This window comes from Schistocerca piceifrons, chromosome 2, assembly GCF_021461385.2.
Source record: "Schistocerca piceifrons isolate TAMUIC-IGC-003096 chromosome 2, iqSchPice1.1, whole genome shotgun sequence".
Lineage (NCBI taxonomy): Eukaryota > Metazoa > Arthropoda > Insecta > Orthoptera > Acrididae > Schistocerca > Schistocerca piceifrons.
Window position 1 is genome coordinate 756,459,613 of NC_060139.1, and position 288,358 is coordinate 756,747,970.

The 288,358-nt window shown below is 42.2% G+C and overlaps 2 protein-coding genes across 2 annotated transcripts; both read right to left on the bottom strand.

The window, feature by feature from the left end:
• Positions 1 to 20,480: 20,480 nt before the first annotated feature.
• On the bottom strand, positions 20,481 to 202,696 carry LOC124777747 (calcium and integrin-binding family member 2). The gene is made up of 5 exons (XM_047253249.1): positions 202,636 to 202,696; positions 93,886 to 93,920; positions 93,578 to 93,695; positions 26,472 to 26,619; positions 20,481 to 20,743 (listed from the first exon to the last, which is right to left on the bottom strand). The coding sequence occupies exons 1-5, from the start codon at positions 202,684 to 202,686 to the stop codon at positions 20,526 to 20,528; spliced, it is 570 nt and encodes a 189-aa protein (XP_047109205.1). The 5' UTR covers positions 202,687 to 202,696; the 3' UTR covers positions 20,481 to 20,525.
• Positions 202,697 to 225,215: 22,519 nt separating this feature from the next.
• Positions 225,216 to 225,671, bottom strand: LOC124775829. The gene has a single exon (XM_047250663.1). The coding sequence runs from the start codon at positions 225,669 to 225,671 to the stop codon at positions 225,216 to 225,218; it is 456 nt and encodes a 151-aa protein (XP_047106619.1).
• Between the last annotated feature and the right edge of the window lie 62,687 nt (positions 225,672 to 288,358).

Genomic DNA, 288,358 nt, shown 5'->3' on the forward strand with positions numbered 1-288,358 from the left:
GTGTCGTGGGGACAAAGGTGGACCTCGCCATGGACTTCGGGAGTGAAGTGGCGCATCATGCAGCCTATTGCTAACAGTTTGAGTCGTAACACGAAGTCCCATGGCTGCACGAAAAGCATTATTCAACATGGTGGCGTCACTGTCAGGGTTCCTCCGAGCCATAATCCTTAGATAGCGGTCATCCATTGCAATAGTAGACCTTGGGCGGCCTGAGCGAGGCATGTCATCGACAGTTCCTGTCTGCCTGTATCTCCTCCGTGTCCGAACAACATCGCTTTGGTTCACTCCGAGACGCCTGGACACTTCCCTTGTTGAGAGCCCTTTCTGGCACAAAGTAACAATGCGGACTCGATCGAACCGCGGTATTGACTGTCTAGGCATGGTTGAACTACAGACAACACGAGCCGTGTACCTCATTCCTGGTGGAATGACTGGAACTGATCGGCTGTCGGACCCCCTCCGTCTATTACGCGCTGCTCATGCGTGGTTGTTTACATCTTTGGGCGGATTTAGTGACATCTCTGAACAGTCAGAGGGAGTGTATCTGTGATACAATATCCACAGTCAAAGGCTGTCTTCAGGAGTTCTGGGAACCGGGGTGATGCAAAACTTTTTTTTTTATATGTGTATATTCTCATCGACCGCACTTGTCTGTTCATAATTTCGCTCGTGCCGTGAATCCTGTATCAGGAGGTTCGGAACAGACAAGAGGAATTTGCGCGAGCAGCGGAGAAGAAATCCTGCATCGGCATTGTTATAATCAGGACTACGCATAATAGAATTAACGTGAAGAAGTACGTAACTTAAATGATGAATATTGATCTTAAATGTATTGACATTGAAGGTCTGTTGAGGTTAGTACCAGTTAAAGTACACCCAGGATATGTGTACCTTCCAATTTCTTTCAATTATTCATTCTAATTAATTTTTTAATTATTCAGACAGCAGTTATAAATTAGTTTCCATTATTTATTCGCCCTCCTAAATGCCAATATTCAACATATAATAAAAATATTTAATAACAATATTTATAGGATTTTCACTTCTGTCCTTAAGGCAGTATGTCTCGTCTGTGCGCTGTTGAATCCTTCCAAACCCATGTTCTGGAGATACCAACACCAGAATGGAAAACATGTTTCTAGAATTAGTGCAAACCCATACAAAGAATATAGATTTTAAAATGAAGTATCCTAAAAGAGATAAAAATATTCGTAGCAAAAAATATTTTCTTTTCATTGTTTCTGGAAAATCGTACAAGGGTGTTCTCGTGTGGTTGCTTAAACTTAAGAAAATAACCACACGACCGCTTTCCACCCTACCGAAATACTTGTTAGTTCAACATACTTTCGAAGTCGTGTTACTAAAATTTGCGTTGAGATTTTCTAACTTATTTTTGATTCCGCGCTGAAATTAGCCTCTCCGTTTTCGTTCTGGGGTTTGAAATTCAGACGAAAAATTAATCATATTCTGTAACGAATGCAAGCAGACACTTGAAAGATTAGCCATTCCATTACAACGTCATTGACGTCGGCTGTTATGAAACGAAACGGGCAGAGCTCTGCCACTGGACAGGCCGACATTTTCTGTGTAGCAAATGATTGCGTGTCATATTGAACCCATATTCAGTTATAGCAAAGGGTTGACTGGAAGTATCTTGCTAATCACACAGTGCAAGCTTTCGCTGTCCCTGTCGGTATCAGTTTTCCGGGCATTAGGCCATGGCCATCAACTACATTTTTTGGGCCTAGCGTTTCGTCTAATACTGCGTGAGACATCCTCACAGATAATGAATATTTACGCTATTGGCCATTGCAAGTTCAACACCATGAAGGCGACATGCAACAAGCGTCAAACCGTCACGAAGTGTACTACATGCTAGGATACGCAAGTTTCAAATAAATCGCACAAAGTAGATAGAAATAACGCCATCTAGCGTCTATGTACAGGGTGATTCCGTGGCGATGTTATAAACTTCCCGGGGTGAGAGATGAGGGTAAATGTATCAATCTGAAGTAAGGGATCCTGGTCCGGAAACACCAGTGTCGTAAGTTATAGGCAAAAATTGTTCTGATACCTCTGACAGTGGAATACGTGTACCGGTACAGCCGTTGCTAAGACTGAAGAGTAGGCAACTTTCAGAGGTTGTAGTTCAGATCAAAATAAGAAAAAAATGTCTAATAAAAATGAGCTCCAAAGTCCATACCTTAAGAGCTATGAGCACGTGTTCATTTTCGCTATAGTGAAACACATCTCTTCCATTAAATAAGTGCCAATGGCGCTTAAGGTATGTATTTTAGAGCCCGTATTTATTAGGCCCTTTTTTTCTTCTTTCGATCACCCTCAAACTATGTCTGAACTGACGTCAGAAGACCCCGACGGTACTGCCTGATCACAAGTGTCATCCTCAGCTGGCAGGCGTCACTGGCTGCAGACATGGAGTGGCAAGTGGTCAGCACACCGCTCTCACAACTATTGTCAGCTTTCACGACCGGAGCTGCTGCTTCTCAGTCAAGTAGCTGCTCAATTGGCTTCACAAAGGCTGAGTGCGTCCCCCATACCAACAGCATTGGTCAGACCTGGACGGTCACCAATCCAAGTGCTAGCCAAGCACAACAACCCTCAACCTGGTCTGACGGGTACCGTTGTTACTAACGCGGCAAGGCCGTTGGCGTTTGGTTCATAATGCCTCCACCAAAGACAGATTAGATTAGTACTTGTTCCATAGATCATGAATACGACATTTCGCAATGATGTGGAACGTGTCAGGTTAATAAAAGGTGTCTGTAAAAGATATTGCACTACACAAAATATTACATGACACTTAATTTTTTTTTTTTTGTTACGGTGGCGGGTGGGGAAAATACCCACTTACTATATCCAAAAATTCATCTAATGAGTAGAAGGAGCTGCCATTCAGAAATTCTTTTAATTTCTTTTTAAATGCTATATGACTATCTGTCAGACTTTTCATGCTATTAGATAAGTGACCAAAGACTTTTGTGGCAGCATAATTTACCCCCTCCTGAGCCAAGGTTAGATTTAACCTTGAGTTTTGAAGATCATCCTTTCTTCTAGTGTTGTAGCCATTCACACTTCTATTACTTTTGAAGTCGTTCGGATTGTTAATAACCAATTTCATAAGTGAATATATATATTGAGAGGCTACAGTGAAGGTCCCTAGCTCTTTAAATAAGTGTCTGCAGGATGATCTTGGATGAACTCCAGTAATTATTCTGATTAAACGCTTTTGTGCAATGAACACTCTTTTACTCAATGATGAGTTACCCCAGAATATGATGCCATACGAAAGCAGAGAATGAAAACAGGCGTGGTAAGCTATTTTACTGAGATGTACGAGTATATCGCCAAAATTTGCAATGACCCTAATAGCATAAGTAGCTAAACTCAAAGGTTTCAGCAGATCTTCAGTGTGTTTTTTCCACTTCAACGTCAATGCATACACCTAGAAGTTTTGAATATTCTACCTTAGCTACCGATTTCTGATAGAAGTCTATATTTATTAATGGCCGTGTTTTGTCAAAGTTTAATGAGAGCCCATTTGCAGAGAACCACTTAATGATTTTCTGAAAAACATCGTTTACAATTTCATTAGTTAATTCTTGTCTGTTGGGTGTAATAGCTATACTTGTATCATCGGCAAAAAGTACCAGCTTTGCATCTTCGTGAATATAGAATGGCAAGTCATTAATATATATTAAGAACAGCGGAGGATCTAAGACCGAATCTTGCGGCACCCCATTCTTGATTGTTTCCCGGTTTGGGAAATCACCAGTTTTTTGCATATTGTGTGAACTGCTTATTTCAACTTTCTGCACTCTTCCAGTTAGGTATGATTTAAACCATTTTAGCGCTGTCCCATTCATACCATAGTACTTGAGCTTATCTAGAAGTATTCCATGCTTTACACTATTAAAAGCCTTTGAAAGATCACAAAAAATCCCAATGGGTGACTTCCGGTTACTCATAGCATTTAATATTTCATTAGTAAAGTATATATAGCATTTTCCGTTGAAAAAACTTTCTGGAAACCACACTCACATTTTGTTAACACTTTATTTTTACAAAGGTGTGAACCTACTGTATAATACATTACTTTTTCAAGAATTGAAAATGAAAACCAAAGAGCTTGCTGTAGAACAGATGTCTTTCACAGTATCCAAGATGACCAAGTGCCCATAGCTCTTAAGGTATGCACTGTAGAGCCCATGTTTACTAGACATTTTTTTTCTTGTTTTGATGCATACTACCACCTCTGAAAGTTGCCTACCCATCAGTCTCAGCAACAGCAGTACCAGTATACGTATTCCACTGTCAGAGATATAAGAAAAATGTTCACCATTAACTTTCGACATGTACTTTCCAAAGCTGACTCCCTTACCTCAGATTGATACATTTAGCTTTCTCCATAATCCGTGAAACTATGTTACATGAGCATGGATTCACCCTGTATAAGGAAAGATTACACAACAGATTTCTCGTTAAGAAATTACATTTGAATGCTGCTTGATCGTGAGAACATCGTGTTATGCTATGTATAAGAAGGACAATCGTCAATCACCACAATAACTGTCAGGATCGTGGCTTATTGACAACAGGTTTATCAACGTACGGTTTTGCTGCTCGTGTCAGTCGTGATCACATGACTATAATTCGAATATGAAGTCGATGGGTTTAGGGCGGCTACTCTCAGTGCCGTTTTAGATCTCAATGGCCCCATGCAAGTACCGAGCAAGAGGACAGACACTATTGTTCGCTAAGGCGCATAGGATTGTGCAGCAACATCATGTACTTTGCATCAAGATATGGACTTGTTTGGAGCAGGACGAGTATCCGCACAGACATTATGACGAGGTCTGGAGCACCGAGGGCTGTCAGCATAGCGACTATTGATGCAGCTTCACTTCAAGCGACAGCAGAGAGAGGCACCACTACAACTGTGAACATACGAGTAGGAGTGGCGCCCCATCCAGTTTTTGCATACAGTTTCAAGATCGACGTATCTGTTTCTGGAGGCTCCGAGGAAAACTGATGTTGTCAGACTGCATCCATCATTGTTGCATGGACCCAGTATCAGGCAGTAGTGGTGCAGAGTGGGTCCTGGCGCAGTGGAGGCATTATTCTCCTGATGTAAACAAGTCAGCCACTTGGCCTGGCATCTTTAAGTAAACAAACTGCTTCTATCTTAATGATGCTAATGTAAACAAGCCATTCATTTGGCTGTGACCTTCAAAACGTCCACTAGTTGCTTTTAGCCAAATGTAAACAGACTGCTCACTTTTGCTATTAATTATGTTTATGCAAATCTAATTTGTGGCCAAATGCTTTTAATTTCATCTCTGTTATCATAATTTGTTGTACAAAATGGATGCTTCCCTTCTCCCACTCCTCTAATGCAATCCTGTTAGTGTAATTTGAGTCCCCACTTCCACCAACCACCATTCTTCGAGATACAGTAGTCATGAGATGCACTCAGCATTCCTGCTCTGTACTTTAGTCAATCAACTCTAGCAGCAGCAGAAAATTCAAGTGATATCTGAGATTTAGTCTTCGCAGTTGGCAGCAGAGTATCATGCCCAGTAGTATTTTCTGCAAGTTTGCCAACATATAACGCTATTTACTGTTTTGCATTAATTTGTTGCTACTTTACTGATTTTCTACTACTTTTCAAGATCATTATTCTAAGACATGTGTAAATGCAAGACTTTAAATATTAAACAATTGGCACAGTGCGACATTTTACCTAATATAACGACACCCCGCAGTAAATAATTTCCACAGTGCCTTATTTAACAACAAATATACGCCTACTATGTATCCTCTGTAAGCACACCAACATATTACCTTGCTATTTATAGTGTTGGGACAGTTGTATCCATTTTCTCCCAATATTCCAGATAACTGCTTTCAGCTCCAAAGACACCCACACAAGTATGAGACTTCAATTGCTTAACGATTACGATAATGTGGTGTTTAAAAAACTGCACCTATATCCCAACTAAAGAATTCCTCAATGCATTATTTAACAGGGGTCTGATTACCTCAGGAGTTAAGTCCCATAGTGCTCGGAGCATTATTTAACAAGGAGTATATTCTTCCTACATATCAAGTCTATATTTCATTGTAAGTAACATATTCCTGAGTTATTAGTTACTAAAAACGATGGCCAACACAACCTGTCTGTCTAAGAAGAGTCTGACACTATAGGATTAGAATAGTGTAGTTATACCATCATGTCCAGTCGCCTTGCCTCTGTTGAGCAATTTATCTTGATTTTTTATCTTGTGATTACGTATTTCAATTTTTGTCATTCTGGCGTTCGTGTGACGGTTGAAGGAAGGAACCCCAATACGAAATCTTGTGCAAAACAATGTTGGAAGAAAGAATTTATTGTTTTGGTTGTCCCTTTGCCAAACTTGGTTCCAATGCCATTTCAATTGCTGAGCACCTGGACAGATGGATCTCTTGCTGATTTAAAATAAAACCAAAATTTCTTTGATTTTCCTTTCGGATCGGTAGATAGAATTGTACTTTAGCACTCATTGAACGCTTCACGGTTGTCTCTTCTTACACTAATTTTGAGCTACTTCCACTTTTCGTTTATCTGTATGGCTGTCGAACCACGTCAAATACTTCCAATTCCTTACAGTTTTGCTCAGGAAATACAGGGTGTTTCAAAAATGACCGGTATATTTGAAACGGCAATAAAAACTAAACGAGCAGCGATAGAAATACACCGTTTGTTGCAATATGCTTGGGACAACAGTACATTTTCAGGCGGACAAACTTTCGAAATTACAGTAGTTACAATTTTCAACAACAGATGGCGCTGCAAGTGATGTGAAAGATATAGAAGACAACGCAGTCTGTGGGTGCGCCATTCTGTACGTCGTCTTTCTGCTGTAAGCGTGTGCTGTTCACAACGTGCAAGTGTGCTGTAGACAACATGGTTTATTCCTTAGAACAGAGGATTTTTCTGGTGTTGGAATTCCACCGCCTAGAACACAGTCTTGTTGCAACAAGACGAAGTTTTCAACGGAGGTTTAATGTAACCAAAGGACCGAATAGCGATACAATAAAGGATCTGTTTGAAAAATTTCAACAGACTGGGAACGTAACCGATGAATGTGCTGGAAAGGTAGGGCGACCGCGTACGGCAACCACGGAGGGCAACGCGCAGCTAGTGCAGCAGGTGATCCAACAGCGGCCTCGGGTTTCCGTTCGCCGTGTTGCAGCTGCGGTCCAAATGACGCCAACGTCCACGTATCGTCTCATGCGCCAGAGTTTACACCTCTATCCATACAAAATTCAAACGTGGCAACCCCTCAGCGCCGCTACCACTGCTGCATGAGAGACATTCGCTAACGATATAGTGCACAGGACTGATGACGGCGATATGCAAGTGGGCAGCATTTGGTTTACTGACGAAGCTTATTTTTACCTGGACGGCTTCGTCAATAAACAGAACTGGCGCATATGGGGAACCGAAAAGCCCCATGTTGCAGTCCCATCGTCCCTGCATCCTCAAAAAGTACTGGTCTGGGCCGCCATTTCTTCCAAAGGAATCATTGGCCCATTTTTCAGATCCGAAACGACTACTGCATCACGCTATTTGGACATTCTTCGTGAATTTGTGGCGGTACAAACTGCCTTAGACGACACTGCGAACACCTCGTGGTTTATGCAAGATGGTGCCTGGCCACATCGCACGGCCGACGTCTTTAATTTCCTGAATGAATATTTCGATGATCGTGTGATTGCTTTGGGCTATCCGAAACATACAGGAGGCGGCGTGGATTGGCCTCCCTATTCGCCAGACATGAACCCCTGTGACTTCTTTCTGTGGGGACACTTGAAAGACCAGGTGTACCGCCAGAATCCAGAAACAATTGAACATCTGAAGTAGTACATCTCATCTGCATGTGAAGCCATTCCGCCAGACACGTTGTCGAAGGTTTCGGGTAATTTCTTTCAGAGACTACGCCATATTATTGCTACGCATGGTAGATATGTGGAAAATATCGTACTATAGAGTTTCCCAGACCGCAGCGCCATCTGTTGTTGAAAATTGTAACTACTGTAATTTCGAAAGTTTGTCTGCCTGAAAATGTACTGTTGTCCCAAGCATATTGCAACAAACGGTGTATTTCTATCGCTGCTCGTTTAGTTTTTATTGCCGTTTCAAATATACCGGTCATTTTTGAAACACCCTGTACAAGTGTAACATGGGGAAAATTTCCAGCGAGAGCAAATTAACAAGAAAGAGTAAACGATACTGTGTCGCAAATGAGTCGCGTGAGATGGGCTAAGCGCAAATTGAGGTGCATATAGAATGTGTGAAGTGACAGGAAAGCAGAAGCTAGCCAGGTATGCCTTGTGAGGGAAGAGTTCACGTCGTTCGAAAAACATCGGGATGGATGTAGGCCTGCCTTTGTCAGCAGTACATTACAGTAAATTAAATATATCAAATCACTTGGCAGTCTTTCATGATACTGAGACTTTCGAAATAATACCGACCAAATTCTTCATTTGTGTAGCCTGTTGTGCAAGTATAGTCCGATCCACGAACGACAGCGGATCGCGCATATTGAGGCACGGACGGGGATTGCGTTGCTGCCGATTCCAAGCGAAAGTTATGCGCATGCGCTTGTTTTCCGCTTGGAGAAAGTGTGTTGTTGTTGTGGTCTTCAGTCCAAACACTGATTTGATGCAGCTCTCCAGGCTACTCTATCCTGTGCAAGTCTCTTCACCTCCGAGTAACTACTGTAGTCTACATCCCTCTGAATCTACGTACTTTTTTTACCCGCCCAAGCATTCCTCCAGTACTAAATTGATGATCCGTTTATGCCTGAGAATGTGTCCTACCAACCGATCCCTTCTTCTAGTCAGGTTGCACCACATATTTCTCCTCTCTCCAGCTCTATTCCGTACCTCCTCATTAGTTACATGATTTACCCCTCCAATCTTCAACATTCTTCTGTAGCATCACATTTTAAAAGCTTCTATTCCTCTCTTGTCTAAACAGCTGCACTCCACAAAAATACTTTCAGAAAGAACTTCCTGACACTTAAATCTGTACTCGATGTTAACAAATTTCTCTTCTTCAGTAAGACTTTTCTTGCCACTGCCAGTCTATATTTTATATCGTCCCTACTTCGGCCATTATCTGCTATTTTGCTTTCCAAACAGCAAAACTCATTTACTACTTTAGGTGTCTCATTTCCTAATCTATTCCCTCAGCATCACTTGGTTTAATTCGATTATATTCCATTATCGTCATTTTGCTTTTGCTGACGTTCATCTTATATCCTCCATTCTAGATACTGTCCATTCCGTTCAGCTGCTCTTCCAAGTCCTTTGCTATCTCTGACAGAATTACAATGTCATCAAAGTGTTTATCTCTAGTCCCTGGACTTTAATTCCTACTCCAAATTTGTCTTTTGTTTCCTATACTGCTTGCTCAATATACAGATTGAATAACATCGGGGCTAGGCTACAACCCTGTCTCACTCCCTTCTCAATCACTGCTTCTCTTTCATGCCCCTCGACTCTTATAAATGCCGTTTTTTCTGTACATATTGTTAATTTCGTTCCAATCCCTGTATTTTACCCATGCTACTTTTAGAATTCGAAAGAGAGTATTTAAATCAACATTGTCAAAAGCTTTCTCTATGCTAGGAACGTAGGTTTGCCTTTCCTTGACCTCTCTTCTATGAGAAATTGTAGGGTCAGTATTGCCTCGCATGTCCCTACATTTCTCCAGAGTCCAAACTAATCTTCACCGAGGTCGGCTTCTACCGGTTTTTCCATTCTTCTGTAAAGGATTCGTATTAGTATTTTGCAACCGTGACTTATTAAACTGATAGTTAGGTAATTTTCACACCTCTTAGCATTTGTTTTCTTTGGAATTGGGACTATTATCTTCTCCTTGAAGTCTGGGGATATTTCGCCTGTCTCATGCATCTTGCTCACCAGATGGAAGAGTTTTGTTATGGCTGGCTCTCCCATGGATATCAGTAGCTGTAATGGAATGTTGTCTTCTCCTGGGGCATTGTTTCGAGTTATGTCTTTCAGTTCTTTGCCAAGTTCTTGACGCAGTATCATATCTCCCTTCTCGTCTTTCCCTACGTCCTTTTCCATTTCCATCATATTGCCCTCAAGTACATCTCCCTTGTATAGACACTCCTTCCACCTTTCTACTTTCCTTTCTTTGCTTAGGACTGGTTTTTCGTCTGACCTCTTGATATTCATACAGGTGGTTCTCTTTTCTCCAAAGATTTCTTTAATTTACCTGTAGGTGTTATCTATCCCATCCCTAGTGATATATGCTTCTACGTCATTACATTTGTCCTCTAGCCATTCCTGCTTAGTCATTTTGCACCTCCTGTACATCTCATCTTTTAGACGTTTGTATCCCCCTTCGTCTGCTTCATTTATTGCATTTTTATATTTTCTCCTTTCATCAATTAAATTCAATATCCTTTGTATTGCCCAAGGATTTCTACTAGCCTGTATATGCTGCAAATTATGTCTCTCGCTTCCTTATGCAGAATTTATCACTTATCCCCACAATCAGCGATGATCAGCGATGACAACTCGCAGAAAATGGAATCGAAATTCACTAAACAACTCGCTACGATCACGCTTTATGCTCACATTAGCTTCAACATTCACAGCAGAGCGCTCAAGACATTACTGAACGCTCATTGGCTGTCAGAGAATACGTGACGTGGGTGCGCAGAACAAGCCTAACTCGACCGCCATCGTTCATGACTCCAACTATAGTTTATTAATGCTGATGCCGTGTATGCAACCACTCGTCATGTCGCACAAATTAAAACATTGCCAATCGTGGGATTGGGGTCCCTCGAATGTTTCTACTTTACAGTGAAAATGTCATGTCCTCATGCATGTTGTATAAAGTCTCTTATTACATCCAAATCCAAATAATCGCAGTAACACTTAGATACTCTAGATCTTGGGCTCTTTTCACCAGGAGCACAAAGGGAGATCAAATGTGGAAATTCCAACTTTTAGAATTTTCCTAATATATCGTACAGATTCGCCAACATAATAGGCAGCATATATATAACCTTATTTCACTATATGTTTAAGATTTCTTGCCTTGCTTCTTGATCACATGTTTTTATACCATTCCTTACTATTTCACAACCCTCACGATGAATAGTCTGTCCCTTCTTCTGATCTAAAGACATTGTGGCAGCAGAAGGTATAATCTCAGTGGCCAATGGCTCACCAGTCGTTGAACTACGCATTGTTTTTGAAGAAAGAAAACAAAACAGCGACACTACACTGAGATGACCTCCTAATCCCGCATCGGATCTCATTTCGCCCAGCGTAGTGCAGTAAATGGACGTGGCATGGACTCAACAAGTCCTTGGAAGTCCCCTGCAGAAACGCTGTGTCATGCTGCCTCTGTAGCTGTCTGTAATTGCTCAAATGTTGCCAGTGTAGGGTTTTGTGCACGAACTGGCCTCTCGATTATATCCCATAAATGTTCGATGAGACTCATGTCGGGCGATCTGGGTGGCCAAATCGTTCGCTCGAGTTGTCCAGAATGTTCTTCAAACCAATAATGAACAATTGTGGCTGGGTGACATGGCGCATTTTCATCCATAAAAATTCCATCGTTGTTTCGTAACATGAAGTCATTAATGGCTGCAAACTGTCTCCAAGTAGCGGAACATAACTATTTCCAATCAATGATCGGTCCAGTAGGACCAGAGGACCCAGTCCATTCCGTATAAACACAGCCCACACCATTATGGGGCCACCGCCAGATGACACAGTTTTTTGTTGACAACTTGGATCCATGGCTTCATGGGATGTGCAACACACTCGAACCCTATCGTCAGCTCTTACCGACTGAAATCGGGACCCATCTGACTAGGCCAAGATTTTCCAGTAGTGTAGGGTCCAATCGATGTGGCCACAAGCGCACGAGAGGCGCTGCAGGCCACGTCACACTTTTAGCAAAGGCACTCGCGTCGTTTGTCTGCTGCCATAGCCCATTAACGCCTGACTTCGCCGCACTGTCCTAACGTCGTACGCCTCACATTGATTTCTGCGGTTGCGTCTCGTTGTGTTGCTTGTTTGTTAGCACTGACAACTCTGAAACTTCCTGGCAGATTAAAACTGTGTGCCCGACCGAGACTCATATCAGCGCACACTCCGCCGCAGAGTGAAAATCTCATTCTGGAGACTGACAACTCTACGCAAACGCCACGGTTCTCGGTCGTTACGTGAAGACCGTAGGGCACTGCGTTGTCCTTGGTGAGGGGTAATGCCTAAAGTTCTGTACTCCCGACACACTCTTGACACTGTGGCTCTTGGAATATGGAATTCCCTAATAATTTCCGAAACTGAATGTCTCATGCGTATGGCTCCAACAATCGTTCCACGTTCAAAGTCTGTTAATTCCCACCGTGTGACCGTAATCACATCGAAAATCTTTTCACGTGTATCACCTGAGTACAAACATCTGAAGTCATCAGTCCCCTAGACTTAGAACTACTTAAACGTAACTAACCTAAGTACATCACACACATCCATGCCCGAGGCAGGATTCGAACCTGCGACCGTAGCAGCAGTGCGGTTCAGGACTGAAGCGCCTAGAACCGCTCGGCCACAGCGGCCGGCTGTGTACAAATGACAGCTCCGCCAATGCACTGCTCTTTTATGCCCTGTATACGCGATACCACCGCCAACCCATGATTTTTGTCACCTCAATGTATACAGATACCACTGAAAAATGTTATGTACTAGCGAAAATCGGTAGAGAGCTTGAAGGGCGAACAGTAAAGTTCGGTAGTAAGGCAATGTTTTTCGGACTGGCAATACTACCATTGCCCATAAATACGGTGTGGAAGGGAGCGTATGGGAGGACTTTTCCTGCTTGCCGCCTCGGCTCTCCCACAGTGGCGCGTGACGCGAGAGAACTGCGCCACGACCACAACGCCATGCGGCCGGGCGCAGGCGCGAGTCACGTCACCACCGCGTCGCGTCCCAATTTGCGCGATCCCACTTGAACCCGTTGTCAGAAAAATGCGCGCTGCGCTGCGCCGCGCCACATGCGCTATGCCCCTCCCAATTTGCGCCTAGCGTAAGCTGCGTCGCCGGTGCTGATGGAAATTCCGCACTCGGGCTGCCTCAGACGCTGGAAATGCTTTACTCTGCTCCCGGGACTGGACACACGCAGTTAGCTGCACAGTTTACATGCAGGGTTGCACAACATATAGTCAGTGTGTTAGTGCCTCATAGGATTCGAGAGCAGTTTCCCATCCTACATAATTGTAGTGTCTCAGTTATTCATCAGAGTTTGTCGTCTGTTTCCCATCGAGTTTCCTCATTTTCAAATATTGCCAACTTTTAATCTCAGACACCACGTCTACGAATTGGGCGAGCCACTTCACAGCTGGGAACAGCGTCAGCCCCATCTTGATCCGCTCGCAGGACACTACAGACGCGAGAACTGGTAGCATTCTTTTGTATCTCCATCAGCATCCGTGTCGTTCTGTGAAATAATATCATGAACTGTGGAACCGGCGGACAAAAACCAGAAACCCACGATTCTCTGATAAGTGAAAACACAATAGTGCTTACAAACGAATAATGTAAGAAACAAAAAAATGTGCGGTGCGTACTCAAGTTCCTGTAAACGAAAAACGTTACTTAAGCTTGTGATGTTCATTTATGTCGCATAGTCTTAAGTTTTTTCCCTTTTTAGTTTCTAGGAATAAGATAATATTTTTGCCTAAGTGCAAGGAAAAGTGGAAGCTCTTAACAACTGTCTTTTTTAGGGACATGAAAGCTGTACTTACATACTTAATGTACGATGGTTAGTCACATAGTCTTAATTAACATCTCGAAAAATTCACGCTACAACCATGAAACTCGCTGTTAGTCTTTATTTATTTATTTGCCTTTAATGCAACAAATGTTTGCCAAAGATGGATGACGTGGCAGAGATTTTGGTTCGCCGTCCAGGAAACTTTATACCCCCAAAATGCTTGCCATGAAATGATTTTTGCATCCGAAGAAACAGCGTGCCATGCCAGGAGAATACGGTGTGAAGCAAAATTTGACAGCCCAAAGAAGCTGCAAGCGTTACTATGTCCTTTCCACAATGTTGTGGCGCGTTGTCGTGGAGCTTTCAGTCAGTTTGGTCTTGACAGCCTCCTGTAACCTATTCAGGAGATTCCTACAGTATGCTCCCTAAGAATGTAACCGGTTAGCACAACAGCGTAGCAGTCCCAAAAATCAAACAGTATCATCTTGCCAGATGTTAATTGGGTCTTCGCCTTTTTCGGTAGTCATTTTGAGATAACTGGGTGTTGTGTGATGTCCTTAGGTTAGTTAGGTTTAAGTAGTTCTAAGTTCTAGGGGACTGATCACCATAGATGTTAAGTCCCATAGTGCTCAGAGCCATTTGAACCATTTGAGCCATTTTGAGATATGCATGTCATCTTGGCTATTACGGAATTGTTAACTTGTTACTTCTATGCATTGATATGCACATATCTAAGAACAAGTCATGTTGATCCGCAATCTTTGGTTGTGTTGTTACGCCGTCTCTGCCTGAGGGTTCTCAGAGAGACGTTTTAAGGTGTTTGGGAACCAATTGTGCAACTGAATGGTCAGAAAAATTTTTCTGGAATTCAGCGGCTAAATAATGATTACAGATTTGCTGGAAATAAATGTATATGATGATGATGAGAGTATTTATGGATTTTGAAGAGATTTTTGTGAAGATTTGTGACTAAAGGTAATTTCACAGTTTTCCATATTTGCCCATTCTGTTTAAAATTAATTGTCGTATCGAGGTTTGGTTGAAGCATTTGTCTCATGGACTGCTCGCAGCTAGAAAAGTTATTTCTCCTCACCCGTGTAAACCTTTTTAAAAAAATACCATTTTGGGTAGGTTAATCTTTTGTGCAAAGTAAATTTTTGAATAATCAATCAGTTAGAACTGTTTTCAAAAACAATCATTTTTGTATGGTGTCAGTATTGTTCAAGATCCTGCAAGTGAAGTTATAAAGTGATTCTTTGCTATAAGATTGTTTTAGAAAATTCGTTTGTAGAACATTAGTACTCAAAATTATTCCGAAACTTTGTTGCTTGTGTCCTCAGTGCAAGTGGCGGTACACACCCTTTTGAATAACGACTATCATTTTTAGCTTACCGTTTTAATTTAGCTTTGCTGCAGCGCTGCTCACTGTCCTCCACTTACGAGAGAAAAAATATGTACTGCGCCAAGGTAAATGAAAGAGTACTTCAGCGCCATAGTTACTACATTATACATACTGAACAGAGTCATTACATAGTTAATCAGTGATTATGGTAGATAGGTTACATTCAGTCTGGAAGTTATTTTCTTGTTATACAAAGTACATTTCAGTGAACAGTGTAATGTACGCGTTTGTGGAACATTTATCGTATTCTAAGTTTTTTCGCAAATTAGCTACGTAAATCAGCAATGAATTTTTATTAAAGGAATTGTTGGATAATTTATTCAGACAAAAATTTAGTAGTTCATTTTGTAAGGTTGATGCATTAATTTGTTCTGAAAACGGTGCTGATATTCAAGACAATAAAAGCGGGTTAAAAGCTGTGAGCTATCTGGGGAAGTTAACCTTGCAATTTTATGGGTATTTTTATTGCTTTCATTTTGGCGTATTTTTGAGAATTTCAAAATTGTTCACTGTGACGTTAGGTAACACACCACTATTCACTCGACTGCACAGTACATGGTCAAAGAAATCACGTTTTTCATTAATTAGTTTTATGCACTTACATTCTACACTACACACCCAAATACAGAAAGGCAACTAAAATCATGAATCCATGTATTTTCACTGCTTAATTTGCTCCTTTGGGGACCATAGTGATGCACACAGCTCTCGTCCAAGCTGATTTTTTCCTTGTCATCAGTCATATGACTTGTTTGTTGCGGTCCACCACGGATTCCTCTCTTGTGCCAACATCTTCATCTCAGAGTAGCACTTGCAGAGTACACCCTCAATTATTTGTTGGATTATTCCAATCTCTGTTTTTCTCTACAGGTTTTACCCTCTACAGCTCCATTTAGTATCATAGAGGTTATCCTCTGAAGTCTTAACACGCGTCCTATAATACTGTCCCTTTTTCTTGTAACTGTTTGCCACACGTTCCTTTCTTCGCGGATTCTTCGGAGAAAATCCTGCCTTTATAGCCCCTGCTAATTTTCAACTGTCTTCCGTAACACCGCATCTCGAGTGCTTCTATTCTCTTCCCTTCCAGTTTTCTCATTGTCCATAATTCATTACCATACAAGGCTGCATTCCAAACGTACATTTTCAGCATTTTCTTCCTCAAATTAAGGACTATTTTTTTATACTAGTGGGCTTCTTTTGGCCAGGAACGCCCTCTTCTCTTGTGCTAGTTTGCTCCACCTTGCTCCGTTCGTCATGGGTTATTTATCTTCCAAGTTGGCAGAATTTCTTAACTTCGTCTACTTTGTGATCACTAACCTATATGTTAAGTATCTTGCTATTTTCATTTCTGTTATTTTACTTTACTGTCGTCTTTCTTCGTTTCACTCTCAACTCATGTTCTGTACTCTTAGACTGTCCACTCCATACAACAGAGTTTGTAATTCTTCTTGGCATTCATTGACGTTAGAAATGTCATCACCGAATCTTATCACTGATATTCTTTCACCCTGAGTTTTAATCCCAGTCTTGAACCTTTCTTTTATTACCATCTTTTTTCTTCGATGTATACCGTGTGATCAAAAAGTCAGTATAAATTTGAAAACTTAATAAACCACGGAATAATGTAGACAGAGAGGTAAAAATTGACACACATGCTTGGAATGACATGGGGATTTATTAGAACAAAAAAAAAAAAACACCCCATACTGCTAGACGCGCCAAAGATCTCTTGCGCGCGTCGTTTGGTGATGATCGTGTGCTCAGCCGCCACTTTCGTCATGCTTGGCCTCCCAGGTCCCCAGACCTCAGTCAGTGCGATTATTGGCTTTGGGGTTACCTGAAGTCGCAAGTGTATCGCGATCGACAGCCATCTCTAGAGATGCTGAAAGACAACATCCGACGCCAATGTCTCACCATAACTCCGGACATGCTTTACAGCGTTGTTCACAACATTATTCCTCGACTACAGCGATTGTTGAGGAATGATGGTGGACATATTGAGCATGACACCAACCTGAATAATCGTTCGGTTGCTACTTCCCCCAATGATTTCAGAACTCCCGATGCAATCTTATCTATCCCTTCCGCCTTAATTAATCCCAAGTCTTTCAGAGCTCTTTTAAATTCTGACTCCAATACAGAATCCTCTATCTCCTCTATATCGAGTCCAACTTCTTCTATCACGTCGTTAGACAATTCCTCCCCCTCATATAGGCTTCCTATGCACACTTTCCACGTATCCGCTCCCTCCTCTGCGTTTATCAGTAGAATTCCCTTTGCGCTCTTAATGTTGCTAATCTCGGTCTTTATTTCACCGATAGTTTTTTTTGTTACTTTTCTATATACTGAATCAGTCCTTCCGACTTCATTTCTTTTTCGATTGCTTCCTATTTTTTCTACAGCCACTTCGCCTTGGTTCCCCAGTTCTTTCTACTTATTTCGTTCCTGAGTGATGTACTTCATTGTATTCCTGTTTTTCCCTGAACTTTTTTGTACTTCCTCCTTTTGTCGATCAGTTGAAGTATTTCTTCTGTTACCAAAGTTTTTTGGCAGCTACCTCCCTAGTACGTATGTTTGTCTTTCCAACATCTGTGGTTGCACTTTTTAGAGATGTCCAATCCTCTGCAACTGAACTGCGTACCGTGGTATTCCTTATCGCACCATCCACATCTTCAACGAACCACAAGGGCGCCTCATTGTTCCTCGATACTGCAGTATCACACTTACTTGCACAGTGATTCTTCCATACGATTCTCTTAAGCTTCAGTCTACTCTTCATCGTTAGTGATCCTCAGTAGACTTACAATCAAGATCTGATTCCGGAATCCCTTTCTGACCGTCATCCAATTGAATTGTCTTCCCATGTCTCCAGGCCTGTTCCACGTATACCTTCTCCTCTTATGATTCTTGTACTGAGTATTCAATATTACTACCCAAAATTTACTGAAAAACTCAATTAATCTTTGATTTCTCTCATTCCAGCTACAGAGACCATATTCTCCCGTGACTGTTTCTTCTGTTCTTTTCTCTACTACTGCATTCGGATCCCACATGATTATTAGAATTTCATTTCCCTTTACAAACTGAATTACCCGTTCAAAACCCTCATACACATTCTCTACCTCTTCATCTTTTGCTTGTGACGTTGGCTTCCTATTCATAAAGAATCCTACTGACGTTATACCATTTTCTATTGCTATTGGTATTATCCTATATTCGTCTGAACTGATACAGTTTCCTTCTTGCCATTTCACTTAACTGGCCCCCACTAACCTAGATTAAACCTAGATTAGTGCTGAGGAAGACAGAACAAGGCAGCTGGTACCCCACTTTTCAGTCAGAGTCTTCTATAAACAGGAGCATATTAGTATATTTTGTGCCCATATGGGTCTACGTAATTGCCTGTTTCTTCTTAATAATTTCAGTCTTTGCAATGCATGCACATTTGTTCACTAAATGCTGCTGTAGATATGATCCGCACCTATTTTAATAACACAGTACTCATCTCACAAGCAGGCCTATTTTAATAGTACTTCACTTAACTCACAAGTGCATCTAGTTAAGAGGCTTTTATTTTTTGTAACGTCTGAAGCTGGCCAGTGTTGCTGAAAATGGTGATGTCTGTTTCATGAAAAAGTGATTGTATTAACAAATAAACAAAAATTACGGATAATTGTCACTAAATTAATGGTTAGCAATTTGTTTTGCCGACCCGTTCAATTGGAAGCAAACCAAGAGTCATTTGAGGAAAGAATGCAGGGAAGAGATGGAGGGCAAGAAGAAGACTGGAAATGTTGCGTGACATTAAAAACGTGACGAAGTCAGTAGCAGATTGGGGAAGGGACATAAAACAGAGGAAAGTGGAAAGCATTCAGTTGGTAACCTGTCGTAAGATACGAAAGAATAAGATCTGCACTGACAGAAATGGAAAGCCTTACACCATAAAGCACCATTTCGATATTTATTTACTTTATGGTGATGCTCATGGCATCACAGGTATTAAACAATTAAACTTTCATTCCATTCGGAACAGATGTCCATAATCAACTTCAGTAGCTCCCATGGTCGTAAATTCGTTGTGAGATGGAAGCCAACAGTCCCCGAACGAAATCACGAGGAATTTTGTTGCAATGCCTGAAGTACACGCTGTATCAGTTCATGAAGATTGCCAGTTGGAGGCAAGCTCAGACATGCTAATCGGGGAACAAATCAGGGGACTATGAAGGCCAGTCAAGGATCGACACATTCCTCGAGGCGTTTGTGACGTGAACTGCAGGGTGACGTCTTGCATTGTCTTGCTGGAATATGCTGTTTGATGCCCTCGTCATACCGGCGAGCATGCGGAATCACTTCAGTAATTACCGAATAAATCCCGTTTTCATATCCAACAGCTCCTCACACTATGATGACAAGAATTGGAGCGGTAATCGTTTCGAAAATCACTGCTTCCTTTTACTCTTCACCAGGACATAGACGGACCCGTTGACGTCGACCTGACCTCCACAGACACAAGCGAGACTCCTCGCTGAACACTACACAATGCCACTCAGTCTCCCAGTTGATTCGATCTCTACATCATGTGAGTCTCAGCCGTCTGTGGTTTGGTGTCAGGGGTAAAAGACACATAGCAATTCGAGATTCAACCCAGCTTCCTGTAACCTTTTCGCCCTGGATCCTTGCGATACTCTGTTGGTAGCCTCTGTTGTCATTCATCTGTTCGTCAGAGTCTGCCGAACAATCCTACGGTCTTCTCGTGATGTAGTCCTTTTGGAGGGCCCCTCACTCACTTACCCTCCTTGCCACTGTATTGTCCTGAGCCACGTCGTCACAACTCCCTCTGCAGTCATTGCACTACAGTCAGATGTGCGTGCGATCTATCGGTAAGACGTTTCCACGTCACTCATGCCACTGACTCGAATTTCCCTAAAGACTAAAAACCACAGATAAGCTGTACATGTAATACTCTGGGCGTGCATTGTTATGATCTCCAGCTGAAAGGGTCAGTAAAGCTCGACACACCCAATAACCATCACACATCCATACCATTCTTCATCTGTAGGAATGGCTTGTTTCTATACTGAAAATAAGATGGCATAGTGATGAAATTCTCATAAACATATCCAATAGGTATGGAAATGCTGGAGTGCCACTTTGATAGCGTTCAGTCAAGGTGATCGTGGTGTAGCACTTTCCATTTTAGTCAGTGCGTAATGACTATAACCATTTATATTTATTTTGCCAAGGCTGTTAAACGACACATGAAACATTTTGTCTGTTCCAAGCTTGTGCGGCAGCTCAGATGCGGATGTGGAAGGTGGAAAGGAAGTCGGGCGCGCGCGTGATGACGTGCTCGAACTCCATGAAGGAGAGCCGGCCGTCACCGTCCACGTCCGACTCCTCGACGACCTTCTCGCACACCTGGCCCACCTCCTCGGCCGTCAGCTCGTCGCGCGTCAGCAGCCGCAGGGCGCGCTGCAGGTCGGACGGCCCGATGTGCTGGTCGCCGTCGAAGTCTACAAAACGGAACGTCTCTGTCGTCACGCGGCGCTTTCTGGGACAATGTTAACACGAATAACCTAGCACAATGCAGGGAAGCCAAAGGAAACAATGCCGGTGAAGCAAAATTTTTAGTTATTCGGGAATAACAAGAATTGACTTCCACAGGTTTCGGTTTTAGTGCCACACCAGCTCCTTACACAGCGTATTTGACTATTATAGACACAAACCAAAGTGGTGAGTAGAGGACAAGGAGACAAGCATATAATACCAATAAACGTAAGTCCCGAAACTAATGGTATCCCCCATATGACGTATGCACATGTGCCTTAATTCCAGTGTTACAACACTGTCAGTTTCTAAGGCTACATTCATTCCTAAGGCATGTTACATCTATTCCCAAACGCCGCCACGTCATTCTCAAATTACAGAATGATAATCTGTCCTCGTTTATTTTGTCATCATTCCGCATATCTAAGTACCCGTAAATAGCTTTTTCACAACGAGAGTATCGGTCATGCCTCGCCAATACCACGGCTTCCCAGGTCCTCCGACTTGAAGACGTTGGAGTTTTTGTGTGAGTTATTGAAAAGTTTGGGTCTATTCCAGTCGTGATGATAGTGTCGATCAGCTCTGGGAACGCGTTGTCGATGGTCGTCAGTGCGTTCAAAATACGCCTGGAATTTTTGAAAGCGTAAGGGCATCAATCAAGAGAAGTGCTGAAGCCTCTCTTTACGTGAACCGGCGACGATGCGAAACAGTTCTTGTATTGGTTTGTCTTCAAGTGATCATCTGTAGTTTGGATTCTTGGGGACTCCTCAGTCGTAATAAGTCGTATCAGGGGAACCATCAGTTTCCGAACCTACGTTTGTTAAATGGTTCAAATGGCTCTGAGCACTATGCGACTTAACTTCTGAGGTCATCAGTAGCCTAGAACTTAGAACTACTTAAACCTAACTAACCTAAGGACATCACACACCCATGCCCGAGGCAGGATTCGAACATGCGACCGTAGCGGTCGCTCGGCTCCAGACTGTAGCGCCTAGAACCGCACGGCCACTCAGGCCGGCTACGTTTGTTAGAATTATTTGCTTGTCTCATTATCACACAGTCGCCCCTCCCACTTGTAGGCTACTTGTCAAACACTTCGTATATACTTGTATGGAAGCAAAACTTGGCTAACAAAAAACGATGCATTAAGAATCCAGAATACGGAAATGAGACTTCTCAGACAGGCAGCAGGATACAAAAGACAAGATCGCAAGATAGATACAGAAAGACGATCAGAATTAGGATTAATATCTCTAAATGAGAAATAGATGAACACAGAAGGAAAAGCGAAGACCACATCAATAGACTGAAGGATAACAGACTGCCAAAAATATTGTGCAAATACAAACCAACAGTATGAAGGAAGTCAAGGAGGCTCAAAGCGAGATGGACTAACTAATCTTTGTAAGTGGGCTAACAGACAAAGCCTAATTCGTAGAGGAGAAGAAGAAAAAGAAGACGAAGCACAAGATGATGATGGTTTTCCAGCTACCTGAATCAGATAATCAGCGTATCTTTGGACGAGAGGTAGAAATTTAAAATCTAGATTCACAAAACACACAAGAAGCTGGCAGTATGAAACCAGTTCCACATTTGCTGAACACCTAATGAAGCATAAGCATTAACCATCTAAGATGAAACGAGATATAAAAATTATTAGAATGAAAAACTACAAGAGAAAACTCATAATATTTTACAGGGCAGCATTCACACGTAAAGAGCCATTGCAATAAATGAGAAAGTGTTAAATGACCAAATCAGTATAAGCAACAACTTAATGATCATGTTAGACAGTAACACAATAACAAACAGAGATGTAGAACTTAACAAGACTAAATAATAACTTGATCTCCCATGACAGACATTTAAGAAAATATTTGCGATTTCCTCCATTCGAAATTCTCTTTTTCTCGATGCAGGCCTCACCATAAGCAATAACACGCGTTCATACGTAACTGCAAATGAATATCAAACTGCCTATAAACACCGCAATACAAACAAAAGCCGAACGAAGAACACACAGCGACAACTGGCTACATTGTATATAGTAAACACAAACGACCAACAGAGATTGAAGAGCAAGTGTTAAACTGACATGTCTTTGAAAAAGCCGAAAATCGGACATTCTGGTGCATGCAGGCTAACTAACCAAAACTCCAGGGCGACACACATGGAATAATAGATCACAAAATCGTAAGTTCAACCAAATAGTAATTTGATCTTACGAAATTTGCACTCCAAAAGCGTTTCTTACCTAAAAATAAGAGAATAACAAAATAATGTTATACAGTAACATATCTAGAATCATTACATATCGCAGTTATTATAAACATAGAACAAAGATGTTACTGACCACTGAAGGTACTTCATAAATACAAAGAAGTAAAACGTGTATGGCACAAAAAACAGCCTTTCATGTAGTAGCATAGATGCACCACATTTCCAAGAAGATAATTTATGTTGACTTTATTTCGTGGTGGCCATAGTAGCTTTCCTTTTACTCACCTACTGAGACAGTGAAATAAAATTAAAACTCAATAATAAAATCCGCCTTCTTTTATTTACAGGGTTTCTCATGTGCCACTCAATATTTCGAAGGTGCAACTTCACTATGAGGGGTTCAGTTGCTATGCAAGGACGAGTAGTAACGAGTTATTATTGCTAATGAGCTTACGCACACTTTAAATATCGAACTAAAACTACACCATTTCTCCTCAAATGCGAGCCAGAAATTGCACTAAAATTACACCATTTCTCTTCGAATGTGATCCGGAAATCGCACCAAAATTACCCCATTTCTCTTCGAATGCTTGCTAGTATGTGAATAAAGTGAACTAAGACATGTTTTGTAGCGCCCTCTGTACAACTACTAGAAACCAATGTTGACTGCTGAAATGATGGTCAGCCGCACTACGATTACCTCAGCCAAAGGATATTGCTGTCTGTTTTCGACTGCGCACGCTCACATGTGACGTCATCCTTTTCGGCGTTATGAGTGCTACGTTGCTCCCAGCACCAGGTCAGTATTTTTCTTTGAAATTACGTGTAACATACTGTGCAAGCGTAGCAGATGAGGGATTGTTGTGGAATTCTTGCCATAACCGCACTGTGGCTGAGTGGCTAATTGCTCAGACTGGTAATTTGTGGACCCTGTCGAGATTTCTGCTGTTACCAACCTTTTCTTCATTTTATTTTATTCCCCACAGTATTAAAGTACCGAATATAATATTTAAATATATTTAAACCGTTCAGTTTATGTATGTACAGTTAATATATTCAATTTAGTTACGATTACTACCCTTGGAAATCAAAAGGCTAGAGGCCACCACATTGTAGCACATTGGTAAAATTATGCGTGAGCCGCCAATGAGACTGACCTTCAACACGACAGAAACGCTTATTGATCTTGTTGTTGATTTCTTTTGTATATGACATCACAGTGAAGCAACTGCCAAATGTTTACCATACACAGTTTTCAAAGAATATACCAAAGTTATGGGTGTTTACTGAGGCTCTCATATGGCTAAGTACAGTAACATCTGTTCTGCGTACAGCTGCGAATTCAGGACATGGACAAATCAACATATTAATACGTTTTGCATATTTCTACTCACTATTGTCTTATGCCATGAGGTTCTGGGATAACCCATTATTTAGGAAGACATAATTGATTACACAAAAGTGAGCAGTGAGAAAATTTGTGGTATTCATCAACATTTAATTTGTAGGCGTCACTTCAAGCTATATAGTAAGTAATAGATTATAGTGAAGTAATAGATTATCACGTTTAAAAAGAGTAGCAGTACCCACAGCTAAAATGATACAAGAAAAAATTATATTCATTATTAAAGACGCCAGTCGCTCATAACATTGTGTAATATTTGATCTCAAAAATATTTTATGATTTACCAGTAATATAAAATGTGTGACACAGTAGAAAACTTACAATGTAAAGTGAAACTGTTAGTTCTGAATAACACCTACTCTATAAATAAATCACTAGTATTTACTGTTATTGCCAAATTTAAGAATTTTTCACTGGTAAAAATACTAACACACTTGTTTTATTACATTTAAGCCACTGTGATGTTACATGATCTGTAAATTATCTGCGCATAACCATACTCACAAACAAATCAAGTACGCTATCTGGACACTTATTTGTGGACATTAAAGTGAGATGTGTCCACCATTTGTCTTTATGTTGACTTGAACTCTGCTGGGGACACTTCAGTAAGGTGTCTGACTGTCTGTGGAGGGATGACAGCTTATTCTTTCCCAAAGCCGAAACCCGATGAGGTAGTGGTGTTGAATGCTGTGACCTGGAGCAAAGTCGACATTTTAACTCATGCCTAGGATGCTCCACTGGGTTAAGGTCGGGACCGTGGGGAGGTCAGTCCATTTCAGGAACGTCACTGTCCACAAACTATTGCCTCATAGATGCTGCCTTATGACAGGGTGCATTATCACGCTGATATAAATAATCATCTCTTTCGAACTCTCCCTGTACACAATGCTGTAAAATTAGTTCATATCATTTCGCATTTAGAGCTTTCTTAAGCACAAGAAGGGGATCAGACTCTTAACCACGAAAAATACTCCCGTAGCGTAACGCAACCTCCTCCGTACTTCACTGTTGGCACTACAAGCGACGGCAGGTAACTTTCGCCAGACGTCCGTCAAACCCTAATCTTTCCATTGGAGTACCACAGGGTACAGCGTGGTTCGTCACTCCAAATCAATCGTTGCTTCTCTAAAGTTACGCGTGGTAAGGCGTAATATGCAGGTCAAAACCAGAGAACTTAACAAAGTTCTAAAAAGGCAACTGAGCAGCTTTTCATTATTCATATATCTGATCGCCAATGTGTGAAGCACTAATATGTGTAAAGAGTGGGTAGATGTGCTTCCTCCCCTCGTTTCTATATGTGGTGTCATGGCCAATTCTGTGTCTTTACTAGTACAGATTTTACTTATGTGAAGGCCGTGAAAGAACTTGTTGGCCTTGGTGTGTAATTTGTCGGCCTTGAGTTTTGCCCCATGGCGGCATCCTCACACCACGTGTGGGCCAACAACGGCCACTCGCTTGGCGAAAACCACTCGCAGTAACGCCTGAAGCTACCTGCTGCCAATTTGAGAGTCAGCTTACTTCGTGACACTCATATTCCACCAATAGTAGGGGTCGAAGTGTTATCTGCCGGTTAAAAGCTACCTCCTCGATCGCTAGCTATATTGTTCGACGACTGGTTCCTCTCCCCTGGATTTCAGTTTGCTCCGACCGGTTGGCCAGCATTCCTGCTATCTGTCACACATTTTCCTTAATAAATCTGTACTGTTCTCAAAATTCCAAATATTTCCTCATTTAACAGAGTAATATTCGATGAGTACTTCCTTACCTTATACTTACGACCCGAAGAAAAAAAAAAAATTGAAGCAACGCGGGATTAGCCGAGCGGTCTAGGGCGCTGCAGTCGTGGACTGTGCGGCTGGTCCCGGCGGAGGTTCGAGTCCTCCCTCGGGTATGGATGTGTGTGTTTGTCCTTAGGATAATTTAGGTTAAGTAGTGTGTAAGTTTAGGGACTGATGACCTTAGCAGTTAAGTCCCATAAGATTTCACACACATTTGAACATTTTGAACAAAAAATTGAAAATAATTTGCAGATGAAAACGACATCTTTACCATCTACTTTAACGTACCGTAGATCTTGAAAGCATAGAAGACCTTAATATCTCTTGGCGCCTGCTCACTGAACACGGAAAGCATGTCCAGGAAGTCCTCGAACGTCAGGTTTCCTTTCCCGTCTCGAGAGAAGACCTCGCAGATTCGTTTGCGGAACGGGTTTTCCTGTAAAGAACATTTTTCAGTTTTTTAAATTTGCTATTTAGATGTAAATACCACATAGGCTTCTATAAATTGCGGGATTATTTAAATAATTATAAGACTCGCTGTAAACCGTAATACATCAAGTTTTGTTTCCATAAAAATACATTTACACATTTAGATACCATAGTACAAAATTGTGCTATTAACAAGAAACATTGGACCAACTATCAGACTCCTTCAACTGAATATCGAAAGCATTAGCAGGGCAAAGTGTGACTACCTGTCAAAATTTTTGCTGGACAACAATATCGATGTCGTCGCCATTCAAGAAACTCGTGTTTCCAGCGAAGAAATATTCCGAAGCCGAGGTCGAATTCCTGGATATTCTGCACTTGGTGTAACTTACCACGAGGTGTATGGAATTGCTACGTATGTCCGTAACAACATAAACGAAGCTTCGCTGATTTCTGTAAGTGTGGAGGCAGATATACATACCGTTGTCATACAATTGCACGGCATTACTATTACAAATGTTTACAAACCACCCAAAACAACATGTCCCGATTTTGTCCTACACACAGCAGAACATCCTGCAATTTACATAGGAGACTTCAATAGTCACCATGAACTTTGGAAGTACTCTCAAAATGATGAAAATAGGAGCATGCTTGCAGAATGGATCGAAGAGAATAATCTTCATCTAGTGTTTGATGCCAAAGATCAAGGCACTTTCAGGTCAGCTGCTTGGGACAAGGATTCAAATCCTGACTTATGCTTTGTTAGCTGCAACGAAACTGGCTTTCCCATCAACACCACAAGGAAAGTGATAGATGCCTTTCCTCACAGCCAACACAGACCTGTAATAATACAAATTGGCTGCACTGTTCCTGTCATACGATCAACTCCGCATGCTCGATGGAATTTCCAGAAAGCCGACTGGATGAAGTTTTCAACGGAACTGGATAAGACCATTCGATGGATACCTCCATCACATAATACCTATCAACGCTTCATTGGTGCAGTAACAGCAACAGCTAAAAAGTGTATGCCAAGAGGATACCGAAAAGAATATGTTCCAGGATGGAATGAGGAAAGTGAAACACTGTACCAATACTTCCAGCAAAGTGGTGACCCAGAGATAGCTACGGAACTATTGTCCAGCTTGGACATGTCTCGGAGGCAGAAATGGGCAGAAACAGTCAAAACTATGGACTTTACCCAGTCGAGCAGGAAAGCATGGAGTCTTCTGAGAAAACTGAGAGGAAGTGCACCAGCATGCAGAAAAAATTCTGAAGTAACACCAGACCAAATTGCTTCCCACATCATTACCACCTCAAGAGTACCTCCTGACAAGAAACATACAAGACATATCAGACGACAGCTTCGTATCCTTAAAAAGAAGGCATCTCCCTCATCTGAGTATACCCATCCCTTCACAGTTTCAGACATTGACTCTGGACTGAAGGACCTCAAACCTCTTAAGGCACCTGGATTCGATGGTATCCACCCAGAATTCCTGATCCATATGGGAGGAAAAGCTAAGAAATGGCTGGCAGAATTCTTCACTGACATCCTGCTGACTGGTCAACTTCCATCTGAGTTTAAAAAGGTGAAGATAATATCTGTTCTGAAACCTGGCAAACCCAGCAACAGGGTAGAAAACTATCGCCCCATTTCCCTACTCAGCTGCTGCTACAAGCTTTTTGAAAGGCTAATATATAACAGAATAAGTAGCGCTATCTTAGAGAACGTTCCAGTTGATCAGGCAGGCTTCAGACCAGGGCGTTGCTGCTGCGACCAAGTATTGCCTCTTACATCCTTCATAGAGTCAGGATACCAAATGAAGCAGAAAACATCTGTGGCATTTGTTGATCTAACTACCGCCTTCGACACTGTGTGGAGGGAAGGCCTTATCTACAAATTTCTCCGCATCATACCCTGCAGAACAATGGCTCGACTGATTAACAGCATGCTAAGTGATTGGAAGTTCCAGGTAATCACTGGAAGCAACATAAGTAAGGAGAGGAAGCTGAACAACGGATTGCCTCAAGGATCAGTTCTCTCACCCTTACTGTTCAACCTATATCTATCTGATCTACCTGACACTTCGTCCAGAAAATACTGCTATGCCGATGACCTGGCTCTAGCCGTCAAACACCAGGAAATGAAGACAACAGAAGAGATTTTAGCCAATGACCTGTCTGTATTAGACAATTACTTCAAAATCTGGAGATTCCAACCCATTGTGAGTAAAACAGAAGTGTGTTGCTTCCATCTAAATAACCAGTTGGCGAACGTAAAACTGGAGGTAAGTTTCAGAGACAGAATTCTTCGTCACAACTGGAACCCAAAATATCTTGGTGTCATCCTGGATCGTACACTATGCTTCAAACAACACCTTCTTAACTTAGCTCAAAAGCTGAGGACTCGAAACAACATCCTCCATAAGCTATGCGGAACTACCCTGCGAACTTCAGCTCTGGGCTTGGTATACTCAAGTGCTGAGTATTGTGCACCTGTTTGGATGAATAGTCATCATACAAGGCTTGTTGATACCCAGCTGAATACGACAATGCGCATAATATCTGGCACGATCAGATCTACTCCAGTTTATTGGCTTCCACTGTTAACCGGTATAATGCCTCCTGATCTACGCAGATGTACTGCCCTTATGGGAGAATTCCACAAGATCTCCAGGAATTCTAACCTACCCGTGCATAGCGACCTGCCACTTTTAAATCGCAAGAGACTGAAATCACGTCATCCAACTCTGTGCGATGCTGCTGACATGGTTGCTAAGAATTTCAAACCTCTTGAAGAATGGAAAGGTCGGTGGGAAGCAATGACAGATGTGCACCTGCATAACATCTTCTCAGGTGCTAAACTTCCAAGTGGACTCGACTTACCACGCAAGACATGGTCTACTCTCAACAGAATCCGCACCAGCCATGGGCGATGCAGGGATGCTCTCTTTAAGTGGAAGAAGCTGCCTGATCCAGCTTGTGACTGCGGGGCTCCATACCAGACTGTTCACCACATTGTCAGTGAATGCAGGATTCGAGCCTATCACGGCGCCAAAGAGGACTTCCTGCTAGCAACTCCAGATGCAGTGCGCTGGATTGAAGGACTGGATATTCAGTTATAAAGACAAACTTAAGTTTCTTGTGTGTCAATATGTACATATGTATATGTAATTTCATGATATGTCTATATTAGCCATACGCCAAATAATAAAATAAATGTGCTAATAGTTAGTCGACAGTTGTTAACAGCTGTTCTCCGGAAGGACTAATCATTTTAGGTATGAATACGGGCCGCAAATGGGAAAATCCACCCACATTATCGACTTTGGTGTATATGAGCAGACTGAAACGACGAATGAAAATTTCTAACGAGGCAAGGATTCGAACCCAGGTGTCCTGTTGACTAGGCAGATTTCTAACCACGACACCACCTTGGCACAACTGCTTTGAACAACTGCACAGTCTACCCTTGAACGCTTCCCTCCTCAATTCAAATTCCTGTTCGCACCTCAGCCTGGGAGTTTGGGTTGGGTTGTTTTGGAGGAGGAGACCAGACAGCGAGGTCATCGGTCTCATCGGATTAGGGAAGGATGGGGAAGGAAGTCGGCCGTGCCCTTTCAAAGGAACCATCCTGGCATTTGCCTGGAGCGATTTAGGGAAATCACGGAAAACCTACATCGGGATGGCCGGACGCGGGATTGAACTGTCGTCCTCCCGAATGCGAGTCCAGTGTGCTAGTCACTGCGCCACCTCTCTCGGTGGGAATTTGGACTGAGGCGGGAGGTGTCCTCTGGTAGTCCATACAGCTGTGCAAAGCCATTGTGCCAGGGTGACGTAGTGGTTAGTGCATCTGCCTAGCGAGCAGTAAACCCGGCTAGATTCCTGGTCTTGGTAAAAAAAAAATTATTTTCTCGCTTGAGTCTGCGTACATACATCAGAGACGTATGAGACTTGAAAAGCTCTCTGCAAATATATAGTTTCGTTGATAAGAGACTTTGATTAAGGGCAATTTGTTACGGTCTGGCACCTGTGAATGAACATCTCAGAAACAGCGAAGTTGGTCAGCATCTCGCGTACCACAGTCGTGAGCATCTATGGAAAACAGTTGAAGGACAGAGTAAGCGACAAGGTGTTGAACATCCATGCCCCATCACAGAGCGTAGAGGTCAGAGGCTTCCTCTCTCTGTGAAGAAGAATACGCAGCGATCTGTGTCAGATTTGACAGAGTACACCGATGCAGGCACAAGTATTTCGGTGCACACTGTTCAGAACACAGGGTTCAACATGGGGCGCTGCAGCCGGTGATCCATTTGCGTAAATTACAGTGAGCGCAGGATAATCGAGATTGGACCATGGACCAACGAAAACGTGTCGCCTGTTCCGGAGAATCAGGTTTCTTATAATAGGTCAGTGGTCGGGTCCATATACGCCGTCATACAGGTGAATGACTGCTCGGAAAATGAACTGCACCACAGATGCAGGTCCTGTGAGAGATATTCACCTTTCTTTGGGACCTGTGGTGGTACTCGATGACGCCATATGTGGCGTTTTCGGTATCTGGCGGACCTGTGTTTGCTTCGGAACGGCGCGTCTGCTACGGTCGCAGGTTCGAATCCTGCCTCGAGCATGGATGTGTGTGATGTCCCTAGGTTAGTTAGGTTTAAGTAGTTCTAAGTTCTGGGGGGCTGATGACCTAAGATGTTAAGTCCCATAGTTCTCAGAGCCATTTGAACCATTTTTGTGTTTGCTTCGGGAGTAGTTGTTATGTCCACTGCCAGATCTACTTGAAATCCGAAGCTTCTGGCTGTAATTATCACCTCAGGGAGAATCCACACAGCCAAGTGCTAAACTTCCAAAATATAATCCCCTGCGCATAAACGATCGTCTGCTAATCGTGAACAGGCCCTGACCAACTCTGACAATTCAGAAGAAGTCGAGTTTAATTTCTTACTATTTTAACCACACGTAAGGAGAAATTCAGAAAAGTCGAGGAATGATTCAGTTTCTCAGAATACAACAAACACAATTCGTAAATTGTTCACTAATTCATTTATCGTGGGTCAGTTAATTAGAATCAGCAGTGAAAAACATATCACGCAGCTCACACAGTCACATCAGTATGATGTTAACTACTAAATCATGTTCAAAGGCAATTCACACTAAAACAGTTATATACCAACAGTTATATACAACTAGGCCGTCAAACGCTAACTACTCTCAAATTAGGGTAAAAAATTATTGGATTGAAAAATTTCGAACGAAAAAAACTGAACAAATATTCGATATATTTCGTAAACCAACGAACACATACATAATTATCCACAACCAATCAAGCCACCCGAGGGCACACAAGATCGCACATTTTCATTCTATGATGCATAATTGATCAACTTATCACTGGAAAAAGAGAAAATTGAGAAAGAACTAGATCCTCTATAAATGTGGCTATAAATAATAGCTATTCTAAAAACTTAGTAGATGCATTATTCAAAAACAAAACGAATCTAACGCATACCAGTCTCATAGATGAAATAACTTTAAACAAAGACACAGACGAAACACAGAACAATAAAGTTCTTTTATGGCCATATCTAGGTATCATTTTCGACAAAATTACTCGATGTTTCAAGAATACAAAATCATACACGAACTACAGGACCACGGAAATCTGAGAAATTTTCGCAATCATGAACTGTGAAGAATGCTCAAAGTTTCATATTCGACAAACATGAAGGAAAGCTAGCACATGAATTAAAGAAAACAAGGCAGTAAGTGACAATAACCCATAAACAATTGCTGCACACTTAAAAGACACCATCCTCAAAATACCTAATATAGAAGGATCACTTCAAATAAGCTAACAATAAGGAAAAATAATGGATGTAATTGAAGAAATTGAAATTTACATCCATCTAAAAGACCAGTCAGACAGAGTTTTAAATAAGCAAATAGAACTGTGAAGTGGGAAATTCGCAGAAAACTTTTTACCAGATCTACAATGAAGCATTGCAGGACCATAAAATGTAAAACTATCGCTACACTCGTTCATAAATATAACTGTAATGCAAAACATCACGCAACTGTAAAGCAGTTTTTACTCGACTCCAGTAGTGGAGCAAAGCGAGCATGGCCCCACTCTCCATTGTTGCCAAATTTATTTAAGATGGCGGATCCAAGATGACAGTGATAGATATAGCAACATCATAACGACGTCATGGTGGGAAGTTCAAATTTTGACTGGAAAACAGGTCCATTGGGTTACCTCCACTAACCAAACCCCATCCCCCTCCCTTCCCTCCCCCAGAAAATGGCGGGAAGTACAAATTCCAGCAGGACAATGCAACAGACAACGGCTGCCTCCACTAACCTAAGAAAATGGCGGGAAGAAATGTCACTTGGGCTACCTCCACTAACCTAAGTCGTCCAACCGCCACCTCTTCCTAGGAATTGGGGGGGAAAGGACTCAACCTCTGCTGGATAGGATGGACATAAGTCTTTATTTTGCATGCAGTGTTTATTTAAACAATTTTGAGGCAGTAGCTCCATCCAGAGTGTGTTGACTATGAGGTCTGGAGCCCAACTGACCTAATACACAGTACTGTCACAAGAGGGCACCTTGACCCCTCCTATGATGTAATCCAAGATGGCGGTCTGAGGTGGGGAGCAGGAAAAGGACTCAGCATATGCTGGATAGGATGGATGTAAGTCTTTATTTTGCAGGCAGTCTTTGTTTAAACAGTTAGAGGCAGTACCTCCATCCAGTGTATCCACCATGAGGTCTGAAGTCCAACTAACCTAGTACACAGTACTGCCACCAGAGGGCGCTGTCATCCCTTCTGTGACAGAATCCATGAATGTGGTCTGGGGGGAAAATGGAGCGAAATGGACTCAGCCTGTGCTGGGCTGCTGGAGAGAGGAAGGAGTGTACTTTATTTATTTTGGAACAATTTATTTAGGGATGGATTTGAGATAAAATGTTTATTACAGTGATACAAAACACTCGCTCTGATGTGCTTCGGGTCACACTAAACAGCATACAGAGCTTCAAACTACTTGTGACTCACCGAAATAATACAGTACACTGCTGTAAAGACATGCAAACAACTTGTAAATTACCAAAATAATGCATTGCACACCCTACAGTGCTGCATATTACTCGTATATCACCGAAATAATGCCTGTATAAAGCTCTGCAGAGATGCTGACTAATTGTAAACTGTCAAAATAATGCATAGCACACTCTACAGACCTGCAAACTACTTGTAGATCACCGACATAATGCAGTATATTGATGTGCAGAGAGGCAAACAACTCGTAAATTGTCAAAATAATGCATCTAAAAGACTGTGCAAACATGCCATCTAATTGTCAACTGTCAAAAAATCATGCACTGCACACCTGTTCACAAAATAATGCAACAGACACCAAAATAACTCGTAAACTGACAAAATATAATGCATGTGTAACACTCATATTGCTGAAACAGCTGAAAATAATCCAGTGCACGTAAAAACCGCTTTCAAACTATCATCAACCACAACTATCAGAGGCTCCAACACACGCCCGCGCTTTGCAGGGGCAGCTGGACGTCAGCCAGCGCTGGAGCACTAGCCATTTGCTCTCGCACTGTTGCCAACAGCATGTGAAAGTCGTGTTTACCACTCCTGCCGTCAACCCTCTCTCTACCTGCAGTCCAACAAAGACCTAATTGCCAAGCGACTCACCCTAGCAGATGCTGCATAAATCTGTTCCATTGCTTCCCCGCCTGCTTTCTCCCTAGTGAACCTAATGGACATGTGAGCTATGTCTAACCATGCATGCATGCTTACCTGCCAAGCATGGATGATGCATCGCCATGAAATATGCACGTGGTTAACTCACAATCTAAAAAGTTCAGTGTTATACTGATGTCACATGGCTATGTAAAATAAGAGGCAGGTAGACCTCTCAGAAATTGTATGGTGTCATCAGAAATAGTTAATGGCAGCTTTTGTAGGAGCTTTCATGATGTCTCAGCTTGTCTGCATGAAAATTCTTCCCCTAACAGAAACTGTTTATGAAAAAATAGCGCAGAATAACGCCAAATGCATTTTTCCTCATGGTCCTAACGTGGCACCCTGTCCATCACATGTTACCCTTCCTACTGTCAACATACACAAACGTTCTCAGTGTTATGAAGAGACTCCTATGTCGTGGCGCAAAGGATGTCTTCTGAATGGAGCTTTATGATTGGTTCTTATTGAATTTACCCACCGAATTACTGATGCCGCCGGTGTGGAAGAATCATCCTCCTTTTTCCTTTCTGCAGACGAGACTTTCAGAGGCAAAAAAAACTATTTTGTACAGATTACCATATTGTACCGACAATTAAACCCCGCAAAGTGGCCTACAGACCACCAAATATGGAAAGACTCTTATTCAATTACACTGCTTTGCCACTGAGGGCTGGAGCTTGAATATTAGAGCATGAAACCGATCTCCAACCTAGCAATATATCACTGCCTACTGTGTCGATGTAGTTAACATGCAATTCGTATCCTGCGCCATACAAAAATCTCCGCTTTTACATCATTTGTATAGTTATCGGCCGCCAGATACTCTTACATATACTGCGAAGACAGACAGCATAAGCACATGCACCATAGGTACACTCGTCGTTGCACTAGATATTTCCCCGTGAGATCGGGTGGGCATCTACTCCTGATGCATGACCAGAGGACCCTCAGTGGACTAAAGTCACTCTCAAAACTGTTGTGCAAAGACGGGCTCATTTCCCCTCAGCACAAAAGCATTACTGTTTCTGGTCCGTTCCTGTTTGCTTGCCTGTTTTCTACACACATCTCCAGACTCTGGGTTTACAAGAACGTACATATTTTCACACGGTTTGCCAGATTATCGCGGTACTTGTCGATTTCACGCATAGCAATATCACTTGCATAGCAGTATTGCTCGCACAACATAACTTCGAAGATATAGATTGGAAATTATTTCTCTAGAAGCCCGAAACTTCAGTGAGGTGGAGCATGCAACTAGAGTAACTAGAAACTTATCCGATTTGCGAAGAGCTTCAGGCGAAAACTCGAATAAAAATAGAGGAAACTGATATTACCACTCATGAATACCGATGTCGGTGATATAACAGATTCCAAATCGTCCCTATATTTTACGAAGTCAACTAAGGTCTTTCTCATGTCTAGAGAACCATCAAACGTGTCTTTGACCTGCTAGATGCAAACACCACAATCGATGTTCTCTCAACCAAATAAAGGCGCGAAATGTGAAGAAACAGTCAACCGGACAATTACATGGGCGGGAATAATGGTCTGGTTCAAACACATGTCCATATTGAATCTTCTCAACTTTCCATGAGATCACGAAAGCTTCCCAACACATACTAAGTATTAGTTTGCTATACGCCTGTCTAGAGGACGACACAGTTAAGTCAGTACATTCCTACACTCCAACAGGCCTTTCAATTCGGACGGCTCCTGCCATTAATGGGAAACGTGAATCATTGCTGCCACTGCACACCAAGCACGCATAGACATAATCATCATCCTAGGAAAACTGGTCATATATAGATTTGATCGCCATATTACAATTAAATGTTACAATTGCAGTCTCAGTTCAACCACATATGACAATGTGCAAAGTGTCAGAAATAAACCCCCCTGCTAATGGCTGTGACTCTGTGGAGAGAAATACCTATACCATTCTTATGACTTGACATACTCTTGCCTTTGTTATCACAATATTCCACATCAAATCCATACCTTCCTTACGACTGGACATAGTCATTTCCTTTGCACATGTCAGAACAAAAACACACACATTATAATCCTGATGCTCAAGGCAAACCAGCCACGTGGAATAGCTGTGGGGTCTAAGGTGCCTTGTCATGGTCCATGCAGCTCTCTCTTTGGAGGTTTGAGTCCTCCCTCGGACATAAGTGTGTGTGTTGTCCATACCGAAAATTATTTTAAGTTAGATTAAGTAATGTGCAGGCTTAGGGATTGATGACATTAACAGTTTGGTCCCATAAGATCCTACTACAAATTTACAAATTTCCAAGGGGAACCTATCACACATCCCCTACTACTAAGTATAATACTTCGTCAATAACTGATTGCTGGCAGTACGAAATAATGCTGAGAGAAGATTAGCGATGGGTGGACATGTCTCATAAGTTTTTCTTGTGAGTGCTACCACCGTGTCTTAGAAAGAGAGGTGTAACCGTCTACTATCACAAGCAGTCTTGGTTCTACAGGTGTCCCTCAGGGCCCATTCACATCTATCAGCCCAACATGCTATCTTCATTATTCTGAAAAATTACAAACTAAAAAGCTCCACTAACTTCACCTGATAGAGAACTTAATAAGATTTTTACCACATCTCTCTCCTCCTATATACCGAAAACACGTTTGTGTGTGTGCCGGCATCGAGCACATGTGACAATCCTATTAAATATACAGGTATTCAAATGGCTCTGAGCACTATGGGACTCAACTTCTGAGGTCATTAGTCTCCTAGAACTTATAACTAGTTAAACCTAACTAACCTAAGGACATCACACACATCCATGCCCGAGGCAGGATTCGAACCAGCGACCGTAGCGGTCTCGCAGTTCCAGACTGCAGCGCCTAGAACCGCATGGCCACTTCGGCCGGCTATATAGGTATTGATCCACTGCACAGACCAGTTTAAAGTTTCATCACATGTACTGTAGGAGGATGACTGGATCCCACAAACTATGCTATACATCGAAGAGACCCTCTCTGTGATCCTGTATCGTTGTTTGAAACATTGTTTTTTCTTTCTGCTGTAACACACTTTGTACCCTGCCATACATTTTGTTTTTTCTGTGACGACTTCGAGGTCCGTGTCAGGTTCTAACCTGACATTAACATGTTCTGATCCATTGCTTCTCACAGGAAACTTGATGTTGCGTGGTATAAGTCTTGTTACTGCTGCTACCATAACACACCACTCGCACTGGATGATTTTAAATAAAAAGACAGTTACAACTTAAGGAAACTGGAAGAGTTTGGCAGCATTGTGGAGAGATTCCAAACTCCAGTCGGAAGGTGATTGACGACATCTACATTTAAACGCGTCTGTCACAGTGACGGAATAGTTGATGACTCTGCATTCTGTTTCAACTGATTCCTCATATTACAGTCATGTATGCGATTACTGTTTCAGTGCTAGCAATCCCCAGAAGTTGTTGCCCACTCCATCAAAACTCTTTCTCCAACTCAAACAAGCGATGTCAGTCAATCATTATATGGTAACCAACAGCATACCAGTGGACAGATGGGATGTAAAAGGCACCATCGATGTACTGTAATAATAAACATCACAGTTGCTAGTGTGAACAATTTTAGCAATTTTACAGTAATTTCAACACCAGCCAATGATGTGACACCATGTTTCCCCAATTTCAGTGCCCCTTCTCTGCTTTGCTAGTATCATTGTGAATGTAGATAGATGACTGTGCAGTATGTCCATTCGTTGTTAATTCTCGAACATACACATCATCAAAGTTGTTAATTCTTGAACATACACATCATCAAAGTATACAACAATGCTCTATATATTTCTAGCACCCAGAGCACGGTGCTTAATTTATGATCTATCTCTATGTGGATAGGAGTCACAGAGTATTCTCACAGTCTTCGGATAGAATTAGAGAATGAAAGACCCTCACACTGTCACTGACCAACCAGCCCTGCAGCACCATTACCGATTTAATCTGCAGCTGATCAGAAGTAGATTGGTACATTTCATATCTTGTGAATGAATGGAGCTTGCCGAGTCCTCACCCATCCAAGTGCAGAAGATTTCTCCAGATGCACCCATGTCGAGGAGGTTAGCACTCCTTATCGATGTATAGTAACAGATTTTAAAGTGTTGTGCTGTAATAGCAGACAGTTAAGAAGAACAAGAAATGGGTGATTTTTCGGCATGATGGAGCTCCATATGGATGGAGTTCGAAACATTTTACGTAAATCAACTACACTCTCAATTTCAAAGTTTTGTTGTAGCGTCTGGGATCAGTACCAGGAGGGTATTGGTAAGAGAGAACATAAACACACATTCCTGAGACTACATGGTTCTCCACTTAAAACAGGCTATAATGTTAGATCACTTGAGTTTCCAACCTATCAGTCATGTGGAATGCAGCACTGTTAATATTTCAATGCAAGAAACATATTTCCAGCGCATGACATACATCTTTCTTGCTGGTTTCTCTACGATAAACTATGGTGACAAACTGTAAAACGAAAAAACTATTTCCTTGAAACAGTGGCTCTGTGTGATACATGCATAATATAGCTTTCCAGAGATGTATAGTGTCCACTGTTCACATCTGATCATGGTTCAGAAATTATAGTATGCCCACATCAGTCGTGTATAAAATGATCATTAGTAACAGAGAATACCTCTTACAAGGAAACAGATAAACACATAGCAGCAGCATCCGACATGTGAAATTACAAGTCATGCCACCACTAACTGTGTAAACAGCACATCTGTCAATCTGATGTATACAAGGGGACTGCAGTGTCTCACAAACACCTATCACTAACTTAGTTGTGAAACTGAAGTATCGATTTTACACCCAAGATGCGACAGGGGCATGGAGTACATTACATAAATCTTCATTTGATTAGAGGAATGTGTCATGTTCCATCGCACATGAGATGGAAGTCCTCTGATGACCCAGCAGTTTACTGTTAATGATCGCAAGTAGACACTGCTCTAAGCCCCATACAGAACACACAGTTGTATACAAGTCGAATGTAGGCTATGTCACACAACTAATGCATCCTGACAGAACAACAGGAAAAAATGGTCAAATGACCTGTAACAACTTCGCCCTCTTTCTCTCTTTCCAGAATGCATCATCAGTCTTTGGAATCTGTTATACCACCAAAATCAGTTTTCAGGAGTGGAAATATCAGTTTGCTCTATTTTTTTCGAGTTTTCGCGTAAAGGTCTTCGCAAATGGAATAAATTTCTAGTTACTCTGTGGTTTACAGAATGCTCCACCTCGCTAAAGTCTCGGGTTTCAAGAGAGATAATTTCCAATCTATATATTCGGAATTATGTTGTGTGAGTGATACTGCTATGGAAACGATATTGGTATGCATGATATCGAGAAGTACCGCGAAAATGGCAGGATATTCTCGCAAACCATGCAAAATTGCTTATGTTCTTGTAATCCCAGAGTATGGAGATGTGTGTGTGTAGGAAACAGGTGAGCAAGCAGGAATGGACCAGAAACAGTAATGCATTTGTGCTGAGGGTAAACGAGCCTGTCTTTGCACAACAGAACTGAGAGTGACTTCAGTCCACTGAGGGCGCTCTGGTCATGCATCAGGAGTGGAAGACCACCAGACCTCGCTGGGAAATATCTAGTGCAGCGAGGAGTATACCAACAACGCATGTGCTTATGCTCTCTGTCTTCGCGGTATATGTAAGAGTGTCTGGTGGCCAATAACTATACGAAATATGAAAAATCGGTAATTTTTGTATGCTGCAGGCTACAAATTGAATGTTTACTACATCGACACAGTACGCAGTGATATATCGCTGGGTTGGAGATCAGTTTCATGTTCTAATATCCAAGCTCCAGCCCTTGGTGGCAGAGCGGTGTAATTGAGTAAGGGTTTTTCCATATTTGACGATATGTAGGCCACTTTGCAGGGTAATTGTCCATCAAATATGATGATCTGTGCAAAATAGTTTTTTTTGCCGCTGAAAGTTTCGTCTACAGAAAGAAAAAAAGGTGGTCGGTGCTACCACACCAGCAGCATCAGCAATTTGGTGGGTAAATTCAGTGAGAACCGAACATAATGCTCCATTCATTCACAAGACATCCTTTTTTTGGAGGGACATAGGAGACTCTACACAGTGGTGAGAATGTTTGAGTGTCTGACAGCAGGAAAGATAACACATGATGGACAGGGTATCACATTAGGACCATGAGGAAGAATGCATTTGGCGTTATTCTGCACTATTTTTTCGTAAACAGGTTCTGTTAGGGCAAGAATTTCCTTGCAGACAAGCAGAGACATCACGAAAGCCACTACAAAAGCGACTGTTAACTATTTATGGAACAGTGTACAATTTCTGAGAGGCCGACTTGGCTCTTATTTTACATAGCCATGTGACATCAGTTTAACACTGAGAACCTTTTAGATGCTGAGTCACTACGCGAGCATTTTGCAGGAATGCATCAGCCGGGCAGATAAGCACGCGTGCATGGCTAGAGACAGCTCGCATGTCCCATTAGTATTGCTAGGGAGAAAGCAGCGTGTGCTATTCTGGGAAGCAGTGGAACAGATTTATGCAGCGTCTTCGATGGTGAGTCGCTCCACAATTAGGTCTTCGCTGGACCGCAGGTAGAGAAAGGGATCACACAAGCAGTGGTGCACGTGTGTGCACGGTCATGAGGGTGATTTGGGGCTTATTTACAGAGAGAAAAACTCTAACTGCAGATTTGACTTTAACATGCTGTCAGCAGCAATGCGAGTGCAAATGGCTGACACTCCGGCACTGGCTTGCATCTGGCTGGCCCTGCAAAGCGTGTGCAGGCGTTGGAGCCTCTGATAGTTGCGGTAGATGATAGTTCAAACGCGTTTTTTATGTGCACAGAGTTATTGTGCACTGTATTATTTTCGGATGTTTAAGAATTGCGAGCATTACACATGCATTATCTCTTGACAATTACGAGTTGTTTTGGTGACTGTTGCATTATTTTGTGAACAGGTGTGCAGTTCATGATTTCGACAGTTGACGATAAGCAAACATGTTTGCAGACTCTTTTAGATGCATTATTTTGACAATTTACGAGTTGTTTGCCTCTCTGCACATCAACGTACTGCATTATTTCGGTGATTTAGGAGTATTTTACAGTTCCATAGGTTGTGCAGTGCATTATTTTGACAGGTTAGACTTAGCAAGCGTGTCTGCAGAGCGTTTTACATGCATTACTTCAGTGATCTACGAGTAGTTTGCAGGTCTGTAGGGTGTGCTATACATTATTTCGACAGTTTACAATGAGTGAGCGTTTTTGCAGAGCATTCTACATTCGTTTTTTAGTGATCTACGAGTAGTTTGTAGCTATGTAGGGTGTGCAATGCATTATTTCGGTGTTTACGAGTTGTTTGCGTGTCTGTACATCAGTGTACTGCATTATTTCGGTGAGTCACAAGTAGTTTGAAGCTGTGTGTGCTGTGTAGTGTGATCCCAAGCATGTCAGAGAGAGTGTTTTGTATCAGTGTAATAAATATACTATTTCAAATCCATCCCTAAATAAATTGTTCCAAAATAAGTAAAGTACACTCCTTCATCTCTCCACCAGCCCAGCACAGGCTGACTGATTTCCCGCCATTCTCTCCCAGACTGCCATCTTGGATTACATCAGAGAAGGGACATCAGCACCCTCTGGTGGCAGCACTGTGTACTAGGTCAGTTGGACTCCGGACCTTATAGTGAACACACTGGATGGAGCTGCTGCCTCAAATTGTGTAAATAAAGACTGCATGCAAAATAAAGACTTACGTCCATCCTATCCAGCAGAGGTTGAGTCCTTTTCCCGCCAATTCCTAGGAAGAGGTGGCGATCGGATGACTTAGTTTAGTGGAGGTAGCCCAAACTTATAGTTCCCACATGATGTCATTGCAATGTTTCATATCTATCGCCGCCATCTTGAATAAATTTGGCACAAAGGTCTTTGCTCCGCTACTGACTCTCATAATTTTCAGAGGATATCACTGGAATACTATGATCAATTTTGTATACAAAATCTTTGTAACATCTGTTCAAAAATGACCTGCTCCCACAATAAGAGAACAAATATTTACAAGTTACTGAAAAGAAATTACATACAGTCATACTTACATCAATGGAGAACAATAACTAAATATAATTGAGAACAAAAGCGTGTGAAGGTTATCAAATTTCTGTAAAATAACTATAAACCTCTTAGAGTTAAGTACGTTAAACATGGACCTTACATATAAGAACTTTGCAACAGCTACTCGAAAGTAATGTGCTCGTAAAATGGCGTAAAAGCTGTCTAATTTATGTTATGAGCATAATATACAGTCATAGGAGCAAGGGCGTAGATGGTATAATTTACTACTACATTATCTTCCATAAAGTACGTTATGATGGATCTAATATATCTACAGATGTGACTTGTTCCTAATACAAGCGCGACTAATGTATCCAATGTATAACACCTCTGTTCTAGACACTTGAAAATGGCCTAAGGCCGAAATTGTACAATCATACATCGAATAAAGAGAATGGCAGCTGAAGGCGTCACGAAATCATTAAAAAAAAAAACACTCTAAAATCCATTAACACCAATGAAAGTTCAGATAAAGAAAACTCATTACTGTTCGATTATTACATCCATACGAAGTAACTGAGCTGTCTCTAAGTTTTTGATGTTTTTATATTCATTTTGAGCGGCGGCTGTAGATAATTTTTCACTCTGGCGTCAGCAGCATCCTGGACCAGCCGTCGGTTATACGCCGCCAGCGGCCAGGCATTCAGTCTCCTGGTCCTGGCTGACAGCGTTGCCCACAAGTATTCAATCACTCTGTAACGTATTTCATCACATTAGCACATAGAAATTCTCCCTCTTGGACCCTATCTGTATCCTCGGCTGCCCGTTTGCACTCATCTCATTGAACCGACCTCACGACAAGGATGTTACATGAAACATATTATCATCTTGGCAGTAGGCGGACCCTTACACATGAGAACTGTGGACTGCCGGAACATTTTTGCGGATCACCTGCGGATCATCCTTCAAGCTAGATGTCTTTCCCGACGGCATATTCCAATGTGTTAACTGTATGTGTCACAAGGCCCGAATTGTGATACAAAGGTTTGAAGAGCATGATAGTGAACTCACACTGATGTTTTGGCCAACAAATCCGCCTGATCCGAATGCAACATAACTTAACTGGGATGTTACTGGATGGCGTCTCCTCTCCCACAAAACACCGGTCCGTAATTTACGCAAATTGCCTGAACTGTGCATGAAATTCTGGTGCTGCATACTTAGAGAAACCCATCCAGGACTTGTCGAATACAGGCCACGAAGAGTCGCTGTTGTATTGCTTTTCAAAGGTTGTCTACTATAAGCAAGTGGTCGTAGCGTTTTTAGTGGGCAGTGTTGACCTTTTGTTTCCTCTGAATGAAGTTAAACAAGATTTAAAGGGGACATCGCTTACAAATTCCAGTAAAATATTCCTCTTATAACTTTCAGTTTATTCCACTTTCTGTCCCACTACAGTGATGCTCCTTTTTTTGTGATTGTGTAAGCCACAGCCACAGCCAAGAACCGAATCTAGGACTTCCGCAACTGTCTATGCCAGTCGCAGTCGTTGACCTGCGAATGCAGCAGAAGCGAGGCACCTCCTTGACGTCGGACTACTGTGAGTCAAGAGCGTGGGACGCTGACGAAGCTTCAGGAAGTTTCTGTGGTCCGACCCACCACTACGTGACGCTACCCACACCTAGAAAATTGGCCGCTGTTTGCGATGTTCCTGCGCGACAGAGAAACGTGGTTTCCGAACGTTCAGCGAAGAGAAGCGTTATTTAAACCCCCAGGATCACCGTTTCACCATTCTGGACAGCTGGGCAATTTTGCTGCGCCCAGTCCGTGTTGAGCGGTGCTATGGACTCTATGACAGTGGTGATGCAGTTGCTACCTCTAACATAAGGCTACAAACCGCCGACTGCTGCCTGTTTGCCGGGACTCCTCGGTAGCCAATAAGCCGCTGTGTCCAGAAATCCGCTCAGTGACCTACCTGCTGCCGTCCCGTAGTCTGAGTCATGAGCGGACTACTACCGCAGCTTAGTGACGTTGGGGAACCGCTGCCGCCTGTTGCTGCGCTGCCTTAGCGGCACTGCTCGTCGCGACACTAGGACACCGCCGGCTACATCATAAGGATGCCTTCACTGCCTTTTTACTGTTGGGTGCCTGTTCCGAGCTGAGGTCCGCGATTGCCACCACTGAGGATGTGCCCAGCGTGCCACCAATGCTAATCTCAGCACGCCACCTCCCAGGCAACGTGTTTGCTACACCTTCCTCGCCATCGTGCCGGGAGGAAGAATACCCTAAGACAAAAAAAAAAAGACCCATCAGGAAGGAATTATCTAAAGGAATGGAAATCGGTAGATGGAATGTACATGTACAGACAAAAAAAGTATTACACTTCCAGAAAAACTAATGCTTAATTCAAGCCAAAGAACTTCACAAATTGAGAAAGTCAGTAACACGCCGGTCCACCTCTGGCCATTATGCAAGAAGTTCTTAGCATCAATTGATAGTTGTGGATGTCCTCCTGAGAGATATCGTGCCAAATTCTGTCCAACTGGCGCGTTACATCCTCAAAATCCCTGGATGGTTCGAGGGCCTACCCATAACACTCCAAACGTTTTCTACTGTGGAGAGATTGGGAGATCTTATTGATCAAAGCAGGGTTTGGCAAGCACGAAGACAAGCAGCAGAAACTCTCGCCATGTGCAGGTGGGCATTATCTTGCTGAAATGTAAGCCCAAGTTGGCTTGCCGTGAACAGTAACAAATTTGGGGTGTATGATATCATGGACGTGGATGACAAGCGAAGGGGTCCTGCCATGCAATGAAATGGCACCACAGACCATCACTCCTAGTTGTCAGGCCATATGGCGGGCGATAGTCAGGTTAGTATCCCACAGCTGTCTCGGGAGTCTCCAGGAGCTTCTTCGCTGGTCATCAGGTCTCAACTCGATGTTGGACTCATCACTGAAGGAAATTCTACTCCAGTCAACGAGATTCCAGGCCAAAGAGGTATCTGGAGACGCCCTGGAGAGCGGTGGGATGTCAACCTGACCGTCCCTCCTCCCCCCCCCCATAAGGCCCGACAACCAGGAATGGTGGTCTGGGGTGGCATTCCTTTTCAAGCAGAATGTCTTTGGTTGTCATCCGTAGCCCCCTTATAACACAACAATACATCGACGATCGTCTCCGCCCCGTTTTGTTGCCATTCGTGGTATCCTGAGCTTACATTTCAATATAATATTCGCCTACGCACGGTGAGAGTTTCTATTGCTTGTCTTCGCACTTGCCAAAGCCTAAGTTGCCAGCAAGGTCGTCGGATCTCACCGCAAATGACAACATTTAGAGCTTAATGGGCAGGGCAGGGCCCTCCAATCAGCTCGGGATTTTAACGACCTAATGCGTCAATTGGACAGAATTCGGGACGATATCCCTCAGGAGAACATCTACAACTTTATCAATCGAGGCCAAGCCGAATAACTGCTTGCCAGAGGTGGCCCAATGCATTATAGACTTGCTCTGTTTGTGAAGCTCTTTTTCCCAAATAAATCATACAATTTTACTGAAACAGAAATCTTTTTTTTGGCTGTATATGTACATCATATCTACCGATTCCCAACCCATTCGGACAATTCCTTTGTGGTTCGTCCTTTTTTTTTGCCTTACAGTGTATTACTAGGCACCAAGTCGTGCCTAAGACGAGGGCACACACAAATAAATTTCCGATGTAAAGAGAATGAGAAAGAACTGCTTTGTTCATCGGTTGTTTCTCTGCAGCCTGCTACAATGCTCTCCTGTTTTCCTCGCCATCACATTATCCCAGGACAGCTCAGGTGGGAGTGCAGCGTACCATGACACACACTAAGACAACTCCCACCACCAGTAGCGTGTATAGTTCCCCTGACTCGCTACATTTTCAATGATGCTATTGCTAATATTGATTTCAATGCGGAACAGTTTGAAATAACATGTCTATTGAATGTTTATTACCTGTTTCTGGCAGCCTATCCACATGCTACTTGAATATTATTACTATGTGGCCGCTTACCCACATAAACCACATGAACTACACACGCTTACAATATGTACTTTATCTCCACTTCTTACTTGATACACGAAATAAGTTAGTTGCTCTCTGCGTTATTGTGGGTGTTCTCAGAGATTGAAGGTTAACTGTCATCCGAGTAAATAAAAATTCCGTACTTCACAATTTTCTTCCGTACATTACTGCTCCTCGAATGGCATATGACTCCACTCACAAGACAGACTGTTCTTTAGAGAGAGGTAGAAGAAGTAGGAGTTGTAGATGCCAACCAGCATATCGACAAAAAAAGTGCATCTTAAATTGCTTCCATTATGAGATTTTACTCTATTAGTGTAAAGCTTTTAGTAGTCATAATACTCCTGTTGAATAATGTATCATATCAGCAGATTTTTATGGCTAGTGCTCTTCCTAACGTCATATAATTACAATCAACCTGGATATTATCGATGGGAGCTTATATCGGTACATCACACACAGGTGCGTAGATTGTGTGTTGTCTACCATTTACCGAGATGACAAAAGTCATGGGATACCTCTTAATTCTGTGTCGGACTCCTTTTGTTCAGCATAGTATAACAGCTCGAAATGGCATGGACTCAACAAGTCATTCGAAGTCCTCTGCATAAATATTGATCCATGCTGCCTCTATAGACGTCCATAATTGTGAAGGTGTTGCCGGTGCAGGATTTTGTGCTCAAAGGGACCTCTCAATTATGTCCCATAAATGTTCGATGGGATTCATATCCGGCGATCAGGGCGGCCAAACCATACGCTAGAATTGTCCAGAATGTTCTCAAACCAGTTGTGAACAAATGTGGCCCGGTGACATGGCACATTGTCATCCATAAAAATTCCATCGTTGTTTTGGAACATGAAGTCACTGAATATCTGCAAATGGTATCCAAGAAGGCGAGCATAACAATTTCCACTCAATCATCAGTTTAGTTGGACCAGAGGACCCAGTCCATCCCATGAAAACACAGCCCACACCGTTATGGACTCACCACCAGCTCGCACAGCGCCTTTTTGACAACTTATGTCCACGGCTTCATGGGGTCTGCACCACATACGAACCCTACCATCACCATCAGCTCTTACCAATTGAAATAGTGACTCATCTGACCAGGCCACGGATTTCCAGTCGTCTAGGATCCAATCGATATGGTCACAAGCCCAGGAGAGGCGCCGTAGGCGTGGTCGTGCTGTTAGCAAAGGCATTCGCATCGGTCGTCTGCTGCCATAGCCCGTTAATTGATTTCTGCGGCTATTTCAAGCAATGTTGCTTGTCTGTTAGCACTGACACCTCTTCGCAAACGCCGCTGCTCTCGTTCGCTAAATGAAGACCGTCGGCCACTGTGTTTCTCGTGGTGAGAGGTAATGCCTGAAATTTGGTATTCTCGCCACACACTTGACACTATGGATCTCGGAATATTGAATTCCCTAAGGATTTTCGAAATGGAAATGTCCCATGCGTTTAGCTCCGTGTACCATTCCACTTTGAAAGTCTGTTAATTCCAGTTGTGCAACCATAATCAGGCCGAAAATCTTTTGACGTCAGCCACCAGAGTACAAACCACGACTCCGTGAATGCACTGGCCCTTTACACCTTGTGCACGCGATACTATTGCCATCTGTGTATGTGCATGTCGCTGTTCCATGACTTCTGTCACCTCAATATGTATCACAGTGGTATGTAACATGTGTGCACAGCTGTCGTTTAACGGTGATGGTAACTGTGAGTATTGTATTACGTATCGTCTTGTCAATGCTTTTGACAAGCTGCAAGAGAGGATGCTTGTGGATATCTATTCCACTAACATGAAAGCTCTATTAACAGCTTTACTGTCGCCTCTAATGGTGACATATTAGCTGGTAAGTCTTTGCACCGAGGCATGTGCAAGTATCTACGACTGAGGTCTCTATTGTAGGATATGCTACCATACTCTATTTCAGTGTGTACTGTGATGTTAAAAGCAGTAGGGTTTACCCATAAATATGTCAAAGAACGGAATGTTTAACTGAGCCATATGTTATTGTAAGGTCGCGGCCAGACAGTTAAGCAAGATACAAATGCCATTATGTAGGAGAATAATAAAGAACTGTTTTGTTCATCGATTGTTTCTCTGCAGCCTGTTACAACGTCCTCCTGTCTCCCTGGTCATCGTACAAACCCAGGATATTTTAGGTGAGAGTTGAGCGTATCCAGATACACACGAAGACGGTTGCCATCACCGAGTAGCGGGCATTGCTCCCCTGACCCGCTACATTTTGAATGATGCTATTGATAATATTGATTTCAATTCGAGACGGTAATGAGAGCTGCCGCGTGGCTATGGACGCTGAGTAGCGTGGCAAGAGCCTGACTATGTCAAAAAACCAAGGCATTGAAATCACTTCTGGAAGAGCTGCAGAAAATGTAATGACAACTTTGAAATTGCAATTAAGAGACCAGTTCAGTAAAATTATTACCATATTTGTACAGTAGATATTGACTAAGTTTTTGACTTTTGAATGTGAAGTTATTTACAACAGCTTTAACGAAAGCTACAGAAACGTTACAGCTACGGACGGCATACTATCTGACAGCAATTGAAATCAGCAATAACATAAGTATATTTGTTACAGTAAGAACAGACTACGTAATTATTATAAATAAATTACCAAGTAAGTTTTGTCCTCAAGCCGAAACAACGAGTTCTCCGTTTTGACACAAAACATTAACGGCAGCATGACCAATTTACCTTGCTATTCAAATTTATTTATACATATTTAATACGGAAGTTGGTAATTTGATGTTGTAAGAAGGTCAGTTGATTAGAACTGTACGGTAGAGGCACGAATAATGAAGATGCGAACTTTACTAAGTTCCTGCGATTGCCATTTGTAGTGTAAAATAAGTATCTAAAAATATAATATCAGCTATGAATAAAATTAATCTGTGCAATAATGTTATGCAGATGAACTACAAAGGTACGGCGTTTGGGAAAAAATATGGAAACTCAGCGAGGGCAATACATACTTGAATAAAAATGCAGATGCTAGCCAAGCCTGGAGATTGCGACATTGTAGCGTATTTGACCACGCACGTCACCTGTGCAATCACCTCAAAATGTAGCAAGTGTCATTCGTCGGCAGAAGAGTGTTCTATGTAGTTGTGTTTGCGTTGCGTCGTAGCTAACTGAATTCGAATGTGGGTTAATTGTTCTTGGGCTTGTGGTGGGTGCTCACGTTACGAAGGTAACAGATGTGTTGGATGATTCAAGAGGCGCAGATTTGTACCGCATACAAGGAAAGCGGAAAAAAAACATCATGTGCTAAGTCACAACGCGGACGTGTGTGTGTGTTGAGTATCGTGACAGACGGTTATTGAAGAGGATTATGACGAAAAATAAGAAGCCGACAGCTACAAAAGTCGCTGCAGAGCTGAATGTCGCACTCGCCAACGCTGTCAGCAACAAAGCAATACGAAGAGAGCAGCAGCCCTATAAGCGCGGAATTTTAGAGCGAGCTGGAATTCCAAAATCACTCATCAGTCATGCAAATGTTCGGAGCAGGGAAACTAAGTACCGAAGCCATAAAACCTAGACTATGGAACATTGTAAGTGTAGTGTCCTGCGGGCGGCAGGAAAGAACTAACGATCCTAACGATCGAGTTTGAACACACTAAAACGCGTTCTTGGAGAGCTCTAATTTCCAAACGCAAGAACAACAAGAAGCACAACAATTCTTGTGGAGGCAAGAACCTGATAAGAGTACACGGCAATGAAAAGAAAATAATAACCAAAATAATACTCTTCACCGTCACAAAGATACAACTTTCTACTGAAGGCTATGGCGAGTGTCTACTACGCTAGAGCCGGTGTAGGTATTGACCGGAGCTGTCCTAGCTATAGGTACACACTACCGGTCTGACTCTGCTGGCATGCTTATAACGCCGATTCGGCGGAGAGCTACACGTAGTCACATTAGTTCCAATTGGAGGATCTCTGTCACATGGCTTTTTACGAAGTAATGCTGTGTTTATGTGGAAAGTGTGTGGATGTTTACATCCACTGGCGATGTTTTGATCTGAGCTCTTGAAGGGAGGTTGGCAGCCCATCTTCCTTGTCTGTTGCGTGGGCCCTCTAACTGATAAGAGGCCACTACGACAATAAGGATTTAATTTGGTCAGACGAGTCTTATTTCACAGTGTCTCCAACTTCCGGCAGAGTTTATGTTCAGAGAGTGAAACATGGCAGGGGTTTGGCTATTATTTGGGCATCCTTATCGTGGTGTTCCATGTATCTCATAGTTACTCTGCAAGGTCACATTATTGCCTAGGATATGTGGCCATTTTATCTATTTTTTTTCCCCAACAGTGATGTTGTGTTCTAAGGCGACAGGGCTCCTGTTCACACAGCTCACAAGTACAGAACTGGTTTTATGAGCATGAGGATAAAATGTTGAATCTCCTCTGGCCACTGTTTTTTGGGCATCCTTATCGTGGTGTTCCATGTATCTCATAGTTACTCTGCAAGGTCACATTATTGCCTAGGATATGTGGCCGTTTTATCTATTTTTTTCCCCAACAGTGATGTTGTGTTCTAAGGCGACAGGGCTCCTGTTCATACAGCTCACATGTCCAGGACTGGTTTTTGTTGAATCTCCTCTGGCCACTGGTTTTCGGGCATCCTTATCGTGGTGTTCCATGTATCTCATAGTTACTCTGAAAGGTCACATTATTGCCTAGGATATGTGGCCGTTTTATCAATTTTTTACCCCAACAGTGATGTTGTGTTCTAAGGCGACAGGGCTCCTGTTCACACAGTTCACATGTCCAGGACTGGTTTTATGAGCATGAGGATAAAATGTTGAATCTCCTCTGGCCACTGTAGTCACCAGATCTCTATATGATTGAGCCTTTGTGTTCTAACTGAGAGAGAAGGTTCCTTGTTCGCTATCTGCCTCCATCATCGCTTCCTGAACCTGACATTATTCTGCAGGAAGAATGGTATAAGAGTCCCTTAAAAACTATACAGGACCTGTACTGTCCGAGAAGACTGGAAGCTATTTTGAGTGCCAGCAGTTTCCCTACACCGTATTAGGCATGGTAATGTATTGCGTTTTTGGTGTTTACATATTTCTGTCCACAGCCTGTATATTTTATTTGTTTAAAAATGGAATATGTTAACAATTTTGTAAATATATTGGAATGGTAGTCTAGGAATTGAGAACTGACATGACTACAATAGTAATCATGTGGCAGAGTTGAGAAAGGAGCAGGAAGAGGTAGTGTAAGGGTCTTTTGATGTTCTTGGCTTATTGGATAAGGGAGAGGCTAGCTTCACCCCAGTAACACTTCATGATGTCAGTATGATGTGTACGTGCCCAGTTTCAACCGCCAGGAAAGTCTATCGACTTTTGTCGTCATATCCATGCAAGGTTTTTGGTCAGAATCAGGTGAAACCCGTATAGGGCCTTCTGGTAACACGGCCTCGGTTCGCTGTCGGCCACTTGAGCGCTGCATGTTTACCAGTCCTAGAGAGCCTATATACAGCATAGGCTCTAAACTGGTCCATTATCTCGATTTCTTATTGGGTAATTTTTAGTCTTCCATATTTGTTTTCGCTTCGTAATTAACGGAAGTTGGTTTCGTCACATTGTGCTTCTAATTACTACTTCTCGTGTCTATTGCACTCTTTGAATTGTATGTAAATATATTGCTCGTATTCTGATTGCGTGCTTCTTGCATCCATAATACTGGGTGGGGTAAATTATACCAGATTTAGTCTTGTATGTCCATTTTTTAGCGATGGTTGCGGGACTCGGCTGTTCGGTAGAGGATGTCAAGTTAAACACTTTTCAGCCGTCAATTTTCAACCTTATCTTATAGGGCAACCAGTTTCAGCGTTTTACTACGCCATCTTCAGGCCCCTCACAGACATGTAGGAATAATCTACCTCGCTTGTGATCAAAACAGTGGCCAGCAATACTGGCATTAGTAGATATTTCTTACAGTGACTACTTCAACCATCACCTGCCGACAGTTGACAGCTGGGCTACTGATATTCTGAGTGCTGACAAGTAGAAAGATTACTTAAAAGATGCTGGCACCATTATATGAGGTTTTCTTAGGCCAGTTCAACAATTTAATGCTGAAAAAGATCTCTCTCTCTCTCTCTCTCTCTCTCTGTCTGTCTCTTTCTCTGTCCAATGAATGTGACCTCAGCAGCACAGACGAGTTTCTCTCTTTAACCTCCACTTCCAGTTTCTTTACATTATCCAATCCTGGCAGTTCTTATTGAGCCATGCTGGCCCCAGCTTATGCACTGGTTTAAACCTTGACTGTTACTCTGCGTTTGGTTTCCCGTGGTTGTTGCAGTTACGCCATGGTTCTTCCTCTTTCTACATGTGGCAACAACGGTGTGTATCAATATTCGCACCTTGTATTATCTTTGGTCTGGTGCCTACAGTTTTTGGCTAGCTGGTGTGCGACAGTCGGTCGGTTGGTGTGAATCAGCCAGAAAATCTCCGCGCGGCTCGCTGTAATCTCAACAGAACTTGTTGGATAGCTCCAAATGATCCTCAAACAAACGACTATAGACAACCAAGTCTTGCAATTAATTATTGACACAGACTAACTTTAAGTCACCAAGGATATCATCCAACAAACTACTAAGCACCGCCGCTCCGATTGCTAGCCCAAAAGGAACTCTGTTAAACTTGAACAAGTTCCAATCAGTACAAAATACAGTAACAAGGTTACATTCCTCAGCCAAGAGATTCTGATAATATGCCTGATTCAAATCAAGAACTGTAAACCAGTTAGCGCCGGCAAACCAAGTAAAAGAATTATGCAGATCCAGCAGAGGTACTGATTCAAGTACAACCTTGGCGTTCAAACGGCGGTAGTCAGCCACAGGTCTGAAATCGTGCCCCTGATCTTTACGTACAAGAAACACCGGGGAAGCATAAGCGGAAGTAGAGGGCCTAATCACTCCTTGCTGGAGCATCTGAGATCTCTTAGCCTTGAGTATCTTCACGTTCGGGGGTGAGAGTCAGTATGGAGATTGCCTTGCCGGAATATCATCGGACAGACGGATATGATATTCGAGACGCTAGTGACACCCAGGTTATCACTAAGGAGGTGGGGAAATCTGTGCAATAAATCACGCAACTGAGAAGCCTGATGGGGCAAGAGATGGGCCAAGTCGAATTCATTAGCTGCAGCCTCAATGGGCAAGGCTCCGGCAGTTTGCCATACACTAGGTTCAGCACACTCACAAAGGCCAAACTTCTCGCTAGGAGTAAACTCAAAGGAAAAGGTGTGTCCGGAATAATCCAAGATCAACTCGCTTTTATTGATGAAATCACATCCCAAAATTAGACTAACAAGTAGTTCCTTAACCAAGGCTAAAGACATAGGCCAGGAAAAATCACCGACAGATATACTCCCCCAGACCCAACCCTGCACAGGTAACACCTGGCCATTGGCCAAATGAAGTCTCTGCACCGGCGAAGGAAATGAACGAAGTTTCATAAGACGCCCGAATTCCAAAAACCACTCAAAACTTAATAATGAAAAGGAACTACCAGAATCCAAGAGAACATAAACGGGCTCGACACCTACCCGAGAACAAATATAAGGCAAAAGGGGCGATGAGGGAGCACCCACCCGAGTACGCCAAGGCCTAAAAGTTCGCACACGGATTCGCGAGGCAACCCAGTGTCATGTATTGGCCCTAGGAGCATGAGGCTGAACACAAGAGTGTACCAAATGAGCCGTACTGCCGGATCTGAAACAACGTCGGGGTTACCTTTTGATAACAACGGACGTAGATAATTCGGAATCGGCGCCGACGTCGTGCCCCTTAAGCTCCTGACGGACATGGTTATCAAGGGGTAATGCGGATGCGGCTATGACCACATCACAGGGCTCTCCTCAGGTTGTAGGCTGCTTATGGAAAACAAAATGCGACTTATCGGGCACACGCATTCCCTTAAGAACGATAGAGGCTAATTCTTGTTCAGGTAAATCAATCAAGAAGGCCAACGAGGCTGTCGGGACTCTATCGACATACTGACGTAACTGCTCCTCATCCCGCTGCACTTCCCAAATAAAACGACACCCAAGATGTTTACTAACTGCGGTGGTTAACCTTTGCCTAATTACAAGCTCCCTTAATTGTTGCGAGGAGAACTCTTCCGCCATGGCTCGCGAGAGGAGGTTCTGCAACTCGCCTCTAGCTAGCGGGTACAACAACGACAGAATTACTTAGTGTGGAACGTGAAAGGCGGTCAAGCGTTGTTCTAGGCGAACCAGTAACCACAATAATTTCTCCACTTGATCAAGCTGTTCTACAACCAATTCAGTAATACCTCGGAAGAAATAGGCCAGAGGATTAGACAACTTGCCAAGCACAGCATCTAACTTGACAGCCGATGGAACAGTGCCACTTCCGGGCTGGCTCTCATGCTCTCGCTGATAGCACGAGTCGTTAGCTTCAAATTTCCTCCCATCTAACTCCAAACAAGTAAGCTTAAACTGTAATGTGCTCACGAAAGTTCCCAACTCAACAGTTAACTTTTTGTGATGATCCCCCCAAATCTAACATACTTAAATCGGCTACCTGATTAGTTAAATGCATCAACTGTGCCTGCACCCGAGCCAGCTGACTGTCACTAGGTTGGGTTCCCTCTAGAAGACAAATAGTGTCCTCAAGGCCTTTAAAAGCCTCAAACAAAAACTGAATTGCCGCTCCTGTCTCATCGACCAGCGCTGGCGTGACGTCAACCGGCTGCAGAATGGCAGCAGCAAACGGGCTACCAATTCCAGAACACTTCCTTCAATCGCTTGATGCCTTATTGCCAACTCGTATACAAGGTGGTCTTACCGGAGCAGGCCGATCCCCGGACACTGTCTGATTGCCATTTTGACAAGCACCTGAAACAAGTCACACCCAAAGCAATACCACCAGACACAAACAGAAACAAGAGTGAAACTGACAGCAGCTAGAATGGCAAGCATAAGCGTAACCATGCTCTGTTGCCAGTGAAACGCCTGGTTAAAACCTCAGGACAGAACAGGTAGTTTCAATTGCGGAAAGGAGCCAAAAATGAGCGGCTGTCAGTTACACTCGGAAACATATAAATTTTTGTAGTTGCCCAAATATTACAGCGCAAATTTCCGAGCTTACCTATCGATTGAATATGTCACACAATCTTATGGCTTAAGTGCACAACCTCTTTAATTTTTAAAATTGCTGAAGGCCCAAGATTTAAAAACACAACTACAATAAATTTTCAAATGCAAAAGACCCAAAGCTTTATCCTTAAATAATTTTAAAAAAGGAGGCTGAAGGCTCAAACAATCTAAGCCTTAACCATAAGGAATTTTACTTTTCAAACGGCTGAAGGCCCATGATTCAGAACATAGCTTCAAAAAATTTTTACAAGGCAGAAAGCCCAAGGCATTATCCAGATAAAAATATTTTAAATGAGGCTGATGGCCCAAACAATGCAAGACTTGTCAAGTAAGGAACTTTCAATTTTAAAACGGCTGAAGGCCCATTATTTAAAACCCAACAAAAAGCATACAAATTCAAGCCATCAGCTATGAGCCATTAAAATACACACCTGAACACCCATAAGAAAAGACAGTACAGCCAGCGATGCTCATAAGTTTCCAGGGTTGCTCTGGACTTGATATATTAACGTTCGCTTAGGGGAGACAGGTAATCGACCCAACCATAGCCGATCCGCCGGAAACCCAACCAAAAGACAGTCAACGGACCCACCGACAAGACAACTTGCTTTCCATCCGACTAGTACACAAGGAACTCCAAAGCTAAAATGTAAAACGCGTAGCCACCCACAACCAAGTACGCATAAGCAGTCTAAACTTGACACATGTGCTGGACAGCGACAACACGGTGAGGAAAGGACACTGCCTGAATTTTACGTCAGCGGCGAGGGCAGGTACCCGGAACGCTAAAGGCCACAAGACAGAAAATTCCGCTGGTGCACTTGGACTTTAACTAACCAAAATACAGTTAAACTCCACTGGATGGTAGTCAAACTTTCGCCAACTCGAACACTCGCTGTTGCTCATGGGAATACCCCCAACAGCCAACCATGAAAACCGACAGCACAATGTGAACAGACTGGCTTCGGTAATTAAATCACCACTCAACTTAGATGTTCTGGGTCGATGAGCTACAGACCTCCTAGCAATCGGAACAGCTCCCACACACTCTGACACTCGTTTGTTTGAGGATCATTTGGAGCTATCCAACAAGTTCTGTTGAGATTACAGCGAGCCGGTCTAACTGTTAAGCCAAGTAAAATCACCCTAGCTAAGCAGGAGGTATCTTTTTTAGGCCATATAGTGTTTGGCCAAAGTATTCGCATTGACCAAGAGCGGACTAAGGCCTTGTGGGTTATTGCCTCCCCCTACTGATAAACGGGGAATTGCTAAATTTATAGGCATGGCAAATTGCTTTATGCGTTTTGTTCCCAATTTTGCTCCGTTGGCGGCACCCTTAAATCAGTTACGCCGAAAGGGCATGCGTTTTGAATGGGGACTCGTCCAGAAGGCTGCCTGTGAACACATTAAGACAGCAATAGCCAACACGCCGGTTCTTTGGATACCCGACTTGTTCAATCTGACGCTTCTAATGTGGGTATTTCAGTTGTTCACCTCCAGGAGTTTGAGGGGCAGGACAGCCATTAGCTTATGCGTCTCGTCGGTTAACTGATGCCGAGCTTGAGTACTCTGTCTACTAGTGTAAGGCCTTGGCCATTTTATTTGACTTAGAGAAGTACCGCTTCTACCTTCAATATCGGATTTTCCAATTTTAAACCGACAATCAAGCTTTGAGCTGGGTGTTGGCTAGGCCGCATAAAACTGGCTGTATTACTAAGTGGGCAGTACGTATTTCGACATTTCAGTTTGAAGTCAAACATGTGAAGGGCTCTGAAAATGTCCTTGCGGATGTCCTCAGCCGGATGTTCACCGACGCTACATCTAGTGAGAGAAGGCAGTAGGTAGAGGGCGGCAACCTTAATTGTATGGTTGTTGTTGTTGTGGTCTTCAGTCCTGAGACTGGTTTGATGCAGCTCTCCATGCTACTCTATCCTGTGCAAGCTTCTTCATCTCCCAGTACCTACTGCAACCTACATCCTTCTGAATCTGCTTAGTGTATTGATCTCTTGGTCTCCCTCTACGATTTTTACCCTCCACGCTGCCCTCCAATGCTAAATTTGTGATCCCTTGATGCCTCAAAACCTGTCCTACCAACCGATCCCTTCTTCTAGTCAAGTTGTGCCACAAACTTCTCTTCTCCCCAATCCTATTCAATACCTCCTCATTAGTTACGTGATCTACCCACCTTATCTTCAGCATTCTTCTGTAGCACCACATTTCGAAAGCTTCTATTCTCTTCTTGTCCAAACTGGTTATCGTCCATGTTTCACTTCCATACATGGCTACACTCCATACAAATACTTTCAGAAACGACTTCCTGACACTTAAATCTATACTCGATATTAACAAATATCTCTTCTTCAGAAATATGTATGGTGTTGGGCGAAATTCCCCTTTGTTCGAAGACGTTGCTTAGCATCAGGATCAGGACCCTGTTTGGGCCGGTATTAAGCAACGTGTGGCAGGAGAGCTCTCGGATGAGTATGTTGTTAAGAGCGGTATTCTTTGCAGGAAGGTGGGCAATGCTAAGCAGTCTAAGATCTGTTTGCCTGCAGCCTTGGTACGCCCGGTCTTTCGTTATTTTCATGATTCGTTGGTGGGTGGCCATTTAGGGGCCTAAAAGACATTCCAAGAATTCAAGGAACATTTAACTGGATCCTCCATGGACCGGGATGTGAGACAAATGATATCCCAATGCCGCTTGAGTAATGTAGCCAAACCTAGGAATGCTCTTCAACAAGGTTGGTTGAGTTCTGAACGAGAGTCCTGTGCAATGCACAAGCTCTATATTGATTATTTGGGGCCTTTGCCTCGTACTAGAAGGGATCATTGGTATGTACTAGTTGTGATTCATGCGTTCTACAGATTTACTTGGCTCCTTCACAGCCTTAACGTTACCACTCCCACCACTATTAATCATTTAACTAGTGTCTTCAGTGTTGGACATCCGGGGTGGCCGAGCGGTTCTAGGCACTTCGGTCTGGAACCGCGCGACCGCTACGGTCGCAGGTTCGAATCCTGCTTCGGGCATGGATGTGTGTGATGTCCGTAGGTTAGTTAGGTTTAAGCAGTTTTAAGTTCCAGGGGAATGATGACCTCAGATGTTTAGTCCCATAGTGCTCAGAGCCATTAGAACCATTTTTTTCTTCAGTGTTTTTGGACCACCCAAGCAGCTAATTAGCGATAACGCTCCTGCCTTTCTTTTCGCCCCTTTCAAGGCCTTCTGTTTTTAGAACGGTGTCAAGCAAGTCACCACCACCTGGTATTATGCCCAGGGGTCCTTTGCGGAGAGAGTTAATCGCAATCTTAAGTCCACTTTGATTATTTATCGTCAGAAAACCCCCAGTAAATGGGACTCCAATCTTCCTTGGCTTAGTTTAGCCTTTAATACCGCCAGTCATGAAGCCTTGCGAGCTATGCCTGCATCCTTGATCTTTTCCTATCCTGTTAATTCCCCTCTTTCTAACTTAAGGGGAATTCAAGATTTTATTCTAGCCGATATTAATCTGCATGTTATCAAGGAAAACTGGAACTAGGCCAGGCATAATATACTAGGAGCCCATAATAAACAAGCGGAGCATTATAATCGTAATCAAGAAACCTTTAAGGGCAGGCCGGGGAACCAAGTTTATGTCCGCAATTTCCAGGGGAGGCAAGTGCACGGTGGGAATCAGTAAATTTACTTCTCATTTTTTGGGGCCTGGCACTATCATGTGTATATTGGGCCCGGTAAATCTGTTGGTCAAGGAGAACACCTCAGGTAAGCAATATCGGGTTCACCTTAGTCAAGTTGAGTTCAAGTAGCTCAGGGTTTAGACTGCCCCCTCCCTGGCTTAAGTTTGAGGGGGGGGGGGGGGGGGGGAGGTTGAGCCGTGCTGGCCCTGGCTTATGCGTTGGTTTAAACCTTGACTGTTACTCTGCGTTTGGTTTCCTGTGGTTATTGCAGTTATGCCTCTTCTACGTGTGGCAGCAGTGATGTGTATCGATATTCACACCTTACATTATCTCTGGTCTGGCGCCTATAGTTTCCAGCTAGCCGGTGTGTGGCAGTCGGTCGGTTGGTGTGCAACAGCCAGAAAATCTCTGCGCGGCGCAGTGGGCCGGGCCCGCAGGCAGTCTCTACGCAGTGTCGGAGTGTGTGGGAGCTGATCCGATTGCTACGAGGTTCGTGGCTCACCGACCCAGGACATCAAAGTTAATTGGTGATGTAATTACCAAAGCCAGTCTCTTTGCGTTGTGCCATTGGTTTTCATGGTTAGCTATTGGAGGTATTCCCGTGAGCAACAGCGAGTGTTCGAGTTGGCGAAAGTTTGACCACCATCTGGCGTAGTTTAACTGTATATTGGTTACTTAAAGTCCAAGTGCCACAGCGGAATTTTCTGCCTTGTGGCCGTAAGCGTTCCAGTTACCTGCCCTCGGCGCTGTCGTAAAATTCAGGCTGTGTCCTTTCCTGACCGCGTTGTCGCTGTGCAAAACGGGTGTGTGGTTTAGACAGCTTATGCATACTTGGTTGTGGGCGGCTACGCCTTTTACGTTTTAGTTTTGGAGTTCCTTGTGTACTAGTCGGGTGGCAATCAAGTAATCTTGTCGGTGGGTCGGTTGACTGTCTCTTGGTTGGGTTTCCGGCGGATCAGATATAGTTGCGCCAACTACCTGTCTCCCCTAAGCGAAAGTTAATATTTCAAGTCCAGAGCGACCCCCGGAAACTTCTGAGTGTCGCTGGCTGTACTGCCTTTTCTTATTGGTGTTCAATTATGTATTTTAATGGCTCATAGCCGATAGTTTGAATTTGTATGCTTTTAGTTGGGTTTTAAACAATTGTCCTTCAGCCATTTTAAAATTGAAAGTTCCTTACTTGTCAAGTCTTGCATTGTTTGGGACTTCAGCCTCATTTATAATATTTTTCTTTCTGGCTAAAGCTTTGGGCCTTCTGCCTTTTGAAAATTTATTGTAGTTGTGTTTTTCAATCATGGGCCTTCAGCCGTCTTAAAAATTAATTTCCTTACTTGTTAAATCTTACATTTTTTGGATCTTGAGCCTCATTTAAAAAAATTACTTAAAGTTAAAGCTTTAGGTTTCCTGCCTTGTAAAAATGTATTGTAGTTGTGTTCTGAATCATGGGCCTTCAGCCATTTGAAAAGTAAAATTCCTTATTGTTAAGTCTTAGATTGTTTGAGTCTTCAGCCTCCTTTTTTAAAATTGTTTAAGGATACAGCTTTGGGTGTTTTGCCTTTGAAAATTTATTGTTATTTTGTTTTTAAATCACGCACGAGTGGCTGCTACATATTCGAAGATCAACGATGTTCGGCAGCGGCCAGCAAATGATATGTCGGCAGTCGTGCCGTTCTCCTAGCTTGAGAATATATTTAAAGTTCAACTGCCTGTTGCAAAATCATTCGAGGGAGCGATCATTAAGAGAGAGCTATCGACAAGAGCGGAGACATCAAAAGAGAGCGGGCTTAGGAGACAGAGTTATCGAGAGAGAGCGATCCAGATGCCCCTCGTGTTCATATACAAGTAGACAACTGAAGGCAACTTTACCGTCATATTTCCTGTCTCTTCCTGTTCTGGAAGCCCCTTGCGTGGAGAAATGTTTGACAGACTTTGCTGCGCTCCTTTCCGGCTCGGCTGATCGTATAAAATTTTATTGTTGACGCCGCTTGAGCTGCGTCTGATGCATTATTTGCCAATTAAAAATATAATTGCTGTCTTTCGCTAATTTTAACATCTGTATTCTCTCTCATATTTAAGAATTAATTACAATTTTACATTTTAAGACAATTGAAAGACAATATACGGGATAAATACAAAAATATAGCGTTTCTTACGTAGGTTTATAAATTATTTTAATTTGGGGATTTATTTACGTAGACGTAAAATATAAATCACCGTGTTATAGGACACACTGGTCGCTCTGGGGCGCTGTAGATGGCCCGAAACTGGTAGCGGCAGCCATGTTGCCCTCCATTGCTGTCGTAAGTTAATGCAGTATGTGCCAGTCGGTTGTGTGAAATCAGTGCAGAAAGATAGGTTGACTTGGAGACGTAACTGAATGGCATGAGGGACTCGAGTCCAAGACCACAATGTGTACAAAGCTGTGTGCTTTGTTGTTGTATCAATGCAAACTGTCCACCGTGTCTGCAATGAATGTTGTGTCACACACAGTCATGTAAAACGCCGTAAGAACAGTGGTTGCAAAAAGACTCTAACCGAGATGAGTGCAACGCCTTAACAGTGACAACTGGTTTTCAAACACGACAGAAATAACTGCTGTCAATGAATGCAGGTGCACCTAAACGTGTTTCTGAGCGAACATTACTAAGGTAACTGCTTGCAGTGAGCATTTGGAGTCAGGTACTTCGCAAAAGGACAACGACCTCAGCGGCATCTAAAATTGCAACAGTCCAAATAATACAGAAACTGACTTGAGGGGTGTTGCGTGGCCCAATGAGTCGCGATTTTGTCTCTTTTAAAAAGATGCAAGGCGTCGAATACAGCGAAGGTCCAACACGAGGGTTAACTCTCAGAATGTGGAGGATGTAATTCAGGCTGGATGGTGGTTCTGTCTTTTTTTTATGGTTCTTTTTGTACTGTGACTTGCGCCCACTTATTCAGGTTACCAAGAGCGTGAACCATGGTGTTTACTTCAGTATTTTTGGTGGTCAGATTTTATCTTTTCGTCTACATCTTCGTGGTGAGTATGCTGTGGATACACATCCGTCTTTCCCTTATCCATTACCCATGTTCACAAGGTTCACTAATACGTTCCTGGTCTCAGGTACCCTACCTCACCTCAGCTGGCTCCCTAAACCACCCAATCCTAATCCTGTGGAAAATGTCTATCACTATTTGGAACAGTGGGTGAAACATAGCAAACAACAGCCCCACAATTTGGTAACTCTACACGGTGTTAGCGTGATGTCTCCAGGGGGTGACTCACTTTTTGTCCAGCGTGCTTATGTTTTTCATGTTTTTACTATGGACAACATCCTAAATGCTGTCGGCCTACCGATGACAACAAAGAATTATCGTTGTAGTGACTTTACTACGATAACTTAATGATACACGCATGAATTCTCGATATGTAAGTAATTTCATCACGAATCCTTGTGATATCTCTCAAACATACCTCACCATCAATATATTGCTGCTACTACTACTAATACTATTATTACTATTATTATTATTGATAATTCCCATTTAAAGAGAGCGTTTGAACTTGAATTCCTTTATGATGATTGTTTATGTTTTTTCTGAGCCCAAATTTTCTTCATGTGTTCACTGTGTTGTTTCTTTCGCTGCGCTGTCCATTTGCCTCCTGGTCTCTTCTGTGTTGTGGTGTCAAATTTATGTTTTTTGGTGATGTTCCTGAATTCAGTTCTACTTTCTGCATCGTTTAGTGTTATGTGTGCTTGTCTGAGGTCCTTCAAAAAATGGCTCTGAGCACTATGGGACTTAACATCTTACGTCATCAGTCCCCTAGAACTTAGAACTACTTAAACCTAACTAACCTAAGGACATCACACACATCCATGCCCGAGGCAGGATTCGGACCTGCGACCGTAGCAGTCCCGCGGTTCCGGACTGCAGCGCCTAGAACCGCACGACCACCGCGGCCGGCGTGTCAGAGGTCCTCTTCAACTTCTTTTATCCATTTTGTTTTCCCCCTGCCTGACTTGATGACTTTAAGAATTCGCTTTGGAATTCTATTTTCATTCATCCTGTGGATATGTCCGTAGAACTGCATTCGTCTTTTCCTTATTGTATCCGTAATCTTGTCTGTGTATTTATAAAATTCTGATGTTGGTATGTTCTTCTAGATTCCTTGCTCTTGTATCGGGTCAACAATTTTCCTGAGAATTTTCCGTTCTTGTTTCTCTATTTCTTTGATTTTAATTTTCCCACTTATTTTTGTTGTTCCAGAAGCATACAGTGCCTCCGGAAGTACGACAGTGTTGTAGTGCCTCAGTTTTGCGTTAATGGATATGGACTTTTTGTTATAATAGTTCCACGTTAGTTTCATCTACATCTACATTTATACTCCGCAAGCCACCCAACGGTGTGTGGCGGAGGGCACTTTACGTGCCACTGTCATTACCTCCCTTTTCTGTTCCAGTCGCGTATGGTTCGCGGGAAGAACGACTGTCTGAAAACCTCCGTGCGCCCTCGAATCTCTCTAATTTTACATTCGTGATCTCCTCGGGAGGTATAAGTAGGGGGAAGCAATATATTCGATACCTCATCCAGAAACGCACCCTCTCGAAACCTGGCGAGCAAGCTTCAACGCGATGCAGAGCGCCTCTCTTGCAGAGTCTGCCACTTGAGTTTTTAAACATCTCCGTAACGCTATCACGGTTACCAAATAACCCTGTGACGAAACGCGCCGCTCTTCTTTGGATCTTCTCTATCTCCTCCGTCAACCCGATCTGGTACGGATTCCACACTGATGAGCAATACTCAAGTATAGGTCGAACGAGTGTTTTGTAAGCCACCTCTTTTGTTGATGGACTACATTTTCTAAGGACTCTCTCAATGAATCTCAACCTGGTACCCGCCTTACCAACATTTGATTTTATGTGATCATTCCACTTCAAATCGTTCCGCACGCATACTTCCAGATATTTTACAGAAGTGACTGCTACCAGTGTTTGTTCCGCTATCATATAATCATACAATAAAGGATCCTTCTTTCTATGTATTCGCAATACATTACATTTATCTATGTTAAGGGTCAGTTGCCACTCCCTGCACCAAGTGCCTGTCCGCTGCAGATCTTTCTGCATTTCGCTAGAATTTTCTAATGCTGCAACTTCTCTGTATACTACAGCATCATCCGCGAAAAGCCGCATGGAACTTCAGACACTATCTACTAGGTCATTTATATATATTGTGAAAAGCAATGGTCCCTTAACACTCCCCTGTGGCACGCCAGAGGTTACCTTAACGTCTGTAGACGTCTCTCCATTGATAACAACATGCTGTGTTCTGTTTGCTAAAAACTCTTCAATCCAGCCACACAGCTGGTCTGATATTCCGTAGGCTCTTACTTTATCAGGCGACAGTGCGGAACTGTATCGAATGCCTTCCGGAAGTCAAGGAAAATAGCATCTACCTGGGAGCCTGTATCTAATATTTTCTGGGTCTCATGAACAAATAAAGCGAGTTGGGTCTCACACGATCGCTGTTTCCGGAATCCATGTTGATTACTACAGAGTAGATTCTGGGTTTCCAAAAACGACATGATACGCGAGCAAAAAACATGTTCTAAAATTCTACAACAGATCGACGTCAGAGATATAGGTCTATAGTTTTGTGCATCTGCTCGACGACCCTTCTTGACGACTGGGACTACCTGTGCTCTTTTCCAATCATTTGGAACCTTCCGTTCCTCTAGAGACTTTCGGTACACGGCTGTTAGAAGGGGGGCAAGTTCTTTTGCGTACTCTGTGTAGAATCGAATTCGTATCCCGTCAGGTCCAGTGGACTTTCCTCTGTTGAGTGATTCCAGTTGCTTTTCTATTCCTTGGACACTTATTTCGATGTCAGCCATTTTTTCGTTTGTGCGAGGATTTAGAGAAGGAACTGCCTTGCGGTCTTCCTCTGTGAAACAGCTTTGGAAAAAGGTGTTTAGTATTTCAGCTTTACGCGTGTCATTCTCCGTTTCAATGCCATCATCGTCCCGGAGTGTCTGGATATGTTGTTTCGAGCCACTTACTGATTAAACGTAAGACCAGAGCTTCCTAGGATTTTCTGTCAAGTCGGTACATAGAATTTTACTTTCGAATTCACTGAACGCTTCACGCATAGCCCTCCTTACGCTAACTTTGACATCGTTTAGCTTCTGTTTGTCTGAGAGGTTTTGGCTGTGTTTAAACTTGGAGTGAAGCTCTCTTTGCTTTCGCAGTAGTTTCCTAACTTTGTTGTTGAACCACGGTGGGTTTTTCCAGTCCCTCACAGTTTTACTCGGCACGTACCTGTCTAAAACGCATTTTACGATTGCCTTGAACTTTTTCCATAAACACTCAACATTGTCAGTGTCGGAACAGAAATTTTCGTTTTGATCTGTTAGGTAGTCTGAAATCTGCCTTCTATTACTCTTGCTAAACAGATAAACCTTCCTCCCTTTTTTTATATTCCTATTAACTTCCATATTCAGGGATGCTGCAACGGCTGCAAGTTGGATGCTCATCTAACTCCAGTGCCAGAAACTACAAGGGATGCTTTACTTATCACAGTGTAGCTTATATGCTTTCTGGTGTTTTTTTTTATTCTTTCCTCATTGGCCTTTAGGTTGATCCCTGTTGGCTGGATGATTTCTCCCAGGTACTTAAAATGTGGTACTTGCACGATTTTCCCATGGGTTGTCACAATAGGCAATTTGTCTTGTGGCACTCTTTGTATGTACTGGGTTATCTCATACGAGATTTGCAGGCCAGTTCTTTGTGCAATTTCGTGTAACTTCTCTAAGGCGTTAGAGGCTTCTTTTCTATTATTTGTGAAGATTGCAAGGTCATCTGCAAAAGCTAAACACTTCATATTGAATCTATTATCTTTTCTAAAGCCAATTTGGATTACTTTGACTTCTTTTTCCCATGTCCTGATAATTTTTTCAAGAATGATATTAAAGAGTAATGGTGAAAGTCCGTCATTCTGTCGCACTCCAGTTTGGATTTCAAATGGTTCAGAGATATCCCCCATAAATTTAACCTAGGAGACTGTGTCAGTTAATGTTTGCCGAATGATTGCTCTTGTCTTTCTGTGAATTCTGAATTCTTCCGGCGTGTTGCAGAGCGCTACTCTTGTCTATTGATTCGTAGGCCTTATTATTATTATTATTATTATTATTATTTATAGCAATTTAAATGTTTGGTGAAAGAGCAGAAAAAAGAGGGATCTACGAGACGTCTAGTCCGTCGCCTTAATCGGTTGCGCTAACGCTGCTGTTAGATGGCTAACACTTTCGTATGCTGTTCATCAGGCTCGAAAAGCCTCGATTTCTTCAAAACGCTTGAGACGTACATGGCACAAAAGCAGAATTTCTTATACCTAGGTGTGTATTACAATAGTACAAAATATGAGCGAAATCAATGACCCATTGGGCGTACATTTCCTATTGTGAAGCGTTTGTAGTTTCTGGACGGTGGAAGTTAAAGCAGAGCAAGCGTTTCACCAATCCAATTCGCAGCCGACGGCCTGGAACATTCACGCAGACATATCCACACCTGTTGCAGTGATCCAACGGTGGCTAACAATGTACATAAATCTGTACAATACATTACGGCCGTACAAATAAGTTGTTACCAATGTTTCCTGACGACTGATTATATATGCACTTTGGTTGTAGTAACATGTCCTTTATGCGTCAATATACTGGCTCATGCTTCCATTTTTCCGCTAAACTTTGAAATTTGTGCAGAGTGTGAGCCAAGGCGTGACACTGACATTTCAAGTAACACAAGAGAAGTAGCAACGTGAATAATTTTGGCGAAATGCAGGAAAACATGCAGACGTTCCATGCTTGGCGCAGGGATTGGCTTTTGAATCTCAACGTAAACAAATGTATCATATAGAGTGAAAATAGGAAGGATGATTAATGATTCTATGATTAAACAACTACCAAACAATCACAGAAACCTGCCACGTCCATTAAATATCTGCCAGTACCGCGTACAGAGCTATTTAAAGTAGGACGAGCCCACAAAACGAGCGTAGGAAAGGCAGGTGGCAGGCAGGGATTAACTGAAAGAATCGTTAAGAGTAGTCCATTCATTAAACAGGTAACTAACAAAACCCTCATTCGACCGATAGCTAGGTACTGCTTATCAGTCTATGACCCTTACCGGATACTGATAGAGAAAACAGAGAAGGCGCAAAGGAGATTAGCGCGTTTCGTTACAGGTTCATTTAGTAACCGCGAAAGCGCACCGGAGATGCTCATCTAACTCCAGTGGCAGAAACTACAAGGGAGGCTTTACTTATCACAGTATAGCTTACTATTAAATTCTGAGCGTGTACGTTCCAGACGAGTCAGCTAACATGTTGCTTCCTCCACGTTTTTCTCGCGAGGAGGCCGCAGAGGCAAAATAAGAGAGATTCCAGCTCGCAAGGAGACTAAGCAGCAACCGTTCTTCCAGCGTGCCATTCGCAACTGGTACAGGAAAAGGGGGGAGTAACAGTGATACACAATGTACCCCCTGCTACACATCATAACGTGACCTGCAGAGATGCAGAGGGCACACCTGGACCTACATGTACTCTATCGCCCTGAGATATGAAGCAGCTACAGGTCGTGTGCTGTTCTAAAGATCTTCACATACTGTCAGATCACAAAACAGGTCGTTCTGGTTGAATCCATCGACTTCTGGGCTAAGAATCAACATATGTAGATTACTGTAGTATTACGTGTAATGACAGATAATCAAATCGGTTTAAAATACTTTCAACACGACTGGTATGTATCACAGAATGATTAAACGTTGGAGTCACCAGATTTTATTATTCCAGTGTAGCAGTTGTTGAGTGGGCGGTTGCTCTCTTCTCGTGTGTTACGTGACCAGCTATCTGTTCACTGAAGCAGAAAATGGTGCTCATCAAATGGACACTCCACAGCTGATCATCTCCAGTTTAGTATTGCCATGAAAAATGGTCCTTTTTGTGATGATGCGTCTTCCTTACTATCAATACAGCTATAAACAGAATGAAGAATGTCTTTCGCAGCTCTATCTTATGGCCTATCAATGTAGACATTTACCTGGCAGCTCATATGTATTTCTTACGTCAATGGTACATGATATTTGTTATTTCTCCGTAATGTCCGCACGCACTATACATTAAGCACAGCTTTTTTCTTTAAATGCTGCCCATATGCCATAATTATCCTTTTTGTTGCGCCTAGACTACTTGTATTTTATCTACAACTGGGCGCAGTGCACGTATTGATGATTTATCGCTTTCTTTATTTTCTAACTACACCTCATCACAACGTCTGAATAATTTATGAGCTGTGAGCTTGCGACAAATGTTACAACGAAACTACATTTCGCATGTACTTGTTTTGGAGCGAATAGCTGACTTTCAGTGTGCACGGGTCTCATGAGCGGAAGAGAACGAAATCAATAATGCCGCGCTTGCGTACTCTGTCTGGCTCCACCCAACACACACACTCACTCACGCGCACACACACATACACACATTTCCTGCAAGGGCTATAATACAACGTACAGTGCTCTGTCAGGTGTTAATAAATATTGTGAGTTTGTTCCGCGTAACGCGATTTTAGGGATGAACTGATAACAAACTCGTTACGAATATTTTTTCCTGCCTCACTTTTTTCACATGATCATTGCCGTCAACTGGCTTCCCATCTATATGCATACTTAACTTCTAACGTTAAAGTAATATGCACTGCTAAGAGGGCAGTCCTTGCATCCAAACTCAAAATTGTTCATTTGTTCAGTTATGAAAGTGTGTTTGGGCAAGCTATAATTGTTATAGTCACTTTAACCATTTATTTCTCGGAAAGGTGGCGCCCAGTTACGTCTCCTCTGTATTTTCTTAGAATTTTTATTTTTTTGTTTACTTATTCGTCTCTTAGCCACATGGCTATGGAGCCACTTGCAGTATTATCGTAAATAGTGAACATATGGCAAAATTATTTTCGGTATCAAAACTCAGAATATAAGCCAACTCACGCCAGATATAAATAGAACCCTAACAAGTACCAGTTCGAATTAACAAGTGTTTAAAAGCGTGGTCGTTTCTTTACAGAAATAACTAAACAACGACGGTAATGATTTACTTACAGGGTATTAAAAAAGAAAGAACAGATTTCAGTTTTTTATTACAGACAAACTGTGAAAGATAGAAACACTTTGCGCGTGTTACTGGGATAGAGGAAGATTCAAAGTTTTATGTTCGCATAGACATATCTTACGCTCAATAGGAGCACCATACGTTGCTCGAGAAACATCGAAACGATACAGTAAACCATTTCATTCCATACTCAAAACAACAGCTTCCTGTTTATTGAATCGACAGCTTCAACATCTCGATTTCTCAGATATTGACGAGCACCATCATAGAGGGCAGTACCAGTCAAAAATCTGGTTGTGAGGAGGCGGCTTCTTGCTGAATCGACGGCGGAATGCACGTTGCACTTGAACCATGGATTGACTTCGCGCAAATTCCAACACACAAAATTATTTCTGTTCTGTTGCAGTCGCCTTGTTGCTACAAACAAACAACAACGCAGCTGTGTCAAAACTTTGAACCTTCCTGTGTCAAGTGACATGGGCAATGTGTTTCTATCTCTCATAATTTTCTATAATAATACTAACCTTTTATTGAATGTGTGTACTACTTTCAAATAATAATAATAATATGGAATGGGTTTTGAGCGCATCGTATCTGCAGTGCACTACGTACAATTGTAGCGATGGGATGGGATGTATTAAATCACAATCATAGAATCCGGAATTTTTTGTTTTCGGCTTACTGCCAAATGGATAAATTCCATTATTCAAATGCTTTTTTAAAATTAATGTTGCCACTGGATTGTAAAGTATGGAGTCATGGGAGACATATTATCAGCTTGGGTACAACAGTAAAAATGACATTTTTCGTCGCTATTTATTACCTATTCGGTATATTCATTTTATAGAGATCTTTTCTTTATCATAATTAGGAACTAGGAGCGGGACTTATCTGTTCATGACAGTTTAATGACAAGTCTGTCAACCTCCTCATTAAATTATGATTAACAGTAAATCTGAATGCACAAAATGTTTACTGTTTTTGTCCTCGTAAAGTATTCTTCCGTCTCTTGAACAACATTTATAGTTATCGACTTTTGTCGTTGATTCAGCCACAATTCTGGAGCGCTTCAAGTATACTTGTGAGTCCGTCACACTCCAAATTTCTGACACAGTGGGGCTTTCGCGTACTGCAGTGTCTTAACAACAGCAAAAGATTTGAAGTGTATGTTATGAAGAATTTTGGCGCCGTTGGTGTAGTTATGATTTACTGAACTAAATCTTCTGAGCACTTTTTGTATCAATCTATTATATTTTAAAATATAATATGTCAATTTGAAGCAGATTCTGTATAGTTTTAGATACACTTTGAAGTAATAAAATTCAGCTTCTTCTGTGTGATTTATTGAAACATACAAACCCTCACAGTCGTATATTGTTGGCTTGTGAAATACATTATTTTCATCATTCTGGTAACCACAGCCCACAGATTCAATATTTCGTCAGTGTTGACGGAAACTAATATTTTATGGCCTGTGTTAAACTTAGCTGGCCTCGCGTGGAACTTGTACCACAACTGAATAGATATGATGCAAGTGATGCTGTTTCATTGCGCTCATTATTTCATCTCGGTGGAGTTTCACTAACTATTATTGTAATAGTATTTTCTGCAATCAACAATAATTAATAATCAATAATCGAAATCATTCAAAATTTCCGAACAGAGAGCCAGTTTTTTCCACTGATATTAGTCGATGAAACATGGCAGATAATTAGATTTACTCAGAACTGAAAGCTAAGAAAAAATGATAGACAAAATATAGCGTAGATAATGATATCCAATATGGCTACTGTTTCTCTTTATGTACTTAACATGTAGCGTGGTTTAGGTAAAAGAAATTAAATATGCTAACTCAGTGAAATGTGCGACTTTATTTTTAACAGAAGTAGCACGCTTCATTCACAACAAATAAGATAGCTACCTAAGTGGGTCAGAATGTACACAACGGAGATCTGAGCTAGGCAACGCCCAGTAGCTCGCAGCGGCCCTGTTCGCTGTGATGACGCCAGCAGACACCTGTATCGATCGTCCGAGAGGGATGATAGCGGCCGGATTAGTGGTCCTGTTGCAGCCCACAATCGTACAGTATTGTGTCCTGCTGGTAAGATGTATCCGCTTTCGTATGTGCTTTTCGATGGTACTGACTTGTACCAACATTTTTCACGACCATTCCTTTTTCGTATACTTCGAACTTCTATTGTTTGTGTTCATGGGGTCGTCGTAACTCCTTTGCTTGTGACTTGCAATTAGCAGAGTTATACCTGTATAACGATCGATACCTTCTGTATCCCACAAACGAGAACGTGTTTTGGACGACAATTCTGAGTGGCACGCAGCCCTTTGGCTGTGTCGCAATCACTTTCCAGAAGGCCGAGATAACCGACGGCGTATCCGTTACCCAAGTTGCTATCTAATAGGTCTTCATTTTCAAATGGCATCAGCCCGGTTCGCAATCGGGTGCGTAATTTTGTGTTTTAATTTGCTTACGGACCTCTATTTCTACATTACATTTTGATCGTTGCTCTCTTGTGCATTTTATATCACTTTTCTACTGGCGCTATTGTACGACCGTTGGTTGTTTAGTGCTTGCCATTATAGATTTTTCTTTTAAGTACGTCTGTTTGTTACAATTCTCACAGTGTTATAAATTGAAGACTCAAAGAAACTGGTACACCTGCCTAATAGCGTGTAGGGCCCGCGCGAGCACGCATAAATGCCTCAACACGACGTGGCACGGACTCGACTAATGTCTGAAGTAGTGTTGGAGGGAACTGACGCCATCGCTCGTGCGCCGCCTAGAACACCACGTTCAAACTCACTTAAATCTTGGTAACCTGCCGTTGTAGCTGCTCTAACCGATCTAACAACTGCCCAGATACTTGTCTTATATAGGTGTTGCCGACCGCAGCGCCGTATTCTTCCTGTTTACATGTCTCTGTATTTGAATACGCATGCCTATACCAGTTTCTTTGGGGCTTCAGTGTATATTATTTGCAATTCTACTCTTCAGCCAGTGTTGTGCTTACTATATGATGTACGGTGTTTCACATGTAATGTCTTGCCTTTTATATGAGAGGTACTGTTTGTAATTCTGCTCGAATGTCATTGTCATCACTGCCGTCGGCTGTCCCTTGTCTGTCTAACTGCGCTTTTATTTTAATTTTAGAGTGTATTTACGTGCTAACTTCGTAATTTAGTGTTACTCTGTTTATGTTTCTTTGGCACTTTATAACCGTTGTCGTTCTTGTAACCCTAAGCCAAAATAAAGAATTTAAAAAAAGTTGTTAACCACATTACCTGACTGTGGTGACATGTTTTTGTTTAAATGGATGTAATTACAGCAGAATCTGCACAGTGTGATTCGGGAAAAGCCCCCTGCGCGCACGACTCCGAAGATCGAATACGTCCTGCAAATAGCATCGAACAGTTCTGCAACTTCTGGATTGAAATAATGCCAGAGTTTGGAGATGGAATTGTGAAAAAGTTGACTGACTATTCCTGTTTTCATTCACTAGTGTCCATTCGGAGAACACTCTCCATTGAGAAAGGAAGTGCTTGTTGCACAGTAGTACCCTCTTGTAGATACTCTTTAAACTCACAGGAGGCGGTGCCTCACAGCTCTTATATATTTGAAAAAATGACGTATTACAGCCTTCAGCTGCTCATAAAATACTTTATTTATACACCAGTTTAAGTCGTGTGACCATCATCAAGTTCATAAAAGTAAATATGATGTTATGTATGCTATTCTGAACCTGATGATGGTCAGACGACTGAAACTGGATGCGTAAATAAATTTTACCAGCAGCTGAAGGTGGTAATATGGTTCCTTTCCATCTCTTTAAATGTTTAGGCATACAGACAAGTCTCACGGTACATCTACTTCCTTAGGAAGTTCGTTGACAACAATCACACTTATACAATATTACTAAAATTCATAAATATAATAATAGAAAAAGAAATTAGTTTCATACTTCATTACTCGGCCTTAGCACAGAAAGGAGTGAGATATACAGTTATAAAAATCTTCCAGTCAATCATCTGAAGATGGACCTGAAAAGGTACGAAAACCGGTTCATGGAATAATAAATAACTATTCAAAAAAAGTGACTGGTTGCAGTTTTATGTATTTACAACTTTCCCAGTGATGTAAAGAAGCTGCTTGACAATTCCCTCTACTCAACAACAAAAATTCTGAATGTTTTATAGTATTCACATTCAGAAATTTTTTGTGGTGTAGAAAGAGCTGTCAAACAGTTTACATTGAAAGTTAATAATTTGTCTATTAGATTCTTTACATCACTGGGAAAACTGTCAAAGTTTTTTTTATTTTTTTAACTGTACGTCTCACTTCTTCCTGTCGTACGGCCGAGTGACGTAGTGTGTGTGTGTGTGTGTGTGTGTGTGTGTGTGTGTGTGTGTAAGAGAGAGAGAGAGAGAGAGAGAGAGTCTTACTCATTCCGCATAACTGAGACTGAGAATGACACATCGGTACAAAGTCTGACACCGTCTAGACTACGTATCGTGCGGAACTATTTTACTTTTCCTGGGTCAACGGGCCTGACTTTGCAACATGAGGATCGCATTTAATTCTAGGCTGGTGTACAAAACTTAAGGCCGAAAGTAACTTTCGCGTAATATTTCTCTGCCACTGCTTGATGAAATGTGGACCATCAGTAGAAAGAACTGCTACAGTATGGTACAGTACATTACATAAGGGAATATGCAATGAGACGAATAGAAATGACTAATTAGAAAACAGTAATTACACTGAACTCTCTGCGATTTATTATATTTCCTTGGTCATTATAGAAGCTGCAAATGCCTCTTAACAGGGTATGCAGTCACCACTCGTGGCAATGCATTTTCGGCAACGTGTTCTCATGCTGCCACAGGGTTGGTAAAGTGTTCCTGTGGTGGCAGGTTCCACCATCACCGCGGTTGACAACGGCTGCACAGAAGATGTTGCACGTGGAAGTGCTGCAATACTTCTCCCCAACGCATCTCACACGCTCTCGATGGAATTTAAATCGGGGGAAACGGGCTGACAGTCCATTTGCCGAATATCCTCTCGCTCGAAGAACATCTCCACATGCGCTGTTCGATACGGCCGCGCATTGTCATCCATAGAAAGAAAGCCTGGGGCGAATGCGTCGCTGAAAAGACGCATATGGGGAAGGAGAACCGTGGCACAGTTACGTTGACCAGTGACTGTACAGTGGTCAGAGATTTGGAGGTCATGCAACACTGTGCCTCCTCAGACCATAACACTTGGGCCAGAAAAACGTTCAACTTCCGACAATGTTTCCGGGTGCATAAAGGGAGTTACAACGAAAAAAAAATTTTCTTCACATTTTCAGATTTTTATCTCATTATAAAATTTGCAATTTTCCGAATAAAATTATATATATATCACTTATAAACTCACATGGGAAGTATTTTATTTTATTTTTTTAAATATAATCTACACGGTAGAAAATGTTAAAATTTTTACGTGCATTACTTCAAGATCTAATAAAATCGGTAATTTTTCGTATAGAGGGCTGTGGACTGCTGTGTTATAAAGGTTAACTGTGTTGGTTATGTCCAGAAGAGGATGGGCACCAGGTTGAGGAAGCTGAAACAAAGTTTGAGAGACAAGAAACTTTCTGATGGTAAAACCATAAGAGGCAGGCTGACAGACAAAATGATTGTTGAACTACAGCAGTATTGTGGGATGGCCATTAGAAATAATATTGAGGATTTGTTGAAAATGAAGCAGGCAGTATGAGCTACCTTCTTCCACAGACTGTCAACTGACGGAAAACCAGTACACCAACTTTGCCCTCCTGCACCTGATTCGTGGTGTAATTACAGCAGCGCCCAGTACTCAAACAATTCGTACAGCCATAAACATTCCATACCAGCAGCAGTCAGGGATATCATAAAACCTATTTACAGAGACCTGGCAGATCCCGAATTACTGAAGTAGTGTTTGCATGGCCAGACTCCAAACCCCAATGAGTTGTTCAATAATCTTATGTTTTTGTTGGAATGAAGACACTAAAGTGAGGGGTCAATGATGCTGTTATTGATTTTAAAGATGGCAACATTGGTAGGGTGAAAGTGCTGCAGCATATGGGAATTAATCCTGGAGCAAACTACATCAGAGAACTTGAACGGATGGTCAAGGTCCGCATCGATAAAGCAGAGTATGCAGCACAGTTGGCCACTAAGGAGTTCAGAAAGAAGAAAGGAAGAAAAACTTAGAAAAAGATCAAGAGGATTATGTATAGTATGGTGCAGGGTGCTTCTGAGTGACTGAAAATAGAAAAATAAGCATATATTAAGTGAGTTACACTGAAAATTTACATTTTCTCTTACATTTTTCCCTAAATCTCAGCTGTGCGGGGTAGCCGTGCGGCCTTGGGTGCCTTGCCGCGGTTCGCGCGGCTCTCCCCGTCGGAGTGTCGAGTCCTCCCTTGAGCTTGGGAGTGTGTGTGTGTGTGTGTGTGTGTGTGTGTGTGTGTGTGTGTGTAAGTTAGTTTAATTAGATTAAGTAGTGCGTAAGCCTAGGGACCGATGACTGAGCAGTTTGGTCCCATAGAACTTACCACAAATTCCCAAATTCATAAATTTCAGAAACCACTTCGAGTAGAGCATTCAAATTTTCAGGGAGTTATAACATACATATCCTGAGTCTACTGAACTAAAAGAAGAACATAATGTTATGTATAACTAAAATTATTTAGGATAACGTACAAAAAAGTCCACAAAATTTTAACTGTGTAATTAAAAAATTGTATTTACGAAAGCAGTGGCTGAAATGCAATTATTGTAATTCAGTAGACTCAGGACATACATATTAATGTCCTGTAAAAGTTTCATGTCAGTGGTTCCTGAAGTACAGGGAAAGCAATTCACTAAATTTAAAATTGTCGAGATAGGGCGTTCCAACTCCTCTTAAGTGTTCCCACCTCTAGTAACATGAGGGTACCTCCAGAATCCCTACAAAGACAGAATCTGCTCTCATCCAAGAAGAGCACGAGACCCCGCTCCTCGTTGGTACTACCCCTATGCTCTGGGCATCATCGCAAACGGAGCCGACGACGGGCTGATGTCAACGTAACATAACGTGCAGGTCGCTGGGCAAAGAGACCACTCGCATGAAGTCGCCGTGTCACTGTGAAGCGTCAGATCGCTTGCCTTTCAGTGCTATTAAACAATGTTACAGTTTCACTCGTTGACTGATACGGGCCTCTTCTTGACTGTTGTACTATCTAGCACAAAGAAGCTCCCATGTTTGGATGCGATCCTGATCACGCCGGGAGAAGCTGCTTGTTTTGTTTTTGTGTCAAAGCGGTCCGGCCAACGTGTCTACAAGGAAGGATGTACCACTCGCAGTCATATACCATGGACAAAGAACAGTTGTCGTCAACACATGCTAACCGAAAGGAGCTGGAAACGAACGCCACGCATAGTCAACGGCAGTCGGTTTAAATCAAACAGGAATTGCTGCTGTCAGTGAACGCAATCCATCTCAGCCAGACGTGTTTTTCATGGAGGGGGCTTGCACCCCTTGTTGGTTTGCGTGGCACTATCACAATACAGGCCTACATTGATGTTTTAAGCACTGTCTTGCTTCCCACTGTTAAAGAGCAATTCGAGGATCAAAAGTATCCGGACACCTGGCTGAAAATGACTTACAAGTTCGTGGCGCCCTCCATCGGTAATGCTGGAATTCAATATTATGTTAGCCCACACTTAGCCTTGATGACAGCTTTCACTCTCGCAGGCATACGTTCAATCAGGTTCTGGAAGGTTTCTTGGAGAGTGGCAGCCCATTCTTCACGGAGTGCTGCACAGAGGAGAGGTGTCGATGTCGGTCGGTGAGGCCTGGCACGAAGTCGGCGTTCCAAAACATTCCAAAGGTGTTCTATAGGATTCAGGTCAGGACTTTGTGCAGGCCAGAGGCCAGCCCATTACAAGGATGTTACAGTCGTGTAACCACTCCGCCACAAGCCGTGAATTATGAACAGGTGCTCGATCGTGTTGAAAGACGCAGTCGCCATCCTCGAATTGTTCAACAGTTGGAAGCAAGACGGTGCTTAAAACATCAATGTAGGCCTGTCATGTGATAGTGCCACGCATAACAAGGGGGGGGGGGGGGGGGGCGGCAAGCCCCCTCCATGAAAAACTCGACCACACCATAACAACACCGCCTCCGAATTTTACTGTTGGCACTAAACACACTGGCAGATGACGTTCACCAGGCATTCGCCATACCCATACCCTGCCATCGGATCGCCACATTGTGTACCGTGATTCGTCACTCCGCACAACGTTTTTCCACTGTTCAGTCGTCCAATGTTTAGGCTCCTTACACCAAACGAGGAGTCGTTTGGCATTTACCGGCGTGATGTGTGGCTTATGAGCAGCCGCTCGACCATGAAATCCAAATTTTCTCACCTCTCGCCTAACTGTCATAGTACTTGCAGTGGATTCTGATGCAGTTTGGAATTCCTGTGTGATGGTTTGGATAGATGTCTGCCTATTACACATTACGACCCTCTTCAACTGTCGGCGGTCTCTGTCAGTCAACAGACGAGGTCGGCCTGTACCCTGTTGTGCTGTACGTGTCCCTTCACGTTCCCACTTCACTATCACTTCGGAAACGGTGGGCCTAGGGACATTTAGGAGTATGGAAATCTCACGTACAGCCATATGGCACAAGTGACACCCAATCACCTGACGTTCGAAGTCCTTGAGTTCCACAGGGCGCCCCATTATGCTCTCTCACCATGTCTACTGACTACTGAGGTCACTGATATGGAGTACCTGGCCGTAGGTGGCAGCACAATGCACCTAATATGAAAATCGTGAGAGCTGCATCAAACCAGTCTCAGGACTGAAGACAACAACAACATGAAAAGCGTATTTTTGGGGATCTCCGCGTACTTTTGATCACATAGTGTAGCTACGCGAATTCCATGCAACGGACGTATACCGTCGGGCATCTCGCAAAAGGACGTTGCTTACGGCGTCACATAAAGCTATACGTCTACAACGGGTCGAACAATAAAGATACTGGACAATAGCTGACTGGAGGCGTGATTTGCCGAGTCAAGATTTTGTCCCTTTTCAAATGATACAAAGTGTCGAGAATATTGACGGCCGTATGAGGCTGTAGTTCAGGCTGGAAACGGTTCTCTGGTGTTTTTGGGGTGTTTTTCGTATCATGACTTGGGCCAGCTCATGCAGGTTACGTGAATACGAGACAGGATGTTCTATCCACATCCTCGGCGATCAAGTGTTGCCCTTTCCTGGATGTGTTGATGATCTGGAGAGTAAGGCTACAAAATTAGGTTTAGTTAAGAAAACGAAGGGAAGAGGAATGCTGTGCATGAAATTTACAAAGGGAGGATGTCCATAGAGAATTTCATAAATATCATCAACTACGAAGATCACCAGACAAATTCTTCGAATACATGTGAGTGAGCAGAGGAGCATTCGGCTATCTCAGCAATAAATTAAAGATGAATGTTTTTTATGTGATCAAGAAGTTTTATCAGCCAATAGATGCGGAAGACTGACTGACTACATGACTGACTACCCTAAATATAAAGATAAATGCACAGATTGATGACAGCAGAAAACAGCTAGTCGTGGTGTAGCGATGGCGTTACAGTTCGTGATAACGGCTTCGAAATGGTCCTGGGTTCTGTCCCAGGGTATTATTATATTTTAACTGACTCAGTTACAGTTCTGTATACTAAGTTTTATGTATATTGTTTACACTGCATCACTAAGTATATTTTTAAGTTCTGGCCAAAGAACTTGATCTTTTAAGTGCATATACACCGATCCCAGTATATCACACACATTAAATTCCTAATAAATTACAACGAATCATGAAATTTTACAGATATTTGATGTTGCGAACGTAATTCATCAGTAGTCAGTGTTAAGGCCAAGCGTTTCAATTGATCTAAATAGTCTGTAAAAGTAAAGCATACAAAATTTTTGAAAAGAAAGTCACACCTTTTGTGTAATGATTTGTCTAAAAGTATGAAATAAAAAGTATTAGGGGAAACGTTCGGTGCACCTCATTTTCTGTTCGTGATTTCGAACATCATTCAAAGGTACATAGAACGATTCTCTGAACTACTTATTTCTTTTACACAAATCATTTCATAAAATATTTGACCGATTTCTTTCATTTTTTATTTTGACTCCTCGTTTGCCTTCCTAACGTTTTCTGTTCTTGAAAATCCTAACTTTGGTACTTGATTCGAAGCAAGCTTTTTTGACATTTAAATACCGCACCGATGTATCTTTTTATGTGCAAAATAGCTAGGACTTGAATAAACGAGATTTTTGACACTTCATTTTAGATAGCTTGGTAGCCGCTTTTCATGAAAATTTTCAATTTTTCCTCGCCTCATTAATTAAGTTTTCGTTAATTAGCCTGATTACTTTCAAGCAGTAAAATATTTTCATGCAAAACTAGACCTCTCGCTGGTCAATTTGATACCCCGTTTACCTGTTTCTGCCGGCCGGAGTGGCTGAGCGGTTCTAGGCGCTTCAGTCTGGAACCGCGCGACCGCTACGGTCGCAGGTTCGAATCCTGCCTCGGGCATGGATGTGTGTGATGTCCTTAGGTTAGTTAGGTTTAAGTAGTTCTAAGTTCTAGGGGACTGATGACCTCAGCAGTTAAGTCCCATCGTGCTCAGAGCCATTTGAACCATTTTTTACCTGTTTCTCTCTCTTTGTTTGGCTATGAAAATTCGGAGTTTATGGTGTAACTTATAGGGGACCTTGTTTTCGCTCTGCTCACGAGTTTACAAAAACGTATCGAATGTTAATCATACGATAAAATAGTCCTTTCTGTGTGTTATCATTTCCAAAAATTGTCGTTTCGATATCTTGAACCGTTTGAGATACGATTTTTACGACCACTTGATTCCCGAAGTGCAGGAAAGGTTCGGACGCGCCGCGAGCTACCCGTCCACGGATACAACAACCAGTATCTCAAGAATGAAAAGAGATATAATTTCGGTCTCAACTTTAAATACAATTTAGATGTATTGGTTATATTTCATACGCTATAATGTATGGCCTTAAATGAACTGTACGGAAAGTCTACGCAATGTGATTTTACCTCTGCAAATTCTTAAAAATTTCGCGCACCCATGTACTCAATTTCGTGCGGCACAGTAATTATGACGAATAACGAAAACAAATTCAGACCTTTACCGAGCAAAGATAAAATGAAATGTCGTGTGGCTAATGCCCCCCATCGGGTAGACCGAGCAAAGATATCAAGCTATAAGATGCGGAAGAATCAAATTTTTACCCCGAATACGTTTCTTAAAATCGGATGATAAGTATTTCATAGCTGCCGTCGCGTCCGCTCCACGGCTTTGCCGAGAATTCACGTGACCGTCGCTCTCTGTCGCGCGTGCTGCAGCGACAAGATTCAAACTGGTTTGAATTCAAACGTCGCCAGTTGCAGCGGAAGAAAGGCAGCGACACAGATGTCGCTCACGTCGGACACTTCCGTAACTATACCTGCGGTTGTGTTTTGTCGCCCGAAGCTGTCCCGCTCTGTCGGTCGCTTCTGCCGCTTACGTAGGACGCGGCCTAGTGTAACTTGCGGACTCTCTTCCCAGGTGAAACCATGATAAAAGGCCAGAGGCGATGATTCACGCTATTAAGGTAATATCTTCTGGGGGGCGGCGGGTTTTTACTATACGACAAAACGCAACTGACCCTATAGCCGCCATGGTAGATGTACGTATAAGACACTTAGAGCAGTTGGTCTACATGACCTGCCTACGCCAAATTGTATCCTTACCTCAACAGTGGAGAAAAGGGTTTAGTGTTGAGTCAACGATGTCGAGATTGGACCATGGATGGGGAAATCAATTCCAGTTCACTTTGTAGAGCTATTCTCATCTCACATTAACTGAACAACTCTGCAGTGCTGAGCATGTAATTTCCATTGGCCATTCTATAATTACGACAAAGTTCAGAGACAGGTTACAGTGTGTAGGTGCAGAGGCTGTCTGCTCACGATAGGTCGATATTCTTAGGAAGCATTAAAAGACAAGAGAAAGCGTTCCTCTGAACATGACATGATCATTTCTATATGGGGTACAACTGGACACGCCCAGAACAGTTCATAAGGCAGCAAGCTAATCTTGGCAAGGCTGAAAGGTTATCACCTTACGCACATAGCAATGCAGCTGGCAGCCAACACATGATCGATTATCCTCATCAGGTACAAAGTGGGCAGATTCTTGATCAGCATTTGAGCAAACGACCTCTTCTGAGACTACGATACTTTGATAGCACGTAGGTAAAGTTAAGTCGTATAGCATGAAAGGACGAGAGAGCCCTCAACGTCGGATTCAGTCACCTCAATTGGAAGAGTGTTTTCTATCCTTCGTAGCCATAGACATCTTTCCTTCGTAAAGCGTGAGCGTTGTGGGTTGTTGAAGTGTAACTCTTACACTAATGAGCTAAAACATTATGACCACCTGCTTAATAGCTTGTTTGTTTGTCTTTGAAACGAAATACATCACTAATTCTGCGAATCAGGAATCTGACGGTTTGTTGGTAGATTCGTGGGGGTATGTGGCATTAGATATCGAACCAGAGGTCATGTAATTCGCGTACGACAACGTTCAAATACAGGCCACAGTGTGAAGATTCAGAGGGCGTCTGGTCTGATTTGCGTACGTGGTGATGGCGCCCGATAGCGACACAGATCGGTTCCATAGGATTTACATCAGACGAATTTGGTCGCCGAGACATCAACGTGAGTTCACTATACTGTTACTCCACTATACTGTTCCTCCAACCACAGTAGCACGGTTCTGGCTCCGAGGCACTGATGGTTATACCGCTGGAAGATGACACCGCCGTCTGGAAAGACATCAAGCATGAAAGGATGCAGGTAGTCCCCAGCTGTCAGTGTGTCTTCGATTACTATCAGAGGTCCCATGCAAGTGCAGAAGAATGTCTCCCACAGCATGATACTACTCCCACCAGCCTGCGTCCATGGCGCGCTTCACTTTTCGAGCTACCACTCACCTTGATGGCGGCGGTTGTGGAGACGACCGTCAACCTAGTGTAGCAAAAATGTGATGCACCCGAAGAGCCGACACGTTTCCATCGATCAAAGGTCGAATTCTGATGGTCCCGTGTCCACTGCAATCGTAATTGACGAAGTCGTTTGGTCAACATGTGAACACTTAGGGGTTGTCTGCTGTGTAGTTCCATGCTCAACAATGTGCAATGAACGATGTGCTCCGAAACAGTTGTGCATGCACCAGCGTTGTGCTCTTTCGGCAAAGATGCCACAGATCACCATCTATCCTACTGTACAGAGCAGACAAGTATCCAAAACCCACTGCCTGTGAAGAGTCATGGGCGTCCACCCATTCAGCACCCAGTGGTGTCTCACTGTCGTTCTACCTCTTTCTGTAGATGCTCAGACAGTAGCAGGTGAACATTCGACCAGATTTGCCATTTTCGAGATACTCATTCAAACGCTCTTCGCAATAATAATCTGCCTTTTGTCAAAGTCGCTTACCTCAATCGATTACCCCATTTGCAGCCCATACCTCCGCTAGGATGACCCCGCCAGTGTCTGCTCCGATTACATATTTCTGTTACCGCGTCACATCGCTGAGGGCAGTGGCTATAATGTTTTCGGCTCATTATTGTAGGCGTAGGTGACTGTAAAGGTGTGTGGGTACTGTGGTGTCATGGCTGTGTTGGATGATAAGGGAGAAGGTACAGAGTGAAACCCAGTGCCAGCACATAGCCCTCTCGTCTCGAAGAGCATCAAGTGGCCTGTCTCATGCAAGTGCTTGAATTTGTGAGTGCGATGATCTGACTGGCTAACTTCGATGTTAAATAACCTGGAAACGCCGCAACGTGTCAATTTTTTTAAAGAATTGTTACTCATCACAACCACCCTTGCAACACCCCCTACAAGTTCTCCAAGCTGTTTTCGACCATCCCGTAAATTAAATACAGCTGACAAAGCTAAGTCAGTACACAGTCACATTTTCCCCATGTCTGGAGATCTCGCTAAGGTCGTAACTACACTGACACTCTCTAGTAGTCTACCTGATCCACTTCGCCCTTTTAAGGTAATGTAGTTTACCAATGACGTTTGTGAAGCATATAGAGATTGCAGCATGGCTGTGGAATTCGGTAAGGTCCTATGGTTAGTCGCATACGTCGACATGATAATATATTGTAGGCCACAATAGATCGTTTAGTGGATAATCATAGTACTGGAGGAAGGCGTAGAAATATCCAGGTCAACTTATGAAACATTTACTTTGTTGGATCTGTAAAAAAAGGAAAACAATGACGCAAAACAGAACAAAATGGAAAAGTAAACTTTTGTGTAATTAGTCTAGTCAGTTGGTGTCAAAACGGCTGTTTTCGTAACAAAATTGTGGAAGCTTTTCCTCAGCAGCAGTATATGTATTTTGGAAGCTTAATCCGAATTTCATGTTTACTACCTTGTAGAAGGTCGGCTTCACAACGAAAAAGCAAAAAAAAACCTCAACATTTTCGCACTTTTTTCAGTTTTTCTTTTTACATCTCGTAAACTAAGCGTTTTCCGAAAACGACAAACCTGTACAAAATTAAAGAAAACGAGCGTGACTTTATGGCCCTCTAGCAAAAACGTCAAAGACACCCATTCCCATGCGATACATGTACATGTTCTCAACAAAGACCACCAACACCATGTGAATATACGTTAGATTTCCTACAAATTCGATATTACAGGTGTCTCGTGTAGGAAATCTGACGTACTTTCACGTAGGATTGGGGGTGTTGAGAACATGAATATTTACCTAGCTGTTTGGCGTAGGAGTGGGTGTATGTGACGTTTTTATTGGAGGGCCATAAAGTCACGCCGACATCGCCCGTTAGAAAATCAAACCTGACTAGTTTAATAGGTTGAAAATTCTGTCTACTTCAATTTTGTAGACAGTGGTCCCATATTGAAAAAGTATAATTTTCGAGATATATATGAAAGACTGAGGAAACTGGGAAAATTTTGAGATTTTTTGCATTTTCGTTGTGAAGCAAACCTTTTACAAGGCAGCAAACATGAAATCCGGATTCAGCATCTCAAATAAGATATAGAGCCTCTGAGAAACATTCTTCTGAAATTTTGTCACGGGAAAACTACCATTTGACTGGGCTATGTGAGGATTGAAGAGTACAGAGCAAAAAGAAGAACCCTCCGTTTGGGGAATGTTAACTTATAATTGAATCGTAAGACATACATGCAAACAATACAGTCGCATACCTCTGGCCCATTATTGTTGCTAATTGTTCACTCCTAGCAGTTATGTTACAGCATAGAATAATGAGTTGAAAATTAGAAAATTTTATTAAAACTTATTCACCTTGCTACGAGCGAAGTGTGGTTACGCCAGAGGCAGAGACAGAATCAAAAAATAAGCGATATATCCCAAGAGGGTCAGGTGTCAGCACGTTACAACACCGCCCCGAGAGAGAGGAGGACGAGCTCAGCAGAAAGGAGTAAGGGGCAGAAAACCAAAGGAAACGTGACACGCATATTCGTCAGCTCGTATGAGATGTTGAAAGAAACTTTACCCACTTCATAAGAACCAGTATCAGAGAACCTACACAGCAGTTAAAAGCCTGTTAAGCGAAGGTAGCAGAATAAGAAGGACACGTACGGTCGTTACGACCAGACCATAAAGTCCCTTTAAATACTCGAGCTCTCCAGCTCTCAAAGAGTTGATCACTGGGATCGATGGCGCTCACAGTAATAGCACTCGATTCCACGATTACGGTACTATAGCGAATCTGTGTCCTAGATACCCCAGAAAAATCTACAAACCAGCCGAAGATGTATTGTAACACCCCCACCCATTGCTTGTCTGGATTTTGCGTGTGTTCGCCCCTGACAAACAACTTACAGAGAAATTGGGAGTGGAACTGTACGCAAAAATGGATAACGCTAGATTTAAATGTGGCCCTGTCACCCCTAATTAACCTGCGGTGGTAGTGTTGACGATAAATCACACCTATTTTTACTTCCAAACATGAACGATCACGAACACTTAGGGTGTTCAATGACATCAAACACATACAAAAAAAAAAGCATAAGCGTGAATTCAGGCTCTATTGAATCACAATAATTTTATTATAACCTTCAGATCAATGCTGAGTAAGACACAATGAATAATTTGCAAACTACCCTCCTAAATGGCATTGGCAGTGAACTGTGTTAAAATCGGTCCAAAACGCGATCTCTTATAACTTGGCTGACCGACTGACATCGACACAAAACGTAAAATACGAAGAACTACTACATCCCAAAGTATCGTGAAACCTCTGTGTAAACAGCAGTTGCACGTGTTCCAACTATTTAACGTTACTCCTAACACAGGCCGAAGTGGGAGCGATCTCACCGTAATATTCCTGTTGCAGCAGCGGTCTGCGACGGCGACGGCGCAGCTGTGCGGTCAGCGTGTAGCGTCTCGAGAAGTACACTCCTACAATACTCGGACAACAGACCGCTGTCCGTAAACTTCTCTAATTGCAACAGTCTTCCCGGCAGCAAAGAGCTGGTGTGGCTAACGTCCTCTCAGAACGAAAGACCAAGACGGGAGACGACTTGGCTAACGTCCTCTCAGTACGAAAGCCCAGAACGGAAGGACCTCTATAGAAAGTCGAGCAAGATCGCTTTTCACCTCTGTTTTCCCACCTCAACTTTTACCGAGCGAATCACATCACTAAAAGCTCTCAAAATGCCCAGTTTGCAATGCCGACCAATGTACGGCCTGGGAATAGAACTCTTTTCCACAATTCTTCCCTTTCTACAAAATTTCACAAGTAAACTCCGCCCACTCTGGCTGGGAAGAACCACAGCTGTGGGCAATAACGCCTTTACTGGAATTTTTCTCCTAAGAGACCACTCGAGATTTGCCCGGCAAGCCGGCCGGTGTGGCCCGTGCGGTTCTAGGCGCTTCAGTCTGGAATCGCGTGACCTCTACGGTCACAGGTTCGAATCCTCCCTCGGGCATGGATGTGTGTGATGTCCTTAGGTTAGTTAGGTTTAAGTAGTTCTAAGTTCTAGGGAACTGATGACCTCAGCATTTAAGTCCCATAGTGCTCACAGCCATTTGAACCATTTCAACAGAATTTCCCCAGGTCACCATTCATGCCGTTAGGCTGTGGCCTTCGGTGGCTAGCCGGGGAGGTAGCCGAGCTCTGTCTTGCGTATTGCATCTCTGCAAAATCTTATAATTACAAAATCGCGTAATTCTCGCTGTATTGCCTAGCCAGCGTGCCGATGCATTTCCACATAGATTGCCTACATCGTAATTTAGAGTATTACTCCAACATACAACAACTACTTATCTACAAAGCGATTGCACCGCTGTCAGTCGTTTTTATTGATCTAAAGTGCTCGCAAAGTGATTACAGTCACGTTAAATGGACTCATGTAAGGTGCAAGACCGTTGCCACCTTACAGTATTTGTGATTATGGTCTTCGCCTGATGAACTTCATACTGTTCGCCGCCTACCACTGCTGATGGAGAAGCTCACTGTCTTCCGACAACACTGAACTCAGTGTGGAAACCATCAGCAAGGCCTCGGGGAGTCCACGTTCCTGTTCAGCACTTAGGCGCCTCCAGATGCTGAAACCTACCTAGCCGATAGGAAGGAGGTGGACCGACCATACGACTTCCGACAACACCACATCGTGGACGGGTTATCAAGGGTCAACATAGAATTGGGAGTGGGGTGGAACACACTCCAGCAGCTAGCGCGAGACTATTCGTGCTGGGCCCACAGCCACGCCGGCAGCGCTCCGCCGCGCCTGGTCACTCACTCTTCGCCTGGACCTGCAGACGAGGAGCTCACTCGGCAGCCGTCAGTGGTAATCCAGCACACAGCTGAATGAGGCGTCGGCTACAAAGCCGTGTGGAACAAGACGACTGTATACATGGTTAATAAATAATTGAACTTTGACAATGTTTTACTAGCGACATAGACGCTTCACAGGTACCCAACTGCTGTCTTGACTTCATGCAGAGGAATCTCCGCTCAGCCCCACTGTAGTTGTATTATGCGTCACAACGTCATGTCTAGGAATGATGTCTTGTGTATCGTCGCTGACAACTAACTGGTAAATCAACATGCTGGATTTCAGAGTCTATGAAACAATTTGTTATTTCCGTCACAAATTTGATGTCGTATGACTCCCAGCGAGGTGCAAGCGTTCAATTAGACGCCGCTTTGGTGGCTTCAAATTTGCATTTGTTTACTCTCAGTGCTTGTTAACACATACTGTATAAGTGTTAACGATTGGTCACACTTGAGAATTATCTGGAGATGTAGTGGACTAGCTGTGGCACAGCTCAAGCCGTCGTTATTACGTATTCTATGCTTATAGAAATAATTGAGTGATTCGTAGTAACTGTTTGCAGATATTTTCTTTTGTTTTCTGCAAAACGTGGATGAATAACGCACTTCTTATGTGCCAGTAGATCTGATGCGCTCACAGTAAAGTCACTGGATGTTATGCATCGATTTGTGACTAAGACACTTTTAGTGCCGGAAATTTGCCTATTGTGACAGGAATTGTATGTGATGGAAACAATAAAACATGCAATTCCAAATTTTTAGCATGTATAGCTCGAGTGAACTGTCGAGTAATAGCTGCTAGAGTACGGCATCCATGGTTGGTGGACTATAGACAAGGGTCAAGGTACAAACCACTCAATCTAGATCCATATTAAATTTCATCGAGCGAGGAGGCAGAGTGGTTAGCACACAGGACTAGCATTCGGGAGGATGATGGTTCAAATCCGCATTCCGGTATCCAGATTTCCCGCGATTTCTCCAAGTCTCTCCAGGCAAACGTCGGGATGGTTCCTTTGAAAGAGCATGGTCCGTTTCCTTCGCCGTGGTTGACACAGTTCGAAACTGTTTTCCGCCTCTAATGACCTCCATGTCGACTGGGCGTTGATCCTAATCTTAGTTGCTCCCTTCCATATTAAATTTGACCACGAGAATAACAATATCCGTAGTTAAACCTACCAACGCATGCAACAGGTCCATAAAAGTCCAGCGAACCGGTAAAACGAGAAACTTGGTTCGTCACTCCACTTTTCATTTATTCTGGTGTGCACAGGTGATGTATTTCGGAATGCTGAAATGGACGACAAGCATTTCATTCAGCAATCTTTGACTTTGTTGCATCCTGCGTTTGGAATGCAAGTGCAATAATCTCTCGGCAAATGGGCCGAGTAATTACATCACCCCCAAGTACAAACTGAAAGTGTGTGAACATAGCGTGACACCGACGTTTTCCTCATCGCAAAAGTACTTGCGTTCAACTTCTGCGGAAGGTTATGAATAACTGCCTTCCAAACGGAAGCCCTTTCTGATTCTCTAATGTGGCCCAATAAAACCCTGTCTTAAATTACAACCTGTGAAGAACATCAACCCCCTTCCACTCCATTACCGATATCCAGTTACGTGAATAATTTTATTTGCTGAGGGAGACTCTTAAAGTTGCGTCGCTTTTCTAGTATTACAAACGCTAGTCATCAAATTATAATACCTCGAAATTGCAATGGGTGCTCGGTAAGGAATGCAACACATTTTTTTTTCTGAAAGTAGGTTGGTTTTATTCAGGAATCAAATACACCATATTGTTCCCCACTCTTTTACCTACAAAACCCTATTTTCCTCTGTTCAATGCGATGCCCTTCCATCACCTTATTGGAACTACTTGTATGCCCGTATGGTACAACTCTACTGGTCGACGTCGGAGCCAATGTCTTGCTCCGTCAATAACCTCCCTCGTAGTGCGCAGGCAATTCCGCACAGATAATCCTTCGTTGCTCTTCATGGTCTTCTATTAGGCGGCGAGGAACCCAGCGGACACGTTTCTTTGGGTACCTCAACTGGTGTAAAGGTGCGTCAGTGCTGTCAACAGAGACGTGGAGTTGTGCAGCGAGGTGTTTGATTGTGATCCGTCGATCATCTCTAATAAAGCCCGCACGTTCCAACAGTGCAGGCGTCACAGCTGCCTGCGGTCGGCCGGTACGCGGAAGATCGGACACGTTTGGGCGACCTTGTTCCAATGATGGCACACGCCTCGCCCAACGACTCATCACGCTTTTGTTCACTGCCAAGTTTCCGTAGACATTCTGCAAGCTCCTATAAATATCTTTGAGGCTCTGGTTTTACTCATAAAAAAAAAACTCATTGACAGCTCTCTACTTGGACCGCACTTCCGTTACAGGCGCCATTTTGAAGGCTTCGTATAGCGCAGCCACCTAGCAGAACTTTTCAACCTAAATTGGCTGAGAAAAAAAGCGTTCATTACACATTGAATGCTCCTCGTATAAAGTTGCGTAATTAATTTTTTGGTTCTATTTAGATACATGTCAGGAGGCCTGGCATATATTGACAATCTCGCGCTACAGTGCCGTAGCACGCCACTAAAAGAGACAAAACAGCACTGTGCATCCCACTAATAATTTGGAGTATTGTGCAGTAATTCTGTTTCTGCAGTTGAAGAGAAACGAGGCAGCTTTAGTTAATGCTAAGTTGGTGCAAGTGTACGGCGACAATGCACTGTCATACGAGACAGTGGTTAGGTGGCATATACTCTTCCATTGTGATCAAACTAGTCTAATAGAGGAAGACTGTATTGGCAGACCATCTGTCTGCGAAGAACCTAGAATCGCATGGGAAGTGGAGACACCTGTCCTCGAAGACTGCTGTACCACAAACGAGGCGACAATGGAAGAAGTGAAAATCTATAGTTGACCAGTTTCCAACATTTGCACGACAATTTAATTTCATCATGACAAAGGTCGCCGTACGCTGGTTTCCGAGACTGCTCACACCCATTCGAAAAACCTGCTGAACCGAGGCAGCAGCGGAAAGGTTACAGCTGTGTCAGGCCCATCCAGATGACGTATTTAGCCGCCTCATCTCCATGGACAACTGTTGGGAGAACCACATTGACCCCAAGACAATGAACAAAGCAAGCAGTGGAACATGTGGATTCAACAGCGTCAAAAAAGGCGAAGACCCAACCATCACTGGTTTGTGGGCTGTCAAAGTGTGGTGCTAAAAGGTTGTGTTCGTAATGGGGAAAATCTTCACAGCACCACACAACCAACATCTGACGTATTTATGGAAGGCTGCCAAGACGAAGAGCCGCACAGAGCCGTCCAAGGTACAGTTTTCCTCCACGACAACGCCCCGGCTCATTCTGCTAAGGGCAGGGTGACACATGTTGCACCTTCGGACTGTCAGATTTTGTCTCACAACTACCCTGCTTCCCCCGTATTCTTCTGACACTGGACATGGCACACAGTCACTCCTTCCTTCCTCTGACATACTGAGAGGTATTTCTAGATTGATGATAAAATTGTTTTGGAGCTTGAACGCTTTATGAAAAGCCCAAATGGAATCTGCAACCAAGATCTCCACCAGGTCATTGATCGTTGAGAAAAGTATGTTGCATTAAAGGAATAAAAACGTTTAAAAGGACTAACCACAGTCACCAAGTTCCATGGTCGCAACTTGAATTGCCAAGGGATAATTAAAACTTTACGACTGCGCCTCGTACTTTCCCTATTGCATACCACGCCTTTTTACAACATGACACGTTCTACAACGCAAAAAAATTCTGTGAAAACTGTCTCTGACAGCTAAGACATAGAGCCTATATCTGTTGGATTGGCCACTTCCCTTCCATTGTATGAGTGGCAGCAGACTTCATCGACAAAAACTCTACGACGTGCTCAGTAGTGGTAAAAGAGCTCGTGGCACCCACCTCATGCGCCACAAGAATCAACCCAAAAAGATCTTGAAGAGCGCAAACATAAAAACAGATTATTTACTGGAGGCTATGATCTACAGCTCTCAAATACTTGCCAAAAATCAAGATTTGCCACGATAGCTGTAGTCTTTTCTTTATTGAGAAACTACCAGTTCGGTTAGAATATATTCAGACATTACGAACGACATTAATCACGGTCATGTGTCCAGACATAATCGTTTGCAAATGATCATGTTTAGATGCATGTCTTAATGCTCGAGGATAGCCTTTGTTTGGCCGCATGACTTACGATTAATGTACTTAACGCCTAAAGATGCTTTGTTATTTCGTTGAAACTGGCCCTGTTTCAGTAAAGAAGTGACCTAAAGCCACTGCGTCGGATCGTGACGTTTGAAAAGAATTACAGACAGCTATTTGGGATACTTTCACAGAAGAACGTAAGCTCAGGCGCCCAAGCAACTCGGCTGGAGTTCACCTGTTCGAGCAAGAGCGAAGACAGAAGAAGCTTGAGAAAGGCTGTAACTTCGGCAAATCCAACCATGTCCCCCATTCCCACACATATCCTTAGATACAGCGTAAGTAAACGCATGTTTTACGAGCGGATTTATCTCTTAAGCAACACCGATTCGACAACATTTTTCCACACGAGTGACATACCATTTGTCACCCACCACACCACTTTCTCCCATGGACTTTACTTGCTTTTGCTTGGACTCTGGTAAGCTCAGTAAAAAATAAATTTAAAGCTAGTTACCGTGGAAACAGATTCTTTTTCTTCCTCTGTAGTAATACTACAGTGCTGAATACTGAAAGAAGAAATATTTCCTCTAACTTTATTCATCAAATATTTAAAATCGTTTTGTGATAACAGAAAAAACTGCACTTATTGTATTATTCCAATTTCAATAAAAATATGCTGTCTGTTAGACTAGGTGGAAGGAATAAAATTGTAATGTTGCTCTTTTTTGTTTGATAACAGAATTATTTAACTCTATAATTTACAAATTTTTTTATTTCCTTCGGAAAAGGTGGAGCAGAAATACAATAATTCGATCTAATTTGATAATAACTTGTTAAACATTAGGCACTGTTTACCGGCGGAAATTGTATTTTATATGTGAAGAAAACTCACCAAAGAGTAAGTCTTTAAAAAATTTGCCATGAAAATAGTTGATAAAAACAAATATTCTCAAAATTTTTATTTATAAAACTGGAGAAGAAAACAAAAAGCTATTTTTGAAACGAAAGAAAAATATTGTATTAGTAAAGTCATGTACAATTCCTACAGTAAACTATCGAGTATATGTGTAATCATTGTTGAGGTTGGAGAACTGGAGTAGCGAATTATACATTCTTGTCAAGATTTTCGGGGTCATCATCGGGTGTTTGAAATAATTTGTAACTTACTACAGAGAAGAACCCAGCAATGCTTTGAAATGTGGGAACGGCACGTGGAACGTATCCACAGGTAAGGGTGCGCAGCAAACTCATGCGTGTAGCGTGCTGAAGCAGTTTCAAATACTTTTGCATTCACTCACTAGAACAGTAACCCAAACTTAAGGCAGTGGTAGTCGTAACAACACATTCAGAATCATCTCACAACCAGCTCGTTCGCTGACCCCTGTTCACTACAACTATTTTAGTTCTCTTATCGCATACCTTCACACGTGTCAGCTTTTACTACTTATTATGACACATAGTGTGTACGAACTTTGTTCTTGAGCGTCCTCAAGTCACTAGTACGATATGCTCAAGCACTATCTATAAGCAGTGTCCACGAGAAACTTCGGGAGTGAAACATGTGTTGGACGAAGAGAGACGGCTGCTGCCTACCGCAAATTGTATCGTTAACGATTATACTTTCATGAACTGGTAATTGATTCATATTCTAATCTTAATGAACAACAGAGGATACGACTTCGCGCCGGATCACCAGCGTCCCAGCGTTACTAGTTCTCCGCATATCTCTTCCTAAAGAATGAGCAACCGTTCCTCATTTACTCCTTTGACCTTTAGTACACTAGCGTGGTCGATACCTGTCATAAATTCATATTACACATGAAGCGGACACAGGGGAAAACCACAGCTACAATTTTACGTGGCTATCAGTATAGTTCTTGATCACTAGTAACTGCTATTTCAGTTCCACAGTCAAGTAGACATACGACGAAGGATTTAACCTGTGAAGCACGGGTACTTACTCTCAGCTCCGGCAACTTCTCCATCTTCTCCAAAGGTACTTTTATTGTGACAGGTTCGTCTCCCGTCATACTCTTCGGCACCAGTTCAGGGCTGACCTCTCGGAAGCGTTTGTGCACTCTGGAACGTGAAGACGCACACAGAACGATTGAACTAATACGTCTGACGAGATCCTTTTGTAACATTTTATTTTTCAAAGCTATTACTGTGACGCAAGCAGGTGATACTATCGCAGATGCTGCAGACAGCATCTACAAGTAACTTGAATGCTGCGCTCTGCTGTAGCAGCATATATCTGTGGAATATTTACCTGAGAATTTCCTTCCGAGTAAAAAATGTGCAGTCCTGAAACATCAGAAGACATTTTTGTATAGAAACAAGTTGATATGAACAGTTTTTAAAGATAATTTGTGTATTTATGTTTGTGGTTATTTTCTTATCATACATATTCCATACAAATTGATTGCACAAAACAATGGCAACACAACTCATGAAAGATAATGAAGATGACATTTATGGGCACATTTCAGTAACCCATAACGTCAGACTAGCGAGGTACGGATGGGTTCTTCCGCGTGTGCTTCGGTACACTTTTCAGTACTTGTTAATACTCTCTGCCATATTTTAGGTGATGTTACAGATTAAATTATATTTTCACTCTAAATCTATTTTTTCTATTAGTAACTTAATATTGCGGTGATGTCACTCAAACCGCAGATGTTTTAACTCGCTCTGATTCTTCTCGTGCACATACATTGAAGCGCCAAAGAAACTGGTATATGCATGCGTATTGAAATACAGACATATGTAAACAGGCAGAATACGACGTTTCGTTCGGCAACGCCTACGTAAGACAAGAGTATGGCGCAGTGAGTTCGAACGTGGTGTTATAGTCGTAGCACGAGGATGGGACACAGCATCTCCGAGGTAGCGATGAAGTGGGGATTTTCCCGTATAACCATTTCACGAGTGTACCGTGAGTACCAGGAATCCAGTAAAATATCAAATCTCCAACAAATCTCCAACATCGCCGCGGCCGGAAAAAGATCCTACAAGAACGCAACCAACGACGACTGAAGAGAATCGTTCAGCGCGACAGAAGCGCAACCCTTCCGCAAGTTGGTGCAGATTTCAATGCTGGGCCATCAACAAGTGTCAGCGTGCGAACCATTCAACGAAACATCGATATGGGCCTTCAGAGCCGAAGGCCCACTCGTTTACCCTTGATGACTGCACGACAAAAAGCTTGTCGCCTCGCCTGGACACGTCAGCACCGACACTGGACTGTTGATGACTGGAAACATGTTGCCTGTTCGGACGAGTCTCGTTTCAAATTGTATCGGGTACGGAGACAACCTCATAATCCATGGACCCTGCATGTCAGTAGGGGACTGTTCAAGCTGATGAAGGCTCTATAATAGTGTGGGGCGTGTGCAGTTGGAGGCATATGGCACCCGTGATACGTCTAGATACGACTCTTATAGGTGACACGTAAGTAAGCATCCTATTTGATCACCTGCATCCATTCATGTCCATTAGCATTCGGACGGACTTGGGCAATTCCAGCAGGACAATGCGACTCCCCACACTACCAGAACTGCTACAGAGTGGCTCTAAGAACACTCTTCAGAGTTTAAACACTTCCGATGTCCACCAAACTCCCCAGTCATGAACAAATCTGAGCATATCTGGGATGCCTTGCAACGTGCTGTTGAGAAGAGATCCCCACCCCCTCGTACCCCTATGGATCTATGGTCTGCCCTGCAGGATTCATGGTGTCAGTTCCCTCCAGAATTATTTCAGACATTAGTCGAGTCCATGCCACGTCTGGGTGATCACGGGGGCCCTACACGATATTAGGCAGGTGTACCAGTTTCTTTGGCTCTTCAGTGTAAAATGTGTTGAATTCATGCGATCGGTAAATCTGTTAGAATCTCGCATCAGCCAAGGATGTGGGTTTTAAAAGGGCTATTACTGCCAGTAATTGGCAGAAAGTAATGAACAAATGCTCATAACTGAATGTTAAATGTACCCTACTGATGCAAGCGCAAAACAACTGTGTGTGAGAAACACAAATAAGATGGATACGATTACAAACTGTGATAAGATGGCCATACCATATAAGTTGTCAATTACTACTTTTTTAATAAAAAACTTTAAGTATTTCTTCTCTGCAGATGAAGTTGTTCGAACTCGTATGAGCTGTCGGTTTCCATACAAAAGTCGTCAACATAGGACTTGTCAAGAAATTAAGTGTCTATTTTGTAGAAAAACATACTTTATGAGCAGGTTCTGTATGGTAGCTCATTGCTGGTACATTTAACATATTTTGTGAGTACTTTGTTGACTGATATAATGCATTAATCTGATGCTAACAATTGAATATGTTCTTCATTGTTTACAGGGTAAATGAGCATGTGGAAGAGAAGAATGCTATTGTGAGGTGAAGGCTACAAAGGTCGTCAGACGATGAGATTTCATTGCAAATGTCATCACGATAGTCCCACTCAGAAAACAATCTGCACATTGGTAAACAAGCTCAGGCGCACAGGATCGCTGGCAAGTGAGCCCGGAAAATGACGTCTGCCAACCTCCAGTGAAAGGATTAAAGCCATCAGGACGTCCATTGAAAGGAGACCGAAATCGGTGAAGCCTCTGTCAGTGGAATTGAACATTCCACGTTCGACGGTACACAAGGTGTTGCTAAAGAAGAACCTGCAGGTTCCCCATCATCTGCATGAAGAAGATTTTGCAGAAAGCGTAGCCCTGTGGATCGATTTGTTCGTTGCGCATGAATGAAGCGTCCTTCCACATTTGTGGAAGGTTAACAGGCAAAACTGCGTTGTCTGGGCTCACATAGGACCAGTGGACCATGTTGAAGTTATATGAGCTCATCCCAAGGTTATTGTTTGTATGAGCATCACGTACAACAAGGTTCACGGACCGTTTTTCTTTGCTGAAAGAACCATAAATGGTGTAAGATACCTAGACATGCTCACGAATTTTGTTGCCACAGCTTATCCAGGGTGGGCGTCGGGATGTTGTTTACTTTCAGCAAGATGGGGCACCATGTCATTATGCCTTAGATGCTCGCACGTTCTTGAATTCACAGTTCCCTGGGAGACGGGTTGGACGTGCGGGCTCCTCTGTGCAGCACGTTCCCCCGACCTCACGCAGACGGACATTTTTGTGCGGGGCTTTATCAAAGGACGTGTGTTCACCCGAGGTATTACCACATTGCAGGAGCTCAGGAACCGCATTACACAAGCTGCTATTGTCATAACACCAGTAATGCTTCAGAATACCGCTGAGAAATTGGATGTGTATCGTGATATTGATGGTGAACATGTTGAAATCAATCACTAATAAAAAAATGGCTCTGAGCACTATGGGACTTAACTGCTGAGGTCATAAGTCCCCTAGAACTTAGAACTACTTAAACCTAACTAACCTAAGGACATCACACACATCCATGCCCGAGGCAGGATTCGAACCTGCGACCGTAGCGGTCGCGCGGTTCCAGACTGTAGCGCCGAGAACCTCAATCACTAATAAACCGACACTATAGCAAACATTGCAAGTACCATAACTATTTCTGCAAAATAGGTACTTAATTTTTGCACATCCCGTACACTCTCACTGGCATTATAAACAGCAGATTTGATGAACACAGAGAGTGCAACCGGAAAAAACAGCAGAGGATTCTGAGTTAGCTTCTACCATAGTATGGTGCACTGCCAGTAAAACCAGGAGAATAGCAGACAGACATCGAAATGGGAGTATTTTCTGTCACCCGTCAAGAAAACAGGAGCCATTTAGCAACGTCAAAAACGCCCTCTGACTACGCGAAGCCGTAATACGTCTTTAGTGCTAACGCGCCTTGACGTATTGTAGTTGTAAAGATTTGTCTGTATCGGCCGTTTGTAAACCTGTTTTATTTCGCGCGCCAAGTAATAAGACTAGGAAGATGTAAACAAAACTGTTGCCGAGTGGCAGAATCAAGTTACAAGTGGGGCATTAACCGGGTACTAATTATTTTGAAAGCTGTTATAGAAAGAATAATTGGCCGACACACACGTACTCTGCAGCGCTAGGGAAAGATTTACCTGGCCATATCAGCGTGTGCTAACTGCCACAAGCGGACGTGCGTCTGACATTTCGCGTCGTTTTTGTGAAGACACGATTAGATTAATTACAGCACGCACAAAGGCATTTAAACAATCATTCTTTCCGGGCTCCATTCGTGAACAGAATGGGAACAGCCCTAAAAATCGGTACAGTGGAACGTACCTTCTGCCATAGACTTCACAGTGGTTCGCAGACTGTAGACGTAGATGCGGTGACAGCAAGGCGATAATACGAGGTGTGGCTAGAAAAAAACCGGACTAGTACTGGTGAAACAATAAAACGAATGCAATAAGGCTGAAAGTCGCGTGGCCTGTCACGTGACTCTCGCTCCGCCTACTGCTCGAGTTTCATCTGCCTCCTGCACTCAGTCTGCCCGTGGCGTCTGTTTTAAGTAGTTGACGTTTTGTTTGTGCGTCGGAAAATGTTGAGTGTACAGAAAGAACAGCGTGTTAACATCAAATTTTGTTTCAAACTAGGAAAATCTGCAAGTGAAACGTTTGTAATGTTACAACAAGTGTACGGCGATGATTGTTTATCGCGAACACAAGTGTTTGAGTGGTTTAAACGATTTAAAGATGGCCGCGAAGACACCAGTGATGACACTCGCACTGGCAGACCATTGTCAGCGAAAACTGATGCAAACGTTGAAAAAATCGGTAAACTTGTTCGACAAGATCGCCGTTTAACAATCAGAGCAGTGTCTGAGTTAACAGGAGTTGACAAGGAAAGTGTTAGGCAGATTCTTCATGAAAGTTTCAACATGAACAAAGTGTCTTCAAAAATGGTTCCAAAGTGTCTCACAATTGAACAGAAGGAACGCCGAAGAATGATTTGTTCTGGCATCCTGGAAAACATTGAAAGTGATCCCACCTTCTTACAAAATGTTATTACTTGCGATGAATCGTGGTTTTTTACTTACGATCCCGAAACTAAACGCCAATCGATGCATTGGAAAACTCCTGGTTCTCCACGACAAAAAAAAGCAAGAATGTCAAAATCGAAATTCAAGGCAATGATGATTGTTTTTTTTTTTTTGACATCAAAGGGATTGTGCACATTGATTGGGTACCAGAGGGACAAACAGTGAATCAGCATTACTACATTAGCGTCCTGGCTACCCTACGTGAGCGAGTACGGAGAAAACGGAACGATTTGTGGAGAAAAAAGTCATGGATCCTTCACCACCAAGACAATGCCCCAGCTCACAGTGCGTTGTCAGTGAAGACGTTTTTGGCTAAACACAACATTCCCATCTTAGATCATCCACCCTACTCACCTGATTTGGCCCCCTGTGACTTTTTTCTTTTCCCTAAAGTCAAGTCAGCTTTGAAAGGAACTAGATTTGAGACTGTTGAAGCAGTAAAAGAAAAAGCGACGGAAGTAATGTGTGGACTTACCGAAAATGATCTGCAGCATTGCTATGAACAGTGGAAAATTCGTATGGAGCGGTGTAGAGACCGAGGAGGAGAGTACATTGAAGGAGATAACACGAAATTGTAAATAATTGTAAATAAATGTTTTTTCCAGCATCAGTCCGGTTTTTTTCTAGCCGCACCTCGTAGACCGGCCGCCCCGGAGCGTCGGAACGCCATTGCATTTATTCGAGAAATGATAAAAAAATGTTGTAACCGTCAGTCGTATTGCATAACTAGCTGACTGACGTAATGTTTGCTTGTTGCGCCACCTCAGAACTTTAAATGAACTGAATGTTAATTGAATGGAATAATTAAAGGTAATCAGAGAAAACAAAGAGTATTATGTGTATACAGGGTGTAAGAAAACTGTACGGCACAAATTGCAGGACAGATTCCTCACACCTAGACGAAGTAATTGAGTTACACGAACACGGGACCGGAAACGCTTTTTTTTTCCGTGTTACAACTCATTTCCTCCAGTTCATTAATAAAAGGGAACACACACGAACGGAACGCAGCAGCATACACATGCAACTTTTCCTCACAGAAGGTGTTCAGTATATGCCCTGCGTGGGCACTGATACATGCATCAACCAGCCCTTACAGTGAATCTCGGATGCGCTGATGCATCACTGGAGTACTGCGTATGGTTTCGCAGCCTTCCATAATATGGGCACGGGGACTCTGAATGTCTTGTACTGCGGTTCTATACACAAGAGCTTTAAAAAGCCCCCACAAATAAAAGACCAGTAGGTTTGGGCCCGGAAAGAGTGGAGGCCATGCAATTGATCCAATTTTACCTATCCATCCGTCACCGTATCTTTTATTTGGAAGCCGACGGACATTAAAACTAAAATAACGAAGTACCCAATCGTGCATGAAGTACATGTTTTGTCGCACAGTTAAAGACGCTTCTGCTAACAGATCAGGTAGAATATTCTCTACAACGTTATGATAGCTTCGTCCGTTGAGCCTGCGTGAAAGGAAGTGAGGACCTACCAAACAGTCACCAATAATGCTGGACCAAACATTGAAAGAAAATTTTTGTTGATGACTTTCTTCAGTAGTTGCGTGAGGATTGACGTCTGCCGATACATGATGAGTGTGAAAATTTGCAGTTTGGTCTCATTGAAACGACACCTCATCTGTGAACAGCACGGATGCTCTAGAATTAGGGCTGATAGTTTGCAGGAAAATCAGCTGCTGATAGTGCCTGCACACTCTGTAAATAGTATGGATATTGCTGGTGCTCGTGTAACACTCGCCAGACAATCATGTGGTCAACATTTATTGTTGCAGCTACATGTCTTGTGCTGATACTAGAGTCGTCGTGAACTGCATGGAGAATTGCCACCTCCCGTTGCGGTGTCCTCGTCCTTCTAGGCCTCTCCCGGCCGCGAGTATCACTGATAAATGCCCCAAGTCCCCTAAGACGACGTTCAGTGGCTTCAAACGTTTTCATGTCGGGGCAGCATCGTTCTGGAAATCTCTCCCGGGACAGACGTTGAGCGCAAGCGCCACTGCCGTCAGCTAATCAATACAGCGAATGAGTAGCTGCCATCTCTGCATCTGTGTGCACTGCCCTTGCACGGGTCGACTCTGTGCTTAACTCTACGTAGTATCGCATGTGCTTGCAGCGTTCGTACTGATCGCTGGAACATTTGATGTTACCTGTAAACAACTAATGACGTACGCTGCATGGCAACAGGGACATGTAGAACAAAACACTGGCGGTGTACAACATAACCAGACATAACCAAGACTGCATGTTCCCCGTGATTCTAACGTTCTGTTCATGTGCGTTTCCCATGATTAATGAGTTGGAGAAAATGAGTTGCAACAAGGAAACGAAGTGTTTCCAGACCCATGTTCATGTAACATAATTTCTTCGTCTAGGTGTGAGGAATGGGGTCTAGTGAAGCAGGGGATACAACCCGTCAGCTTTGACCAATGACGTCATACATTATTCGTACATAATAATATCTTCACTTTCAGCCATAGATAATAAAACAGATCTGTGTTCCGGATAAGCGCTATCATTGTACATTAAAATAATTGAATGTGAATTTAAAAGAGATCGCCTCCGCTACCAATAATAGTCTGTTCTTACATAGATAGTAGTACTACCGATGGAGAAGGAGCTATGTACATAATATTTGTATCCCATACTTCTGTTGACCTGTATACATGTACACTGCTAACGAAAACGTGGAAATGGACGTACGTTACATTTGCAACCTGCACCTTAGTTGAACTACGCGAAGAGGCAATAAGGCAACACATATACAATTTGTATCCCGTACTTCACAATGGAGTACAGTTTTTTTCCGCCTTCGATGCTAATAGTATCGACTGAAAGTTACAGTTTTGATCAGAGCAGTGACAATAGTATCCCATTCTTTAATTGAGCTATATAGCTACGCACAACATTTGTATCCTGCTCTCCAGTTGACATATATAGGTAAATCTCATCAATGTTACATATGTCGTTCTTTTCGAATAGGTAGTGTCAGTGTAAAGGTCAACTGAAGGACGGGATACAAATTTTAGTTGTGTCGGGCGTTTCGCCTTTAATATTGCTAGTACAGATTCGAATCTTGGATACGCTTTAAACAAGTGGTCAACAGGTTTCTTGGCAACTGAAAAGAGCTTGATTACGAGAATCAGTAAGAAACGTGCTGAGACACTACAAAGTATTGGATGCCTCAATGGGCTTAAACCTACACTCTCTAGACTTGTTTCTAGAAAATCTGTGTGCTGTGAGTGAGGAATAGGGAGAAAGTTCCATCAAAACATTAAACAAATGGAACGAGAGTACTAGAACTGATGAGGTTGTCTGCATGATTGCTGACTACTCCTACGTGCTGCATAGAGAAAAAAGGGCAGCAGAGATTGGAGTGGGAGAAGAAGAGACATTAAGAATTACGCCTCTTTATTACACCCAAAGAACACAATGATTCATTATAGTATTAAGAGTGCCTTGCTTTGTTATGTTGAATGTGTGTGTTTTGTATGAATTTTCTGGTTCTTGATCGTTACTTTGTTAAAAACATTATGTGATAGAGAGAAACAATTAGAAATTTTTATCCTATCGTATTAAAAAACCCTAGAATCACCTAAAATGATAAAGAAAAGATTACTAACAAGGGAACCTCCCCATCGCACCCCCCTCAGGTTTAGTTATAAGTTGGCAGAGGGATAGGCCTTGAAAAACTGAACACAGATCAATCGAGAAAACAGGAAGAAGTTGTGTGGAACTTGAAAAAAATAAGCAAAATATACAAACTGAGTAGTCCATGCGCAAGGTAGGCAACAACAAGGAGAATATGAGCTTACGAGCGCCGTGGTCCCGTGGTTAGCGTGAGCAGCTCCGGAACGAGAGGTCGTTGGTTCAAGTCTTCTCTCGAGTGAAAAGTTTAATTTTTTGTTTTCAGACAATTATCAAAGTTCAGGCACTCACACACAATCAACTTCGCTCTCCAAAATTCCAGGACATGTTCAGATTTGCTTGGACATATGCAAGAGTTGACGGTCTACACACGGAAACATTTGAAAACGTAAAAAACATATGTTTTGACAGAGCTCAGGGGAAACTGTGCGACTGTGAAACTGTTGCATTCATTTGTTGCAGTTTATGTGACAAATTCTTATGTTTTCATCACTTTTTGGGAGTGATTATCACATCCACAAGGAAACCTAAATCGGGCAAGGTAGAAGAATCTTTTTACCCATTCGCCAGGTGTGCAAGTTAGGTGGGTCGGCAACATATTCCTGTTATGTGACGCACTTGCCGTCACCAGTGTCGTATAGAATATATCAGACGTGTATTCCTGTGAAGGAACCGGTTGATCTATGGCCTTGCGATCAAATGTTTTCGGTTTCTATTGGAGAGGCACGTCCTTTCGTCTACTAATCGCACGGTTTTGGGGTCGGTCGCAAAACACAGACACTAAACTTATTACAGTGAACAGAGACGAAAAATGAATGGACGGATCGTAACTTTGCGAACATAAAGAGAGTAAAATTTTCACTCGAGGGAAGATTCGAACCAAGAACCTCTCGTTCGGCAGCTGCTCACTCTAACCACAGGACCACGGCATTCCTCATCTCATAATGTCCTTGATGTTGCCTATCTTGTGCATGGACTACTCAGTTTGCATATTTTGCTTATTTTTTCATAGTTCCACACAACTTCTTCCTGTTTTCTCGATTGATCTGTGTTCAGTTTTTCAAGGCCTACCCACTGTGTCAATTTATAACTAAATCTGAGGGGGGTGCGATGGGGTGGTTCCCTTGTAAGTACACATTTGTAGACTTGTGCAATTAACAGACAGCGTAAGTTTTATTTAATGTGGAGAACTATTACTAGAATATTTATTCTTTGGAATCAATATAAACTCTTAGGACTATGAACGTTAGTTTGGTGTGAGGAAGAACTTTATTCAGTACGCAAATGATAAAACAGACTGTTTCAAATAAATATATGTTGCGCACATTCGGGGTGTAAATATTAGACCCCTGTTGGCGGGTGTTTCACGTCAATCGGAGTTGGTTCATTATGTGGGCGCTCAGCGACGGGAGTGTGGGAACAGACAGACAGTTAATTAATTCCAGCTCTCCAAATAGCAGAAGCGCCCCGTAGGCCTGACGGTGCTCACGTGTGACGACCGCAACTGCAAACACGAATGGCGCAGTCCGTCCCCTACCAGCCGAGCGAGGCAGCATTTGCAGAGTATTGTGGCTCGTCGTCTCACCGTTTTATTGAATGAATCAGAAAGTTGAGACACTAATACGAAATATGGGGACTGTGCCAGGAAATAACCTGTCTAGACACGAGTAAGGATGAAGTTAATAAAGAGCGACTGCTGTTACAACTTTAACAAAGCCTAGGAAGCCACAATTAGATTAATTAAAAGGCGAAAACAGCTGCAACAAAACGGTGCGGCCAGACTGACACTGCGTCGTGTGTTAAGACTCGACCGGGAGAGAGAGCCTCGGACGAGGAAAAAACGGACTTCAGAAGGCGTATGGAAGGCAGCGTGAAGGTGAGAACCATCGATGGTGAGTAGTGATTACGTCAACGCTCAGATTGAAAGGAGTCCGTGGCTCGTGGTCTTGGGGTAGCGTTCTCGTTTCCCGCGCACGGGGTCCCGGGTTCGATTCCCGGCGGGGTTAGCGATTTTCTCTGCCTCGATGTGACTGGGTGTTGTGTGTCCTTCATCATCATATCATTCTCATTCGCTTGCAAGTCGCCGTAGTGTCGTTAAAGAGCTTTTGGATCGGCGGCCGAACCGCCCCGCGAGGTGTGTCCCGGCCACGAACAGTTTCCTCCTTTCAGTCTTTCTTACTCTCACGCACCACCTATAATAAACTAGCTCTAAAATTGCACAATATAATGCTTCCTAGCGTATTGCTCAATCGAAAAAAATAGGTTTAATAATTCGCTAAAATAGTAATGTCCTTCTTCTTTTGTCATGGATTGTTTAATGTGTTAAGATAGTTTTTCATGAGTGTTTCCTCTTTGGATTCCACTTTACTCATCAAACAAGAGCTGACAACTGATACACTCGTTAATATTTCTATCAAACTGATTTTATGCCTAGTGCATGTCCCACTAAGGTCTCGTTTTTCAAGACCCAACGTAAAATGTCTCCCCCTTGTTTTCTAACACAAGATTTAATAAGAAGATAGTAATAACTCAACATTATTTTAAAATGAATAGAGCACATCCACAACTCAAAATATCTACAAAAATAATAACAATAATAATACCATAACTAGTAATAAGTAAAATTCCATAAAATAACTTCTTTCTTATATACTAATTATTCTCTGTAAATAACTAGATCGTACAAGCAATGCATATTCCAAATTCACTCTGCCATACGTACAAATGTAGCGTACAAAGACTCATAAAGCTAAATTGCTAAACTACAACAATAAACGGTGCAAGAAACAACTAAAAAACTCTGACTGACAGACTCTCGAAAAATACTAAAAAAAAGACACCAAATGAAATAATTACCTGGACAGTACAGTAACAGAAAAATAAAAGCAAAGAACGGATTGTCTCGTCTTTACAAGTAAAATGTAAACTGTATTTGTAAAACGAAATTGTTATTTTGTAAATAAAAGTCTCTATACGTTAAAAAAAATGCCATACGCTCATTATTATTATTATGGTGAAGGGAACTCGGGTCGAATATTGAGATCTGGCCACAACGACCGAGAATTATTTCCTCATCATCAACGCCCGGAGGATCTGAAGAAACGAACCATAGTCCTCTCTGTAGCATTCCAAAACAGCCAATTTTTCAGAAATGTTTTTTGTGTCGGTAGCACGCCTCTGGAACGGTCTTCACCAAAATCTCAAACGTTCGTGCGTCTCCCCATCACAACAATAATTCCCACCAAAATCTCAGAAACGTTCTTCCGTCTCCCCATCACAACAATTATTCCTTAAGTTCCTGTGGTCCTAGTTCACTCCACTTCAACTACCCTCAGTCCTCCTGCTAAGAGAACTCTCTTTTGAAATAGTCTGTCTTACCGTTCTTAGTAATTACTTTCATTGTCATTTCAGCTTTCTCCACGTCGTGATTTCCTCACGATTAATATATTGATTGCTGTGTGGCTGCCGGCAATCTCGTGGCAGTCAACGTGTTAAGGGAATACTAACACAGCTTCAAAAACAATGAGATGGTTAAGATATTTACGAATGTTTGCTATCAACAGATCATATTATTATTACTAGGCTATTATCACCACCGTACAATATGCATCAGATGAGTATGTGCCAAGCAAGATCGTAAGAGATGGAAAAGAGTCACCGTGGTACAACAACCGACTTAGAAAACTGCTACGGAAGCAAAGGGAACTTCACAGCAAACATAAACATAGCCAAAGCCTTGCAGACAAACAAAAACTACACGAAGCGAAATGTAGTATGAGGAGGGCCATGCGAAAGGCGTTCAATGAATTCGAAAGTAAAGTTCTATGTACTGACTTGGCAGAAAATCCTAAGAAATTCTGGTCTTATGTCAAAGCGGTAGGTGGATCAAAACATAATGTCCAGACGCTCTGTGACCAAAATGGTACTGAAACAGAGGATGACAGACTAAAGGCCGAAACACTAAATGTCTTTTTCCAAAGCTGTTTCACAGAAGAAGACTGCACTGTAGTTCCTTCTCTCGATTGTCGCACAGATGACAAAATGGTAGATATCGAAATAGATGACAGAGAGATATAAAAACAATTAAAATTGCTCAAAACAGGAAAGGCCCTGGACCTGATGGGATACCAGTTCGATTTTTCACAGAGTACGCGAAGGAACTTGCCCCCCTTTTTGCAGCGGTGTACCGTAGGTCTCTAGAAGAGCGTAGCGTTCCAAAGGATTGGAAAAGGACACAGGCCATCCCCGTTTTCAAGAAGGGACGTCGAAAAGATGTGCAGAACTATAGACCTATATCTCTAACGTCGATCAGTTGTAGAATTTTGGAACACGTATTATGTTCGAGTATAATGACTTTTCTGGAGACTAGAAATCTACTCTGTAGGAATCAGCATGGGTTTCGAAAAAGACAATCGTGTGAAACCCAGCTCGAGCTATTCGTCCACGAGACTCAGAGGGCCAGAGACACGAAAGATGATGCCGTGTTTCTTGACTTCCGCAAGGCGTTCGATACAGTTCCCCACAGTCGTTTAATGAACAAAGTAAGAGCATATGGACTATCAGACCAATTGTGTGATTGGATTGAAGAGTTCCTAGATAACAGAACGCAGCATGTCATTCTCAATGGAGAGAAGTCTTCCGAAGTAAGAGCGATTTCAGGTGTGCCGCAGGGGAGTGTCGTAGGACCGTTGCTATTCACAATATACATAAATGACCTTGTGGATGACATCGGAAGTTCACTGAGGCTTTTTGCGGATGATGCTGTGGTATATCGAGAGGTTGTAACGATGGAAAATTGTACTGTAATGCAGGAGGATCTGCAACGAATTGACGCATGGTGCAGGGAATGGCAATTGAATCTCAATGTAGACAAGTGTAATGTGCTGCGGATACATAGAAAGAGAGATTCTTTATCATTTAGCTACAATATAGCAGGTCAGCAACTGGAAGCAGTTAATTCCATAAATTATCTGGGAGTAGGCATTAGGAGTGATTTAAAATGGAATGACCACATAAAATTAATCGTCGGTAAAGCAGATGCCAGACTGAGATTCATTGGAAGAATCCTAAGGAAAGGCAATCCGAAAACAAAGGAAGTAGGTTACAGTACACTTGTTCGCCCACTGCTTGAATACTGCTCACCGATGTGGGATCCGCACCAGATACGGTTGATAGAAGAGATAGAGAAGATCCAACGGAGAGCAGCGCGCTTTGTTACAGGACCATACAGTAATCGCCAAAGCGTCACGGAGACGACAGATAAACTCCAGTGGAAGACTCTGCAAGAGAGACGCTCAGTAGCTCGGTACGGGCTTTTGTTGAAGTTTCGAGAACATACCTTCACCGAGGAGTCAAGCAGTATATTGCTCCCTCCTACGTATATCTCGCGAAGAGATTATGTGGATAAAAACAGAGAGATTAGAGACCACACAGAGGCATATCGACAATCTTTCTTTCCACGAACAATACGAGACTGGAATAGAGGGGAGAACCGATAGAGGTACTCAAAGTACCCTCGGCCACACACCGTCAGGTGGCTTGCGGAGTATGGATGTAGATGTAGATGACACATATTGTTAACTGTAAATATGGTAGCAATTCATACCATAATTAAACACAAGGGAGTATAAATACCTACAAATACGAGTAAACTGTATTTTCCAAAAGATTGGGTACGTATAATTTCTAGTACTGTCCCAGGAAAGTTAAACCGGTTATTGTGATGGGGATTCGACCAGCTGTCGGGAACGACTCAATGCAAATCAGCTGAGGCTGAACCGATAGGCCTGGCGCCATCAACAGCGGATCATCGAGCGCGAACAGAAACACAAACGAGGGAATGGACACGTGGAGATGCCACTACAGATAAACCCAAGTCCAACAAGTTATACGAATAGAGAAAACTTGAGACAATAGAGAAAGTGGAGATCAAAAAACATCGGCGCATTACGATAACGAGAGGATACTAAAGCCAATACACCACTGAGTCGAACGTTTTTTTTTTTCCTTATTATTACTTCATCCAACAAGTCCCATACAGGCGGGGCGGGAGTGGGGTGGGGGGGGGGGGGGGTGGAGGTGGACTGTCAGTGGTACGATTCTCCACTCTTCAACCAAGCGAATTTAAAAAATTATAATGAGAAATGGAAACAAAATTTCGTACTGTTTTCTATTTTAAATTAAAAATCAAAGACAGACATTAAAAAAACGATAGTATACACATTTGCAAAACATATCGCAGGAAGGTGAAATTCTTCTGATATAAACGCTGAAGCTCTGCATTTTCACTTAAAATCTGAAAGTATTGCTGGAGGAGGCAGTATTTTCCAGAGGGTTGAGGGGTGTGGATAGAAAGATAGGGGGTCTGTTAGGTAGGAAAACTATGGAGATGGTTGGTAGAAGTTGAGAATAGTAGGAAATCCATCGGTGGGAAAGACCTAGAGCAAGGATTAGTTTTTTGTATGGGTACGGCAGTGGTTGAAAGGGATGCAGGTGGACAGAGGCGGACAAGGAGAGAGAGGAACCCTAATGTGGATTGGGATAGGTGAGGAAGAGTTAGAGTTTGTAGGGTGGATAAATATCGGAGCAGACCTAATTGTCTGTGAGAGGGTGTTGGTTGAAGTTGCGTTGGGATACGAATGGTGTGTGTGTGTGTGTGTGTGTGTGTGTGTGTGTGTGTGTGTGTGTGTGTTTGTAGGGACGGAAGGATTTTTTCTGTGAAGGTGCGGCAGCAGACGAGAGTTGGTGATCAGAGAAGAGACAGTGGGATGATAGGAATCTAGTTTGCTGATAATATAGGAGATGTGGACATTTTCGATGCGGGTGAGGAAGGGTGGGAATTTGATGAGATGGTGGAGGATCCAGGTGGGGAATGTTAACGAATTTGGAAAGCAAGGGGGAGTGTATGACGTTCGAGGATTTGAAAGGACTTACAGAACTTTGGTGGGGCGGAGATACGTGCAACATTTGCGTAACAGAGGATGGATCGGATCAGCGTTTTGTAGGTGTGGAGAATAGTGGATGGGTGTAAAGCCCAAGTTCGGCCTGTTAGTAGATTTAGTCTATTGTGGGCTTTCTGTTGGATGGTTGGTAAGTGAGGTTTCCACGTTAGTTGCCGGTCGAACGTCCAAGATATTTTAGTGTGATAGTTAACTGGATAGCACGGTTGTAAATGGTAAGGTAGGAGCCATGGAAGCGGAAGGTGCAGATGGTTAGTCCTATAATTATTGCCTGAGTTTTGGAGCGTTGATCTTGAGGAGCCGTTGGTTACACCAGGAGGTAAACTGATTGAGTTGGATTAGGAGGGATCGTTGAGATTTCTGGAGTGTAGGGTAGAAGGCGAGGAAAGTAGTGTCATCAGCTTACTGAAGGAGGTGGACTGGTGGTGGTGGTTTTGGCATATCATCAGTTTAGAGGTAGAGTGGTGTGTCGCTGCGCGGTGGAACTTATAGGGCTGCCGCGAATTGTAATTGGCTGGCAGAAAGGTGTGTGGCACCGCGACCAGCAACGCTAGTACTCGTGGACGTAACTAATTCGCCTAGCGGCCGAGATCCGCTTCCATGTTCTTCGGCGGGCTCTCACAGTCGCCAGTCCGGGATAGTATACTGATCATGTTATACCAGCAAACTACTAATTAAAATATTCACAAGATATAAAACGTCCTAACATATTAAAACTAAATGCCACTTCACTTCAATTCAGATAGTTGCCTTCCTCGAGCGATGCTCCTACATCTTGCTAGACCAGCATCCTTCGGAGAACAGATATCGCACAGACTGTCTTAGGAACAGTCCATTATTAGTTTCCACAACAAATGTGTCATTTTGTAACACAATGCGCTGCGTCATGAAATTCCTTCACAGATTAAAAGTATGCATCAGAGCGGGACTCAAAGCTGGTCCTATACAACTATCTGTCGACTGAACCATACAGGGTGTTACAAAAAGGCACGGCCAAACTTTCAGGAAACATTCCTCACGCACAAAGAAAGAAAATGTTATGTGGACATGTGTCCGGAAACGCTTAATTTGCATGTTAGAGCTCATTTTATTACTTCTCTTCAAATCACATTAATCATGAAATGGAAACACACAGCAACAGAACGTACCAGCGTGACTTCAAACACTTTTGTTACAGGAAATGTTCAAAATCTCCTCCGTTAGCGAGGATACATGCATCCACCCTCCGTCGCATGGAATCCCTGATGCGCTGATGCAGCCCTGGAGAATGGCGTATTGTATCACAGCCGTCCACAATACGAGCACGAAGAGTCTCTACATTTGGTACTGGGGTTGCGTAGACAAGAGCTTTCAAATGCCCCCATAAATGAAAGTCAAGAGGGTTGAGGTCAAGAGAGCGTGGAGGCCATGGAATTGGTCCGCCTGTACCTATCCATCGGTCACCAAATCTGTTGTTGAGAAGCGTACGAACACTTCGACTGAAATGTGCAGGAGCTCCATCGTGCATGAACCACATGTTGTGTCGTACTTGTAAAGGCACATGTTGTAGCAGCACAGGTAGAGTATCCCGTGTGAAATCATGATAACGTGCTCCACTGAGCGTAGGTGGAAGAACATGGGGCCCAATCAAGACATCACCAACAATGCCTGCCCAAACGTTCACAGAAAATCTGTGTTGATGACGTGATTGCACAATTGCGTGCGGATTCTCGTCAGCCCACACATGTTTATTGTGAAAATTTACAATTTGATCACGTTGGAATGAAGCCTCATCCGTAAAGAGATTATTTGCACTGAAATGAGGATTGACACATTGTTGGATGAACCATTCGCAGAAGTGTACCCGTGGAGGCCAATCAGCTGCTGATAGTGCCTGCACACGCTGTACATGGTACGGAAACAACTGGTTCTCCCGTAGCACTCTCCATACAGTGACGTGGTCAACGTTACCTTATACAGCAGCAACTTCTCTGACGCTGACATTAGGGTTATCGTCAACTGCACGAAGAATTGCCTCGTCCATTGCAGGTGTCCTCGTCGTTCTGGGTCTTCCCCAGTCGCGAGTCATAGGCTGGAATGTTCCGTGCTCCCTAAGACGCCGATCAATTGCTTCGAACGTCTTCCTGTTGGAACACGTTCGTTCTGGAAATCTGTCTCGATACAAACGTACCGCGCCACGGCTATTGCCCCGTGCTAATCCATACATCAAATGGGCATCTGCCAACTCCGCATTTGTAAACATTGCACTGACTGCAGAACCACGTTCGTGATGAACACTAACCTGTTGATGCTACGTACTGATGTGCTTGATGCTAGTACTGTAGAGCAATGACTCGCATGTCAACACAAGCACCGAAGTCAACATTACCTTCCTTCAATTGGGCCAACTGGCGGTGAATCGAGGAAGTACAGTACATACTGACGAAACTAAAATGAGCTCCAACATGGAAACTCAGCGTTTCCGGACACATGTCCACATAACATCTTTTCTTTATTTGTGAGTGAGTAATGTTTCCTGAAAGTTTGGCCGTACCTTTTTGTAACACCCTGTAGATGCATGCCTGTTCGCCCAGATCAAAAAACTTCACTCCATTAGTGACATTCCTAGGGACAAATATTCTTGAGATAGAGATGGTCGAAGATATGGAGCACAAATAGAAAAAAATCAAAAGCATCGTTCAATATGCCTTAGACAAGTATGTTCCGAGCAAGGCCTTAAGGGATGGGAAAGACATGCCGTGGTTTAATAGGCGCGTTAGAAAACTTCTCCGTAAACAATGAGAGCTGCATCTCACATTCAAGAGAAGTCAAAACCTACCTGACAAACAAAAGGTGAACGAAGCGAAGATGAGCGTAAGGAGAGCTATGAGAGAAGCGTTCAACGACTTTGACAGTAAAATTTTGTCATCCGATCTGAGTAAAAACACTAAGAGGTTCGATATCATCTATTCATTCAGTCAGAGACTATACTGGCACCGAAAAGAAATGTGACAGAGAGAAGGCAGAAACATTGAAATGCGAGTGGCAGAGTATATATATATATATATAGTAGAGAAACCAGAGACGCACGCAGTAAAATCCTGGAGTATACATCTTCCGTATAAAACATCAGTACTCACGTCATACTAGGAAGTAAAAGTTGGTTGAACGCCAAGTAGGGAATAAGAAAATTTTCGACGACATATGGAACGTACATAGGTAAGATACATTAGACACTCCAGAAGGAGATGTGTTTATAGTGGCAAGCAGAAGCATTAGGCCTAGTAAAGTCCAGAATCAATCCGATTACGAATTAACATGGACAATATGGACAAGAGAAATCGAGGTGCTGGACACAGATTAATAATCGCGTGTTTCTACTGACTACCAGATGCAGACGAATCGGTCAGAGTCATTCAAAGATGCCTGAATTCGACAGCGCGGAGATACTCCGAGCGTATGGTAATAGTAGGTGGAGACTTTAAGCTGCAGAATATTGACTGGGGAAACGACGCTTACGTTGTCGGTGGTAAGGACAATCAATCTTTTGGAACAATACTGAAACCTTCAAAATTGTTTAAGAGCCACAAGTCTCCTACAGCATTTCTTATAATTTACCGTCGTGCTTAAATAATAAAGTTCTATGTATTTTACGTCAATAACCACAAGCTGAAGCTTGCACAGGATAGAGTAGCATGGAGAGCTGCATCAAACCAGTCTCAGGACTGAAGACCACAACAACAACAACCACAAGCTTGAAGTTCATATGCAAGTGGTGATAGACAGTATGTAAACAACGTATTATATACAGTGTCTTAATAGTACAGTACACTGCAGAGCCAAAAAAACTTATACATCTGCCTAATATCGTGTAGGGCCCCGCGAGCATGCAGAAGAGCCGCAACACGACATGGCATGGACCCGACTAACATCTAAAGTAGTGCTGGAGCGAATTGAAACCATGAATCCTGCAGGTCTGTCCGTAAATCTCTTTTGAACAGCACGATGCATGGTATCCCAGATATGCTCAATAATGTTCATGTCTGGGGAGTTTGGTGGCCAGAGGAAGTGTTTAAGCTCAGAAGAGTGTTCCTGGAGCCACTCTGTAGCAATTCTGAACCTGTAGGATGTCGCATTGTCGTGATGGAATTGCCCACGTCCGTCGGAATGCACAGTGGACATAAATGGATGCCGCTGATCAGACAGGATGCTTACGTACGTGTCACCTGTCAGAGTCGTATCTAGACGTATCTGGGCCCCATATCACTCCAACTGCACACGCCCCACACCATTACAGAGCCTCCACAGTCCCCTGCTGACATGCAAGGTCCATGGATTATGAGGTTGTCTCCATGCCCTTTCCCGCCCATCCGCTCGATACAATTTGAAACGAGAGTCGTCCGACCAGGCAACATGTTTCCAATCATCAACAGTCCAATGTCGTTGTTGACGACCCCAGGCGAGGTGCAAAGCTTTGTATCGTGCAGGGTACACGAGTGGGCCGTCGGCTCCGAAAGCCCTTGTCGACGATGTTTCGTTGAATGGTTCGCACGTTGACACTTGTTGATGGACAGCACTGAAATCTGCAGCAATTTGCGAAAGGGTTGCACTTCTGTCACGTTGAACGACTCTCTTCAGTCGTCGTTGGTCCCATTCTTTTAGGTTCTTTCTCCGGTCACATCGATGTAGGAGATTTGATGTTTAAGCGGATTCTTGATATTCACGGTACACTCATGAAATGGTCGAAGGGGAAAATCCCCACTTCGTCGCTAACTAGCAGATGCTGTGTCCCAACGCTCGTGCGCCGACTGTAACACCAAACTCACTTAAATGTAAAAAATGTTCAAATATGTGTGAAATCTTATGGGACCTAACTGCTAAGGTCATCAATCCCTAAGCTTACACACTACTTAACCTAAATTATCCTAAGGACAAACACACACACCCATGCCCAAGGAAGGACTCGAACCTCCGCCGGGACCAGCCGCACAGTCCATGACAGCAGCGCCCTAGACCGCTCGGTTAATCCCGCGCGGCGTACTTAAATGTAGATAACCTACCATTGTAGCAGCTAAAACCGATCTAACAACTCCGGCAGGCACCTGTTGTGCCGGCCGCCGTGGCCGAGCTGTTCTAGGCGCTTCAGTCCGGAACCGGGCTGCTGCTACTGCTACGGTCGCAGGTTAGAATACTGCTTCGGGCATGGATGTGAGTGATATCCTTAGGTTAGTTAGGCTTAAGTAGTTCTAAATCTAGCGGGACTGATGACCTCAGATGTTAAGTCCCATAGTGCTTAGAGACATTTGTACCATTTTTTGCACCTGTTGTCTTACGCACATAGGCGTTACAGACCGCAGCACCGCATTCTACCTGTTTACATATATTTGTATTTGAATACGCACGCCTATATCAGTTTCTTTGGCGCTTCAGTGTATCTTCCTGATTTATCTTTGAATGTACTTGACCACAGAGTTTACGAGCACAACCAACTTATTCACAGCCAGGTGAATTTGGCATGCGGCCCGTGGCTGCTAAATTTCAGTTACTATGTTGTAAGTTGAATCGGTGATTTTATTTCATTAATAGTGCTGTAACTCATTGCAGTTTCCCATAGTTCTGATAATGATCGCGTATGACGAGTGAAACATTGCAAATAAAGGCAAGTTGCAAGCGACTTGTGGCTGCTAAAGAATTTTAATTGCAACGGTCGCTTATCCCCCTGCAGGTGGTGCCTCTCCTCGCTACAACTGAAAGCTTTTTCATCATGTCTGGAAGAACTGTTTCGACAACCCACACGCGAAAGAAATATTCCAGATCTCCTAGTTAGAAACAGACCCGACCTTTTCGTGTGTGTCAGAGAGGGGTCAGCTATTACATGATGCTATTACACGAAGAATGGTCACCAAAGTCAAAAGGGTCATCAAGAAATTACGTCTGTATTCGTTTTTGTTGAACTGATAGAGAGTCATTGTCAACTAAAAAAGAAAAAAAAACGAACTAAGAACTTTTAGTTCAGATCCAACCAACATATAAGAATCGTGATTAACGGTGAAAGAAGCTATAAACCGTCGTCTGACTCCCCCCCCCCCCCCCCCCGTTCGTATTGGTACTATTCGTGGAGTGTTGCGAAAATGAAGACTACTATACTCTCGCTACAGGGATTACAGGGACGCTGATGAAAAAAGTTAAAAGCAACTCGTGCATCTGCAGGAAGGGCCATGTGTGAACCCGACAGTAAATTTTTACTGTCTGATCTTGGGAAAATATTTATCAGGTAATCCTAGGAAGCTTGTCTGGCGACGAAACTGAAGACAGCAGGTAGAAAGAAGAAACTGTATATTCCGCATTAAAAAATGTGTTCACACAAAAGGATACTACCATACCACCGCCGCACAGACTCACAGGTGAGAAATATCGATATTGGCTCCCCCTGCATTAAAAAACTAATTAAAACTATTGATACTGAATAAGGTACAAAGCTCTGACCGAATTCCAGTTATTTTTGCATTGAATACACCAAAGAATTAGCTGTTTTCTTAGCTCACATTTATCGATGATCATTTGCGCAGCGGGTATTCCCGTGCTACTGGAAAAGAGCAAAGGTGGCTGCTGCTTACAAAAAAGCTAACAGATCGGATCCACAGGATTACAGACCAGTGTTGCAAACGTCTGGCAATTGCAGGACACTATAGCATATTTTAATGTCCAAAATTATCACGTTCCTGGAGGAAAACGAGCTTTTCTCAGAGAATTAGCAGGGATATTAAAAAAAAGAAGAAAAGCCACTCGAGTTTCACAGCTTGCTTTATTCACACTCGACATCTTGCAAGCATTACACGAAGATGATCAGGTAGACTGTGTCTTCCTAAAATTCTGTAAGACGATGAGAAAAAGATATGAGAGTTTCGGGCGCGCTCAGAAGTATTTAGGCAGTCATTTTTCCCTCACGCGATGCGTGGATGGAACAGGAAAAAAAATTGATAACACTGATACGATGTGCCCTCCGCCATGCACTGTATAACTGCTTGTGGAGTGTTTATGTAGATGTAGATTCTGAATGGCTATTGTAGGCGCATGGGGAATAGTGTGGCATTCTCGCCATAGCAGCTCACAGCTCGCTGGACTAAAACGATAAACAGTATTGTGACTGTTCCGTCCCCACCCCCTCCTCTTGCCCCTACCGTACTCTCCACACACACTACTCTCCACAGCACATGAAAACTGAAGCTAATTTCCAGATAGAAATGGTATAATGGTTTTTACAGTCTTTGGAAGTCATCGTTACAGCAGGTCGAGCCTTGTGCAATGCTTTTAGCTCACACTACACGGAAGAGTAGCCGTATTAATGGAAGACGAGCGTCCGTAATGGTCGTTGCACTGATATTGAATATCTAGAGAAGATATCTCTTACTGATATTAGACGAGCGAAAGCAATGCTGAATGATTTTACAAAATAATACCTTCGGAAACTAACTCATATTCATACAAGGCGAGCGAATGAAATACTCGTTTCTCTGGAAGGATAATAAGAAAGTTATCCTTCTAAGTGAGTCGCTGTGCACAAGGACGACGTTAACACAGCGAAGTGAACCAATTGGGAATACGACCGGCTTTATTTCTTTTTAAAGGTCCACCTAACCTGGAAAATTGTAGGACAAGTTGAAGGATCTTGAAATTCAAGACAGGATTGACATTAGCGGTTATTTTTGAGTAACATGAAACACAATGAGATTAACGTAAAGTAAATTTCTGTATGGTTAATATTACGTAACAAAATGACGCTAACACAACGCGAGGTACCAAAAATGCAGAAGGCTGTATAGAGGTGCCGGCCGAAGTGGCCGTGCGGTTCTAGGCGCTACAGTCTGGAGCCGAGCGGCCGCTACGGTCGCAGGTTCGAATCCTGCCTCGGGCACGGATGTGTGTGATGTCCTTAGGGTAGTTAAGTGGTAGTTAAGTTTAATTAGTTCTAAGTTCTAGGTGACTGATGACCTCAGAAGTTAAGTCGCATAGTGCTCAGAGCCATTTGAACCATTTTTGTATGGAGGTAGCGCACAAGATCTGCTTGTCTGAGCAGCTCGTGTAACAACGTTACAACAAGAAGCCACAAGTATAATCAAAATGAACAATACAAGTTGCGTGGCAAAGTAAGCAAGGAACGAGCTGCATAGAATATGGATCGAGACCACAACCGCGCTTCTTACATCCGCTTAACCTGCACCGACCGGCGGCCAGAGATAATATGGATCGAGACCACAACCGCGCTTCTTACATGCGCTTAAACAGCTAGCATGCACCAACCTGCACCGACCGGCGGCTAGAGATAACGCCGTCCCTTCGATGGTTCGAGGCAGAGTGAACTGAATCCCAGTCCACGGCCCTCAACTCTCTGCTGTCAAAAACTCCACGTGGAGGGGACGCTGTTACCAACGTGACAGGCGAAAATTGTTGCTACATACATGACAAAGCAGGAGAAAGCACATTTAAGTGTTCTCCTTTTGTGTACAAGATGCACATATTTTAACACTTGTCACTCGCCCGGAGCAATGTCTTCATGACTGGTCAGCATTACCTGCCACGAACTCTATCAATAGTGACGCAATACTATTGGCTGAATCAAATTTTTAGAGTACACGCAATTGATTCTCTCGTGCTGGCGATATGGTGCCACGTCATCTGTCTTAAGTCCGAGCGCAACAGAAGGAATGCCGCTTTCAGTTATTCTCTGGCGGATGTACGGCGGCCGTGGCGTACGCTGTATCATAAGGGTACACGCGCTAGGCCGGTTTTCGTTGCCCACGTTCTGCGAAGTGCCTGTTATCTCCAAAGCAGGCCCCACTCGACGTAATGAAATTTCATCGACGATCTTTCTGCCAAAAAGAGAGGCTGTAGGGGTACTTCCCGTGGAAAACAACACGCCACAGCAGGCGCAGGGCTACTTTCTTAGACACACTGCTCCAACTCACTACATAATTATGTACAAAATGAAATAATATTGCATGGCGGTATATGACAGTAACGTCACAGGAGATTCATTATTGCTGTTTCAGCTCCGGTGTATAGTTGTAAGAAAGAAAGGAAGACGATGAAGCCATTAGAAACGATGCATCAGCGCGCATAGGGGAAGGTATTCAGCCATACGCTTTATTAGGAGCTATCCCAGCATTCCCCTCAGGTGACTTAAGAAAATCACAGGCTATTATAATCTGAATAAAAATGTAATTTGAACTTCTCTCATTGTGAATTTGAATCCAGAGTCTTAACACTGTGCCATCGAGCACGGAGCATTTAAGTATCCAAGAGATACCAAAATAGTTCATTTACCTTATTATGTGGATTTTTTAATGTACACTACTGGCCGTTAAAATTGCTACACCACGAAGATGACGTGCTACAAACGCGAAATTTAACTGACAGAAAGAAGATGCTGTGATATGCAAATGATTAGCTTTTCAGAGCATTCACACAAGGTTGGCGCCAGTGGCGATACCTACAACGTGCTGACACGAGGAAAGTTTCCAACCGATTTCTCATACACAAACAGCAGTTGAGCGGCGTTGGCTGGTAAAACGTTGTTGTGATGCCTCGTGTAAGGGGGAGAAATGCGTACCATCACGTTCCCGACTTTGATAAAGGTCGGATTGCAGCCTATCGCGAGTGCGGTTTATCGTATCGTGACATTACTGCTCGCGTTGGTCGAGATCCAATGACTGTTAGCAGAATATGGAATCGGTGGGTTCAGGAGGGTAATACGGAACGCCGTGCTGGATCCCAACGGCGTCGTATCACTAGCAGTCGAGATGACAGGCATCTTATCCGCATGGCTGTAACGGATCGTGTAGCCACGTCTCGATCCCTGAGTCAACAAACGGGGACGTTTGCAAGACAACAACCATCTGCACGTACAGTTCGACGACGTTTGCAGCAGCATGGGCTCTTAGCTCGGAGACCATGGCTGCGGTTACCCTTGACGCTGCATCACAGACAGGAGCGCCTGCGATGGTGTACTCAACGACGAACATGGGTGCACGAATGGCAAAACGTCATTTTTTCGGATGAATCCAAGTTCTGTGTACAGCATCATGATGGTCGCATCCGTGTTTGGCGACATCGCGGTGAACGTACATTGGATGCGTGTGTATTCGTCATCTCCATACTGGCGTATCACCCGGCGTGATGGTATGGGGTGCCACTGGTTACACGTCTCGGTCACCTCTTGTTCGCATTGACGGCACTTTGAACAGCGGATGTTACATTTCAGATGTGTTACGACCCGTGGCTCTACCCTTCATTCGATCCCTGCGAAACCCTACATTTCAGCAGGATAATGCACGACCGCATGTTGCAGGTCCTGTACGGGCCTATCTGGATACAGAAAATGTTCGACTGCTGCCCTGGCCAGCACATTCTCCAGATCTCTCACCAAAAATGGTTCAAATGGCTCTGAGCACTATGGGACTCAACTTCTGAGGTCGTTAGTCCCCTAGAACTTAGAACTAGTTAAACCTGACTAACCTAAGGACATCACACACATCCATGCCCGAGGCAGGATTCGAACCTGCGACCGTAGCGGTCGCGCGGTTCCAGACTGTAGCACCTATAACCGCTCGGCCACTCAAGCCGGCGAAAATGTGATCACATGTCAGTTCTAGTATAATATATTTGTCCAATGAATACCCGCTTATCATCTTCATTTCATCTTAGTGTAGCAATTTTAATGACCAGTAGTGTAGTGTACACTATCTGATCAAAAGTATCTGGACGTATATTAGTGGACCTTATTATGGGGTACTTTCATCCCTTGCCTTTATGATGCCTTGAACTCAACTGATGACCCCTTCAATTAAACGTCTGAATGTATGTGGATAAATGGTAATTCAACCTTCTTAGACAGCCCAAACTAGGGAAGATACTGATGTTGGACGCTGGGGCTGGGGTGAAGTCGACATTCTTGCTCATGCCAAGGCTGTTCAACTGACTTCAGGTAAGTCCATTTCAAAAATATTATTGTCCACAAAATATTGCCTCACAGCTGCTTCTTTATGACAGAGCGCATTGTCGTGCTGATACAAAAGTCACAGTCTCGAAACTGTCCCTGTACTGTACGCAATACACAATACTGTAACATGTGGCATATCTTTCCGCATTTACAGTTTCCTTAAACGCCATAAGGGGATCACGCCCTTATCACGAAAAACGACCTTGTATCGTAACACCATCTCTTCTGCTCTTAACTGTTGTCACTACAAATAATGGTAGGTAGTATCATCCTCCAAGCAATCGTCAGATCAGACCTCTTCCATCGGATTGCACAGGGAGTGGTGTGGTACATCAAATCAGTCATTTCCACACATCTACTATCCAATGGTGTCGGCTTTTACATCACCGCAAGCATCGCTTAGCACTGACTACAGAAATATTTGGCTTATTAGGAGTTCTCGAGCATTGTATCTTATTCTTTCTAACTCACCGCGCACCGTAATTGTTCTAGCTGGACTGCTGGTAGCTCTTGGGAATTCACGAGTGGTTCCTTCCGCTGACTTCAAGCTAATTTTTACAATCACCCTCCGCAGAGCTCGATCGTTCCTGTCGGGTTAGAGCATGGGATCTGCATTGTCTTGGTTTAGCTATGGTTGTTCCTTCAAGTTTCCACTTCATAATCGCATCATCAACATTCGACTTGGGCTGCTTTAGTTGTGTTGAAATGCACGTGATGTATTTGTTACTCAGTTGACAGCCAATGACTTATTCACGCTCGGAGTGACCCAGCTCTCTTGACCGACCCATTGTGCTGTTATTACTTCTCTTCTCACAACACAATACTCCTCGCCATTTTTATAGTGGTGGATCCGACTCGCGTGACATCTAATAGTCACTTCCGCATCAGATAGGATTGTCCGGATAATTTTGATCAGATAATGTACGTATTTGCCCGGTTTATTTACTTGAGAACAATACTAGTTTTCGTTGAATCTCTGCAGCATTTCATTTAAGGAAGCGCTGTTGTGCGGTCGCGCAGTGGATTACATTAGATAGAACTTGTTTCAGTCTCTCCGTATCGCCAAGAAGCTGACGGCAAGGCGAAGCACGAATATTCAGATATAGCACAGCACGGAGCCAGAACTTCAGAGACGCGGTGTTTCATGTGTTCAGGCATTACTCCACGTGATAGAAAGAAGAGAGTTACGTATTACGAGTGGTAAGTTATAAATAATGTGCATGGTAAATCTGACCTGTGGGTACTCCGTCCCATTAAATGCTAGATTACGGCGGTAAGAATCTGTCTTCTTTCTTTTTTTTTTTTTTTTTTTTTTTTTTCTTTATTGTTATTTTCAAACCCGTACAAACAGGCAGGCTGTCAGCAGCATGGTACGCCGCTCTTCAGCCGTAGAGGAGATAAAGAAAGAACAGAAAGAATACACAAATGTGACATAATGGTGGGTAATAAAACAGTAGACACATAAAGACAAACATGGAGCCGTTCACACTCGACGATAATTCACTACAAACTGGTGTCACGACGCACTAACACTGAAGATGGCGATGGCACAGGTGAACGATGGAGTATGACGGGAACACTGAACACGAAACACGACGGCACTCACGAGACACTGATGGCGATGATCTCCGGCGCGCGAATGTCCACGCAGCGTGTACGAGTCCGGGGACCTGCCAAGAGTGGAGGTGGAGGAGGAGGAAGGGGAAATGGGAGAGGGGAGAGCAGAGATGCCATGGGCAAAGGAGAGAGGGGGAGGGAGGAAGGGGGAGGGAAGCCCGGAGGAGAGGGTAGGAGGGAGGGGGGAAAGGAAAGAGAAGGGAAGGGAAAGGGGGGGAGGGAGGGTGCCTGAAGGAAAGGACACAGGAGGGGGGGGGGGGGAGGATCAAAGTTGATAGGAGGGGTAGATGCAGGGGAGGAGGACATCATCAGGGAGGGGGAGCTGGCGGAAGCCACCTTGGTAGAGGGTAAGGAGGGTGGAGAGATGGAGACCGGGTGGGACGTGGGAGTACAGGCGCGGCAGCGGGCGGGGGTGGGAGAGGATCGGGGAGACGAGCGGGTGAGGAGGATCGAGTTTACGGGAGGTGTATAGGATTCGTATCCTTTCGAGGAAGAGGAGGAGGTGGGGGAAGGGGATAAGGTCATATAGGATCCGCGTGGGGGAAGGGAGACGGATGCGATAGGCAAGGCGGAGAGCATGGCGTTCAAGGATTTGGAGGGATTTATAAAAGGAAGGGGGGGCGGAGATCCAGGCGGGATGGGCGTAACAGAGGATAGGGCGGATGAGGGACTTATAGGTGTGGAGGATGGTGGAGGGGTCCAGACCCCACGTTCGGCCGGAAAGGAGCTTGAGGAGACGGAGTCGGGAACGTGCCTTGGCTTGGATTGTCTGGAGATGGGGAGTCCAGGAGAGGCGACGGTCGAGGGTGACGCCAAGGTACTTAAGGGTGGGGGTGAGAGCGATGGGACCGCCATAAACGGTGAGATAGAAATCAAGGAGGCGGAAGGAGGGAGTGGTTTTACCTACAATGATCGCCTGGGTTTTGGAAGGATTGACCTTGAGCAACCACTGGTTGCACCAAGCGGTGAACCGGTCAAGATGGGATTGGAGAAGGTGTTGGGAGCGTCGCAGGGTGGGGGCAAGGGCGAGGAAGGCGGTGTCATCGGCAAACTGGAGAAGGTGGACGGGGGGTGACGGCGGCGGCATGTCCGCCGTGTACAACAAGTACAGAAGGGGGGAGAGGACGGAGCCTTGGGGCACACCGGCGGAGGGGAAAAAGGTGTAGGAATCGGTGTTATGGATGGTGACATAGGAAGGACGGCGGGAGAGAAAGGAACCGATCAGACGAACGTAGTTAATGGGAAGGGCGAAGGTTTGGAGCTTGAAGAGGAGACCGGAATGCCATACGCGGTCATATGCGCGTTCGAGGTCAAGAGAGAGGAAGATTGCGGAGCGACGGGAATTGAGCTGTTCGGAAAGGAGATGAGTGAGGTGAAGGAGAAGATCGTCGGAAGAGAAGGACGGCCGAAAGCCACACTGGGTAACGGGGAGGAGGCGGTGCTGGCGGAGATGCTGGTGGATGCGGCGGGTGAGGATAGATTCCAGGACCTTGCTGAAGACCGAGGTAAGGCTGATGGGACGGTAGGAGGAGACGGCGGACGGCGGTTTGCCAGGTTTGAGGAACATGAGGATACGGGAGGTTTTCCACAGGTCGGGGTAGTAACCGGTGGACAGGACTACATTGTAGAGCCTGGCCAGGGTGGAGAGAAAAGAGACAGGAGCTTCACGAAGGTGACGGTAGGTGACACGTGTCTTCTTTCGTAATACATTCCTCTATATACAATCTTGACCGTGTGTATCGAAGTGGGATGAAGCCTCACTCGAAGTTTTTATCCTCCTTTGATTGGTAATTTTACTCCGGATTGAGTTGATTAAATTTCGCAGGATCGTTTTTCTGACGTAATGAGAAGGATAGGTTCGAACTGTGGCTTATATCGCGTCGCCGTAAGTCCTTAGCTCTATAACGATACGTAAAACAATGCAGCGTCGAGTTCGCAAAATTCTGGCTATAAATGCCCGTCCACACGCAACGATCTTTCTGCGCAAATGTCTGCGCACATCACATCTGCGCAGACAGATCGTTGCGTGTGGACAGAAGATTTGCACCAACCTGATGTGTGTGCAAACCTGGAAGTTGGAGTTGGAGGTTTGAGCGAAACCTCTCAAATCTGTGGGTTCAAACCACATCTGCGCAGACAAGTTGGAGCGTGTGGACAGGAGATCGCCGCAAATCTGGCGCGAAACAGCTGTTTGCTAAGTCTAGTGTTTGTATTTGTGCGCATAGGGCATTAAAATGGCTGATACTCGTCAGTGTTCTCGAGAGTTTGTAAGTGAATTCATTGAAATATATAGAAACCAACCACGTTTATGGAAGATTAAAAGTAAAGAATATAGTGACTGAGACAAAAAGACAGCAGCATACAATGCTCTAATTGAAAAATTGCGGGCAGTTGACGCCTCGGCAAACAGAGAAACGGTAATAAAAAAATAAGAAATAAAAAAAATTCGTTGCGAACTGGCGAAATTGTTTGCAGATGGATGTCGAAACTTACAATTATCTCTTAAAGCTTGTAACCCCTCATATTATGAGAAAAAATACTTGTATGAGAAGGGCAATTTCTCCTCATAAACGGCTGGCGTAACATTAAGATTCCTAGCAACAGGAAGGAGCTACAAGGATTTGGAATTTTCAACTGCAACATCGAAACAAGCGTTGAGTGAAATAATACCCAACACATGTGAAGCTATTTACTCTGTCTTGAAGGATGAGTTCATGAAGGCAAGTCAAGTAAATTAAGTCTGCCAGTGAACTGTTTACCGAAAAGAGTTATCAAAAGTTCACAAATCTAGAAGATCTGGTGTAAGAGTAGATCAAGTATACCAGCCAACGTTATGGTATTTTGATCTGCTTGGCTTTCTTAGTGATCAAGAAACGCCAAGACCAAGCAGGAGTACAATTGAAGATGAAATTGGAGTGTCAATGTGCCAGGAAATGGAACACGAGGTAATGTAAAACAAAACAGGTTCGCCCTGCAACTCTCGCAGTAAATGTACGTGAGAAAACTGCTTTCGCTTTAGCAGCCACTGTCTACACCATTTTGACCACCTTCTCTATTTCCTGCGGTTGGTCTGAATGTTTTTTGCAACACAAGTTGCGAACCCAGACCACAACAGAACTTCCTCCATTTCTATATTTCAAAATAACTGAATTACGTTTTTGACGTTTACGGGGAGCGTAGTCGCTTCCCACTGATATTTCTTTTCTACACCGACAGATGGCGGGCGAGTAGTAGATTGGGGTTTGTGTAGTGTGAACACACCACATTTGCAGCCATCTTTTGCATGTACAGACATCTGCGCCAATGTCTGTGCAGACAGATCGTTGCGTGTGGACCGGGCTTAAGCGATATTGTGAAATTGCGCTGTACACTGATGGTTAACTCCCAACGCCCAAATACCGTTTATTGTAAATATTATGTCATTGTAAGTTCATTAAACAGCGGTTTATGTTTTTAATTAGTTTTGAAAGTCCTTTTTGATTTGCTGCAATAGTTAAAATCTTGCGAAATGAACAATAAAGTTCTTATACCCAGTTTATAAGAGATCGATAATTAGTCACTATGTAGATCAAAATTGACCTCTAGCGCTTTTTGGTAATTGAGCTCTTCAATTATTTATCGCAAAGTACTTTTAAAAATTCTGACATCACTTTTTTGCCTTTCTGCAATAATGAAATCACTGTTCTTAAGGCACTTTATCTCAAAATTATCCCAGAATCAAAATCATGTAAAAACTGTGAATTGCGTGATACTAAACGTTTCAGAAAGCACAGTTGAATTATAAGAAATGTCTTCAGCAATTTCAGTAGGCCACTGTTTCACGATACGTCTCAATATCGCCTTTCAGCTTGAAGTTATTGCAGACACTTTTGCAAAGTCATGTTCAGAAAAATAATTCTTCACTACCTTAGTCAAATAAAGACTTAAACGATAACAGAATTTTAACGATGAACTTACTGTCATTTTTCACAATACAACATAAACTCATAAATGTTAACAACTGTACAGCTATAAAGTCCAACTAGAAGTCCTTACATTTTACAACATTTTTGTGAACAATTCTTTAACAATAAATTCATAGAATTTTAACAATGGTGGGGCGATGTTCTCGCCGATAACAACCGTCGGCTCTATCAGATTAGGTATGCCGCATCGTCAAACACTGATTTGTGGGGGGAGGGAGGGAGGGGAGGGGAATACCGCATGGAACACCTTGTCAGAAACATGTAACAAAAAAAACACATTTTAGTGCACATTTTTAACGTAAACTGATTACAAAAATTATTCACGTAAACAGGGCTTCCCCGAGTTAAAAAAAATGGCTCTGAGCACTATGGGACTCAACTGCTGTGGTCATAAGTCCCCTAGAACTTAGAACTACTTAAACCTAACTAACCTAAGGACATCACACACATCCATGCCCGAGGCAGGATTCGAACCTGCGACCGTAGCGGTCGTGCGTTTCCAGACTGTAGCGCCTTTAACCGCTCGGTCACTCCGGCCGGCTTCCCTGAGTTCGCTTAAGACTAGAAGCAAGGACAGTGCGCATCCAAATTGGCGCACTACACATGTCATGTACACTGAAGCACCAAAGAAACTGGTATAGACATCCGTATTCAAATACAATGATATGTAAACAGGCACAACATGGCGCTGCGGTCGGCAACGCCTATGTAAGACAACAAGCGATCTTATTATCAGTTGGTTGCCTACAAAATTTAGTACGTTATGAGTCCTGAATAAACTAGCTATAGTAATGATGCAGTAAATTGGCCGCCAGTCCCCAAGTAGTGATCGTTAAAAGTCGCATCGTTGGGAACACTTCGTGCGACTGTTCGGTTTCAAATTAATGCCAACCTCAGCGGTCCCAACCTTGCTATACTGTAATTGTGTCATCTGTCTGAATGAATTATTAACTGATTCAAACTTTGACTGCCGGCAGCGCAAATTATATATATTGTTACACATTTTTTACGGATCGAGGTGGCGCAGCGGTTAGCACACTGGACTCGCATTTGGGAGGAGGACGGTTCAAACCCGCGTCCGGCCATCCTGATTTAGGGTTCCATGATTTCCCTAAATCTCTTCAGGCAAATGCCGGGGTGGTTCCTTTGAAAGGGCACGGACGAATTCCTGCCCCACCCTTTCCTAATCCGGTGGAACCGATGACTTCGCAGTTTGGTCCCCTCCCCCAAATCAACCAACCAACCAACACATTTCTTTCACATAGTATAATGTTTTTGTGTGATAAATTTTGTAACAAGGCTTCTTGTAAATGGTTGTTTTGTCCTCGCTGCAGTGATGAGTAGTGTCTTTTCTCTCAGCCTTTTCTGTTTCCCAATACCAAATCTCAAAATATGTTCCGTGGTTCAGAAAATGAAGAAACTTCAGAAAAGATCGGAATGTTTCAATGAAAGTTTTACGACATCAAAACGAGAAATTCTCACCTGAAGTTTGACACAGTTCTTTTTGCACAAGTCAGGATCATCTGAATCGTCGATATCGTCATCCTCACTGTCACTATCAACAAAATATTGCTCCAATTGGTTCAAATGGCTCTGAGCACTATGGGACTTAACATCTGAGGTCATCAGTCCCCTAGAACTTAGAACTACTTAAACCTAACTAACCTAAGGACATCACACACATCCATGCCCGAGGCAGGATTCTAACCTGTGACCGTAGCAGCAGCGCGGTTCCGCACTGAAGCGCCTAGAACCGCTCGGCCACAGCGGCCGCAATTCATGCATAACTTAGTCGTCCGTAAGACAAGGTGAAGCCATGTCTTTCGTTTCTTTACTAACTGAACGATTATATGCTGCTCTGCTGTAGCTTGACTTCATACCGCAAGAGGCTGTTTCAGAATCTACATGATCCTCACAACATACTGAAGACCGACTGAGCCCGTCAGTATACGTCGTTTCGTAATCAAAGCCACAGAAATTGTATTCCGTCACATTGCAGAATCGGCAGTTTACCGAAATATTCGCGTCCCGTCAATTGACTGGACTGGCGGTTAAAATACACTCCTGGAAATTGAAATAAGAACACCGTGAATTCATTGTCCCAGGAAGGGGAAACTTTATTGACACATTCCTGGGGTCAGATACATCACATGATCACACTGACAGAACCACAGGCACATAGACACAGGCAACAGAGCATGCACAATGTCGGCACTAGTACAGTGTATATCCACCTTTCGCAGCAATGCAGGCTGCTATTCTCCCATGGAGACGATCGTAGAGATGCTGGATGTAGTCCTGTGGAACGGCTTGCCATGCCATTTCCACCTGGCGCCTCAGTTGGACCAGCGTTCGTGCTGGACGTGCAGACCGCGTGAGACGACGCTTCATCCAGTCCCAAACATGCTCAATGGGGGACAGATCCGGAGATCTTGCTGGCCAGGGTAGTTGACTTACACCTTCTAGAGCACCTTGGGTGGCACGGGATACATGCGGACGTGCATTGTCCTGTTGGAACAGCAAGTTCCCTTGCCGGTCTAGGAATGGTAGAACGATGGGTTCGATGACGGTTTGGATGTACCGTGCACTATTCAGTGTCCCCTCGACGATCACCAGTGGTGTACGGCCAGTGTAGGAGATCGCTCCCCACACCATGATGCCGGGTGTTGGCCCTGTGTGCCTCGGTCGTATGCAGTCCTGATTGTGGCGCTCACCTGCACGGCGCCAAACACGCATACGACCATCATTGGCACCAAGGCAGAAGCGACTCTCATCGCTGAAGACGACACGTCTCCATTCGTCCCTCCATTCACGCCTGTCGCGACACCACTGGAGGCGGGCTGCACGATCTTGGGGCGTGAGCGGAAGACGGCCTAACGGTGTGCGTGACCGTAGCCCAGCTTCATGGAGACGGTTGCGAATGGTCCTCGCCGATACCCCAGGAGCAACAGTGTCCCTAATTTGCTGGGAAGTGGCGGTGCGGTCCCCTACGGCACTGCGTAGGATCCTACGGTCTTGGCGTGCATCCGTGCGTCGCTGCGGTCCGGTCCCAGGTCTACGGGCACGTGCAACTTCCGCCGACCACTGGCGACAACATCGATGTACTGTGGAGACCTCACGCCTCACGTGTTGAACAATTCGGCGGTACGTCCACCCGGCCTCCCGCATGCCCACTATACGCCCTCGCTCAAAGTCCGTCAACTGCACATACAGTTCACGTCCACGCTGTCACGGCATACTACCAGTGTTAAAGACTGCGATGGAGCTCCGTATGCCACAGCAAACTGGCTGACACTGACGGCGGCGGTGCACAAATGCTGCGCAGCTAGCGCCATTCGACGGCCAACACCGCGGTTCCTGGTGTGTCCGCTGTGCCGTGCGTGTGATCATTGCTTGTACAGCCCTCTCGCAGTGTCCGGAGCAAGTATGGTGAGTCTGACACACCGGTGTCAATGTGTTCTTTTTTCCATTTCCAGGAGTGTATTAATAACTGTACTTATCCAGAATGAGATTTTCACTCTGCAGCGGAGTGTGCGCTGATATTTTTTTTTTGTAAACATATATATTTATTTAAATATTTTAACAACGATACATTTAAAAAAAAGACATTTTATTCTATTAATCTATTATCCTAGTGATGGTTAATATTATTGTCATTTTATATGTTTTCGTTTTTATATTTTCCTTTTTCGTTTTTCTCTTATTGTTTGTTCCTTAAACCCTTTTACATGGCCATTTGTCGTCTTTTTTTTTTTTTTTTTTTTTTTTTTTTTTTTTTTTTTTTTTTTTTGAGGGGGGTAGACATTGCAGGACAGGCATAACAGTTTATATTTGGCATCGTTGCATTGATTTGAGTTTATGTTTCTGTATGTGATGCACTTGTGATGACACAGGCACATTGTGTATTCTGGTTTGATCTCTTCCTCTAGTTACACTGTTTAGTGGGACAGTTTGAAGGAACGTAACCATGATAGGTGGAGCAGAAGTGGAAGAAACTTTTTTTTTTTACATTTACTACAGAATATACCTAATTGAAGAAGAGAGAAAATTTTGTCATATTACATAAGAGAAGCAGAAAGGATAGTGTGAGTAATCAATAGAATTTTATAGGCACAAAGTAAAGGAAATCAAAATATCTAATAATAATGAGTAGTTGGCACTTTCCACTAGGGAGCACTTTGTGTCACTGATTCCACTAGGAAGAAACACTTTATACTACTATACTTCACTATTTGATGCGAGAAGAGAAAGCTCTTTATCTTTTGTGTTGCACTTGTTCACTATCACTGCACACGTTATTCTTGTGGTGCGTGTGGTGAGGTGGCTGGTGGCGGTGCTGAGGGTCACATGCTGGGGAGGACTCTGGCGATTGCTGTCTGCAGTGGAATCTGCAGGAAGTTTTTGAAGTTCTCGTGGTATCGCCTGTGCTGCTGGGCCGTCTTGTTCTCCTCCCAGAGGTCCATCAGGAAGGCCAGCCGGTCGGTCTGCCTCCGCGCTATGATGGCGTGTGCCGTCATGGCGAGGATCCAAAGAGTCGCCAGTCGCTTGGGTCGTGGAAATGGGTTGCAGTCTGGGGCGGTGATTGCTTCCACTGTGATGCTTCCCGGCGCCGTTCTGTTGATGTGGGCCACCATCTGCTGGCACGCTTCCCAGATGTTGATGGCATTCCTGCACGTGAATCGGTGCTCGAGGGTGTCGGTCATGCCACATACGTCACACTTGTCACTTGCGACGAGTTTTATCTCCGCCAGTCTTTGGTTAGTTGGTACCGTTCTGTTAATTATTTTGTACCATGTCTCCTTCGCATGTTTAGGTAACACGTTTTCTGAGACGTTCCCCCATATTTGTTTCCAATTGTATTGCGGGAGTTTTTGTTCAATTTTGTTTTTTTCCGGCTTCCCCCTGAGGGCCCAGTATATTCTCTTGGCTGTTCTGTGGCTGGGGTTCGCCACGGTGTCCAGAACGTAACTTTTGTTGGCGTAGTGCAGCCTGACGTGTCGCATTCTGCAGGGAATGTGCCTCGTGTCGACCGGCGCTTCTTGTGATGCGGGCTTGTATCTTCCAATTATCTTGGCTGTGACGCTGTCAGGGTTTTTGTCCTGGATGGCGAGCGTTCGTTTCAGTAGAAGGGCTGCACATTTGGTCTTTATATCAACTAGACCTAGTCCCCCTTCTTTTGTTGGCAGCGAGCACGTTGCTTGCGCCACTTTGAATATATTTCGACGCCACAACAGGTAGTACACTGGTCTCGTTAGTGCTCGCGCAATTTCTGTCGGGATGCTTAAGATTTGCGCCAGGTACCAAGCTTGAAACTTCCTGGCAGATTAAAACTGTGTGCCCGACCGAGACTCGAACTCGGGACCTTTGCCTTTCGCGGGCAAGTGCTCTACCAACTGAGCTACCGAAGCACGACTCACGCCCGGTACTCACAGCTTTACTTCTGCCAGTACCTCGTCTCCTACCTTCCAAACTTTACAGAAGCTCTCCTGCGAACCTTGCAGAACTAGCACTCCTGAAAGAAAGGATATTGCGAAGACATGGCTTAGCCACAGCCTGGGGGATGTTTCCAGAATGAGATTTTCACTCTGCAGCGGAGTGTGCGCTGATATGAAACTTCCTGGCAGATTAAAACTGTGTGCCCGACCGAGACTCGAACTCGGGACCTTTGCCTTTCGCGGGCAAGTGCTCTACCAACTGAGTTACCGAAGCACGACTCACGCCCGGTACTCACAGCTTTACTTCTGCCAGTACCTCGTCTCCTACCTTCCAAACTTTACAGAAGTTTGGACAGAATCGGAAAGGAAAGTTAAATTATTGGTGCAATTTCAGCAGCCCTGAGAGATTCTGTGATCACTGCTTTCCAAAACGCGGCAGGTACAATTGATTTAAGCAATGATGATGATACTCCTGATTCTACTTGGCTCCCAACTGCAACGAGAAATGCTCGAAACTGTTGGAAATGTTTGCCTGGGTCGCCATCCACAGGTGAAGATTTTGTAGAAGCATACACATCGAGGTACAATGAAGATGACATGCAACAACATTAAAATGGAAACCTGGCGAAAATAAAACAACAACAGCATCATATGCAACAACAAGACGAAGAAAGCATACTTGTTTTGGCGACAACTGCAGCAGCAAATGGTGAAAAATCTAGTCGACGACACTTTTGGGATAGAAGCCATTTCTTAGGTGTCACCACCTTCTGAAGACCAGACAGAGCAGTACACCATACCATATGCTTATATTAAAGCAAAGATTTTGTGTGTACAATATTTTTCGAGAAAAGTTGTATTTCATTTGTTTCAAGTTGTTATCGGAGTTACAAATCCAGCACCTTAACTGCTAAATTATTATATGCGATTGCAGTCTTTCTCGGCCTATTTCACAAAGATGATGGGTACGAAACTCATTGAAACGTTGCTACAAGACGACGCCACCACTCTGCTAATAATCCGAGAAGAATCCGCCTGCTAAATTATCGTGCCAATAAGCTCTAGACTGTGCAGATATTTACTACATGACTAAAACAGGACCATAACTGGCAATACGTTTATAGGAAATCAAGAAATAGTTTGGTGTGCATACCAACTATATGCAAGTGCAATCAATCACTGGAAGAAATTGATATGTGTGATCAGCAGATGGAGGCGTATCGCACACACATAAAAACTAAGAAGGGGATCCTGGAGACAAATTTATGTCTGATGGGATGTGGCACATGTGAATTCATTATGGAAACGACAGTAAAGCAAATAAAGTTGTAACAAAAGACGTAAATGATCTGCTTGCATCCTAGACGATTATGAGGGAACACCTCGTCTCAGCACAAAGTGGAAGTCCATACAGGGTTTGATGATTATGATGGAACAGAAGAAGAAGAACACTTAATGACAGCTGAAACCAAAAGATGTATACCATTATGTTCACCATGCACAGATAAGAGGTTGGGCAAATTTGATCAATAGCTTTTTGATGATGATTTAAAATCTGCAAGAAATTGCTGCAGAAACACCTTCCATACCGTGTACAAGAACAAAATGTGATAATTTTGATGTGTACCTGGGATTATCAAAAGACACCAACTGTTTCCGCTGTTATCTCGTAAATGAAAACATGACATAGATTGTGTATATCATAAAAAAGTTGCAGCAAAGCCTCAACACGTTAAATGTGCAGTTGCCAAATTTCTAGAAATTTCTGAAAATAATTTTTTTTTCATTTTCCTAATGAATTTACGACTGGTTTTTACACTGCAAAAGTTTCTATTTTCAAAAATAACACATGCAATGCAATGTTGGGTATGAAAGGGTTTTAAATGCATTATGCACTATGATAAACAGTCACAAATCTTTCTTTACCCAGTGTTTTCAGTGTCATTGTTGTTCTACTCACTGCATTGTATTACAACAGCCTCAGTTTAATTTAATATTCCTTGTTAGGAATATGTATTTTAGTTGAAGATGACGGTCTCTATAAAGCGCATTCACGAATCCATGTTATTTTCATTTGAAATTTGTACCGTAACAGCTCATCGGAACGAGGCACATACGCCAATGAGTTGTCAGCACTGGAATACAAACAAGAAGACATTCCCTCTCTCACATCCTTCAATACCGCAGTGGCCACGCTACTTACCCCGCTTTTTGACGTAAACAGCTAGCTTTCTTTATCTCATGGATGAATTCTCGATGGTCAATTAAAATTAATCACATCTCAAGCTATTAATTTGTCCGTTTATTTGTTTGTTACTGAGCAGGAAATCTACACTCTTGCGAAGTTCTTAACGTTAGTTGACGTTTTTGGATTCGGCTGTTAATTGCTACTACCGTATTATTACAAAATACGGCTGATAAGGGCGGGCCCCACGAATACGTGATTGTGCACGCGTCGCGCGGGCCGCAGTTTGACGGCCACTGAATCTGTAAGGCTGAGACAAGCGACAGAGAGAAATGCTATCACCGAGAAGCAACAGTGGACCATGATGGCGCGCTACCTAGCCCGTAGGCTATGGCATCTCGCCATGCTGTGGCAACGGCTGCTGGCTGTCATCCGCGAGGTCATCTGCAATGGACGCGGACGCTGCGTGTTGCAGTGCACCGACGAAAGTGAGGCTGAGTAACCCAGCAGGGTTCTACTTAAAAACTCGGTCTTAGCAAGAAAACAGCAGATTGTCAGGGTGGGCACTGTTTCCTGTTGCCATCCTAAACTGTCGTTCATATGAAAAGCTATGTCATTCTTGCCAGCGAGTTCTGAGGGTGCTCTCTAAATCTCTTAGGTTGCCGTTACCTGATAGGACCTAGTTCAGTAATTTCCGTCTCATTCTCGTCTCAGGATCACACTGAAAATAGAGAGGCATTTTTTTAAAATTTTAGTTTATAGTTTAATTCTCTAATTAAATAGATGTGATATCACAATCTTTCTGCCTATGTGAATAGGCCGTGTCATCCTCAGCCCACAGGCGTCACTGGATGCGGATATGGAGGGGCATGTGGTCAGCACACCGCTCTCCCTGCCATATATCAGTTATCGAGACCGGAGCCGCTACTTCTCAGTCAAATAAAATTCCTCAGTTTGCCTCACAAAGGCTAAGTGCACCCCGCTTGCCAACAGCGCTCGGTAGACCGAATGGTCACCCATCGAAGTGCTAGGCCAGTCCGACAGCGCTTAATTTCGTTGATCTGACGGCAACTGGTATTACCACTGCTACAAGCCCCTGGCTGGGACGTACCGTAGAAGGACGAATACGCAGCTCGTATCCATCTGTTCATCGCAGCTCGACCCAAGTAACGTCCTACCCCGACGTCATTAACTCTAATACTGGCAACATAATTTAAATGTTCAAAAATGTAATCTCGTGTACTTCATAAAATAAAAAAGCGTAGTATCCTGCGACTATATTACCAATGAGCCACAGTTGGAATCAGCCAACTCACCCAAATACCTGCGTCTTAACGGTTTGTAGGGATATGAAATGAGGTCGTAGGTGAAGCAGATGGCAGACATCGGCTCATTGATGAGAGACTGGGACAATGCAATCAGTCTATGAACGAGAAAGCTTTCGAGACATTCGTGCGACCCATCGTAGAATGCTGCTGAAGTGTGTGCGACCTCGCATCGATACATCAGATAGTGTTCTGGGAATATAATGCCCTTACATGCCGGCCTCTGAGGCCGAGAGGTTCTAGGCGCTTCAGTCTGGAACCGCGCGACCGCTACGGTCGCAGGTTCGAATCCTGCCTCGAGCGTGGATGTCTGTGATGTCCTTAGGTTAGTTAAGTTTAATTAGTTCTAAGTTCTAGGGGACTGATGACCTCAGATGGCTCTGAGCACTATGGGACTTAACATCTAAGGTCAACAGTCCCCTAGAACTTAGAACTACTTAAACCTAACTAACCTAAAGACATCACAGACATCCATGCCCGAGGCAGGATTCGAACCTGCGACCTTAGCGGTCGCGCGGTTCCAGACTGAAGCACCTAGAACCGCTCGGCCACACTTCAGATGTTAAGTCCCATAGTGCGCAGAGCTACTTGAACCTTTTTGAGCTTCTACAGTGCTCTTTGTATTTAACCGATACATGTGTCACGTTTGGGCTCTCAGCTCGCATGACAGATTCAACGACCAATACACACGAACACACTCGTTTCTCTTATGTTTTGGTTTATTTAATGAGGACAGTAGAACAATAGGACATTATCTGCCCCTCTCACGGCAACTTCGTGCGTTCGTTCTTGTGATCAATGGCTTCAGAGCAGCAGTGTTATCATGAAAACAGAGTCCTATCGTCTCTAGGATAGGTCTGTCACTGACCTTGGCACACGAGCTGAAGCGACTGCCAAGGATGTCAGACGATTAGCAAAGCGATACTTGTGTTTAACGTTTTCGTCACATTACCATTTTAATATCACGCTAAATACGAACAAGAATGTGAAACTCCTCTGACAGAGGAGTACTCTCAATAATAGACCGTTCTAATTGTCTCGAATTATTAGTATTAGACATCCTAACAGAAAACATGTTTGCAATGCTGAAAAATCATGTCTGTCCATTCATGGATAGGAAGACGCCACGAAGAAAGACTTGAACAGGCTTTTTGCTACGCATTGTACATTACTTACTATCACATTTTTTTCTTTACAGCCCACTGTATCAGAGCTTTAGATGAGTATACTTATTAAAAACAACTGTTACTTTATTTATATTTTAGGCAGGCCATATTGATAGAAGACCGACAAGTAGCTTTCATAACTATAACTAGAAAACAGCGTCACTCACAGTTGAAACAGCGTTTTTGTATCAAAAGTTAGTAGCCGCATGAAACTAAATTGTATGAAGTCAAATGTAAGATGACGACAGAATGAATAAAAGAGATAAATATCACAGCTCTTTCAGGTGCAGTATCTAAAGACACAAAAGAATAAAGTACTTGGACCAAAAGATAGTGTCTGTGCGGCATTTGCGTGGTGAGGTGTGAGGCTACGAAAGGCCGCGAAGGCGGAAACAGCCGAACAGCAAAAGAAATAAGCAACTGTGGGGAAAGGAGCAAGGCCGAGCGACGTGAGCAGTCAGGAAATGCGGATGAACGAGTAACCAATTCGATCACGACCAGATCTGAAACAAAAGAACGAGCAGTGACGTCAGCTGCGAAGCAAAATTATTGCACTGTAGCGAGGATGCATAACGATGTTTACTGTTAATGCAGGCATTCACGAAATGCGTCATTTCAGTTTATTTTTTCCACGAATATTGTCTAATATTGTGTTCATCTAGGAATGAGCAGTGAATCTGAAATCTATGAGAATGACAGAGTATTGGTCCATATTCTACTTGTAGGTAAGCAATAATAGCATTCAGGTGAATCTTCTGTAATAACTCAACTGTCTACGAAAGGAAGGAAAATTGGGTTTAACGAATAATGTACGACTAATAGAAGACAGTTAGCTAGCTCATTCCATCCCCCACAAATCATGTATACGATATCTACAGCAACGATCTGGAATGACTCGGTTCATAGGCAACTTAGTAAAAAAGTACGTAACATAACTACTGGGCTGTTGCTGTCAATCGTCGTTAAAAGAAAATAATTTACAATATTTATTTACAGTGACAAAGTGACTGCAGAGAAAACGTACGGTAGTTACATTATGAAGAACTCACATTCATCATCAACATCATCACCACATCATCATCATCATCATCATCATCATCATCATCACCATCAGTATATGTCATCCACTGCCTCTTGACTTAAAAGAAGCTTTTCTGCGTGAGAGACAAACAATCCATTGTCATCTACTAAATAAAGTGGTTCTGATAGTATCTAGTTACACATATTTCTTCTTCGTTTTCCAATTTTAAACATCTGCCAACTTCCTCGAAGTGTCGTATTGATATTGTTCCAGTTTTCTTCTTCAAAAAAAATGGTTCAAATGGCTCTGAGCACTATGGGACTTAACATCTGTGGTCAACAGTCCCCTAGAACTTAGAACTACTTAAACCTAACTAACCTAAGGACATCACACACATCCATGCCCGAGGCAGGATTCGAACCTGCGACCGTAGCAGTCGCGCGGTTCCGGACTGCGCGCCGAGAACCGCTAGACCACCGCGGCCGGCCTTTCTTCTTCCGTAGACTTCCTGTAAACAACTGTATAACTTCCTTTCACATCACAAGCCTCCATCTTTGAACTATTCTACTGAAACTCAATAATGCCCAGGCGCCTTCCGTTTCTTCATAGTTTTGAAGATATGGGATTTCTTGTTCGACCCCACACTAGGGGAGGCTGGACCACTGGCGTATATATGCCTCAATATACTAACGTAAGATGAATCAATGCCTTTTTTCTCAAGTGTTTATCAGTAGGCCCATAGATTTTACTGAAACTTAATCAAAAATTTTCCTTACAAAGCTATGAATCCCAGAGGAAGTGGTACTTCTTAAGTATTTCTCCATTCGACAATTTGATAATTTGGAAATAATCTCTTATGCTGTTTTAACTCGTCAAGCAAACTTTCATTTTTGCAACTTAACAAAATAATTTTGTATGCGTCTGGTGATAATTTTAGTGAATATCTGACACATTACGGAGAAGTATCTGATTGACCTACAGCTTTTCATGTGTTGTCTGTCTCCATTCTTTTAAAGTAGATTAATATTACAGCATTCTACCAGATTTTTTCAATTGTTTTCATCGGCACGTACCCTGTAAACAACTACATAAAATTCCTTCCAGATTACGTTGCCTCCACCTTTGAATTTTTCTGTTCAAACACCACAATCCACAGGTGCCTTCCGTTTCCTCGTATCGCAATTGGCTTTATACATTAGATCTGGCTTTATTTCTGGAATATCGTTATTTTAAGCACTAATTATCTGTCTCTCTGATTTAGCTCTTGAATAGTTTTTACGGACGAAGGTGACTTGACAGAAAATTCTGTAGCTAAAAAATCAAATATAAGATACTCTCAATGTGTGATTTTTTTTCAGCCTTAGATGAGACACTTCTGTGCTAGGGTTCTTGTTGAAGACTTCTGCTCTGATCTACATCTACACCCATACTATGCAAACCAGTGTGAAGCACATGACAGAAGGTACCCAGCATCGCAGCACACGTTAGGGTTTTTTCCAGTTAAATTTGTCACGGAGCACAGGAAGAATGACTGAACCTATGCGTGCTGCGATCCCTGGGGGAATGAGTCGTCGGGGGCTGCAGTATATTTCTAGATTCCTTACTTAAGACCGGTTCTTTAAACTTCGTAAGCACACTACTGGCCATTAAAATTCCCACACCACGAAGATGACGTGCTACAAACGCGAAATTTAACTGACAGGAAGAAGATGCTGTGATATGCAAATGATTAGCTTTTCAGAGTATTCACTCAAGGTTGGCGCCGGTGGCGACACCTACAACGTGCTGACATGAAAAAGTTTCCAAACAATTTCTCATACACAAACAGCAGTCGACCGGCGTTGCCTGGTGAAACGTTGTTGTGATGCCTCGTGTAAGGAGAAGAAATGCGTACCATCACGTTCCCGACTTTGATAAAGGTCGGATTGTAGCCTATCGCGATTGCGGTTTATCGTATCGCGACATTACTGCTCCCGTTGGCCGAGATCCAATGACTGTTAGTAGAATATGGAATCGGTGGGTTGAGGAGTGTAATACGGAACTCCGTGCTGGATCCCAGCGCCTTGCATCACAGCTCGTTCAGGTGCAGTCGAGATGACAGGAATCTTATCTGCATGGCTCTAACGGATCGTGCAGCCACGTCTCGATCCCTGAGTCAACAGATGGGGACGTTTGCAAGACAACAACCATCGGTACGAACAGTTCGACGACGTTAGCAGCAGCATGGACTATCAATTCGGAGACCATGGCTGCGGTTACCCTTGACGCTGCATCACAGAGAGGAGCGCCTGCGCTGATGTACTCAACGACGAACATGGGTGCACGAATGGCAAAACGTCATTTTTTCGGATGAATCCAAGTTCTGTGTACAGCATCATGATGGTCGCATCCGTGTTTGGCGACATCGCGGTGAACGTACATTGGATGCGTGTGTATTCGTCATCTCCATACTGGCGTATCACCCGGCGTGATGGTATGGGGTGCCATTGGTTACGCGTCTGGGTCACCTCTTGTTCGCATTGACGGCACTTTGAACAGTGGACGTTACATTTCAGATGTGTTACGACCCGTATCTCTACCCATCATTCGATCCCTGCGAAACGCTACATTTCAGCAGGATAATGCACAACTGCATTTTGCAGGTCCTGTACGGGCCTTTCTGGATACAGAAAATGTTCGACTGCTGCCCTGGCCAGCACATTCTCCAGATCTCTCACCAATTGAAAACGTCTGGTCAATGGCGGCGGAGCAACTGGCTCGTCACAATACGTCAGTCACTACTCTTGATGAACTGTGGTATCGTGTTGAAGCTGCATGGGCAGCTGTACCTGTACACGCCATCCAAGCTCTGTTTGACTCAATGCCCAGGCGTATCAAGGCCGTTATTACGGCCAGAGGTGGTTGTTCTGGGTACTGATTTCTAAGGGGTCTTTCCACCCAAATTACGTAAAAATGTAATCACATGTGAGTTCTAGTATAATATATTTGTCCAATGAATACCCGTTGATCATGTGCATTTCTTCTTGGTGTAGCAATTTTAATGGCCAGTAGTGTACTTTTGCGTGGGATGGTTTGTGTCTATCTACAAAGGTTTACCGGTTCAGATTTTTCAGCTTCTCCGTGACTCTCTCCCGCGATCAAACAATCCTGTGAGCGTTCGTGATGCCCTTCTCTGTATACGTTGAATAACCCCTGTTAGTCCTACTTGGTACAAAGACCACACATTTGAGTAATATTCTAGGATGGATCGCACGTGTGACTTGTAAGTGACCTCCCTCCAAGACAGATTGCATTTCCGCAGTCTTCTACCGACAAATCAGCCATTTTACTCACGACTGAACCTACACGAGCATTCCATTTCATATCCCCAGAAAGTAAAGTATATCCGCAGGAAATGTGACCCGTAACTGAAAAAGTATCATGATGATCTCTCCATTGACAAAAGATTCCGGACTAGTATCATATTCAGATCACCGGGACGAACTACCAAGGGAGAGGTGATTACGAGATAAAGATCGAATAACCAACAAAAGGATAACGTTCTTTGGGACGGGGCGTGGAACGTCAAATGTTTGAACGTAGTAGGGGATGAAGAAAATCTGAAAAATGAAACGCAGAGGCTCAATCTAGATGAAGTAGGGGTCAGTGAGGTGAAATGGTCAGCGATAATAGAGTAGTATCAACAGCAGCAGAAAATGACATAACGGGAGTAGGATTCGTTAGGAACAGGAAGGTATGGCAGAGAGTGACTTACTGTGATCAGTTCAGTGACTGGTTTGTTCTCATCAGAATATCAGAATCGACAGCAAGCCAACACCGCCAAAAATAGGTCAAGTATACATGCCGACGACGCAAGCAGAAGATGAAGAGACAGAGAAAGTATATGAGGATACTGAATGAGTAATGCAGTACGTAAAGGGAGGAAAAATTTGATGGTCATGGGGAATTGGTATGCGGTTGTATGGGAAGGAACAGAAGAAAATGTTACGGGAGAATATAGGCTTGGTAGTAAGAATGAGAGAGGAGGAACACTAATTGAGTTATGCAATAAATATCAGTTAATAACAGCGAATTCTCTGTTCAAGAATCACGATTGGAGGAGATACACTTGGGAAAGGCCGGGAGATACGGGAAGATTCCAGTCAGATTACATCATGGTCAGGCAGAGATTCCGAAATCAAATAGTGGATTGTAAGACGTACCCAGAAGCAGATATAGGCTCAAATCACAATTTACTAACGAGGAAGAGTAGGCTGAAGTTTAAGAGACTAGTCAGGAAGAATCAGTGCGCAAAGAAGGAGGATACGGAACTACTAAGAAAGGAAGAGGTCTGCTTTAAGTTCTGTGAGGCTATAGATACTGTCCTCTAAAAAGGGCAATCACAGAAGTTGGAAAGAAAAACGGAGGTACAAGTAAGGTAACTGCAAAGAAAACATGGATAACAGAAGAAATATTTCAGTTGATCTACGAAGGAAGGAAGTACAAAAATCTGCAGTGAAATTCATGAATTCAGAAATACAAGTCATTTAGAAACGATTTAGGAAGTGCAGGAAAGGTGAGGCAAAATGAATGCATGAAAAATGTGAAGAAATCGAAATGATGATTGTCTGTAGGACTAACTCAGCATGCAGGAAAAACAACCTTCATTGAAATTAAAAACAAGGGCGCTAACACTACGAGTCCAACGGGAATTCCACTATTAAATGCAGAGGAGAGAGCGGATACCTGGAAAGAGTAGACTGAAGGCCTCTATAGGGGGGTGGGGGAGGGATTTGTCTGATAACGTGTAGAATAAGGAACAGGAGCCGACAGGGAAGAGTTACGGGATCCAGTACTAGAATCAGAATTTAAGAGAACTTTGCACAAGATCAAATAATACAGAAAGGATAGATAACATTCCATCGCAATTTCTAAAATCATTGCGAGAAGTGGCAAAAAAAAAAACGATTATTCAATTGGTGTGAAGAATGTATGAGACTGGCGATATACCATCAGACTTTCGGAAAAAAATCATCCACACAAATCCGAAGATAGCAAAAGCCGACAAGTGCGAAGATTATAGCACAATCAGCTTAAACTGCTCATGCATCCAAGTTACTGACAAGAATAAAATACGATTTATTTGGAAAGAAAATTTAGGATCTGTTAGACGACGATCAGTTTGGTTTTAGGAAAGGTAAAGGCGCACGTGAGACAGGTCTGATGTTGCTATTGATAATGGAACTGAGACTGAAGAAACATCAACACATGTTCATAGGATCTAGCGATCTGGAAAAAGCCTTCAACAATGAAAAATGGGGTAAGATGTTCGAAATTCTGAGAAAAAAAGGGATAAGCTATAATGAAAGACGGGTAATGTACAACATGCATAAGAACCAAGAGGGAACAATAAGACTGGAAGACCAAGAACGAAGTTTTCGGATTAAAAAGATTGTAAGACAGGGATATAGTCTTTCGCCCCTGCTGTTCAGTCTATACATCGAATCAACAACGACGGAAATTAATGAAAGATGCAAGAGTGGGACTAAATTTCAGGGTGAAAGGATATTATTGACAAGATTCGTTGATGGCATTGCTATCCTGAGTGAGAGTGAAGAGGAATTACAGGATCTGTCGAGTGGAATGAACAATCTAATGAACACAGATTACGGAGTGAGATTACATCGAAGAAAGACGAAAATAATGAGAAGTAACGGAAATAAGAACAGCGAGAAACTTAATGCAAGAATTGGTGATCACAAAGCAGATGAAGTAAAGGAGTTCTGCTACTTAGCCAGCAAACTAACCCATGACGGATGAAGCAAGGACGACATAATAAAGCGGATTAGTACAGGCAACAAGGACATTCCTGGCACTGGCGATAATTTGAGGAAGAAATTTCTGAGAATGCACGTCTGGAGTACAGCATTGTATGGTAGTGAAACATGGCAAAACGGAACAGAAGATAATCGATGCGTTTAAGGTGTGGTGCTACAGAAGAATGTTGAAAGTTAAGTTGATTGGTAAGATAAGGAATGAGGAAGTTCTCCGCAGAATCGGCGAGGAATACACGGAAAACATTGACGAGAAGGAGAAACAGAAAGATAGGATATCTGTTGAAACTTCAGGGAATAACTTCCATGGTCATAGAGGGAGCTGTAGAGTGTAAAAATTGTAAGGTAGATGGAGACTGAAATACATCCAGCAAATAATTGAGGACATAGGTTGCAATCGCTTCTCTGAATTTTCAATCAATATGTGACAAACACGTTCTTTTTATATGCTCACAGTCTCTGCTACCTCTCTCACCTTAATTCGATGGTTCTCTAGCACCGTTTGATGAACCTGAGTAATGTTAGCGCCAGTGATTGCAGCTTTTGGCCTTCCCGAACGTTCTTCGTCACCCAAGCTGTTATAGCAACGTTTAAATTCAACTGCCCCAAAATTTTACGGTGGTAAATGACGGTGCAGAGCCCCCGTAAATAGTGTCCAACTCGTGTTTAATTTATGTCGGCTTGTTGCCTTTCAAAATAAAAATCTAATAAAAGCTCTATACTCGATTCTGTCCATATTCATAAAAACACGAGCATCTATCCTCTAAAACGACTGTCAAACAGTAACTGTGCGTCCAGCACGGCTGAAATTTTGGTGAGTGCCTTATTAGGTACGCACAAACAAATTCTTCGACATGTTGTGAAATAGTCACGAAAAGTTTTCAGCGATCCAGGAAAATATTTACTTTGTTATAATTCCAGTCCTGGATCTTGCTTACATGTAATCAGCAATTAATTTCGGTCGGTAATGACCATCTTCAGACCTGAGTAGAAACGCGTCGCAATATACGTTACATGTAACAACGGTGTGGAATTATAATAAAACAAATTCTTCAGTTTTTGTTGACAAGTGCTGCTATCATCATGTTGTGTTCGGAAACTCTTCAGACCACCCTCGTAGAAGAAAGGGCGATACTTAAATCACCAAGAATGTCAAAATAAACACATTGGTGTGAGTGGGCACAACTACTGGTACGAAAAACGCCAATAAAACCTCAGGTAAACACCTCGAGTCTCTATTGCACCCTCCACATACCGCTGGGTAAACGTCTCTCTGAGACCTCGGATCATTTGAAAAGAGACAAAATCGCCTCCAGTCAGCTACCGTCCAGTTTGTGTATTGTTTGACCCATTGAAGACCTGCAAATGTCCACAGCATTTAGTTATTTGCACAACGTTCAGTCGGAAACTGTGGTATCATCCAGAGATCGCGGTGTTACACCGAAGTTGGCAAAGCGAATGGATAATACAGATATTGACGAGAGCTAGCTGCAGTCCATAACGACGTATGGGTGGCTTTCCAGAAGACCACGCCTCCCTCTCAGCAATAGCAGCGCCGTCATGCCGAAGTCAATTCAGTGTCGAGCATGGAAGAGGTACGCCCAGTTCGAGATCTCAGCTGCCGCAGACAACATCAACGTGTAAGACAGTGACAGTTAAAGTTACTGATTTAATGTCGTTTGGTAAATGTTGAACATCGTACTGCAAGAGAACGGTTTGGTTAACTGTACATCATGTGATGCTTTCATAATTAATGTCAGTTGTAAATCGTCGAGAAATCCTGTGGCAAAGAAGTGCGACAAAAGTAAGTAATTTTTTTATTCATTTATGCCATAAAGTGAATTAATATTGTATCTGTTGTAGTTAAAAATGAACCGTCTCCCACAACACAAAGAACATACAGTTGTAGCCAGATGATTGTAGTTTCGTCAGGGCACAACAGAAACTTGTTGAGATGGGCCTGTAGCGTCGGGTTTGAAACCGACTGTCATTGGTAAGGCGTGACACTCGACTTCTGTCCCTGTCAGTTGGGATATTTTTACGACCATTGCTCTTAATTTGAGTTCCATCGCTGCCCTATTCATTCACGGTGTGGTCATGGGCCCATCCAAAAGAGACACTGGCACTCAGTCTCTCCTCCGCATTTACCCATCCTACAAGCGACCGTCAAGCACACAACGCTTCACTGTCGAGAATTACATTAGTGCCAGTTCGGCCCCATCTACATTGCTCCAGAGCGACTGGTGTACTCTTTTAAGGGGTTGGCTAGTATCTTTCTCAGTAAGCTTGACAACTGGCTTCTTGGAAAGTAAATATCTCTTATGTCATTATCAAAGTATGTTGTAATTTATGTTCCACAAGGGTCAAAATTTTTAACTGCTATATCAACTTAGCCGAGTTCTGTTTCAGTTACGCCCTAAGACAGAAAAAAAGGCGCACAGCGAAGGGATTATTCGAATGGGATGGAAATCGGTAGGGGTGATATACATGTACAGACAAGCAAATGACTACAATTTCAGAAAAAATAGATGCTTTATTCAAGAGAAAGAGGTTCACAATTGGAGCAAGTCAGTATTGCACAGCCCACCTCTGGACTTCAGGCAAGCTGTTATTCGGCTTCACTTTGATTAATAAGTTGTTGGATGTCTTCCTGAGAGATGTCGTGCCATATTGTGTCCAACTGGCACGTTAGATCGTGAAAATCACGAGCTTGTTGGAGTGCCCTGCCCTGCCCGACTGGCGACCTTCCTAACCAAGGTTGGGTTTGGCAAGACAAGAGTAGAAACTCTCGTCATGTATGGGTGGGCATTATCTTGCTGCAGCCTAAGCCCAGGATGACTTGCCAAAATAGGGTATAGAATGTCGCTGACGTTCCGCTGTACTATAAGGCTGCCACAGAGGACGACTCAGAGAGTCGTGCTATGAAAACAAATGGCATCCCACACCAACATTTCTGGTTGTCGGGCTGTATGGCGGCCGACGATGAGCTTGGTATCGACCCCTGTCTGGGGCGCCTCGAGACACGTCTTCGCTGGTCATCGGGCTTCAGTTAGAAGTGGGACTCATCACTGAAGACAATTGTACTCCAGGCAATGAGATTCCAGACTGAAGACGTGTCTGGAAACGCCCTGACAACGACAGGAGATCCACCTGACTGTTGAGCGCCATATGGCCCGAAAACTGGGAGTGATGATCTGGGACGCCACTTACATTCATAGCAGGACCCCTATGGTTGTCATCCGCGGCACTCGTACAGCTTAGCGTACGTCGACGATATTCTATCCCCGGTTTTCTTGCACTTGATGGTCAAATCCTACCTGGCCAGCAAGATCGCCGGATCTTTCCCCAGTTGAGAACGTTTGAACCATTACGGGCAGGGCCCTCCAAACATCTCGGGATTTTCACGATCTAACGCACCAATTGGACAGAATTCGGCACTATATCCTTAAGGAGGACGTCCAATAATTCTGTCTCGATGTCAAGCCACATAGCTGCTTGCATCAGGACCAGAGGTGGTCCAACGCATTATTGACTTGCTCCATTTGTAAAGCTCTTACTCTTGGATAACTCATCCAATTTTTCTGAAATTGTAAACATTTGTTTGTTTGTACATGTACATCACGTCCGTCCCATTCGAATCATTCCTTCGTGATGCGAAGTTTCTTTTTTTCTTTTTCTTTCTTTTTGTTTCGAATAATGTATTAATAATGGATTAATTAATGAATTCATTAATAATGAATTGATTAATTAATTCTTGAACGATATCCTTGGAACTACTATGAAGTTGTGGAAGCCACAATGCCTGTGTTTGCTTGAGTGCGATTCTTTAGAAACCAATAAATCTCCGATTCATTAAAGAATCGAACTCACATGTATGATAAAGCATCAAACGTCCGATTACTTTACAAATCTTTCGAATGCGAGAGTTAATCTGTTAAATATTTGACGTTAGGCTTGTAAGCGAGAAAAGTTTAGAAAAGATTTGAAATCATAATTAAAGCTTGTTGGAAGTCAGTAATTGCACTCATTATCAACTCCTTGATGAATACAATCTGGGTAATTTGCTCTCTGTTTTACGCAAAAGCTAGTTTTCACGCATCCCAATGTTTACGATGTCATACCTGATGAATTGTGGTCGTACAATCGTATAATCTTGCTGGTACTTTGAGTGGTATATGTGGATATCGTCTGCAAAATATGTTGCAAAGAGTTAATAGTAAAGAAGTAATACATTAAAACGTCATGCCTGACGCCCAAGTTTTTCAGCGTCAACAGGGAAATGGATATAAGGGATAAACTTTTCTCTTCTCTTCAAGTTGTGGAGAGAGTGAGAAAAATTTTCGCAAAGATTTGAAATTAAGTGCTAAGTAGCTGGAAGTCGCTCAGTGCTGTCATTCTCAAACACTGGGTAAATATAGGCTGGATAATTTCGGTGTCGTGACTCACGCTGCCTAAAAACACATACACAGTTTCTAAGTGCAGTACTTGTATCGTCTTAAACCACTAACATAAGACTCAACTTCTTAATGAGTAGATTATTACAGCATTTTAAACTTTTAAATTCGATCAGTTGTATGAAATACTGAAAATCAAATTTTTGTTGCCCATGGAAGCCATTAGACAGGAAATCTGCAACTGGGATCGATTGATCGTGCACCCGGTTACTCGTCTAGTAACATAGATATTTTGTTTGATGTACGTGCAACTAGATCCAGCTTTTGTTAAAGCGTTTTAAGCTGTGGGAGGTCATCTAAGGTGTTCGGCTGCTATTCAAAACGAGAGTAGAAAATAATTAGCCACATCGCGTAATTAAACTATTCAGTTGAAGAAACTTTATCGCTGAAATACACAAAGTCAAAAATTTGCGCCAGAGCTTCGGTGTTTATCCAGCTGCAAAAAATGGTTCAAATGGCTCTGAGCACTATGGGACTTAGCATCTCAGGTCATCAGTCCCCTAGAACTTAGAACTACTTAAACCTAACTAACCTAAGGACATCACACACATCCATGCCGAGGCAGGATTCGAACCTGCGACCGTAGTAGTCGCGCGGTTCCGGACTGAAGCGTCTAGAACCGCTCGGCCACCACAGCCGGCTATCCAGCTGCAGCGCTAGAATCTTAGGTAATATGAAAATTATTATTTTGGTGCATAAGTTCGTAGCATTTTTGTTTTGCATGTTCGTGTCCCGGTTTCTACAGGTTTATTTATTGATTGCCATCTTTTATTTGCAGTTCATCGTTGCTGTTTGAGTTAACGTATTGTCATTTTGTCATTTGAAGATAGAGAGTGGAGCTGAGGAAGCCAGAAAATGGAGTGCCAAGTGGAGAAATCGAAACATTTCCGACGTTTTATTCTGTTTGAGTTTAATAGAGGAATGAAAGCAGTGGACGCAGTCAGAAATATTTGCGCTATGTATGGGGGTAATGACATTGGACGAAGCATGGCAAGAAAACGGTTTTCTCGTTTTAAGGAGGATCGTTTTGACATTAGTGACCCTCCACGTTCAGGAAGACATTCGGGGTTTGATGAAGAGCGTTTAAACCTATTAATCCACAATGATCCACGGCAGTGTACTCGAGAACTGGCAAATGTGATGAACTGTGATCATTCCACCATCGTGTGACATTTGCATGCAAGGGGAAGGCTAAAAAATAGAGTGAGTGTGTGGGTACTGCGTGCTCTAAACCAGAATCATAAAAATCAGCAGGTGGCCATATGTGCATCTCTATTTGCTTGTCATCAATTCACTCGTGAAAACTACCGACCATTCCTATCCTGTATCGTTACTGGTGTTGAGGAATGCTAACATACGGAAAAGCAAGGAGTGGTTGAGCACAAACAAAACAGCAACTGCCGGCCGGGGTGGCCGAGCGGTTCTAGGCGCTTCAGTCTGGAACCGCGCGACCGCTACGGTCGCAGGTTCGAATCCTGCCTCGGGCATGGATGTGTGAGATGTCCTTAGCTTAGTTAGGTTTAAGTAGTTCTAAGTTCTAGGGGACTAATGACCACAGATCTTAAGTCCCATAGTGCTCAGAGCCATTTGAACCATTTGAACCTGCCTCGGGCATGGATGTGTGTGACGTCCTTAGGTTAGTTAGGTTTAAGTAGCCCTCAGTTCTACGGGACTGATGACTTCTGATGTTAAGTCCCATAGTGCTCAGAGCCATTTGGACCAACCAAAACAGCAACTCCCCACACAAAGACCAGGGCGCATCCTTAAAAAATAATGTTATGCATCTGGTGGAACAGCGACGGTGTGGTGTAAAATGAATTGCTTCCACGAGGTGTAACCATCACTGCTGGCATTTATTGTCAACAACTGAGACGTCTTGCAGACGCAGACCAAGAACAACGACCAGGAAGACGGCGTGAAGTGATGCTACTCCACGATACGTACGCCTGCAATCTGCTAGCCTGACAAAAATAACTGCATCTGAGTTGGGATGCGAAGTCATTCCGCATTCATCTCATTCATCTGATCTTGCGCCCTCAGATTTTTAACTTTTCCGCTTCCCATAAAACAACTTTCAAGGCACTTCAATTCCTGTTTTAAATGAGCTCTGAACATAGCTCGACGAGTTCTTCGCCTCAAAACCACATGTTTTTCGCAGTCGCCGAAACGAAAAGTTACCCCCCTCCCCCCTCCACAAATTGGCAGACTGTTGTAAACAGTGAAGGGGTTATGTGTTATGTGTATCTATTGTGTTTACTGAACTTCTGGAGAAACGCTACGAAATTATGCATCAACCCAATCTATTCATCATTCATAATGCTCAAATGTGTGTCAAATCTTACGGGACTTAACTGCTAAGGTCATCAGTCCCTAAGCTTACACACTACTTAACCTAAATTGTCCTAAGGACAAACACACACACACACACACACACACACATGCCCGAGGGAGGACTCGAACCTCCGCCGGGACCAGCCGCACAGTCATTAACTGTTGTTGTTGTGGTCTCCAGTCCTGAGACTGGTTTGATGCAGCTCTCCATGCTACTCTATCCTATGCAACCCCCTTCATCTCCCAGTACCTACTGCAGCCTACATCCTTCTGAATATGCTTAGTGTATTCATCTGTTGGTCTCCCTCTACGATTTTTACCCTCCACGCTGCGCTCCAGTACTAAATTGGTGATCCCTTGATGCCTCAGAACATGTCCTACCAACCGATCCCTTCTTCTTGTCAAGTTGTGCCTCAAACTCCTCTTCTCCCCAATCCTATTCAGTACCTCCTCATTAGTGATGTAATCTACCCATCTAATCTTCAGCACTTTTCTGTAGCACCACATTTCGAAATCTTCTATTCTCTTCTTGTCCAAACTATTTATCGTCCATATTTCACTTCCATACATGGCTACACTCCATACAAATACTTCCAGAAACGACTTCCTGACATTTAAATCTATACTTGATGTTAACAAATTTCTCTTCTTCAGAAACGCTATCCTTGCCATTGCCAGTCTACATTTTATATCCTCTCTGCTTCGACCATCGTCAGTTATTTTGCTCCCCAAATAGCAAAACTCCTTTACTACTTCAAGAATCTCATTTCCTAATCTAATTCCCTCAGCATCGGCCTACTTAATTCGACTACATTTCATTATCCTTGTTTTGCTTTTGTTGATGTTCATCATATATCCTCCCTTCAAGATACTGTCCATTCCGTTCAACTGCTCTTCCAAGTCCTTTGCTGTCTCTGACAGAATTACAATGTCATTGGCGAACCTCAAAGTTTTTATTTATTCTCCATCGATTTTAATACCAACTCCGAATTTTTCTTTTGTTTCCTTTACTGCTTGCTCAATATACAGATTGAATAACATCGGGGAGAGGCTACAACCCTGTCTCACTCCCTTCCCAACCACTGCTTTCCTTTCATGTCCCTCGACTCTTATAACTGCCATCTGGTTTCTGTACAAATTGTAAATAGCCTTTCGCTCCCTGTATTTTATCCCTGCCACCTTCAGAATTTGAAAGAGAATATTCCAGTCAACATTGTCAAAAGCTTTCTCTAAGTCTACAAATGATAGAAACGTAGGTTTGCCTTTCCTTAATCTAGCTTCTAAGATAAGTCGTAGGGTCAGTATTGCCTCACGTGTTCCCATGTTTCTACCGAATCCAAACTGATCTTCCCCGAGGTCGGCTTCTACCAGTTTTTCCATTCGTCTGTAAAGAATTCGTGTTAGTATTTTGCAGCCGTGACTTATTAAACTGATAGTTCGGTAATTTTCACATCTGTCAACGCCTGCTTTCTTTGGGATTGGAATTATTATATTCTTCTTGAAGTCAGAGGGTATTTCGCCTGTCTCATACATTTTGCTCACCAGATGGCAGAGTTTTGTCAGGACTGGCTCTTCCAAGGCTGTAAGTAGTTCTAATGGAATGTTGTCTACTCCTGGGGCCTTGTTTCGACTTACGTCTTTCAGTGCTCTGTCAAATTCTTCACGCAGTATCATATCTCCCATTTCATCTTCATCTACCTCCTCTTCCCTTTCTATAACATTGCCCTCAAGTACATCGCCCTTGTATAGTCCCTCGATATACTCCTTCCACCTTTCTGCTTTCCCTTCTTTGCTTAGAACTGGGTTTCCATCTATACATCATTAACTGGTTTCAAGACACATGAAGTTAGTGTGTGCAGTCCCTGAAGATATGTTACAAGTCAGAAGTGAGCTCTCCTAAAACAACGGATATAACAGAAACTCTGACTGGTAGTCCGTATATGTCATAAAAATTAATTAATTGAAAGGTGATATCTTTGACGTTTTCAATTAATTGTCAGTCCAGGATCCCGCTGTTTTTGTTACAGGTCGTGTTAACCCTCGCATTACGCCCTTGTTGGCAACGCGCATTTTTCTGTCTACTGCGTGAACCACCAGTCCATAAGGAAATCCCACTGCATTCTGGCAGTGACAGTCATTAGGTAGAGTGCAGTGTTCTTTTCCTCGCAGTGAGATAGGTGCTAATGGCCTCATGAGACATCACGTTTGTTTCCTGCGGTTCTTCGCTGATGGTTTACTCTGGACAGCTTAGCAATACCAGACTTTAGTTAGCAGACCAACATGTTAATTATTGTTGGGGTGGAATTTCATTATCATACAATGAATAAATTTAGGGAGGAAATTTTTATTTTATGCTCAAGAAGATGCGGAGACAAATTTACGATGGTTGTTACAGCTACGCTAAAATGTGGGGGCTGATAAGTAAACACTGAGATTGAATTTTTTTCACAGACGTTTATTACTTCATTTCAATGTTTACATGGTCTTTTTCAAAGTGTTCCTCTCCTACTTGAATTCACTTTTTACAGCGTCCCTGTCAGTCCTCGAACATATGTTGCAGGCCATTCTTTGTCAGATCTTTGAGAATCGCCAGATTTTTGTTGAGCACTGCTTCAGACTTCTCAAACTGACTGCCCCAAAGCTTTGCCTTTAGTGACGGGAATAAAAAAAACTACACGGTGCAAGATCGGGGCTATAAGGCGGATGCGATACACAGGTAATGTTGAACTGAGCCAGAAACTACATGACTCATGACTTGATTTGCGACGTGAGGCCGTGCATTGTCATGATGAAATCGCCAGCCAATCTGAGAAAGTTCTTGTCGTTCCCTAGCAATATGTTTCGTCAGTTTAGCCAATACTGACGTGTAGTACGCTGTTGTAACAGCAGTGAGAGGGGGAACTGCATGCTGGCAAGTCACTCCATGACAGTCAAAAACTGTGATCCCCGTTACTTTCCCTGTAGTGGAGCAACTTTCGCCTTTTTAGCGTTGGAAAACCTGGCGGTTTCCATACTGCGTTGGCTCGTTTTCTTCAGGATCATAACGATGCAGCCATGACTCATCACTGATAATGATCGATTCCAGAGACGCATCCCCTCCATCAACAAAGAGACGCAACACCACAAGTCTTGTCTCCATTCGCACATCCTTTTGTTTGGGAGTCAACAGACTTGGCGCCGAACGATCACAGGTACGGGTCACACATAATCGTAAAGACACTGCCGTGAGAAATTCTCAACACCTCACTGAGGTTACATAATGTTGGTCGCCGATCCTCACGGATGATCACAGCAGCTGTGTTGATGTTGACTTCATTCAAAATAGAAGCCGAAACACCCGGCCCACCTTGCTTAACGCAGACAAGTCGGCTTTCTTTGAAGTCCTTGAACCACCTATACACTGTTGCACTACGTAGTGCATCTTCATCTTACGCTTGCTGCAGCTTTTCGTAAGTTTCATTGGCTGTGTGGTTCAAACGAAAAGAGAATTTTATGGCGCCGTACTGCTCCTCTCGCGTCACCTCCATTTTTTGGTATGCGAGATGCGAAGAGCGTCTACAAAGTAGAGCATTACTACGAACGTACCGATACGAGTGTGCTGCCGCTTACGGACATTATACATAATAACCCGCTCCTTTTAGATACTAGCGGGACAGATAGGAAACTGTCACGGAAGTTACAGGAAAAAATCAGTCTCAGTCTTTGTAGACAGCTCTCGCGCTACAAACATTTCACATGTAAGATCGCTTAACAAAATATTAGTCACCCTCTCTGATTGCTTTGAAGCGTTGTAGATGGCGTAGATCTTGGACCAGACGGTGAAATGTGCTATTTATTTGTCAGCCGGTTGTTTTGAATCAAGCAGTAATTTGGGTCGACGTAAAGTCGTGACAGAAAGACAGAAAGTAGCTATGGAACTTTCGTTTTTGCGACGTGTCCATGATGATTGCTTTATGCAGTTACCCCATTTGTTGGTGTATCAACACTCAAGAGGATGTCGTTATCAGGAGAAAGAAAACTGGCGTTCTACGGATCGGAGCGTGGAATGTCAGATCCCTTAATCGGGCAGGTAGGTTAGAAAATTTAAAAAGGGAAATGGATAGGTTGAAGTTAGATATAGTGGGAATTAGTGAAGTTCGGTGGCAGGAGGAACAAGACTTCTGGTCAGGTGAATACAGGGTTATAAACACAAAATCAAATAGGGGTAATGCAGGAGTAGGTTTAATAATGAATAGGAAAATAGGAATGCGGGTAAGCTACTACAAACAGCATAGTGAACGCATTATTGTGGCCAAGATAGATACAAAGCCCACACCTACTACAGTAGTACAAGTTTATATGCCAACTAGCTCTGCAGATGACGAAGAAATTGAAGAAATGTATGATGAAATAAAAGAAATTATTCAGATTGTGAAGGGAGACGAAAATTTAATAGTCATGGGTGACTGGAATTCGAGTGTAGGAAAAGGGAGAGAAGGAAACATAGTAGGTAAATATGGATTGGGGGACAGAAATGAAAGAGGAAGCCGCCTGGTAGAATTTTGCACAGAGCACAACATAATCATAACTAACACTTGGTTTAAGAATCATGAAAGAAGGTTGTATACATGGAAGAACCCTGGAGATACTAAAAGGTATCAGATAGATTATATAATGGTAAGACAGAGATTTAGGAACCAGGTTTTAAATTGTAAGACATTTCCAGGGGCAGATGTGGACTCTGACCACAATCTATTGGTTATGAACTGTAGATTAAAACTGAAGAAACTGCAAAAAGGTGGGAATTTAAGGAGATGGGACCTGGATAAACTGAAAGAACCAGAGGTTGTACAGAGATTCAGGGAGAGCATAAGGGAGCAATTGACAGGAATGGGGGAAATAAATACAGTAGAAGAAGAATGGGTAGCTTTGAGGGATGAAGTAGTGAAGGCAGCAGAGGATCAAGTAGGAAAAAAGACGAGGGCTAGTAGAAATCCTTGGGTAACAGAAGAAATATTGAATTTAATTGATGAAAGGAGAAAATATAAAAATGCAGTAAGTGAAACAGGCAAAAAGGAATACAAACGTCTCAAAAATGAGATCGACAGGAAGTGCAAAATGGTTAAGCAGGGATGGCTAGAGGACAAATGTAAGGATGTAGTGGCCTATCTCACTAGGGGTAAGATAGATACCGCTTACAGGAAAATTAAAGAGACTTTTGGAGATAAGAGAACGACTTGTATGAATATCAAGAGCTCAGATGGAAACCCAGTTCTAAGCAAAGAAGGGAAAGCAGAAAGGTGGAAGGAGTATATAGAGGGTCTATACAAGGGTGATGTACTTGAGGACAATATTATGGAAATGGAAGAGGATGTAGATGAAGATGAAATGGGAGATACGATACTGCGTGAAGAGTTTGACAGAGCACTGAAAGACCTGAGTCGAAACAAGGCCCCCGGAGTAGACAATATTCCATTGGAACTACTGACGGCCGTGGGAGAGCCAGTCCTGACAAAACTCTACCATCTGGTGAGCAAGGTGTATGAAACAGGCGAAATACCTTCAGATTTCAAGAAGAATATAATAATTCCAATCCCAAAGAAAGCAGGTGTTGACAGATGTGAAAATTACCGAACTATCAGTTTAATAAGTCACAGCTGCAAAATACTAACACGAATTCTTTACAGACGAATGGAAAAACTAGTAGAAGCCAACCTCGGGGAAGATCAGTTTGGATTCCGTAGAAACACTGGAACACGTGAGGCAATACTGACCTTACGACTTATCTTAGAAGAAAGATTAAGGAAAGGCAAACCTACGTTTCTAGCATTTGTAGACTTAGAGAAAGCTTTTGACAATGTTGACTGGAATACTCTCTTTCAAATTCTGAAGGTGGCAGGGGTAAAATACAGGGAGCGAAAGGCTATTTACAATTTGTACAGAAACCAGATGGCAGTTATAAGAGTCGAGGGGCATGAAAGGGAAGCAGTGGTTGGGAAGGGAGTGAGACAGGGTTGTAGCCTCTCCCCGATGTTGTTCAATCTGTATATTGAGCAAGCAGTAAAGGAAACAAAAGAAAAATTCGGGGTAGGTATTAAAATTCATGGAGAAGAAATAAAAACTTTGAGGTTCGCCGATGACACTGTAATTCTATCAGAGACAGCAAAGGACTTGGAAGAGCAGTTGAATGGAATGGACAGTGTCTTGAAAGGAGGATATAAGATGAACATCAACAAAAGCAAAACAAGGATAATGGAATGTAGTCTAATTAAGTCGGGTGATGCTGAGGGAATTAGATTAGGAAATGAGGCACTTAAAGTAGTAAAGGAGTTTTGCTATTTGGGGAGCAAAATAACTGATGATGGTCGAAGTAGAGAGGATATAAAATGCAGGCTGGCAATGGCAAGGAAAGCGTTTCTGAAGAAGAGAAATTTGTTAACATCCAGTATTGATTTAAGTGTCAGGAAGTCATTTCTGAAAGTATTCGTATGGAGTGTAGCCATGTATGTAAGTGAAACATGGACGATAAATAGTTTGGACAAGAAGAGAATAGAAGTTTTCGAAATGTGGTGCTACAGAAGAATGCTGAAGATTAGATTGGTAGATCACATAACTAATGAGGAATTATGAATAGGATTGGGGAGAAGAGAAGTTTGTGGCACAACTTGACCAGAAGAAGGGATCGGTTGGTAGGACATGTTCTGAGGCATCAAGGGATCACCAATTTAGTATTGGAGGGCAGCGTGGAGGGTAAAAATCGTAGAGGGAGACCAAGAGATGAATACACTAAGCAGATTCAGAAGGATGTAGGTTGCAGTAGGTACTGGGAGATGAAGAAGCTTGCACAGGATAGAGTAGCATGGAGAGCTGCATCAAACCAGTCTCAGGACTGAAGACCACAACAACAACAAAAACAACACAACACCGATTGTGCAACGTGACTACGAGGCATGTAAAAAGTACTAACAAGCGTGAGCGGGAGTCGAGTGTCACCGCCTTATCAATGGCAGTCGGTTTGAAACCAGACAGGAGCGGCTGCAAGTCCATCTTAACCAGTTTCCGAGCGAACGCTTCGAAGGCAACTACAGGCTATGGACATTTGGAGCCGGGTATTTCGCAAAAGGACGTTGCTCATAGTGCCATATAAAGCTGCATGTGTTCAATGTGACGAATAACACGGAAGCTAGACACTAGCTAGATCGGAGGCCTGTAGTATGGTAGACAAGTCATGATATTACCTCCTTTCAAATTATTAAAGTGTCGAGTACACCGTTTGGGCAAAGAGAGGCATGATCCGCAGTATGTTTAGAGTACAGTTCAAGCTGGAGGTGATTCTGTCACATCATTGTAGTGTTTTTCTTACCATGGCTTGCGTCCACTCATTTCAGTCACCACGAATATGAACCTGGATCTTCATTTGAATTTTCTCATCTGTCATATCCAACATTGTTTCTTTTTTGTAATTTGGTTCAGAAGCAGTTTGTTTTGTCCAAAGACAGAACAAAGTCTTTCACTGAACTAAATCTGTTCTCGTTTTATTATTTAAATGTCTCTAGTCTTCCATACTTTAAAGTAGGACATCACAGCCCTACTTAACAAGCCCCTTTCGCCGTGTTCAATGGCCCTATCATTTATTCACTAACCGACTAGGTTCCTTCAGTTCATACCTTTCTTTTACTTCATTCCACCATGGCTTTCAGTTATTCTCAAATTATTCCTTCGCACTACTTTTCCTGATATCGTTCCCTTTAGTCCCCATTCATCTCTTAAGGCTGCTTCATTGTAACATTCACTGCATCATCAAAGTCAATAACTTCAGTTGCGTCTATTCCTATTGTACCTTTCTGCTTTCTTCTCCATTGACATCTTTCTCCCTCACAAAGAAAAGTAGTAATAAAGCTTTAATTATCACCTCGACTATATCAAATTGAGACCATTAGATTTTGTGACGGTGTTAGTCTTTTTATCCATATTCACCCTTCAATTTAAATCTATATGATTTCACCCCAGTTCACAACTAAGTGCCTGGCAAAGGGTTGCTGTTTCTCTACCGCGCGGGAAAAAATAAAAACTTAAATCTTTCCGTCTGACCTCTGATTTTTCTTATTTTATTGTGATCGCCATTTCTCCCCATGTAGGTGGGCACCAACAAACTATCTTTACGCTCTCAGGAGAACGTTGGTGACTGAAAATTCATGAGAAGGTCCTGCTGCAGCGAAAAACGCCTATGATTTAATGACCCCAATTCGTGTAACATATCCGTGGCAACCTCTCCCCTATTTAGCGATAAGACAGAATGAGCTGCCCTTCTTTGAACTTTCTCGATATTCTCCGGCAATCCAATCTGATGCAGATCCCACGCCGCATAGCAATACTTCAGAAGAGAGTGGACAAGCATATGTGTAAGCAGTCTCTTAATAGATCTCTTGCATTTTCTAAATGTTCTACCAATAATTTGCAGTCTTTGGTCTAGTTTTCCCCACAATCTATGTGATCGTTCCAATTTAAGTTATTCGTAATTGTAATCCCTAAGTATTTTGCTGAACTTACAGCGTCTAGATTTATGTCATTTACCGATTCCTTTTAGTACTCAATGGATTACTTGACACTTCTCGTTATTTAGACTCAATTGCCACTTTTCGCACCATACAAGTACCTTGTCTAAATCGTCTTGAAATTCGTTTTCTTCATCTGATCGCTTTACAAGACCGTATATGACAGCATCATTTGCAAACAATATAATAGGGCTCCTCAGATTGTCTCCATAAATCATTTATGTGCAATTTATCAGGAACAGCAGAGCGCCTATAACACTTCCTTGGGGAACGCCAGATACTACCTCTGATTTACTCGATGACTTTCCGTAAAGGGTGACCTTACTGACAGGAAATCACGAATTCAGTAGTTGAACTGAGACGATACTGTGTAGCGACGCAATTTGATTAGAAGTCGCTTGTGAGGAACGGTGTCAAAAGCCTTCTGTAAATCTAAAAATATTGAATCAATTTCGCATCCCCTGTTGACATTACTCATTACTTAGTGACAATGAATAGCTAGTGGTGATTCAAAAGAACGATGTTTTCTGCATCCGTGTTGGCTATTTGTAAATACATCATTTTCTTCCATATAATTCATAATGTTCGAACATAGTATATGTTCCAAAATCCTACAGCAAATCGACGATAGTGATATTGGTCTCTAATTCAGCGGATTACTCTTGTTTCCTTTCTTGGGCATCAGTGTGACTTGGACTACTTTCCAGTCTTTAGGTATCGACGCGCGAGCGGTTGTATATGAGTACTAAGTAGGGAGCTGTTGTATCAGCATACTCTCAGAAGAACCTGACTAGTATAAAAACTGGACCGGAGACCTTGCCTTTGTTAAGTGATTTAACCTGCTTTCCCATACCGAGGATATCTATTTCTAAGTTACTCGCGTTGGCAATTATTCTCGATTAGAATATTGGAATATTTGCTACATTTTCTTTGGTGAAGAAATTTCAGAAAACCGTGCTTATTGACTCTGCTTTGGTTGCAGTATCGTCAGTAACATAACATTTTTGTCGCGCAGTGAAGATATTGATTGCATCCTGCCACTGGCGAACTTCACATACAACCGGAACATATTTATGTTTTTCTATCATATTTCAATTCAGCGATGTATTGGCTTGATGGACACCCTGCTAGCAGAGCAATGCATTCTGAATGTTCAGGAGACAGTCTATTTCGAAAGTCTCCTTGCTCGAATTGTAGAAATGCCTCACATGGAATAGTTTCCTCATACAGGGAAGAGGAAGAAGTCACTGTGTGCCATGTCACGGGAATATAGGGAAGGGTGAGGGAAGGGTGAGACAAAGAGGCAGTATGTGTCCCTGTGCCCTGTGCTGAGTGAGCCGTGGTGTTGTCGTGGAGCAAAAACTCCCCGCTGGACAGCTTCCCTCGACGCTTCGTCTTGACAGCCAGACACAGTTGCAACATTTCGGCTGCTGCCTCGGTTCGGCAGGCTTTCGCGACGTTCGTCATATTTAAAATTTCGTCCAAAATGTTGACAACTGATCCATGATTAATCTGCATTAATAAACGGTAAAACGGTCATCCAGTCACGCGGTCACAGTTACAGGTTGCCTGTGTAACGGCTTTCAGAGGCAAAAAAGGTTTGATTTTCTTTAACGTCATATAATTTTTGACCAAATTTGAAAAGCTAAAATGCTATCATAATCTAATCGTTAAGAAGCGTAACCTCACGTTAAATGTTTAACACAACAAGTCAGGTATTTAAGTTAGAAACTGATACATGTATAGAGGCAGCGTAGCTCATAGCACGCAAATGACATAGGGTGCAGTTAACTGCAAGTTGTGGCTCACGTCGGTCCCAATGACACCTGTCGCATGAGTTGTGAGGTCATCCTCAGCTCATACAGACGGCTGGAGGAGTTGGTGAAGGAAGCTGAAAGAGGTGGTGAAGGCTGCTGGCCTTGCGCATGGGCTGCAAGCAGAACCCGTAACTCACATCATTTTTCATACAGCTGTACTGCTAACATTCGACCAGTTGGTTGTGAGCAGACAGTGTCCAGCAGTGGACGTGGGGCCGTAATGTGTCAATGTTGTTCAGAACGGAGAAACAGCTCTAAATAAAGTGCACAAAACATTCTCTAGAATGTTTGAAGAAGAGAAAAATGTGGGGCACGGTGTGAGACCATGTAGAACACGTGAAGAATAAAATCACCGTCTTAACTCTTATCTATTTTTTATTAATCCAATCTCTAAACTTGTGAGATTGACGGGGTGTGGTACCTTAGTTGTGATTCGCCTAATGAAAATGACTATAGCGCAAAACAGATGCCTGTGGCCACTTCGCAACGTAGTCACCTTCAATTTTAATGACAGAAAACTGTCATTCATGCTCATGAGCTTCTTTAGAAAGTTGCCAATTCAAAAACATACAGTCAACATATGTGCAGATTAAGATTATTCACAGCAACAAGAATACAGAATAAATCGACTCAGTCAAATTCTAAGGACAAAATTTTGATAAAAATTTGAATTTTCAGGCATACGTTAAATACCTAGTCTGTGTGCGCGTGTGTGTGTGTGTGTGTGTGTGTGTGTGTGTGTGTGTGTCCATAAAAATATCATTTTAGTGTTATATTATTATTTATTCGTGTAAAAATCATTGTAACTGTATGTCTCCCGTATGCAAACCAAATGGATTGCAAATGTACGTCATGCTATGAATAAACCACAACTCAAAAAAATGAAGTGTTAATGGTACTCTCTTCCATTTCTATTGTTTCATGTCGCATGACTTTGATGGTCCCAGTCACTTGATAATAACATTTTGGTGATGATCAGAGTTTGGGAGGTTGCCAGCTGACACAGTGTTCAGTTTGCCTGCCGTAGATTACGTCGGGCTCTCTTTGCACAAAGACTTTGTTCGAGTCACTGATTGGGCTATGACGTAATTTAATCGCATTACCACTGAGGTCCTTGTGATATCTGTTTCAAAGTTCTATATTTCAGTCGCTATGAATAATATATCACACACTTTTCATTACTGATTTTTATGAGTGGTTCATGACGACTTCAGCTTGGGGATTCTTGCTTTCTACAAGCGTGTAACATAGGCATGAAAAGGTAAGGAGACTGGGGTTTAGCGTCCGTCGACGACAGTGTCATTAGACATGGAGCACAAGGGGAGATACAGAAAAAACAAATTCGGACCCCTCTCATCCGGAACGAACGTTGACCAGCATCTCTACACTGCGCCATCCCACATTCGTAAATATATGTATACATAAGTAGGAAATTCCATTAGAACAAGACAACGCTAAAGCTTAAGGCCGTGCAATTAGCTGTCTGAGATTTCTGTGCAGTCAGCATTTCCTTTAGAGACTTCAATGGGAGGGCATCAACTACAGAACGCTAAATTAGGTCTTGGAGACTCAAGAAGTGAAATATGAGGATGCGGCAGAAGAAAAGGGAGATACAGCAATACCACCACTAAAATGAGCCTTCTAATTAGAAGATATTCGTCTGGTTTATAGCCTTTTGCGGGAATGAAACGCGGACGATAAACAGTTCAGAGAAGAAGACAATAGAAACTTTTGAAATGTGGTATTACGGAAGAATGCTGGAGATTATATGGGTAGTTTGGATAACTAATAAGGAGTTAGCTGCGGAGAAAAGACATTAAGGAATATCCTGAGGCATCGAGAAATCGTTAATTCAGTGATCAGTGATGGAGGACAATGTGGGGAGCAAATACTGCCGAGGAAGACCCAGAGCTTGGTCACAGTAAACGGGTCGAAACGGACGTAGGTTGCAGAAGTTATGTAGAGGTGAAGAGACTTGCACGGGATTGACTAGGGTGGAGAGCGGCATGAAACCACTCGTCTGCCTGAAGACCAAAACGACAACAACAACGACAGCCGGTAAACAGCTGGTAACGGGACACATGCAGCTGCAAACAGACTCACGCGTCATGCTAGTTGTGGATCTGATGGGGCAAAACAATACTTGTACAGAGTTGGTTTTGGAACACATACTGGGTGTCTCAAACCTTTTGGGTCAAATTGAAACAGGTAATAGTGGGTCCACAACCGATTATATTGAGGTAGGGAACCAATACTCGGAAATACATATTTAGTGTGTTATGGCATACGCAGCGTACACCGCATGACAAGATCGCAGCTCATAGTAATCGTTCAAAGCGACGACAGCCAGTCTCAATGCATGTATTGACTGCAACGGCACATGCAGTTCTGCTGCACTCTCGCGAAAGTACTGGGTGTATTTTGCACAGTGGAACAGGTAGTGGGTGATAAACAGCGTGCATCTCTGACCACTAAACAGACATACAGTACACAATTTAGTTCACAGCATGCGTGTCATGTGACGACTACGTGCATCGCACTTCACATTAACTTGTGCTGCACGCACACAACTATCCCTGGAATCAGTTTTCCATTGCATCAGACAGCTTATGATGTGTTCATGCTGAGGTGTGTTACTGTTCACAGTACATGACGCGTAGTCAAAAGATGAAGCGTTACTCGTCACGAGAGTTGATGCATTTATCGTACGGTGCGGCAGGTCTTCATGCGCCGTTGCCATGCATGCATTGAGGCTGGCGGTCGTCGCTTTGAAAAATTACTGTGGACTACGTTGTTGTTATGCTGTGTACGCTGTTATGTGCATAACACAATAAATATGCTTTTCTGACCATTGGTCCTCTATCTCAGTATAATCAGTTGTGAACCCACTAGGATCTGTTTTAATTTGACCCAAAAGGTTTGAAACACCCTGAACTGTGTGCGAACATTATGAATTACCTGGAAGAAAACGATCTATTGACACATAGAAAATATCGATCTTGTGAAACGCAGCTGGCCCTTTTATTCACGTGAAATAATTAGTTTCCTCGACAGCGGATCTCAAGTTATTCCATATTTCTAGATTTCCAAAAGACTTTTGACACCGTTCCTCACAAGCAGCTACTACTCAAACTGCGTGCCTACCGACTATTGTCTCAATTGTGCGAGTGGTTTAATGATTACTTGTCGGAAAGGACACAGTTCGTAGTAATGACGTGAAGTCATCAGGTGAAACACAAGTGGTATCTGGGGTTCTCCAAGGAATTTATACCCCTCTGCTGTTTGAGATCTATATAAGCGATTTGGGAGACAATGTGAACAGCACTCTTAGACTGTTTGCAGTTGATGTTGTCTTTTACCGTCTAGTAAAGTCATCAGAAAATCAGTGCAAGTTACAAAACGATTTAGACATGATATATGAGTAGTGCGGAAAGTGGCAATAAATCCTGAACAATAAAAAGTGTGAGATTCTCCACATGAATACTAAAAGAATCCGTTAAACTTCGTTTAGACGATAAGTAATATAAATTGAAAGGTTGTCGATGCAACTAAATACCTAGGGATAACAATTTCGAACGACTTAAATTATGGGGAAGGCGAACACTTGGAAGATACAACAAATCTACAAAAGAGACTGCCTACACTAGTCTTGTTCGTCCTCTGCGTAATATTCCTGCGGAGTATGGGATTCTTACCAGGTAGGATTGACACCGAAATAGTTCAAAGAATGGCAGCTGGTTTTGTACCATCACAAAATAGAAGTGAGATCGTCACGGATATACCACGCGAGTTCGGGTAGCTATCACTAACACAAAGTCTTTTACGTTGAGGCGAGATCTTTTCAGGAAATTTCAATCACCAACTTTTCGTTCGAATGTGAAAATATTTTGCTGTCTCCCACCTAAAAGGGAGAAATGACCATTGTAATAGAATAAGAGGAAATCAGTGCTCGCATGGAAACATTTAGGCGCTCATTATTGCCATGCAGTATTCGAAAGTGGAAGGGTCGAGAAATAGTCTTGTGGCTGTGCGATTCCTCTGTCATTATAAACTCTTAACTGTGAAATGTAAGGTAGTGATGTAAATGTAAATATCTGTCGAACTACTTGCACTAGAACCATGAAAGAGTTCCCAATGCGATTCTCTGCTCACAGTTACGTAGTAAAAACAGCAATTTTTCTATTTAAGAAATACATGTGCATGGTATTATTAAATGTATTTTCCCTCACTGTTGGAATCTCTGGGCTTGTCAACTTTGTCAGTGCTGTACGACGCTCTTTCCGTGAAACCAGCACATACGTTGTGAATCTCATTTGGAAAATATTTGTAGTGGTAGTTTTATATAACATCCGGCGTATCCTAAAGTTTATAATTGTTAAATCCATAATACCCGTTAAGTGACTTTCAACAATTCATTATGAAGTGCACAATTAGAGATTTTCTCTGGAAGATTCGAAACTCGTATCTGAAGGCGCCTGAGGCTGCGAAACTGAAAATTCGCCATGCGCTCCCACGGCCCTCTCGTAGACATTACGGTTCCCACGCGCTGCGGGGAACAGTCGCGATGAGCCAAGTGAAGGGAAAGCAGAGGCTAATGAACTGCGTCTCTCCTTTCTGTGACTTACTACCAGCCCGCGCCCCTGCAACCAAACTTTACGTCATCGTCGGTGAGCTATTGCCTTAAACAAGTAATGATACACACTTCAAGAGGAAATTCCATCACAAGCTCAGGCAAGACACAGTGCAGCACTGCCGGAAATGTTTATACAACACCGTAGGGGGAGTATTTTATCAACAAAATCATCCTAAAATGCTACCACTTTGCGGTCAGACTTAATTTCGTACACTGCGTAAGCTTAGTACTGAAATCATAAGAAGTAATCATAGCGGGAATCAAACCAACGGCCTGTAGCAAAAAGTGAGTATGTGCTGACGAAACCAAAACAAGGTCGTCAGCCCAGAAAGAGCAAGCAATTTCAAAAAAATTCATAGCAATAGTTTTCTGGTGTAATACAACTGCTAAATTATGCCATACATCAATAAGAGAAACGCTTGTAATGAGATACGAACACATCGGCAGTTTCTAGAAAGGAACATTGTCATAAATTCAACAACTGTCTGACATTATTAATGCAACAAACAATGTTACAGTAACGTACACTAATTATTTCAGTAAGGAGTGACAACTTTATTTCCAGTGTACCACCTAACTATGATTAGCATTAGTCTGTAGCATCTGTTGGGTACGTGTTTTATACAAGGGAGCCCTGAACCTGTCATGACTTAGATTCGGTATTTCAATTCAAGCTTTTGAACACATGTATACCACAACAACAATTACAAGAACCTTCAATAAACTTTCAAGATTAATTTACTAATACAATTACTGTAGTATATTAAAATCCTTGGACTTCTCTGTCTTCTAACTTTCTCAAGAATAAAAACTAGCAGCATACGTACTTCCTCACAAACAAACAAATTTCACTGATTACAAACCTGCTGTACTTGTAAAGATGATGTTCATCTGTTATCGTCAGTAAGCTGCCATTTTAACACTCCGTCTACTTGCAACTTTCATATCGTGTGAACTATTTTAAAATCATTTCTTTTCATAGAGCTTTAAGTCACAATACTTCCACTTCTAAATAAATACACAACCTTTAACTGATACATGGAACCCTTTCGAAGTGTAAAAAGATCTTTCAAACCAATAAAACTACTCCAGTTAATCTAACATTTTCTTTTAAATGATTTTAAATAGTTATTTCAGTACTTTCTCTTTGACTGAGTAGTTGGACTATTCATGCAATCGGAGAAGGATCCTAACGAGGTTACTGACTACGAACAAAGAGCGGTATGTAATGCACTGCCGCACTTTAACAATTATATTGCACAAACTTCAGTAAACGGTGGCTCATGCGTGAAAGTACAAAACTAAGTCATTACTTAATCTGAAGGTGTCTGAGGAGACGATCTTCTTTGACGACGACGTTAGGCAGTATGGCGCAAACATTACTCTTGATGTAATGTGCTCATTTTTTTCTTCTAAGCATCGTTATTATAAATTTAGAGCAAATCAATAAATGCCATGTTGCTGCCGCTAATAGCCATTCCCATCCGAGGCACTTTAATCCACTATTATAATCACCTTGAGCTCGCTGAAAATTTGAGATGCTCACGCTTCAAGGGCTACCCACAGACTCGTGCCGACAGAACCACTCGGCGCACTAACTTTGCGCCTCTTCACCTTTTTCTTTCGTGTCTTAATCTTTCCATTACGGAAGACCTTCCCTCCGTCTTTTCCTACTAATTACAGTACTATAGTTCCTATACATGAACCAGCTACTTTAACTAACAATTCGCAAATACAGGGTGTTGATTTTAATTGCAGACATTGAAATATCTAGAAAACTACACACAGGATCAAAAAAAGTTATAATTCCACTTTGTTTGTCTCGGAGGGGGACATCCAGTGATACCACACTCTACCACACTCGACTTTCCACCTCACCCCATGCGGGGGGCAACTTTGAAACTTCAATGGGAACCATCGGTTTTTATTGCAGATTACGATTTTACGGCAAAATCTTCATACGTTTTGTCTGAAGCATTTTCTTCGTTTCGCCACAGATCGCGTGTGTAATCGGAGGAATAACAATGGATACACAATCATAACTTACGACATGCCACTCAATGGCCCTTGAATATCCAATGGCACGTGCGACCACACCTCCATGCTGCGAGGGTGGGACAGGCCAGTATTTCATAACTTCTAATTGGAAGCCCCATTCGCAACGTTGTATTCCTTCAACATATCGGACTGAGCGGGTGGCGCAATGTTTAGCACACTGGACTCGCATACGGGAGGACGGAGGTTCAATCCCACGTCCGGCCATCCTGATTTAGGTTTTCCGTAATTTCCCTAAATCACTTCAGGCAAATGCCGCGATGGTTCCTTTGAAAGGGCACGGCCGACTTTCTTCCCCATCCTTCCCGAATCCGATGAGACCAATTACCTCACAGTTTGGTCTCCTCCCCCCAAATCAACCAACCAACATATCGAACAGGGGACTACTCGACGCGTAGCTGTGGGCGTGATTCGAAGCGAGCGCTAGTCTGCTTTTCCAATTACAATAACTGTTCAAACGTAGTACCGCCAGCTTCAACACACTTAGTGATCAGCTTTTCAAACGACCGTACACAGGACAGAAGCGCATCTGCGAGAATGTCAGCACAGGCGTTTGTGATGCGGTCGACCATGTCTTCATAGCCTGTTGGCACGTGCTAGTACATCTTACCTCTTAGATAACCCAACAGAAAGAAATCCGATGATTTCAGATCCGGCGACCTAGCGGGCCATTTAGTAGGACCACTTCCGCCGATCCACCGACCAGTGTAAACACAGCCTAATACCTCCCATGTTTCAATTGCGTAATGCACTGGGCAACCGTCATGCTGAAACCACATACGTTGTCGAACGCCCAGGGCAACATCCAACAGTAATATCTGTTGTTCCTGGCCAAAAAGTTCGATACTTGCTTCCATTCAACGTGCCGTCAATAAAATACAGACCAATGAGTTCGTTCCCCATGATGCAACACCATACGTTAATTGACCAAGGACGTTGATGGGCAACTTGCCGTAACCGGGGAGGATTTTCTAACCTTCAGTAATGCACGTTACGCCAGTTAACGCTACGTTTGTGAATGTAGACTCATGGGAAAGTAGTATCCCGTCCAAAAAAAATAAATAAATAAATAAATAAAAATAAAAAAGCATGGGGGAGTTTGCACTTGTTGACGTGCCCATTCACAAAACACTACCCGGTTATGGAAAGTTCTTGAAACAATTACACCTGGGATGGATGATACTTAGGAAGACCCAGTATTGTGCCAATACATCAACGGCCGTATCGGAATGACGGTGTAGTTGCCGGGCGCTTGTGTCGCCAGTACAGCTATTTCATTAGCTTCTCCTGTAACACGTTTGCTTCGTTTCCTTCTGCCAGTCTGAGCGCTGCTATCAGACATAAAGGCGTTCACAACCTTGTAAAAGAACGACCGAGAGCGACCTTTCTCTAGAAAACGCTCTGCTTACAAGGCAACACCAGCCTCAACATTTCTCCCTAGTCTCCGTAAATCAGGATCATTTCAGTTTTATCTTCTGTGGTTGCAACGTTCATCGTTCACTTCCCCGTCAGCTATCTAAATGATTGGTTTGCAGGCAATAAACACAGCGCAAGTATTGTAATGTTTAGAGCCGCTATCCGTTCTATGTTTGCACGATACGTGAGCTCCGACGCGGTGTACAGACTATTACAATACGTCGTAATTCGCCACACGGCTACGGTGGCGCGTTGAGTAGCCCCTATTCGATATGTCGGAGAAACACAAACGTTGCGAATGGGGTTTCCAATTAGAACCTATGAAAAACTGGCCCGTCCTACCCTCGCTGCATGGAGGTGGGTCCCACGTGCCGTTGGATATTTAAGGGCCATTGAGCAGCATGTCGTAAGTTACAATTGTGTGCCCATTTCCATTCCTCCAACTGCAGCGCCATCTGTGGTGAAATGAAGAAAATGCTTCAGGCAAAAAGTATATAGATTTTGCCGTAGAATTGTAATCTGCGTTAAAAAACGGGGTTCCCATTGACGATTTCAAAGTTACTCCCCGCCAGCCGGGCATGGCGTGGTATGAGGGGTCGAGTGTGGTGTCGTTGGATGTCCACCTCCGAGACAAACAAATTGGAGTTATAACTTTTTTTGTTTCGATGTGTAATTTTCGAGATATTTTAATGTCTTCAGTTAAAATGAACACCCTGTTCACACTCTAAAACAGAAGTTTCCGAATGGGACGGAAGTCGGTAGATGTGATGTACATGTACAGAGAAACAAACGATAACAATTTCAGAAAAATTGGACGATTTATCAAGAGAAAGAGCTTCAAAAATTGAGCAAGTGAACAACGCCTTGTTCTTCCTCTATCCCTTAAGCAAGCAGTTATTTGGCCTGACAGTGACTGAGAGAGTTCTTGGATGTCCTTCTAAGGGATATCGTGGCAAATTCTGTCCATCATCAAAATACCGAGCTGGCACGAGGGCCCTGCCCATAATGCTCCAACTTTCTTAATGGGGAAGAGATCCGGCGATCTTACTGGCCAAGGTAGCACAAAGACGAGCAATAGGACCTCTTGCCGTGTGCGGGCGGACATTATCCTGTTCAAATGTGAGCCCAGGACGACTCGCCATGAAGGGCGACAAAACGAGGCATAGAATATCGTCGACGTGCCGTTGCGCTGTTAGGGTACCGTGGAAGACAACCAAAGGTGTCCTACTATGAAATGAAATGGCTCCCCAGACAATCAATCCTTTGTGTCGGACGGTATAGAGGGCGACTGTCAGGTTGGTTCCTCACCGGTATCCAGGGCGTCTCCAGACATGTCTTCGCTGGTCATCGGGGCGGAATCTCATTGGCAGGAGTAGAATTGTCTTCAGTGATGAATCCCGCTTTGAACTGACCAACGAAGACGGGTCTGAAACGCTCGGGACAGCGGTGGAATACCATCCCGACTTTCGTCCACCATACTGCCCGACAAAAAGGAGTGATGGTCTAGGGTGCCATTGCCTTTCACAGCAGGACCCCTTTGGTTGTCATCTGCGGCACCTTTACAGCACAGCGGTACGTCGACGATATCCTACGCCCCGTTTTCTTGCCCTTCGTGGCAAGCCATCCTGGGCTTACATTTCAACAAGATAATGCCCGCTCGCTCACGGCGAGAATTTCTACTGCTTTTTTTTTTTCAGCTTGCCAAATCCTACCTTGGCCAACAAGATCGCTGGATCTCTCCCAAATTGAGAAAGTATGGAGCATTATGGGTAAAGCCTTCGAACCATCTCGGGTTTTTGACCATCTAACGCACCAATTCGACAGAATACATGACACGTTACTCCTCTGGAGAACATCCATCAACTCTATAATTCAGTACCAAGCCAAATAACTGCTTACAATATAGCTAGAGGTAGACCGAAGTGTTATTCACTTGCTCTCTTTGTGAAGCTCATTCTTTGGAATAAATCATTCAATTTTTCAGAAATTGTAATCATTTATTTGCCTGTAAATGTACAACACATCAACCGATTGATAATTCCTTCATGGTGCATCATTTTTTCTTTTATCTTAGAGTGTATTATACAAAAGGACATAAATTTTAAAATGACACAAACAGAAATAGACAAAATTTTAGAAATTTACAAAACTGAAAAAAATTTTAATATTCATCTTAAATCTGTGGAGTTAATAGTTACACATATTACATAATCGATATATTACGTAAGTGTTACAAGTTGAGTGTATAATAAACAGTCAAGCAGTACATGTTGTGAATACATTTCATAGAGTTCTGATAAGAGTGAAACCACAACCACCAATAATCGTGCCTGTTCGCAATACTTCCAGCAAGCGGTCAGTATAATGTCTACGATCATTATTCTTTTTTTTTTTATTTGCTCTTTAACCTTACATATGACAACCAGGCCATGTGTGTCATGACTTTATCATAACCCGACAGGGTGAAGATGTTCCACGAATGAAAGCGGTCATAACAAAATGGCTCAAATGGCTCTCAGCACTATGGGACTTAACTTCTGAGGTCATCAGTCCCCTAGAACTTAGAACTACTTAAACCTAACTAACCTAAGGACATCACACACATCCATGCCAGGATTCGAACCTGCGACCGTAGCGGCCGCGCGGTTCCAAACTGTAGCGCCTAGAACCGCTCGGCCACTCCGGCCGGCGCGGTCATAACACATTAAATTTGAAATAACACAGCTGAAGTAGTTTTCGTTAATCATTAACATAGCTGCAAATTGCCACACATTCCACGGCTCCACAATCTTCCACCATGCTCGCTGTCGTTATTAGGAGAGCTTCATCGTCACACTCACAAGGGAACCCACCACAGATCGCTCCCTGACATAATTGAAACTAACGGTTCACTCAGGTTGGCTCAGTTTCCGACACTCAATAGTTTCCGAGAAAATGATGGTCAAAGTTTTGAAGCGACTTCGTCAGTCCGGGTTGGGGTTGGGTTGTTTTGGGGGAGGAGACCAGACAGCCAGGTCATCGGTCTCACCGGATTAGGGAAGGACGGGGAAGAAAGTCAGTCGCGTCATAAAGCGATTTAGGGAGATCACGGAAAAACTAAACCAGGATGGCCGAATGCGAGTCCAGTATGCTAGCCACTGTGCTACCTCGCTCGGTCATGAATTCGCCCTCGCAGTGTAAAACCAAGTGAATGAGTGCCGTAATGGCTAAAAGCACCGCCTTAAATATTTTGTTTTCTTCTCCTCTTGTTGTTGCAGAAGTATGTAATATCAATATTTATGGTGACATCAGGAAATATAATGCAATTATTGACAAAAGAAAAAAAACATTTCAAATTATTAAAACAATTTTGCCATTGCAAATCTTATGTAACCTCATATTATTAACAATACTTGAAAACGAGAACATATTAACTCTTGTAAAAAAAAAAAAAAAAAAGGACGGTCAGAAGGAAACAAGACAGATGCGAAAAAAGAAAGAAAACTGTTTATTATTTCAAACGTAATCGGCATAGCTTAATACATTTATTTCACTATGAGAAAAGACTGTCAATGCTTTCATAGAAAAATGTTTGCTGTTGCCTATGGAACCATAATTGTACCCAGACCTGCTATCTCGAAATTGCGCAACATACCGCACATATCGAAACATTTTCTTGAAAGCTTCAGTCTGAAATTCATCACTGATCAATCTAATTGTGATTTCCCTTTGTTGTGCGATGAGAGTAGGATACCTCTGTAACAGGCAAATATAATTCTTCACTTGTCGGTAAAGTATATGTTGCAGGGTTGGCAGAATGGCATACACTTTGTCAGGACAATTTTTAATGAACATTTCAGTATTAAGATTTCACCGACAAACGGTCCATCGTAGAAGGAGGGATCGCTTTGCCCTCCTCACGAATCAAAATATCCATTTTTATTTGTGGTCACAAAACATTGTCCAAAAACTGATGATAGATTTATTTTGTGAGCTTTCTAGAGTTTGTGGCTGATGCACATACATTCCGGCTCCGTTCCATTAATTGGTTATCGTTTTCTAGGACCCGAGGGCCAAATTTGCTACAGAGCTCTTGGAGACCAAAAATGTTGGTGACATTTTTCCGAAAAGTATCAAACCGTACTGGGCAGTGTACGAGTGCATCAAGAGATTCAATTGACCGACAGATACACAGTCCAGTCACATAAACGTGGCTCCCGATTACGTTCCTCGTCAATGTGCAATAACCATTCACAGAGAGCATGTGGCAGTACTAGTAGTGGAGGGCATATGAAGCATATCAGGGAGACGCTAAAAACAGTGTAGTCGTCCGAAAGGGCATGATCATTGGCTTTTGGGCCAAGAGTGGAAGCATTTCTGAAATGGCTACGTTTTTAAACTGCTCATGTGCCCGTATGATTAATGCTTACCGTGCATGGAAAAATGGCGCAATCTCAAACTGGCGCCGACGCAACTATGGTGCACTGCAGGACATAGACAGCAGGAGAGAACGACGGCTGCGGAGATGTGTACGAGTAAACACATGTGCAGCTCTTGAGTCACTGACCGCCCAGATGAATCAAGGAGCTACAAACAGTGTCTCCTCAACAACCGTTCAGCAATCTTTGCTGTCTATGGCCGTCCGCAGCTTGGCGCCTGGTTCATGCTCCCACAACACAGAGCATTCTAAATCTTTTTACCCAATCTCTGTTCGTACTCAACATCTCCCTCTCACTGTCTGGCGAGTACACCCGGCAGTTAAAGGACGTTAAAGAGTGGCAATCTGTCAACACTGCAACCACATGTACGGTTACTAGCTGTATCAGCGCATATTGATCGCACTGTGCAGTTGGTGCAGTGTATAGAGTTCTGGGTTAGCATGTAGGAGGTCGAGGGATCAATCCTGGGTTAAGACATACATTTTTTATTTGGTAAATGTGGTCAAGGTCGTACGGTGTCTGGCATCTTAACGTCAGCAGTGATTGCAGCGGATCCTCTAGACAACATTTGCACTTACACACTGCAATTGTAGAAATGGAAGACTGGTCAGCTTTGGAAGAAGCCCTTTCCACATCGTGGGCTTGAATTTGTTCGCAACACTTCAACTATTAGATGCGAAACCTGTTTTCAGATGGTTCAAATGGCTCTGAGCACTATGGGACTCAACTGCTGAGGTCATTAGTCCCCTAGAACTTAGAACTAGTTAAACCTAACTAACCTAAGGACATCACAATCATCCATGCCCGAGGCAGGATTCGAACCCGCGACCGTAGCGGTCTTGCGGTTCCAGACTGCAGCGCCTTTAACCGCACGGCCACTTCGGCCGGCTGAAACCTGTTTTCTTTGTACCCCCCTCCAATGGTCCCATAGATTAGTACCAACTATTATGCTTGCCTCGTTCAGTTCCATTACATTCCATTAGGGCCTTACATTAGCAGTAGTACTAGCAACGTGCTTTGTGAATAATTTCCAAACTCGGTTATTATTTGTATGTGTTATCACCATTGTCCCACTAATTATGCCTTTCAACAATGAGTCTAGTAACTGCATGCTGTTTAGTAAGTATCTCAATGCATTATTATTATTATTATTATTATTATTATATTTCTTTCTCAGACGTTATGTCTGGTTAAAAATGGAACGTGACGCGGACCTTGATCAACCGTGACTTCCTTTTAACTGTGTGGTATATGTTACATTGCATTTAGGAACTTTCGGGTAATTGAACATGTATCAATAATTACAGATTTCTGTAGTTGTATATATACGTTAGGATGTAGCTGTATTGCGTTGATGTACTGGTGGATATTGTGTGGTATGACTCCTGTAGTTGATAGTATAATTGGTACAATGTCAACTTTATCCTGATGCCACATGTCCTTGACTTCCTCAGCCAGTCGGATGTAGTTTTCAATTTTTTCTCCTGTTTTCTTCTGTATATTTGTTGTATTGGGTATGGATATTTCGATTAGTTGTGTTAATTTCTTCTTTTTATTGGTGAGTATGATATCAGGTTTCTTATGTGGTGTTGTTTTATCTGTTATAATGGTTCTGAGCCAGTATAATTTTCATTCATCATTCTCCAGTACATTTTGTGGTGCATACTTGTATGTGGGAATGTGTTGTTTTATTAGGTTATGTTGTATGGCAAGTTGCTGATGCATTATTTTTGCTACATTGTCGTGTCTTCTGGGGTATTCTGTACTTGCTAGTACTGTACATCCGCTTGTGATGTGATCTACTCTTTCTATTTGTTGTTTCCAAGTCTGTATTTATTTGTTGTGGTATTGGGATCTTTAATAATATGCTTGCTGTAACATCTGGTGTTTATTGTTTGATCCTGTATTGCAATCATGAATCCTTCCGTCTCACTGTATATATTGCCCTTTCTTAGCCATGTGTTGGATGCGTCTTGATCGATGTGTGGCTGTGTTAGATGATACGGGTGCTTGCCATGTTGTGTTTTCTTTTTCCAATTTACTTTCTTCGTATCTGTTGATGTTATGTGATATAAAGGATTGTAGGGGTAGTTATTAAATTGTAGTGGTGTAGCCGACGTATTTATATGAGTGATTGCTTTGTGTATTTTGCTAGTTTCTGCTCGTTCTATAAAGAATTTTCTTAAATTGTCTACCTGTCCATAATGTAGGTTTTTTATATCGATAAATCCCCTTCCTCCTTCCTTTCTGCTTAATGTGAAGCTTTCTGTTGCTGAATGTATGTGATGTATTCTATATTTGTGGCATTGTAATCATTTAAGTGTATTGAGTGCTTCTAGTTCTGTGTTACTCCATTTCACTACTCCAAATGAGTAGGTCAATATTGGTATAGCATAAGTATTTATAGCTTTTGTCTTGTTTCTTGCTATCAATTCTGTTTTCAGTATTTTTGTTAGTCTTTGTCTATATTTTTCTTTTAGTTCTTCTTTAATATTTGTATTATCTATTCCTATTTTTTATCTGTATCCTAGATATTTATAGGCATCTGTTTTTTCCATCGCTTCTACGCAGTCACTGTTGTTATCCAATATGTAATCTTCTTGTTTAGTGTGTTTTCCCTTGACTATGCTATTTTTCTTACATTTGTCTGCCAAAAGCCATATTTATATCATTGCTGAATACTTCTGTTATCTTTAGTAATTGGTTGAGTTGTTGATTTGTTGCTGCCAGTAGTTTTAGAACATCCACGTATAGCAAATGTGTGATTTTGTGTTGGTATGTTCCAGTAATATTGTATCCATAATTTGTATTATTTAGCATGTTGGGTAGTGGGTTCAGAGCAAGGCAGAACCAGAAAGGACTTAATGAGTCTCCTTGGTATGTTCCACGCTTAATCTGTATTGGCTGTGATGTGATACTATTTGAATTTGTTTGGATATTAAGTGTGGTTTTCCAATTTTTCATTACTATGTTTAGGAACTTCAATTTAGGATCTACTTTGTATATTTCCAATATTTGTAGTAACCATGAGTAGGGTACACTATCAAAAACTTTTTGGTAATCAATGTATGCGTAGTGTAGCGACCTCTGTTTGGTTTTAGCTTGATATGTCACCTCTGCATCTATTATCAGTTGCTCTTTACATCCTCGTGCTCTTTTGCAGCAGCCTTTTTGCTCTTCATTTATAATTTTGTTCTGTGTTGTATGTGTCATTAATTTCTGTGTAATGACTGAAGTTAATATTTTGTATATTGTTGGTAGGCATGTTATGGGGCGATATTTAGCTGGGTTTGCTGTGTCTGCTTGATCTTTAGGTTTCAGATAAGTTATTCCTTGTATAAGTGTATCAGGGACTGTGTATGGGTTTTCAATGGTACTGTTAAATAATTTAGTTATATGTGAATGTGTTGAGGTTAACTTCTTTAGCCAGAAATTTGCTATTTTATTTTTCCAGGGGCTTTCCAATTGTGAGTAGAATTAATTCCTCGGGTGTCTTCATGTTGCAAAATTATCACTTCAGGCATTTGTGGTATCATCTTGTATGTGTCTGTTTCTGCTTGTATCCACCGTGCATGCCTGTTATGTTGTACCAGGTTTGACCATATGTTGCTCCAGAGGTGTTCCTAGTCTGTTATGTTTGGTGGATTGTCTATTTTAATGTGTGTGTTATCTATTGTCTGGTAAAATTTCTTTTGGTTTATGTTGAATGTTTGTTTTTGTTTCCTTCTATTTTCACTTTTTCTGTATCTTCTAAGTCGTTTGGCCAATGCTGGTAATTTCTGCTTCTTTTCATCTAATTGCTCTATCGCTTCTTGTTGTGAGATTTTACCTAACCTTTATCGTTTTTTGTCTGATAATTCATTTCTTATGAATTGTGTTAGCTGTCTGATGTCTTTTCTTAGTTTTTCTATTCTGATCTGTAGCCTGTGTTGCCATGTTGGTTTTGTGGGTTTCTTTTGTGTGTTGGTTGGTTCTGATCTCTGCCTAGTGTGTATGTTTAGTGTAGTGAGTGCTCCTACATAAACCAGTAGTTGTAACTCTTCCATAGTTGTGTTTTCATTTATTTTGTTGTGTATGATTGTGTTGATAGTTGTTATTTATGTTTCGACTTGTGGGTTATTTGGTGGTCTATGCAAGATTGGTCTAATGTTTGTATTTGTGTCTTTGTATTCTATATAGGTCAGCTGAAATTTTTCTTCTATATCTGACATGTGTGTCACTTCGTGTTCTATTTCTGCTTGTTCTGGTGGCTGTCTTAAGATTTCGTTTTTCTCTGATTGTTTAATTGATGTGTGTTGTTCTTTGTTTGTTTGCTCTGGGATGTTTGAGTCCATTACTGTATTTTCTTCTTCTTCTGATTGCACATTATTTTGTTCCAGTATTTGTTGTACTTGTTGTTTGATGTTTTCTAATTTTGACTGGGGTATCCTGTTATTTTTGATTATTACACGGATCTGATCATCTAGTCGTTGTTCTGTTAAAAAATTTAGTTCTGGGTATCTGGTAATAAATGTTGTGTATACTTGTGATCTGTATCCAGTTGTGTTGGTTCCTACGTTTGTTGCTTGGTAATAACAGAACATGAGGTGTCGGTTAACTTCATCTGACCATCTCATCCTCTGTCTTTGTTTTCCCTCTAGGGTGGTTGCAGGAAGCATTTCCTGCAAAACACCTCTATTTGGATTTAAATCATTTTCCGTGTGACTAGCTAGCAGTGTCGTTACCATTGTGGGCGGGCATAGGGTTCAAGCGTCGTCCCCAACCATGACGGCGCTTGTCCGAGGCTTCTTTAGTTCTGTCCTGAACCAACTAATCACACTAAATGGGGGGTTAGCCCTATTAGTGGTTTGTTCTTTTCGTCGCCTTTTACGACTGGCAGAACATACCGAAGGCCTATTCTTTTCCCGGGCCTCCATGGGATTATTATTATTATTATTCTATCGATAAGATTGTGGAGACATCACATCTATTACCGTTAGGGAAACAGTGTAATTCGAAACAGAACGTTTCACAATTAGCTGTGTCGGGATGAATCATGCAGAAAAATATCAGTCAGAGGGGTAGTGTGCATTAGGGGGAACAGCACACAGGACTGACGGCGTGTTTATACTGTATGCGCTGTATGCTGACAGAGGTAGTGACCATACATGTGGTTACAGTGTTGTCAGATTTTCATTCTTTAACGTCTTTCTTCTGCCAAATGTACTCGCCAGACGAAATTTTGGGACAGACATTTTTTTATCGCTGGTATGTGAGGAGTCGCACTGCGAAGCCCGAGTGCGCGAATTTCGCTTCAAGCACAGCTTTTTTGTTTAGGAGAACAATTAAGAAGTTGATGGCTTTTTTAATACCTGTGCATTCTTTACTGGAAATTTAGTATTGCTCACAGTAGAGGCACCTGTACATCATGATACTTCACACATTTCTACTTAATACCCATTTGTGGCAACTACACATTGTCAAATGTTACATTTTCTTAACGAAGCTAAATATATTTATTTATTTGTCCTTTTGACCATTTAACACAACAGTATACGACATATCAGATACATTACAGAGAAAAGATGCACGCAGAGTAGGATAGGATTAGGCAAGGATAGGGCAGAACCATGGACCTTACCGTTGGTGGGGAGGCTTGAGTGCCTCAACGATACAGATAGCCATACCGTAAGTGCAACCACAACGGAGGGGTATCGGTTGAGAGGCCAGACAAATGTGTGGTTCTTGAAGAGGGGCAGCAGCCTTCTCAGTAGTTGCAGGGGCAACAGTCTGGATGATTGACTGATCTGGCCTTGTAACACTAACCAAAACGGCCTTGCAGTTGTACTGCGAACGGCTGAAAGCAAGGGGAAACTACAGCCGTAATTTTTCCCGAGGACATGCAGCTTTACTGTATGATTAAATGATGATGGCGTCCCCTTGGGTAAAATATTCCGGAGGTAAAATAGTCCCCCAGTTGGATCTATGGGCGGGGGCTACTCAAGAGGACGTTGTTATCAGTAGAAAGAGAACTGGCATTCTACGGATCGGAGCGTGGAATGTCAGATCCCTTAATCGGGCAGGTAGGTTAGAAAATTTAAAAAGGGAAATGGATAGGTTAAAGTTAGATATACTGGGAATTAGTGAAGTTCGGTGGCAGGAGGAACAAGACTTCTGGTCAGGTGAATACAGGGTTATAAATACAAAATCAAATAGGGGTACTGCAGTAGGTTTAATAATAAATAAAAAAATAGGAGTGCGGGTAAGCTACTACAAACAGCATAGTAAATGTATTATAGTGGCCAAGATAGACACGAAGCCCATGCCCACTACAGTAGTACAAGTTTTTATTCCAACTAGCTCTGCAGATGACGAAGAAAATGATGAAATGTATGATGAGATAAAAGAAATTATTCAGGTAGTGAAGGGGGACGAAAATTTGATAGTCATGGGTGACTGGAATCCGACAATAGGAAAAGGGAGAGAAGGAAGCATAGTAGAGGCTAAGAAATGACAGAGGAAGCCGTCTGGTTGAATTTTGCGCAGAGCATAACTTAATCGTAGCTAAAACCTGGTTCAAGAATCATAAAAGAAAGTTGTATACATGGAAGAATCCTGGAGATACTAAAAGGTGTCAGATGGATTATATAATGGTAAGACAGAGATTTAGGAACCAGATTTTAAATTGTAGGACATTTCCAGGGGCAGATGTGGACTCTGACCACAATCTATTGCTTATGAACTGTAGATTAAAACTGAAGAAATTGCAAAAAGGTGGGAATTTAAGGAGATGGGACCTGGATAAACTTACTAAACCAGAGGTTATACAGAGTTTCAGGGACAGCATAAGAGAACAATCGACAGGAATTGGGGAAAGAAATACAGTAGAAGAAGAATGGGTAGCTTTGAGGAATAAAATACTGAAGGCAGCAGAGGATCAAGTAGGTAAAAAGACGAGTGCTAGTAGAAATCCTTGGGTAACAGAAGAGATACTGAATTTAATTGATGAAAGGAGAAAATACAAAAATGCAGTAAATGAAGCAGAGCAAAAAGGAATACAAACGTCTCAAAAATGAGATCGACAGGAAGTGCAAAATGGCTAAGCAGGAATGGCTAGAGGACAAATGTAAGGATGTAGAGGCGCATATCACTAGGGGTAAGATAGATACAGCCTACAGGAAAATTAAAGAGACCTTTGGAGAAAAGAGAGCCACTTGTATGAATATCAAGAGCTCAGATGGAAACTCAGTTCTAAGCCAAGAGGGGAAAGCAGAAAGGTGGAAGGAGTATATAGAGGGTCTATACAAGGGCGATGTACTTGAGGACAATATTATGGAAATGGAAGAGGATGTAGATGAAGATGAAATGGGAGATACGAAACTGCGTGAAGAGTTTGACAGAGCACTGAAAGACCTGAGTCGAAACAAGGCCCCGGAAGTAGACAACATTCCATTAGAACTACTGACGGCCTTGGGAGAGCCAGTCCTGAGAAAACTCTACCATCTGGTGAGAAAGATGTACGATACAGGCGAAATACCCTCAGACTTCAAGAAGAATATAATAATTCCAATCCCAAAGAAAGCAGGCGTTGTCAAATGTGAAAATTATCGAACTATCAGTTTAATAAGCCACAGCCGCAAAATACTAACACGAATTCTCTACAGACGAATGGAAAAACTGGTAGAAGCCGACCTCGGGGAAGATCAGTTTGTATTCCGTAGAAATGTTGGAACACGTGAGGCAATACTGACCTTACGACTTATCTTAGAAGAAAGATTAAGGAAAGGCGAACCTACGTTTCTAGCATTTGTAGACTTAGAGAAAGCTTTTGACAATGTTGACTGGAATACTCTCTTTCAAATTCTAAAGGTGGCAGGGGTAAACCTCAGGGAGCGAAAGGCTATTTACAATTTGTACAGAAACCAGATGGTAGTTATAAGAGTCGAGGGACATGAAAGGGAAGCAGCGGTTGGGAAGGGAGTGAGACAGGGTGGTAGCCTCTCCCTGATATTATCAATCTGTATATTGAGCAAGCTGTAAAGTAAACAAAAGAAAAATTTGGAGTAGGTATTAAAATCCAGGGAGAAGAAATAAAAACTTTGAGGTTCGCCGATGACATTGTAATTCTGGACTTGGCAAAGGACTTGGAAGAGCAGTTGAACGGAATGGACAGTGTCTTGAAAGGAGGATATAAGATGAACATCAACAAAAGTAAAACGAGGATAATGTTATGTAGTCGAATTAAGTCGGGTGATGCTGAGGGAATTAGATTAGGAAATGAGATACTTGAAGTAGTAAAGGAGTTTTGCTATTTGGGGAGCAAAATAACTGATGATAGTCGAAGTAGAGAGGATATAAAATGTAGACTGGCAATGGCAAGGAGAGCATTTCTAAAGAAGAGAAATTTGTTAACATCGAGTATAGAATTAAGTGTCAGGAAGTCGTTTCTGAAAGTATTTGTATGGAGTGTAGCCATGTATTGAAGTGAGACATGGACAATAAATAGTTTGGACAAGAAGAGAATAGAAGCTTTCGAAATGTGGTGCTACAGAAGAATGTTGAAGATAAGGTGGGTAGATCACGTAACTAATGAGGGGGTATTGAATAGGATTGGGGAGAAGAGAAGTTTGTGGCACAACTTGACTAGAAGAAGGGATCGGTTGGTAGGACATGTTCTGAGGCATCAAGGGATCACAAATTTAGCATTGGAGGGCAGCGTGGACGGTAAAAATCGTAGAGGGAGGCCAAGAGATGAATACACTAAGCAGAGTCAGAAGGATGTAGGTTGCTGTAGGTACTTGGAGATGAAGGAGCTTGCACAGGATAGATTAGCATGGAGAGCTGCATCAAACCAGTCTCAGGACTGAAAACCACAACAACAATAAATATATATATATATATATATATATATATATATATATATATATATATATATATCACTGTCTCCTTTTTCTCCCACTGGCACTTCCTCCTGCCTTTTCTCCCATTATCACTGTCTTCTTCCCGTTCTCTCCTTCTTCCTTGCCACTTCCTCCTTCTCTGCCATTTCCACTGTCTCTCTGTCCTACTGTCATTGCCCTTGCCCAGTCTTTTTTCTCCCATTGTCTCTGCCTCTTTCTTTCTCACTTATAGTCTGCAGTCTGTTTCTTCAGTCACAATTGTCTTCTCTCCACACATGCCCTTTGGAATTTTTTTTCTCCGATTTTGACCAACAGACTGGGAAACTTTAGCATGTGGGTATAAGGATGGGGGAAAGTAGGTACGTTTTTTCATGTTAAAGTTAGCCGGTCTAAAGGGTTCAGAGCCCCCCCCCCCCAAGCCTATGTATGGTCCCCATTTATCTGTGGTTTTCATTTGCATTGTATCCCTTGTATTTTGCTCCCACTGCTACTATCTCCATCCATTTACCTTTCTCTTTTACTGCCACTGCCTCTCACTGACCAAGACTATCTCCTCTCTCTCTGGCTCCCACAGCTGTTGTCTTCATCCATCTCGTTTCTTTTTCACTGGCGCTTTCTCCCGTCATCACTTTCCTCTCTCTTTGTCTCCAACTGACACCACCTCCTCTCTCTTCCACCATACTGACTCTCTGCGACTCATACATAAATTTTTTCACAGGTCTTCATAAATATGCTATAGTTCCAGAGTGCTCTGTACAAAATTTGAATAATGGTGGAAAATTTTGCGTAGAAAACAATAGTACTCTGGAAAACACTAAACCTGCAAAAAAAAAATTACATATCGGTGAAAAAAAATTGTGATCACAATGCTGAATAGCTCCCTAAGAGCTCTACAGAAAACCCTAATGATATTCTTTCTACAACTTGTGAAATTGGTACCAGACTTTATAGAAACACACATTTTTCAGAGTTCTTGATACATATGCTCTAGTTCTAGAGGTCTTGATAGATATGCTGTAGTTTTAGTGTTCTCTCTGAATAGTTCTGCAGAATTTCGCGAAAAAAATATAGAAAACCTTAATGACATTTTTTTGTACAGATAATAGTTTATGAGATAACTGAGTGCTGGGTAGTTCTGAGTGTAAGGATGTAAGGCTAGCTTTTTTGCATTTTCACTAGATAAAAAAGCAATCTGGTACACCAGTTCTGATCAAAGTTCTGAATAGCACCACAAGAGTTCTACCGAAAATGGTGTGTTAAACCTTGTATTGCATTGTATTGAACTGGGGACCTAGAAACGACAGAGTCTTCGTCCCCGCCGTAGCCATCAGTGGTTCACTACCCCACAATAGGCTACAGCAATCCACGCACTCCACCGCCACCCTACACCGAACCCATGGTTATTGTGCGTTCGGCCCCAGTGGAACCACCACGGGACTGTCTCACACCAGACGAGTGTAACCCCAATGTTTGCGTGGTAGTGTAATTATGGTGTACGCGTACGTGGAGAAAGTATTTGCGCCGACATAGTGTAACTGGGGCGGAATAACAGGAACCAGCCCGCATTCGCCGAGGCAGATAGAAAGCCGCCTTCAAAACCATCCACAGACTGGCCGCCATGCCGGACCTCGACACTAATCGTGCCAGGGACCAGCAGGCCTTCCCGCCCGGAAAGCGGTGTGTTAGATCGCACGGCTAACCGAGCGGGCTTTGGCAAACCCTTACTCGAACTCGGAAAACTTTCTCCTCAATTAGCAGGATGATCCGACCCCAACTGGTTAGTCACCTTTTCAAGATTCCATAAAGTTTCGTTGTCTAATTTAAGTTACTCATTTAAAGTGATGATGTGGCAGAGGTAGATTTTGCAGCGTTTATAATGGCCGTGATAACATACACTTAATCTGCAGTGCGAAGCGTTCTAGAATCTGAAGCGTTGTGGAGATGATGTGGTAAGAATTCATGATGCTTTTTTAATTTATGTACTCGAGGTAGGGAAAATATATTTTTAAGTTCGGAAGACGATCATGAGTGCATACCAACTCCAGAATATTTATTAAACAGGAGAATATCATGGAATTCTGTTAAAAGAAAAAGCAAAGATTTGGATGACATGCTTTTGACGCTTATTCATAAAGAAGTAGATACCAATCAGACAACAAAGCACACGTTTACTAAGAAGGATGTAGGGCAAGCTGTTTTGCAGCTGCTAACCATAGTTTTGTGCTTTGCTTGACAAAAGGCAACAAACAGACGGACAACAGATATTTATTTCTGAAGGTCTCATATACTACATATAGTCCAAACGCTGCTGATCACTACACGCATTTATCCACTGACCTTAAGTCAATCCTTTCTAAACGACATTTTAATGACTCAGTCACAAGGTTGCCGCTGATCTCTCTTTTATTTCTTGTTTTTAATTTCTCCAATGCTATTAGTAGGTAAATAGGAATCATTATGCAAATTTCCTTGTAGATTTCATGACTGGTGTGTTATTTGTGTCTTTAAATTTATTATTTTATGATGTTGTCTGCAGGTTACGAATGTCATCAGATTTTAATGGCACGTGCATTCCTCTTGCTCCGTTCTTATTTCCCTATTATTAACCACCACTAGCTGATACAAGTAAGAAAATAACGTTCATTCCTCGCACGCCAGCATATACCTTTACAGTTTAAACTTTGAATGATTGTTGAGGTACAACACCGATAATGTTTGACCATATCAGTACCTGTGTATTCTTTACTATTTTATTTTTGTATGAATATTATGTATAATCTTTAATTGTTTAAACTTCCCAAACGCTGTGTTTAGTAACAGTGTAGAGATCGTAATACATCAGCGCCACCTAGTTTTGAACATAAGTGCCTGGCTTTTAACAGTTAGCTACATGCAATACTTTTCAACAGATATTATTAAAAAGTTGATGCATGAACATTTGTTATTCAATGCTGTATGACGGTCACGTAACGCAGATTACTTTTGTAATGCCAAAATATTATATATCATAACCTGCATGTGTGAATTACCATCTGGTGACCGTCTTTTCTTAAATATCTCATGAGTACATTCTAATCGACTTCCACCTACATGTCACGATAATCAAGGATAACGAGATATTATGCATCTATATCGGTCAAACAAATACATTTTGCTGTTTGTTATTCACAAACCATTATGTTAAATTTTTGGGTATGTGTTAATCATTCGCTTGCTAAGGTGTACTTACTATTTTGGATGTTATCACATGTTATCATTCGAGAAACATCGAAACACGTGAGGTGGAATACAGTCAATAAAATACTGTGGCCAAGAGAATTAGTGTTATTATAATGATGTAAGAACTTAATGAAACAATACTACTCACGATCGTTTGAACAGTCGGTCCAAGCATGAAGGTGTACGAGTGCACGGTACCAATATATTCCACAAAGCTGTACGCGAAAATGCGATTCTTCAGGCGGTCATATCTCGGGTTCTATTGCACAGAGTTAAGGAGTCAAGTGTGTTGGATAGTTCTTGGCCTAGCGACCATTTGAATACCTTTCGGAACAACGGGCATACTGCAGGTATCATACTGCACAGGGTCAAAATTTAAACATTACACACTTCCTCCAGTCCAGGAAAATTGAGCAAAGCGGCTGGTTCTTTCTGCATTAGGTGTGGTACAGGGTGGGCCTTAGACGGCTTGTAAAAACACCATTTGCTCACAGACGCTTCCTGAGAAAACTCTGAAAAACCATGACTTTTGGGTAGCAAAAATACCAACTGTGGGGATGGTCACTTGTATAATTTCTATTCATGGCACATCGTCGGAACGTTTATCATATGTTCTAAAGATAACTTTCTCGGTGAACCTCGAAATTTTTTTTTTCATGTCATTATCCGTTATCGAGATCCAGAGGTTCATAATTACCTTACCTAAGCACATAGAATATACACGTAATGTCCGGTCTCTATCGTAAACGTTGTTTTAACTGACGCAGTTAACACGTCGCCAGGGTTCTGGAGTCATCTCAAGGGTTCTGAAGTCACTAAATTATGTTTTTGCTCGCCATTTCTTCACCAAAGGAACTGCGTGACGCGCTCTCTCTGTATAATTGGCACTTCACGCCTGTAAATGCTGCCTTGACCTGGAAATTATTCAATGGCGCCATCTGGCGGCGTAAGCACCTTATAAAAATTATTTTGTCATAGAAAATTCCACGTGTTTCCAAGTAAAACACCACATTTTTTGGAATACTGTAGGTGTAGCCTAAAAATATTGTGTATTTTTTTGTAAAGGAATGTAAAGTGAGCTTGTGTTGGATGGGAGACGATTTTGTGTTAACCCTTTGGCTGCTGCAGCCGTGCATCCATCTGGCAGGGTCGAGCGCGCCGTTGAGGCCGCCTAATCCTGGTAACTGCGCTAATGGCTTTCCTCAGGTCAGGAGCACACAGCTGCCACTAAGGCGGCGCGCGTAAACACGTTCAGAGTACCAGTTAGAAGGACTGGTGGCGCACGTAAATACATTCAAAGCACACAGGGACAATTCGGTACAAAGAAAGCCGGACAATTGCCGCGCCGGACATTTGCCACACTTGCCTCTTCGCCAGGTAGCTTGAGTAGCGATCCCTCAGGTAAGGGACGCCCTTCCTCGTACTACTTCTGTCCGCTTTCAAACCGCTGTCTCCACATCTTACTCGATACAAGTACGCAAGGGACCTTCTTCTTCGACATCTTGGCGAAATACAGAGCTCCTTTTCCGAAATCGAAATATTTATAACTTTTGGGAAACGAAAGGAATTCCGACGATTATGTCAGTATGTAATTAGTTTTTCCAAGTATAAATATAGATCCCTGTGTCTGTATGGTAGCTTCCTTTCACGCTTACTGATTGCAATAGAAACAGTCCATCGCCATGGGAGCAACAAGAAAGGTACGATGTAAAGAGAATGCGAATTTCTTTTTGATCACTGTATCTGTGCCTACTTCAATTACTATAACTGCATGCCCAAAAGACAAGGAAAGAAGAAATGGGTATGTGAATGTTCGAAAAGAAGAACGACATACTACATATTAATTTACTCTCTAAAATCCGATATCCCTTGTAGCGAAACATTAGTTAATAAAGTGTAGCGGGACAATGTTCAAAACATGACTGAAAGTATGTTCATAAACAGAGAAAAGAACATCTATGATTGAAATGTCATCTAAATTCGACATTCAGTTTTAAAATGTTAGAAATAAGGAAATGAAGTAATGCAGAATGCTATGCTTGTAACGTACGTTGTTGTTCTACATTGTCTAGCTCTGGTATTTACAGGGTCACAGAGCATCCTAGGTTTTGGAGGGAAAAGCCGTAATTTTAATGATCTCCACAACAACAGAAACAAGAACCACAACTTAAGGAAAAATAATGTAATGTGTGTTCCAGCTCACAAGCGACATTGAAGCAGGTAGTTCCTGTGACTTAGTAAGGGCAGAGGTTATATTAGACAACCGGAATAAATTAATAACTGGCACCTTTTACCGACCCCAGTCTCAGATGAAACAGCTGCTGAACATTTCAAAGAAAACTCGAATCTCATCCCAAATAGGTACCCTACTCATACAATTATAGTTGGCTGTGACTTGAATCTATCTTCCATATGTTGACAAAAATACATTTTCAGACCCTATTGTAGATAGAAAACAACTTCCGTAATTGTTCTAAATGCTTTTTTTAAAATTATTTTGAACAATTAATTCACGAGGCCATTCAAATTGTAAATGGTTATGAAAACACACTTGAACTCTTATCCACAAATAATACTGAGCATCACAAAGGATACTGGGAGCAGTGGACACACAGTCGTAGCGAGGCTCAATTTCGTAACAGAGAAATTCACAAAAACTAAACGCGAAATATATCTATTTATAAAAGCAACTGAAAATTCGGTTGACTACTTTCTAAGAGACAGTCTCTAATCCTTTCAAACTAAGTGAAGACCATATGTGGCTTAAGTTCAAAGAAATACTGTCAACAGCACTCGAGAAATTCATACCAAATAATAACAGACGGAACTGATTCCCCATGGTACACAAAACACGACAGAAGGGAGCTGCAGGAGCACCGAAAAAGGCACGTATAATTTGACGAGCACAAAATCTCCAAGATTGGCGAAGTTTTACTACGGAGTCTCGAAAGATGATGTGGATTTCAATGCGAGATGCATTTAATAGTTTCCGCAACGAAACTCTCTCTAGAAATATTGCAGAAAACCCATAGTGATACTGGTCCTATGTTAAGTGAACCAGGGGAAAGGCTAAGTAAGTACCTTTACAGGAGGGCGGGCGACGGGTGTGGTGGAGCAGGAGGAGGGGGAGGGGGAGACAAGGGACCCAACCCTTCGGAGCAGGTAAAATCGTGGCAAATGTCCGCCTTCGCAAATGTCCGGCGTGGCAAATGTCCGCACACCGGTACAAAGGCGCGCGTTATCACGTCCTGAGCAGTTAAAGGGTTAACCACATATTATTTGTACTTATTTGTTGCTTATATGTCTAAAAGTATGTAAATGTGTTGTAGTATTAAATAAAATGTCAAAACTTTAGTGACTTGCAGAATTCGTTTTATGTAAGCAACACACCATGCTGTATGGAGAAAAGATGGGAACCAGCTGAAAATACTCCTGTGGCAACACAAAAAGAGCGAATAACTCCTCTTTAAAAGATTTTGACACAAAAGTGGGGGATCAGCTGTCTCAATACTCATTCCAGCCTTCCTCACCAAAAAGTTTGGGATCCGAACATATTCGCGCTTTTTTGTTCTGAAACAGTGTGGGAGAGAGAGAGAGAGTGACGGTGGAAGAGAGAGAGAGCAGTGCTAGTGGGGGAGAAAGAGTGAGAAGCCAGTGATGGTTGGTGAGAGAATGTGGCAGTGAAAGAGAAAGAGAGATGGGTTAAGACAATAGCGGTGGGAGCCAAGAGAGAGAAGTAATGACGGTCAGTGAGAGACAGTGGCAGCAAAAGAGGAAGAGAGATGGGTGGAGTCAGTATCAGTGGGAGCAACAGCGAGAGGAGACAGTGGAATTGAAAACGAGAGAGGAGTAGACACCACGAAAAAATTAATTGCCCACTTTCCCCCATTCTCTATACCCACGTGTTAAAGTTTCCTGGTCTAGGAGTCAAAATCGGAGCAAACCATCCCCAGCACAAAAATGTTTCCATGCCAAAATTTTTGATGGGGACGGCTTAATAAGGACAGGAAGAGCTTGTTCTACACTTTTTTGTCAGTGTCTTTCAAAGGGGAGCATAATCTCCTTTTTTGTGCTCCAACAGGAGTATTTTTCTGCTGGTTTGGTTACGCTCGTTCATACGGTGCTCTTGTGTAATCGTCGCTTTGGTATAACTAATGTTTATGAACGACAACAACCGTACGAATGTACAATCTACCGGAACTGAAACGCCTTGTCGACTTGGAAGAACCTGAAGTGATACATGACGGAGACATTCTCTTCATTCCGTCCCACCCTGTCTTCCAAAAACTGATGTATACTTGAAGGCCTGCAAGCGAATGCGAGAACTTAAAATTATGCGCATTCTAATGTATAATAGCCACTCAGATATTTAGAATTATGATCATAACTTTTTTCGCGAAATTCTGCAGTACTATTCAAATTTTGTACAGAGAACTCTAGAACTATAACATATCTATCAACAACTCCGAAAAAAAATGTGTATTTATCGAAAGTCGGGTGGCAAGTTCACCAGACTATCGCGAGGCGTGTTGGTGGCTTCTCAGAATCTCCAGTACTTATTGGGAAGGCCGACGTTCCGTTAGCGCTGCTTGGACTCTTGGTGGAGACCTAGTTACTGCTGGCAGGACGTCCTGCGTTTCTGATATTTTTACTGTCTGCAATTTTTCTCGCTCTATGCACTGTGTTTGCCTGTCTACATGTGTATTAGATCCTTAAAATGAAATGGCATTTCATAGCCAGAATGTCTTTGTGCGTGGTGTCGGGCTGAAGTTTCTTAAGAATGGGGGCTATTCCTACCAAAGTGCTGTGTACAATAATGTAATTGGTTCTACCCACATCTAACACCACAACTTGTGACGTCACGTCTCTGAGCTACACTTAGCCAAACAATATGATATACAGGGTGAGTCACCTAACGTTACCGCTGGATATATTTCGTAAACCACATCAAATACTGACGAATCGATTCCACAGACCGAACGTGAGGAGAGGGGCTAGTGTAATTGGTTAATACAAACCATAAAAAAATGCACGGAAGTATGTTTTTTAACACAAACCTACGTTTTTTTTTAAATGGAACCCCGTTAGTTCTGTTAGCGCATCTGAACATATAAGCAAATACGTAATCAGTGCCGTTTGTTGCACTGTAAAATGTTAATTACATCCGGAGATATTGTAACCTAAAGTTGACGCTTGAGTACCACTCCTCCGCTGTTCGATCGTGTGTATCGGAGAGCACCGAATTACGTAGGGGTCCAAAGGGAACGGTGATGGACCTTAGGTACAGAAGAGACTGGAACAGCACATTACGTCCACATGCTAACACTTTTTTATTGGTCTTTTTCACTGACGCACATGTACATTACCATGACGGGTGAGGTAAACGTACGCACGTGGTTTCCGTTTTCAATTACGAAGTGGAATAGAATGTGTCCCACTGGAAACGCGTCGACGTAAGTGGTATCAGCATGATGGTGCACCTGCACATTCCGCAATTAACACTAGGCTGACCCTTGACAGGATGTTCGACGGGCGTTTCATAGGACGTGGAGGACGCACAAATTGGCCAGCCTGTTCTCCTGATCTTACACCTCTGGACTTCTTTCTATGGGGTAAGTTAAAGGAGGATGTGTACCGTGATGTGCCTACAACCCCAGAGGATATGAAACAACGTATTGTGGCAGCCTGCGGCGACATTACACCAGATGTACTGCGGCGTGTACGACATTCATTACGCCAGAGATTGCAATTGTGTGCAGCAAATGATGGCCACCACATTGAACATCTATTGGCCTGACATGTCGGGACACACTCTATTCCACTCTGTAATTGAAAACGGGAACCACGTGTGTACGTGTACCTCACCCTTCATGGTAATGTACATGTGCGTCAGTGAAAAAGACCAATAAAAAAGTGTTAGCATGTGGACGTAATGTGCTGTTCCAGTCTCTTCTGTAGCTATGGTCCATCACCGTTCCCTTTGGATCCCTACGTAATTCGGTGCTCTCCGATACACACGATCAAACAGCGGAGGAGTGGTACTCAAGCGTCAACTTTAGGTTACAATATCTCCGGATGTAATTAACATTTTACAGTGCAACAAACGGCACCGATTACGTATTGGCTTATATGTTCAGATGTGCTAACAAAACTAACGGGGTTCCATTTAAAAAAACGTAGGTTTGTGTTAAAAAACATACTTCCGTGCATTTTTTATGGATTGTATTAACCAATTACACTAGCCCCTCTCCTCATGTTCGCTCTGTGGAATCGATTCGTCAGTATTTGATGTGGTTTACGAAATATATCCAGCGGTAATGTTAGGTGACTCACCCTGTATACCTCTGACTGCAACCTGCAAATAGTTCCGCCGGCCGGTGTGGCCGACTGGTTGTAGGCGCTACAGTCTGGAACCGCGCGACCGTTACGGTCGCAGGTTCGAATCCTGCCTCGGGCATGGATGTGTGTGATGTCCTTAGGTTAGTAAGATTTAAATAGTTCTAAGTTCTAGGGGACTGATGACCTCAGCAGTTAAGTCCCATAGTGCTCAGAGCCATTTAAACCAATTTGCAAATAGTTCCAAGTCGTGAGCAAACAGAGGCGAGATCGTCTAGCAGAAGCTAAAGTGCCCAAGCTTACAGTCTGAATTTTGAAATGATAAGGACCCAGCTGGAACTTAAGAGATTCTGACATCCTCACGTGCGTAATACTTTCAGTATACGCACGACTGAGGCCAAGTTGAGACTAAGAGTAACTGCTGTCTGTAGTCAGTAAAGTACTGAAATATACAGGCAAGACTTAGAGGGACAGCATAGTTCAGGGCTTACCAAGGCTCTCTCGCCGCCTCATATAGACTCTCTCTCATTACTCACTTTAAACTCAACTAATAAGTCGGCTCCGCAACCTCTTGCATGATGACTTTCTACATCACGGCTATCAACTGTCTCTCGGAGGATTATAAGCCACTCTCCCTGACGTCAGACTTGGCTTATGCCCGATCACGAGATGTTCAGAGTCCATATTCTACATCTACGTCTACGTGATTACTCTGCTATTCACAATAAAGTACCTGGCACAGGGTTCAACGAACCGCCTTCAAGCTGTCTCTCTACTGTTCCACTCTCGAACGGCACGCGGGAAAAACGAGCACTTAAATTTTTCTGTGCCAGCCCTGATTTCTCTTATTTTATCGTGATGATCATTTCTCCCCATGTAGGTGGGTGCCAACAGAATGTTTTCGCAATCGGAGGAGAAATCTGGTGATTGAAATTTCATGAGAAGAACCCGTCGCAACGAAAAACGCCTTTGTTTTAATGATTGCCACTCTAATTCACGTATCATGTCTGTGAGACTATCCCACCTACTTCGTGATAACACAAAACGTGCCGCCCTTCTTTGTACTTTTTCGATGTCATTCGTCAGTCTTATCTGATGCGGATCCCATAAGGCACAGCAGTACTCCAGAATAGGGCGGACAAGCCTGGTGTAAGCAGTCTCTTTAGTAGACTTGTTGCACCTTCTAAGTGTTCTGCCAATGAATCGCAGTCTTTGGTTTGCTCTACCCACAATATTATCTATGTGATCGTTCCAATTTAGGTTATTCGTAATTGTAATCCCTAAGTATTTAGTTGAATTTACAGCCTTCGGATTTGTGTGACTTATCGCGTAATCGAGATTTAGCTGATTTCTTTTGGAACTCATGTGAATAACTTCACACTTTCCATTATTCAGGGTCAAAAAAGGTTCAAATGGCTCTGAGCTCTATGGGACTTAACATCTGAGGTCATCAGTCCCCTAGAACTTAGAACTACTTAAACCTAACTAACCTACGGACATCACACACATCCATGCCCGAGGCAGGATTCGAACCTGCGACCGTAGCGGTCGCGCGTTTCCAGACTGAAGCGCCTAGAACCGCTCAGCCACACCGGCCGGCATATTCAGGTTCAATTGCCATACTGATATCTTATCTAAACTATTTTGCAAGTCGTTTTGATCATCTGATGACTTTACAAGACGGTAAATGCCAGCATCATCTGCAAACAATCTAAGACGGCTGGTCAGATTGTCTCCTGTGTCGTTAATATAGATCAGGAACAATAGAGGGCCTATAACACTTCCTTGGGGAACGTCGGATATTACTTCTATTTTACTCGATGACCTTCCGTCTGTTATTACGAACAGTGACCTTTCTAACAGGAAATCACGAATCCAGTCGCATAACTGAGGCGATACTCCGTAGGCACGCAGTTTGGTTAGAACACGCTTGTGAGGAACGGTGTCGAAACATCTCGTGACTTGGAAAGTTCCTGGTTCATATCAAGTGGGACTCTGCGGCTACAGCTTTTGACAACATTATCTTATTTCCACAGACAGCTGACTGTTGATAATAGTATTTGAAACACCACTCAGCCATGAGTTTAGCCTGGAACACTCATTGTATGCGCACAACCCTTTGGCGGAGCCTTAAGGAGAATGTTATCTCCGCGTACGTAGATGCCACCCATCGCCCTCAGCCATACCTGCGCCTTGCTGGCTCCTAATTAATTTTATCTATCCAATAATTTTAGAAATGAGATTACGTTGTGTGTACACAATACATCAAATTTTCTTCAGTCCGAACTGCGAGCCTTAAATCGGCGAAGTGCCAAATCCACTAAAGAATTTCTAATTTCTGACTGCGCGTGAAATTTTACAAGTGCTGGATGCAGCAAAATGAACGAATAGCGCTCGTCCGTACGACAAGTGAGCGGTCGAATTGCTCCGCAAAACTGACACAGATACAGCATCGAGTAATTCCAAAGTCTAACTGTCCTGAGCGGTTTTGTTTTTCCCTTGCACTTTTCATTCTACACTCCAAGGATTGGAGCGGCTGTTTTGAGTACAGAGAGTTACGGTTCTTTTCAGCCTTGGTGAGCTGGTAACGCGACAGAAGGGTTCCCCACTGATTGTAAATGGGAGGGGTTCATTAGTCTCTACATTGACCTCAAGTTAAACCTCACAGAAACCTTGATCAGAACCGGGGAACTAGAACACTGTTGTCTGGGAACAGTGTTCACTGGGCCAGCGACCCAGAGAAAAATTAAAATTGTATGTATGTGTATTGGGTATGTATGTTACATACGTGCATGCTTGTCACTGTAGATGTGGCGCCATATGATGGTCTGAAACGTGTTCACACCACCCTTTTGCTACCGGTATCCAGTTTTTCCGTAACTACCTGTCTTGGACCCTCACCTACCCGATACATACAATTTCTACTATTTTTACGTTACATTAAATATAATTAAATCGACAGAAGCACGCTGATCGAACGTTTTTAGTACAATTTCTGCGTCTATTTGGTCGGCCGTATTTTGGGAAAAACTGGTCATCCAAACTGCCGACCTTTATAAGTAAGTGGACTATGACCAAAATATGCTCTTGACAAAATAATGGTAAGTGGCCGGTGAATTTATTTTTTGCGTAACTCTAATCAATCTTGAACTGGACATGAGCTAATCATCACTAAAATATATACACATAAATAAGCTGAAATCGCTTAATTGGATTGTAGTATAGAATGTTACTAAACATCTAAAAGCATCTGCTGTCCAGTTGTCTAGTGGAACAGTCCTCCATTCATCTTTAATTCATTTTTAATTAACTAAAACTGCATCCCATCAGCGAAGTATTACTTTGCTAATGAGTGTACATACGTGGATATATGCTCCTCGTCGAGCTCTTTAATTTGGTGTATCGATCATTTCCGTGCCTTAAACCAACGAGCTGTAATTAATCTTATTCTAAACGACCGTCACATAATGTGTTTTTCTTAATTATGTACTCAATTTTAGTCGTAAAAATGAGTTCTGGGGTTTGTCACGTCCAACTCATCGCACTCTTTCCGCAGGCATATCTGGTTTCGCTGTATCTGCTTTGGAAGTCTCGATACAAATAGATATTCATAACAGGTGCCACTCGCAGTACCGGTATGCCGTGTCTTTTATCGCAGCACAAAGCGACTTCCGGTAGCGGATACTTTTGACAGGACCACGCGGTCCCTCAGAACCAACCTGACTAGAGCTGTTGCACATCGTATTTATTCGTTACTGAGTAACGAGGGTTCCACGAGACTCTAAGTACCGTTTCGCTACTGCATGAAGCATTTTCTAACTCGCGTGGTTTCTCCTTCGTACGTTGTTCGTCCTTGACTAAGGTCTAGTCAGCAGGTTTCGTTAGCCTCAGCGAACTCAGAATGATGAAGATGTTTCGATATCCGCCTGTCTTCTTTTCCGCACATTCATGCCGAGTCCTAGGCGCGCAGTCCGGAACCGCGCGACTGCTACGGTCGCAGGTTCGAATCCTGCCACGGGCATGGATGTGTGTGATGTCCTTAGGTTAGTTAGGTTTAAGTAGTTCTAAGTTCTAGGGGACTGATGACCACAGATGTTAAGTCCCATAGAGCTCAGAGCCATTTGAACCATGCCGAGTCCGTATGTTTCGCATTCCTCAGCGAAGTTCGACGTATGTTGCACGCCAGTGGCCGGCCGGAGTGGCCGAGCGGTTCTAGGCGCTGCAGTCTGGATCCACGCGACCGCTACGGTTGCAGGTTCGAATCCTGCCTCGAGCATGGATGTGTGTGATGTCCTTAGGTTAGTTAGGTTTAAGTAGTTCTAAGTTCTAGGGGACTAATGACCTCAGAAGTTAAGTCCCATAGTGCTCAGAGCCATTTGAACCATTTTGCACGCCAGTGCGCGGTTCTACGAGGCGTGTGAGAAAAGTAACGAGACTGATGTCTTACCTACCAAACATTTTGCTTTCAAACAACAATACTGTCTCCTTCAAAGTAGTTCGCTTCGGCAGCTGTGTAGGATCCTTACCAGATAGGACTGACGGAATACATCGAAAAAGTTCAAAAAAGGCAGCACGTTTTGTACTATCGCGAAATATGGGAGAGAATGTCACAGAAATGGTACAGGATTTGGGCTGGAAATCGTTGCGACGGAATCTTCTCACGAAATTCCGATCACCAACTTTCTGCTCCGAATGCGAAAATATTTTGTTGACACCGACCTACATAGGGAGGAACGATCACCACGATAAAATAAGGGAAATCAGAGCTCGTACGGAGAGATATAGGTGTTCATTCTTTCCGCGCGATATACGAGATTGGAATAATAGAGAATTGTGAAGGTGGTTCGATGAACCCTCTGCCAGGCACTTAAATGTGATTTGCAGAGTATCCATGTAGATGTAGATGTAGTGTTCATTTTAACGATGGCTAGTAGTAGTGCAGACTCAGTATGAATGCGTGAACATAGGCAACTTAAAAACTCTATTTTATTCGGTATTTTAGAGGGCCAAGCGTAACGTTGCTGACCACTGACTATGGTAATGGGCGTCAGCAAGAGGAGCGAGAGGGGGGAGTGGGGAAAGAACAAGAGGCAATGCTATACACCGCCCCCACCCCTACCCTTGTCAAGGATCTGGAGTACAGGCATTCTGTCATTGCAGAATTCTCATGAACTTCTAGAAATGATTGCCTATGATACCCTAAATCACAGATTTTGGGAATTCTAGCATGAACAATTGCCGCTTAACTTACGTTTGTTTGTTGTCACACTGATCACGGGTTATTATGAGGTTTCCTTTGGCGCTGCTGCGATTTTGCGTTGGCTTTACTCAAAGCAGAATAGTGCTGAAACAGAACCTCAAATATATTTCTCTCGATACTCCATTAGTCCAGTCAAATTGCAGATATACCTTGCAAAAGGTGGGGTAGAAGAGTTTATTTTTTCAACTCGTTCTTATGGTTGGAAAGATCAGAAAACCGAGTTTAGCCAACAAAATTTCGCTTGGGAAAACTTTTTGCAGTCAAAAAGCATGGAAAATTTCGGCCTTTTTCCAGTTTTTTCAAAATATCTCAGTTTTTTTCTCCTATCGCTTTAACGTCTAGTTTCTTTTTTAAAGAGCACAAAATTCTCTACAAATCTGATTCTTGCCATTTTTTCTTCTCCCATTATCTAAGGCACTACAGCGCCTCAAAAAATACCAATTTTTCAAATTTTGAGCATAGTGGCAAGATACCTTATTTTTGAACACTATTTTTTCAGTTTCTGTTTGTGTAGTATAAATACATTATACATCATGTTATATGTTAGAATTTACCACCTCACTTTCAGGTATTCAATTTCTCTGTGTGCAAAATGAGGATTGCTGGGCACCCCCAACTATTGTGGTTCTTACATCACTACCTGAAGTTCACTATGGGCCAACCTCAGCCCTGGTATTTGTACAACTATAAATATAAAAACACATCATTAAGACACACACAAACACACACACACACACACACACACACACACACACACACACATACACACGCACACAAAATAAATTGTCTCAGGAAACTGAACTATTATTAGCTGCAATAGGCAACCTAATTAGGTAGGTAATTATTCGTGTGTATAAAAGCCACACAGTTGACATTAAAAATAAGTAGCTTTATTACAATTAAAATGCACTGTCAGTTACTAAAAAATGTTGACAGTTCTGGGTGTGTAATACTTGTAATATCGCACTTTAGCGAACTTGAGACGATATGAGCATCACTTCCAACGTTTTGATGGGCCAGGTTCCTCAGTGTCACCAGAAATAACGTGAGTTACGGATTCAGGGTCTGTACATAGAGATGATCCTAGATTGACCTCTTCTTTAAACAGCGAGTCAGCCTGAGCAAGTTCGTTGATTTCGTCAGCGGTTTCCTCAACATCCTCCATAACATCTTCTTCACTGTCTTCATATAAAAATTTTGGCATTTTTTCATAGTTGATTCCAATACATTTCTTGCAAATTGAAGAACATTTCAAACCCGCTTTTCTGCAGGAGCACGCTCCGCCACAGTTCAGCTTGCATGAGTATGAAACAACGTGAAGAAGTGCTTCAGGTGCTGGATCTTGGCTCATTATAACGGGTATTGGACCGTGGTCACTGTGATTCCAGCCCCATTTCTCAGGTGGTTTCCAGTTTCCAATCCAACTTTGGACTTGTTGGTAAGTCCGCAGCGAATGACGTACCGAGCGAGGTGGTTAGCATACTGGACTCGCAATCGGGAGGGCGATGGTTCAATCCCGCGTCCGGCCATCCTGATTTAGGTTTACCGTGATTTCCCTAAATCTCTCCAGGCAAATGCCGGGATGGTTCCTTTGAAAGGGCACGGCCGACTTCCTTCCCCATCCTTCCCTAATCCGATGAGACCGATGACCTCGCTGTCTGGTCTCTTCCCACAAACAACCCAACGAATGATGTTGTGCAGCATTTTGTGTTGGTGGCAACCGTGCAAGATTTGTGGCAGACTTGGCGAATAGCTGGTACCGCAAATGGTCTAGTGTGTGGGAACTGTTAACACCTCCACTATACAATGCGATAGTAACCTGTTCTCCTGGTGTTATTATTTCTTCACGGGTAGCATGTGGTTTATTGAACGTGCAAAGCGCTGAGGTTAGGTGTTCATTTTTCGCAAAAATATTGCAGCACTTAATTTTTTCTTGACCAAAAAAAGCGGATGTTGTATCACATCCGCTAAAGGCGTGAGTGAACAGAATATATTCACTGTCAAACTTGTAAGATGCAGTGGAAAACCACTTGTCTTCTGCATTTCCTCTTCCTGGCTTTAAGAAAAATAAGTTTTCAATGCCTTGGCCCAAACCGGTCATGAGCACAAGCAGGTCAACATCTTCTCCTACAATGACAACACTTCCAAAACCTTTGGTACTTGAAATGGCAGATGTTACAATCATAACGTCAGCGTCTTCTTGTGCCTGGTGCACTTCAATGCTACACTCCAGAAATTCCTTTTTAAGAAGTGTGATCAAGCGCATCTTGTTTCGTTCGTTGTACAAGAACTTGTCATGAGGGACTTGTTTCACCATCTCTGATTCAACCACAACTTCAACCGAAGAATGTTTTTTGGATCTACGAATCCTCTCAGAACTCTTTGTACTACATTTGTCTCCCTCACATGGATACCCATCAAATACAATAGCAAATTGAGATCCAAAATGACGTAAGAAACATAGCTTTGGGCTATTGACTTGAAGCAAACATTTCGAGTCCAAGTCACTTTGTGGATAAGGTACCCTCCATCAATGACAAAAAATTTACTCGGTCCACCTGACTTCACATCTTCCACTGGAACGAAGGCATTGTAGAATGAAGATTTTGTTCCTTTTCGCATGCCTTTTTCTCAGAATAGGGACATTGGGTAAGGAGCAAGTTCATATTTCAGAAAGGCTTTTAACTCTTCTTCACTTTGTTTCATTAAACAAATCCTTTGGAAAAGAGTTAAAGGATCAACAGGAGTAATTTTAGTGCTCCCAGCCTTTACAGAATTGAACGCAGAAAGGAGAGTCACACAACTTTATCTTTTCTACGGAACTTTACATCGTGGAAATTGTCACCAACTATTCTTTTCATGCCTTTTTCCCTCTCGCCGGCCGAAGTGGCCGTGCGGTTAAAGGCGCTGCAGTCTGGAACCGCAAGACCGCTACGGTCGCAGGTTCGAATCCTGCCTCGGGCATGGATGTTTGTGATGTCCTTAGGTTAGTTAGGTTTAACTAGTTCTAAGTTCTAGGGGACTAATGACCTCAGCAGTTGAGTCCCATAGTGCTCAGAGCCATTTCAACCATTTTTTCCCCCTCTTCGTGACACATATGACAATTAGCATCCTCCGTTCCGACAACACCTCTGCTGATAGACATTATAAAATCACTTTCAGGGAAGGGAGGGTGCACTGAAAACCAATCACGCAGCTTACGCAAGTCTATGCCATCTCGTTCGATGCGACAACTTCTTGGATCTACATGTTGTTCTGACGTTACTGCGCTCACTTCGCAATACGACTCAATTTCTTCACAAATGTTCTGCATGTGAATCATACCCAATGTCCATTTGGTTAATATATTATCCGCAATTCCTCGGCCAGAAGTAAGTCCTCCAGAACTCTTCATGTTTCTCATCAATGTTTGTTCTATAGTCATGTCAGAAGGAACCCCTGACCAATACTTTTCTGATCGCCGGATTGTAAAATGTCCTTTCGTTGTGAACTTCTCATATTCTGATAAATCCATTTTTTCCTCGAGTCTCAACATATCCTGTAAGTAGAGGTAGCCACTTTTAGCGTACATAAAATGTCCAGCTGAATGGAAGTAGGGAAGCATTTTTCGCACGCTTTCAAGATGAAGTTTCCAATTGCCTGATCGATCCGCTTCAATAAATTGTTTCATGAGAGTGACCATCTTATAGTACTGAAGCCATAATTTTGCTGTGGGTCCCTTACTTTCAATCGTTTTCAGGGCAGTTACAAATTTTTTTTATTACTTGTACCCTGAGAACACTGGTATCCTGGCCAACTGACAGTTCTGACTCGCCACAAGGAGAAGACAAGTCATTCAATGTCCCACGTTCATCTTCTGTTAGCTCAATGTGATCCCACACTTGTCAGGCCAAAGCAAGGTGTACAAGGATCTGTACATAGAGTTGATCCCAGATTGACCTCTTCTTTAAACAGCGAGTAAGCCTGAGCAAGTTCGTTGATTTCGTCAGCGGTTTCCTCAACATCCCATTAGGTAATTTGCCACTTTGCTCGAAATTTGAAAAATTGGTATTTTTTGACGCACTGTAGCGCCTTGGATACTGGGAGTAGAAAAAATGGTAAGAATCCAATTTGGAGAGAATTTTGTGCTCTTTAAAAAAGAAAATAGACGTCAAAGCGATAGGAGCAAATGAAACTGAGATATTTTGAAAAAACTGAAAAAAGTCCGAAATTTTCGAAGTTTTTTGACTGCAGAAAGTATTCCCAAGAGAAATTTTGTTGGCAAAACTTGGTTTTCTAACCTTTCCAACAATATAAACGAGTTAAAAAAATAAAATCTTCTACCCCACCTTTTGCAAGGTACAAGCTTTTTTTCTGACAGTTTCACTGGACTACATCCGCTGTTGTAGGATACAGACCCGGCGCGTGGAGGCGGTTCACTTTCACATTGCAGATTGTTGAACTGATCCCCGAATAACGTGGTTGTGTTATACAGTAAATGTCCTTGTTTCAATTACGGCAAAGCTTTGGCGCAATATCTCAAGTCGCCTGAAAGGTAAAAACATGTTTTCTGAAACATTACTACAAACTTTCTAATCTATCCATAGCCCCTAGTATGCACTAATATGTCGATTTTGTACGAAAGCTTTAATATTTTCAGGTTTTCAGAAAAATTACAAATTTTTTGCATGTGTTCCGCGTTTGTAAAGAATATGATCAACTGTTTTTTTTTATGTTACATGTAACCATTCATACGGGCTGGTGAGGACCAGCACTTGGCATCGTGCCTTGAGTACAAAAGTACTCAATATCTTCGTTAATCGTTTATACAGGCCAGAAACAGTAATTTCGACAAAAGAAACTATATTTTAATACGTAGTATGTCATTTGAGTATAACAATAGTACAGTATATGCGCCCCCTAAGAAAGACACGTCGATCGAAATCGAATCCCGGTAATTGGTATAGACTCGTTCCCAATTTCAGAAAGCAGAAACCACTGTCTTTAATGTCTCTAAAATGTCAACAAATGATTCCAAAATCAATTACAGATATCATTTCAGCGACTGTTAGCGTATCACTTCTGATGTCCTGTTAGTTCACGTTAGCAGCGGTCAGAAAGCGATTGATACGGTTGAAAATATTAGATTTCAGCCGGCCGGGGTGGCCGAGCGGTTCTAGGCGCTTCAGTCTGGAACAGCGCGACTCCTACGGTCGCAGGTTCGAATCCAGCCTCGGGCATGGATGTGTGTGATGTCCTTAGGTTAGTTAGGTTTAAGTAGTTCTAAGTTCTAGGGGACTGATGACCTCAGCAGTTAAGTCCCATAGTGCTCAGAGCCATTTGAACCATTAGATTTCAATCGATTCAAGTAAGGTCACCAGCAACCTCGCCGAGTCTTCTCGGCGTGTGCATAGAATACCTGCGCAGGTAACAACTCACATCCAAGAACAGAATGTAGGATGTAGGGCCCACACTATATTCGATAACTGGGAACTTTACTACCCCAATTAGTGGGGTACACCTAATAGTCAATTTGACAACAATATGTCGATGGCAGTCGGTATGGCACAAAAGATCTTCTTCTTTTGTTTCGCGATACAACAGCGGTATCCCTCAAAGGAAGTAAATCTGCGCTCCATAATCGAGTGCCTTGTTTTACGCTTTCATATAGAGATGATGGTAGTCCTCGCGCCGTCAACTGAAACTTCTGTCTTAATAAAGGTGTGATGCATTCCGAGCCTCGGGTGTAGCAGTCAATGCTCTGGGATACGAAAGGTTTTCTGTGTCTCATAATATAAAATTCTAATTATTGCGGAATGAAATGTATCAAAACTCACCAACGTATGTTCTGATTTCGAAATGAAGCTTATGCTCATTTTTAGAATTAATGCATTTCCATGGAAACGACCTTCACTGTTCATTACGTTTCAGGTTAAATACTGACCCATTTTGACACAGGGGAATAAAGCCAGTTATGTAAAACATAGAAATCTAAGTGTCTTGCCCCTGTTGGGTAAATTCCTGCGGACGCCCATGACTAAAGAACAAGGATGTCGTAAAATAAAATCGAACATCATTCGGCATCTCTACGTACAACTGGAAGCAACATGCTTCATTGAAGCGTGCGTGGCGATACAAAATGAAAAGGCAGAGCTGAAGCGTTTGAAAATTACCCACGGAAAAAGAATGCATTGCAAAAACAGGCTGGAAGCCAGTGTGCTTACTGTTACCGACAGCAGCTTGTTGTTCTGTTTGACCTGCAAGACTAACACTGGCTGCTAGTCACACTCCCTCGCGCTCCAGAGGAATATAGGTCACTGCGACGCTATCAGTGGACACGATGAGGCAGTGCTAATCACTACACCTCTAATTATGGTGCTTGCATTACCGTTCCAGAAAACGTATTCCACGCGCTCTTTAATGCGTACCACCCCTTCACAGTTCGAAGTGGTTTCAAAAGAAAAATTGTGCTTCGAAGAGTCATTAGCTAGATTTATTGTCTACATTGAGGCGGGAATGTAAGGGAAGTGCACTGAGGAACAGAGCTGAGTACCTGATAATCTTCGAATTGCTCCTCGGTGAAGGTGACGACCTTGTTACCCATGTCCGGCAGACTGGGGCGCTCAGGACTAAATAAAGCAGAGCCCCTGGCGCGGGATGGGCGTGGTCCCCAGCACCACTCGATAACTGGGCGTCACCGCAAGCCGAGCTCGTGCAGTGCTTCACTGCTGGTTCAGCAAACAGGACCGCGATTTCATGCAGAAGGACCAAAGCGTTAGCGAGATCTGCTGTGCTAGCTGGACCAGATTTAGGCATATGCGAGTTAGGCGCGGGCCTAGGATGCTGAGAGGAGAGGACCGTCGAAATACCCTGACCAATGCACACACACACACACACACACACACACACACACACACACATACATACAGACACATACGCGCAAAGAATTGCATGGAATTTGGAAATATAGAAGGCAAGCCAGCAGCTAGCCGCATTCTCGCTAGTGCAGCGTTTGGTTCAAGGAAGATCAGTTTTAACGTCCCGTCGACAGTACGGTTCTTACGGTCAGAGCACAAACTCGGATTACGAAAGTATGGAGAAGAAAATCGGCGGTGTCCTGTTTCAAAGCAAACATCTCGGTATTTGCCTGGAGCTACGAGGGGCATTTCATAAATAGTGTACACTAACCTTTTTACTTACACGTTTATTTAATTTTTTCAATATCGCTTTACAGTCCTTCAACATACTTTCCCTGCTTCTCTATGACTGAATCCCAACGTCTCGGAAGCTCTACTTTTCCATCCACGACACCACTTCTCTTCACCTGTCGAAAGGCTCGTGTAACGGTGGTAGAAACCTCTCCCAGAGAAAGATAACTACGATCAAGCATTGGTTTTTTCAACTTCGGGAACTAGTCGAAGTCTGGTGGACTCATACCCGGACTACAGGGAGGATGCGAACACTTCCCATCCGTATTCGTGCAGTTATTGGGCTACAATATTGCCGATATGCGGGAGAACATTGTCAATCTGATTGAGTGACCCAGCCTGGGCAACTGAGGTCGTGTTTTGTGCGTTTATCTGAACAGTTTTGCATCAAATTACGATAATACACTTCTGTGACACTTGTTACAGATGGGATTCTATCTATTATGATGATTCCTTGGTGATCATAATCAAAAATCATCGTTTGCTTGATGTTTGGTAGAGCGCGTCGAAATTTTTTTGAACGTGGAGAATCTGAAACTCTCACTCATTGGACTGTGATTTCAACTCCGGTTCAAAGTCTCTAATCCACGTTTCATCAATAGAGACAATTCGAAGCAAGATTCCTTGACCTTCATGATCGAACCGTCGTTTGAGCAAGGTTGCAATGTAAAGGCGTTTCTGCTTCTCTTCGGCAGTCAAACAGCGTCCGACTCATCTTTCAGAAATTTTTCTCTTCTTCAAATCATTTGACAGAATACTGAATACTGATGCTGTGTGAATGCCCGTGGCTTCAGAGACTTCCTCGCAAGTCGCACTGCAATCTTCTTCAAGAGTATCTGCCACAAGTCTCATACTTCGTTCATGTGTTGACATTCAGGAATTCCGTTTCTCGGATTTTCAAATGGTTCAAATGGCTCTGAGCACTATGGGACTTAACTTCTGAGGTCATCAGTCGCCTAGAACATAGAACTAACTAAACCTAACTAACCTAAGGACATCACACACATCCATGTCCGAGGCAGGATTCGAACCTGCGACCGTAGCGGTCGCTCGGTTCCAGACTGTAGCGCCTAGAACCGCACGGCCACTCCGACCGGCTCGGATTTCCATCTATGCTCATATGACCACGACGAAAACAATTAACCCAACATGAAACTGTACTACGGTCCACTGTAAACTTACCATAAACTTCACTTAACGCACTGTGGACTTCTGTTGGGTTTATACCGCGTAAAGTTTCGATCTTGATGAACGACCTCTGGTCTTCAACAGTCACAGTACACGAGACCTCTGCAGAGTCCATTTCTGCCTCTCGCCAATTTTAAGTTAGAGTACAGAGTGAAAAAACAAAAACACGTGCTTCTTCCTACATCTGATGCAATTTTCATTGTTGTTGCATCAATCAATCCACAATAATACCAACCTGTGCATTATTTATGAAATGTCCCTCGCATTCAGGGCAACCACGGAAAACCTTAATGTGGGTGGCCGGATGGATTTGAACCGCCGTCCTCTGGAATGCGGATCCAATGTGCCAACCACATGTTGCTGCTCGCAACTGCAGTGTAGTTGTGTTTCGCATCGGTCTGCGTACAAGTTGACCTACTTTGGCTATCAGTTCTGATCACTGCACTGATCTGCACTGCATTGCACTGATCACTGCACTGATTTAAAGAAGGGCAACAGCTAGAGCGACGTGAAGATGCTGAGTGATACACAAAATGGGAAAATTGACAGACTCCATTGTCTGTGTCTTTCGAGTAATTCCATTATCGATTACATTTTTTGTAATAGGCTGCAACGAAAAAATGAATCAAAACTAAAAACGTCGAAAACCTACGATTGGGGTACGGGGTGGGGGGAGTTGGGGGGGGGGGGTATTCCGAAAAGTTTCTGGCCTAGGGTGCCGCTGACTGTAAATCCGGTCCTGTGTGTTAATTAGTTGTGTGTTTCGTCTACAAATATGATTCATCATAAAAGTCACATGCTGACATTTTTCTCGTTAGTTCAACTCGTAAATTCTGAATGCTTGTTACAATCCAAACCCCGAGTAAGCTGCGACACATCATCCTTCAGCATCAGCATCTTCTATGTTCTTTACTTTTTGCTTTTGCTTGTAGCAGCAATAAATGAAAATTCTAAATAGAATGATAGTATATTGGACAAGAAATTCGTGTACGTGCGGAGTTCTTGCTCATGTCTTTGTCACTGTCTTGTTCATATCTGCTCCAGTATGAAGGAGAGCCAGCTATCTGTATCGCCGCTCTTCATCCCAGCTCCTCCCCTATTTCCTCTCTCTCTCTCTCTCTCTCTCTCTCTCTCTTTCTCTCTCTACTCCGTTCTCATTTCTTCTCTTAATTTATTATGCCGTATCATCAACTGCATCCCACTACCAGCTTCCACACCACACTGCACTATTTCATTTCACATTCTTCTCTAAGCTTAGGTTTCTTTAAAGTTCTTGCTTTATTTCTTTGCCATATTTGCAGCTTTCTTATCATTAAACTGGGCAAAAGTCTGTAACTGTCAAATAAGCTCAACAGACAAAATTTTAGTCACCCACTGAAAAGAACGCATTGGTTGCTTTGGAGCCCTGTAGATGGTAGAAGTGGAACAAGACCGTCATGTGACCCTTCACTGCTGATGTAGCTTATGGCAGTGAAATGTGTGCACGTGCGCCAGCAAGTTGTGTCGAATCGGAGCAGTAAGATAGATCCACGTGGAGACGTAACACCGATAACAGAAAGGGGCTGTAAAGTTTGGACGATCCATTACTATACAGTTAACGAAGATGCCCGATTTGTTGTATCGGTGCAGATTGTGCATTGTGTCTACAATGAATGGTATAACACATAAGCCATGCAACATGGTGTAATAAACAGTGGTCATAAAAATATCCTCGACCACACAGACTGGTGAAGAGTGTGACGCTTTGTTAACAACGATCGGTTTCACACCTGCCAGGAATTGATGCCGCTAGTGCACACTTGACCATATAAATTAGTTTACGAGCAAATATTGGCGGGACAAGACCAAAATTTAGTGTGGGTAGAGATAAATCTTGCGAGGCTCCCTGGTGGTGCAACAGGATGTATTTTATACAGAAAATATTCGTAAAAATTAAAACATTTCAATTTTATTTAACATTATTCAGTAATGGCTGAAAAGATAAACATTAATGAGACGAAAATTTCCTACTTTTAGCCTTACTGAACTCTTTAACAACTGTATCACAGTCCAGTTTAGGTGCTATATCTGCTTCAATAGATAAAACAGTCTAAGCTGAAAGTCTTTGCTGACTCATCGTAAACCTTAATTTTTTTGTGCGTGTGTTAACTTAGAAAAGCTCCTTTCTGCAGAGGTTGCACTGACTGGTGTTGTTAAGAAAATTTGAATGATAATATAAACATTCGGGCAAATTTCTTTTACGTTATTTTCTGTTATATATTCCAGTGCTGCTTCACATCTTTAATCAAATCTGGTAAATTTACCATCATTATTTGCAATTCTTCATATAATTTGTTAGGTTGGAAGTCGCAAATCTCACCCACTCGCAGGACTGTGTGCAAATCTTGACAGCTTTATAATTGATGGTATTTTCAAAATGTTGTTGTAAACACAAAAATCTTGAATTTGTGCGGCTTTCCCCGTCGGAGGTTCAAGTCCTCCCTCGGTCATGGGTGTGTGTGTTGTCCTCAGCGCAAGTTAGTTCAAGTTAGATTAAGTAGTGTTTAAGCCTAGGGACCGATGACCTCAGCAGTTTGGTCCCATAGGAGGTTACCACCACCACTCTTGAATTTATATTGCTCAATGTGGAATCAACATAATCTTAAAAATATCTGCTTCGTATTGGCTTTTGGGAGATTGTGTAGGTTCATCACTGCTTTTATAATCAAATATCCTTTTAATTAAATTTTCCACGAGACATTTGAGGCTCATCTTTATCTACGATAATCATGGAAACTAAAGAAACGAATTAAAATTTGTACCACAGTCAGGTTTCAAACCCAGGTCTCCTTACTTACTAGGCAGGAACGCTAGCCATTACACCTCTGCAGCACTATGGCTTACATTACTCTACGGACCACCCAAGTCCAATGCTCTCCCGAACACAAACCTCAATTCACGTCTTCAGCTTGTTTTTCCCTTCTTAGATGATCACTATTGCCAAGGCTCTCCGGCATTGGAATAGCACCCCAGCACTGGATGTAATGGGGAAATCCTGTACCTCAAGTGTAAGTAATCTATAAACCTTATAATTAAATTTTTCTCGTGACATTTTACCAAGCGAAAGGTGCTTTGGTTAGCACACTGGACTCACATTCGGGAGGACATTGGTTCAAACCCACGTCCAGCTGTCCTGATGTAAGTTTTCCTTGATTTCCCTAAATTTCTTCAGGCAAATGCCCTAATCTGATGGGACCGATGACCTTGATATTTGGTTCCCTTCTCCAAATCAATCCATCAATTTAATTATAAGATCTATGATCACGTACATCAGAGGTACAGGATTTCCCCATTACACCCAATACTGTCGTCCTATTCCAATGCCAGAGAGCCTTGGCAATAGTCCCGATCTAAGAAGAGGAAAATAAGCTGAAGATATGAATTGAGGAGACCCAGGTAATTTTAATTCATTTTTCAGTTTCCATCAGTATCGTAGAATATCCTTTTGTTATTGATTAACTTGGTATTTTTAAAATCTTTTGGCAGATTATAACTGCTTTTCTCAATAAACTGACGAACGTCAGACAAACATTGCTCGAACTCAGTGTATCAATATTCTTTGATCCAACCATAAAATGTACACGAATGTTCAAGCGCAATACACAAATGGATTCATACAGATTTTCATAATTTGTTTATAACATTCACATGTGATAATATCTAATACCATAAATGCTATGATATGATAAAATCTAAGCTGAGCATTTTGTTCACAACTGAATCATAATCACTGAGTGTGTCTGATTCTTCCATGTAATTTTTTAAGCTTTCAATGCATTCAACGTCATCAAATTACAATATTAAGCCCTCCAGTGCCTCAATTCTGCTTCCCCATCTTGTGTCTGATAAAGATTTGATGTTGTTTGTTGTTGTGGTCTTCAGTCCTGAGACTGGTTTGATGCAGCTCTCCATGCTACTCTATCCTGTGCAAGCTTTTTCATCTCCCAATACCTACTGCAACCTACATCCTTCTGAATCTGCTTAGTGTATTCATCTCTTGGTCTCCCCCTACGATTTTTACCCTCCACGCTGCCCTCCAATACTAAATTGGTGATCCCTTGATGCCTCAGAACATGTCCTACCAACCGATCCCTTCTTCTGGTCAAGTTGTGCCACAAACTTCTCTTCTCCCCAATCCTATTCAATACTTCCTCATTAGTTATGTGATCTACCCATCTAATCTTCAGCATTCTTCTGTAGCACCACATTTCGAAAGCTTCTATTCTCTTCTTGTCCAAACTATTTATCGTCCATGTTTCACTTCCATACATGGCTACACTCCATACGAATACTTTCAGAAATGACATCCTGACACTTAAATCAATACTGGATGTTAACAAATTTCTCTTCTTCAGAAACGCTTTCCTTGCCATTGCCAGCCTACATTTTATATCCTCTCTACTTCGACCATCATCAGTTATTTTGCTCCCCAAATAGCAAAACTCCTTTACTACTTTAAGTGCCTCATTTCCTAATCTAATTCCCTCAGCATCACCCGACTTAATTAGACTACATTCCATTATCCTTGTTTTGCTTTTGTTGATGTTCATCTTATATCCTCCTTTCAAGACACTGTCCATTCCATTCAACTGCTCTTCCAAGTCCTTTGCTGTCTCTGACAGAATTACAATGTCATCGGCGAACCTCAAAGTTTTTATTTCTTCTCCATGAATTTTAATACCTACTCCGAATTTTTCTTTAGTTTCCTTTACTGCTTGCTCAATATACAGATTGAACAACATCGGGGACAGGCTACAACCCTGTCTTACTCCCTTCCCAACCACTGCTTCCCTTTCATGTCCTTCGACTCTTATAACTGCCATCTGGTTTCTGTACAAATTGTAAATAGCCTTTCGCTCCCTGTATTTTACCCCTGCCACCTTCAGAATTTGAAAGAGAGTATTCCAGTCAACATTGTCAAAAGCTTTCTCTAAGTCTACAAATGCTAGAAACGTAGGTTTGCCTTTCCTTAATCTTTCTTCTAAGATAAGTCGTAAGGTCAGTATTGCCTCACGTGTTCCAGTGTTTCTACGGAATCCAAACTGATCTTCCCCGAGGTTGGCTTCTACTAGTTTTGATAGTAATCTTTAATTTGCCGATATTAATTTCCAGTGTTTGCTGAATCTTTCTTCTATTTTGCCAGCTGCTGTATTACAAAATCTTAAGATAATTGACATTGTTGAGCTCGACTACAGTTTCTAGTGCAGTCGAGCAAAATCGAATAATATTTTTCTTCTTTAACCATACGAATCACTTCATTATAACTACTTTTAGCATCAATATTGTCAATTCATTCTAAACCTCGCGGCTTAGATAACAGTGTGTAAGTTTGTAAGTAGGCTGTTTATGTTTTCTTCTTGGCAAAGTTACGTAGCGCTCTGTATGAAAATCACTGGCTGTGCTGTGTGCAGTCTGTGGCTAGTTTGCATTGTTGTCTGCCATTGTAGTGTTGAGCAGCGGCAGCTGGATGTGAACAGCGCGTAGCGTTGCGCAGTTGGAGGTGAGCCGCCAGCTGTGGTGGATGTGGGGAGAGAGATGGCGGGGTTATGAAATTTGTAAGACTGGATGTCATGAACAGCTATATATATTATTACTATTAAGGTAAATACATCATTTGTTCTCTATCAAAATATTTCATTTGCTAACTATGCCTATCAGTAGTTAGTGCCTTCAGTAGCTTGAATCTTCTATTTAGCTGGCAGTAGTGGCGCTCGCTGTATTGCAGTAGTGCGAGTAACGAAGATTTTTGGTGAGGTAAGTGGTTTGTGAAAGGTATAGGTTAATGTTAGTCAGGGTCATTCTTTTGTAGGGATTATTGAGTCAGATTGCGTTGCGCTAAAAATATTGTGTGTCAGTTTAAGCACAGTCTTGTATAATTGTTCAAAGGGGACGTTCCATATGTCGACCCTTAGCCGAGGATACCTCACTGGAATCTTCTGATTTTTTCTTGTAGTTTGTGTAATTAGCGTAGATTTTGTTTATTGCTAGCGCGTAATTGTAGAGAGAATCTCCTTTGTAGTTACAGTCTTTCATTGTTACACAGTAAAACAGGTGTGGCACGCATGTAAATTTGCACCAAGTATTTCGCAGCTTGCAATTAACTAGATATTATTTTCAGCGCTATGTTAACGTGTTCTCTTATTTTCTGTGTTATCGTGTGAAATATTGTGACAATAATGGCGTGTGAAAAACGTAACACTAGGCTCCAAAGTAAACAGAGAAATAATAGTGACGACGAGCGTAGCTTACCAGCACCGCTGTGTAATGAATTAACAGACATTCAAAGTAGTAATTTGGTAACTGTGCATAGGGAAATGGAGCAGGCGTCAAGTAATGGTGTAGGCAGTGAAACAGGTAGTGAACAGGGAAGCATTATCGATCGATCGGTCGGCAACAGCTCGCCTCAGGAATCGGGAATGACAGAACACAATATTGCAAATACTGCAGACTCAGGTTTTGGGTTCTCGCCGTTTTCTCAAATGAGTCAAGACACATTTTCCGCTTGTCAAAATGTGAATGTTGCCGGTGCAAATTCACTGTTTAGTGTATTCATCTCTTGGTCTCCCTCTACGATTTTTACCCCCCATGGTGCCCCCCAACACTAAATTGGTGATCCCTTGATGCCTCAGAACATGTCCTACCAAACGATCCCTTCTTCTAGTCAAGTTGTGCCACAAACTTCTCTTCTCCCCAATCCTATTCAATACCTCCTCATTAGTTACATGATCTACCCACCTAATCTTCAACATTCTTCTGTAGCACCACATTTCGAAAGCTTCTATTCTCTTCTTGTCCAAACTATTTATTGTCCATGTTTCACTTCCATACATGGCACCACTCCATACAAATACTTTCAGAAACGACTTCCTGACACTTAAATCTATACTCGATGTTAACAAATTTCTCTTCTTCAGAAACGCTTTCCTTGCCATTGCCAGACTACATTTTATATCCTCTCTACTTCGACCATTATCAGTTATTTTGCTCCCCAAATAGCAAAACTCATTTACTACTTCAAGCGTCTCATTTCCTAATCTAATTCCCTCAGCATCATCCGAGTTCATTCGACTACATACCATTATCCTCGTTTTGCTTTTGTTGATGTTCATCTTATACCCTCCTTTCAAGACACTGTCCATTCCGTTCAGCTGTTCTTCCAGGTCCTTTGCTGTCTCTGACAGAATTACAATGTTATCGGCGTACCTCAAAGTTTTTATTTCTTCTTCATAGATTTTAATACCTACTCCGAATTTTCCTTTTGTTTTCTTTACTGCTTGCTCAATATACAGATTGAATAACATCGGGAATAGGTTACAACGCTGTCCCACTCCCTTCCCAAACACTGCTTCCCTTTCATGCCCCTCGACTCTTATAACTGCCATCTGGTTTCTGTACAAACTGTAAATAGCCTTTCTCTCCCTGTATTTTACCCCTGCCACCTTTAGAATTTGAAAGAGAGTATTCCAGTCAACATTTTCAAAAGCTTTCTCTAAGTCTACAAATACTAGAAACGTAGGATTGCCTTTCCTTAATCTTTCTTCTAAGATAAGTCGTAAGGTCAGTATTGCCTCACGTGTTCCAACATTTCTACGGAATCCAAACTGATTTCCCCAAGGTCGGCTTCTACCAGTTTTTCCATTCGTCTGTACAGAATTCGCGTTAGTATTTTGTAGCCGTGGCACATTAAACTGATAGTTCGGTAATTTTCACATCTGTCAAAACCTGCTTTCTTTGGGGTTTGAATTATTATATTCTTCTTGAAGTCTGAGGGTATTTCGCCTGTCTCATACACCTTGCTCACCAGGTCGTAGAGTTTTGTCAGGGCTGGCTCTCCCAAGGCTTTCAGTAGCTCTAATGGAATGTTGTCTATTCCCAGGGCCTTGTTTCGACTCAGGTCTTTCAGTGCTCTGTCAAACTGTTCAAGCAGTGTCATATCTCCCATTTCATCTTCATCTACATCCTCTTCCATTTCCATAATATTGTCCTCAAGAACATCGCCATTGTATAGACCTTCTATATACTCCTTCCACCTTTCTGCTTTCCCTCTTCTGCTTAGAACTGGTTTTCCATCTGAGTTCTTGATATTCATGGAAGTGGTTCTCTTTTCTCCAAAGGTCTCTTTAATTTTCCTGTAGGCAGTATCTATCTTAATCCTAGTGATATACGGCTTTACATCCTTACATTTGTCCCCTAGCCATCCCTACTTATCCATTTAGCACTTCCTGTCGATCTCATTTTTGAGATGTTTGTATTCTTTTTTGCCTGCTTTATTTACTGCATTTTTGTATTTTCCCTTTCATCAATTATATTCAGTATCTCTTCTGTTACCCACGGATTTCTATTAGCCCTCGTCTTTTTACCTGCTTGATCCTCTGCTGCCTTCACTATTTCATCTCTCAAAGCTACCCATTCTTCTTCTACTGTATTTCTTTCCCCCATTCTTGTCATTAGTTCCTTAATGTTGTCCCTGAAACTCTCTACAACCTCTGGTTCTTTCAGTTTATCCAGGTCCTCTCTCCTTAAATTCCCACCTTTTTGCAGTTTCTTCAGTTTTAATCTACAGTTCATAAGCAATAGATTGTGGTCAGAGTCCACATCTGCCCCTGGAAATGTCTTACAATTTAAAACCTGGTTCCTAAATCTCTGTCTTACAATTATATAAACTATCTGAAACCTTCCAGTATCTCCAGGCCTCTTCCGTGTATACAACCTTCTTTATGATTCTTCAACCAAGTGTTAGCTATGATTAAGTTATGCTCTGTGTAAAATTCTACCAGGCGGCTTCCTCTTTCATTCCTTACCCCCATTCCATATTCACATACTACGTTTCCTTCTCTTCCTTTTTCTACTGTCGAATTCCAGTCAACCATGACAGTAGTATGTCTATGTTCGTTCTGGAACACTTTGAAGACGTATATACGCAGCGACTACGCGTAGCCGGCCGGTGTGGCCGTGCGGTCTAGGCGCTTCAGTCTGGAACCGCGTGACTGCTCCGGTCGCAGGTTAGAATCCTGCCTCGGGCATGGATGTGTGTGATGTCCTTAGGTTAGTTAGGTTTAAGTAGTTCTAAGTTCTAGGGGAGCGATGACTACAGATGTTAAGTCCCATAGTGCTCAGAGCCATTTGAACCATTTTTGATAGAAGTTCTCTGAAAACATGTCATTTTATAGGTATGGTAAGTAACAGGTGGAGGTAGCATCATATCTCCATCTCTCTGTCTCTCTGTATCTTTCTCTCTCTCTCTCTCTCTCTCTCTCTCTCTCTCTCTGCAAAATTTTTTGCACTCATATGAACAGTATAAAACCTGACCGTGTGAGCCCTCGAAGTTCTCCATTTGTGGGGGAGTGCTGTGTAATATGCTGATTATTCCTGGCTACTGTAGTGTTATCGTGAAGCTGTGAGAAAGGAGAACAGGCGCTCCAGGGCGCGGAAGCAGAGATGATGCTGAGGGCAGACGAAACTAGGAGAGATATCGTTACATGAAGTAAACAGTAAGGGGAGAGCCTTGCGAAAATGCAGACGCCCCAAACGCGATCCCAGGGCGCTAGTTACTCTTCAAGGAATTAACATGTAACCTCATATGTCGTCTAGACACTGTGGTAGGTTGTCGGGTTCGATTCCCGGCTGGGTCGGGGATTTTCTCCGCTCAGGGACTGGGTGTTGTGTTGTCTTAATCATCATCATTTCATCCCCATCGACGCGCAAGTCGCCGAAGTGGCGTCAAATCGAGAGACTTGCACCAGGCGAGCGGTCTACCCGACGGGAGGCCATCGTCACACGTCATTATTATTATTAGTTACCGTAGAACTTTGTAACCAGCAGGCACATATTAGCGTATAAAGCAGGCTTGATACCAGCCCTGAGAACAGCAACGTCAGTAGGCTCACAAGGGTAGAAAGAGAGCGACAACGCCAAAAAACTGTTGACCCAGCAGTCCCTACTCCGAGGAGCCCGAGGGCGGGGCTAAATGACATATAACAATAATGTTGCAAGCCTTATTTGGCAGACCAGTTACGTTTAGCTTTCAGCTGAACAATGTTGATACCAAATACGGACTTAGTACAACTGCATTAACATCCCCCCCTTAGGAGGAGTAGAGGGGATCTAACTAAACCGTGATTCCTGGCGCCTGCAGGAGACTGGTTTTAAGTGGGAAAAACAGTGCCCCCACACAACTTTTTAAAACCCCTTTTCTCCCTGTCTCACCCATGTCAGGACACGACAGCTGCTGCTGCTGCTGCTGCTGAGCGCGGGTCACTCTTCTTCTTCTGCTGGTGTTTGCTGTTGCTTTGCACTGCCTTCGGACACGCATACACATACGCATCTCTCACCAAAATGTAAGTAGAACATACATAATTCACAGTTAGTATTAACAATGATACATGTTTTGTTTATTGGTTATTTACTGTAACTCAAAAGAACAGGGATGCTTCATTGTTACAGAACTTGAAGAAGTTGGGCGAGGGCGGGAGTTCGAAACAAATACAGTGGGTCTCGCCACTAGAACCAGGTGAAAAATATCCAGTCTTGAGTGCGAGACGAACAACAGCCAAGTTTGCAGCAGCAGTTCTCGTATACCTGAAAGACGTCAAGGTATACCTCCCGTCGCGCTTTTCTGCTCTCACGGAAGAAGAACTGGGACTCCTGAACTCTAGACACGTCGTGATGATCTACCGTGGTAAGCAGAATAGCATGGATGTGATAGATTTTGAGAATGTGCTGTAATTACTAACATATGTCGTTTTAATTTTATGAATATTATAGCACTAACAATGTCCATTCCAATTCGCAAAATATCTAAACATGGAGAGATTAAGGAAATTGATTTACGTTCACTAAAAAAGAGGATAAATGTGGGTTAGAATTTGTGTCTCGCGACACATTGGTATTCTCAATTAAAGTAACAGGTTTTAGTGATAATACAAATGCATATTCTGAAGTAAATGCTAAAATTGTACAATTGCTCAAGAAAGACTTTTCCAAGAAGGTGAACATTTTGTTGCATTTGAAATGTATGATAAATATGAATGTTTATACTACACAGAACTATTTGTAAGCTCCTTCAACAACCTAGTTGACAGTTACATCAAAGAAATACTTTTTGTATTATACACAGTTTGACCTAATAACGCAATTCATTGCCAGTTTGAATTTGTGAATGGAGCAGCTAGTTTAAAAACGTGACTAGGAGGAGGGGATGTTTCCTTCATTTATTCAAATTGTAAAAATTTGTTATTTGCTATTGATGATACTGTGATACAGAGTGAAAGTGAATAATGGGTGAACCACCACCACCAAAGCGCATTAAATTAAATCAGGAAACCAACGATTTAGAATGGGTTCCCACCGAATGTGCTTTTAAGAATCGGATATGTACAGGTGATATACCTAACAGAATTGGATTTAAGGATCCTGGATACTTTTTGGATGCTGTTTGAGAGCAGACTGTGTAAAATCAACATGGCTCTTAAAATTAATTTTTCACTCATCTGTGAGTTTCTCTTGCCTAAACAGGTGAAGTACAAGAGATGAGCATTAATACAAAGAATATAAATTTATTTTCGTTCGAAATCAGCAATGAGTGGTATTCAAATAATGTTAGAGACACATTATTAAAGAAACTGGAGAGTTTTCAAACAAGAAATTCCGGTTGGGCATTACTAAAAATAATTAAACTACATGTAAATGTTAATGAGAATAAAGGTTTCTATGCAGGACTATACACAAAATTAACAAAAGTGATTGCTGATAAACATGCAGTAACAAACATTCAGTCAAATGGCAACACCTGTTTCAAGTGGTCAATTCTCGCTGCCCTGTATCCTGTAAATAAAAACGCACATCGGTCTGCCTATTTCCCACATGTGAGTAAATTAAACTTTGACAACATACCGTTTCTTACAGAACTAAAACATGTCCACGTATTCGGAAAGCAGAATGAAACCGTCTCAGTTAATGTGTATGGTATTATGTATTCTGATAATGAGTGGATGGTAGTAGGTAAAGAAGAAAATGTGGAAGATGAGGAGGATGAGGAGAAAGGAGGGGCGGAAAGAACGAGGCGAAGGAGTAGGAGTAAGACGTCAGAAGGACATAATGATTTTCAAGTAGTACCGTTATATGTAACAAAGTGTGTTGTTGTTGTGGTCTTCAGTCCTGAGACTGGTTTGATGCAGCTCTCCATGCTACTCTATCCTGTGCAAGCTTTTTCATCTCCCAGTACCTACTGCAACCTACATCCTTCTGAATCTGCTTAGTGTATTCATCTCTTGGTCTCCCTCTACGATTTTTACCCTCCACGCTGCCCTCCAATACTAAATTGGTGATCCCTTGATGCCTCAGAACATGTCCTACCAACCGATCCCTTCTTCTGGTCAAGTTGTGCCACAAACTTCTCTTCTCCCCAATCCTATTCAGTACTTCCTCATTAGTTATGTGATCTGCCCATCTAATCTTCAGCATTCTTCTGTAGCACCACATTTCGAAAGCTTCTATTCTCTTCTTGTCCAAACTATTTATCGTCCATGTTTCACTTCCATACATGGCTACACTCCATACGAATACTTTCAGAAATGACTTCCTGACACTTAAATTAATACTGGATGTTAACAAATTTCTCTTCTTCAGAAACGCTTTCTTTGCCATTGCCAGCCTACATTTTATATCCTCTCTACTTCGACCATCATCAGTTATTTTGCTCCCCAAATAGCAAAACTCCTTTACTACTTTAAGTGCCTCATTTCCTAATTTAATTCCTTCAGCATCACCCGACTTAATTAGACTACATTCCATTATCCTCATTTTGCTTTTGTTGATGTAAAGTATAATCGCGAAAAACATGTAAATCCATTAATGTTGCAGGTTGTTGGTACAGATACATATCACTTCTATTATATAAAAAACTTTTGAAGACTTGCACGCAGTAGTATTACTACAAGCTATAATTCCATTTTCGTGTGTGAGCGCTGTCTCTGTTATTTTAATTCTCAGGAAAGGTTAGATCTCCATTTAACTGACTGCACACAGTTTAAACCAGTCACCAGTATCATGCCTGATGAAAATAATCAGATTGTTAAATTTACAAAATTTAGAAATAAACTGAAAATTCCGTTTGTTATTTATGCTGACATGGAATGTATCTTGCAATCAGTTGCCCGTTGCAGTCGTAATCCTGACCTTGGTTCATATTCCGATCCGGTACATATCCATAAACCATTTAGTATTGCGTACTATATACACTGCAGTTATGATCAGAGATATTCCCAGTTCGGAGGTAGTGAATGCATAGAATGGTTCACAAAACAGCTCTATGAAATCACCAAGATTGTGCAAGGCTTCCTTTTATCACAAAATAAACAAAAAAAAAGAGCTCTGAGGAAGAATCGGTGTTTCAATCGGCAAAGATTTGTCATATTTGCAAGAAACCGTTCGAGAAAGACAGTGTTAAACACAGAGGTCATTGTCATTTCTCCGGTGAATACCGAGGTGCGGCTCATCCTGCCTGCAATATAAACTACAGACCTTCCTTTACAGTGCCTGTTGTATTCCACAATTTGACCGATTATGATGGACATTTCTTGATCACAAACATTTGCGAACAAATAGAAACCGGTGATGATAATAGAACATTTAAATTAAATCCAGGTCGTGTTTCACTTATACCCTTGAATATGGAAAAATACAAAGCTTTTACTAAACGTTTTCTAGTAACCCACAAAGAGCGTGTCTGCAACATGAATTTCCGATTTATCGATTCACTAAATTTCCTGACGTTTTCTCCTGAAAAATGTGCATCATATCTCAAACCAGATCAATTCACAGTAATGAAGTCATATTTTCCCAACGATCACGAATTCTGTCTTGTCAATCAGAAGGGGATTTTTCCGTATGAGTATGTGAATAACGACTCTGTTTTATATGGAAGATCGTTTGCCCTCAATCGAAAATTTTAAAAGTCTCTTAACAGGTGAAGCGATAACAGATGCAGAGTATCAAAGAGCGTGTAATGTTTGGAATACATTTAATTGTAAGACACTTGGAGAATATTCCGATTTATATTTAAAATTGATGTTCTACTCCTTGCTGATGTGTTAGAAAACTTTCGCAGTCTTTGCTATGATACATATGAACTAGACCCAGCACATTATATTACCTCACCTTGTTTAGCATGGGACGCTTTACTGAAAACTACTTAAGTAGGATTACAGCTTATTACTGACATAGAGCAACTTCAATTTATTGAGCGAGGTATTAGAGGTAGAATTGTTCACTGTTCGTGTCGACATGCGGTTGCAAACAACAAGTTCATGTCAGGCTATGATGAGAATATTGATGAATCTTATATCATATATCTCGATGTTAATTGGTTATACAGCTGGGCAATGTTGCACCATTTGCCTGTATCCAATTTTGAGTAGCTCTCTCCACAAAGAGTCGAAAGTTTTGTTATAGAAGATGTACCTAATGATTCAGGTACAGGGTACATACTTGAAGTAGATCTTGAATATCCTGAAAGTATTCACGATCTACATTCTGATTTACCATTATGCCCTGAGAAAAAGGTACCACCAACTAGCCATGTCAGCAGTAAACTTACTGCTCCAAAAACAAAAACAAAAATAATTTCTACTTTGTATGATAAGAAGAATTATGTAATACACTATATAAATCTAAAACAGTGTTTGCAACATAAACTGATACTGAAAAAGATTCATAGAATACTGTCATTCAAACAAGCGTCATGAATGAAACCGTATATTAACATTAATGCAGAGAATAGTATGAAGGCAAACAATGGATTTGAAAAAATTTCTTCAAACTCATGATTAATAGTGTCTTCGATAAAACCACGCAGAATGTACGAAAAATGATTGATATAAGACTAGTGTCATCTTGATATAAGACTAGTGTCATCCTGGAAAGGTAGATATGGAGCATCAGCATTAATTGCAAGACCTAATTTTAAAAGGAGCATTCTATTTAAAGAAAATTTATCTGGTATTGAACTGAACAAACTTAATGTAGTGTTTGATAAACCGTTAGCAGTTGGAATGGCAATTTTAGATATTTCAAAGACACTTTTTGTAGACTTTCACTATGGATATATACTAAATAAGTTTCCAACAAAGCATGTAAAACTATGTTATACTGACACTGATAGCTTAATTTATCACATTACAACTGTAAATATTTATTAGACCATCAGAAGTGATGTAGCTAAATGGTTTGACACTTCAGGGTTTCCTGAAGAAAATAAATATAACATTCCCTTTGTTAACAAAAAGAAGGTAGGATTATTGAAAGACGAGTTAAATGGTGAACCTATAACTGAATTTATTGGTCTTCGAGCTAAAATGTATGCACTTCAGACTGAATCACAATGTGTAATGCGCAGAGAAAAGGGGGTGAAACAGACCTCTGTTAAGGAATTAAGTATTGATGATTATCGACAATGTATATTGAATTCAAAAGTTATATCAGCTGAACAGTTTGTAATTGAGTCCAAGTGTCATGTAGTTTCTACTATTAAACAGCAAAAGCTATGTTTGTCAGCAGATGTTGATAAACATTTTATACTTTCAGATAAGATCAGTACATTACCTTCAGGTCACTATCAATTGAAAAAAAACGTTAATGATACCTGAATGATTTTTCTTTTTATTGTGTGAACTTTAAATATTGTATATAACTAGCATTTTTACTGTGGAAGAAGTGAAAATATTAAAAGTACTTTGTAACTGATTTATTATGTGAAAAATTATAAGCATAAAATACATACATTATATCACAATAAATATATGTAATAGATTTATTTTATTTTATTTCAACAAAGATAGCCACTCAGACTGGCAACACGAATGTGCATTTCGTGGAACTGTTTCAGCGTCACGATCGGCCTCATCTTAATGCAGCCGTCAGACGTAATAACATGAGACTTGGGGGTGCGCTGATGACAGAAGGCATGAGTCACATTTCAGTGGTGTCGGTGGAGTCTATCAGTAGGATGGATTTCACTAGACATGGCCTGCACCTCAACAGGTATGGGAAGGGGAGGTTTTCAAAACTTATAGGTGACAGCATAGGTGGGGGTGGTGGGATCACTCATGGGAAAATTCCGGTAGTTGTGGGTGTTAGAGCTGTACCTTTTTTAGATTGAAGTCAGCTGATAGGTATTCCTGCTTAAGGGAAGTCTCTCTAACAAAGAAACCACTTTCTACAAAGCTTGGGTATCCGGTTAATGAGGGAATTAGTATATTTCATCAAAATATACAAGGTATTAGAGATAAAGTTAGTGAACTGCTTATAGATGTTGACTCTGAAATTATTGGTATATCTGAACACTTCTTAAATAAGGAGATAATTCAGAGGCTTCCTTTACCGGGATACAGGTTAGCTGGCAGCTTTTCTAGGAGCTCTTTGCGGTGTGGGGGAGTAGCCATGTATGTGAAAAACGGTATCCCATTTGAGTCAATTGATGTTTCAAAGTACTGCACTGAAAAGGTGTTTGAATGTTGTGCAGGTGTGGTTAAATTTAGTGGAGCTAAACTTCTTACTGTTGTTATTTATAGATCCCCAGACTCCGATTTCACAACATTTTTGCTAAAGCTAGAGGAGGTTCTTGGTTCACTTTATAGGAAATACAAAAAGTTAGTTATATGTGGTGACTTCAATATTAATTGTATAAGTGATTGTGCAAGGAAAAGGATGCTGGTAGACCTCCTTAATTCATATAATCTTATGCAAACCGTATTCTTTCCAACGAGAGTGCAAGGGAACAGTAGAACAACCATAGACAATATTTTTGTTCATTCGTCATTATTAGAAGGGCATTCTGTTAGCAAAAAGGTGAATGGCCTTTCAGATCATGATGCACAAATTTTAAGTCTAAAAGATTTTTGTGCTGCAACACATGTTAAATATAGTTACCAACTTTTTAGGAAAGCTGATACAGTTGCTGTACAGACTTTTGTAAACCTTATCAAGGAACAAGAGTGGCAAGATGTTTATAGTGCTGATACAGTAGACGATAAATATAATGCCTTCCTCAAGACTTTTCTCGTGCTCTTTGAAAGTTGCTTTCCGTTAGAACGTTCAAAACAGGGTACTAGCACAAACAGGCAGCCTGGGTGGCTGACTAAAGGGATAAGAATATCTTGTAGAACAAAGTGGCAATTATATCAAAACGTTAGAAACAGTCAAAATCTAAATGCAGCAGCCCATTACAAACAGTATTGTAAGGTGCTTAAAAAAGTTATTAGGAAGGCAAAAAGTATGTGGTATGCAGATAGAATAGCTAAGTCTCAGGATAAAATTAAAACCATATGGTCAGTCGTAAAGGAAGTGGCTGGTCTGCAGAGACAGGTCGAGAATATAGAATCAGTGCATAGTGGGGATGTCCGTGTTACTGATAAGTCGCATATATGTACAGTACTTAATAATCACTTTCTGAATATAGCAAGTGAACTAAATAGAAACCTAGTCCCAACAGGGAATCATATAGCGCTCTTAGAAAAAAGTGTTCCGAGACTGTTACCTGAAATGCTCCTCCATGATACTGACAAGAGGGAGATTGAGTTAATAATTAAATCACTAAAGTCCAAGAACTCTCATGGATATGACGGGGTATCTAGCAGAATACTGAAGTATTGTTCCACGTATGTTAGCTCAGTACTTAGCCATATCTGTAACTTTTCCTTTAGGAGTGGTCGGTTTCCTGACCGATTAAAGTACTCGGTAGTGAACCCACTTTATAAAAAGGGAGACAGGGATAATGTTGACAATTATAGACCTATTTCTATGCCATCGGTGTTTGCTAAAGTTATCGAGAGGGTTGTATATACAAGGTTACTGCAGCATTTAAATTCACATAATTTGCTGTCAAATGTACAGTTTGGTTTTAGAAATGGCTTAACAACTGAAAATGCTATAGTCTCTTTTCTCTGTGAGGTTTTGGACGGATTAAATAGAAGGTTGCGAACGTTAGGTGTTTTCTTTGATTTAACGAAGGCTTTTGACTGTGTTGACCACAAAATATTACTGCAGAAGTTGGAACATTATGGAGTAAGGGGAGTAGCTTACTATTGGTTCGCCTCCTACTTTAAGAACAGAAAGCAGAAGGTAATCCTCCGCAATATTGAGAGTGGTAATGATGTTCAGTCCCAATGGGGCACTGTTAAATGGGACGTTCCCCAAGGGTCGGTGCTGGGGCCACTGCTGTTTCTTATTTATGTAAATGATATGCCTTCTAGTATTGCAGGTGATTCAAAAATATTTCTGTTTGCTGATGACACCACCTTGGTAGTGAAGGATCTTGTGTGTAATATTGAAACATTATCAAATAATGTAGTTCATGATATAAGTTCGTGGCTTGTGGAAAATAATTTGATGCTAAATCACAGTAAGACTCAGTTTTTACAGTTTCTAACCCACAATTCAACAAGAACTGACATTTTAATCAGACAGAATTGGCATGTTATAAGCGAGACGGAACAGTTCAAGTTCCTAGGCGTACGGATAGATAGTAAGCTGTTGTGGAAAGCCCATGTTCAGGATCTTGTTCAGAAACTAAATGCCGCTTTATTTACCATTAGAACAGTATCTGAAATAAGTGACATTTCAACACGAAAAGTAGTATACTTCGCATATTTTCATACGCTTATGTCATATGGTATTATTTTTTGGGGTAATTCTTCTGATTCAAAAAGGGTATTTTTGGCTCAAAAACGGGCTGTTCGAGCTATGTATGGTGTAAGTTCGAAAACCTCTTGTCGACCCCTATTCAATAGTCTGGGAATTTTGACATTGCCCTCGCAGTATGTATTTTCTTTAATGTCGTTTGTTGTTAGCAATATTAGCTTATTCCCAAGAGTTAGCAGCTTTCACTCAGTTAATACTAGGCAGAAATCAAATCTGCATGTCGAATGCACTTCCTTGACTCTTGTGCAGAAAGGAGTGCAGTATTCTGCTGCATCCATTTTCAATAAGCTACCACAAGAACTCAAAAATCTTAGCAGTAGCCCAAACACTTTTAAGTCTAAACTGAAGAGTTTCCTCATGGCTCACTCCTTCTATTCTGTCGAGGAGCTCCTGGAAGAGCTAAAAAATCAAGCAAATTCCAGTGTTACATTCTTGATTTTCTTTATTTAAACTAACGACTTGTCGCCTGAATATGTTTCTTATATTTCATTTTATCTGTTTCTACAATCGTGTTATAATTTCATGTATTGACTCGTTCCATGACCATGGAGACTTCTCCTAAATGTGGTCCCATGGAACAATAAATAAATAAAAAAAATAATAAAAAAAGGAATTCCAGTAAGCAACCTCTACAATACATCTTTATAGGAGATGGACCATCAAACTGACAACGTGCAATCAGACCATAATGCTTATAACAATACTGATACTTAGAAATAAAAACATCATTCTGAGACATTTGCGGTAACCTATGGAAGTTATGTGAAATATCAAATAAAGAAGGTAACACTTGTTTAGGAAACAAGTAATAGTCAATAGCATTCAAATTTTTATACTCTTCTTCTATAACTTCCTTATAAATTACACAAAGCAGTTCACAAACATTTTTCGATTTAATCCAGTCGAAGAAAAAGTAAGTATTATCATCATCTTCAGCAGCAGCAGTATCAGCAGTACAGTCGAATCCATAGTCTTCCAACTGCAGCATTTCAGTATCCTCAGGTTTGTTCCAAAATACTTAGGACATTTGGGCAGAGTAAATTTTTTGAAAACACCAATGTTTTACAATCATTGTTCTCTTTTAGCAATGAGTGAAATAAAGAGTGTAATGCACTGAAAGAGACTTCGGTGTTCACAGCTTGTAGCACAGATTCATTTCCAACACTTAAATTAGCAACTAACACTCTCACTGGATGTTTGTCTGATTTAGAATCAACTATCATAACTTTATTCATTTTCTTTTGCTTTTGTTTCCACCTCCGTCAGCTACTGAAGCGATAGAATGTTAGAAAATGAAGTGGAGGTCTTACTCAACACTGTTTTTATATCTGAGTACGCTTTGTGACTGTTGTATTTTTGGGAATGGTTTTTTTATTTCTATTTCAATCTTCATGTCAACTATGGGAGATTTCAGTGTTTCATTTTGATGTGAACACTCAATGAAAAATATGGGACAGTTCTTAAACTCGATACGGTTCTGGAGTGGGTTTCCTCTTCTTCTTATATAGTGATTGAAAATCAGCATACATTTCAAACGCTTGTGCGGTATCTTTCGTTTCAAAATCATCTGCAAAGTTCTCCTCTGGGAATTTAGGTGAATTAAAACACACCTTCAAATAAGATATGTTTATTTTGTCAAATACACTTGAATCAGTAGTAATCGAATTTCTGTTTGACTGAAAAGCCATTATTACATACCTGGCTGTTTCAAGAGCTGTTTAAATTTAATTTGCCATGTCCATGAGCTAATTTCTGGTGCAATACACTCAATCAGGTCCCAGTGACGAAAAGCCAGACTTATACTATTATCATTTTTAAAAATATTCCATAGTGATATTTGTTGCCTTGCGGACACTTGAACATGCGGCATCTCCCAGTACATTATTCCGACACTATTTTTGACTTGGTATCTGCTTTATCTGTTAACATTTTGTCTGTTAGGAATCAGCACCAGTTCATGACGAGCATTTAAAATAATCTTTTTATAATCCTCTGCAAAGCCCTACATCATTTTCAGCGGGATGCAAAAATTGAAACGTCCATCATCATCAATTAGTTTTTTCAAATCATCTCTTGTGGTCCAGCCAGAATTTTGCAAAGCATTCGCTTCACTAGGTGTAAACGAAACATATCCTTTCATTAATGTTGCATTTCCTGGATTACGCACATCATCGATAATTTGGTCATTGAGACAGTACTGAATGTCTGAAAACAGGTAAAGTGCACAGTTTTTAGTTAACTCAATATCGCTAGCTTTTCCTTGTCCCTCTGCATTAAGAAGCTGTCCTTCAATATACAACCGGCTCTCAAAAGGTAACAGGTAAGTGTTTTCATTTTGTATAACAATTGATATGGAATCGTTTGAAGCAAAAGCTGGTTGACCAAATGGTTTATACTTATGATACTGAAGGCGAGTAACAGAGTCGTCGGTGAGTATTTTTTCTCTTACATTCAACATCCTTCTTAAATACCTTGCCCTGTCTGTTGTTGTTGTTGTTGTAGTGCACTGTGAAAGTAAAAAACGTTCGAATGAGAGCTAGCAGAGGATGGTGTCTGTATTTATAGCACTCTGTGTCCCAGTGATGATAGTATTTGTCTATCTGAGGAGTTAAAACAGTTTTCACTTTCCTTTTCTTTGCTCTTCGTTTCTTGTTATACTTTACAGTGTTAATGCATCTGGTGTCTTTAGTTAAGCAAACATCTTGTTTGTATACAATACCCATTTTTTTACCGTATTTTTCGTGAGTGTAGTCGAACAGTTATATTTTCACCGTCAAAACTGACAAGATTTCCGTCTTGATCTCTTATTGCTACACTTCATTCTGATACGTATCTTGTAACTACTGGCATGTAAATGGGCGAGTTTGGTGTCTCCACAATCTTATATCCAAGTGCAACTGTGGGCCAAAATTGATGCAAATTGTGTGTAGGTTCACCATTATGAAATGATCCACCTGAGATGTTACAGTCCACACATAAGACGTTAACATTCTGAATATTAACTGGATGTTCTGCAGTCTTCAAGGTATCATTAGCAATCACAGTTTCTGCAAAACCTAAAACTGAACCTATGTTATGGGAGATTTTGAAATCTATAGCCACATTGCTCCTTATTATTTGACATCGACCTAGCGTTTTATTGTAGCTAATTTTTAGTAATACTCGAATCCTTTGCTTTTTCGTTGAATTGCCATTGTCATTTTTCAAATTGTATGCAGCAATTTCTCTTGACAACACTGTAAAAATATCATCGAGTTCATATGTTCCATGCTTCAAGCTAACTTTATCAAAAATTTCTAGATCACCTATGTAGTGGTAGAAATTATTATTTTCCGATGTAATGTTTGGAATGGCATTAGAGGTAAAGAGATTTAGTAGAGCAATTTCGTAAACATGTTGTGATAAATTTAATGCAGGATTGAAGACGGTAGTTAGATACGATTCTTTGCCTGTCAAGCTTAATGTTACGCCGTGCTCAATGTCCATTGTGAGTCTGCAACTATCAATTGCAAGATGGGTTATTTTATTTTAGAAACCAGAAACTTTAAACACAAATGACCACATCTCTGACTCTTAAATGATTGAAACGTATTATAATTATATTGTATTACACAATTTTTCAAATATCTTACTATTTCTGGAGGAAGTGGTAAATTACCAAAGCTATCGAAATAGTAGACAATATTACCTTTTTTTAAAGCTACCCGATGCGAACCAGGTTCATCATCAGTCTGAAGATTAGCAATAGCACACTCATATCTGTTAGGCCTAGAAGGTAAAGTATCTCTCATAAAGACACCTCTAAAGTGAGCTATCTTTAGCTTCTCAGCATAGTCATATAAATCAATGTTGGTAAGCGGTCTTGTAGGAATGTTGCTTAGCGAAACTTTTTTTTCGTTTCATTTACACTTGTTAGATACAGTCCTAAACCATTTTTCTTATATGGTCCTAAATATAGACCTTTCCCTTCACGCAAGGCAATCGCCTCAAGTACTTGATTATGCCTTTGCATCTCAGCTAACTCTTTCCGAGCACTTTTTGCATCATTTACAGCTTTGGCAATTCCGGTAGCGCCACCGGCTAGTCCTCCAAGCGCAGATAGAGCAGCAAATATTGGAATTAGAGGTATTATTCCACCTGTTTTGGGAACAAGTATTACGCGTTCTCTGTCTAGTAATTTCCCCATAGCTTTCGTCGGAGCAACTTGTGAAGCAATTTTTCGAGCCACTTTCACAACGATCATCAGATTAGCAGCAGGCTTCAAGTACTTAAGACCGCTTCCAACTTTTTTAATTACTTGTTCAGTATATTACCACCTTTCTTTCGTCCTGAACTTTTCTTCAAATCCATTCCCATTTTAACTTTAGCTTTCATTGTTCCTGTCACTGCTAAGGCAGCTAACTTTTCCTTCAAAATTAGCGTGTCTTTCTTTTACTCTGCTCCACGCTTTTCTAGCCAGAATTACGTCTGCTTGATGTCTGTCAGGTAAACTGTCTGGATGAGTTGCATAAGCTATGTCGTGTTCTTTACACGCCTCATCTAGTGGATTGATACCGGCATCATCTCTTTTGAGTCTTTCCTCTAACTTTGTGCCAGGACCTCACTAGGAGTATCCAGGTATATGAAGTTCGACAGGTAGTTTATTAACGATGCGGTTAAGAAGGGAACACAACGCTTTTTTGTCCTTCTCCTCCTCTTATTCTTGTTGTTGTTGGTGGTGTTGTGATGCTTCTTCATAGCTCGAGTGTTAACTAACGACTGGTCTTTGCCACGCAGAATCTTCTATTATAATAATAATTGTAACACATTTGTCAGATTGGCCGAGCGGTCTAGGGCGCTAAATTTACGCTCTGCTTCCCGCGAGAGGGAGCGAGGGTTCGAATCCCGCATCTGACAAAAACTTTTAAGTCTGAGTTAACCACAATCGCTGCTCGAGTGCTAACCTTGTCACCCAGAGTGCTCTATTATAATAGTAATTGTAAGATAAGAAGAGTCCTTAGTGTAGTTAAAGATGCAATTCGGGAAACATGCACTTTAACTTCCTACCAAACCTATTGCTGAACACGGAAATGAACTACAAAGGCAAGATCGTAGGTACGGTGATCTATTTCCTGATACGATTAGATGTATTATTGCAGGTCCTTCCAATTGTGGAAAAACAAATGTGATTGTTAATCTCCTAATTCACGAAAATGGTCTCAAATTTAAAAACGTCTACATATTTTCCAAATCACTACAAAAATACAAATATAAATATTTGGAACAAATTTTTAAAAATCTACATGATATTTGCTACTTTACATTTCCCAGTAAGGAAGATGTAATACCATCAGATCAACCCGACCTCTTTCAATTTTTATTTTCGACGACATTGCCTGTGACAAGCAAGATCACATGAAAGCTTACATTTCGATGGCTCGCCATTACGGTATAGACAGTTTCTATTTGTGCCACACATACAGCAAAATTCCTAAACAGTTAATCAGGGACAATGCTAACGTTATTGTTCTCTTTAAGCAAGATGAGCGTAATTTAAAACATGTCTTCAGTGATCACGTTAATCCTGACATGACATTCAATGAATTTCTCGAAATGAGCATGGAATGGGAATGTCCACGATTTTCTTGTTATTATCAAAGATGATGAATTAAATAATGGTCGTTATCGTGTAAACTTTGATAATTATATCTGTATTTAAAGCATCAGCTTGATCATTCAGATTATTATTTCTCATCATCATCATCACCATCATGCTCCTCAGATTCCTGACAGACGTCAACGAGTGCACATCTTACGCGCTAGCATTAAAGACCTAAAACAAAAAGAAAACAAAAAATAGGAAATGGAGAAGGTGAGAAAAAAGAAAGTGCACTTTCCAAATGAACTATGTACCACAGTGCACATTTTGAATGATTGGGATTTTTCGGTATACAGAGAGGCTTGCAGAGGGATTTGCTGGCAACAGGCAGCCATTGACAGTCTTAGATTCAAGCGACGTGTAGAAGAGATGTTTAAAATAATCTCACCAATCCTCGGCCATGTGCATAGGCAGCATGTGATAAACACATACTTGAAACCTCTAAGTGAAGGAGAAAGAAGTAAGGAATCAGGGTTATAAATTGACATGCGTACTTAGATTTAGTCCAGATAGTGATTGGACAGTTTTGAGGTAAAACATGCTGCAAGATTCGATTAAACGAAACATTAATCTTAAAAAGCAGATTGCTAAAGCTCAACAGAATATGCGAAGAAAGATGCTATCTCTCCATAAAAGAGAAACTGAAACCAAATCTGTGCTAGAAAAAACATTTAAACCCATTTCACAACCACTAAAAGAACTGATTTACCGATTTACGAAAGAAAACAATAGTAATTTTGCTGCTACTGCAGCTAGATGCCAAGACAATATCAACAGCTGTGACATTAAAGAACAATATGATGGTGTTGTTGATATAAAGAAAGAAATGAAAAGTAGTAGAAAATTAGAAGAGCCACGTATAGCAGAAACTGCTGGTCGACTGTCAGCTTCCTGTTTTAATAAACCTATAGACAAAACCCGTGACACCATCTACGGCATCAGATTTGATCCATTATCAAGTTGATGGATGATTGGAAACTCGCCAATGCATGTTGTTGAAAATGATTTAATAATTCACAACGTAAGATATGCTGGAACTAGAGGGTTATACAATTTATTGTTCAAAATCAAGCCTAAGAATTACACGAACCGTGATCTTTAAAATTATGTAAAAATTCTGAAGGCAACCAATGCCTTTAGACAACAGTACCTCTCCTTCAAGCCTGTAAATGCAAACAAAGGATATAAGTATACACGTATCATAAAACAATTAATTGGAATACTTCAGGCTGCAAAAGGTCGTACTGCAGCAGCTGCAGCAGAGAGGAAAATAATGGCAACGAGGGCCATGGTAGTGATGATGATAATGATGGTGATGATGATGACTGTGTTGACCAATATAAAATTGGTAAAGCAGCGAAAGTCATAAGTGAAATTCGTTCAGGAAAGGGAGCACCCTCTGCACATAGAAGAAGAAGAAATTGACTGGAAAGACTACTCAAACAAATCACATGTTGACTACATTCACTGCAATAACCCGAACGAACTTGTTGAACGTCTAGTTTTTCTCCTTGCATCAAAAACTGCTGGTAACAACTCACACAACAATGAAAATATTTCAATAGAGGAAGAACTCCGAAAAGCTACAATAATTGCTTAACATAAAGTAGAAATTTTATATGTTCATATCAACTGAGTAAATAAACGTTCTCGCTTGAAACTGTTTTTGTGTTTTCTTTTTTTATTTATCTTATCCTTTAAAGATCTTTAAAGAAACAAATCAAAGTATATTTGATCACAGAGAAAACTGAAATCGTAAACATTGCGTGCGTGTGTGTGTGTGTGTGTGTGTGTGTGTGTGTGTGTGTGTGTGTGTGTGTGTATATTATTACGGCTAGTTTCTCAGATGCTCTGGTGAAGTCGAAGGATAGCGACAGACTTGATCAATCGTGGTGCACAGGACGTGGTACACGGAACGAACTATCTCCGTGATACTTAAACCGAAATTTGTTGGTGGCTGACTTGTGTGTGTGTATGTGTGTGTCCTTTAAAGACCTTTAAAGAAACAAATCAAAATCTATTTGATCTGAAAGAAAACTGTAATTGTAAACATTGTGTATATATATATATATATATATATATATATATATATATATATATATATGAGTGTGTGTATGTAACCGACTCATCTGGACGGCTGCCCCGACCTTGCGCAACGGCCACAGGGCGATGACTCAGATGGGTACGGTGCCGTAGCGTACGCGTAATCGCTGCGTATGTACGTCTTCAAAGTGTTCCAGAACGAACATAGGCACATTACTCATGACTATTAAATTTTCGTCTCCCTTCACTATCTGAATAATTTCCTTTATCTCATCATAAATTTCATCAATCTCTACGTCATCTGCGGAGCTAATTGTCATATAAACTTGTACTACTGTGGTAAGCGTGGGCTTCGTATCTATCTCGGCCACAATAATGCATTCATTATGCCGTTTGTAGTAGCTTACCCGCACTCCTATTTTTTTATTTATTATTAAACCTATTCCTGCATTACCCCTATTTGACTTTGTATTTATAACCCTGTATTCACCTGAACAGAAGTATTCTTCCTCCTGCCACCGAACTTCACTAATTCCCACTATATCTAACTTTAAGCTAACCATTTCCCTTCTTAAATTTTCTAACCTACCTACCCGATTAAGGGATCTGATATTCCACGCTCCGATAACAACGTCCTCCTAAGTAGTCCCGCCCGGAGATCCGAATGAGGGACAATTTTACCTCCGGAATATTTTACCCAAGAGGATGCCATCATCATATAACCATACAGTAAAGCTGCATGCCCTCGGGAAAAATTACGGCTGTAATGTGACTCTCCAATTTCTCCAGGCGTATTTTATGACGAAATAAATCTCGGGTAAACAGCCTGGTATGAGTGTGCATAGGACACAATATTTCGGCAATTGACCACATTGCCATCATCAAGTGCGCTGATGTACTGACCGGCGGTGGGCCGGCGCCATGTATATATAGGGTGTTACAAAAAGGTACGGCCAAACTTCCAGGAAACATTCCTCACACACAAATAAAGAGAAGATGTTATGTGGACATGTGTCCGGAAACGCTTAATTTCCATGTTAGAGCTCATTTTAGTTTCGTCAGTATGTACTGTACTTCCTCGATTCACCGCCAGTTGGCCCAATTGAAGGAAGGTAATGTTGACTTCGGTGCTTGTGTTGACATGCGACTCATTGCTCTACAGTACTAGCATCAAGCACATCAGTACGTAGCATCAACAGGTTAGGGTTCATCACGAACGTGGTTTTGCAGTCAGTGCAATGTTTACAAATGCGGAGTTGGCAGATGCCCATTTGATGTATGGATTAACACGGGGCAATAGCCGTGGCGCGGTACGTTTGTATCGAGACAAATTTCCAGTACGAAGGTGTCCCAACAGGAAGACGTTCGAAGCAATTGATCGGCGTCTCAGGGAGCACGGAACATTCCAGCCTAAGACTCGCGTCTGGGGAAGACCTAGAATGACGAGGACACCTGCAATGGACGAGGCAATTCTTCGTGCAGTTGGCGATAACCCTAACGTCAGCGTCAGAGAAGTTGCTGCTGTACAAGGTAACGTTGACCACGTCACTGTATGGAGAGTGCTACGTGAGAACCAGTTGTTTCCGCACCATGTACAGCATGTGCAGGCACAATCAGCAGCTGATTGTCCTCCACGGGAACACTTCTGGGAATGGTTCATCCAACAATGTGTCAATCCTCATTTCAGTGCAAATGTTCTCTGTACGGATGAGGCTTCATTCCAACGTGATCAAATTGTAAATTTTCACAATAAACATGCGTGGGCTGACGAGAATCCGCACGCAATTGTGCAATCACGTCATCAACACAGATTTTCTGTGAACGTTTGGGCAGGCATTGTTGGTGATGTCTTGATTGGTCCCCATGTTCTTCCAACTACGCTCAATGGAGCACGTTATCATGATTTCATACGGGATACTCTACCTGTGCTGCTAGAACATGTGCCTTTACAAATGCGACACAACATGTGGTTCATGCACGATGGAACTCCTGCACATTTCAGTCGAAGTGTTCGTACGCTTCTCAACAACAGATTCGGTGACCGATGGATTGGTAGACGCGGACCAATTCCATGGCCTCCACGCTCTCCTGACCTCAACCCCCTTGACTTTCACTTATGGGGGCATTTGAAAGCTCTTGTCTACGCAACCACGGTACCAAATGTAGAGACTCTTCGTGCTCGTATTGTGGACGACTGTGATACAATACGCCATTCTCCAGGGCTGCATCAGCGCATCAGGGATTGCATGCGACGGAGGATGGATGCATGTATCCTCGCTAACGGAGGACATTTTGAACATTTCCTGTAACAAAGTGTTTGAAGTCACGCTGGTACGTTCTGTTGCTGTGTGTTTCCATTCCACGATTTATGTGATTTGAAGAGAAGTAATAAAATGAGCTCTAACATGGAAAGTAAGTGTTTCCGGACACATGTCCACATAACATATTTTCTTTCTTTGTGTATGAGGATGTTTCCTGAAAGTTTGTCCGTACCTTTTTTTAACTCCCTGTATAGGACAAACCCCTACCCGCTCCTCCCTCAAGTGCTTCCTTTGAGTCGGTGCGGTTCACGCCCCGCGCTCGGTCCAGGTGCAGCGTCCGTTCTCCCGCCGCCTGGACGCTGCGTCCTAGGTCTTCTCGTTCAGGAGGGTCTGCCGGCACCACTCTCGTTATTCTTTCCTCCTCCGCCGAAGTCGGTACGCTCTGTGAAAAATCCTTTTTCTTCTTAAACCGGATGATCGCGGGTTCCCACTCCTTCCTAAGGATGTAACCGCTGTCACGGTTTAGTTGTGGTTCCCTTACTCTGATCTCTATGGATTCTTCGATGACACAGCCCCAGTATTTGGAAGTCTCTGTCAGGACTCTGGTTTGGTCATAATCCATGCTGCGGAGTTCCGACAGGCAATGCTCAGCGATTGCCGACTTACTGGGCTTTTGCAGTCTAATGTGCCGTTGATGTTCTCAGCATCGGTCCTCAATGGTACGAATGGTCTGCCCTATGTCTTCACTACCGCATTAGCAAGGTATCTGATAAACTCCTGATTTACGTAGACCACCCGAGATTTATTTCTTCATAAAATACGCCTGGAGAAATTGAAGAATCACATCACATACCTCTACGGGGAGGAGATGTATCACAGCATGAAAAGGATCGACAAGCCGCGTCATCGGAGAAGTCGTCTACTGAGTTCTTTTGTTTTTCTTATGAAGTGCCGAGAAGAACGTGTGGTACCGAATTTTGCTAAGGTCAAGCATCACATCGACTCAGCGGCGGCCAGAAGAATCAAGAAACGTGCCAGCCTAGCTTTGGTACGAGAGAGAGTTCGCTTCACACAGTGGCGCTTGGACACTATCAACAAAGAACTCCTACAGTTACATCTACAACTGGCCAACCGGTTCAAGCCCTGGACGTGGGATTGGGTTGATGGTGTCACATGGGCCACAGCGGACTCAACCGAGAGGAAGTCAGCCGAACAACAGGCATCCAAGTTTGAACTATATCGGAGAAACAACCTTCTGATAGCAGCGGAAAGACCATCATCAATCTCACTGTCAAGGAACTGGATGATGACGCTATTTCGATTCTTAAGAAAGGATTGAATTTCGCTCCTACTCTTAAAGACGTACCCATTGCTGACATCATTAGCACAGTGAAACAAACAGCTGCTCGACTTCCACCTGCAGCTGCTGAAGAAGTTCGTCGGGTAAACTGCAGAGCTCTAACCAAAACAAAACTGATGAAACCGAACATCTCTTACAGGGAGAGGGCCGCCATACGGGAGCTAAGAGAAGATCCAGACATAGTAATATTACCAGCAGAAAAGGGCAACGCAACAGTGATCCTATCCCAACAGGATTATGCTGAGAAGATGCGGGGCCTACTTGGTGACAGCGCATACCGCAAGATTGACACCGTTCCTACCAAGAGGGTCGAGAGGAAGACTCTTGGGCTTCTCAAGGATTCCAGCTTCCCTAACGATATTACCAAGAAACTACACCCGAGGGCTGCTGTTCCTCCTAGACGTTACGGACTGCCAAAGGTGCACAAGGAATCGATTCCGTTACGTCCCATTGTCAGCAATATAGGTGCCCCAACGTACCTTCTCGCCAAGCACCTCAAACAACTGCTTAGCCATTACGTTGGGAGATGTACACACCATATCCGTAACTCTGTGGATTTCCTGGGACGCATCAACAACCTTGCACTTAAGGAATCTGACATACTGGTGAGCTTCGACGTGGTATCTCTATTCACTAAAGTTCCGTTACAACAATCCTTGGAACTCATCAGCCAGAAATTTGACGAAGAGACCACCAACCTTTTCAGACATGTTCTGACATCAACTTACTTCTTATTTGATGGTGGATACTACGAGCAAACAGAAGGAGTGGCCATGGGGAGTCCAATTTCACCCGTTGTCGCAAATATGTATATGGAACATTTCGAGGAGGAAGCTCTTGAATCAGCACATCTAAAACCCACCCGTTTCTTTAGATATGTGGATGATACCTTCGTTATCTGGCCACATGGAAGAGATAAACTGGCAGACTTCCTCACACATCTCAACCCCAGACACGAGAATATTAAGTTCACCACAGAGATCGAAACGGATGGGATGCTCCCTTTCCAAGATGTTTTGATTAGAAGACGAGCTGACGGCACTTTGGGCCACAGCGTGTATAGGAAGAAGACACACATCGATTTGTACCTACATGCAGATAGCTGCCACCACCTGGCACAAAAGTACGGCGAGCTCAAAACTCTTGTACACAGAGCTCACACCATCTCCGACAGGGACAGTCTCCAACAAGAACTGGACCATCTGAAGACCGTATTTCGGAGGAACGATTACAAGGAAGGGCAAATTCAGAAGGACCTACATCCCACACCTGCAGCACCTGCGGAAACTGAGGATGAACCTCAGGAGAAGGCGACCTTGGCTATTATTCCGTGTTGTGGGTCCTTATCCCGAAAAATTGGACGCATTTTACGTAAACACCAAGTGGAAACCATATTCCGTTCTCCAAGCAAAACCAAGAACCTTCTTGGTAGTGTCAAGGACAACCTAGGTCGACGTAAATCAGGGGTTTATCAGATACCTTGCAAAGCGGTAGTGCATACATAGGACAGACCATTCGTACCATTGAGGACTGATGCTGAGAAAATCAACGGCACACTAGACTGCAACAGCCCAGTAAGTCGGCAATCGCTGAGCATTGCCTGTCGGAACTCCACAGCATGGATTATGACCAAACCAGAGTCCTGACACAGCCTTCCAAATACTGGGACTGTGTCATCGAAGAATCCATAGAGATCAGAGTAAGGGACACAACTAAATCGTGGCAGCGGTTACATCCTTAGCAAGGTGTGGGAACCCGCGATCATCCGGATTAAGAAGAAAAAGGATATTTTCCAGAGCGTACCGACTTCGGGGGAGGAGAGAAGAATAACGAGAGCGGTGCCGGCAGACCCTGAACGAGAAGACCTAGGACGCAGCGCCGAGGCGGCGGGAATACGGACGCTGCACCTGGACCGAGCGCGGGACGCGGGCCGCACCGACTCATAGGAAGCGCCTGAGGGGGAGCGGGAGGGGGATTGTCCTATATATACATGGTGCCGGCCCACCGCCGGTCAGTACATCATCGGACCTGGTGATGGCAACGTGATCGATTGCGAAATGTTGTGTCTTATGCACACTCATACCAGGCTGTTCACCCGAGATTTATTTCGTCATTATGGCTATAGTTTCCCCTTGCTTTCAGCCGTTCGCAGTACCAGCACAGCAAGACCGTTTTGGTTAGTGTTACAAGGCCAGATCAGTCAATCATTCGGACTGTTGCCCCTGCAACTTGCAAGGGGGCTTAATTAAATATAATGCAAATATTTTTTAATTTTAGTCACTGTATGTCCGGCTACGAAGTCTCGTAACCGGTTGGCCCTGACTAGTATTAGTACGCAATCTGACTGCATAGAATAACAACAAAGAATGAAAGGAAATTTCCGTTACCACAATTAATTAATTAAGTCCCCAGCAACTAGAAAAGCTACGAAACAAAAACTACGGAACAACAAAGCACAAGTGTAACTGTTATGTGTGTGGAAGTGTGATTCAGCGTACACATCTGGCACGGTTCTTCATCAATAAGACAAGATATTTTACATCTACATCTACATCTACGTCCATACTCCGCAAGCCACCTGACGGTGTGTGGCGGAGGGTACCTTCAGTACCTCTATCGGTTCTCCCTTCTATTCCAGTCTCGTATTGTTCGTGGAAAGAAGGACTGTCGGTATGCCTCTGTGTGGGCTCTAATCTCTCTGGTTTTATCCTCATGGTCTCTTCGCGAGATATACGTAGGAGGGAGCAATATACTGCTTGACTCTTCGGTGAAGGTATGTTCTCGAAACTTCAATAAAAGCCCGTACCGAGCGTCTCTCCTGCAGAGTCTTCCACTGGAGTTTATCTATCATCTCCGTAACGCTTTCGCGATTACTAAATGATCCTGTAACGAAGCGCGCTGCTCTCCGTTGGATCTTCTCTATCTCTTCTATCAACCCTATCTGGTACGGATCCCACACTGCTGAGCAGTATTCAAGCAGTGGGCGAACAAGCGTACTGTAACCTACTTCCTTTGTTTTCGGATTGCATTTCCTTAGGATTCTTCCAATGAATCTCAGTCTGGCATCTGCTTTACCGACGATCAACATTATATGATCATTCCATTTTAAATCACTCCTAATGCGTACTCCCAGATAATTTATGGTATTAACTGCTTCCAGTTGCTGACCTGCTATTTTGTAGCTAAATGATAAAGGATCTATCTTTCTGTATATTCGCAGCACATTACACTTGTCTACATTGAGATTCAATTGCCATTCCCTGCACCATGCGTCAATTCGCTGCAGATCCTCCTGCATTTCAATACAATTTTCCATTGTTACAACCTCTCGGTACACCACAGCATCATCTGCAAAAAGCCTCAGTGAACTTCCGATGTCATCCACCAGGTCATTTATGTATATTGTGAATAGCAACGGTCCTATGACACTCCCCTGCGGCACACCTGAAATCACTCTTACTTCGGAAGACTTCTCTCCATTGAGAATAACATGCTGCGTCCTGTTAAATACCATTTACACTGAATTAATTAAATAAAACTGAAATACTATAATTGCACATCGAAAGCCTAATTACAGTCTAATACATGAACACAAGCCAGATGCTTTGTTGACTGAACCTGTGACCAAGAGGCATTGTTAGTTAGGAAATTTAAAAAAAATTTAAAAAAATGTTTTTTTACCTTCATATATACACTCTGATCACTACAACATCTCCATTCGAACAACATCTGCTGTCTAGCCCATCAAAACAACTGCACACGACATGGCCTCAACTAGTACAGCTATCGACATCCTCTCAGCAAAGCACTAACCACCACAACTTCTGAACAAGCACTGCCAGTGGAGGCGGCGGAATAAAACTCTTTGGCGCAATCTCTGGCGCTGTGACCCAGTGTAGCCACCTTTCAAACTACTGAAAAGGCTGCTGCCCCTCTTCAGGAGCCACACGTTTGTCTGGCCTCTCAACAGATACCCCTCCGTTGTGATTGCACCTACGGCACGGTTATCTGTACCGCTGCGGCATGCAAGCCTCCACACCAACAGCAAAGTCGATGGTTCATGGGGGGGGGGGGGCCTTTATCAGTATAATCACAATTAAATATTACGATCACAGCGCCAATCTAGTGACATTCGACAACGTGAGACGTACTGGAAAATTCTCCTCCAGACGACTGTGGCTCTGGGAATATCAGTTTCGCTTGTAGATCTATATCCACCTTATGACGAGATAATTTTTCCACACACATTTTTTCGTAACCCTTGTGTCTATCGATTCAATGAAATCATAGTTTTCTACATCAAGTCTATACCTCCCTTACGACTGGACATAGTCTGTATACTTCCCACCCACATCATTTTCTTTGCACGTGTTGGAACACAGACCACAGCAACTTTACATACCAACACATACGCATTTCAGACAAGCAGTGCATTTATTGTTTATATTTTACGTCCACACTCACACCGGCTGGGTGTCTCGATTCTCCTCATTTCTAGGAAATTATTTGACATTTAGGTCTTCCAGCCAGTCAGATTCGAGAACAGATTGGATGTATTTTCAATCAACGCTTCCAGAAGGTGCTGCATCCCACAACAACTCACTCAAACAAGTGTTGCAAAGCACAGTCGTCCAGCGCTATGCGATTATAAACAGCGCCCACGGTCAAAAGTGTTGGAAAGACATCACCATATGAGTTGGTGTACTGTAATAAACATGGCAGTCGATAGTGTGACAAAGAACATGTGGATTTGCCTAGGGGAACCGATGAGAGGATGTTCTGCATATCCATGATGTTACAGCTCCATTGCCTGCCTTTTTTGTACACTATAGTAGATCCAGTTGAACCTTTGCACTGGTATATTATTATGCAGGTGTTTACAAAATGAAATTTATCGACGTTTGCGGTCTAATATACACGTCAATGCTTTGAAACTCCAATTCCCCACACCAAATCTATCCTCCCCTTACGGCTAGACCTACGTAATTTTTTACAGGAATAGTAGCCTGATCACTTTCCACACACATCTGGTGATATGTCAGAACACTAACCACAGTAACTTTACGTTCCAACAGCATAACATTTCCGACAAGTATCATGATTATCACTTATGTGTATATAGCGTCTGAAATACTATGACCACGGCGAACTACAACTTCCCGCCACATCATCGTTATATCATATTTGACGAGGAATAAAGGCCATAATTACAATCAAAAAGCCCTCACACCTTTTATTTATGTTAATACGCTCTTGAATGATAGTCAGCGTATGCTAGAGCAGGAAGAACCAAATGTTCAAATGTGTGTGAAATCTTATGGGACTTAACTGCTAAGGTCATCAGTCCCTAAGCTTACACACTACTTAACTTAAATTATCCTAAAGACAAACACACACACCCATGCCCGAGGGAGGAGTCGAACCTCCGCCAGGACCAGCCGCACAGTCCATGACCGCAGCTCCTCAGACCGCTCGGCTAATCCCGCGCGGCGCAGGAAGAACCGACCCACTAATGTATATAGAGTAACTTACAAGGGTACCATCCTCCTCCCTACCTCACCTTTCCTAACATTCACACTGGTTTCTCCGATGGTGTTGTCTGTTCTGCAAGATCCAAACACATAAATACACACTTAACCTCACATGTATTGACGGACCAAAGCAGGCAGGAGCTGACACTGCTCTGAAACAATAGCGTATTTCTACCTCTGTGTGTGTGGTATGTGGCCAGTGGAACCAAACAGTTTTTCATAAACAAAATTTTTCCCTAGAACAGCCCATGAAACATTCAGCATCTGCCTTCAAAGCTCTTCCTGAATGCTGGGGGAAAATACTTTCCGCAAACCGAAACATGCCTGCCATGTGAACAATAGCAAAATAACTATCTGCTGACCACCCCTCCTCAAATGTATATCCCCACCTAGTATTTGTAGCTACTGAACAAACATATGCTTTCACTTCGCAAAACTATCGTGAAAATTATGTACAACAGTATGTCATAGACTTAATATGTTTCCTCTAAATATTCTCTCATCTGGCAAAAAAATAAAAAATAAATAAAATCTGTTCCTATCAGCTTAATATCTGTTGCGCCTTGCATCAATGGACTAGAATATTAAAATTTTTCTTTCGTTATAGTCACCTGTTAAGTCTCTTGGAGTTGTGAATATCAGGTTAATACTATGTATCACTTTATAGATTTGATATGTAGGTTATTTTATTATGGTGCCTGTATCTCGCTGTGTAGGTGAGAGATCAAAACAACATGTACATGTCCCTAAGCTTTTATCATTACTGGAAGTTAGCTACCAAGTGTTATGAAACACCTCTACTAAATTCTTACGTGCTCTGAAATATACATCGGTATTTAGCACAAATATCAAAACATGGTGAAAAGATGGTCTTTCCAAACATTACGATAATCTTCTATCACTTATAACAGCTCACTATATTACAAGAAAATAGGGTTCGAAAATTTGTGTTATTACGTAACATCCAGAGGGATTACACATCGGAACTCATAACTGCAAAGAGCAGTAACCAATACTGCATGTGTGGTATAAAACAAATGGTACACCGAGTCAGGAGGCATTGCTTAAGTGAAACACTGCAAAGATGTAAACGAGCGGAGAGATTTATACATATTTAAAAGGCATGAGGTACAGTACTATACCAGGAGCATGATGCAGGACATCGAACGTTCAGCCTAAATGAATAACATGGATATGTCTCTAGTAAGCATAACACAGAGGATAAAGTTATTGATATCCATAAAAGGTTTATAAAACAGAACCAGCAGCGATTTTTTTTTTTTCGTTGACGGTTTTTTTCTCAACTGTAAAGTGTTGTCTCCAGGAACAAGTGAACTAACGTAAACGATAGATTCAGGAATCAAACACTGCAATATAAATGGAAACGGCGTTGACGTATAAATTAATTGAAATATCTTGGCCGAAAGCTGTTTAGGGAATACGCGTTGCAGCGGAGTGAGAGTAGATCTGTGGTGGTGGGAGCATTGAGGTGGAGATGTGCTGTTTGTGATTTCGGTTAATCATTCTAAGATCGATGAAAATTCATTGCAAGATGGTATACCCACTTCAAACAGTGGTGCATGCAATAAATGTTGAATTCAAAGCAAACAGAAAAAAGTTATTAGCAAATTACTGTCGGGTAGTTTCCAAACCAGTCAGTGCTATTTAAGTACAGCGACGCTATGCATGGTACTCCCTCCAACCATTAACAAATGTGCCATTAAAACTACATACTCCCACATCATGTACACTTGATACAGATTTTTGAAGTATACTTCTGTATCTTTAGCATTTAGACAGTACTGAACTCAAACAGTCCATTTCCATAGTTTTAAATCAGAGTTTAAAAGCCAGATTCTTTTTAGCGAAGGGGTCTGTGACACAGTCACTGCCAGGTAGGTTTCCGATGAAGTGGTGACTAGGTGCTTGAAATTCTAAGAAAATAAGCATAGGCTATAGGAAAAGTAGTTGTAAGAACTGGCAGTTACTGTGAAATTCCAGACAGCTGCTCCATCAGAACAGAAATTTTTAATGCCAGCCATTTCCAATTTATATGGTTTGAACACAGGTCTTTGGATGCTTTTGGGCTGTTTCTACCTAGTATTCCTACCATCATCACATTGTCAGCCCCATGTGGGAAAAGGTTTCTCAGTCCTGAGAGAGATGAACTGTGCGAAACCGTGTTCAGTACAGCACTATAGTCTACAGGCAGCTAGTTAGTGTGCTATATCAATCCGAAACCACGTTCAGGTACAGCGCTATCCTCTACCATCCACTTTACGCACTGTGCCACGTGCACGTAAGGGTGAGGCTCACGAAGTGCATTTCCTCCCTCCCCTCCCTGGCACATACTCTCTCTCTGTCTCTCTCTCTCTCTCATCCAGTCACCACCTCATCAGAAATCTACTCTCCTGGCAGTGACTTTGTTGCAGACTCTCCCCGCTTTTGTAGGAATGTGATATGAAAAACACTCCTCTAAAAAAAATTGGTTTTTAAGCTCTGATTTAAAGCTTATAGAAATGGGCTGTTCGAGTTCTATCCTGTCTAAATGATAGCGATATGAAAGTACATTCCAGAAATCAGTATGGGGTGCATATGATGCAGAAGACTGTAGTTTTAATGGAACATTTGTTAATTGGGGAGGGAAGTACCCCAGACAGCGTCACTGTACTTAAATGTCCCTGACTTTCGTTTGGGAACTGTATGACATGCAACTGATTACAGTGCACTGTAGAATTACTGGGTATTTTTTCTACGTAGCCAAATTACGTTTCGAAATTAGAATGCAATCTCTATGCATGTACATGACATAGAAGATTCTAGTTTTAGTGGAACATTCGTTAATGGTGGGACGGAGCACTGCACATAGTATCACTACACTTAAGTAGCCCTGGAAAACATCTGCAGATTAAGTTACATGCATCTCATTCCATTACACACCTGGGTTAATGGATATTTTTTTCTTTTTAAGCAAATTACATTTCGAAATAGGAAGCGGATCTATATGAATGTATATGGCATGTAAGACTAGTTTTAATGGCACATTTGTTTTTGGTGGGAGGGAGTACCACACACAGCATTACTTTACTTAAGTAGCCCTGACAGACATTTCGTAACTGTGTTACAGACGTCTGAGTCCATTGCTTTGATTGTATTTCGAAGACAGGATGGAGTCTATATACACGTTTATGACATGGAGTCTCTAGTTTTAATGGAACATTTGTTAATGGTTGGAAGGAGTACCATGCATAGCATCACTGTACTTAAATAGCATTTAAATCATAAAAAGCATTGATTGGCATTTGGAAACTATCCGTTAGTATTTCGCTAATAACTTCCTCTGTATGATTTGAATTCCACATTTATTGCATATAACGCCTGTTGGATTAGGTATACCATCTTGCAGCGAATTTTCGTTGATTTTAGAATGATAGAGTATTTAGCACTGTGCTTTAAATACGCGATTACAAGTGTCGTGAGTAGTAGTTTTTAACCTCTGCTACGCTAGCACCCAGTAATTTACAAAGCATTTTCGTGTTGTTTTTGTATCTCACAGCATACAGCAGTAATTTACACGTGACATGGTGTTACTCTTTTTGTTTTTAAAACATCATAATTTCTATGCATATACCAGTTTAGGGGCGTTGTTTCAGATATTGTTTTATATTGAGTCTTTTTCCCACCAATTCACAAGTGGAACAGAGAGATTTCTTTCTACTTGTAAGTGAAGTGAGCGTCCTATGCAGGGTTACTATTTATATTGAGTTCTCCTACTACTTGTTTCAAGTGGTAGTGTGAATTTTTTTCCAGCAGGATAACATCAGCTGCATGACATCTTCAATTTTGAGCCATATTACGATTTTAGGCATTTGTTGTGTAGCACTATGCATACAGATGTGCAATTAGGAGCGATCTTCACTTCAGTTTCCCACCATAAATAAATAAAGTACACTGACCTTACCTTCTTCTCCAGAGCTGGACTGAGACAGACCGTCTCCCGCCATTTCTAGGGAACAAGCGTTGGGGAAGGGGGTTGATGTCACAAGAGTGTGGGAGAGGTGTGGGGAGTACCCTACTTGCCCTGTTTACCACCAAACTTTCCTGTCATTTCTAGGGGATCAAAGGGGTTGTGAAGTCATACAGGGATGTGGAAAACACAGCAGCCATTTTGAATAAATTATTTGTCTCAGAAACTGCTTTCTTGCGCTACTCTGGTATGCTGCACAATATGCAGAACAACAACCACAACCATTTCTTACTCCATTCCAGTTTTGTCTAAATGAAGCTAATAATTACTGTGTTAATGCATTTTTTTTTATCTGGTGTTCCTGGTGTAGGAAAAATGTCTCTTTTCGTCATCCGGTAGTCACCTTACATTTTTGTGACAACTACAGGAATAAAAAAGGAACTGACAAATTGCCTTTTGGCTTCTGTCTCAGGTTCTTCGGCCAACATTCATCTGATGATTTTTTTGACGTTTCGCCAACACGAGTGGCTGGCATTGTCAAAGTTTCACCCTCCACTGCTGGTGGTGGACTGGAGTCGAGATCGCGGCCGCAAACTCTATGTGCCTGTCGTGCCAACGTCGGTCATTTCCGGTGCGGTTCTCTTGCTACCTGCAAAGGTCATTCGCTGCAGACGGGAAGCCAGGATATGTTTACCTTGAGGCTTTCTTCTTTCTTGTTGAAACTATTCTCGTGTTTTCTACTTCTGTATCTTCTCTGAACAAGCAGGTGTGACAGTTCTTCTCTACAGCCAGAACTTCCTTGTCGGCGAATTTCAGTACGTGGTCCGTCTCACTCAGTGCGTGCTCTGCCACAGCCGATTTCTCCACCTGCCCCAATCTGTAATGTCGCTTATGTTCTGTGATCCTGGTGTTGATTGATCGTCCAGTCATTACAACATAAACGTTTCCACTTGTGCATGGTATACGGTATATCCCCGAAATTGAAAGTGGGTCGCTTTTCTCCTTTGCTGATCTGAGACACTCTTTGACCTTCCTTGTCAGTATGTAAATAGTCTTTACGCCGTGTTTGTGCAGTATACGGTCGATTTGTCCATCACTCTGGGAATGTATGGCAAAAAGGCCATACCAGACATTTCTTTTTCTGATTTGTCACTTCGGCGAGTGTCTGGCTCTGTTACATTGTTAATATAACTTTTGGAGTACCCATTGCTCCTCAGAACACTTTCCAGGTGTTGTATTTCGCGCCTGAGGTGCAGCAGCTCACATACTCGTCTTGTCCGCGCTACGAGGGTGATAATCACGCCTTCTTTCTGGCTCGGGTGGTGATTTGAAGGTTTGCACTGGGGTCAGTCAGTGGGTGTCGGTTTTCGATACACACTGTGTCCCAGGCTTTCACCATCCCTTGTGACCAGCACATCTGGAAATGGTAGTTTTTTTTCCTTTTCTACTTCCATGGTAAACTTAAATTGGCATGGCGACTGATCAAGTGTCTTAGGAAGCCATCAAGCTGTTCTTCATCATGGGTCCACACGACGAAGGTATCATTGACCTATCTGTACCACACCTTAGGTTTACAAGGTGCCAAGTCCAGTGCCTGTGCTTCGAAATGTTCCATGAAGGAAGTGGCTCAAAATGGTTCAAATGGCTCTGAGCACTATGGGACTTAACTGCTGAGGTCATCAGTCCCCTAGAACTTAGAACTACTTAAACCCAACTAACCTAAGGACATCACACACACCCATGCCCGAGGCAGGATTCGAACCTGCGACCGTAGCGGTCGCGCGGTTCCAAACTGTAGCGCCTAGAACCGCTCGGCCACTCCGGCCGGCAAGAAGGTGGCCACCATGGACTAAGAGGACTACCCATGGCGACGCCTTCCAGCTGTTCGTAGAAGTTGCCATTCCACGTGAAATAGCTCATGGTGAGACATGCTTGAAAACGCTCAGAGATATCTTGCGGAAAAATAGAACCAATGTGCTCAAGAGAGTCACTGAGTGACACTTCCGTAAACAAAGAAACATCATCAAACCTGACCAGGATGTCGTTTGGTTTAAGTTTTAGTTGCTTCAGCTTCCCAATGAAATGTCCTGAGTCCTTTATGTATGTTTCAATCTTCCCCACGTGCGGCTGGAGCAGAGAGACCACTTGGGAAGTGGTGAATAGACGCTTACATTTCAAGAACTTCGGTGTAGCACCTTCATCCCGGCGGCACCGCGACAGAAAGGCGAGAGAGGACATCAATCGCGCTTTCTTCTTCCGTCGCTGGTCAAGGCGTCGGTACAATCTGCACATCTCCTCCCCATAGAGGCGTAATACAAAACTGTTAAGGCTTTCGTAGTCACTTGTTGACAAACTGCCTTTTGGCTTCTGTCTCGGGCTCTTCTCTACCAACTGAGCTACCGAAGCACGACTCACGCCCGGTACTCACAGCTTTACTTCTGCCAGTATCTCGTCTCCCACCTTCCAAACTTTACAGAAGCTCTCCTGCGAACCTTGCAGAACTAGCACTCCTGAAAGAAAGGATATTGCGGAGACACGGCTTAGCCACAGCCTGGGGGATGTTTCCAGAATGAGATTTTCACTCTGTAGCTCAGTTGGTAGAGCACTTGCCCGCGAAAGGCAAAGGTCCCGAGTTCGAGTCTCGGTCGGGCACACAGTTTTAATCTGCCAGGAAGTTTCAGATGGTGTTTTGTTTACTGTCAACCTAACCTCACTTTCCCGTTTCCTGTACATGTGCTCAGTACAATATCTAATCGTGGGTTGTAAAAACCCTGCTGACAGTTTTTGTTATATTTGTAGTGAATTTGTGATTAAAAACCACCAAAGATACATTACAGACTTTGGATCTAAACTTGGCGATCAAGATATATCTTGGGCGCCACATAAGATATGTTATATGTGTACTGAAGATCTGAGAAAATGGTCCAAAATGAGAAAAATCCTTTAGTTTTGCTGTTCATATGATATGGAGGGAGCCAAGAAATCATTCTGATGATTTTTACTTTTTCAGTGTTGATATTACTGGTCATAATTTGAAAAACAAGAAGGTAATGAGCTACCCTAACCTTCCGTCTGCCATCCGACCAGTAGGGCATGGTATAGATTTGCCGGTTCTATTTCAATAGAAGTATTTTCTGATGTACAATCTGATTTAAATGAACCAGACGATGATGAATTGCATTGTGATATAGAAAGTCTAGAGCCCAAACTGTTTACTCAACCCAAGCTTAGCGATTTGGTTAGGGATCTGGGTTTAATGAAAGAAAAAGCTGAATTGCTTGGCTCTAGATTAAAAGAAAAGAACTTATTGGCAGTTGGTACCAGCATATACATGTATAGAAAGAGAGAGGAGCAATTTTCCAAGTTATATCAACAAGAAGGTGATTTAGTGTACTGCTCAGACATTCCTGGGCTGCTGAATGAGTTTGGTATTGAATACAAAAAGGAAGACTGGAGGCTGTTAATTGATTCATCCAAAACTAGTGATGGAAAAACGATACCAAGGCCGCTGGAAAACCAACTCGATGGGGGACTACTGTTGGTCACTTCACCAAGAAGTTCAGCAAGCGACTCATCACAGAAAAATCTACACAAGAAGCTTCAAAGAAAAAAGAGAAAGAAAATACAAATCAATTCCAGCTGACAAGTGAAACCTCTATTAATACATATCATTGTTTTAAGCATATCACTGTAAATACGGACCATGCTTATGTTGTAACAAAGCGTTTCATTTATTTCCACATTTGCCAAATAGCATAGGATTTTTATACTATGTAATAAAAAGCATATTTCTCGAAACCTATGGGTGATACAAAAAAAAGTAAGGCTAGATTTGGATTTAACTACTAAAAATCTATTAAGATCGGCTATCCAAGTAAAAAAGGCTTTTTAAAAAAAAAAATTTCTTTGGCCTGTGGATAATCCATAGGTAGTGGTCATCCACTGTAGTAGTGGCCCTTGGGCGGCCTGAGAGAGTCATGTCATCGACAGTTCCTGTCTCTCTGTATCTCCTCCATGTCCAAACAACATCGCTTTGGTTCACTTCCAGACCCCTGGACAATTCCCTTGTTGAGAGCCCTTCCTGGCACAAAGTAACAATGCAAACGCGTCCGAACTGCAGTATTGACTTTCTAGGCATGGTTGAACCACAGACAACACGAGCCGTGTACCTCCTTTCTGGTGGAATGACTGGAAATTTCACCTGCCAGACCCCTTCCATATAATAGCCGCTGCTCATGTATGGTTGTTTACATCTTTGGGCTCGTTTAGTGACATCTCTGAACAGTCAAAGGGACTGTGTCTTTGATACAATATCCACAATCAACGTGCATCTTCCGGAGTTCTGGGAATTGGGGTTGTGGTATCGATAGCTACAATGCCACGGCGTAGGTGCAAGTTCGTAGGTTGGCATTATGACACCGACACAGATGACAGCGCACTCTAGCTGGTGTTGCGCAGCTCTACGAGCGCCGCTCCAGATTCTACTCATTTGATTCTGAGTAGACGACCAAGCAACATTGTTTCTATTTCATAGTGGGCGAGCCACTACAGATTCTGCCTTTGTAACTTCTAGCCGATGTAGATTTGATTGATGTACCTGTACGGGTTCGCACCTAAGTGCTCATCTCAGCCAAAGTTAAGTAAGCCTAATGTAATCCTAATTCATACTATAGTAAACTTGTAAAATCTACCCGCGGTACCAAAGCATTTCACCTTTTCCTGCTCCTAATCACTTCCTACATCGGCCTACCCTTCAGTTAACAGGAGCAGACTCACGCGCCGCCTACCAGGCGGGATACAAGAGGGGTGATGCTAAACTTTTTTTTATGTATGTACAACACTTGGAAAAGTGATCTGAGGAACAATGGGTACTCCACAAGTTATATTAGAAATGTAACAGAGCCAAACACTCGACGAAGTGACAAATAAGAAAAAGAAATCTCGGGTATGGTTTTTTGCCATATATTCCCAGAGTGACGGGCAGAATCGGCCGTATACTGTGCAAACACGACGTAAAGACTATTTACAAACCGACAAAAAAAGATCAAAGAGCGTCTCAGAACGGCAAAGGAGAAAAGGGACCCACTTTCAATTTCGGGAATATACCGTACATCATTCAAAAGTGGAAAAGTTTACTTTGGAATGACTGGACGATCAATCAACTCCAGGAACACAGAACATAAGCGACATTGCAGGTTGGGGCAGGTGGAGAAATCGGCTGTGGCAGAGCATGCGCTGTGTGAGACGGACCACGTAGTAAAATTCGACGACAAGGAAGTTCTGGCTGTAGAGAAGAACTAACACACCTGCTTGTTCAGAGAAGCTATAGAAATAGATAAACTCGAAAATAGTTTCAACAAGAAAAAAGAAAGCCTCAAGGTAAACGCATCCTCGCTTCCCGTCTGCAACGAACGACCTTTGCAGGTAGCAAGAGAACCGCACCGGAAATGACCACAGAGAAGTCCTTGGACGTTGGCGCGACAGGAACATATAGTTTGCGGACGCGATCTCGGCTCCAGTCCACCACCAGCAATCGAGGGTGAAACTTTGACAATGCCAGCCACTCGTGTTGGCGAAACGTCAGAAAAATCATCAGACGACCGTCGGCCGAAGAACCCGAGACGGAAGCCAAAAGGCAGTTTGTCAATAGTTGGCCACAAAAGACTTAATAATTTTGTAAACAAAGGAGCGTTTCATTGTTAGCTAAAATGACGATATTCAAAATTATCGTATCATAGGAACTAGGCGACAGGAATTGTTATAAAATATTAAACGCTAGCAAAGTTCCGATTGACTGAAGCCATCTGTAATGTAACATCATACATTGCCTTGATTTTCTTTCCTCTGCTATTCATTTATGTAACAATTACTACCGTAGCAATTTTGCTGTTGATATGAACTGCAAGTCATTCAAAAAATTAATGACTTGAGACATTTTTGATATTTCTTAAGCGTTTAAAATTTGTCGGTGTTCACTTTAGATTTTGCATTACTTGCTCTTGTCACGGCTGCGTCTGTTTATTCACCATCTCGCGCGCTTGTTATGATGGACTGCACAAACCGCTGTTATAAGCGGTTCTTTGTGTAGCAGAAATAGGTAGCTTTTAACATGTTTTTTAAAAAATAGTTTCAGTGCGCCTTAGCAGCTAAAATTTTGACTGTGCATTTCTTTCCTTGTATTCTTCCTGTGTGAAAAATATCAGGGAGTTTTTGACACGTTGTATTGGGCCATTCCCTTGTAAGTTACAGTAACAACATAAAAAGTACTGTAATACCTTTAACTATTTACAGTTGTATGTGGTAGGTATACATTCGAATAGAAAAGTAAAAAATAAAAACTTCGAAAGTAACTCTTTTGAACGTCTGTCTGATATTTAAAAAGGTATCACCCTGTTTTATAATAATAGTTTATTTCTTCTTATAATTATTATTGTCACTTTTTCGTACAAGAGAGCCAGTATGGTGGCGCACCAAAGCACAAATCAGTGTGAAGGCTGAAGGGTCAAAATTTTCTTCGGCAATGCTGATTTTCTTTCTTTTACGATCGATTTTATTTCAGTACACTGTACAAGTGTACATGTTGTACGGAATCACACTACTCCTGCTTACGCTTGTGTGTATGTGTGTGCAAATTATTTCCTACGTTACTCTCAATAAATAACTACGTATGCAGTTGTTTTTCTTCACAAACAAAAGTTCTCAATGTAAAACAGTTCAAATGGTTCAAATGTCTCTGAGCACAATGCGACTTAACTTCCAAGGTCATCAGTCGCCTAGAACTTAGAACTAATTACACCTAACTAACCTAAGGACATCACACACATCCATGCCCGAGGCAGGATTCAAGCCTAGTGTACATGTTGTACGAAATCACACTACTCCTGCTTACGCTTGTGTGTATGTGTGTGCAAATTATTTCCTACGTTACTCTCAATAAATAACTACGTATGCAGTTGTTTTTCTTCACAAACAAAAGTTCTCAATGTAAAACAGTTCAAATGGTTCAAATGTCTCTGAGCACAATGCGACTTAACTTCCAAGGTCATCAGTCGCCTAGAACTTAGAACTAATTACACCTAACTAACCTAAGGACATCACACACATCCATGCCCGAGGCAGGATTCAAACCTGCGACCGTAGCGGTCGCTCGGCTCCAGACTGCAGCGCCTAGAACCGCACGGCCACTCCGGCCGGCCTAAAACAGTTCTTTAGTTATTTTAGTTCCACGTACGACACCGATCAACAACCACTGCCTATTTATTTAATAGTTATCGTTTTTAAGCAATGAATCGCACTCATTCTCACATAATAATCTGACTTACAAAATAACATAACATTAAATAAGGAGGTACACTGGCATGACGCCGTGCGGCACTCTGGCTCGGAAAGCCATTGAGAAGCGTTAACACAGATATAACTTGCCCATTTCACAATTGCCATTTTAACTGAAAGCTGTGCGGATTGTTTACGTGTTCTGCTATTGATTGTTTCGAATGACGCACGAGCGGTTAATCGGGCATTTGTCAGACCAAATGGAACACGGATCCTGAACTGGTTGCGAGTTGAGTGCAGCACATAAAACAAATTTAAAATTACTTTCGCTATCATTATATTCATCTACAGAAAAGCGCAAGAAAATAAAACTTGTTTTTCAGACTAATAAGTGCAGTGGGAAATCACCAGATAAAACTACGTCTGCTATTAACAGCAAAAGAAAAGAAAATTCTTGATTTACGATCTAATAACTAAGGTGTAAAACTGCATTTGCTGTTAATTCACGCTTTTACAGAAAAACGAAGGAAATGAAAACAAGACAATAAAAACGAGCATGCAACACAAGTATATTCTCCTTCTCCACCAGTAACGTTCCTCTATTTTTAAACAATATCTTATCACCTTTAAAATTTTCCAGGAAGTATTTCATTTCGCTTTGAAGTTAATGTCTGGATCTTCATTGACATTCTTCACATTACAAACTGTCCTTACACTACTTCCTATTGTTGTCATTGCTCCATCCACTGTTCTCATTAACGTATTAGCAAAAATTTTCGTTTTTCTTCGCAACAGATCTGATCTACACTATTTGTTTAAGCTTTACCAACTGATCGTATTCTTCCGTCACAAATGTTTGCACGCTGACAGACCATTTCAGCAGATCATGAATATACGCAGCAATAATAATGTAGCATGAACATCAATGTGACTGTACAGAGTCGAGCTGCGTCCATCATTCACGTTTCATTGGATGCCTTCGGTCCTCTCCGAATGTAAATAAAGTTTAATTTCGCATTCTGCTGTCAGCCAATGTATAACGGACAGGTATAGTACGATTCCAGAAAGAAGGCGCAGGGGCAAGCAGGTAGAGGACAAGCAATGACCAGACCTCCATGGTCGGCCAGGGTTAACAACACACTGATGCGTTTGCCTTATACCGATCTGTAGCTTTGGTATATATCACATAACAAGAATTCACTAAGTGGAATACAGAGACGATGTTTCAAATGTAGGACAATATTTCGCCATTGTCCTCCAGATCGCAGCATTTTGTGACTTGATTTATTATTTTCCTCTTCTCATCAGTGACATTTACTCCACACCTTGTAAGCTTTCTAGGTGCTGTAGGGGAAGACATCGATAGGCTAGTAATTACTTTGTTATTCATTATTTATTGCCAACGACACACAACAAAGAATAACAATATATAGCTCCGTTACTAATACACTACTACGGTTAGACTGCTGAAGTTGGCACTAGCTGTAAGCAAAAGATAGTCGACATGAAGTATACTATGGGCCCAGGTAGCCTCCTCCTTTCCGTAATCATACTGTACATTTCTAAAAAAGTGAATGTTGTAGGTTGATATTACCAGATGGTTGCTAGCCATTGGGGTTTACCGCCTTATGATGATTAAAATCTTTACTTGTAGTCATAGCTTTTAATTATACTAGCTGAATATTTTTCATGAGTTAAAGAACGCTACATAAGCCATGAAGGTGCAAGGCTCCTCAGATTGCATGGCTGTGAGCGGTGGTCCACATCACCCAAGGCTGAAGCCCATCTCACACAGAGTAAGATTCACTGCAAGCTTACTCGCTGACGCACGTGACAGCTCCCACGAGGGCTGCTGTGCCGTGATATGTCAGGTCACATTCAGTCGCGACATTCACTGCTGTAAAGGGATAATGTTTGTTTTACATCCCTTTCGTACGTCATTTACGAAATATTTCAATTACTTTTTTGCCTTCAAGAGTTTGTGTAGAATCGAAAGACATAGATGTTTCTAAAAATGATTCTAAAATAAGTGCATGTGAATCCAATAGCAAGCTACAACATATTCATGAAGAAATACTTGTGACATTGGATTGAACTGCAGCTTACCATGTAGATGCCAAAAGAATTTCACATGTGAGAAGCACAGACATGTACCTCCACGTGTAAAATACACTCCTGGAAATGGAAAAAAGAACACATTGACACCGGTGTGTCAGACCCACCATACTTGCTCCGGACACTGCGAGAGGGCTGTACAAGCAATGATCACACGCACGGCACAGCGGACACACCAGGAACCTCGGTGCTGGCCGTCGAATGGCGCTAGCTGCGCAGCATTTGTGCACCGCCGCCGTCAGTGTCAGCCAGTTTGCCGTGGCATACGGAGCTCCATCGCAGTCTTTAACACCGATAGCATGCCGCGACAGCGTGGACGTGAACCGTATGTGCAGTTGACGGACTTTGAGCGAGGGCGTATAGTGGGCATGCGGGAGGCCGGGTGGACGTACCGCCGAATTGCTCAACACGTGGGGCGTGAGGTCTCCACAGTACATCGATGTTGTCGCCAGTGGTCGGCGGAAGGTGCACGTGCCCGTCGACCTGGGACCGGACCGCAGCGACGCACGGATGCACGCCAAGACCGTAGGATCCTACGCAGTGCCGTAGGGGACCGCACCGCCACTTCCCAGCAAATTAGGGACACTGTTGCTCCTGGGGTATCGGCGAGGACCATTCGCAACCGCCTCCATGAAGCTGGGCTACGGTCCCGCACACCGTTAGGCCGTCTTCCGCTCACGCCCCAACATCGTGCAGCCCGCCTCCAGTGGTGTCGCGACAGGCGTGAATGGAGGGACGAATGGAGACGTGTCGTCTTCAGCGATGAGAGTCGCTTCTGCCTTGGTGCCAATGATGGTCGTATGCGTGTTTGGCGCCGTGCAGGTGAGCGCCACAATCAGGACTGCATACGACCGAGGCACACAGGGCCAACACCCGGCATCATGGTGTGGGGAGCGATCTCCTACACTGGCCGTACACCACTGGTGATCGTCGAGGGGACACTGAATAGTGCACGGTACATCCAAACCGTCATCGAACCCATCGTTCTACCATTCCTAGACCGGCAAGGGAACTTGCTGTTTCAACAGGACAATGCACATCCGCATGTATCCCGTGCCACCCAACGTGCTCTAGAAGGTGTAAGTCAACTACCCTGGCCAGCAAGATCTCCGGATGTGTCCCCCATTGAGCAGTTTGGGACTGGATGAAGCGTCGTCTCACGCGGTCTGCACGTCCAGCACGAACGCTGGTCCAACTGAGGCGCCAGGTGGAAATGGCATGGCAAGCCGTTCCACAGGACTACATCCAGCATCTCTACGATCGTCTCCATGGGAGAAAAGCAGCCTGCATTGCTGCGAAAGGTGCATATACACTGTACTAGAGCCGACATTGTGCATGCTCTGTTGCCTGTGTCTATGTGCCTGTGGTTCTGTCAGTGTGATCATGTGATGTATCTGACCCCAGGAATGTGTCAATAAAGTTTCCCCTTCCTGGGACAATGAATTCACGGTGTTCTTATTTTAATTTCCAGGAGTGTAGATCGAAGCCCTATCTGTCGTTCCGTAGACCAGCCCAGACCGTGTTTTAGTCATTGTCACCTGTTGCCACAAGCATGACCTTCATCTTTATATTATTCTAAGTGGGGCAAGCAACTGCCAAATAGTGGGAGAAATATGCTGTGCGAGTAAATCCCAAGTCCTAAAAGCCAACAATACTGTCAGAAGTGTTGTCAAATGTTAAATTTCCCATTAGAGACATTTCATCCAATGACAGTTCACTAGTTTATCAGTATCGGAGAAATGCTGTACCTTCTGCTTTAAAAGGTGAACTACACTACTGGCCATTAAAATTGCTACACCACGAAGATGACGTGCTACAGACGCGAAATTTAACCGACAGGAAGAAGATTAGCTTTTCAGGGCATTCACACAAGGTTGGCGCCATTGGCTACACCTACAACGTGCTGACATTAGAAAAGTTTCCAACCGATTTCTCATACACAAACAGCAGTTTGCGGGCGTTGCCTGGCGAAACGTTGTTGTGATGCCTCGTGTAAGGAGGAGGATTGCGTACCATGACGTTTCCGACTTTGATAAAGGTCGGATTGTAGCCTATCGCGATTGCGGTTTATCGTATCGCGACATTGCTGCTCGCGTTGGTCGAGATCCAATGACTGTTAGCAGAATATGGAATCGGTGGGTTCAGGAGGGTAATACGGAACGCCGTGCTGGATCCCAACGGCCTCGTATCACTAGCAGTCGAGATGATAGGCATCTTATCCGCATGGGTGTGACGGATCGTGCAGCCACGTCTCGACCCCTGAGTCAACAGATCGGGACGTTTGCAAGACAACAACCATCTGCACGAACAGTTCGACGACTATCAGCTCGGAGACCATGGCTGCGGTTACCCTTGACGGTGCATCACAGACAGGAGCGCCTGCGATGATGTACTCAACGACGAACCTGGGTGCACAAATGGCAAAACGTCATTTTTTCGGATGAATCCACGTTCTGTTTACAGCATCATGATGGTCGCATCCGTGTTTGGCGACATTGCGGCGAACGCACATTGGAAGCGTGTATTCGTCATCGCCATACTGGCGTATAACCCGGCGTGATGGTATGGGGTGCCATTGGTTACATTTCAGTAGTGTTACGACCTGTGGCTCTACCCTTCATTCGATCCCTGCGAAACCCTACATTTCAACAGGATAATGCACGACCGCATGTTGCAGGTCCTGTACGGGCCTTTCTGGATACAGAAAATGTTCGACTGCTGCCCTGGCCAACACATTCTCCAGATCTCTCACCAACTGAAAACGTCTGGTCAATGGTGGCCGAGCAACTGGCTCGTCACAATACGCCAGTTACTACTCTTGATGAACTGTGGTATCGTGTTGAAGCTGCATGGGCAGCTGTACCTGTACACGCCATCCAAGCTCTGCTTGACTCAATGCCCAGGCGTATCAAGGCGGTTATTACGGCCAGAGGTGGTTCTGCGGCGTACTGATTTCTCAGGATCTATGCACCCAAATTGCGTGAAAATGTAATCACATGTCAGTTTTAGTATAATATATTTGTCCAATGAATACCCGTTTATCATCTGAATTTTAATGGCCAGTAGTGTAGTTTATCAGGATCGGAGAAATGCTGTACCTTATGCTTTAAAAGGTGAAATATATTGTCACTAATCCACATTTTATTTGTATGCCTTCTACATACCTCTGTAATGCATGCACTGATGGAATCCTGAAACATCCAGACAAAACCTGTATGCCTGAGTGCTGTTATATAAAAAAACTTAGTGCAAACAGCTTATTTTCGTCTTTCCATCTTGCAGCACGTTTCTCCCTCAGTGGCGTTCTAATCTGGCTGTTAACAACGAGTCAAGGGTACCTTTTTTTTTTAATATCGGGATCCTACAGTCTTCAAAATTTGTGTGTCGTTCTTCGCTTGATCCTTCCGATACTGTTTCTGTTGCTGTCTATACATTAAACGATAGGCACTAACCTCGTTCCGTAAATAGTTTTGCACGGAGTCTAGCGATCTGCACATTCTGATGCATCAAACACTTTTGCAAGACGCGAATAACTGCACTTAATTAACCACTTCATTGCCAAAGCAGGTCTGTGTCGACGATTCAGATGAATCTGGCTCTGGTATATGTAGAGTTCAACTGACCGCTTCTGTGCCATAGGACTGTTTTACAGGTTTAGGCGGATTGTCGAATCCTCGTGGCAGTTTCCTCTTCATCGTCAATTAGGGTGGCTTATTTGGGGTGTCAAACAGTGTGGGTACTGCTTTCCACACAAGTTTATTATTGTATGCATTCAAGAACTGGTTTGGTTAAAAGTGTAGCGAACAAAACTTAACTTTATTATAAAGGAAAACAGGGCCTTTTTTCATAAGATCTTCTCATCTGCTACTCACTAGCCATTTTCTGTTCCTAAAACGAAACATTAATCATCAATACACTTGTAGTTTGCGAGCGAATACTGACGATACAGTTTAGTAACATTATGGTATATACCTCTCAGGGACCTTGGGGAAAAAGACAGGCGTGGTGTCTTCTTCATCTTGTTGCTGCAATTTATTGCGCTACAGACGTTCCCTTTTGTAAAAACCATTGTACAAACCAAAATACACAACTACTATTCGCTTTCCCTTTCACGACAGCGCCGAACTCAACCGTTTTACTTACTGCCCGCTTGGCGCGCTGCTGGCGCAGTAGGCAACAAAATCGAGGTAAAGTGTCGCGACTGCTATGTTAGACTGTGGGTCAGGTGCTATTTTTCTTGAGAGGCCTAATAGGGTGGTTCCCTGAACGCTATCTGCGTTGACGAAAGTCCTGTATGACAAAGGATGTCACAGTCTACATGGCGGGAAACTCTCAGACAAGGCCAGTTACCCCTCGAGACCAAACAGGACGCCACGTGTCCACCAGCCGATCTGCGGTCTTTCTCAAACGACTGTAATGAAATTATCTGGTAAAAAAATTTGATTCTCGCACATATCATACTTTCATTCATTCCATGGTGAAAAGCCTGTCGTTTCGTTAATGGTCAAATTTACTGTGATATTTCAGGATTAAGTAAACTACTGCAAGAATTTCGGAAAGTTTGAAGTGAAAAATAGACGTCGCTATGAATTTGCTTTTGGTGCCTGTTAGGTCATATGTTGTTGTGTATGAAATGTAGTTAACATATTGAATTTTTCTTTAAATGTTGACGGATATTGCTATCTATCACCAAACTCGAGAAAATGGACCGTATGTAAAGCGCTTCGTCCTGATCTCGCTCGCCAGCGAAAAAGCCAGAATGAAATATTCACAAAATCCCTCGTCTCTCGTAATCGATTTCGCATATCGAAACAAGATTTTTGACAAATGATAGTACGCAAAGAGGAGAGTACCTCGCCGTATAATTAATATTTGAAACTTGCATATCTACTGCAATATTCAAACAACTACAGATTTTTTAAATTAATGTAATATTTAAAATGACAGTTAGCTGGTGAAACGAAAATTACTGTTGGCTTGGAACAATATACTTGGAGAAATTAGTTTATTTTTATACCGAAAACGGGTGTTGTCATAAACTATTGACTTGTCTTTCTATCAGTTGCATTAGAACGTGAACGAGACGAAATTTATGCACTCACCTGTATCTTGGCGAAAGAAGCCGATTACTCAGAACTCGTCACTGATAACGTTCCTCTGAAGAAAAATAAAGATGATAAGTCTAGGGAAAATAAATCTCTACTTCTGCTGAAATTCCGGCGGAATCCTACACTCCAATGTATTGTTAATAACGTATGAGAAGGACTGAAATTGGACAGTCAATCAGGGTACCTTTGTATCACTTTTTTCCATTTCTGCAAAAAACTGGGCAAAAAAAAGTTACACATCGTTGTAACATTTTATATCTATAGTTACTGAGCGCTTGGGAAAGAAAAAGTGTACACTAACTACGCCATATTAGAGGTAAATTTCTATTTAAATACTGGTACAAAGTTACACAGTCATTTAGGGTAACTTGAGACTAGTCTTACACGGACAAAGTATTTTTCCTATATTTAATGCTATGGGTAAATATGGATCATGCCAGAAGAAAATCAGGTGTTTCTAAAAAGTAAAAACAAAGTGTTAATTCAGTACTGCAGGTTTACTTTTAAATATCAAGATATCTGTATCGAACTGGCGATGTTCAACTTAAATCACTGTCGCCAGAAGCTCTCATCACAACCAATGCAATTAAACGATAATCACAAGCCTAAGAGCTTGTAAGAAGGTTGTAAAGGGGCACCCTCCTCTAGCATTACTTTTCCTTTACAGAAGTAGTCGATACCAAAAATATTTTCGAATTCTGTACAAGTTAATAAGCTGTTTTTCTAGAAGAGTTTCATATGATTTCGTACACGATGTAATATATTTCAGGATAAAATCAGTAAAAAGAAATTGCGAAATATTTGGCACACTTAAAATTTCCATTATTATTTGTGCAATTCGGCACTATTTATTATGTTAATTTCTGTATTAATTTATAGAATAATAATATGAATTAATAGAAAGTCTTTTGTCAGGAAAATTTGTAAACGCTTTGGAATATTGTTAGTACCGAGAGTGCAGTGTTGCCAATGTAGCGAGTTTGTCGCTAGAAATGGCGACTTTTGCTTTCGTCTTAGCGACAAAAAAAACCTTTTTAGCGACAAAATTATATAGCGGCTTGGAGTACAGACGACTTTTGAAGTGCAAATCAAAACTATTTTGGGCCAATATTTTCATTAACAAAACCAAGATTTTAACTATAGAATGGGTACTACACTGACTTTGTTCTAGAATTACTAAGTTTAATTAAGTTCTTAGCAGATCATGTAGCATTGTCCAGCATTTAGTAAACCTGAATGTGGGAATTGCCTACAGAGTAAGAAAACGTTGACTATAGAACAATTCATTATTCATTACCCAACAGCCTGTTATCGTCGATAGCGTATCGATCTATAATTCTTCAACTTTTGAACTCCCTTTGTTTTCCGAATTGACATAACACATACGTAATATTAAGTGCAATAAAACACATTTCTGTCCAGCAACCTCTAATTTTTCGAAATGTTAACTCACAGTCAAATTATTACCACATGCACAGTGGTAACGCACGAACAATTCGGTGGGGGTATCTCAGACATTATTACGTTTTAAACAATGAGCGATAGGACTGATATCGAGTTACCGAGTGAGTAGATAGTTTCATGAGCTCTAGTTCGCCTGAGTTTTAATGTATTTTCAGTGATTATAAATTGGTGAAATTTATGTTGTGGTGGCTTACATAATGGATTTACGGTAGAAGAAGAAGCGGTACGCTCAAAAATATCGGGATGTGTGGGAAGCAGTGCCTGAATTCAATGGGTGGCTGAAACCAGTCGTTGGAGACTTATCCAAGGTAAGATGTCAAGTATGTGCAACAGAGTTTTATGCTAAATTGTGTGATAATAGAAAGCATTCGAAAACTATTAAGCATAAACAAAATATTGATTTCAAAGAACACAAACCACCTTACCTGTGAAAATTGTTCAGAAACCTACAGTTAGAATAGCAAGCAGAGCAGAAGGCGCCCTTTCTTTATTTATTGCTGAACATTGTTCTATTTCAGCTGTAGATCATTTAGGAATACTGTGCAAGAAGGTGTTTTCTGGTGATGAGGGCGCTAAAAACATGCAATTACATCGTACAAAGTGCACTAACATTATAACTGACGTTTTGGCTCCATGTTTTACACAATCATTGGTTGAAGATAGTAACCAAAAATACAGTGTACTAATAGATGAATCCACAGATGTATCAATATCTAAAATGCTAGGTATCGTTATACGGTACTATAGTGTAAACAACCAAACCATTAGATCAGCATTTCTCAAACTCGCTGTAGTAGAAACTGCAGATGCAAGAAATCTGGCTGCTGTTCTTGTGAATTCTTTGAAAGATCTCAAACTTCCAATCGCTAATATGGTAGGAATCGGCACAGATAATGATCTGCAATGGTTGGAATAAACAATGGGCTTTTCGAACAACTCAAGGGAGAATATGGTTTGAAGCATTTGGTATTGATCCGTTGCATTTGTCACTCTCTTCAGCTTACAGTTTCGCAAGCCTCAGTGAATACCATACCTAGAAACATAGAGTTTCTTGTACGGGAAACCTACAATTGGTTCTCCATTTCACCCAAAAGACAGGAGGAATATAAAAAGGTTTATGAGACAATAAATTGTGGAAAACAGCCACAAAAAATTTGGAAGGACTGTACAACACGTCGGCTTTCAATTGAACCAACAATACGAAGAATTCTGGAGCAGTGGGAAGAACTGAAGCTACATTTTTCACTTGCCATGGTTCAAGACAATTGTTACACTGCCGATCTTTTGTACAAGATGTATTGTGACGACTCAAATCATTTTTACATGTTTTACCTTAAACATGCTTTAAAAGACATACAAAAAGCAATAAAAGCTTTTGAAGGAGAAGATAATGACCACACTAAATTACTAGTTACACTTGTATTTCTCATGCAGTCACTCAGGCAAAACATAGTTTTTCCAACTGTTGATTTGTTGACAACACCAGTTCCAAGCGAATGTATGTACACACATCCGAACCTTGGCTTTATGTTTGAAGAGAAATTGTCTGAGTCAAGTTTGTCTGAAGAAAATAAAATTTATTTGAAGTAGAGATGCATTCAGTTTAGTCTGAAACTCATAAAAGAAATTCAACAAAGACTGCCAAGTAACGTTACGATGCTGAAAAAAATGTCAATGCTGAATGTTGAAGAAACACTAAAAGTGAATAACAATAATGCTGTAGCGGATGTAGCCAAAGAATTGTGTTTTAGTGGCGATTTCGTAGACGGTATGCTGCAAGAATGGCATAATATCAACTTAACTTCATTATGTGGAATAACACTAGTAACACTGTTCGATTTTGGAGTGCGGTTTTGTTTTGCAGTATAAAAATGCCGCAGGGGAGAATCCTTTTTCTTTGATTTCACAGCTAGCAATGACTGTTCTATGCCTACCGCATTCAACTGCAGAAGAGGAAAGAATATTCAGTTCTATGAACATTATAAAAACTAAATAACGTAACAGATTATCGTTAAAGACAATGTTTTGATCATGTTGAGAGACCAGCTGAAGAAATAAAATAAAAATTGTGCATCTTTGGACATACCGTCAGACGTATTGGAGCTTATTGGAACGAACAGAAGTTACTCTTTTGCGACAAAACCAGTCGAACTGCATCATCTTTTGATCGACATTCAACCCTCTACATCAACTACAGTTCTGTCAGAGCATGAAACAGAAGAGTTATTCGATCTTCTGAGTGACGACGATGAACAGCTCACATACCGGTATGTATATATTTTGTAACCTAATTTGAGTTCTTCCTTTCTTTTGTTACAAATATAGTTGTATATTTCTAGTATATTTGACTACTGTGATTGAAACAACAATTTATGTGTTGCATCAATTATGATAATGTTTAATTAAACGTTAGCGTATTTTATATGTATGTTGTTGCAAGCGATGCATCATTTAATTAAGACAATATAGCAATTACGTATGAGACGATTTTTATTAATATTTTATTCTGCCCCCCCCCCCCCCCCACCCCCACTGGCTTATTGCACCATTAACAGCACGAAATTTTCAGTACACCCCTAGTAAAATCAGTTTTAGCGACTTTCTAGCGACTTTTGATATTGAATCTAGCGACTCAGGTTTTTTAGAGTTGGCAACACTGCGAGAGTGAGGTAGTGGTGGGCATGCCTCTGATGCGCCTGGACGTGTTTTATTTTTGGGAAGAACAATATAATTCTTCGGCTTTGTTGACGTGGAAATTGTGAAGACAGTATGATATAGGAAAATGTAAAGTTTATTGTAAATCTTACTCCTCTCGAAGCTTATTCAAAGAGTTAACCATAAAGACTGTAAGGGAGGGGTAGATTACAAGGTGGAAAGACAACTGAAACACTAACCGGAAACACAGAGGTAATAGAACTGTTACTTTTAGTACAAAATAATCCGAATCGGTGCAGCAGTAGCCATTTGAAACAAAAGTAGTAAGTGGTGCAAAAAGTTACCCTGATTGACTGTATCTCAAAATCTAAGCAATATGGAAACAATGAACAGCACACAGTATGCCCTCTTTTCTTTCCTATTCCTATACAAAATGAGGTATTGCACTTTTTCACCAGAAACATCTCTAAGTTTGTCAAAGATATTGGTAATCTCTTTACACCTTGATAGAAAGTTGACTGGATTTTACAAATTTAAATGTTTTCATATTTCTCGGATCACTGAGACACACAAATGAAATTCTTTGTCCAGTGTCAGCCCACATCATTCATTATTAAAAACATACTCGGGTATAGGATTCCAACGAAATTTCAACAGAAGTAGCGATTTATTTTCCCTAGACTTATCATCGTCTTTATTTTTCCTCAAAGAAACGTTACCAGTGAAGAGTTTTGAGTATAATGTAAGTCTCCTTGTTGCCATATTAATCGGTTTCTTTTGCCAAAATACAGCTGAGTGAACAAATATTCATCTAACAGTTTACTGCATCGAAATTGTGACAGAATCGTAAAACAGCAAGTGATGGAAAAACAAGTGAATAATTTATGGAAACGCCCATTCTCGCTATAGAAAAGAATTGTAATTTCTTCGTGTATATTGTTCCAAACACATAGCAAATCCCAATTCACACTGGCTGCCATGTCATATCACTTCTCGTCCCGTGAAAACAAATGGCGGCATCCACACTGGCTGTCACGTCACATCAAGGCACTTGCAAGATTTCTCGGGAAAAGTTTCAACGGCTTGACGTCATCAGTCCGTTGGTAATCACGTGATATCCCAAGTTCGTTTCTTCGTTGTACACAGCCACGTACAGATCTCCATATTTCGTTTCGTAGTGGTTATCGTTTTAAATTCTTTCGATTCACTATTTCTTGTGTTAAAATGTATAATAAATGGGGAAAGGTTAATTGAAGCGGTGGGGTAGTAGCCTGAATTGTTCATGAGCGTACTAAATTACTTGCCTCTACTACATTTATATAGTGGAGTTTTTTTTTTATATACCGGTCCCGTATTCAACATTTTACAATGAAATGAATTGCAATGACTGCTACCCGTAGTGAGAGAAAGTACTGTTGAAGAATCAGGTGGAGTTTATTTTCAAGCTGTCAAGCATTTGCAGTGTTTCATAAAGAAGGGGCTGGAACCTTCAGGCACTGCTAGTTGCTTGTTTAAATATGTGTTTGTGACAAGCTTATTTATTGTTAAGCACTTCTGTGGATTATAAGTGAAACAGTTTTGCAAGCATCAGTGGTCAATGGGTGTGTGGTTTCACTTGCTAACCCCAGTGCAAATAAGGCACTTGAACTATTAAAAGCAGGACGCAAAGAAAACCATTCAATCTTGAAGGGAAAGGTATCGAGGAAGATATAATTATTGTGCAGAAATTTGCACTGGACTAAACTACACCTTAAACAATCCAATTTTTTCAGGGCATGTAATGGCAGCTCGTAACAGTGTGTTCATTTAATTAATTTTCGGTGCAAATGAAAAGCTGATGCTGTGACTTTCTAAAATATAAAATGCATATTCTTCTGCCTCAAGCTCCTTGTGTAGTATGCGAAATTCCCCTTCTGTGCCATTTAATGACATTGCATCAGACCTACACACTTTTTTGTGTTGTTTTCTACTTCTGTCTTCCTTCTGTAATATAAAAGCTATCCCTGGACGTTGCAAACCATTTGAGTCCAATAATGTCATTTTCGTACAAAACTGCATTCCTGCATCCACCTACATAAGCTATCACGTTGTGTATGTGCGCTTCACGCACAGAAACGGCTGAAAATTATCTTGCAAAATTCGCAATTCCCACAAAAAAAGCAGCAGTTGAGGACAGCCATACGAATAGACATCACATGACTTGAACTGACTTGACATGCCATGATGTGACGGGCAGTGTGAATACACGTTGACGTGACGATGTCTTGATGAGACGGTGCCATGACGTGACGGCCAGTGTGCGATTTGTGCTTTTACCAGTTGGGGGGGGGGGGGATGTCTTAGCGGGTTAGTATAATTATGTATGCTACTAGCTTGGGCCGTGGCGTTACCCATGGTTAAACAGTTATTTATAAACAGATGTTAATGCCGAAACTCACTATTCACGCGTATGCACTATCAGAAAACCCATCCCTTGTTATATCTTTAAAAGTACATTATAGGTAAAGCTTATTTACAGAATCATCTACATACACGTATACGAGGGGAATTCAAAAAGTAAAGGCACATTTGTGAAAAGCTGTACTTATTCTGCCGGCCGGAGTGGCCGAGCGGTTCTAAACGCTACAGTCTGCGACCGCTACGGTCGCAGGTTCGAATCCTGCGTAGGGCATTGATGTGTGTGATGTCCTTAAGTTAGTTAGGTTTAAGTAGTTCTAAGTTCTAGGGGACTGATGACCTCAGAAGTTAAGTCCCATAGTGCTCAGAGCCATTTGAACCATTTATTTTGTACTTATTCTGATGATAGAAAACTGAAACATGCGTTATTTACCTCCCTGGACTTCAATGCAGTTTTCCCGACGTTTTACGAGTTTTTTTTTTTATTTCAGAGAAAATACGTTTTTCGGTTACATCTGTAACCAATTTTGCGCCGCAGCAATGACGTCTTCATCACTTTCCAATCATCTTCCATGTGGTGCTTCCGTTAAGGTTACAAACATGTGAAAATCGCTTTAGCCAGGTCTGGACTGTATGGTGGATGTTCCAGCACCTCGAATCTCAACTCCTTTATTGCGTCGGCTGTCCGTTTGGCAGAATGTGGGCGAGCGTTATCTTGCTGCAGGATGACATCTATTCACAGTTTTCCACGACGTTTGGATCTGATTGCAGGTTGTAGTTTCGTACGCAACACATCACATCCACCATACAATACAGGCCTGGCTCTAAGGCCTCGTTTACGCTGGGGCGACGTCTTGCAACATTGTGGCATGCTACGGAAATGTGGCGTGCGTTGTCTTGTAGCATGATACAACAGGCAACATCTTGCGGCAGGTTAATTTATACCAAAGTAACAGAATTTGTGCCACACGTGTGTCGGTCTTACAGTATAATGGATGATAAAGTGATAGCCGCGGCGGCCTACTTGGTACTTGCACATGCAGCTAACAACGGAAATGAAAACCAAAGGAAAAGAAAACGATAGTGGAAAAGAAGAGTATTTAAAGAAGGTCCACGAAATAGTTTCCTAGGAACTAGAGGCAGACGATGGTGCGTTATTTAGTAATTTTACGAGAATCTCAACTGAAGACTTTAATTACTTACTGCAGTTAACTACGCCTCTTATTGTAAAGAAAGATACCAACTGCCAAGATAGTATTTCACCAAGAATTCGATGGGCCATCACATTACGATTTTTAAAAAATGGTTCAAATGGCTCTGAGCACTATGGGACTTAACATCTATGGTCATCAGTCCCCTAGAACTTAGAACTACTTAAACCTAACTAACCTAAGGACATCACACAACGCCCAGCCATCACGAGGCAGAGAAAATCCCTGACCCCGCCGGGAATCGAACCCGCATTACGATTTTTAGCCACTGGCGATTCATAGAAGTCTATAATGTACTTATTTAAAGTATAATATTCTGCTATCTCCCTCATAGTGCTAGAAGTATGTGAAGCTATTTCATTGGTGTTGAAGAATTACATAAAGGTAAGCATGCAACATTCAATACTGATTTCATTTAAGTAATGATTTATTGACATTTTAAGCAAATTAAAATGGATATTAAAGAACTGTTAAAAAATACTTATTTCTAAAATCGAATTAACTCGAGCTCTTCTATTTCTGTTTGAACAAATTCGTCACAATTATTATTGTCCACATATAAAATTTCACAGCTAGGTTTTGCAACCAATGTTTCGATGCTCGGAGTTTGTTGTTCATACTCCCCCAAGGCCGCTTTAAAAAGAACATTTGAAATTATGTGCTTGACATATGTGGGAGGTACATGTTCTTCAAGAGCTACATCGTCGTCATCTTCTGATACTGTGTCCTCTATGTCATCAGATTGAAAAAATAGGGAAAGTAATGAGTATGTTTAACTTTTCAGATTCCAAAGGATACTGAAGAATGGCAGAAGGTAGCAAGAAATTTCGAAGTGAAGTGGAATTTCCCTCACTGCATAGGAGCCATATATGGCAAACATGTGCAAATTATGTGTCCTCCGAATACTGGAAGTGAATACATCAACTACAAAGAAACATTCAGCATTGTCTTTATGGCAATTGTAGACGCAAATTACTGCTTTCAATATGTAAATGTTGGATGTCACAGGGACAGAAAGAAAGGGGAGGAGGAGATTGACTTAGAGGGGGAGAGAAATTGAGCTTAGTGAAGGGGAGAGTGACATAGGGGGTAGGAGGTGATAGGGGAGAGAAGCAGATGGACAGAGAGAAGGGCAGGAGAAGATGGGGAGTGGAAAAAGGAGGAGATGGACATAAGGGGAAGGTAGAGACATCCGGGCAATGCCGAGTTTATTTACCCCATTTATAAAATTAATAAATCTTCATATGTTGTTAATTAACAACTTTGTAAATGATTCATGTAATATACGATACTCAAACTATATTAAAATATGAGATGAATAAAATGTAAAATTAAAATTTTTGTGTTGTTTTGTGCTTAATTTTAACACTCTCAAATTATAAGTGAATGTTAATTTGTTAAATCATCGTATTATGACAAAGTCACAGCCGAGTGTGGCCGGTTCAGCTAGTACTACAGTATATAATTGTCATTTTAACTTACAGAGTTTAGTTTAAGAGATGAGATGAATGAGACTGCTCCTGAAGAATCGAGGGTTTGCGTGTTGGCTTGTCAAGGGCGCTATGGTGCTGAGACTTGATCCACCTTGCTGCAAATTTTTCTGCATCGAAGCAATGCAGTGGAGGTCCATTTATAGAAATGAAAAGTAAATTTTAAAGTGTCGGAATTTGTAAGTGATTTCTCTGATCAGTCAGTGTTAGATTCATGGCACCAAATCCCCGTTCACATTCAGCCGTAGATATAGGCATAACTTCGACTGCTTTCACAAGTTCCTTCACAGAATTAGGCATGTGTTGAGGATTTTCTTTATACACTCCTGGAAATGGAAAAAAGAACACATTGACACCGGTGTGTCAGACCCACCATACTTGCTCCGGACACTGCGAGAGGGCTGTACAAGCAATGATCACACGCACGGCACAGCGGACACACCAGGAACCGCGGTGTTGGCCGTCGAATGGCGCTAGCTGCGCAGCATTTGTGCACCGCCGCCGTCAGTGTCAGCCAGTTTGCCGTGGCATACGGAGCTCCATCGTAGTCTTTAACACTGGTAGCATGCCGCGACAGCGTGTACGTGAACCGTATGTGCAGTTGACGGACTTTGAGCGAGGGCGTATAGTGGGCATGCGGGAGGCCGGGTGGACGTACCGCCGAATTGCTCAACACGTGGGGCGTGAGGTCTCCACAGTACATCGATGTTGTCGCCAGTGGTCGGCGGAAGGTGCACGTGCCCGTCGACCTGGGACCGGACCGCAGCGACGCACGGATGCACGCCAAGACCGTAGGATCCTACGCAGTGCCGTAGGGGACCGCACCGCCACTTCCCAGCAAATTAGGGACACTGTTGCTCCTGGGGTATCGGCGAGGACCATTCGCAACCGTCTCCATGAAGCTGGGCTACGGTCCCGCACACCGTCAGGCCGTCTTCCGCTCACGCCCCAACATCGTGCAGCCCGCCTCCAGTGGTGTCGCGACAGGCGTGAATGGAGGGACGAATGGAGACGTGTCGTCTTCAGCGATGAGAGTCGCTTCTGCCTTGGTGCCAATGATGGTCGTATGCGTGTTTGGCGCCGTGCAGGTGAGCGCCACAATCAGGACTGCATACGACCGAGGCACACAGGGCCAACACCCGGCATCATGGTGTGGGGAGCGATCTCCTACACTGGCCGTACACCACTGGTGATCGTCGAGGGGACACTGAATAGTGCACGGTACATCCAAACCGTCATCGAACCCATCGTTCTACCATTCCTAGACCGTCAAGGGAACTTGCTGTTCCAACAGGACAATGCACGTCCGCATGTATCCCGTGCCACCCAACGTGCTCTAGAAGGTGTAAGTCAACTACCCTGGCCAGCAAGATCTCCGGATCTGTCCCCCATTGAGCATGTTTGGGACTGGATGAAGCGTCGTCTCACGCGGTCTGCACGTCCAGCACGAACGCTGGTCCAACTGAGGCGCCAGGTGGAAATGGCATGGCAAGCCGTTCCACAGGACTACATCCAGCATCTCTACAATCGTCTCCATGGGAGAATAGCAGCCTGCATTGCTGCGAAAGGTGGATATACACTGTACTAGTGCCGACATTGTGCATGCTCTGTTGCCTGTGTCTATGTGCCTGTGGTTCTGTCAGTGTGATCATGTGATGTATCTGACCCCAGGAATGTGTCAATAAAGTTTCCCCTTCCTGGGACAATGAATTCACGGTGTTCTTATTTCAATTTCCAGGAGTGTAGATTCGAAAATCTTTACTAGTGACGCACACGTGCTTTCACGTAATTTAAAATCCACCTTGTTACACAAGCGATAAATTGACATGTCACCATAAAACACACGTTCATAATCATCTGAAGGCCATGTATCTGAATTTAATACAGCTACATCCGAAAAGAAATCCAGGTCCTCAAAGCGGTTTTTTATATTGTCTACCAAAGACTGAAAATATTTCTTCCGAAATGTCTGAAATCTGTTATATTCATCACAAGATGGTTCTTTAATTTATACCCCTTTGAATGTACGCTTTTCCTCCAACTCTTGTACTGTCATCCTAATTCGTGGCGACTCATTTGTTTTCAGTGTTTCAAGAGTTCTTATAAACCCATAAATTACCTGTTTTGCTTTAAGGACTGAAGACTTTCTGTTCTGCATAAAGAATGATAATACTTGCAGAACTTCTAGGGCCTCATAAAGCATAACTAATTCCATTACAAGCAACCACTTTGTGAGATGTTTTAGTAAACCTTCAAATTTAGATGTCTCCTGAGTTGATCGGGAATCATCATTTCTCAGTTTTTCAAAAAGATGGACAAGAGAACTGCGACTTACAAGAAGAGCTCGAACAGCATTAAATGAGGAAGCAGCCCAACGTAAGCGAAAAATACGGCCTAATTTTAATAGCTGCAAGGATAATTCTTGTGAAACACTTCGTAGTAGTCTCTGATTTTTGGGACTTCGAGAAAACACAGAATATAAGGAATCTAAACAAAAACTGTATATGGTATACATCTGCTACATCATTCATAACATTGTGGACAGCTCATTCCATTTTGTGGTAGATACAATGAACGACAGTTAAATCCATATGTAAATGACTACGCAGTAGAGTGGCTACGCCTTTGTAAGGTGCAAGCATTGTTGAGGCACCATCTGTTGCGATACCTACAAGGTGGTTTTTTAGTACATCATTTGTAATGCCATACTTTTCAAGAGCTGCTTACAGAGTGCTGAAAATGCATTCTCCTGTCCCACTTTCTAATTCAACAATGACAAAAAAATAATTGCAAGCAATTCTCTGAAAGGGCAAACGTAAATATATTATTAAATAAGTTTTATTGGAAACCGTTGTACTTTCGTCCATCATGATATTAAAATTTGTACCCGATTCTACAAGGAAGTGAGCAAGACTCTTTTTCATTTCTTCTCCTACAAACATAATGATATTTCGGCATACATGGTCAGAATGAAGCATATTACCGGCTGTTAAACCATTAAGCTTTTGTAGTTCGATTACTGCAGGATACGATTGGAATGATAATTTCTGTTTAGCTGTTACATATGCAGATCTGAACAACGAAGCAGTTGCGATTGCTTTTTCTTGATGCTGTTTTCCCCACAACTTTTCACTTTCATACACGCATTTTTCTAAACTTTTCTTTTATACTCATGATTTCTACGCACTTCATGTGTGATTTGCACTTTGCATGATCCCAGATTTTATCATTTAGTTTTTTGGCGTTATTAGCAGCAACACCATCTAAAAACGCGTTATCGATACGCACACGTTCACTGCTTTCCACCTTAAGTTCACGAACTCGTGAACACACTGTGCATATTACTAAGTTTTTGTCATTTACGGACGGACAGCCACGGCTTAGTCTTTTGCCAGTTTTGAAAACGTGATAAGGCAACACAATTTCCTACTATAATCCCAAGAGTACTGTTACTCCTATTCCTACCTTGAGACGTGTCACAGTTTTCAGTCTCCGGAGATTCAGTCTCTTCCCCCGTATTAGCACCATCATTACCGTTTTCTTTTTTACATTCACTGTCTATTTTAACCCTTTAAGCACCACTGTTGGTATCCTGACTGTCAGAGTTCGTACACGTATCAGGTAATGCACTGCTCTTAAGGAAATCAGAAATTTTGCTTTATTTGAATGACATCCTGAAATTCGTAGTTCTTACAGGCCTGGACGCACTCAACTCACTCATGAAGCTACTGAAGCGGGAACGTGTGAAGATCGCCGTGTGTTTGGCGGACGCGCGGCAACGAACGAACGGCACCAATTAATTTGGAGTACGCGATGCTGGGGGGCCTGTGTTAAGCTCCACCCACGTGGTTATGTTAAGTTTTGCTCCAGTGCATAGGAAATAAACATACCAGGTTGGGATGCATAAACTAAAATCAGAGGAGGGGATGGTCTGATGCAGAGGGGGGGAAATCCCCCCCCCCTTCAAATCGCACACTGGTGACGGCTAGTGTGAATTGACCATAATTCTCGCTTCACCAGCTATCGATAGCATTTAAATATTACATTAGCTCATTCAAAAAATCTGTAGTTGCCTGAATATAGCAGTAGATATGGAAGTTTTAACCTTTAACTAACGTTGTGCGGTCTATCTGACGCGCGCTTTCAACAATTGCGACTTGGCCAGTTCCCTACCCATTATTGCGGCCGTCGGCTCGTTAGCTTCAAGTTTAGTTGTGAGTCGTCGGGCAACGCATGTTGTGTTATTCCAGAGCTTCTACAATGTGACGTCCTTTTGAATATCGCTCGCGGTCATTTTGACCGCACTATGTTGTTTGTGTAATTTTTTCTGCAATTACTTTCCTTACATGCTATTTTCCATTTCACAGCTTTTGAAATATGGCGGAACCTAGTAATTCTGCAGGTAAAGGATCTGATGCAAGTAGCAGACTATGTGTGAACACTTCAGACCGAAACTTTGAGGAAACTGTGAGCAGATGGTTGAAGGAATCAGACGATAGTGACTGAACCCATTGTGAGTGAGCATGACAGTTTGTCAGAACAAAGTGCAACAGAAAATTACTCTGATGAAAGTAGTGATCCATGCGATGAGCAATGGAGAAGTAATTACTTCCATGGCAAGAATCAGTACAAATGGGCCAAAGCACCTCCAATCACAGCTGTTAGAACGCCTCGTCATATCATCATGAATTTTCCATTTTTGGCTACAGGAAATGCAAAAGAACCATTTTCATTACATTATGGCGTCTCTATTTTGATGACAAAGTTCTCAATCACACCCTACTGTGGACAAATGCTAAAATAGATTGTGTCAGGGAGATGTACTCTGACAAAAGCAAGGCTCAGCTTTAGAACCTGGATTAGGATGAGCTTTTGGCTTTTTTTAGGACTTCTGATAAATTCTTCTGTCTTAAATCCAACCACGAAAATGTAAATTATATATTTGCAACCCCCCACCCCCCCTGAACCATGGACCTTGCCGTTGGTGGGGAGGTTTGTGTGCCTCAGCGATACAGATAGCCTTATCGTAGGTGCAACCATAACGGAGGGGTATCAGTTGAGAGGCCAGACAAGAGGGGCAGCAGCCTTTTCAGTAGTTTCAGGGGCAACAGTCTGGATGATTGACTGATCTGGCCTTGTAATACTAACCAAAACGGCCTTGCTGTGCTGGTAGTGCGAACAGCTGAAAGCAAGGGGAAACTACAGCCGTAATTTTTCCCGAGGGCATGCAGCTTTACTCTATGATTAAATGATGATGGCGTCCTCTTGGGTAAAATATTCTGGAGGTAAAACAGTCCCCCATTCGGATCTCCGGGTGGGGACTACTCAAGAGGACGTAGTTATCAGGAGAAAGAAAACTGGCGTTCTACGGATCGGAGCGTGGAATGTCAGATCACTTAATCGAACAGGTAGGTTAGAAAATTTAAAAAGGGAAATAGATAGGTTAAAGTTAAATACAGCGGGAATTAGTGAAGTTCGGTGGCAGGAGGAACAAGACTTTTGGTCAGGTGAATAAGGGTTATAAATACAAAATCAAATAGGGGTAATGCAGGTGTATGTTTAATAATGAATAAAAAAAACAGGAGTGCAGGTAAACTACTACAAACAGCATAGTGAACGCATTATTCTGGCCAAGATAGAAACAAAGGCCATGCCTACTACAGTGGTACAAATTTATATGCCTACTAGCTCTGAAGATGACGAAGAAATTGATGAAATCTATGATGAGATAAAAGAAATTATTCAGGTAGTGAAGGGAGACGAAAATTTAATAGTCATGGGTGACTGGAATTCAATAGTAGGAAAAGGGAGAGAAGGAAACAGAGTAGGTGAATATGGACTAGGGGGAAGAAATGAAAGAGGAAGCCACCTGGTAGAATTTTACGCAGAGCAATAACTTAATCATAGCTAACACATGGTTCAAGAATCATAAAAGAAGGTTGTATACATGGAAGAAGCCTGGAGATACTGACAGTTATATAATGGTAAGACAGAGATGTGGGAACCAGGTTTTAAATTGTAAGACATTTCCAGGGGCAGATGTGGACTCTGACCACAATCTATTGGTTATGAACTGTAGATTAAAACTGAAGAAACTGCGAAAAAGTGGGAATTTAAGGAGATGGGATCTGGATAAACTGACTAAACCAGAGGTTGTACAGAGTTTCAGGGACAGCATAAGGGAACAATTGACAGGAATGGGGGAAAGAAATACAGTAGAAGAAGAATGGGTAGCTTTGAGGAATGAAGCAGTGAAGGCAGCAGAGGACCGAGTAGGTAAAAAGACGAGGGCTAGTAGAACTCCTCGGGTAACAGAAGAAATATTGAATTTAATTGATGAAAGGAGAAAATACAAAAATGCAGTAAATGAAGCAGGCAAAAAGGAATACAAACGTCTCAAAAATGAGATTGACAGGAAGTGCAAAATGGCTAAGCAGGTATAGTTTGAGGACAAATGTAAGGATGTAGAGGCACATCTCACTAGGGGTAAGATAGATACTAACTGCAGGAAAATTAAAGAGACCATTGGAGATAAGAGAACCACTTGTATGAATATCAAGAGCTCAGATGGAAACCCAGTTCTAAGTAAAGAAGGGAAAGAAGAAAGGTGGAAGGAGTATATAGAGGGTCTATACAAGGGCGATGTACGTGAGGACAATATTATGGAAATGGAAGAGCATATAGATGAAGATGAAATGGGAGATATGGTACTGCGTGAAGAGTTTGACAGAGCACTGAAAGACCTGAGTCGAAACAAGGCCACGGGAGTAGACAACATTCCATTAGAACTACTGACAGCCTTGGGAGAGCCAGTCCTGACAAAACTCTACCATCTGGTGAGCAAGATGTATGAGACAGGCGAAATTCCCTCAGACTTCAAGAAGAATATAATAATTCCAATCCCAAAGAAAGCAGGTATTCACAGATGTGAAAATTACCGAACTGTCAGTTTAATAAGTCACAGCTGCAAAGTACTAACGCGAATTCTTTACAGATGAATGGAAAAACTGGTAGAAGCTGACCTCGGGGAAGATCACTTTGAATTCCGCAGAAATGTTCGAACACGTGAGGCAATACTGACCCTACAACTTATCTTAGATGAAAGATTAAGGAGAGGCAAACCTACGTTTCTAGCATTTGTAGACTTTGAGAAAACTTTCGTCAATGTTGACTGGAATACTCTCTTTCAAATTCTAAAGGTGGCAGGGGTAAAATACAGGGAGCGAAAGGCTATTTACAATTTGTACAGAAAGCAGACGGCAGTTATAAAAGTCGAGGGCCATAAAGGGAAGCAATGTTTGGGAAGGGAGTGAGACAGGGTTGTAGCCTCTCCCCGATGTTATGCTATCTGTATATTGAGCAAGCAGTAAAGAAAACAAAAGAAAAATTCAGAGTAGGTATCAAAATCCATGGAGAAGAAATAAAAACTTTGAGGTTCACCGATGACATTGTAATTCTGTCAGAGACAGCAAAGGACTTGGAAGAGCAGTTGAACGGAATGGACAGTTGTCTTGAAAGGAGAATATAAGATGAACATCAACAAAAGCAAAATGAGGATAATGGAATGTAGTGGAATTAAGTTGGGTGATGCTGAGGGAATTAGATTAGGAAATGACACACTTGAAGTAGTAAAGAAGTTTTGCTATTTAGGGAGCAAAATAACTGATGATGGTCAAAGTAGAGAGGATATAAAATGTAGATGGGTAGTGGCAAGGAAAGCCTTTCTGAAGAAGAGAAATTTGTTAACATCGAGTATATATTTATGTCAGGAAGTCATTTCTGAAAGTATTTGTATGGAGTTTAGCCATGTACAGAAGTGAAACATGGACGGTAAATAGTTTGGACAAGAAGAGAATAGAAGCTTATGAAATGTGGTGCTACAGAAGAATGCTGAAGATTAGATGGGTAGATCACATAACTAATGAGGAGGTATTGAATAGAATTGGAGAGAAGAGAAGTTTGTGGCACAACTTGACTAGAAGAAGGGATCGACTGGTAGGGCATATTCTGAGGCATCAAGGGATCACCAATTTAGTATCTGAGGGCAGCGTGGAGGGTAAAAATCGTAGAGGGAGACCAAGAGATGAGTACACTAAGCAGATTCAGAAGGATGTAGGTTGCAGTAGGTACTGGGAGATGAAGAAGCTTGCACAGGATAGAGTAGCATGGAGAGTTGCATCACACCAGTCTCAGGACTGAAGACCACAACAACAAAGAACGTATTTGTAACTGATGGTTCACGTTGGGTTATTTTCAAATGTGTCATGTCTAGGAACCATTTCCTAATGTTGTTGAACTGCTTACGGTTTGACAACTTTCAAACTAGAAAAGTGTGTCTCAAAAGTTGACAAAATGGCAGCAGCCTCTTTTGTCTTTAGAAAAATTGTGGAAAATTCCCAAAAGTATTCCAATTTAGGCATATGTGCTTCTGTATATGAGCAAGTAGTATCCATCCATGGTAAATGCTCATTTGTGGTCTACATACCAAAGAAGCCTGGTAAATACATGTATGCCTATCTAGCTGAAGCAACTTACTGATGGTTGGATCCTGCAGAGTAACCAAACTGTGGGGATGCCAATTATTGCTTTTCACCCAGTGTTCCAAACAATCCGAGCTCCCTTTATGGAATTAACATCAGGCGATTCAGTGAGTCAGGAGAGATGCAATTGGGGGGCCTGAGTGTTTGTCAGATGAGAAACACAAGCATGCAGTGTTATGGAAGTGGCTGTTGCCACATTGAGAGACATGAATATCCACAGCACACTCATCATGAAGATGTAGAAGAAAGGGAAACACTTGGTCACAGAGAATGATTAAATAAACATCGTAGTTCACATTTATGGTAACCTGAATAAATGGACCCAAAACTGCATGGAACCACCTTCACACATTGTAGGTTAAATGCCTGCTCAGACCACTGGTGCACTCAGTGTCTCATATCGATTGAAAAAGAGGCAAAATCACAACTCATTGGACCATGCAATATGCTCCTTGTCAGCTCTTGTTCAGTTTCTTTGTACTTTAGCTCACTGAAAACATGCAGCTGTGTGTCACTGTGAGCAACAGCTTTTTGCTTTGTCCTTGGCACATTCTCTCGTGTACCATTATGGATGACATATAAATCTAGAACTGTAGGACCTGCAGTAACATTCATGTTTAATTTTATGTCAGCAAGTTATCGTAATAATGTGATGAAGTTGTTGACTTGCAAAATAAAAGGATTAGAATCAAATGAATATTTTTATTCTATAATTAATCTTTGGAAAAGTAAACATCATCACAAAAGGACAAAACAAAACAATTTTTACAGGAAGAAAATATATTTCGAAAAAAAAGCAGAATCTGCATACCAACCACAGCAGTTAATGACTGTATGGCATTTACTCAAAATTTGAGGTCATTTTGGAACCAGGAAGTGTACCAAACATATAATCAACTATTTCTTCCCAGTGCTGAATACACACAACACGAAGTTTAACTTCACAAAATGTAGTAAAAATGAACTAACTATACAAAGTACATATGCATGTGTTACAAGGCATTCAAAAGCTCTCTGTTTATGTGTTTATATTTCACATTTTAATCTAACAGTTCATGAAAAACAGAACCATGTTTTTTTCAACATTTTTCAATAATTTATTTCAAGTGTTAAAATGTACTTAATAAAAAAAAACTATATGGTTTCCAAGACATTTTCATGTCTCAAACATCTATGATGGATATGTGCAGACTGAAGTGACAAATCAAAATCTGTACAAAGGTCGGGATTCGAACCCGGGTCCCCTGCTCACTGGGCAGATATGCTAATGACTATGCTGCCCTGGCACATTGGCTTTGCACAAGTGCACAAACTACCCTAGCACGTGTTCCTCCTCAATCAAAATTCCCATTCATGCCTTAGCCCACTTAGTATTTCCCCAAACTCAAGCAGTATTGCAGAGGCTCTCCAACTGTATTGGAATAGCATCTCAGCATTGAATGAATTGTATGATTCTGCATGAAACCCAGGCATAGGTGCTTTAATCAAATTAAACTATATGGTTCCCACTGTTCCAGGGTGGGCATGTATACATCATGAATGTTTGAGACTTGAAAAGATCTCTGGAACCATACAGTTTCATTTGATTAAAGCACGTACACCTGTGTTTCGGGAAGGATCCCTTGTTTCATTCAATTCTGAAATGTTGCAGTCGGAGAGCCTCTGCAATGCTGTTTGAGTTTAGGGGGAATTCCAAGTGGGCTGAGGCATGAATGCCAATTTGAACTGAGTAGACACATGCTACGTTAGTTGATGCAGTCGTGCAGAGCCAGTGTACCAGGGTGGCGTAGTGGTTGGCGCATCTGCCTAATGAGCAGGAGAACCAGGTTTGAATCCCAGCCTTGGTACAAAGTTTCAATCATCTCTTCAGTCTGCATACATACATCAAAATATATTTAGTTCAACTTTTCTGTTCATATTTGTGAATGCTATTATGTGGGGTACAAATGGATATCTATTTTCATAAACATCTTAGACATGTGACACAGTAGTAAATGCTTTACAAAGGCTATTGGAAAGCAATGTCCGATCAGTTGCGAAATGGAAACTACAGCAAAAATCAAAACTACCTTCCAGGTAATTCTCTGCATAGACTTGGACATCTGTTGTAGTGTTGTACCAACTTTCCAATACCCTTGTCACAGAAGGTAGCCGCATGTGCTTTCTGCCATTTCTCTATATTGGTCTTTAGCTCACTGCTTATGCCAAAATGTTGTCTTCATAGCCAAGGGTTCATGTGAGCAGAGATGCAGATCGGAGGAAACCAAGTCTGGATTGAACGGTGAGTGATTAAACACTTCCAATTGAGGAGGAGGAGGAGGAGGAGGAGATTAACATTTAACGTCCCATACAATGAGGTCATTTAGAGATGGAGCACAAGCTCAGATGAAGGAAGGATGCAGGATGAAAGTGGCCTTGTCATTTTCAAAGGAACCATTTGGCTTAAGTGATTTAGGGAAATCATGGAACACCTAAATCAGGATGGCCAGAAGCAGGTTTGAACCATCATCCTCCCAAATGTGAGTCCATTGTGCTAATCATTGTACTACCTCACTTGGTCACTTCCAATCGAAAACACCACATTACCCCTGCAATGTGTGATCGAGAACTATCATGAAGAAGAAAATGCATGACAGTTATATTAGGTGTGGTTGCATGAAATCAGGCGAAATCTCTCACCCAGCTTGCAAACTTGGTGGGAGACACTATTTTCTAGGCATCTTCCGTGCTCATTGTGCATCCAGAACAAAAAAGAGTGACACGTCGCAATTGACGGTGATGCTAGAGAGACTGCCCAACACAGCTGTGCAAAACTTCATCAGATTTTTGCAGTGGTTTCTGTTTTGCAACCAATCAGACCTTACTTTCCAAATAACCCTCTTTTGTATCCATTGTGCTGACACAATTTCGGGAATTACTCATCTCATGTTTGCTTGTCAAAGATAAGATCTGCAATTGAGTGTTTGGTGCTAATGAAGCAGAATGCAGTAAAAAATCTTGGAATTTGTAATAATTATATCTGGCTCTGTCTATTAACATGAATACCTTTCAAGCAATGAACTTCCCTTGTAAGCACATTGTACCAAATGGTTATAATTAAACTGATAGTGTTCCAAATGCTGCAGTGTGGGCAGGAGACATCGCAAGATACTGAAACATTGTAGGTATGTTCATTAATTGGTGAATGAGGAAAAAAAGAATCGTTCCACTTCCTGCAGATACATGAAAATATGGTGCCGTAAGCAGTCAGAATATTTTGTGGATGCAGGAGATAGGGAGGAAGAGTCAAACATGATAACCATGATTCTGGCACGTTTATTAAAATACGGTCACAAGTTACAACACATGTTCAACATGGTTTCCTGTCTCAGCAACATGCTGCACCCATAACACAACATGGTCAATAGTTGTTTGCAGCATGTCCAGTATAATCAGCGTTATGAAGTCATATGTTAGTCTTCAGACCAGAAAGAATCTGGATACATCCCTGATAGATGTAATCTTTCATATATCCCCTCAACCAGAAGTCACATTGAGTTAGGTCAGGGCATCTGGAAGGCCACATATCTTGAAAATGCATAGAGATGATGCAGTCATTACCAAAGGTTTCTTGAAGCAAATCTTTACTCTGGCAAGTGACATGTGACATCACCCCATCTTGCATGAAAATAGTGGTGTGGGCACAGTTGTGTTTTTGTAAAGTTGAAATCATATGCTGCACAAGGAAGTCCTTATAATGCACAGATGTCACTTTACACTAACACACCTGTGAGGTGTCGTTCCCTACAGAAAAATAGACAGAGAATGAAGGAGCTTGTGGAAACACACAATCAAATAAGCCAAGTGCTGTGGACGTTCCTGCACAAATATGATGGAGTAGAATCTCATTATGTGACAGTTCTGGCATTCATGGCACTGTGCAGAGTAAATTGTGCCTAGTCCGTCCAAAGAATAGTTGCTGGCTACATGTAATCCATTAACATGCATGCCAAAACTGAAGGGCACAGCCACAGTGTTGCAGCATATATTAGGGCTCCATCTGGCGCACATTCTTACTGTTGTAAGAATATCAATGTAAAATGCGCCGCAAAATCTTTTGAACTATTGACCACACAAGACAGCAATCCCTATGACACAATTTGAGCACTGGCTGCAGAATCTGAGTCATGTGTTGCACAGTCAGCTATAGCTACGGCAGTTTCATCAACAATTGCCATGGGAGTGAACTGCCTCCCTCTGCCTGCAACACTACCTAATTCATTGAGGCCTCTTTACAGCTGTTTCTGTTGGCGATATTTCCACAAAGCACCGCTGCAATTGTAGCCATTCTGATAAAATAACTTTATGAGCAGTACGTGGTCTTCCTTCCCAAAAGCCACTGCATTTCATATGGAGAAGTTAAACCTTCTGAATTCTTTACTCCAAGAGTTACTTCACAAAAGAAATAAACATGCATCACCAAGTGACAAACAGTACGTTACTATCAAAAAGGAAATATACCAAATTTTGACTGCTTACAGCGCCACATTTTCACCTGACAGCAGACAGTGGAACTCTTTATTTTTTTCAGCATACTCCATGAGCGCACCAATGAATGGTCATACCTATATTTCAGGGTTCTGTGATGTATACAGCCTGCACTGCAGCATCATACATACATACGTTAATCCTTGTTCCACAGATCATGAATAAGACATTTCGTAATGATGTGGAATGTGTCACTTTAATACAAGTTTTCTTTACACAAAAAATTAATTAATTACTTTTTTTGCAGTTACTACTTCATATCTAAGGTTGGTTTGTGGGATTGAAGGGACCAGACTGCTAGGGTCAGCGGTCCCTCATATCTAAGAATTCATGTATTGAGTAGGAGGAGTTGTCATTCAGAAATTCTTTTAATTTGCTTTTAAATGTTGGTTGGCTATCTGTCAGACATTTAATACTATTTGGCAAATAACCAAAGATTTTTGTGGCAGTATAATTCACCCTTTTCTGTGCCAAAGTGAGATTTAATCCAGAATAGTGAATATCATCCTTTCTTCTGGTGTTGTAGCTATGTACTTCACTGTTATTTTTGAATTGGGATGAGTTATTTATGACAAATTTCATAACTGAATATACGTATTGCAAAGGTATTGTGAATATCCCAAGTTCCTTAAAAAATGTCTGCAAGATGATCTTGGGTGTGCTCCAGCTATTATTCTGATTACACGCTTTGGTGCATTGAATACTTTCTCTCTTAATGACGAATTGCCCCAAAATATGATGCCACATGAAAGCAGTTAATGAAAATAGGCATAGCAGGCTAATTTAATGATATATTTACTACCAAAATTTGCAATAACTCTAATAGCATAAGTAGCAGATCCTAACCATTTCAGCAGATCATTGAAGCGTTTCTTCCAATTCAATTCCTCATCAGTGCGCCCATCTAGAAATTTTGAGTATTCTGCCTTAGCAACAGACTTCCATTCATAGTCTATATTTATCAATGTTGTTATGCTATTTACGGTACAGAATTGTGTAAACTGTGTTTTCTCAAAATTTAGTGAGAGTCCATTTGCAGAGAATCACTTAATAATTTTCTGAAAGACATTATTTGCAATTTTCTCAGATGATTCTTCCTTGCTGGGTGTGATTACTATATTTTTATCATCAGCAAAAAGAACTAGCTTTGCATCTTCATGAATACAGAGTGGTAAGTCATTAATATATATATTAAGAACAATAAGGGACTCAAGACTGAACCCTGTGGGACACCATTCTTGGTACTTCCCCAGTTAGAGGACTCTGCTGATTTTTGCTGACTATCTGTACTGTTAATCCCAACCTTCTGCATTCTTACAGATAAGTATGAACTAAACCATTTGTGCACTGTCCCACTAATACCACAATACTTAAGCTTATCTAGAAGAACTTCATTATTCACACAATCAAAAGCCTTTGATAGATCACAAAGTATCCCCATGGGTGACATTCGGTTATTCAACGCATGTTATATTTGATCAGTGAAAGCATATATAGCATTGTCTGTTGAAAAGCCTTTCTGAAAACCAAACTGACATTTTGTTAAAACTTCATTTAAAAAAATGTGTGATGCTACTCTTGAATACATTACTTTTTCAAGCATTTTGGATAAAGCTGTCAGAAGTGAGATTAGGTGGTAGTTGTTAGCAACAGATCCATCCCATTTTTTATGCAGTGGTTTAACAATAGCATATTTCAGTCTATCTGGAAAAATGCCGTGTTTCAGTGAGCTACTACATATGTGGCTGAGAATCCTACTTTTTTGTTGGGAACAAGCTGTTAGTACTCTGTTGGACATGCCATCATTTCCAAGTGAGCTTTTACTTTTGAGTGAATTTATTATTTTCCTAATTTCAGTAGGAGATGTGGGTTGAATTTCAGTTTTATCAAATTGCACAGGAACTGCCTCTTCCATATATTGCCTTGCATGTTCTAATGAATAGCTGGATCCTATTTTCTCTACAACACTTAAAAAATGATTATTAAAAATGTTTTCTACTTCTGACTTCTTGTTAACAAACTTTTCATAGTGTTTGATAGAAATACAGTCTTCCTGTGCTCCCAGTTGCCCTGTTTCCCTTTTCACGATATTCCAAATTGTTTTAATTTCATTATGCTAATCTCAAACATAATACCCATACTTCTGGACTTTTTAATAACTTTTCTTAATACAGTGCAGTAGTTTTTATAATGTTTCACCATTTCGGGATCATTACTCCTCCGAGCTATGGGATACATTTCCGTCTTCTGTGTACAAGACACTTTTATCCCATTAGTAAGCCATGGCTTTTTACATGATTTCTTACAATTATGTTCACTGTTTTCTAAGGGAAACTGTTTTCAAATATACTCGCAAAGACATCATGAGATAGGTTAAATTTTAAATTAGCACCATGTTCCCTGTACACCTCATCCCAGTCTAACTGTTGCAAGCTTTCCCTAAAATTTTGAATTGTTAAATCATTAATTGAACACACTATTTTGGAGGACCATTTTGCATTACTGTATGGAGCTGTGTCATATACTGTAACTAGCTGTGCATCATGATCAGACAGACCAGGAAAAGTTTTTATTTGATTAAATTTATCTTGGCCTATGAAAACATTATCTATCAGTGTGCTGCTTTCCTGTACCACCTGATCTGGAAAATCAATAACTGATGTCACATTGAAAGAACCAAGTAATACTTCAAGGTTAAGCTTTATATCAGACCCTTTCAGAAAATCTACATTGAAATCTTCTATCGGACCCTTTCAGAAAATCTACATTGAAACCTCCACAAACAATAATTTGCTTTCCTCTGTCTGACAGATAGCACAACAAAGAATCCAAGTTTTTCAAAAATAGTTGAAAATTTCCCAATGGGAACCTATATACAGCTACAATTATAAAAGTGCCATTATTTAGTTTAAGCTCACATGCACATGCTTCTACATGTTGCTCTATGCAAAATTTTGTAGTTTCCAAATTTTTCACACTATGACTGATTTTAATATATATGGCAACTCATCCTCTGAACCTCTTCAGTTTGATTATAACCACCTGGTATTATAATATTGTGTTATGACTTTCATATTACTTATGATAATCAGTTTCTGGTAACAAAATACAAATGAATTTTTAAATACATTATCTGTCATATTGTTCAATTATAGAACTTAAATATGAGGAAATTATAGCTGTTCTTGAGGAATTAAGGGTAAAAGAAGTCATTGATGCAGTGATTACACCTTGTGATGAAGTAAAAATAGAAGATGGGTGTATGACTATCAATGACAGGGGTGATGGATTACCAGTAGATGTAATGAATACATTTGAAATGCATGTTGCTTTGGAGAGCAAAACAGATATACTAGTACCAGGGAAACGACATAAAATACTAATCAAGGATCAAGACGTAAAAACAAGAAATACATAAAAATGGCTGAAAAAAGGAATAAGGAATAAGTTTAATATGAAGGAAGCTGGTAAAGTTTGGATTCAAACTGGAGCATATAGCCTCAGCTGGAGGGTATGTGTCAGGTTGATTCTTGTGGTGGAACTTCGCAGAAGACTAATGAAAACATGAGTTTAGGTGCGAGGGCTGTAACTATCTTGTTGAAAGTTGTTCAGGATACTGAAAATCATATCACATTTTTTGGTACAATGAAATTTTCTACAGCTGTTACAGAGAGAGAGATAGATAGATAGAGAGAGAGAGAGTTGAAGGGTGTCCTGTCCTCTTCAAACAACAAAAGCATTAGTGAAAGAACCAAAAGGGAACTTCAATTGTGTTACAAATTTTATGGCAACAACAATGTATTCGCTGTTAGGGGACATGACAAACCTGTTTAACAATTGTTACCAACTTTGTTACCCTTCAGCCAATAATGAATGTAAAGAAACTGGAAGGAAAATAAGCACACCTCAGTCCTTCCATCAAAAGTTATCTACCAGTACAACCAAGGGATAGGAGGTACAGATTTACACAGCATAAATGCAAACTACAGAACCAGAAATAAAAGCAAGAAATGGTTGTGCCTATTATTCTCCAATGGAATTGACAGTGCTATTGTCAGTGCTTGGAAAATGTACTAACTGGCAATAATTCTACCACCAGTCAAACTGATTTCAGATCCCAGATTATACAACCTCTTTGGAAAACTGAAGAAAAATCTGAACTGGAGATAAACCAACAACCTCAGAGAAAAAACATCAACTTTTGCTGCTCCACCAGAAAACAGATTGCCAGGGGCATGGGGAAGGACAGAGTTGACCATATTATAATCTACGAGGAAAATGCAAGGAGATGCAGGATTTCCAACAGCCGAACGATTTACATATGCAATATGCAAGAAATGTTAAGTTCTCTTTCATAAGAGTGTGTTTCAAAATTTCATGAGTGACACTATCAACTTTGGTCAGTACTTTCCTATAATGAACAGTGCAGTACATTTTGAGCAAATAAAAGCGTGTGTTTAACCATGAAACTCTCGACATTGTGCCAGCACAACATTATATATGATGCCAATGACACCAAATACCGCTAGTTTTTAATATTTACAATGTTACTTCAACTACTTTAAAGTCGAGTTGACGACAAAATGCCATATTTTCCCAATTTTCATTTTTGGGAAGAAATGGGTTAAGTACTACTATTTTAAAAAGTTAAGTAGAAAAGTAAGAGAGATTTTACATACCTATGAATTATGTCAGAGTGTAAAGGAAGGGAGTGACCACTTGAATTACAAAATGTTTAAAAAAATTTCTAAGTGATTAAATGATTTAGCAGCAGTAGATTTGGGCCACTGCCAAGAGGTAGAGAAGGAGTGGTTTATATTTTTGTAGCTATACAGTGTTAATCAAATATATAAAATTGTATCCCTTTAAGTTAGCACATAGTGCAACAGTAATTAATTATTTAAAAAATTAGTTTACAGATGCTGGAAAACCTAAAAGATAACTTACTGTTAATGGTGTACTGTTTCCTAGCAACACTTTTAAAGAATTTCTAGCTTGGGACGAGGTGTGTCATGTTACAATTTCTGAAAAACGGCCCCAATCAAATGCTTCTGAAAGAACTGTGAAAGAAATGGGACCACTTTCTCACACATACTGTGCAATTAAATATACTATCTGAGCACAACTTGTACTCGAATTCCAAGTATTTGAAATGAGTTACCTCATTTAACAACTGGGCTTTCACCTGTAGAAGATTTAAACTTGAAGTTTAAAAGAGACACTTCATTAAAAACGTTCAAATGGCCGGATGATGTAACTAAACAGATAGATAATACACTCCTGGAAATGGAAAAAAGAACACATTGACACCGGTGTGTCAGACCCACCATACTTGCTCCGGACACTGCGAGAGGGCTGTACAAGCAATGATCACACGCACGGCACAGCGGACACACCAGGAACCGCGGTGTTGGCCGTCGAATGGCGCTAGCTGCGCAGCATTTGTGCACCGCCGCCGTCAGTGTCAGCCGGTTTGCCGTGGCATACGGAGCTCCATCGCAGTCTTTAACACTGGTAGCATGCCGCGACAGCGTGGACGTGAACCGTATGTGCAGTTGACGGACTTTGAGCGAGGGCGTATAGTGGGCATGCCGGAGGCCGGGTGGACGTACCGCCGAATTGCTCAACACGTGGGGTGTGAGGTCTCCACAGTACATCGATGTTGTCGCCAGTGGTCGGCGGAAGGTGCACGTGCCCGTCGACCTGGGACCGGACCGCAGCGACGCACAGATGCACGCCAAGACCGTAGGATCCTACGCAGTGCCGTAGGGGACCGCACCGCCACTTCCCAGCAAATTAGGGACACTGTTGCTCCTGGGGTATCGGCGAGGACCATTCGCAACCGTCTCCATGAAGCTGGGCTACGGTCCCGCACACCGTTAGGCTGTCTTCCGCTCACGCCCCGACATCGTGCAGCCCGCCTCCAGTGGTGTCGCGACAGGCGTGAATGGAGGGACGAATGGAGACGTGTCGTCTTCAGCGATGAGAGTCGCTTCTGCCTTGGTGCCAATGATGGTCGTATGCGTGTTTGGCGCCGTGCAGGTGAGCGCCACAATCAGGACTGCATACGACCGAGGCACACAGGGCCAACACCCGGCATCATGGTGTGGGGAGCGATCTCCTACACTGGCCGTACACCACTGGTGATCGTCGAGGGGACACTGAATAGTGCACGGTACATCCAAACCGTCATCGAACCCATCGTTCTACCATTCCTAGACCGGCAAGGGAACTTGCTGTTCCAACAGGACAATGCACGTCCGCATGTATCCCGTGCCACCCAACGTGCTCTAGAAGGTGTAAGTCAACTACCCTGGCCAGCAAGATCTCCGGATCTGTCCCCCATTGAGCATGTTTGGGACTGGATGAAGCGTCGTCTCACGCGGTCTGCACGTCCAGCACGAACGCTGGTCCAACTGTGGGGCCAGGTGGAAATGGCATGGCAAGCCGTTCCACAGGACTACATCCAACATCTCTACGATCGTCTCCATGGGAGAATAGCAGCCTGCATTGCTGCGAAAGGTGGATATACACTGTACTAGTGCCGACATTGTGCATGCTCTGTTGCCTGTGTCTATATGCCTGTGGTTCTGTCAGTGTGATCATGTGATGTATCTGACCCCAGGAATGTGTCAATAAAGTTTCCCCTTCCTGGGACAATGAATTCACGGTGTTCTTATTTCAATTTCCAGGAGTGTATTCATGCCTTGGTAAAAATGGCACCCAACAGAGTGATACTTTCTAGCATTGCAGTGATCTACAGATATCAGGTAATGTGAATGAATGTTTCATGTTGACACTGCATTAACTACAACAGTGCACCACGTCTGAACATGAGATTCGAAATAAATGTCATCCAAAAACACATTCACTGGCTGTGAAGATAACATTCTGTTGCAAAGCTTTCCTCTGAATTTGACAATAGTAATGGACAATACGCAATACCACTTGGTTGTGATGGAAAAGCTCCGACAATACGGTGGAGGAAGGCGGCTATTTTTCTCTGGATATCACAAACCATGAACCTTGCCACTGGTGGGGACACTTGGGTGCCCCAGTGTACTGTAGATGCAACCACAACAGAGGGGTAACTGTTGAGAGTCCAGATAAATGTGTGGTTCCTGAAGAGTGCAGCAGCCTTTTCAGTAGTTGCAGAGCAACAGTCTGGATGAATGATTAAACTGGCCTTGTAACATCAACCAAAACAGCATCGCTGTGCTGGTACTGTATCATAATCTGAGGGAAGATCAGTTTGGATTCCATACAAATGCAGGAACACACAAGGCAATACTGACCCGAAGACTTATCTTAGGAGGCAGGTTAAGGAAAGGCAAACCTATATTTATAGCAATTGTAGATTTAGAGAAGCTTTTGACAATGTAGACTGCTATAATCCCTTTCAAATCTTGAAGGCAGCAGGGGTAAAATACAGGGAGTAAAAGGCTATTTACAATTTGTACAGAAAACAGATGGCAGTTATAAAAATCGAAGAGCACGAAAGGGAAGCAGCGACTGAGAAGGGAGTGAGACAGGGTTGTAGCCTATCCCCAGTGTTATTCAATCTGT

Coding starts and splice junctions, on each gene's coding strand:
- LOC124777747 (XM_047253249.1), bottom strand. CDS start 202,686: ATGGGTAACAAGGTCGTCACCTTCACCGAGGAGCAATTCGAAGATTAT. Junction 93,921..202,635: donor AGCAATTCGAAGATTATCAG/GTACTCAGCTCT, acceptor CTGATGTTTCAG/GACTGCACATTTTTTACTCG. Junction 26,620..93,577: donor AGAAGTTGCCGGAGCTGAGA/GTAAGTACCCGT, acceptor TGTTCTTTACAG/GAAAACCCGTTCCGCAAACG.
- LOC124775829 (XM_047250663.1), bottom strand. CDS start 225,671: ATGTTGAATGTAAGAGAAAAAATACTCACCGACGACTCTGTTACTCGC.